Here is a 288,358-nt window from a genome sequence, read left to right on the forward strand (position 1 = left end):
ACACACTAAACAGTAACGAAAATTTTTTGGTGCACATCATGGTCCTCCATTAAACTGGCAACATTGATGTTAAACTGGCAGCTCTGCTGAGTTCTCATCATCATGTTTACGATTCAATTGTCAACTATTCGATCACTGTTTCGAAATGTATACGCTCATTGAACATAACTCAAAAATGAGTGACAAGTTACTCAATTTCATAGAAAATGCACGTAGACAAAACTTGAGTTTCTTCATGTTTACTCATTTTTGATCAAAGAAGGAAAGAAGTCAAAATTTGAGTAATATTAAATAAAAACATAAAAATGTGTATTACTTGAAAATTTAAACTAAACCAGTCTTTTTATTTTAAATATCTTAGAAATGCGTCCAACGCAATGTAGAAGAATTTTTTTTTAAATCGACTCTGGGATTTGGAAAATTTTTTTAGATTTCCGAAATCGAAAAAGAAATTTTTATGCCAAATGGCTTAGGTTTTTTAAACATCAAAAATTTTCTGTCAGAGTTTATTTAAAAAAAAAACCGGGATAACACCAGTTCTCGTCATTTTATGTATTTACAAGACAAAACAAGAAAAGCGAATAACCTCGGAAATCCGTGAAAGAAAAACCACGTAACTTCGGAAATCCGCGTAAAAAAACCACGTAAAAAACGAATAAAGGCCGCGTAATAGAAAACCTCAATGTACATTTCACTAATGTCGTTTTCGCTTGATGCCAAACATAACCCAGTTTCCACTCTAACTGCTGTCAAACCGTTCGTTTGAAGCCAGTTTCGAACCTAGTTTCAACGTTGTTGAACTAAAAATCGAGTCAATTTCGAACCTGGTTTTTATATCAACACAGTTTCGAGAAAAGTTTTTGTTTGATCTACCCTGTTTAATAATGTTATGTTCTATAAAGTTTATGTTTATTCATTTAAATCCCACTGAAGTTGATGCTTATTAAGTCTTTCTTTCCAGCAGGCATAAAACCTCCTCATCTTTTGTACCAACAGATACTCACATTCAAATTATACATTAAGCTGCGTGGATTGTATGAATCGACCAATAATATTTCCGACTAAAACTATGATACTGACCAACTGAGAGCTTGTGTTAACCTGTATGAGCATTGCGTTCGTTGTATGGTTTTACGTCGGAACAGGTAAATCGAGCTGTGAAACCTGGTTTGACGCATGAGCTTCGCTTTTGATGTGGAACACATCTTTATTTGCAAATCAGAAACTCAAGGCAAAATACACGTAGAAATGTGGTCAGGTTTTAAACACTTACAGCTCAGTATATTTTGTATCAATTATTAATATTATTTCATTTTTGATTGGAAATATTTCTAAGATTCGAACTGAATGTATCAAGCCACGAATTTTTAATTATATATGATTGAAATTTTGATTAGTGAGAGCAGTGTCCTATTATATCTGCTGAAAATCTCCGGCATATCGGATTTCCCTGCCATAGACCACGGTTTTGAAGGAGTAAGCGATATATCAAAGGGAAAGCATCGCTCTGATTGGTCAATCGATGCAATAGCGAAGCTGTTGGAAGCACGCAATCTATAAATAGAAGTAAAATGATAGCTAACGTTTCAGTCCTACGTGTAGCATGCTAGAGGTAGGTTGTTAACAGACAGCAGGCCCGTACCCAGGATTTCGTTTCGGGAGAGGCCCACAAATAAGATATAATGCATCTAACTGATGATTCTTGTGTCTTTATTATTTTTTTTAGTGAGTACAAGTAATTATAAATTCAAGTAAATATGTACTCACATATTTTTGATTGGACAATGAGGGATTGAAGCAAAAAGTTATATGTGTCAAAGGGAAGAGATCGTTTTTTTTTACATTTCTTTTAATCATATAGTCCCATACATCGGTTTCGACTTCTGGTTCCGGAAAAAACTGAGTGATGAGTATTGAAACCTTCAATTTTAGGGGGTGTTCTTATGTAAAAAGGATGTTCTTATGTGTTCACGATGTAAAAAGGAGCAAATATTTTGAAACTATTCAAGCTCTTGTAGTTTGCAAAATTTGTTGATTATTTGTCGAACAGATGGTCGAGCAGATTTTAATAAATTTATAGTCAAATGAAGTGCCTTACAATTCCACATGATCCTATTCAATTTCATTGAGTCAGATAAGCTGCAGACATGTTTCAGTTGCAGACTTTTTTGTAGGCTTTTGAAAATCACGTTTTTTGTAGACGTTTGTAAAAATTTACAGACTTTTAAATTGGCGCAGTCTTTTTGTTTTGTTCACTATACCAATTCCCTACATCATTCTATGAAGAAAACTTGAAGTCCACAGACTTTTTTCGAGTTTACGACTTCTTTAACCCTGCATGAAAATATTTAAAATTTTTACTTTGCATCTCTGGTCTGGTTATACAGGGTGATGAGTATAAAAATTTAAATTCGTCATTGGGATGTAACAACAGAAAAATTTAAATTCGTCATTGGGATGCAACAACAGAAAAATCTTCTCTGTAGCGGTCAAAAACTGGAACTCACAGAAATTTCTCAGAGATGACTAGGACGATTCGCACAAATGTAAGAATGGATTCTAATGAAAGCTCCTATGGATTCATAGACCCTTATGCTACTTTAACCGAATCCGGCTTCCGGTTTCGGAACAGATCCGGAAGAAGCGGTCAGAACTCCAAAATGAAACTCACACTCTGCTCTTGTGTATCTATGCATTATCTTGAAAACCCGATTTTCAATCGCTCTAATAATGCACACTTATATTTGCTGCCGAAGGTGTTTTCTTAGTTCGAGGTAGTCCACGAAAAGTATACCGATACAAACCCAAAGAACCGACTTCATAACCATTCCGCCCAATTTAGCCTACCTAGGCCGCTTCAGAGCACTCTTGCCGATTTCAATATATTGTCGGTTAATCATTCTGTTCTCTGGTGTATAATACTGGATCTAGACTTCATCAACATTAACTAACTGACACCATCGTCATCAGCATAGGCGGACATGCCTCCGAAGTGTGCTCGCGTTCATCGTTTTAATCCTGAGTATGCAAGTGCGGCATCCAGCGGCAGGACATCTTTTTCATTCGCAGAATCTTGCTAAAACTATGATTATTTTCCTCAGTACTAATCATTGTGGCATTTCCTGGCCATCTAGTACCATTTCCTTTAATTTTGACATTGACTGTGATCACTGTGAAAACCGACTTTTGAGCTTCGAAAAAAATCGATTGCAGAAAAAAGCGGGTTATCTAAAACTGGTTGGTAAAATCTTCTAATTAACAGATCTTGTTAGTTGATGGCCAAAAAACCTATTTCTGTTCTTGATCCCGGAAATAGTGGGTAAAAATCCTAAAATGATAATTAATTTACTCCGATTTCGGGAGGGGCCAGGACCCCTTGGGCCCCCCCCCCCCCTCTGGGTACGTGCCTGACAGACAGCAAGACAAAAAGTGCCATGAAACGATTTGAAGCTTTAATTGGTATGCTCTGATCTTGTGTCATGCAAGCTCGGATAAAATTCCATGTGATGTCGTTTCGCCTGATATAATTGCATACATTTGGGATATTAGTGCAATTTCGTCGGCTATAAAACAAACAATGTTCGGTGTTGGTTCGTAATCAAGATTAATCTAAGCAGACTCTCGTGCAATTGCGGATTCAAAAGTGGGACGATTGATTAAACTGTTTGATTGTAGATCATTAGAAAGTTTGGTTGCCTTGTTCCACATCAATGGCTCGAACAACCCCATGGGGCTGATCCTTGTAGTTTTTCATTTTCAAATGTTATTGAATTTTTTTAATATAAAGAAAATTAAACGCTCAAACGTTGGAAAAAATTTCCGAGGCCCGGAGGGCTGAGTGTCATATACGAATCGATTCTGCTCTGCAAACTGAGCGAGTATACTACTTTTCATATGAATCTGAGTGTGTAGAAAATGGTTTAGCCATCTCCGAGAAAATTGAGTGATATTATTTATCACACACGCATTTGCTGATCTCGACGAACTGAGTCGAATGGTATATGGGAGTTATGTTCTTCCAGCATTTATTACTGTAAGTAGTTAAAATCAAAATATTTATAGAATTACTTTCAACTCGAAAATGCTGCCATCATCTGGTTAACATATGTCATATTCGAAAAATTATGTTGCCAAAAACGAACCGTGCAAAATTTCATGAAAAAGTATGCTGTACACAGTCTTTTTGGTACTTAGAAACAATTGTATGTAACAGTATAATAAATCGTGTTGATTTGATCATGTGATGTATAACCATAACATGAAAATACACTCTTTTAAAGAAATCGTGACTCATTTTTCTCATTTTCGGAATTCTGCCCGTGTACAGATTTCACATACACACGGGTAGAATTCCGATGATCGATTAAAAATATGGTTTGAGGGGTGGATGCGGCGGTAGCATTCATTCGCGCCTGCCTGGGTAGCATGTTGGATGGGAGTAGGGTTTGGAGGGTGGATGCGGCGCTGACACCTTCATGTAAAGTGACACCGGTATTCAGCGTATAAGTACGATGAGAAGGAAAGGTAGATCAAACTCGGGAAAAAGGACGACTCGATTTGAACTGTGCGTCTTAGGTGAAGACAATGCTCTCGATGTAGATCAAAACGGCTTTGTGTGTGGGATAAAGGGAAGGCTACGGTATAAAATTGGTTGACGGAAATTATACACTTCGTGAAGTAATCAACTGTTTCCGGTACCGAAGACTTATTCTGATGCCTAGACTGAGGATTCCGAAGTTCTTGTCGTTCGTTTTGTTCTGGTTCGTGGAAGAGGCAGGAGTTAATCGCGAGTTATTAGCGCCGCGGTGTGAGATTAAAGTTAGCTAGGTCGATAAGTGAGTGTGCAGCAAAGATCATCTCACAGTGCTAAAAATAAACTGTGTTAAGGCAAGAGAGCGTCATTGTATGGGCCAATATCCCGGCACACCGTCATACATAGCCAGCAATACTTTTGACCCCACCATCCAGCTACAAAGGACCCGGTCAACCATCCAGGGACCGGAAGAGCAGGGACACTGCTTGGCAGGGAGGCCAACACCAGCAAAGAACGCCGTCGTTGGATTGAAAGCAATGCGACCGCCATTGAGTCTGCAATTAGCTCCCCAACCACGCCATCGCCGTTCGTCTACCGCTGGATGATGGACCGACGCCAACATTCCGCCATTTTACGAAAATCCATGGTAGTAAGTACGTTCCGATTATTTTCTACATGCGCATGTTAGATGAACCGTGATCATGACACAAAATACGCAAGGCCACCTAGGGCCACCTTAAATTAAAAATTTGCACTCAAAAGCCACTCACAATATGAGATATATGTACTGCACGACGTAGAGCGCTCGATGAAGAAGTAACAACAGTAGGGGAGATAGCAAGGACTGCAAAGGCAGTATGTGAAAGTTAGCTAGCTAATGAAATGTAGTGTGTTCGAATCTCGTACAGTAAAGTTTTTTTTATGTAATTGAACGATAACTCATCATTTTAGTTAGTTTTTCCCCCCATCTATGCTAATTTTTATTATTGTCGTTGAATAAACCCATACGCTGGAAGATGCAGCTGCTAGGAAACCTAGATGAGGTGTTATTTATTTTAATGTTCTGGTGACGGGATTCTCACGTTTTTTCAGAAGTTCGTTTATCGATTTTGTGTTACCTGTGGTTGGGTTGACCCCATGCTTCAGCCCCCGCTTCTGAATCTATATCAGACTGTGGCGATGTGAACTATTAGAGCAGTGCCTATGATGCGACTGGCATCTGCGTTTTTCTTTATCGACTGAATTCGTTCCAATGTTGTAGAGTCTGTGGAGGTCTCTAGTGTAGTTTTTGGTGGGCATCGGAAGTTGTACGGGGACAGCCGAGTCGTTTGGAACCGGTTCCGATTTACCAAGCGACCCGCCTTTCGAGAGAAGGTCTTAAAAGCTGGGCAACCTTGGTGGATGATCTCCTTCGGGAGTGGCGCAAAAATCATCCACTTTCCATTCGAACGATTCCGATTCCGATAGCCCCTGGTTCCAACAATTGTCATGATTTTATGAGAGGAAAGGATGAACGGTTTAATGATTATTTGATTATAACAACGATTACGTATTTCTTTCCATGTATGTGTGTGCAAAATTAATAGGCGTATTTATCAGAGAGGGCTTGACCGATTTTGATCAAACTGAATACAAATGAATTCTCCCAAGAAGAATTTACGTTATTGTGTTTGTTTTAAGATTGTTTGTTCACTCTCCGAGTAATACAAATTTTTACGTAAAAAGTTGGAGTTTTTTGATAATATTTGTCACAATTGATCATATAAATAAAAAAAATTAGAGGGTTGTAGTCAAGACATGACCGAGCACAATAACATTAAAAATGAAACGTTTCTAGGGTCTTCATAATAAATACAAAATAAAGATGAAATTGGTGATGATACACTAAACTTCACTACACTTCAAAGTTACTTGAAAGCTCAATTTTAGATACAAACAACCTAAAGATTTAAACCTGAACAAATGAAACTATTTTAATTTATGAAGATAATTTTCGAGAAACGTACAAACTTATTAATTTGTTTTGATTTATATCGTTTATTTACCACCAGTTGTAACCTAATAATGGTCGTTCACTGGGTGGACTTATTAATTTTATAAAGAGTTAATCGATCCAAGAGAATGTTGTACCAGTAATCTCAGTAATGGTGTAATTTTATTAATCCTTCAAAATCGTCGATAATCTTCGGAAAGTGTCGGTAAATAATATGGCAACAATACGAGGAAGAAAACATGTGAAACAGTCCGCATAAAATATTTAGTTACTTACATTGATTTTCGCTTTGGCATATTAGGAATATACGGAATGGATACGCAACAAAATTCCGAAATTTTAACTTGATGTTATTAACGCATGAGTGAACATTGTCATAGTTACAACGCGTGTAGCCATCAAACGCTTATTGTTTTGAAGCAAATAATAATTAAACTGAAACTGGCGGTTAACAAAATTCTACGAGAGTTCCTATTCAAACGATACATGTGAAATCGCAGGTAAGTTTACCTTGAGTTAATCTTTGATACTATTTGTTGTAGCATCTAATAGTTTATATATGTGAGCCTGTGGAACTTATTCATACTACTAAACCGAGGAGGCCGCTTTTAGATAAGTTTCAGAATTTAATTTTGAATCTTTTGAAGCGTTTAATTCCTGAAGGGACAACAACTTGTTCAGTCACATTGTCACGTTTTGTTCGTATGGGAATGGAGATTTAAGTATGCAAACCGATCCGTTGACAAATTAAAACATTTTTAAGCTTACAATATTGAAGCTTTGGAATCATTTAAATGAGGAAAATCCATTAACAAATCATCGAGGAACAAGCGCTGCAAATTAGATCCGAAAAATCTATCGCCGATAATTCTAAATTGGCCTGATAGTTACCAGAGAACCATAATAAAACACTCAATTCAAACCAATTTTTCAATGGGATGCAATTGAAATATTCAAATGTCGTTATCTCATAATAGGCATTCTTATTGGCAAAATCGACCAAAAATTTGCTAAATATTTTTAAAAAAACGATATTTCAAAAGAACCTATAACCACGCTGATTCGGTTTTTCAATAATTACATGATATATAAGATACTCAAGCCAACACGGTGTTGCTCAGACAGCAGGAAATTTCACCAACACATAATGCAAAAGCGACAATCCAGCAAGAGAACGCATATACAATCCAGTCATCAGCTCACTGGACGAGCTACTTGTTTCTTTCACAGTCAAACATCAACTAGGCAAAGAAATATTGTGCAGCCTAGATTTCTCATCATACTACGCATAACGATGCGGTGTTTCCAACCATGTTTTCAATAGTATACTATTGAAATACTGAAACGACGTCGTCATACATTTTTAAGTTAAAAGTTTCCGAATCGATTGGTTGTTAAATTATAACAATCAATCAACAAATGACCGAGTTATTAACGTTCAAATTTATGTCACAAAAAGGTTACGCGGCTATTTCTGAAACTTTTAATTGACCCCCGGCCTCATATAGTGAAGAGTAAGGCATTTTTAATGAAGAAAATGTTTTGGAAGCTGAATTCTACACGTTAATATCTATCCAACACGTCAGAGATTGTTAAAATCCGTTCATTTTTAACGGCGATATCGATATTTTTGTGTAAGCAGTGCACATTGGTCCCAAAAAAATTCTAGAAATTGTCCTTTCCATTGAAATACTCTGATTGTAGTGAAACACAACTCAGACAGCAACCCGATTAAACAAACTCCGTACATGTTCAGATTGCGCACGGTCAGTGTCCCATCTCAGATCTCACAATAATCCTAATTTTCATGGTATTCTCGGCAAATCCTTTCGTTAGGAGCATTTAAAACACCTTGACCAGAATCGAGGACCTACACCTGATACCGGTAATTAGGTAACTAATTGTAACCGTAATGGAATCACAAACGAATTTCCAGACATGACATTCACGATCTTTTTTTGGCGCACATCTACCCTCCCTCCGTGAAACTGGCACCAATGGATAAATTGGTTGCACTGCTGAGTTCCCATCATACATTCCTAATGCAAATGTTAAACCGCGAGAACCCTTTCGATTCGGTAGCTCATTTGTATATATTGAGATTTTATGGCACACTTTGGTTGAAATGATAACAATGCAATTAATCTCGGGGTCCACCAACCGGTGAGTGCGGTCATTTCAGAAGGTACCGGGAAGGAACCACATTTTTCAAAAATAATATGCACGTACATGTCTTTATTGGCCCTTATTACCGGTGTCACTACACGGTGAAAACCAAGTGAAGTGACTGTGACCCTTATTATGGGTATCACTTCACGGTGGAAATCAAGTGAAGTGAATGTAGGTCCTTATTACGAAAGTCGCTACTGTGACAAAAGTAATTACTTGAATGAACTGGATGTCATTATGAACATCACACCACCAACATTTTGTTGAAAAAATTAGTTTTTTCCACTACAGTGATCATTTCACTAAGCGTGATACTGGTAATACGTAAAATCAAGTGAAGTGACATGTAAGTGAAGTGAATGTGAAAGTGGAAGTGAGAACGGTAATAAGGGCCATTATTTATCTTTGATGGAACATAAACAAAGCAAAGCCTTGGTATTACGTTCCTGTAGCGGAATTTGTCCTTCTGTTTCAACAGACTTCGCAGTCGATTAGAGTGTACAGATCTTGCATGGCTGGTGCTACGATTGCACAGTGGTCCGGATCCACAATTTAGGGGGACAAAAACATTTGTGGCTTAGCCTTATACTTTAGAGCTATAATGTCTTCGGAACAAATGATCAGTGAAAGATAAGCCATATTTTGAAGCATATGGTATTAGGGTAGTTCTAATTATTAGGGTGATCCAAAAATTATTTTCCGTATGTGTTGAGATAGAGGACTGCATCCTTCGGCAAAATTGTAGGAAAACTTATATCAAGCAACTTTGCCGAAAACACTATTGTAGTATCTCTAACGGTTTTACTGTTACAGCTATTTTAATAGATCAACTTAGGGTGTTCCTAAAAAAATCAGATTTTTTGCTCTAGCTTTCTTAATATTCACTTCTCGATTTTGGTGTCTTTGAATATCTTCTAGAGTTTGTTGAAACCAATTTTTTCATGACTAGCGCATTCAGGTAGCGTTTTCTGAACCGAAGTTATGAGCAAAACTAGTTCAAAAACAGATCATTTTAAAACTGCTATATCTAACATTGGAGCAAACGAAAAAAAATTCGGTTTCTTTCATTTGATAGAAAATACTTTCGAGCATGTTTATAGAAAAAATGGCGGAGGAGATATTTTTTTAAATTTTTTAAATTGTGTTCAAACATTTGGTTTTACCTTTTTTTATAAATATAAAAAATAGGTATAGAATTCGCTCAAACTTTAGAAAAAATTTCCGAGGCCCGGAGAGCCGAATGTCATATACCAATCGATTCAGCTCGACGAGCTGAGCAAATGTCCGTGTGTGTGTGTATGTGTGTGTGTCTGTATGTGTGTTGTCAACTAAGAGGTCGAGATCTCAGAGATGGCTGGACCGATTTTGATCAAACTAGTCGCAAATGAAAGGTCTCCCCGTCACCCAAAACGCTATTGAATGGTTTTGAGATCGGATGTTTACTTTTTGAGTTATACGAAGTTTCATGTCAAAATTTTCAGTTTTTTGACAGTATCTGTCACATTTGACCTTGAAAACAGAATATTTTTCCAGACTTTGATTCCGCATGGTAAAAGCTATCCAACAAGCCATAGATTGTTAAAATCCGTTCGTTTTTAACGGAGATATCGACATTTTTGTGTAAGCGACTTTTCCCCCTATTTCAGTAGTAGGAATTTTGAGCGCTGTATGACAAAGCAATGCTTGGGAGCAACGTAAAACACGATTTTTTATACTGTTACATACAATTGTTTCTAAGTACCAAAAAGACTGTGTACAGTATCCTTTTCCATGACATTTTGCCTCGGACCGATTTTAGCACGGTTCGTTTTTGGCAACATAATCGTTCGAATATATGAAAACCAGATGATGGCAGAATTTTCGAGTTGAAAGCAATTCCATAATTATATTGATTTAAGCTACTTACAGCAATAAATGCTGGAATAACATAACAACCATGTACCATTCGAATCAGTTCGTCGAGATCAGCAAATGCGTGTGTGACAAATAATTTCACTCAATTTTCTCGGAGATGGCTAAACCGTTTTCTACAAACTCAGATTCATATGAAAAGTCGTATGCTCCTAAACAATGTTCCTGAATTATGTTTGGATCCGATTTCTGGTTCCGGAACTACAGGATGATATGTGGAACGAAATTAAAATTGTGGATTTGGATAGTCGATAACCAAATAAACTTATTTCAGTTTTAGTGGTATTCAGTTTTCGATTCGGATTTAATTCGCACTACGATTTCTCAAAGATTCATTCATTGATTTTCAACCATTTTGAAACAAATGCAAACTAAACAGCTACTCAGGTGAATTTATCTGAATTTGGCTACACCGATTTTCGAATTCCGGTTCCAGTATCGAATCGTTTCTCAAAGCTCACTCGTTTTGTAAAAGAAAATCCAGATCTACAAAGACAAAATTAATTAATATTATTCAATTCTGACTTCCGATTCTGGAATTACAGGATGATGAATTTTTAAAATTCAAACCGGTATAGAAAATGACAATCCCGAAAAGCTTAAAAGTTCTACTCAAAACTATTGCAATTTATTCGTCATATTTATTCGTCATATATACGAATCGGTTTGGGTTATGCTGGTTCCTTAATACCGGCCATGGAAGTACCTTAAATTACCGTAAACACTAAGTGGAACTTATTCCGACATATCATGGAATGTTCAATCGATTGTTACACTTTTAGATTCAAATTCGATCCGATTTGCAGTTTCGATATTACAGAGTAATGAGTAAATAAAATCTCAAATTGCCGCTTAATTCGACGGTCATTAAAATAATGACATGAGAACTGAAACACCAAAAAATATTTATGCAAAAAACACATGCGGATTGATAAAAAAAAGGTATCATCTCACTGCTAGGTGGATTAAGCACGTTTTTTCATTTAAAAATGCTCTTTCATGTAAGACATTTATTAGCTATACATATTAAAATAAGGTATTCCTGTCTTCTAGCGTGTTCAAACTAATTCAGCTGCATAATCTGGAAGATGGAGTACACTCACGTTGGTTGTTACTCTATTCGATAATGCTATTACAGGATCAGACGTTGAAAGAAATCGTTTGAATACATCCTCTAGATTCACTAAACGATTGAATTTCTGCGGATGGAACTGCCTATACTTGCGAATAGATTTATTTCGACTCGCTTGCGCTTCCTTACTGTACATTATTTTCTATCTGTTTGGTTCCCTTACGATTGATTATTGAGCAAGAAGGCTGGATAATCTGGAACAACAATTATCCTTCATCTGTTTCCCTTTGCTGCCCAAAATAATAATCTTTCAAAAGGAAAACACGGAACTAACAAAGCAGGAAGTGGACAAAGTAAATACAGAAATTACAGAGCTTTCTCCCACAGTACTTGGGAAAGTACACTAAGGTCTTTTTTTATGCGGTCTTTTTTTAGCATTATCAAATAGAGTAACAACCAACGTGAGTGTACTCCATCTTCCAGATTATGCAGCTGAATTAGTTTGAACACGCTAGAAGACAGGAATACTGTGTGGGTATAAACGATTTCATAATAATCGGTGCATAGCAAGCCATGACTACTACGGTGGGTACAGCTGCGCTTGATTATTCCAAGCACTCAACTGTTACCACCATTTCGATACGAGCGTTAACACAGGTAAGAAGTGTTTCGACATATCTCTTGGGGATTCCTTTTCGGTGGATATCAAGATATTCACAATGGCGATCCTTTGCCGGGTGTTGCAATTTCGTTGCAACAATGTTCAGAACCCTTAGCTTAGCAAGTGTATTGTAATTGTAATTTTCACCAGAAAAGGAATCCCAGAGAAAAAGTGTGTAGCAAACGTTGCAGTAATTAGGCGCCTCGTTTTATTTCATTTTTCAAATGAAAAAAAATGGCCGCCGAAATTACGTAACGTTTAAAATGAATTGAAAAAGCGGATCACTGTGGTCGCGCATAATAAGCGGACCAGGAAGGTCGCGCATTATTAGCGGACCAGGTAGGTCGCGCATCATTAGCGAACCAGGAAGGTCGCGCAATCTGAGCGGACCAGCAAGGTCGCGCATTATTAGCGGACCAGGTAGGTCGCGCATTCTAAGCGGACCAGGATGGTCGCGCATTCTAAGCGGACCAGGATGGTCGCGCATTACACGCGGACCAGAAAGGTCGCGCAAATAATAATAAAAAAAAAGAGCGGACGAAAATGGTTGCGCATCAAATTGAAATTAGCCGACCAGAAACATTGCGCACGAGAGACGCAACTGATTTCAATATTCGATATTGCTATAGTAGCTCGCAGTATTCCTGATGCACATATTTGTGTTTATAATTCCAGACAACAAAGTACGTACGTTGAAGCAATAATATGGCGAATAACGGGAAATATGTCCGATTGACCGGCAGCTCAGACAGTTTAGATGATGAATCCGTATCGGACGAATCAGTTAACCAGGTCGACAAGGAGTTGTCGCATTCTGTAACGTCGTGCCCTTCAAGTTCGTCATGTACTTCTAGCACGTCATCGACTTCGACTTCCGATTGTGAAACCAACATCGTCAACGATGTGAACAATGAGTCAGAAAATATACACGAAAACACAGAAGTGATTCCGCATCGCATTCATGAAACACCAGAAAATATAAGTAATACCGAAAGAATTGAGCGTATGGAAAAAATGATCGCGGGCTTTAACGAAGTCTTGAGCCGTCTTCAACCTAAACCAATTTCAAATGACTGTACCGATAGCAGTTGGAACCTATCGAGCGATATAAGTTCGTCTCCAGCCAATTTTGGCAGTGCATCCCCCAGTATTCGTTGGGATCACATTAAGCCGTTCCCGAGCGGAATCCCCGCAAACCGAATGTGGGAGGAATGGAATCGTTACATTGAAAACTTTGAGATAGCAACATCTCTTAGTAACGTGTGTGATACTGCAAAGAGAACACAACTACTCTTCTTATCGATGGGTAACGAACTGCAGGAAATTATCAAAGCAGCCAAGTTACGCCCAAGTTTGTCAAATCCAGATTGCTACAAAGTCTTCGTGTTGAACATAAGAAATTATTTTCGCTCAATGACCGATACCGCTGCCGAGCACGAAGCCTTTTCGAAAATGAAACAAGAAAATGGGAAAACTGCTGTCACTTTCCATGCACGGTTAATGTGTAAAGTGCGAGCGTGTAATTACAGTATCGATGACGAAGACCGATTCGTACGAGCCCAGCTGCTGAGCGGGTTAAGAAATCGAGAGATCGTGAAACAGGCCCGTACTTACTGTTATGAAACTAACTTTATCGTTCAATCTGCTACGAGAGACGAAGCATTCGAAATCGAGACTCGCCAGGAGGAAGGTTCTAATGTGTTCGAACTTAGGAAAAACAAATCTGTGACGTTCAATGGAGGTTTTCGTAAGCGTCCACATATGAGTAACATGGTTCATGAACCACCATTCAAGCAAACACGAAGTCGTGAACTGAACCAGCGATCTCAAGCGAGCCGATTGCGATGTACGCGTTGTTTCTTGTATAATCATCGCAACGGACAATGTCCAGCATTAAACCGCACCTGCAACAAATGTGGTAAACGTGAACATTTCGTGGCAGCTTGTCGACAAAAGCATGTAAGTTTCATGCAGCGTGAATAAAACGACGAGACAACACAGAAGCCAGTAGTTTCAGATGTAGATAAGCATGAAGACTATAGTCAGGTACAAAACGATTATTTCTAAAAAAAAAAAAAAATTATATACATATAGTAATAATAATGAAAAAAAAAACTAATGATATGATTAATAAATACAAGAATGGTAAGCAAACTTTACTTATCTACGATATTTATTTTCACTAGGAAGTCAACACACTCTTAAAGATGTATTAGTCGACTGTTCGGTAGGATCTTCCACTCCAATAAGATTTATGATAGACTCTGGTGCAGACGTGAACGTCATTGGGGGAAATGACTGTGAATGTTTAAATCGAGAAACAAAAACAGGTCAGGCGACTCTTCAATTGATTACTGGTAGTCCCCCAAATAGACTGCATGCCTATGAAGTAAGAGAACCAATGATCATTGAATGCATTTTTAAAGCAAACATTGAGGTAACCTCAAGCTCAGAATCTAAAACCACCGCAGTCTTCCATGTCATTCCAAAAGGAAGCAGATCTCTTCTTGGTCGATCTACAGCAAGCGATTTAGGCTTATTACAAATTAATAGTAATATTAATCAATGTGAGGATGATAACATTTTTCCAAAAATGCCAGGAGTGAAGGTGAAATTCAGCATTGACAAAAATGTTCCACCAACAAAAAGTGCCTATTACAATATACCAGCTGCATATCGGTAAGCCTCCGTTGATATTTGTTTTATCGAAACAATAAGAAAAAAAATAGTAAAATTGAACAAATACTAGTTTTTTTTTAAACCACTCAATATTTACAGAAATGCTGCCAGGCAAAGATTACATGAAATGGAATCGCGAGGTATAATAGAAAAGGTTATATGCGCTCCAAATTGGATCAGTGGCATGTCTGCTGTGGCTAAGGGCAGTAATGATTTCAGACTTGTAGTTAATATGCGTGCTCCAAATCGTGCAATCAATCGTGAATACTACAGACTCCCATTGCTCGATGAAATGAGAATAAAATTAGACGGTGCAAAATATTTTTCAAAACTCGACTTAAGCAACGCTTTCTATCATCTCGAGTTGGCAGAAGAATCTTGTAACATATTTTACAATTTTGCGGTAAAAATGGAATTTAGCAAAATTCGGTAATCGAAAATTGATTAATTTTACTCATTCGTATTATGAAATGTTTCATAACAAATGTGTCATAGCTACAGCAGCTATAAATTATCATATTGCTATAAAAATGGAATTTAGAAAAATTAGTAATCGAAAATTGATTAGTTTAACTCATTCGTATTATAAAATGTTTTACAACGAATGTGTCCTAGCTACAGCAGCTATAAATTACCACGTTGCTATAAAAATGGAATATCTACATGAAAAAAGTTTATGTAATTATGTTGCTAGTGAGTCTAATCGCTTCCAGATGTCGGTAGTATGAAATTCGAGGGGTTGACTAAAGTAGGGCAAATATTTTCGCCATACCAAATAAATTTGCCGCCTTAGCATGGGCGCTGCCATGTTACAAATAACCCGCTAAATCGTCACAAAAGATCCGAGGTTTCTTGGATGAAAAGAAATTCACACTCGTCCATTTCGCAGACGTATCGGCTGGAGAACAGAAGTTCACCAAAAGTGTATAGTGGTTTTTCTGAAATTATATTTGCTTGAGTTTTAGCTAATTGTAGTTAGAGGTAATATTAAATTTGAAAAAAAGAGTGTGTAAGTTTTAGTTTAGTAATTTTTTTTTTTTTTCTGTTAGATTTTTTAAATTTCCGGTTTATAATACCGTAATTGAAAAACAAGTGAATTCTGTTCAAGTGTGCATAGAACTTATAAGTAAAAAAGGTAAATGATAAAAATATATTTATTTCGCGAATCCTAAATTAATTACGTTCATGTTGGACAGCAGCGCTCGTCCAACGGGCGTTTTTGTACGGGCTGAAATCGTTCGTCGGAGTGACGCCGTTCGGAAGGAATGTTGTATGCGTGTAGTGATTAGAGCTCGAGTGTCGTTCAAGGCCCGCCGCCAAGGCAGTCAAACGGAGTTTAGTGGGTTTACGTTTGCAAAGTTCTCACGGCGATAACCAAATATCGCGCGTGTTCAGGCCGTTTCGTTACATTCTGTGGCCGTTCCCAAGAGCTGGCGATCGAGATACGTGGTCAATTGCGTACCGATTTGCTAAATCCAAAGTAGAGGTTTCATTTCATCGTGGCAAGGATCGATGCGGAATCTTAGTACGTGAGGTCCTTCTAGGGTACGTTGGCCACTACTGCGGATAATCCCGGGTCTGCACGGCTTCCTAGCGTTGCAGAAGCTCTTGTCGAGAAAAATCGGAAGTCTTCCGTCCAGCCGAACCACACTCCGCACCTTTAGTTCGGCCATACGCACATGAGTCGCCATCACTGGTCACGCCATCTTTACCCGCCAGCCGGCATCGCCGACCCCTAGAGTCGGCTTTGGAGCTGTTTCCGTCACCATCGTTGCTGCTAAAAACCTGCGCAGGTATGTCACCAAGTTTCATGGCCATGTAAACGTTTTCTTGCCGTCGTATAAAACAATTGTCCTACCTGAACGTCCGTTTATAATATACCGAGTGGAATGAAAAATATAAGTTTAAAATTTACGTTTTCTAGTTTCCGTTGCCTTTGAGCAGAATCCTTTTGTAAGAACTCACTCTTACTTCCGTTGGTTTTTCTCCACTTTGGTATTTTGTTCTCGAGTCGATTATTTGTTGCAGGTACCGGAAAAGTGTGAACGATTGGTTATTGTGACAAGGTGGTATTTTGGCGAAGTTGAATTTAGAAGTTTTTCTAGTTTTGTTAAACGTAACTTAGTAACCGTTCGAGCTAATTCCCCTGAGGAATCTCATGCTAAAACAACATAGTCGGGCAACTAAACGCGACTGGTGATCTCTCGGTATCCGCGAGAGTGGCGCAAAAATCACCAAGTTTTATACTGCATTTTGGAATAGAGGTAACGGTTACATTGGCGCCCAACGTAAAAAAAATCTATATTGCGTTTTGGGTCAAGGTTTAAATAAAAAAAGAAACTTTGTTCATAAAACAGGCATAAATTTGATTTGGTCTTTGAAGTTACACCATTTTATTTTGTTCTAGTATACATTAATATTGAATTGATTTTTTGAATCAATATTGAATTGATTTTTTTTTGAATTTTTTTTACCGATTACCGTTCATATTATTAAGTGCTAGAATAAGTGCATTGGATTTTCAACACACATATATTTTTTTTAAATTCTTTTTTTTTAGAATATATTAAATATTTAGAGATATAAAATGGGTAGATGGTATATATTACCGAATCCTGATCATTTGGATGATGAGGAATTAGATTTTGAAATCGCGTTACGTCAGCTATTTGTTGACGAAAGGGCAAAAAAAGATGATAAGAAAAGAGAGTTACGTAGAGTTTATAAAGAGGAACGAAGAGAACCTCGTAAATTTGTTTCGCATTTAGCGATAGAAGAGGAGATAAAAGAGATGGAGGGAAAGATTGAACAAACGTTAGCCAGATTAAAAAAGCAATTTGACTACGCAGATATTTCTCGACTTCGTCACGTCCTCATACGAATAGCATCATCAGAAGCAAACACCGAAGAACAAATTCAATTAAAAACAAAATATTGCATGAAGGTAGAGGGTATTTTACGCGCGTTTAACCAAAGGGTAACATACGATCCGGACTGTTCTGCCGAAGAAACAGATCCTGAACCGCGAGAAACGTCCAACAAACGCGAAATCGTAACGGATACTGATCGGAAGGTCAGTAAGTCAAACAAGTATGATAAACGCAGCACGGGTGCGATTCCAAAGGAAAACATAAAATCGTCGGAAATACCCGAGGTACCGTTTTCAAAACTTAGTATAGGGAATAAAACCGAGTCTAAAGATTCAAAACAATCTCGAGAACTCCTTCGTTCATCCAGTCGTAATCAACGACTTGATAGTTGGCAAAGACGAAGTAGAAAACGATCTGACACATCATCGGTAGAACGTTCCAGAGGTAGAAGAGAACACACACGTGGGTCAAAGTACCAAAGCGAGGGGGAAGAAACTACTTCTAGTTATAAAGAAATGGGAAAAAACCGTCGAAGAAAGCAAAGTAGAGAGCGTAGTAATTACCGTTATCGGTATACGGTATCTTCGTCGGGTGAAAGTAGTGATCGAAGTACAAATCGAAGACATGGTCGAAATGGAAGAAAACCATTCAGGTCCAGCAGAGACAGATCGCGAGATGAAGGGCGAAGATACTACCGTAGCAGGCACAGGTCGTCGTCATCGGAAGAGTACGGAAGAACTCGCCGCGAACGGAATAGAAACGGGCGTTCGAAAGTCGAAAATTGGGACACATATTTCTCGGGCGATAATCGGTCTATGCAAATAGAAGATTTTTTGAATCGCGTCAAAAAATTGGCCAAGCACGAGAGGGTCGACGAGCACGAACTTTTGGATAAAATCCACTATAAATTAAAGGGGGAAGCAAGCGATTGGTGGTTCACGCGAGAACACGTCTGTACGTCTTGGCGGAGATTCGAAAGTGAAATTCGGTTTAGATTCGGTAACCCTAACCGCGACCGTGGAATTCGTAGTCAATTGAGAGAATTGAAACAGAAGAAAGGAGAAACGTTTGTTGCATTTGTGACTGAGATTGAAAAACTCAACCAATGCTTAAAGAAACCACACTCTTCACGAACAATTTTTGAAATAGTGTGGGAAAATATGCGCCCTCACTATCGCTCGAAACTAGCTACAATCAACGTATATGATTTAGATCATTTATTGGATCTCAATCATAGAATAGATGCAAATGATCCTAACTTATACCGATCAAGCTACAACGCTAGAAATGAGGTTCACGCTTTAAGTGTTGAAACCTGCTCCGATGATGAGTATTCATCATCAGAGGAAATTTCTGTAAATGTTATACAGCGAAAGCCTAGAGAAAATAGGGAAACATATAAACCAAGTACATCACAGATTACAAAAATCTCTGAAACCGTAGTATCCAAATGTTGGAATTGCCAAAAACCTGGACATATTTGGCGTGCATGTTCAGAGCCCAAAAAAGTTTTTTGCTATGCGTGCGGAAACCTTGGGAGAACTACAAGAACGTGCGAGCGCAACCATCCAGCACCTAAACAACAGCAACCGTTAAACTGAAAGCGGGGTGTTTAAAAGGGAACCATAGCATCTCGCAACCGATTACGGTTCCAAACGAAACGACTCCATCACAAACTAATATTACACAAGAAACGTTGATGATTAGAGTCAACCCAAATTTATGTCCAAAAATTCGCGTCTCAGTTCTAGGAACAGAGATAATCGCCTTGTTAGACTCAGGGGCCAGTATAAGCGTACTGAATTCAACGAAACTGTTGGAAATTCACGGGTTTAAATTATTTAAAGCTAATGTGACAATCAATACAGCCGATAACACGGAACACACATGTGTTGGCTACGCCAATATTCCATATTTATTCGCGGGAATAACCAAAATTATCCCAACTATAATTGTACCAAAACTTTCAAAACCTCTTATTTTGGGAATGGATTTCTGGAACGCATTTCAAATACGTCCAGTTATGACCGAAAATAACGTACAAATAGATCTGGGAAGTATAGACTGTGCAAGACAGCCATTGATAAGCCATCTTTCGACAGAACATTGGATAGAACAAGGATTTGTAGAAAAAGAGATACATTTTGAAATAAGTTCACTGGACCTCACGGAACAGGAACAGAAACTTTGGCATCCATCTCAGCCAGAAGAGGATGATTCACTCGACGTACCGTCTTTAGAACTTCCCAGCAATCCAGAAGAAATAATCGAGACTATTGAAACAGAACACGAACTTACTGAGGTACAAAAAAGGCAACTTAAAGACACGATCAAGTTATTTCCACTGACTAGTGAATCAAAATTAGGAAGAACGACTTTAATTGAACACGAAATTGAAGTTAGTGACGGAGGAAAAATGAGAGATTTGCCGATGTACCGATATTCACCGCGTATATGGGAGAAAATTGAAGAGGAATTAAAGCGTTATGAACAACTCGATGTCATCGAAGAATGCACGAGTGAGTTCGCTAGCCCTTTGGTTCCAGTAAAGAAACCAAGTGGGAAAATTAGAGTTTGTTTAGACTCTCGAAGAATAAATTCCATTACGAAAAAAGACGCTTATCCCATGCGAAACATGAATGAAATTTTTCATAGGCTGCAAAAAGCTAAATACTTTAGCATAATTGACCTAAAGGATGCGTATTTTCAAATACCATTGAAGGAAAGTTCAAGAAATCTCACAGCGTTTCGAACTCCTAAAGGACTATTTCGATTCAAAGTAGTCCCATTTGGACTCAAAAATGCTCCGTTTACTATGAACAGATTAATGAATAAAGCAATAGGATTCGATTTGGAACCCTATGTGTTCATCTACCTAGATGACATAGTGGTGGCCACGGAAACGCTAGAGGAGCATTTTCGTCTGCTTCAAGAAGTTGCTAAGCGGTTGCAAAAGGCTTGTTTAACAATTTCGGTTGAAAAAAGTCGCTTTTGTAGGAAAAAAATTCGGTATTTAGGTTACTTGTTAACTGAAAATGGGCTTGCCATAGATAGCAGTAAATTGGAACCAATACTAAACTACTCTCGTCCAAAAACGATTCGTGATGTGAGACGACTGATGGGTTTAATGGGTTTCTACCAAAAATTTATAAAAAATTATAGCCACGTTACAGCTCCAATAACAGATCTTTTGAAAAAAACAAAAAAATTCAAGTGGACTGAAGAGGCCGATAATGCCCTCAGCGAACTAAAATCTGTGCTAACATCTTCACCGGTGCTGGCAAACCCACGTTACGATCAACCTTTTATAATCGAAACCGATGCATCCCAGCTTGCAGTAGGGGCAGCACTGTTACAAGAATTTCCAGAAGGAAAAAGAATTATCGGGTATTTCAGCAAGAAATTATCAAGTACTCAGCGCAAATATGCAGCAACCGAGAAAGAATGCCTTGCAGTTCTTCTCGCGATCGAAAATTTCAGGCACTATATAGAAGGGACCACCTTCACGGTAATCACGGATGCCAAAAGCATAACGTGGTTATTTTCAATTACAGCAGCCAACGGAAATTCTCGTTTACTCCGTTGGGCGTTGAAACTCCAATCCTATGATTTTGTCATACAGTATAGGAGAGGGAAAGATAATATTCTTGCAGACTGTTCATCTCGAATAGAAACTATTCAAATAGTTGACGAAGACTATACTGATCTATGCAATAAAATAACAAAATTTGCAGATAAATATAAAGACTTTAAGGTCATCGGAGGAAAGATCTATAAACATGTTCCGGATATGGCGAAAATTCAAGATAAACGATTTTGCTGGAAGTACTATCCACCGTTAAACGAAAGAGTACAATTAATTAAAGCTGATCATGAACCAGCCCACCTAGGATATGAAAAAACAATTGCGAAATTGAAACAGAAAGTTTATTGGCCAAAAATGGCCCAAGATACGAAATTTTTTTGCCAATCTTGTTTACCATGCAAAATATCAAAAAATAATAACATCAATGCAACTCCACCTATGGGCTCTCAAAAGAAGCATTGCGACCATTCCTGGCAATTTATAACCCTTGATTATTTAGGCCCTTTTCCAGCATCTGGAAAGGCAAGAAGTACATGCCTACTTGTAGTGACGGATGTATTCACGAAGTTCATCCTAGCACAACCGTTTAGGCAAGCAACTGCTAGTTCATTGGTCCAATTTTTGGAACAATCCATATTTTTATTATTTGGAGCACCAGAAATAGTGCTAACGGATAATGGTAGCCAATTTACATCTAAAATATTTGGAGACCTCCTATCAACCTATGGAATAACGCATTGGCTAACCCCATCTTATCACCCACAAGTGAATAACTCTGAAAGGGTAAATAGAGTTATTACCACCGCAATTAGGGCAACCATAAAAAATAATCATAAAACATGGGCAGACAATATCCAAAACATTGCATGTGCAATAAGGAATTCTATCCATGATTCTACCAAATATACTCCCTATTTTCTTACATTCGGACGAAATATGATATCAAATGGACGAGAATATAAAACAATAGAAAGCATGAATAATTCAAAACAAGAGCATGGCCTTTCAGAAGAAGATAAAGAAAATCTCTACGACCAAGTAAAGAAAAATTTAAAGGAAGCATATGAGAAACAGGCGAAGTACTACAACCTGAGATCTAACGCGAAAGCACCGAAATATCAGCTTGGGGAAAAAGTACTCAAGAAAAGCACCTTTCTGTCTGATAAAGGGAAAGACTTTTGCGCCAAACTGGCACCAAAATTTACAGAGGCCAAAGTAAAAACTGTTCTAGGTGACAGTTATGAACTGGAGGATTTATCGGGAAAGCCAATCGGCATTTTCCACGCCTCATTTTTAAAGAAATTCTAGTCGAGGAGGATTAAAAGCTATGAACCTTCTTCGGAGTGACAAATTTTAAAATTAAAAACAGGTTAAAAAAACGAATTCAAGGAAAAGAATGCGGAACAGATCAACCTAAGAAACTAGACAAGAGAAACGAGTAATAACTTAAATATCGCTGCAAATTTACTACCTACTCCTGGTTAAGCCTCCTAACGAGTTAGTTTACAAGCGAGATTTTAGTTCCTACCGTTACAAACTATAGCTACTTAATCTAGGTTAATAATAGTTAGTCCTATATATGTATATATATATATATAAATAAAAACGTAGATCCGGGCTATTCTACGTAAAATCTTGCAGCTGTCTTTTCCAATAGCTCACCTAAAAAAAATTACAAATAAACGAAATTAAAAATAAATACATATATGATCACCTGAAACAAAAAAACAAAAATGATTAGTAATTGTTAATATTTTAGAACACAGAGTACTCTCCGTGAAAGCTGCAGCACCCGCAGCACCAAAATAAAACATTGTATGCTCAACTGTCAGCATACGACAAAGATGGCAACCGTCATCCGCTGGATTCCTAATTTGCTTTAGTCCTCAGTAGATTAGAGTCCTGAAATAAAGAATTTATCAGTGAAAAATATATTTAATAAAATACGTATAACGGTTTGATAATATTAGGAAAGAGTTCAATTAAATTACCTTGCACTTCCGAACGAATTTTTCCGTACGACGTTCACAACACTATCCATTTTGATAACTTAGAAGTAAACAAGCTTTCGTATAACTGTCAGAATCGCCAGTGTTGCCATTTATGCAGTAATATTTATGGTGTAATTTAATATATGCTATAAATTATAGTACAGGTGCTTACGAAATATTTCAAATAGAATAATTTTGAGAATGTAAAACACATGTTATTGTAATTTATAAATTACGTCTCCGTTTTCGTTAAAGTGCTGAAAATCAATGAATGAGTCAGTAAGAATATTGATGTGATTGATTCGAGGCAAAATTTTTCAAATTTCTTGCAACGTTCAGTAGTTGGTCAGATAATTTCTGATATAATGCAAACGCTGCAAAAATCTGGGTTACGTTCCGTTAATTTTGTACGTCTTCAGAAATATTGGATTATAGTTGGTAAACACTCCAATGATTTACTACAAAATATTAACCTGCATAAATGGCTTACACAAATAATGTTTATACGGGTACGAGAACTTTAGTTTTCATTACTAAAATTTTTAATGTTGAGTAAGGTTAGGGTTATGAAAATTTGATCAATTTTCCATTGATCAAATTTTCATAAACTTGAGTGGAGTGATGTAACATATTTTACAATTTTGCGGTAAAAATGGAATTTAGCAAAATTCGGTAATCGAAAATTGATTAATTTTACTCATTCGTATTATGAAATGTTTCATAACAAATGTGTCATAGCTACAGCAGCTATAAATTATCATATTGCTATAAAAATGGAATTTAGAAAAATTAGTAATCGAAAATTGATTAGTTTAACTCATTCGTATTATAAAATGTTTTACAACGAATGTGTCCTAGCTACAGCAGCTATAAATTACCACGTTGCTATAAAAATGGAATATCTACATGAAAAAAGTTTATGTAATTATGTTGCTAGTGAGTCTAATCGCTTCCAGATGTCGGTAGTATGAAATTCGAGGGGTTGACTAAAGTAGGGCAAATATTTTCGCCATACCAAATAAATTTGCCGCCTTAGCATGGGCGCTGCCATGTTACAAATAACCCGCTAAATCGTCACAAAAGATCCGAGGTTTCTTGGATGAAAAGAAATTCACACTCGTCCATTTCGCAGACGTATCGGCTGGAGAACAGAAGTTCACCAAAAGTGTATAGTGGTTTTTCTGAAATTATATTTGCTTGAGTTTTAGCTAATTGTAGTTAGAGGTAATATTAAATTTGAAAAAAAGAGTGTGTAAGTTTTAGTTTAGTAATTTTTTTTTTTTTCTGTTAGATTTTTTAAATTTCCGGTTTATAATACCGTAATTGAAAAACAAGTGAATTCTGTTCAAGTGTGCATAGAACTTATAAGTAAAAAAGGTAAATGATAAAAATATATTTATTTCGCGAATCCTAAATTAATTACGTTCATGTTGGACAGCAGCGCTCGTCCAACGGGCGTTTTTGTACGGGCTGAAATCGTTCGTCGGAGTGACGCCGTTCGGAAGGAATGTTGTATGCGTGTAGTGATTAGAGCTCGAGTGTCGTTCAAGGCCCGCCGCCAAGGCAGTCAAACGGAGTTTAGTGGGTTTACGTTTGCAAAGTTCTCACGGCGATAACCAAATATCGCGCGTGTTCAGGCCGTTTCGTTACATTCTGTGGCCGTTCCCAAGAGCTGGCGATCGAGATACGTGGTCAATTGCGTACCGATTTGCTAAATCCAAAGTAGAGGTTTCATTTCATCGTGGCAAGGATCGATGCGGAATCTTAGTACGTGAGGTCCTTCTAGGGTACGTTGGCCACTACTGCGGATAATCCCGGGTCTGCACGGCTTCCTAGCGTTGCAGAAGCTCTTGTCGAGAAAAATCGGAAGTCTTCCGTCCAGCCGAACCACACTCCGCACCTTTAGTTCGGCCATACGCACATGAGTCGCCATCACTGGTCACGCCATCTTTACCCGCCAGCCGGCATCGCCGACCCCTAGAGTCGGCTTTGGAGCTGTTTCCGTCACCATCGTTGCTGCTAAAAACCTGCGCAGGTATGTCACCAAGTTTCATGGCCATGTAAACGTTTTCTTGCCGTCGTATAAAACAATTGTCCTACCTGAACGTCCGTTTATAATATACCGAGTGGAATGAAAAATATAAGTTTAAAATTTACGTTTTCTAGTTTCCGTTGCCTTTGAGCAGAATCCTTTTGTAAGAACTCACTCTTACTTCCGTTGGTTTTTCTCCACTTTGGTATTTTGTTCTCGAGTCGATTATTTGTTGCAGGTACCGGAAAAGTGTGAACGATTGGTTATTGTGACAAGGTGGTATTTTGGCGAAGTTGAATTTAGAAGTTTTTCTAGTTTTGTTAAACGTAACTTAGTAACCGTTCGAGCTAATTCCCCTGAGGAATCTCATGCTAAAACAACATAGTCGGGCAACTAAACGCGACTGGTGATCTCTCGGTATCCGCGAGAGTGGCGCAAAAATCACCAAGTTTTATACTGCATTTTGGAATAGAGGTAACGGTTACAATCTAGAGACTTGACCACCTTCTTAGCAGAGGATGGCATGTATAGATTCACTCGTCTCATGTTCGGTGTTAATTGTGCACCTGAAATTTTTCAGCGTGAAATGGTTCGAATCCTAAAAGGCGTTGATAACATAATTGTGTTTATAGACGACATTCTTATATTCGCCAATACATTAGAAAAATTACGATCAACAGTCAACACAGTACTAAGGATTCTCAGGGAAAACAATTTGACATTAAACACCGCTAAATGCGAATTCGACCAAACTAGAATAAAATTTCTCGGTCACGAACTTGATGCTGATGGCTTTCACATAGACAACGAAAAAATAAAAAGTGTGCGCAGTTTCAGAGAACCTACTACTCTATCAGAACTTCGCAGCTTTCTGGGATTAGCATCTTTCCTGTGCCCATACGTTGAAAATTTCGCAAATTTGGCAAGTCCATTGTGGACTGTGACTACTTGCAAGACATTGTCAAGGGGACCAGAACAAAGCACAGCGTTCAAGTCACTAAAACAACAAATCATAAACTGTACACTTTCATTGGGTTTCTTCTCGGAAAACGATAAAACAATCCTGTACACAGACGCTTCACCAGTTGCTTTAGGTGCTGTGTTAATACAAGAAAACAAAAACCAAGCACGAAGAATCATCAGTTTCGCCTCTAAAGCTCTCACTTCAACCGAAAAAAGATATCCACAGAACCAACGAGAAGCCTTAGGGGCAGTTTGGGCAGTGGAACATTTTTCTTACTTCCTACTGGGTAGGCATTTCACACTTCGCACTGATGCTCAGGGGGTTACATTCATCCTAAATCGATCACGTGAAGAATCGAAAAGAGCATTGAACCGCGCCGATGGATGGTCATTGAGATTAAGCCCATATAATTACAAAATCGAATTTGTCCGGGGTATGGATAATATAGCGGACCCATCGTCGAGGCTTTATCAAGGCGAAGACGCACCATTTAATGAAGAAGCTAGTCCATGGGAAATAGCGACACTTGAAGCAAATCCTGTAGAATTCCTCACAGAGGAAGATATAAGATGTGCCACCAGCAAAGATAAAGCTTTATTAGACGTAATGAATGCACTTGAATCAGGAATTTGGGATAAAAATTTGCAAAAGTATCGCTTGATAGAACATGATTTGACCGTTCAAAATGGAATTCTTGTCAAAACCGGATGTGCCATAATACCAGAAACGCTCCAAATGCAAGCTTTGGAAATAGCACACTATGGTCACCCATCGGTCGCAAAGATGAAAAGTATCATGCGACAACGTGTTTGGTGGTCTGGTATGTCTGGCAGTATTAAGAAATGGGTAGATTCTTGTAAAGCATGCAGTTTGAATGGAAAACCAGAAAGACCCACACCGATGAATCGAATTTTCGCTCCAAAAATAGCTTGGGAATCAATTGCTATGGACTTTAATGGTCCTTACATCCAGTTTGGAGGAATCCTCATTCTCGTTATAGTTGACTACAGGTCAAGGTTCATCATCGCACGACCCGTTAAAACTACTAAATTTGAATGTATTAAAAAAGTACTTGATAGTGTATTTGAAAAAGAAGGCTATCCAAAAGCTATAAGAACAGACAATGGACCTCCTTTTAACAGCATGGATTTTGCAAATTATTGTAAACTTCGAGACATTAATATTTCCTATTCTACCCCTCTCTTCCCACAACAAAATGGTCTAGCAGAAAGCTGCATGAAAATAATAAACAAAGCTATGGCTGTTGCAACTTTGAACAACACAAATTATGTTGAAGAACTGAGAAGGGCGGTTAATGCTCACAACGCTGCCGAACACAGTATTACCTGCGTACCACCAGAGGAAGTCATGTATGGACGCAAGATCAAACATGGACTGCCATTACTTCTATGTATGAGAAAAAGAGAAAAAAATTGTAAATATAATCAAATTTTGGTTTCTCGCAACGATTTATTTTGTTAACATAGTGACAAAAGAAAATCTGGTTTTATATAGAAAACATTGCTGCTTGAAACTACAAAATATGATAATCAATTTTACTCAGTAAGTTAGTTTGTTTCAAGCGACATTTTGATAAAAACAACAAATATTTCTCTTGTGCGTTCCTGTCAATTTCTAAACAAACAATTTCACAGTAAATTCAATATGAAAAATTTGTTATGGCTGAACGAACTTTAGATAAAGTTAATAATTGTTGCGCTTTAAATTCACAAACTTTTTAGAAGAAATAAATTACCTTAAATTTAGTTATTTCAACTAACGCTTTTGTTTGTTGAAATCATACATTTTTGTTTGTTTTTAAGAATAAAATGATTTCTTTCAAACTAATTTACAAGGTAATTTTTAATACTACTTTTATTTCGTTTTGTATTCGATTTAAAACTCTTGAAATGACAATTATTTACAATTATGAATTTGTCAAGATCTAGGAGTTTTGTCGCTGAACGATCGAATTATTCACATACCATAATCAAGGTTTTTCTTTTTTTTAACATCCAACGGTTAAGTGCTCCATCAGTTCGGTCACGATGGAGATCCTGCATCAAATTTGTTATGTAATTTTAGGCAATTTTTAAAAATATTCTTAATTATCAATACATACACTTGAATTGTTGAAAACCCTCTATGAAATGAAAGTAGTAGATAAATCGCGCGTGAAAAAATGCTATGGTTCACAAGAAATAAAACTATTACGGTTCATTTAAACGGTAAAGTTAGTTGTATCTTAACACAAATAAGATCATAGATAAATCGAATCAATTTTTTTCTTGATTTGAAGATATAGCTGGATTGAATCAACAAGGACATGGTTGATAACATTTACTCAACTTTAGTTTACATGTTATAAATTATTAGTTCATTTTAACAATAAACTCAGCCGGAACAAATATATTTTTCGTTTGGTTATACCAAAATTTTGATTTAAATCAAACAGAGATTATTGTTGATGTTGAAGGGAGAAATTGGTTTGAAACAATCATGATCTAGCTTGAAATGAACAGAAATCAAATTCAAAAATTTACTAGCGGTTTTGTTATTTTAAACATGCTCAATTTCTCTGCGTGTAGTAAATCAGTTTATGATGAAAATGAATTTGAAAACAAAGACCGCGAAAAAAAGATAGCAGGAAAATTAAGAGAAGATAAGAGACGCGGCGCACGAAAATGTCAAATTTTACCAGGGGATGAAGTAGTGATTGAACGACAGCACCGTTCAAAAGGTGACACGCGCTTCTCACCAACAAGATACACCGTCATCCAGCAACGGAATGGGAATCTCGTCCTTAATGACAGTCATGGTAAAACAACAAAACGTCATGTGTCACAGACTAAACGGATTGGACAGTGGCGTGACTCCCAAACACACCAAGAAACTGTAAACACCGGCCCCCTGTCACGACGCTATCTTGATGAGATCGAAATCGGAACTTCAAAATCAGCTGATTTCAACGTAAACAAACAAACAGTGATACATTTGTTTTACGCGTTCACCTTGTTTAGTGCACGAAAATTAGTGAATTTTGGGTCGACTCTCTCACTATAACTTGTCAGTTTACCTGAAATACAGCAGACAGTGTTTTGGGACATCAAGTGGAGATAATTTTCATAATTTGAGAGTCGCGATGAGTTTCAAAACATCGCAGTGTTTGGGGCTCGAAACGCGAGGGGCTCAACGTAATCGGTATACTTTCAAATGGCTGGTGCTCACATACCGGTGTCAGATGGGTGGTAAACACGGAAGACTGTGAAAGTACCTTGCAATCAACCAGCATAACACAACGTCCGATTCGGAATAAAAAGGCTCCAGCTTTATATAATGACTATATTCGCTTTATAAAACATACCTAAAATAAACAGCTGATTCAGCTAAGCTATAAAACAGCATGTATGTTACGAAATCTATAGTTAAATGGGTCAACCATTGATGTATCGAATTTACTACTTACCAAAGAATATATATTTAATTTCTTTAAAATGTCTAATTCTTCTATAGAGGTCCAGTCTCATTTCCATAATATAGTTTCTAGAAGAGTCCTCGTGAAAAATTATAAATTTGGAGCAACAATTTTACAATCCGATTTCTGAAACTGAATAGCATAATTATGCGATAATACCTTCTACAAAAACAGTAGTTACCTGTTAATATCCAGTTTCCCTTTATAAGCATTGAAATTTGGTTAAACTTAGCACTGTTGTTTTTTCCCAATTTTCCAAAACATTGCAGAGACCAAGCTAAAAGCGATGCCAGATAATTGTAGTGTCATTTCCACAAAGTGACATTTATCCCGGAATCTTTAGCACGAAATGAGCAAGATAAGACCATTTTTCTTTGCTCACTAGACAAGATTCCGTAGTTTTCTGATCAAAAATTTAAAATTCTGTGAACTCAAATTTCTGTAAATATTCTCCACGGTTCCGCAAATTCGTTGGAAATCTCCAAATTCAAATGCACGGATATTTCCGTAGATCTGACATCGCTGCCATGTTCTATAAGTATGACATTCGCCAAATAGGTCTGAGCAATATTTGAGTGAGAAACACACACTTACTATCCGCTACATAATTTTGGGTAGAAACCTACCCAAAATCAATTTTTAGGCAATTAGCGTATTTCATAAACCAGACTAACGAGTGATGACCTCAATATTTCGGTGAATTATTCGAAACCCAAAGTGTTGTCATGGCAACTTTGGCAATGCTCGTGACCTTTCGGTTAAGAAATACACGATCATTTGAATTTAAGAACATTATTATCTATATGAATACCTACTACATCGCATTCATATTTTTTTTTTGGAAGAGGGATAATGTGTGGGTATAAACGATTTCATAATAATCGGTGCATAGCAAGCCATGACTACTACGGTGGGTACAGCTGCGCTTGATTATTCCAAGCACTCAACTGTTACCACCATTTCGATACGAGCGTTAACACAGGTAAGAAGTGTTTCGACATATCTCTTGGGGATTCCTTTTAAATGAAAAAACCAAATGTTTGAACACAATTTAAAAAATTTAAAAAAATATCTCCTCCGCCATTTTTTCTACAAACATGCTCGAAAGTATTTTCTATCAAATGAAAGAAACCGAATTTTTTTTCGTTTGCTCCAATGTTAGATATAGCAGTTTAAAAATGATCTGTTTTTGAACCAGTTTTGCTCATAACTTCGGTTCAGAAAACGCTACCTGAATGCGCTAGTCATGAAAAAATTGGTTTCAACAAACTCTAAAAGATATTCAAAGACACCAAAATCGAGAAGTGAATATTAAGAAAGCTAGAGCAAAAAATCTGATTTTTTTAGGAACACCCTAAGTTGATCTATTAAAATAGCTGTAACAGTAAAACCGTTAGAGATACTACAACAGTGTTTTCGGCAAAGTTGCTTGATATAAGTTTTCCTACAATTTTGCCGAAGGATGCAGTCCTCTATCTCAACACATACGGAAAATAATTTTTGGATCACCCTAATAATTAGAACTACCCTAATACCATATGCTTCAAAATATGGCTTATCTTTCACTGATCATTTGTTCCGAAGACATCATAGCTCTAAAGTATAAGGCTAAGCCACAAATGTTTTTGTCCCCCTAAATTGTGGATACGGACCACTGTGGATTGTTGACACTAAAATTACTGGCCCTTATTACCGTTCTCACTCTACTTTCACATTCACTTCACTTACATGTCACTTCACTTGATTTTACGTATTACCAGTATCACGCTTAGTGAAATGATCACTGTAGTGGAAAAAACTAATTTTTTCAACAAAATGTTGGTGGTGTGATGTTCATAATGACATCCAGTTCATTCAAGTAATTACTTTTGTCACAGTAGCGACTTTCGTAATAAGGACCTACATTCACTTCACTTGATTTCCACCGTGAAGTGATACCCATAATAAGGGTCACAGTCACTTCGCTTGGTTTTCACCGTGTAGTGACACCGGTAATAAGGACCACTGACACTAAAATCGTAGCACCAGCCATGCAATGGTTCTGTAATGGAACATGTGATATTCAATTAGAAAACGTCAACACAATACACAACATTTCCTCGCCCCATTCCACGATTTACAAGTACACAACCATACTGTATAGTAGAGTATATATATTTTTTAAAGAATCAGACAACGCGAGTTTGCATTAAATAATAATATTCATTACAATCATCAGGATCATCACCATTATCGTCATCAGTTTTGTTACAAATTGATATTTTATTTCCTAGGCAGCTTTTGAGTATGCCGGGAGAAGGTTTTAACTAGGGATCAAATTATCAATACAGTTATTACTGCCAACCGCAGGAATTGACATTTCCACGGACACGGCGAAGGACAAAACAAAAGCAGAGTAAAAGCACAACCTAAAATGCAGATGATAATTTAAATTAACAAACGATAAACTAAATACCGACTGAATTCGTTTGCGAGCAGCATTGGACTGTTAATATTTACAGGTAAACTAATAAACACTTGCAGGGTGTGTGTGTGTTCGTGTGCGTGTCTGTATCTGTACGTAGCTTGATTTTGCGTTGATAAACAAACATAGAGCATTTTTTTACATAACAGAAATGCCAATCTGCTGTGGCAGGTCCGGAGGTGGAGAGATTTCAACGGGAAAATAAAGTACATAAAATTTCATTGGAGGGCGGGCAACCCTTCGGACGAAGGCGTTCGAAAGCGAACTCAGGGCCACCGATGGAACTAGGAATTCGGTAGCATGTCGTTCAGCAGTTCCTTCTCCGAGGACGTTAACTTCTCCGGGAACTTGATGTCGAACGCCACAAGCAGATCGCCCTTCCGCGTCGGTTCCTTCGGGAATGGCAGTCCGTAGCCCTGGATCCGCTTGACCGTGTTCGGTTTGATGATCTCCTGCTTTGTACTGATGCGCAGCTTCTCGCCGGTCATCGTGGGCACTTCGAAGATCACACCACAGAGAGCCTGCAATAGGAGAATGAAAGAGAGAGAGAAAGAGAGAAAGGTAGATATTAGGAATCATGTTCAGACTGCGGATGTAATCAATGTGTCCTATTAATGATTCGGTTATCTATCCAACTTAAATCGATACAGGCGATTATAGATTTAATACAAACAGTCGACAACTCGAAAATGTCCCTGTACTCGAATCGATGACATCTGTTACGACACGATAAGTTAATATAGCAACAGTACCGAGACCCCATCACTTGGACACGTTTATTATTTTATCGCTCCGAAAACAGCGCACACAAGGTGCTGTTGTGATTGCTTTATTTTTGTAACGAAATTCAATTAAAATTGTTCACTCCGATCCAGCCGGCTATCGATGTGCGATGTGAGCAGCATTTCGAGCACGGAGCACCGTTTTCCCAGTATGGGAGAGTTATTCCACGACCAGATGTCGAATGCGCGGTGCTCCGCTGGCTTTGGCTGTCACCAAATATGGTCAGTGAACAAACTGGGCACTAGTTGACTGCTTGCTGTTGTTTCTGGCCTGGCCTGGCTTGGACTGGCTGTGGACACGTTTGCCCAGATCCAATCTCCGATGATCACACGTGAAAACTTTCTGTCTCGCCTGGACTCGCGGTTCGATGCCTGGCAGAACATCATGTTGCACGATCGGCGACATGCCATGCCAGTCTAATTGAAAAATTAAATTGTTTGAATTGAGGAATAATTAGGCATGTCGAAGGTGCAGCAGCTGTCATACAATGTGGCAAAATGATTGATTTCTATTGTAGAAAAAGGGTTGACAGTTGGTCAACTTCGACGAAGGAGGCCTGTTTTCGATTCGAAGCCTTCTCGAACGGGTTGGGAGAACTTGATTCGAACGATTAGATGCGAAATTAGATTTTTCCGATTATGGAAATGGAATAAAGTTTTAAAAGATCGCAAAGGAAAATAGCAACAGAGCTATTCCAGAAATTAACAATAGAATAAGAATAATCAATTTGCTCAGATTTTGTTGAAACTTCAAACAAGTTTTCAGTATGGCGAACCGATAACTTTGCACGGCTAGAGATACCGATTCGACTGAAGACTAATTTTTGATAAAAGTAAATGCATTTTGGCATGCACTTTCTTCAAATCGTTCAAACTCGAGAACCGTGACTTTTACAAAAACGGCATCCAACGAGAAGTTTTAGACTTGATGCTCCAGAGTTGTGGTGATCAGCAAACGACAACGTCAACCAAATACAACAATGTTATAATTCGAGTAAAGATCCTAGCCTTAAGTACGGTTAGGAAATGTCCTCGGCATGAAAAAAAAATAAAATTAAAAACCTCTTGCAATCCTCTTCGTGGTGTAACACTGCCTATCTCATAATCGCTAAAAATAGAAGTTGATAAAAGTTTATTCCCAGATTTCTGACAACAAGATCGAGTTCGTAAAATTGCCCAGAAAAAAAGCGATTATTTTCATTTTTGGCATTATAAATGCCTTACTCTTCACTATACGGGACTGGGTGTCAATTTAAAACATACAAAACTAACCGCGTAACCTTTTTCCGTCATAATTTTGAACGCTTATAAATCAGTAATTTGTTAATGGATTTATATAATTTAACTACCAATCGATACGGAAACAATGAACTTAAACTACTAATGAGATGACTATTGGTACAATAGCCCTATATGCCCGAATACATTTCTACTTTACTGAGCGAGGTTTCCTCGTATGGCAGTGAAGGTGTTTGAGTAGTGAGTAGATGAAGAAACTAAAAGTCACAACCATTCGCTCGCTGGATAGTCGCTTTTGTGGATTCAGTATAGCGTTTTTTTTTTTCATGAAATATTGCTAAACACAATGAATTATCTCTCAGCATAATCCCTCAGATCCTATTATTTAACCAAACAATAATCGTGTGAAGTTATTGAATAGTTAGAATTTTATTTTATTCTTATAAAGCATAATATTTTGCTTTAATCTAGCTTCCCAGGAATCCAGTCTGAGTGTAATAAAAATAATGCAATGCAATGCAAATCGACATGCAGTATCAATTTCAACAATTTGTTATACCACCAAAGATTCAGAACTTAGTACAAATGTGTTGCACAGACTCACATATATAGAATTATTACATACAATATCATATAGTATTGAAGATAAACTCAAGATAAGCTGATCTGCGATTCTATATGTATGTTTTGAATAGGATCCCTTACTGAACTCGGGTCACCGCCAGTTTCTGTTCAATTATCGTTTACATCAAAACAACAAGCGCTTTATCACTACATGCGTTGTAACCAGCGTTGCCAGGTTTCCAGATTTATCAGATTTTTCTCGCACAACCAGATTTCACTAGATTTTTACGGTTTTAGCCTCTATACGATAGGTGGTGAGACCTTTTTTTATCTTTTATTTTTGCTCAATCAAAAAGAAGCCTGGTCAAAATGTCCTTGTATATAGTAGACCCAGACAAATCCAGCTAAATTTTTGAGTATTGACCGTTTTTTGAAAAAATAATCTGGCAACTCTGGTCAATGTTCGTTCATGTATTAATAAAATCATGTACAATATGAACAAAATTAAGGAATTTGATTGCGTATGCATTGGTTCCTGAATATGCAAAAGTGAAAATCAATGAAAGTAACAAAATATGTTGTGCGGACTGTATCACATGTTTTCTTCCTAAGTATTGCTGCCATTCTATTTTCAGACACTTTCCGAACATTATCGACGCTTTTTTAACTATTACTGAGTTTTTTGGTTTACTGATTCAACATTTTTCGATCAAAATATGAAAAATCGTGTCCTAAATCGCTGTTCTTAAAACTAATCAGTTTGTACGTTCTCTGTCTTGAAAATTATTATGATATGAAATTGTTTAACTTGTCCAGGTTCATAACTTGAGGTTTGTAGATTTTGATAGTCGATGACCAAATACACTTATTTCAGTTTTATCGACATTCGGTTTTCGATCCTGGAAGGAACCCTACAATTTCATTCGGAACGCATCATGATTTCTCAAAAAAAAAATTCGAATCAAGAAAATGGTTCATAATTCCTATGATGAATTCAACTGACCTCGACTACACCGATTATCGGATTCGATCGTTGTCTCTAAAGGGAGCTCGATCGTTGTCTCTAAAGGTACGATTACATTAACCAGTGTATCTGCACAAACTTGTGAAGTTTGACTGTATCATAGTGTAATCGGTTCGCAGTTGTCTGCAAGCAGTCAAAATCGGCTTGACTATCCATCTGTATGCAGTCAAAGTGTGCAGATTAACTGTGACAATGTAATCACAGTGTGATCATAGTCGACAGACAAACAGTTGATGACTGTACAGACAAATTCGACTGTTTCTGAAACTGTTGTGCAGAAGTTGCCTGCCACAGATTCTATGACAACCATAAACTTGTTTATTTCATCCAAACACAAAGCAAAACGTTCCAGCACCTGTGTGAGTAGTGAGTACACGTGGTTTTCCCCAAGAGGGTTGGTTTCGTGATCAATTGTTTTCTAATGTGTAGAAACCAGATAGTAATAAAAAACCTGTTTTAATCCACCTAGTGGTGTATTGATGGCTTTCTCGTATTACTCATATTCTCACATTCTCATATGTGTGGTATTCTTCGAAATTATATTTTATTGCTTCTTGAAAGAAAACAAAAAAAATCAATTAGCACAACCAACAACCAACAAAATGAAACAGTTTTGCTATTGCAGGTACTTCTGCAACCGGTGTAAATGAGGTCGGTTTGAATGACCATCTGATAACATGACTTACAAACTGTATTGATTTTAGTCAATTTTATAAGATTCTATATGATTCGGTCATCGTACTTTAAACGAGGGTTTAAATTTTAAATACTTATTATTTTAGAAATGGCAAAAATGAAATTTTAAACACTTGCATCCGCGCAAAGTTTAGAAGCTCAGGAGTTTTGGCTATTTATTTGAACCTAAATTTGTGAATATCGGTCAAGCGACCTCTACGAAATGTGAGTGAGTTCCATTTTGTGTATACGATCACTATTTCAGGAACAGGAAGCCGGGAATAGCCCAAGGCTCCTTGTATATGATGCTGTGGCTCTTTAGTTTTATACACAAATATTGTTTATTTTACAAAAATGTACTTGAAATCGATCGAAATCGATTAACGAGTACTGGACCCCAATTCTATCTCTTAACCACGTGTACTAACTTCTCACCGAACCACGTTGTCATTTCCGGTCGAAATAATGAAGCTTATTGCATATTTCGTAGAATCATTAATCGAAATTACTGCTGAATTTTTCGAGCTCCTCCTTCACGATAAAGTGCAATGGATCTCCAGAAGCATAGTACTGGAACGTTTTGCTTTGTACTTGGATGAAATAATTATGAAAAATTAAATAATGAACTAATGAAAAAAATATTAACTACTCCAAATTAAAAAATGCTGAACGGTAACAGAAAATGTACTTATTTGAATTTTTTTCTAGATTTTGTAAATAGTTACCGAATTTCCAATAGCTTATCGTTCGTTCATTAGTTCGATGATTGAATTGATTACAAAGCGTTTAGTAATAAAATTGTGGATCTGTCAAAATCTGAACTCTGCCCAAAGCGAATTCATACCGTTATACCATAACTGGAGACAAGCTTCCCAAAATTTCAACTCTTTAATTGTCATATTTACGGAGGTAGGATGATTCTATGGATTTTCATTGCATTTGATTTTTGAATCTACCACTCCATTTACAATTTATTGAAAATGTATTTGTTGCGTGAAAAAAACTCAACAGTTGCGAAACATATTTTTTCAGGCTTTCGATATCGGTGCCACTCTGGATTTTTAGTAATAGAAGATATACCCGTATGATGTGAGCGTTAAGACACAAACGTGTAGATAATGAACATATGATGTGAAAGAATCTCTTTTTTTGTTGTTGTGACATCTACTAAACATATCAAATATACATCATAGTCATAGAACAAACAACATCGTATATTTTCATCATTTAAACATTGTCGAATTTTGTATTAGAAAGAGATGAATTGGGGAAATCATTAGAATTATGTTTGCATTTGAAGATAAATACTGCAGAGTCAAATCAAAATCAGTTTCAAAGTTCAGGAAGGATACAATCAAAGCACTGGACTGGGAGCTTCTCCCTCACCGTCGTATTCATTTATTTCCGAATACTACTTGTATCAAATGACACTAAATCAGTGAACACCAAGACACAGATAGGAAATAAGAAACAGAACAACCAAAGTACTGAAAAATTTTATTATAGAATCACTTGAAATGTGAATCATTCAGGGATAAAAAAGTAAGGAAAACAAATATGAATTTAAATGAAATGACTACCATTTGTTTTTATCGAATAGCCACGCATTGACTTTGCACCATTTCAATTCCTACGAAGAAGTCGAAAATGGGTTGTCTGATTCTCGAGGTATTCACAAATTGCCAGAAAGATGGTCACTATTTCGACTATTTTTTTTCTCATTCAAAATAAAAGTTTCATTTTAACAAAAACACGCTCACTTCATATTTGGTTAATAAATGATTTTTAGATACATCGAAGAGCTTCGGTTTCATATTTTTAAAAACTGTGGAAAAGTTCAGTATTTGAAATTGTCTAGAATAATAACCAATCCATCATGCGTCTCCGGGCCTCGGAAAAGTTTTCTAAAGTTTGAGCGATTTCTATACCTATTTTTGATATTTATAAAAAAGGTAAAAAAAACCGGAGGACATTTATATTCCTTCTTTAATTGCTTCGAAACACAACACACCAAGTAACAACGCAACGAACTTCCGTTTGTGAGATCAGATCGATATTTTATCATAATGCAATATTCCGTGAAAAGTTCTCTGCCCCACAAACTTTCTTCCAATGTGATCACTTTGTGCAGAAAAACTGCAATAAACAGCCCACTCCCTATATTTAAGTCTGTAACCAGTTTGATTTGTCTGATCAATGTAATCACAATACAGACATGCTCAAAAAGTCTGTCACAGTCAAACATAACAACTGTCAAAGTATTGACTGTCGGCAGTCAAACTTAACTGTTGCAGTCATTTAACTGTGAATAGTGTAATCACATTGCCAGACCAAATATAAACTGCAGAAAAATTACTTGTCTGTGGCAGATAAACTGTGTCAGATAAACTGGCTAGTCTGATCGTAGCTTAAGAAGGCCAAATCGAATTTCACAAACAAAAATTTAATTTAAAAGTCTTACAAAATCGGTGAATTTTATCCGATTTCAACAACCAATTAAGTGATGAGTTATTAAAACATATGAAAACTTATCGTTATGGAAGCTGATAATACCTAGAAAATTTCAAAGTTAGGCTCTAAACTTTTCAAATTTATTCATTATAATAATTCACCCCCAACAAACCGTTTTGGGTTATGTTGGTGCCTGAATTCCCGTTCTGCAGGTACCATAAATAGTGACCAAAAATTTTGAAGTGGAACTCACTTTGACATCTCATGGAATGCTCAATCGATTGTCACACGTTTAGACTTAAAAGAACAATTTTATGGTTTCGTAGAATTTCTCTTAGTTTTTTTTCTTCTTTCTATTAGAGCTAAGTCGTATGCGAAACACACTAAATGTCACGTTTTCAAAAATACTACCTGTTAAGTAAAATCACTGTCATCACGGTCAGTTTGGCAAAAATGATATCACAGTCAGTGCGGTAAAATTTCATTTTCAATCGAATAATATAAGATGAAAACGAAATTTATGGCCGCTGACCATCAGCATATCCCTACTAATTCATTAGACTTTTGCTGCCATTTTCAAGTGAAGCTCCCGGAATTCATCGTCAGTTGAATAATCGTTGATAGTCATTTGAAGTTTTGCTTGCTCAGTTTCAAGTGCGGAGTAGTGTAGCTCCTTCATTGCCTTCGCTCTTGGTAGTAAGCAAATTCGAACGAATAGAGCTATAAATGGAGTAAAGTATTAAAAATGAAAACTGAAGGAGGAAACAATTAATTTATGTGTATTCTGTGATTGATATTTCAGCAATCTGGTTTGTCTTTAATAGATGAAAGACACCAATTGGAATGTTTACATGAACCTCATTTGAAGGCCGCTCTCACACTATTGAAAGAGATATTTTGTTACTTCAAGAGATCAACTGACGGTGGTTAAACTGAGCCTCGATTGAAGAGAAACGATTGATGACTGAATGCTGCCCGTTCGGGCCGTCAGCAAACATTGTGTGTGTCAGAGAGTGAAGTTTACTGCATTCGATAGATCGTCAATGTGTTCCACATTCGGTTTCAATTGAATTGAATGAAGTTTTACAGCACTGATCACAGTACATTTGATTACTGGTAATAAAGCGCGCATTAACCTGAACGAGATTCAATACCCATGACATATTTCGTCAATCGTCCAGATAACAGAACAAAAACACCATTGGTAATCTCGGATTTCCCAGTGATAATAAATCTTTGACGTTGAAAATATAAACTATGACTTAGCAAAGTTTAGGATGTATGGTGTACGATTCCAAAAATAACGTGTAAAGAAACACAACGCAGCAGCCATTCAGAGCTTTTCCATTACGAAACCTAACCTAGTTTCTGGACTGCCTATGACCCATGGTGAAAGCTTCTGAATGAAGAAAATTGAGTTACATTTTAATGCTTGTATATAAAACGGATCGGGAAAACCCAAACATTTCCAACCCAAGAATAACATTCCACCCCCATAATGCCCATAATGACTTGTAGTCATCATACCATACCATCTAGCGTCAAAATAAAACTGGTATGAAATCCAGTATAACATAAAAATCAAATTGTAACTATAACATTGCGTTTATACCATATGCTTGAAATGTAAACGCATAATATCACTGCAGTTGTGTAGCATCGTAGATAGTAGTAGAAAAGTCTTTAAGGTCAGGTTTTATTCAGAAGTCATCGAAAAATTTGAGTGAAACCTGCTGTATACGCATTAGAATTACTATTCTTTCCCTAGAAATGTAATGTTTTGCAATATGTAATTTTCAATGACCCCAAGGGATCATTTCAGGCTAAAATCCATTTTGAATTCAAACTTCTTCACTACAACTTTCAAGAAACCAGTGAGTGAAAACAAGAAATTTACTTATATTAAAGAACATCGAGAATTGAGGTTTCAATGCAAATTCGATGTTTGCAAGAACTCAAAATCAAGGTTTATGTGCAATATACAGCAATCAAAATCTACACGAGTACAGTGACATGTAAAATCGTGACGATCTAATCATAAAACTATAATCGTCGAATTGTTCGAGACTTGGACATAATCTGTATCTTATCGTCATTCCATCGTAATGGGGAAATACTGTGTATTCTTTCCACTAAGGAAACAATGTTTTGAAATAAAATCCGTATTCTAATCTGCTAAGCCTCTCTTCCATGTTCGATATATAAAGCACTTGTACAGTATTAAACCACCAGAGTACGGTATTGTGTCGGACGGATTAGCGATAATGAAACTGTTCTTAGCTGTTATGGCCTGTTTGGCCCTGGCTCAAGTTAGTTCTTGTCAGCCGATTCGGATCAGTTTGCCCAAAAACCTAAAACCGACGAATTCGTGTTTTACAGGCAGCCCAGCTCCCCTTCCAGCGCCCGATGACCGTCCGTGAAGCTCAAGAAGTAGCCGCAAAGAGCCACTCCCGTATCGTGAATGGATTCCCGGCAGAAGCGGGTCAATTCCCGTATCAGGTATTTCTACGAGGATTCTTGGCTAACGGTGGCCTATCGTGTGGTGGTTCTATTATCTCCAACGAATGGGTTTTGACTGCCGCTCATTGCATCACCGGAGTAGAACGATTTGAAATTGTCATGGGAACAATCAACATTGGCTCTCCAGAAGTTCTGGGACACTCCACCAACTTCATCATCCATCCTCAATACAATTCGAACAATTTGAACAACGATATCGGACTCCTTCGACTCGACAGTCCAGTTACCTTTTCGCGTAAGTACTTGAAGTGGATTTTATCGACTCGAGTGTTAGCTTTGTGGTACGCTCATTGACAGAAAACATCCAGGCTGTCAACTTGCCAAGCGCAGACCGCACTGAAGAAACATTCGTAGATGTAATCGCTACCGCGTCTGGATTTGGACGGACCAGCGACGGCGGACCAGTTTCGAACACCAAAAACTGGGTTAACATTCGCGTCATCTCGAATGCCGCTTGTCAAGCGGTCTACGGTTCCGCGGTTGTGATTGAATCTACCGTCTGTGGTACCGGAGCCGACGCCTCGAACCAGAGTACCTGCCAGGGTGATTCAGGTGGCCCGTTGACAATCCAGGAGGGTGGCGCTAGTTTACAAATCGGAGTTGTGTCGTTTGTAGCAGCGGCCGGGTGTACCTCGGGCCATCCATCCGGTTATGTGCGAACAACACATTTCCGCAGTTGGATCAACGAGCAAACTGGAATCTAGATACGGAAAACGGGATTTTGTTTGCCTCTGATGTTGCGATGTAAAACAATGAGATGGACACGCATTAAACCTGTATCATGACTAATCTTTTTACTCCTTTCTATAAGGGACGGGTTGGTTTAAGCTCATTCCACTCGACTCAACGAATTGAGAAAACAGAACTACAACAGATCTCCATGATATGTCTACAGTTTAATATAGTTTCTGAAGCTGTGTTTCGAAGAACGATGATTGGCAAAGTGGTACAATCTTTCGAAAGTCAGCTCAGTTCATTGGAGTCGCTGCGAAGTTGGTACTGTGACACGTATCTTTGGAATGATGATGGAAACGTACATCGGACATTGGATTGAAACGCAAGATAGATCAAACAGACTTTACGATGCTACAAAAAAAATATTTTTTACAATACACCCGAGAATCGATATAGAGGAATTATGCATATACTGGCTGACCCGTAGAACTTCGTCTCGCCCGAAATTATTGTTTTGAATTTATGTTTTTGGACAGCAGAATTATCAAACGTCTCATGCTGCTAATGTATTTTTTCATTATTTTACTGATTACTTGGAAGCGGTGAATTCATCAAAAAATATTGTGAATATATTAAAAGCTTTTGTTACGCAAAAATTGAGCGAATGCACCTTCTGCTTACTTTAATGAACCTTGTTACGTCGCATTTTTCCGCACTTTATCTTCAAATCCTTACTCTTCCTTGAGTACCATGGCTCTACAATTTTCATATTCTTTCTCCTCTCACGATCTCTAGTTAGTTTGATATTGTAAAAAACCGAAAGATAAAATCAGTAATTTTTGGACATTCGAAAGTTCAAGTTGCCATTCCATTGAATATTGTGTCCATTAACTTTTACATGAACACTGCAATAGTCGTCTCATTAGTGGACACCACATTATTTTGCTTAGTACTCCACCTACAATTAACGAATGGTGGGGTTCGGTCCTGAGAATCCATATGAGAAAGTTTATATTATATAGCTTTATATAGCGGAGTGAACATGAGGAGTGATTGTACCAGTAATCTGCTTTAGTTCGAGCCAATGCATAAAATCTCACTAGTAATGGTTTTTAATCCACCCTTGAAAATTTACCCGATGCGACTGAACGAACTGTTAAATGCAAGGAAAACCTCTTTGTTTGACCTCATTATTTAGACAGCAGAATATTATCATTGATTCGTAAAAAATCGTTCTATAATTTAATTTGTTCGACTCACACCTAAAGACTGTCCCAGAAAGTATGGACGCACTTTGATTTCGCTGTGAATAATTAATAATAATTAATTAATAAATTTTGTTCGATATACTGATAATATTAGACTACAACAACATAATATTATTATCAACATTTGCTATTCAACCATTGTAGACTAGCTGGCGCACTTTCTTGCGAACGTTCCGCATTAAATTCCGTACAGACTTCTTGGCGACAAGTTTTGACACTTTTTGCCTTTCTCATATAGAAAGGTTATGCAATCACTGCACTATGGTTTGAAACGGGAAATTAGCGTGACAAAAATATTTCACTATTAAATATTAGTTTTTTGTAGTTGGTGTCTTTACAAAAGTTGTTTGTTATCAAATGGCGCTCCTTTTGATATAAAATATTACTAGGGTGGTCCTTATTTAGATTGAAATCTGAAATCTAACTTCCTTAATTGAACTCAAAAACGATTTTATTGTAGAATGCAGTTGTAGGAAATTTCATTTTGAGCAACTTTGCTGAAAAAAGCACCTCTCTAGCTTTTCATTTGACCGAGTTACATCAATTGTCCCGGGTAAGAGTAGGGTGGCTCCTGAAAAATCGATTTTTTTGTTCTAACTTTTTTGTGAAACGTTCTATGGAAAAGTTGTCTTCAGAAGAGTTGTTGAAATAATTATTGCGGATAATTTTGCTCGTAAAATGTCCTTATTACTTCTACCAGCAATCATTAAATCCGTTAGTTTTTTGTAAGACAAAGCACTTCCTGAAACCCAAGTAAATCATTAGTTTGTTAAAATGAGTAGATTGTATTTATTCTGACCAAAACTCATTGTGCGTCGTTTTCTGGTTGTTACAGGCTATTCGGTACACAAGTGGATGAGAAAAAAGGCGTCTCGGTACGGTTTGGATAAAAATATTTGCGTTTCACTAACTTGCGCCAGCTTGTTTGAGCTTTGGTTGTCAAGATAATGAAAATTCTGATGATAGATTTATCATGGCCAACTACTTCGGAATAACCATATTACACAGTGTCTCTGTTGCTTAAGCTCAACTGAATCAGTTATTTTGTTCAGCAAAAAAACTATTTTCGGCTGTAGTTTTTTGTGTGTCTCATTTGTCGAATGGACAATGTATGGAACACTTGTAGGGCTAACTTGATGCTATTATTTTGCTAAAGGAAGTATGTTGATACGTTAAGGCGTTTAAGAGTTATGCAATGTTTTTGAGTTTTTTCAAGGTATTTTTAAGACTAATTTAAATGAGTTAAAAAAAACACCCTCCCAATTTTCTCTTAAATGTTTACTTATATTATGAACTTTCAGTAGCCGCATAGGATACATTTTTATCGATCTGGCATCTAAGGAATTTTGATATTTGAAGGTTGACTAGTTTTTGATGAAAAAACAATCATAACTTTTTACTGGTAGCTCATATGAAAAAGCTTTACTAAGCAAAATTATGCGCAATAATTATTTCAACAACTCTTCTGAAGACAACTTTTCCATAGAACGTTTCACAAAAAAGTTAGAACAAAAAAATCGATTTTTCAGGAGCCACCCTACTCTTACCCGGGACAATTGATGTAACTCGGTCAAATGAAAAGCTAGGGAGGTGCTTTTTTCAGTAAAGTTGCTCAAAATGAAATTTCCTACAACTTCATTCTACAATAAAATCGTTTTTGAGTTCAATTAAGGAAGTTAGATTTCAGATTTCAATCTAAATAAGGACCACCCTAGTAATATTTTATATCAAAAGGAGCGCCATTTGATAACAAACAACTTTTGTAAGGACACCAACTACAAAAAACTAATATTTAATAGTGAAAATATTTTTGTCACGCTAATTTCCCGTTTCAAACCACTGTGAACTGTGAAAACCGACTTTTGAACCGAGGCCCGGAGGGCCGAGTGTCATATACCATTCGACTCAGTTCGCCTAGTACGAAAAATGTCGGTTTGTGTGTGTGTGTGTGTGCGTATGTGTGTATGTAACGTTTTTGCACTAACTTTTCTCGGAGATGGCTGAACCGATTTTCACAAACTTAGATTCAAATGAAAGGTCTTGTGGTCCCATACAAAATTCCTGAATATTATTGTGATCCGACTTCCGGTTCGGGAGTTATGGGGTAAAATGTGCAAAAAAAAAAGAGAATATGTGTTCTAACTTTTCTAATAGATGGCGCGACCGATTTTCACAAACTTAGATTCAAATGAAAGGTCTTGTGGTCCCATACAAAATTCCTGAATATTATTGTGATCCGACTTCCGGTTCGGGAGTTATGGGGTAAAATGTGCAAAAAAAAAAGAGAATATGTGTTCTAACTTTTCTAATAGATGGCGCGACCGATTTTCACAAACTTAGATTCAAATGGAACGTCTTGTGATCCCATACAAAATTCCTGAATATTATTTGGATCCGACTTCCGGTTCCGGAATTATGGGGTAAAATGTGCAAATAAATGGAAAAAAAGTTTTCTAACTTTTCTCACAGATGGCGCGGCCGATTTCCTCGAACTTAGGTTCAAATGAAAGGTCCTGCGGTCCCTTACGTAATTCCTGAATTTCATCCGAATCCGACTTCCGGATCCGGAAATATAGGGTAAAGTGGGTTAAAAATTTTATTCCACTACTGAAAATGGGGAAAAAACTTAAAAAATTTTCTAAATCGACCTCAAATCTTTTCCAATTGATAGCTTTTATCAGCAGCCGGTCAAACAAACCGATTTCGGTTATTCTTTTAAGAATCGAAGAAAATTATTTTGAAGAATACCACAGTATTATATATGATAATATGATTGATATGAGAAAGGCATCATTACACAACTAGGTAGATTAAAACAGGTTTGTCCAATCTTTTTCGAACTGTTGAATGGTTTCGGCTGCCGAGACATGTTTCCTAAGATGTGCCTTCGTTAATGCCCAAAATTCCTCAATTGGTCGAAGTTGTGAGCAATTTGGTGGATTCATGTCTTTTGGGACGAAAGTGACATTTTTGGTAGTATACCATTCTACCGTTGATTTCGAGTAGTGGCAAGAAGCAAGATCTCGCCAGAAGACAACAGGATCCTTGTGGCTTCGAATCATGGGTAGAAGTCGTTTTTGTAAACATTCCTTGATGTATATTTCGCTGTTCATTGAAGCAGTGGTGATGAAGGGTTTCGAAATCTTATCGCAGCTACAAATTGCTTGCCAGACCATAGCTTTCTTACCAAATTTTTCGACTTCAATCGATGTCTCGGACTGGTTTAACACTTGCCCTTCCCTCACCATATAATTTTGTGGTCCCGGCAAGGATTTGTAATCGAGTTTCATGTAGGTTTCGTCGTCCATGATTATGCAGTTCAAATTTCCAGCAAGAATCGTATTGTACAGCTTTCGAACCCTCGGCCTGATCGATGCTTCTTGTTTCGGACTACGTTTTGGTTGTTTCTGCTTCTTATAGGTTCGAAGATTCAAACGTTCTTTAGTACGAAGAACATTTGACTTCGAAGTGCCCACTTTTTTGGCCACATCCCGAACTGAAACCTCCTTCTTTTGCTAGAAAGTCTTCAGTACACGTTTATCCAACTGAGGGTTAGCAAGAGCTTTTTTTCGATCCGTTTTCGGTTCATCTTCAAAGGTATAACACCTCACCGAACTTCCTGATTGCATTTCGCACGGCTTTTTCATTTACTCCTTCCATTTTTTCTATCTTTCTCAGTGACAGTCCGCGTTCTGTGCACCATTTGTACACAATTTTTCGACGTTGTTCTGCTGAAAGTCCACGCATTTCGAAACAAACTAATGAAAACGAATAAACAACTGCACAAGTGGCGAAATGGCTTTCGGCGAAATGACCCTGATCCATACTAAGGTGTTAATGAAAAGGGTTACCCCTAATTCCGCAGAGCGGTAGAACCCGAATGATTAGGCATTTCAAAAAATATTCCTATACAAAATCAACAAACACATTTTCTGATTATTACTAAAATAGAAGAGTATCTGGTTAAACTTTCCAGTAAACAATGATCAAAGTAAAAAAATCAAGAGAAATAGCTCGTTTTTCAGATTTATTCGATGAAAACTCACACCTAGACAGTTTAGGCAATATACTCATACACATAATTTTAAATAATTGTCAACACCTTCTTAAAAACGTACTTGATTTTAGAAACCGTGAAAAAATCACTTAGACATCTCGAGTGTTGGTAGACGGTTACGAGGCTGACATTTTTCGTCTTTAGCTATTTATACATGAACGGCTCAATTTTTTCCAGTTTTTACATTCAAAGTTTTGCTGTCCGATTCTTGCAAAATAGATGTTTATAAACGATTTTTGCATTGCAAAATCGGTGTCCGGTATTTACTCTAAATTTTTTACTTGTCCGATATTGTACTGTATGTATAATATCATAGTTGGTTCGACAAAACTAAAAGCCATTTTTACATTCTGTTATTTAGAAAAAAAATTGAATGTGAGCTTTCATTCATTTGACTTTTCCTGCTTTTCCAAAGCCGGAGACATCCGCCATGAACCGCTTTAATTTATCATAAAGACCTAAGCAAGCCTAAGCGAGTATAAAACTTAAGGAATCGATTAGGACATCGTCGTGAAAACTGTACAGATAGAAAATAGCAATTTATTGACTATGCCAGCCTTTCGAACATCATTAAGAATTCCGTAGTAATGTTCCAATAAGCCAAACAACTGAATAGACCAGTAGATGTCGAGAGAATGTTTTAGTGTATTCGCGACAAAATTTGGACACCCCTAAATACAAATACTTCATCAATGCGTGAAATGTTTTATACTACGAGCTTTTCACCCTTATTCTGAATAACGACGTATTGATTTTTCGATCGAATATTGTTTGATCGAATCCTGGCTACCTTTGATTTTGCTAGCGTTATTAAGAATACATATGAAATACGATCGTAAAATTGATACGACGTTATTTAGAATAAGGACGTTTAAATCCAAGATGGCGTTGAAAGAAGAGTCCGTGCGAAAAGCGGTGCGGTCACAATGAAAATCCGCAACTGTCAGGAAGAAAGCGTGCATAAAAACTTGGTTCTGCTGCAAGCACTGTCTCTATAAAGCTCTTAAATCTTTCGATACAAGTTTGACAACAGCCAGGAAAGCTAGAAGCGAAGCGAAAGCGGATCTTAGGAACTATCAGAAGTTGTATCGCAAATAATTGACGAAGTTTTTCTGTGTGATAATGGACGATGAAGTGCAGGAAGATTTTAAGCAGCTTCCCGGAATGTCTTCTTAGACTGCCATGCAATGGAACGGGGTAGAGGAGCATTTCTGGATGAAGAAAAAGGCCAAGTTTCCCAAAAATATATTTGATTTTGCAGGCAATATGCATCTGTGATCGAGTAAACCAAAGCTTCATCACTACCGATAATCGGTAAACAATGTACTATATCGTAAGAATGTCTGTTATCATTCCTACACAACTACGACGCTCTCTCGCTATTCTGGGATTATTTGGTATCTTGTCACTACACAAAAAATGTTTTGAAATGGTATAAAGCGAATGGAGTCCATGTTGTACCGAAAGAGGCGAGTCCACACCTAACTGCCCGGAGTTGTGACCTATTGAGCGGTATTGGTCTCTCGTGATGAACGAACTCTCTCAATATAAAAAACAAGCTTCGGCTACAGAAATTCTAAAATATTGGACAAAAGCAGCTAAATTGGTCGCAGAGAAGTCTGCACATACCCTAATGGCTGGAGTAAGCTCAAAAATTTATAGTTTCTTCATGCAATCTAATGAGGTAACTGTAATTAGTTTTAAGATGACTATTAATGCACAATCTAATGAATAAAAACCTGTTTTAATCCACCTAGTGGTGTAATGATGCCTTTCTCATGTATATAATATTCAAAATTTTTCTCTTCGATTTTTGAAAGAAACCAAGAGATTGTTTGTGCATAACATACAGAATAAAACAGTGCTTTGATTGAGTAGGTCGTCCTTAAGAAAACTAAGTGGGTTCACTATTATATGCACCTCCGGCACCGGAATCCGAGAACCGGTATAATCAAAGGCGGTTCGTACGGCCACCAACTAACATGACATACAAACTCTACTAGTACTCACTCTAAATTACGATTTAAATGTTTGTTGTATCCGAAATCATTTGAATCTAAGTTTGTGGAAATCGGTCAAACCATCGCTGAGAAAAGTGAGTGAGATCCATTTTGGTATATATGACCACTATTTCCGGTACTTCCGGAACCGGATACCGGGAACCAGGATAGCCGGAATCGGTTTGGTTTGTTGCCTACTGATAATGACTATCGATTTGTGTAGCGTTGAGATCAGTTTAGAAATTTTTTACGTGTTTTGTTTCGCCGGTTTAAGTGACGGTGTACAATATGTAACACACTTTACCCTATAACTCCGGAACCGGAAGTCGGATCCGGATGAAATTCAGGAATTCCGTATGGGACTACGAGACCTTTCATTTGAATCTAAGTTTGTCAAAATCGGTTCAGCCATCTCCGAGAAAACCTAGTGAGATTATTTGACACACACACACATACATACACACACATACACATACACACACACGCACACACACACACAGACATTGCTCAGTTCGATGAGCTGAGTCGAATGGTATATGACACTTGGCCAATTTTTACTAGTCGGTTTTTTAAGTGATTGCATAACCTTTCTATATGAGAAAGGCAAAAATGCATTTTGGATTGAAATAACAGCTGATCTGATTTAATCCAAAATTAAACTGTCCAGATTTCACCGTTCGTTTCTGTCAAAGATGGCTGAACCGATTTAAACAAGTCTAAGCTCGATTGAAAGCAACTATTGGGTCATAAATCAAGTTCGAATATCATATGGCTGTCAGTTCTGTTTCCACAGATATAATGGTATAAGTAACGTAACCGATAAAACGCTCGTTTTTTACCGATCAATTTTCTTGAATATCGCTGAACCAATATAAATAAGATTAGATTCGTTTGAATGCTACTATAAGATTATTATTATTATATCGTTTATTTATCCCCGGTTTTAACCTAATTCTGGTCGTTCACCGGGTTTGTAACAGTTTGGGGTCGGGATTTGGGGGTGGTTGGGAAGTATAAGGTGAGGGATTTATAGGGAAGGAGGAGTTTTTACATCGAGTCAGTAAATTACATGTTATACATTTCATAGATTTGCTAAGCTTAAGGCAAAATATCTATTTTTATCTGTGGACTATAAGATCATCATTCAAGTTCGAATACCAAATGTTCATCACTTCTTTATTACTTTCTTTACTGTTCAATTTTGTCGGAGATGGCTCAACCGATTTGAACAAGCGGCTCGTTTTAACGCTACTATAGTGGGTTATTGATCAAGTTTGAAGATCAAATGACGGTCAGTACTGTTTCCGGTGTTATAAAGGCAAATGTGACGAAAACGGCACAAGTCCTTACCGCTCAATTTACTCGGATATGGACAAACCGATTTCATTAATTCTAGGATCGTTTGAGACTCATATTGAGAAGACAGCTCAAGTTTCGGAGGTATAACAGTACAAAAGACGTAACCGACAAATCAATTTTGTTACCCGCACAATTATTTCAGAAATGATTTCTTTGATTCGAATGTAACATTAAATATAATTAAGAATTATTCATGTACATGTAATAATTGTAGATATAGCAAGCAAATAAACAATTCATGGAAATATAAAAAATGGTGTTATAACTAAATATCCAAGTATCTCAAGAACAGCTACTTTTAGAAGAAAGGATATCATTAACAAATTTATTGCCTTTAACCTGTAGAATAATATTCTACTGTTTAAATGATTATCATCCAAATCGGAGAAGGTCGAGTCTGATGATCTGCTAAGCATTTCTGGAATTGCTCATGTTTCTTTCAAACAAATATCTGCTTAGTCGATTAAGGCTCTACTTACAATCTCAGGACACCAGTCATATTTTAAACACGCTAAAGCAGTTTCCTCCGATACTGCTTGATGAATCTTCAAGGAAAACGTGATTAATCCACCTAGCAATGAGATGAAACCTTTTTTTTATCAATCCGCATGTGTTTATTGCATGGATATTCGTTGGTGTTTTAGTTCTCATGACATTATTTTAATTATCGTCGTTTTAAACGGCAAATTGAGATTTTAATCAGACATTACCCTGTAATGTCGAACCTGCAAATCGGATCGAATTTGAATCTAAACGTGTGATAATCGATTGAACATTCCATGAGATGTCGAAATAAGTTCATCGTCACTATTTACGATACTTCCAGAGCCGATATTCAGGAACCAGCATAACCCAAAACGGTTTGTATGGCCATAAATTAATATGACGAATAAATCGCAATAGATTTGAGTCCACTTTTGAAGCTTTTTGGGATTGTCATCTTCTATATCGGTATGAATTTTAAAAACTCATTATCCTGTAATTCCAGAATCGGATAAAATTCATCAATTTTGTATGGGACCATAAGTCCTTTAATTTAAATTTTTGTTTTTGAAGTTCGATTTGGCCTTTTTGAGAAAATTATTAAGCTTTAAGAAACGATTCGATACTGGAACCGGAATTCTAAATTCGATGTAGCAGAAATCAGTTAATTTCACCTGAGAAGTGAGTAACATTTTTAGGTACCTTCCGAATCGAAAACTGAATACCGTTAAAATTGCAATAAATTTATTTGGTAATCGACTATCCAAATCTGCTAACCCGATAAACCTGAATAATTTATGTGATATGGACATTTTTATACTAATCAGCCTGTTTCTCCTAAACCGGAAGTCGAATCTGACTAAAAAGCAAGATGTTTTATAGGATCTTAAGACCATTCACTATAATCTTAGATGGTTCGTAGATTTCATTCGAATCTTGGATCGGTTCAGCGATCTACGAGAAAAATGAGTTACATTATTTTAATTTCGTTTTACGTATCATCCTTTAGTTCCGGAACCAGAAGTCGAAACCGAATGATATTCAGGAACCTTGTCTGGGAGTATACGATTTTTCATATAAAGCTTCATATTTACTTTTTCATATAGAAAACGGTTTAGCCATCTCCGAGAAAATTGAGTGAAACTATTTGTCACACACGCATTTGCTGATTTCGACCAATTGAGTCGAATGGTATATGGGAGTTATGTTAACTTCCGCCGATTATCCCGATTCCTCATCTGTCCACCATCTTCATCGGAACTAACAAGATCTTTTTGCTGTCACTAACCTTTTCGCTTCCCCCCTCCCCGTCTCTTCTCCATCACGATGTCCACTAATTAGATCTCTGTCGTTCTTAGTCATTTCGTTCCCATATCCCCATTTTACTTCGTTTTCCGCAATATTTACTTCTCTATATTTTTTCGTTATATTTACATCACCATCATCGCCCACGGAAGGTCGCTCTAGTCATGCGGGCCACCCGCCGGGTATTCGTAGCCTGGGGGTGTTTCCCGCGGACCCACACAGACCGAGGGATGCGGCCAACGTCATCTGGAAGACTCATGATATATTCCACCCACCGGCCGGTGCCGATCGCCAGCTGAAGGTTGGATCTGCCAAAGTCGACCACTGCGACCCCAATACAACATTATCCAATCATACTATCCTAGTTTTAAGTTAGTCGTTAATAAAATTAGAAAAAGTCCTTGGCACCTTAGAGCTAAAGCAGTGTGCCTTAAAAATAATTATATTATTGAATAAAAAAAAATGGGAGTTATGTTCTTCCAGCATTTATTACTGTAAGTAGTTTAAATCAAAATAATTATGGAATTAATTTCTGCTTGAAAATGCTACCATCCATCTAGTTCATATGTCATACTTGAACGATCATGTTGCCACGAACCGTACTAAAATCGGTCCGATGTGAAATGTGCAATATACAGCAATCCAATTTTACACGAGTGACATGTAAAATCATTACGATTATATTATAAAATTATAATCACAAATATCAAACCAACGTCAAAGTATCAGTTCTGTAATCTTTCAATTGTTCACGTCTTGGAAATAATCCGTATCTTATCGTCGTTCCCTCGTAATTGGGAAGTACTACTGTGCATTCTTTCCACTATCAGATCAATGTTTTGAATTAAACCCCGTAATCTAATCTGCGAAGCCTCTTTTTTAAATTCGATATATAAAGCATTTGTACAGTACTAAATCACCAGAGTACGGTATTGTGTCGGACGGATTAGCGAAAATGAAACTGTTCTTAGCTGTTATGGCCTGTTTGGCCCTGGCTCAAGTTAGTTCTTGTCAGCCGATTCGGATCAGTTTCCCCAAAAACCTAATACCGATGAATTCGTGTTTTACAGGCAGCCCAGCTTCCCTTCCAGCGCCCGATAACCGTCCGTGACGCTCAAGAAGTAGCCGCAAAAAGCCACTCCCGTATCGTGAATGGATTCCCGGCAGAAGCGGGTCAATTCCCGTATCAGGTATTTCTAAGAGGATTCGTGGCTAGCGGGGGCGCACTAATGTGCGGTGGTTCTCTCATCTCCAACGAATGGGTTCTGACTGCCGCCCATTGCATCACCGGAGTACAACGATTCGAAATTGTCATGGGAACAATCAACACTGCCTCTCCCGAAGTTCTGGGAACATCCACCAGCTTCATCATCCATCCTCAATACAACTCGAACAACCTGAACAACGATATCGGACTCATTCGACTCGACAGTCCAGTTACTTTTTCGCGTAAGTACTTGAAGTGGATTGGATCGGTCTTACAGTGTTAACTTTTTCGGATGCTAATTGACAGAGAACATTCAGGCTGTCAACCTGCCAAGTGCAGACCGTACTGGAGAAACGTTCGTAGATGCAATCGCTACCGTGTCTGGATTTGGTCGGACCAGCAACACCGGACCAGTGTCGCCAACCAAAAACTGGGTTAACATTCGCGTCATCTCGAATGCCGCTTGTCAATCGGTCTACGGTTCCGCGGTTGTGATTGCATCTACCGTCTGTGGCACCGGAGCCGACGCCGCGAACCAGAGTACCTGCCAGGGTGATTCAGGTGGCCCGTTGACCGTCCAGGAGAATGGCGCCAGTTTGCAAATCGGAGTTGTCTCGTTTGTATCCTCGGCCGGGTGCACATCGGGCCATCCATCCGGTTATGTGCGAACAACACATTTCCGCAGCTGGATCAACGAGCAAACTGGAATCTAGATACGGAGAACGGGATTTTGTTTGCCTGTGATGTTGCGATGTAAAACAATGAGATAGAGACGCATTAAATCTGTATCACGACTAATCTTTTCACTCCTTTCTATATGAGAAGGGATAGTTTAAGCTAGCGAAAAATTCTAAAATCATTCCACTAGACTCGACGAATTGAGTATATATCCTCAGAAGCTAAGAAGAAGAATGATGATTTACAATAGTGGTACAATCTATCGAAAGTCTACTCAGCTTGTTAGATTCACTAATAGTACTGTTGTTTTAACGTTTAATTTTACTATGTCACTGACATAGTAGAATTAAACGGTACAACAACAGTACTATTAGTGACAATATACTACTAACAGCTCAAACGGAAATCTTGTTAGATTCGTTGCGAAGTTGGTACTGTGACACGTATATTTGAAATGATGATGGAAACATACATCGGACATTGGATTGAAGCGCAAGACCAATCGAATTGACTCTACGGTGCTTCAAAAACATGGCTTTATTACACCCGAAAATTGACATCGTGGAGATTGTGTTCATAGACAGGTAATACACGAAAATGAAGAGAAATAACTTTTCTTCCTGCATTACTCGATGGAAACTCACACCTAGTTAGTTTAAACAATAACCTCATAAACAACACCTGGCAAGGCCCTTTTAAGAAACTATTCGATTTTAAAAACCTTAAAAGTCACCGAGATATCTTTACATTAACGCGAAATATCAGGTGTACAACTTTGCTTCCGCCGTTTTCCGATAGGTGGCTGTACCGCATCGAATGCTTTCAGAAACTTACGGTGGTGCTGCTCTGAGTAAAAGAACGTGTCGGGAGTGGTTTTAACGTTTGAAAAATGGTGATTTCGATGTCGAAGAAAAAAACATGATGTTGGAAGAGAAAAAACCTTCAAAGATGAATAACAAATTACTACGTGCTCTTAAAACCGGGTGAAACCATCACAGGAGATGGCTACCGAACGCAACTGATGCGCCTTAGTCGGGCACTAAAAGAAAAGCGGCCACAGTATCAAGAGCGACATGGCAAAGTCATCCTCCAACACGACAATGCTCGGCCTCACGTCGCAAAAGTGGTCAAAAAGTACCTGGAAACGATGAAATGGGAGGTTTTGCCTCACCCGCCGTATTCCCCAGATGTCGTCCCTTCTGACTTCCACCTATTCCATTCGATGGCACACGGCCTGGCAGATCAACATTTTCAATCCTTCGAAGAGTTGGAAAAATGGATTGTTGTCGCTAGCGACGGACAATACTTTGAATAATACATATGTAAGCACTTTTTCGCAATAAAGCTTTAAATTTTGGAAAAAAAAACGGCGGAAGCAAAGTTGTACACCTAATATCTAAAAAATTTGAGGGTACAAAAATTATAACAAAAATATCTACGGGCGTAAATCGATACGACCAGTGCACCTCCCGTCTGGAATATTTATAGACGGTAGAGACATTTTGTTGTTTTGACGATTTATATATTGACGGCTGAATGCAAAAACCGGATAAGTGAAACTTAGTGTGGAAAACCCGTTTAATTATTTTTGAATGCAAAAATCGGATAAAAATATTGATAGCAAAATCCGGACCATCGATTTAGAAATATCGTTTAAAAGCAAGAATAGCACAAATAAAAATTGAAATGCAAAACATGATAAAACATTTAGCCCGTTCTTTTGTAAAACAGATGTTTTAATCTGGGTTTTGCAGTTCTGTTGTCCGTTGTTTTTTTTTTTTTGTAAATTTTGTTTATAATAAATTTCCAACTAAAGCAATAAAAAAATATATGTCATAAAATTTAAAAGTTTTGTTTTGATTTTGTTTGGCAAATTCTCTGTATGTGTGCCAAATTTCTTGAGATTCTTTGAACGGATATATAATTTTGGTCATCAATACATTGTTTCTGGTAATGATTCCAATGTTTTGAATCAAAGAAATGTACATGTCATCGCTTTAATTTTTGAGTTAAAAACAAACATGTGAAAAAAAATGAAAAATTCATATATATTTATAAATTCATTGATTTCTTAATGTTTTCTTTTGATTGTGCAGGAATGGTAGTTGAGCGAAAATTGTAGCTGATATCACTAGCAATCGAATGATGTATACAAATATATAGGTCATCGCTTTGAATTTCGAGATATTTACGATCATTGTAAAAAGTCTCATCTTTTCTTAGGTCATCTATCTACAGTTTTCATTATTACTTTGGGTAGACAACCCTATTTTTAGTTTTTTTTCAGTGCATTATATTTGTGGAAGTAGTACCTTTCCAATGGTAAACAAATTTTGAAGATCGGTTGACTAACAACAAAGTTATGACTCGGTAAATTTGAGGTTCTCAATATCCGATTGAATGCAGATAGGGCACATCTTAAGTGGTAATGAAAACTGCTCTGACAGTCTATTAGTGTCATTATCCATTATATTCAACTGTTCCTTACGTTCAGGAGCTTTTCCTGAAATATAGAATAAATCCTATGTGTTTCCAGTTCCGCGGAATAGCAGCTTTGCGCGCTGTATCTAAGCTGTTGAAAATTATAGCTCTGGATTTTATAACACATACATGCTCCAACTATATATCTGAGAATTAACATGGTTTCATGCCCAATCGTTCGACGTCTACAAATTTAGTATCCTATACTGCCTTTATCATACGTTCGTTACAATCACGACTAAAAGTAGATTCTATCCACACCGATTTCTCCGCTACTTTTGACAAGATTAATCATTCCATAACAATCTCAAAGCTAAATAGACTAGTATTTAACGGGTCATTTCTGAATTGGCTTCACTCATATCTTACTGGTCGCGAAATGATAGTTGAAATAGGAGACTGTACAACCCTACCATTCGCTGTTACCTCTGGAGTTCCTCAAGGAAGTCATCTTGGATCGTTTAATTTGTTACTTTATCTCAACGATCTAAATTTTTCGATCAAGTACATGGAACTATCGTTCGCCGATGACTTCAAGTTGTTTCATGTCATCAAATCCACAGCTGACGCATAGTTCCTACAAGAGCAGTTGGATAATTTGACTAATTGGTGTAATATCAACAGAATGGTTTTGAACGCCTCCAAATGCTCCGTCATCTCGTTTAGTCGCAAACAGTCTGTAGCCAGTTTCGACTATGATATTTCCCAAATTGTTCTGAAACGTACATCGTCTGTGAAGGATTTTGGTGTCCTCCTGGACTCTAGGGTTATTTCAAGAACCACATTGAGTTTACTATCTCCAAAGCCTCCAAGCTGCTAGGATTCATTTTCCGCGTTACTTAAGAATTCGATGATGTATATTGCTTGAAAGCATTATATTGTGCCTTAGTTCGCTCTACTCTCAAATACGCCTCGGTTGTCTGGTCACCGTACTACCAAAGCGATATCCAACGTATTGAAGCAATCCAACGTAAATTTGTTCGAATTGCGCTGCGACGGCTGCCTTGGAGAAACCTTCCAAGTTACCATGCCAGATGCAAACTGATTGATCTCGATTTGTTATTTGCCCGTCGCGATGTCAGCAAGTCTACTTTTGTGGCAGATCTCCTCCAATCAAAAATAGACTGCTTCGAGCTCATACAGCTTTTAAAAATAGATATCCATCGTAGTAAACTTCGAACTATTGTTTTCTTAGGATCCCCTATGCTAGAACTAATTATGGGTATAACGAGCCTTTTGCCAGCATGTGCCGAATATTCAACCACTGTTCCAATTCATTCGACTTTAATCTATCACGAAACGTTGTTATAAAAATTGTTCCTAGGGTTACTATCTAATTAGTTTTAGTTAGTTTAGAAATACTATGTTTAAGTGAAATGTATCATTTGGATGATTGTAATCTGTTGATGCTGAAGATGAGGAGGTTTTATGCCTGTTGGAGAGCAAGTTTGACAGAAACTAACTTCACCGAACTTTTCCCTGCTCCAAATAAACAAATAAATAAGTATTTTTTCTTCTTGGGGTTATCAAAGAATATCCATTTTCCATCTCCAGTATTCGATGTAAAAAAACCTTCATTTGTTGCGTTTGAACCAGCTGCTCGCAAGTGATAGATCGTCTTTCAATGTTTCTCGATTTCAGTTCATAAAGCACCCAACTGCCTTGCCTTTGAATTATTCCCATGGATTTTAATCGTACAGAAAATGCTTGTTGAGTTACTTCCAATGTTTCTGAAAGCTCCTCTTTGAGCCGGATCTTCATTAAATAATGCCTCCAACTGTTTGTCTTCGATTTTTTGTCCAGAGCCATCAACGCAGATATCTCCATTCGTGAAATATCGAAACCATTCCCTACATGATTTATCATTTGGAACATTATCACCATAAACATCGACAAGCGTTTGACGGGCTTCAGATTCCAAACTGCTTAGTTAACACAAAATTGCTCATAATTTACAAAGTGAAAAACAAGTTTCTGTTTTAAACTCGAAGCAAGATGAACTGAATATTGATGACAGATATCTAACCTCTTGAAACACTCGACACCAGCTGTTACTGTTCAATATTCATTACAGCCAGAGCCATCTTTTGGAAATGAACCGAGCTAATGTGTACTCCCAATAGTAAACTAGAATGAGATGGTCAAGTAGCACGAAAGAGATAAAAAAAGATAACGTCTGATGTTTGAAAGTGATGATTTATGACTGAAAATCGAGTGATCATCGGAGTTCCAGCGAAATAACGTAAGCCACTCCAGTAGTTCAGTATCTCCGCGGAATGTAACTGATTTTCATAATTTTTACAGTAAATCGAAACAAACTTCTTTGAAAACTGTCAGCAATTTTACACCACTATTAAATTTTAAGTTTCATTATTCGAGCAATGTAATTATGTAACTTTTTTGACATACTACTTGGAACGCAAGAAGAGTTTCCTGCATTACTGTGCAGTACAGTTAATTATCTAGAAATAAACTTACTGACATAATTTGAAGAAGGTCACTTTCAGGATTATTCACCCCCGATTTTATTTTAATCGTACAGAACTGTTCACACGTCCCTATCAATTAAACTTGAGATATTAGGTAATCTTACAGCCAGCAACGATATTCATATACCACGTAGTGCAGACTATCAGTAGGATTTCAAGTATTTTTAATTACACACTATAATCTCCATCTAAGGATAAGAATTCGCCTGTATTTGGCACCAGCAAGCGAAAGAAATAATGCAAGTGTAATCTATTCGGCCTCCACTCGAAACTCAAAGCTGTATAAAAGAGCAACCGAAGGAAAATTTCATTCTAGTACTTGACCTTTCGTGAAGTTCCAAACTTGGGCTAACAATGAAACTATTACTAGTGCTAATGGCCTTTGTGGCTCTGTCACAGGCTGCCCAGCTTCGGTATCAAACGCCGATTACCATGCGAGATGCACGTGATTTAGCACAGAGAAGCCACGTCCGCATTGTAAATGGATTTCCTGCCGGGGACGGACAAATTCCTTACCAGGCATTCCTGATTGGCGTCTTTCCCAGCGGTGGCGCACTGGCCTGTGGAGGATCCATCATTTCAAGCGAATGGATTCTGACTGCTGCCCACTGTATTGTTGGTGTCGAACGGTTCGAGGTGTCAATGGGATCGATCAATCGTCACGCACCGGAAGTTCTCGGACATTCCAATAACTTCATCGTTCATCCTGACTACAACTCGAACAATCTGAACAACGATATCGGCCTTATTCGTTTAAACGATCCAGTTGGCTTTTCACGTTAGTAAATCATTGAGTTGAGAGAGTTTCTAGTTTTAGTTTTTTTTCTACTATTTCCAGAAAACATCCAACCTGTGAATCTACCAAGTGCCGACCGTGCAGGTGAATCGTTCGAGAACTACCAGGCTACTGTTTCCGGGTTTGGGCTTACCAGCGATGCACCGGGAAGTGGAGTGTCGGACACACTGAACTGGGTCAACATCCGAATCATATCAAATGATCAGTGCCAAGGTGTGTATGGCCCGGATGTGATTGTTGGTTCCACGATCTGTGGTTTGGGAGCCGACGCTGACAATCAAAGCACCTGCAGCGGGGATTCCGGCGGTCCATTGGTTATCGACGAAAACGGTCGACTCCAGATCGGTGTAGTTTCGTTCGTATCCTCCGCTGGCTGTACGTCCGGACATCCTTCGGGCTATGTTCGTACCACACATTTCCGCGGGTGGATTAATCAACATACCGGAATTTAAATCACACATTTTTTTTCAAATTATTGAGTTACTATAAACGGGATACAAAGGCTGAAATCTAAGCGGATTGCATTTTCTTCTTCAACCATCTAAGTTTAACAGCATGTTGTACTACAATATGACATAACAGTTCAATCTACTAGATGACTTACGCCTTGTATGTTGTATCCATTCACACCAGTGAAACAACTACCTGTCTGCCAAAGCAGCGAATTTGTGGGCCTCCTCGCGCACTTTCCTCGCGCAAATATGTTTTTCGCTTCTTCCTGAGGTTCCACTTAACGATGGCCCAATATTTTTCTGTTGCACGGAGGTTTATGTTTTTTGATGTTGCTCGCGGTATACCAGCCCGCGGTCTTTTTGCGCGTGTTGGAAAGTAACCAAATTCCACAAAATAAAAAAAAACGGAACAATTATACTGCTTGATGAAGACCACACACACGTTTTTTCTGACGCTCCTGCACATAAACATTTTGGTTGTAGGTTTCGGTCGTGAAGTACATGTCGTTTTTCAAACCACAGGAACAGTTCGCCTGCCTAACGTGATATTTCTTGGCTAACTTATTGTATAGAAAATTTGCAGGAGGCGTTTTGTCGTGAATACGACTTACTTTACTATGGGGCGCCTTTTCAAAATTAGCCATATGGAAGAATGGGCAGAACTTAATCGTGAATATCTCGACTTGTATTAATGGCAGCAACATAATTCTTTCATTATTTCATCAAAAATATGATCAGGAATTTAGGATAATATTTTGAACAGTGTGAGATAACCACAAACAACTCAAAGATTAGGTTTTCTCAAAATTTGGAAACAATTCGGAAAACTCTTTACTTTCACTTGGGTTTTTCGCGCAAGGACGACGATTTTGAGGTAGTCAGGCACATATCTTCAACTGAACGTTATAAAAGGGGAACCGTGGTCGAACATCGATTATTTCTTCTTGTGCGTTGAATGGAAGCAGACGCCCGGGCGAGAAGACGCATTCAAACAGCGGCATCGGAGAGCGCACCTTCTGCGTGGTCAAAAACCTCAAACTTTAAGCTCGTAGTTATCATTTGCCTTCCGGTCGTTAACGCGAGAAGACGCATTAAACCAGTTTCGCATCATTTGGCACTGCGAGCGGATGTGTCGGTTTGTACGCAAAGCTATTTTCAATTCAAGCAAGAACAATTGCAGCAGCTGCTGGTGGTTTGCATTGGCTCGAAATGTTATCTAAATAACTATTTAGATTACTTCTTTGCAAATCGAAGGTAGAAATTATCAGTTTAGTGAAAATTTAAAATAATTTGATTTGCTTCGTGCACTTTTCGCTGTGCGAAAATCGTTCGAGAAAAATGTTCCGAACTGTGCTAAATATCGTAGAGAATTCCACAGTTTGGTCCTTCTAAAAGGCAGAACATCTTGATAGTTTCTTTCAATGAAATATGCAAATCCGAAATGAGATAATCAACGTCAAAAATCGTTTAAAATTTTAGTAGTGAAAAGGGGGAAAGTTTCGCAATTCACATAATCAATCAACTGTCAATTCGAATTCGAAAGTGTAAAGAAATCGTGTCAGTTTTATTCGTATTCTCGACATCCAGTTATGTCTCTGACATTACACACCCGTACTTTTTTTAATTCCTTTTGGAAGTAGGTTTAATCATCCTGTCTCACGCAATCAAACCTCGTCAGCGTCTTCTTGTAGAGTTTTAGTGAGCGTTCTCTGGCCTAATTGTTCTTCTTATCATCATAATTTGGAGTCATAACTTTCTAAAATGATCAGTTTTTGCAATGACTGAGACACACGACTGGGATTGGTAAAACGTACCAAGTCGTGTGTTAGAGCCGTGTTTATCACAAGGCTTAGGGTGGTATGCGCGTATGCACACGGAAAAGCCAGCGATCGCAAAACAACTAAAATATTAGTTGTTTTTCTGATTTTGATTGGTTAAAATTTGGTACAACTAATCGACTGTTGTTTTAACTAATCTGTCATTTTTGATTTATCGTGCTGGCAGCTTAGCAACGACACCCGTTTCGTTGAAACGTTTCAGTTGAGCAATGCCAAACACCCTGAGCGAACAATGAAACGTTTCAATGAGATGTCACTCGTGCAATTGAGCAAAGACACAATCCCAGCAAAGCTACTTGTATGCATGAAAGCAAAAAAATGTCTCAGTTGTTTCAACCAACTATTCAGTTATTAAAACGCCAATTGCAATAAATATTTTTTACTGTTAGCCTCTTCGGGGGCAGCTAATCGTTCACTGCTTGAATAACGAAATTTTACCTAATTATCTGCTTATATCTTTATCACTAAACTCACAAAGGATATGGAAATGAACCAAAAGATTACAATTCTTAAAAGGGAATTCACCAGAAAAATGGTCACAGGTAATTAGGAAATTTTTCCATCACTTGCAGAATGGCTCGCTGGTAAACCTAATGCTACAGATACACTTTCAAGAAAATACAAATAGTACCACTTCACTTTAGCAGCATATTTTTAAGCGTTAATAGGTTTTAATAACATTGACATGAACTGTCCTAGAATACATCACTCTCAGATGAAATTAAAACATTTATACTGTAGGAATATCTATTTAACACATGGAAAACTTGTTTTACAATTAACTAATATATTCTTCTGCATACTTTCACTTACATAAAACGACCGCTACGTAACTAACATAAATGACATTTACCATCATTTACCATTGAAAATTTTCAATATGAAACGCTTGTGGTGAAATGAAGAGGTTTTTTGTTCTGCCTTTTGCTGTCTTCGTTCTCCGCCAAGTGACAGCATTTGAATACAACAATTTCGATTACCTGAATGGTTATGTCAAAATCAACAGATATGTTAGTTAAATCACCAACATTTTAGTTGAAACAACCAGGGCGTGAAACAACAATTGCAATATTGTAATTTTGTGATCTGCGGGTTCTCCGTGCAGGGAATGCATAAGAACGCAGGTTCTAGTCCTGTCTCTGAAATCATCTTTTCTGTGAGTTTCTCATTCATTTGGCTTCTCCAATATATGCTCCCACTCATTCATTGCAAACACTGAACTTAGTTATAGTAACTTTAAGTCAAACCAACTAACATGAATAAATCGTTTCTAAAGGGTGTTTTGTAAGAGCTTGCTGATTTGAAATTGAAATAAAACACACAGGGGACGGGTATAGCGTAATAGGTAAGTCGATGCCTTCCACGCAGCCCACCTGGGTTCGATTCCCAACCCCGCACATAGGGTCAGAAAGTTTTTCTGGCCCGAAGAGGCGAATGACCTTAAGGTTAAAACCTCTATAATAGAAACAACTACAAAAATAATACACATGCCAATTTAAGAAGTAACCGTTTTTTTTATTTGGTAGATAATTTCTTGGCATTTAACATTTAAATATGCCCGCGGGGACGGGTATAGCGTGATGGGATAGTCGATGCCTTTCACGCAGCCCGCCTGGGTTCGATTCCCAACCCCGCACATAGGGTCAGAAAGATTTTCTGGTCCGAAAGAGGCGAATAACCCAAGATGTTAAAGCCTCTATACTTGGAAAAAAAAATATGCCCGAAAATATGGCTGTCACAACTACTTTTCACAAAGGTCAATTTGGAGGTCCACTTTATCAAGCATTTGTATGACGTATAAAAAATCGGAATATCGGCGGCAACCAAATGGATTTTATGCCGGATCCAGCATTCCAAAACATGCACACGACGGCAGCTCAGTCACCGCCGATGAGGAAAAAAAGCGTCTCGAATCGTCCCAGAATAGTTCTATCCTTTCCCAACAGCTATAGGCCTGGGGTGTCCTTTGCTGTATCAAGCATACGTCTCCACATAACTCGGTCCATGGCTGCTCGTCGCCAGCCACTCAAGGCACGGATGCTTCTGAGATCACCCTCCACTTGATCGATCCACCTTGCTCGCTGCGCTCCTCTTCTTCTTGTAACAGTCGGATTAGATTCAAGAACCATTTTCACTGGGCTGTCGTCCGACATTCTTATGACATGCCTAGCCAATCGTAGACGTCCGATTTTAGCTGTCCGTACGATAGGTGGTTCTCCTAGCAGCTGTTGCAATTCGTGATTTATACGCCGTCTCCACGTTCCGTCTTCCATCTGCACTCCGCCATAGATGGTCCTCAGTACTTTTCTTTCGAAAACACTGAGGGCGCGTTGGTCCTCTGCCAACATAGTCCAGGTCTCGTGGCCATAAAGAACAACCGGTCTAATGAACGTTTTGCAGATGGTCAATTTCGTGCGGTGGCGTACTTTTCTCGATCGAAGGGTTTTTCTGAGTCCAAAGTACGCACGATTCCCTGCCAAAATACGTCTCTGTATTTCTCTGCTGGTGTCATTATCGGCGGTCACCAGTGAGCCCAAATACACGAACTCGTCAACCACATCGATATCGTCACTGTCTATCAATATTCGTGGTGGGAGGCGTAGTGTTTCTTCTCTAGAGCCTCTTCCTCTCATGTATTTTGTTTACGACGCATTTATGGCCAGTCCGATACGCCTAGCTTCAGCTTTCAGTCCGATGTAGGTTTCCATCATCTTCTCAAGGTTACGTGTCCTAATACCAATATCGTCAGCGAAGCCAAAAAGTTGTACGGACTTTCGAAAGATCTTGTCACTCGTGTCAATCCTCGCTCTTCGAATCACATCTTCCAGGGCAATTTTGAACAAGATACAAGAAAGTCCGTCACCTTGACGTAACCTTCTTCGAGATTCGAAGGGACTCGAGAGCGTCCCAGATACTCGGACGTAGCACATCACTCTATCCATCGTTGCTTTGACCAATCGCGTCAGTTTATCCGGGAAACCGTATTCGTGCATGATCTGCCATAGCTGTTCTCGATCGATTGTGTCGTATGCCGCTTTGAAGTCAATGAATAGATGATGCGTGGGTACGTTTTCAGGACACTTCTGGAGTACTTGTCGTATCGCGAATATGTGATCCGTAGTGGCGCGGGCTCCAGTAAATCCCGCTTGGTACGGCCCTACGAATTCCTTAGCTATTGGTGATAGACGACGGCAAAGGATTGGAGAGAGTACCTTGTAGGCGGCGTTCAGCAATGTGATTGCGCGGTAATTGCAACAATCTAGCTTATCGCCCTTTTTGTAGACGGGACATACCACTCCATCCATCCATTCCTGCGGTAGAATCTCCTCCTCCCAAATCTTAGAAATCATCCAGTGCAGCGCTCTAGCCAGTGCCTCTCCTCCATGTTTGAGCAGCTCACCTGGTAACTGGTCATTGCTTGCGGCTTTGTTGGTTCTCAGCTTGCCGATCTCCTCACTTATCTCCGTCAGATCAGGTGCTGGGAATTTGTCGTCGGCTAAGCGTGCACCCAGATTGATTCCTGTGTCGTTCTCTGTATCTTGTGCTTCGCCATTCAGATGCTCGTCATAGTACTGCTTCCACCTATCGATCATCTCACGTTCGTTCGTGAGAAGGTTACCACTGGTATCTCTGCACATTTCGGCCTGTGGCGTGAAGCCTCTACGTGAGCGGTTCACCTTCTCATAGAATTTCCGTGTATCATTTGCGCGGTACATCTGTTCCATCGCTTCGCGATCTTGGTCTTCCTGGTGGCGCTTTTTCTTCCGGAAAACCGTGTTCTGTCTGTTCTGCGCCTGTCCGTATCGTTCCTCGTTCGCTCTAGTGCGGTGTTGCAGCATCCTCGCCCTTGCTGCATTCTTCTCTTCGACCAACTGCTGACATTCGCCGTCAAAGCAGTCATTTCCTCGATTCGATAACAAATACAAACTGCAACAAGGTAGTGGTCGGAATCAATGTTGGCACTGCGGTAGGTGCGGACAATGATGACGTCGGAAAAGAATCGCCCGTCGATGAGAACGTGGTCGATTTGATTTTCCGTATGTTGATCAGGTGATCTCCAGGTGGCTTTGTGGATATCTTAGCGGGGGAAGAAAGTGCTTCGAACTACCATCCCTCGGGAGGCTGCAAAGTTTACTCATCGTTGACCGTTGTCGTTTGTTACCACGTGCAGGCTCTCCAGCCCGACCACGGGCCTGTACATTGCCTCCCGGCCTACCTGAGCATTCATGTCGCCGATGACGAGTTTTACATCCCGCCGTGGACAGCTGTCGTAGGTTCGTTCCAGCTGCGCGTAGAACGCTTCTGTCTCGTCATCGGGTCTCGTCTCATGTGGGCATTGCACGTTAATGATGCTGTAATTGAAGAAACGGCCCTTGAACCCGGAATAGTGCAAACAGACTTTAACGCTGATAGTCTTGTTTAGTGCTAACTTCGCCGCTTCGAGCGCCTCCTTTCCATCCTCACATCCGTTGATCGAGCTCTTTGCATCCTTATTTTATTTACCCTAAAGCAGGATGAACGAAGGTCTGCAATTCGCTCGTTCCATAAGTAGGCCGGTGATCTGCTGGTCATTTCTCGGCATAGTCCCGTGGCACACCCGTGAAAGGACGGCTACCAGCTCGTCCCCACTCAGGTTCGCAGTGCGCTCTTCCTGTTCGAGGGCTACGCTAAACGCTTCGCAGTCGAATTAGGCAACCTTCCACGCTCGAGTTTTAGGAGTATTGGAGATATTTTTTTCTTCTTGTACTTTCCGCTTAGCTACCGATCGTGTAGCGAATGGCTAGGTGATCGCTATGGGTTTAGCCATCATCGACTCTCCAATTCAAACCTTCGGTTAGGCAGAGACTACAAGAAATCCTATCGATGAACGATTCGACTCCATTTCGCTGGGTGGTGCTTTTGGCTCCGACATTCACTAGCACGACGTCTAACTGAAAAAACCTGATAGATTCAAATTTCTTGCAGTAACAGTTGGATGTATTTTCTAACTGGTGCCTCTAAATGATCCATGTTTTCTTTCTTGTATAAACGAATCACGTTTACGTATGATAGCGCAAGCGTTACTAAAACGGGAGACATCAATCAAGAATCTAAGAGTGTTATTGAACTCAAAACTTAGTTTCAAAGATCACATATAATACACCCTCTCTAAAGCATTCAAAATTCTTGGTTTTATTTTTCGTATTTCAACAAATTCCAATAACTTATACTGCCTGAAATCGTTATATTGCGCTCTACACTGGAGAATGCTGTTGTTGTTTGGGCACCATATTACCAAACTGATAAGCAGCGCATGAAACTGTTCAGCTCAAGCTCATTCGTTTTGCTTCATGTCACCTGCCTTGGAGAGATTCATTGAATTTTCCAAACTATGAAAACCGATGTAGGCTCTTGCGCCTCGACTTGTACTGTCCGCCGAGATACACTAAAAGCTGTTTTCGTCGCGGACTTATTCCAATCTCGAATCGATCTCGCAGATCTCCAACAACAGCTAAGTTTTGACATTCATCGGTGTAATTTGCGGTTTAATCCCTTTCTTAGAATTCCGGTTTATATAGAGCTTACGTCATGCGAGTTCAAACGGACCTACGTAGGAACCCCAGGAATTTTTGGAACTTTGTGAATTCGAAGCGAAAATGTCTGTCGCTGACGATGTCCAGCGACTGGCACCATTAAAGAAGGTGACAAGCGATTATAAATACACTCTCCTACTCAATGCTTGATCGGAGAAATAGGTATAAAGCGAGAAGACTAGTGTTTGATGGACAGAGAAGATGTTTGGATATAAGGTATCGGTCGGGTGACGGCCAGGATGTAGACCGCGTTCGATTTACGCGCTATTGTGTCTGTTTGGCGTTTTAGAGTGACTAAAACAAGATTCAGAGTGGCGAAATGGTAGCGCGTATGCACGGAATGCATAAGAACGCAGGTTCGAGTCCTGTCTCTGAGCGTATCTTTTTTCCAAAAATTCATCTTTTCTGTTAGTTTTTCATTCGTTTGGCTTCTCCAATATATGTTTCCGCTAAGTCATTGCAAAAACATTATGTTATGTTTTCAACAAATCGTTCGAGCATGGTATATTTCTAACGATATGGAAGCAGTCGTTCATGTTTCCAATATACAAAAACGGTGATCGAGAAATTATCGTGGTATTACGGGCCTATCTGCTGCCTCCAAGCTATTCGAAATAGTTGTCAGCTCTATTGTTCTCTCTCGTAAGAAAAGTTATATATCAAACGAACAGCATGGATTTATTCCAGGACGATCCGTTAGTATGAATTTGCTCGATTTTACCTCGACCTTCTTTAATCGTATAGACCACCGAATTCTATTATGTAAACTGATTCGACTTGGTGCATCACACAAGTTCGTTGAATGATTAAGTTCCTATTTGTGTGGTAGAGTTCTACGTGTACAATTGGGAACCTCAGTTTCATTCCCGTTTACGAATAAATGAAGAGTTCCGCAAGGCAGAGATATGGGTCCCCTTCTGTTCGCACTGTTTTTCAACGATGCCGCATTGCTGCTTGGTTATGGATGCAAGCTGATCTACGCTGACAATATTAAGCTGTACTTAGTAATTCGTACTTATGACGACTGCGTCCATCTTCAAGAACTGCTAGATGAATTTGTCGCATGGTGTCGGCGAAACCATCTTGTGATCAGCATTGCCAAATGTCAAGTAATTACATTTCTCCGAATACTTCATCCATTAATCTTCGACTTCAAAATTGATTGACAAACACTTACAAGAGTTGACCGCGTTAACGACCTTTGTGTTGTATTGGATGCGAAACTCACATTTAATCAGCATCGTTCTGCTTTAATATCTAAGGCAACGAAACAACTCGGATTCATAGCTGAAATCAGCAGAGATTTTAAGGGTCCACATTGTTTAGTATGGAGTCCATATCAACTCGTTTGAAACTTGCGGATTGAGCGTGTTCCAAGAAGATTTATTCGACTTGCGCTAAGAGAATTCTCCTGGCGAAATCCTTTGGATCTGTCACCGTACCCTGATCGATGTCACCTCTTACATCTTGACACCCTGGAACGACGTAGGAAGATTCAACAAGCTGCGTTTGTGGCGAAAATTATCAACGGCAAAATCGACTCTCCAAAGATCCTGTCTCTCATCGACTTCCGGGTTTCACAACGAACTCTACGACCAACATGCTTGCTTAAACGAAGATACCATCGGACACCGTTTGGAGCCAACGAACCTATTACAGCATGTGTACGAACTTTCTCCCTAGTTGAAAATTTATTCGATTTTGGTGAATCATCACATAAGTGTTGCAATCCTCGATTTTATAATGTGACCTTATATTCATTAAGATTTTTATTGTCAGATGGAACAAGCAAACAAATAAACGAATTCCTCGTACTAGAACTAACTATGGCTTCAATTAACCGTTAACCGAGTATGTGTCGGGTATTCAATATTTTCTCTGATGAATTTAATTTCAATTTACCTCGTAACAGCATTAAAAACCGTCTTCTCCGAATATTTTTCCGCTAGTTTTGATGAGATAATTACTCGATATGAATAGTTGGTAGTTAGCTTTGTAGCTTAAATCAGGTTAATTTAAGATTCGGATATTTATGATTCGTACAAACGTAATCTGTTGAAACAAAAAATGAGAAGGTTTTATGCCCACTGGAGAAGGAGAACAAAAATCTTAGCTCTAGCGAGCTTTTTCCTTGCTCATAAATAAATAAATAACTTGTCGAGGGTCCACCGTCCACCCTGCTCCTGTACTTCACTTCACTACTGACTGATGCAACAGTTGCTGCCCAGGTGCACAGTGACTTAGGTTCAGCTGGACTATTTGCATCCTCTATTTCCTTCGCTCATGGGACAGGTGAATCCGTCCATAATGTGGCCTGTTTCTTTCCTCTTGCAGCGCATGCAGAGGTTGCTCCGGTTTGGACCATTGAAGTCGCAAACTACACTACTAGATAGATTAAAAAAGGTTTCTATCAGACAACCAATTTCAACTGATATGAAAGATTTTAGCCAGTGACAGTCTAGTAAAGCTATCACTAGTGATCTTCCAAGGGAAAATCAAAGAAATATGATATAACGCAATACATAACATTGTGTACATTGCATCCTTCTTCGTTTTATTTGTATCGATTCCATTCCAGAACATGGATAACGAAAGCTTTCCGGATATTTCTTCGATGCAATTTGTATGTATTTGAAAAAACATGATTTTTGTTTCTAAATTTTAATTCATCAACGTAGCAGCAATCGACGGTGCTACATTTGTGACTAGCATCATGTCCGATCAAAAACGGCCCTCGCTAGACAAACATAGGAGCTGAATTATCAACAGCAAACCACAAATCGGCAATAGTTCACCTGCTGCTGCAAGCCATTGGATGACCACTTTTAGCCACACTACACAGTTTACATAAGCGTTCGCGAGGGATAAAAATCACGAACACTGTTCGAATGTCCCCGTCGGCTTACGGCACTAGCCGGCAAACATCTGGGCCAGATTGATGGATACTGCAGCAAAAAAAAACTATGTGCAAATATGGAAATTGATTTGCAATTTCATGTTCGACCGGCTTTATGTGGCTCGATTTATGCTCGGAAATGAACGGCCACAGGTACGGCCGTGTTTTTTTTTGTAGAATCGCAAAAAGTTTTATTTTAATAGACTTTAGGAAAACATATCGAATCAGTTACCACCGCTCAAAACGTGGACAGTTAGAACCAACCCCATGCGTGTGGTCTCGGGAAAAAAAACCGCGTCCCCGAACTGTTACGGCGGTCAATCAAGTTTTCCAATCAAATTGATTTGTGGCATAGCAGGGAGCAATTTATAATCATCATGCACCATTTAGTTAGCTCCGATCGCGAGCAAATTGGTATCAAAAACTTCCAAGTATCCAGTGCTTGTTTCAAATCGCCATGTCACATGAAAAGGATAACTGTCCGTCTCACTGACGTGAGGTGATTAGATTTATGTGCCATGATTGTCACTTAATGGGAGCAGTAAATCTTGTTTTGGACGTACGCACTAACTGTCTTTTGATTGCTAATCTTTTGTCGTAGTAATCCTAATGAACGAAATTCAAAGAAAAACGATAGCGCAAAAACTATCGTTCGCTATGGTTCCGATAAACTGACATGTCTAAATCTATGCCAACACACTTACCTGTTTCAGTGTTAACCGCGCCGTGTACCGCAGGTCGCTGCCCTCTCGCCTGAACCAAACGTGCGGTTTGTCGCGGATTATAAAAACTATGTCGGCAGGTATCTTTCCTTTCGCTTGGTCACCTTCCTTCTGGAAAGTCACCTTGGTGCCCGACTTCCAGCCCGGCCGGACCGATATACTGACGTATTTGTCCTCCTTTTTCGAGGTACCATCCGGTTGCAGTACCCTTCGGGAGATTTTCATCTTCTTAACACAGCCATGGTAGATCTCCTCCAGCGTCACGTACAGATCGTGCTCGATCGGTGGATCCTGCACTTTTTCCTTCTTGAGCGGTGAGTGCACGTTGAAAGAGTGTGACCTATTTTCAATGTTTTTTTTTGTTTTGGAAAAGGAAAATGGAAAACCTGCTGTTGATTCATTCCAATGTCAAACGGAATCATTTCGGACGTCTCACCTAAATGCTCCTCCCAGTCCGTGCCGGTTCCCCAGTCCACCGAAGGACGTGAAAAACTCATCGTCATTAAACAGACTGTCATTGAATAGAATATCATTGTGCATATCGAAGAAGGAGGCAAATGGATTGCTTGAACCGAAAAACTGTGCAAATGTCGCCCGCGGGTCACCATGGAATTCATATGTGAAGTTTTGTGATGAATTTGTAGTGCCGTTTGACGCCCCTGTAAAATAGAAACGGAAACACAGCATCAATGTTGGGCCACAATGTTGAATGTCACACAACAAGAACAAAAACAAAAAAAACGGAACTCACTTCCTTTCAGTCCATCCTCGCCATATTTGTCATACAACTCTCGTTTCTTTTTATCCGACAAAACCTCGTATGCCTCGGCCACCTCCTTGAACTTTTCCTCTGCACCGGGACTTTTGTTTTTGTCCGGGTGATATTTCAACGCCAGCTTCCGGTACGCCTTCTTGATGTCCTCATCCGTGGACCCTTTCGGTATGCCCAAGGTTTTGTAGTAGTCTTTCCCCATGGCACCTATTTTGACGGCTTTATTGAGCTAAGCTGGTGACAGGGAAAATTTGACACGCTTGAGGCTACAATACCTCGGACTACTCGACGGGATCAGTTGTTCGGGGCTGTGTGCCGCGATCGACCCTTTCAAAGGAAGGTTCACCACCAGCTGTGACGTGAAGTGCTCTGGAATCATGAAACAAAAAGACAACGTAACAGCGATATTAGAAATGTGACTAATAAATCCGTGATCTTGTGCTTCGCTCAAAAGTTATTTTCAAAACACCAGTTGAAAAGACATTATAGCGACAGACGAGTCAAAAAAGTGAACGTTTTACGTCAATGCTGAGGACGAGTGGCGACTTGCTCTCAAAAAGTTTGTTTTTGCAGGTACGAACCATGCTTCTGTAGGTCGTGCGAAAGTGGTCGTTTAATCATCGTTGTAGGTTTTGACATATACAAGATCGGTGGGATAATGACTGCCAGAAACGTTTGCCATTAGCATTCGTTTTCCACTAGACTCCAACAGTGTAACGATGTTTGTAAAATCTAATTAATCAATCCAGAAATGTGAATGAATATTCCACTCAGCTATGTTCGGCTCCCGGTCAGAGATGCCGGCAGAATGAAAACCTAAAAATGTTCCGCCAAAAAACTGTTTTAGAATCTAGGTATAAACATAGCTATAAAGCTGCAAATTTTAGAATCTAGGTTTGAACAAGACTATGATGAGTTATCACATTTTCCCTAAAAATCGCAAGCTTGAGTTTCGTATTTATTTCAAATATATACCAGTGGATAACCCAGAAGATTTATTTGCTTTTATCTTGTTCGTTACTCTGACAAGTTGATGAGTAGTTGAATGTTCATGACGAAATCCAAACTGCTCTGGTAAAAAAATGGAATTCTCATTTATACGAGGTCTGTTCAAAAAGTACCCGGAATTCTCATTTTTCTAAAAAAATATTTATTTATTCGTCTACATCTATATGGTACCCTTCAAAGTAATCCCCCCTAGATATAACACACTTATGCCAGCGTTTTTTCCAGTCTTCGCAACACCCCTGATAGTCACTTTTTGTAATGCTCTGTACACGGAGAAGCCAGCGATCGCAAAACAACTAAAATATTAGTTATTTTTCTGATTTCGATTGGTTAAAATTTGGTACAACTAATCGACTGTTGTTTTAACTAATCTGTCATTTTTGATTTATCGTGCTGGCAGCTTAGCAACGACACCCGTTTCGTTGAAACGTTTCAGTTGAGCAATGCCAAACACCCTGAGCGAACAATGAAACGTTTCAATGAGATGTCACTCGTGCAATTGAGCAAAGACACAATCCCAGCAAAGTTACTTGTATGCATGAAAGCAAAAAAATGTCTCAGTTGTTTCAACCAATTATTCAGTTATTTGAACTTAAAACGCCAATTGCAATAAATATTTTTTACTGTTAGCCTCTTCGGGGGCAGCTAATCGTTCACTGCTTGAACAACGAAATTTTACCTAATTAACTGCTTATATCTTTATCACTAAACTCACAAAGGATATGGAAATGAGCCAAAAGATTACAATTCTCAAAAGGGAACTCACCAGCAAAATGGTCACAGGGAATTAGGAAATTTTTCCTTCACTTGCAGAATGGCTCGCTGGTAAACCTAATGCTACAGATACACTTTAAAGAAAATACAAATAGTACCACTTCACTTTTGCAGCAAATTTTTCAGCGTTAAGCGGTTTTAATAACATTGACATGAACTGTCCTAGAATACATTACTCTCAGATGAAATTAAAACATTTATACTGTAGGAATATCTATTTAACACATGGAAAACTTGGTTTACAATTGACTGTTATATTCTTCTGTATACTTTCACTTACATAAAACGACCACTACGTAACTAACCTAAATGACGTTCATTTACCATTGAAAATTTTCAATATGAAACGCTCCTGGTGAAATGAAGAGGTTTTTTGTTCTGCGTTTTGCTGTCTTCGTTCTCCGCCAAGTGACAGCATTTGAATGCAACAATTTCGGTTACCTGAATGGTTATGTCAAAATCAACAGATATGTTAGTTAAATCAACAACATTTTAGTTGAAACAACCAGGGCGTGAAACAACAATTGCGATATTGTAATTTTGTGATCTGCGGGTTCTCCGTGTAGCACTCTCAGCGATTCACTCTTGGTGACGTTGGGTGCTTCCACGTGGACGATTGTGCTTTTGTTTCGACATCATAACCGTACACCCATGTTTCATCACCAGTTATGACCCTTTCAAGTAAATTTGGATCGTCGTTGACGTCGTTTAACAGCTCCTGAGCGATGGTAATGCGTTTGTTTTTTTGATCAAAATTCAGCAGTTTTGGAACGAAGTTTGCTGCCACTCGTTTCATGCCCGAAACATTTGAAAAAATATGATGGCATGAGCCAACTGATATGCCAACTTCATCAGCAGCTTCTCTAATAGTTTCGGCGATCATCCATAATCATTTTTTCCACTTTTCCCACATTTTCATCGATTATTGACGTGCTGGGTCGACCGGAGCGTTCGTCGTCTTCAACGTCTTCGCGGCCATCTTGGAAACGCTTATACCACTCTTAAACACTTGTTTTTTTTCATAGCAGACTCACCGTAGGCTCTCTGTAACATTTCGCACACTTGGTTACACTTTATTTCATTTTTCACGCAAAATTTAATACAAATTCTTTGACTCTTCAATTCTTCCATTGTTTAAACTAACAAAAATCGCCGAGCTAAAAAGAACACGTCTACACCAGCCGCTACAAGACAGAATTTAAACAATGAATACAGCTGAAAATTTCACCATACATTAGGGACATGTGTACCAATACAATAAAAAAAAATTTGACCGCCGGACTCTCCAGACGCGCGCAATTAAAAAATTCCGGGAACTTTTTGAACAGACCTCGTATGAGACATCATTCTCAACAAGATAATTTTTTCAAAAAGTTTACTGATAGAAGAAAGTAAGCTAATTGATCGATAACTTGATGTTTCTGCCGGGTTTTTATCAGGTTTGAGGATAGGAATTACTTTAGCGTTTTTCCATCTTTTTGGGAAGTAAGCTAATGAAAAACACTTCTTGAAAATTTTAACTAGGAGTCTCAAGGCAACATCGGGAAGATTTTTAATAATAATCATTACCAGGAGCCTTCATGTTTTTAAGTTTCCTAATAATTGATTTAATTTCATCAAAATTCGTCTCAATAATGTCATCTTGTGATAACACTTGGGTTGAAATATGATCATATTTCAGTGAGACTTCATTTTCAATAGGACTCACAACGTTCAAATTAAAAATGTGTGCATTCTCGAACTGCTTAACTTCCTTGAGAGCAGGAATTGGTTTCTGAGGTTTCTTAAGAACCTTAGAAAGTTTCCAGAAAGGTTTAGAATATGGTTTAATTTGTTCAACTTCATAAGCGAAATTTTCATTTCGCAAAAGAGTAAATCTATGTTTAATTTCTTTTTGTAAATCCTTAACTATGTTTTTCATAGCAGGATCACGATAACGGTGATAGTGTCGTCGACGAACATTCTTCAACCGAATGAGCAGTTGAAGATTGTCATCGATGATAGGAGAATTTAATTTAGTTTGAGCTTTGGGAACTGAAAGATTTCTAGCTTCGATAATATAATGATTCAAATTATCAATTGCTGTGTCGATGTCCGCAGAATTTTCTAAAATAGTTTCATGATCCACATGATTTTCAATGTGCGATCTGTAATCCAACCAATTAGCTCTATGATAGTTGAATATAGAACTAATTGGATTAATTATAGCTTCGTTGGAAAGTCTGAATGTTACAGGAAGATGATCTGAGTCAAAGTCAGCATGTGTAATCGGTTCACTACAAATGTGACTTTGATCTGTTAGAACCAGATCAATTGTAGACGGGTTTTTCATGGAAGACAAACAAGTCGGATTACTGGGAAGAAGAACTGTGAAGTAACCAGCTGAGAGTTGATTATGAAGTATTTTTCCATTACGGTTATTTTTCCTACAATTCCACTGGACATGCTTTGCATTTAAGTCCTCTATTACGAAAATTTTCGGTCGATATCTTGTGAGTTTTTGCAAATCGCCTTTAAAGAAATTTAATTGTTCGCCGGTGCATTGGAATGGCAAATATGCTCCAGCGATGAAATATATTCCATGAATGGTTTCAACTTCGATTCCCAAGCTTCCAATAACTTTAGTATTGAAAGAAGGTAAAATTCGGCGTTTAATTTGCCGTTGGACAAAAATGGCAACTCCACCACCCATTCCAGTAAACCTGTCAAATCGATGAACCACAAAATGTGGATTACTTTTCAATTTGACATTTGGTTTAAGAAAAGTTTCTGTCACAATGGCAATATGAATTTTGTGAACTATGAGAAAATTATAAAATTCATCTTCACTCGATTTTAAAGATCCAGCATTCCAATTTAAAATATTCAAATAATTATTTAACATCACTGTTAAATTTTAAATTCATTATAATATTATTTGCGAATTGTCATCCGATTTGAAATGCTTCAAAAAGTGATGAAGTCGAATTCATTCGGATGATCATTTGAAAAAGTTGATCTTATAGGTAGATCATTTTATTTTCAGTTATATCGCCTAAATTAACTTCATTTAAAGAAGCGAATTGGCATTGAAGGAATATTTGTAGGTAGACTGCCATTAAAAGAAGATGATATGGCCGATCTACCTATTAATAAATTGTTTTCGCTAGAAGATGAACTGCAAGGCGGTCCTGTGTTTTGATTATTTACATTACAAGAATTAAGTGGTAGATTCCTACCTGTTATACTGGCATAACTGACATTAGAAGAAGATGATGACGAAGTCGATCTACCTGTCAATAAATTGTTTTCGTTAGAAGACGAATTGGCAGGCGTACCTGTTTTTTGTTTTAAATTCGAAGAAATAAGTGCCTTAGAAGAAGTAGGCGTGGCATTTGTAACGGTTTTTTGATTTTCAGGTATGTTCTGTAAATTTAAGGTCGTTGTTGTCTAAGCGAACGAGAGTTTAAATTTTTTCCCTTACAGGACATTTCAAATAATTGGATTCATGATTTCCATCGCAATTTGAACATGAAAATTTATCAGTGGTTTCATTCATTGGACAAACGTCTTTCGAATGCGATTTACCACAATTCAAACACCGTATATCCATATGACAATTTTTGGTTCCATGGCCGAAGCCTTGGCAACGACGACATTGCGTTAAGTTTGCAATACGATTATGCCGTTTATAATGTTCCCAATGAATTTTAATATGGGAAATGAAACGTACTTTTTCTAAAGTTTTCAAATTGTTTACATCACTTCGATTTAAGTGTATTAGGTAAAGTTCATGGGAAATTCCAGAGCGTGGTTTAGAAGTACCATTCGCTCTTTTTTCATAAATATTACTTGGGAAGGGGCAAAACCAAGCAATTCTTTTAGTTCATTTTTAATTTCATCAGTATTTTGATCATTTGATAAGCCTTTCAAGACAGCCTTGAAGGGTCTGTCTGATTTCATATTATATGAATAAAATTTATGAAGTTTCTCGGACAAATATCGGATAAGACGTTCATAATCTTCCAATCCATCAACCAAGACTCGACATTCTCCTCTTCGTCCGATTTGAAATGAGACTTTTACTTCCGGGAGAAAAGTAGAAAGCTCAATCCGGAATGCTTTGAAGTCGGAAATCATCACCGTCACTGGTGGCATACATTGATGTTTTTTTTGTTTCTATTATAGAGGTTTTAACATTACGGTCATTCACCTCTTCGGACCAGAGAAGTTTTCTGTGTGCGGGGTTGGGAATCAAACCCAGGTGGGCTGCGTGAAAGGCATCGACTTATCCATCACGCTATACCCGTTCCCTACATTGATGTTTCTTCTCAGAACGACAAGCGTCCATTTTGGGAATTTTTGAAGAATTTTCTTCTATGTCGCTACAATCGGATTCAGGAAGAATCTCGTAGATATTGTTAGACGGCATAGGATCAGCGGAAGGGAAATCCGTCCGTTATCTTTTATTTTTACATTCAGATTCTATAAGATCGTGAATGTTATTAGAAAAATGTTGAATAACGGATTGTGATTTATTCCGTATTGAATTATTTTTAGCCTTAGGCTTGTTGCCTTTCCGGTTGGACGCAGGAATTTTTGAAATTAATGGAATTTGAAATTTAATTAACTAGGCTAAATTAGTCTTCGATTAGACTCCTAGTTTGGAAAAGTCTTGATAAAGACTGATTAGTTCGAAGAATAGTTCTTTGAATAGCTAGCCTTAAAAAAGGCTGATTAATTTCTTAGTCACTCTAATATCACTCTTTGTATAGCCTTGAGAAAGGCTGTTAGTCTTTAAAAAGACTGTTAGTGATTCAGGTAGCCTTAAAAAAGACTGAAGCCTTGAATCAATGAAACTCTAGGTAGCCAGAAAAAATTTCCAGGAGCCAAGAGCTATACGCGTGCGGTGCGAACGACTATTCAACACCGACTGATTTCTAAAGAACTATTAGGATTTGTTGTACGCAGCTCGAAAGGTAATATCCTTAGTTTAGTGCAAATCTAGAACAGTTTGGTTAGATTTTTGCACTTTTCGCTGTGTGAAATTCACAGTAATCTAGATCAAGTGAAGCCTTCTTTGTTTTTGCGAAAAATGTGGCAAAGGGGAATGCTTGAATAATTCATACAATCGATCAACTAATTGATATTCGAAAGTGTTAAGGAACATGTCAGTTGTTTTCGTATTCGCGACATCCAGTTATGTCTCTGACATTACCCACCTGCCTTTTTTTGTTTGTGATTTATACTTTTAGAGCTACACATTGCTTACTTGTCTATTTATACTTGTTCCAGGAAGATTGCCAGTCGTCCAAGAACTTTGGTGAAAACAGGTCTTAAGATCTACACGAACATTCAGCAGTTTATGTATAATTTTTCAATGCTGTTCATAGTCGTAGAGCTACACCTTTCTGGTAGTTTTTGGATGGCCTAGCGCAATCACAACTGTCCTATTGATTGCATGTGGCATCACAAATATGGACCGAGAACGATAGGTTCGTTAATGCACTTTGTTACACCGAGTTACTAGATCTTATGGCCTGAACTTCAGGTAATTTTTAGAAGGATCATCGGTTATGTTGGTAGACCTTAAGGCCTTTTCCGAAGTGGTTTTGGATGTGCAAGTTCTTTTACAGATCTTATCACAGTATGTCAATTTTCTGTGAATAGTACTACGCACTCAATAGTCACATAAAAGTGATTATATACAATATTTGCATTCCAGATAATTATTGGATGCCCACGATCTTATTTAGATTCTTTGAAACTAAACAATTCATTTATGTACATTTCACAATATTCAATTTATATGTATATAAATTGAGATTTCCTTCATTATTAAAAAACTTTTTTCTACGCGATCATCGCGTAAATTAAATAAAAAATCGCGTTATTTAAAAAAAACGCGAAAAAAAAAGTTACGCAAATTAAATTCGCGTAAATTAAGTTCGCGTAACCGAAACCGGGTATAAATAAACGATATAATAATAATAATAATAATAAGTTCGCGTAAATTGAGGTTTTAGTGTACTGAATTTGGTAATCATCCTGATTTACCGTAGAACTTGTGCTTTTATTCTCAAAATTTGGTCAGTAAAAACTGACCTGCAATTTCTGTAAAACAAAATGATCTACGGTAAAACTTTCATCATGATGCAGCAAAGGACATCCCAGGGCTACTCGCATATCATTCCCATATCGATTTTCGTCAATATTAGCCAATAGTTAGCTTTAGGAATGAAATCTATTCTCAATATACTCTCAGAAATTGCAATAAAAGTTGAGGGGTTGTGCAGTAAAATATGAAAAAAATATCAACTCATGTATGTCCCCTATGCAAAGTACCCGCATGTTAGTCCCATTCTGTACAAATTTCAATAAATTCATTTGTTGCAATATTGGAATAGCAAAGGTTTATTACCGATATTTCAAGTAATAATACTATGATTTAGCATTAGGTAGCACAATAAATCAAAAATGTTAATCGTCTTTTTCTCGACATGCCGATTTTCCATATGGGACTGATATGCAAGTATGGGCAGTATAGCTGCTAGGTACAACAGGAAAAGGATCCTACTGTCTTCTGGCCTCATCTTGCGTCAAACCATTCAAAAGTTGGAAAAAGATTGCAAAAAAGAGTCGAAATTTATTACTAAGACTCTTAAGAGATCTGTGCCGAATCTAACATCCGTCAGAAGTTAATCTGATATTAATAGTATATTCTACAAAAATTGTATATTAAAAACTTCCATAATTTCGTCCATACTCTCTAGAGCAGTATTTAGACCTTTTTCTCAACTTAGGTTTGCTAAAACATCCGTATAGTTTTCTTCGATTCTTACACCTAACCAAACCTCTCTGACTAGAAAAAATAATTCAAAACATAGCAATACTTATCCATTTTGAACACGCGGAAAAGCTTTTTGATAATATTTCTCACATTTTTTGACTCGTTTATTTTTAGCCAAACCATCATAACACCATCGCACTTAGTCAAAAATTCCACCGCTCGGCTCACCAAGCTTGGTTTTGTTCTTATATTCGATCGTTTCGATCCGCATCCATTCCGTTGCAACACCTCGCCATTATGAGGCAATTACCAACAAACGGCATCATCAAAAGTATCTCAATCATCTCCATTAGCAGCAGAAGCAGCACGGAACTGCTCTCGCCCGATACACCCAAAACTAACCGAATTACGCGCAGCACAAATCGCCTTGCCACCGCTGACACCACCAACCATGGGGTTGTTATTATTATCGCGGGGAATATTTATAGCATAAATGTTTGTTTTAATTTTAGACCGCCTTCGTCAGGTTTTCCTCGAAAACACCAGAGGGAACAAGAGAAAAACTACGAAAAACAGAAAACACACGACTTCTCATTAGGAAAAATCTCAATAATCACAAACACGAGAAAATCGGACGGCACCGGATGAGAAATGAGAATCTTCACTTTTCGTTATTTTCACTTCAAAGGTCGCAGTTATCAATCAATTGAATCAATTTTTCTGAAATCGATGACTTTTAAAAACATTCCAATGACCTACCCAAACTCGACTTTGAGGAGTCCAAGAAGTTACTTCTCAATACCGCATGACGAACTATTACTCCGTCGATATATTTATCTTACGGCTTTTTTTCCCACGAAATCACAACTATTGACTGACCTGGTAGTGGCGGGCGAGATCACTAAAGTTGGCTTCTGCTCGCGGATGTATGCAAAGTGGTGTGTTTGTAACAACAGAGAAAAATACTTACTCGCACCAATACCGCACCGCACCGCACACCGGACCGACACAGAAGTTGGAGGCCATGGGAAACGGAAAAATACGGGCTACAAGGGGGTTCGAAAACAAATTTTGTTACCCAAATGGAAGATCACAATCACACACGGAGGATTCACCGGTCTGACGGACACACTGCCAATGTTCGCTGTCGATCTCCACCCGAACTGCTCTGGTAGATGTGGAAAATGATCAGATATGAGCTATTTGGGAAAGGCAGCACCGACACACAGGGAAAACGCACGTGAGGATGAAAGATCGACAACCTGATCTGCTAGATGGGGCTGTGTATGTGCGTGTGTATCTGTCCATGCAACAAGCAGACTGAAATTCTGACAGATATCAAATTGTGAATAGATGAGAGGGTGCATATGGGACATTGGATCGTTAAAGCAGCAGCCGTGGCTTAATGACGAAAGGTCGTTGAACGTTTCAAGCGAACGATCTCGAATATTTTGAATACATGATAATGAGTAACCAACAGTCTTAGTGTGCTCCAGTTCTAAACGAAAATATATTTCCGCTGAGGTGATTGCACTCAAATCTTAGAACTTTTGAAATGCTTTATGATTACAGCTAAATTGGGTGCTGAATAGAGATGGTCGGGTATCGGGTATTTTACCCGAAACCCGACCCGTACCCGTACCCGACGGGTTTTTGGTCGGGTACGGGTAAAAAATTTTATTTTCAATCGGGTACGGGTCGGGTACGGGTAAAAAAAATTTACTGCTTACTCGGGTACGGGTCGGGTCGGGTAAAAAAATTTACTTCTCACTCGGATACGGGTCGGGTACGGGTAAAATTTTTTTTCTGATCGATTAACCGACCATTTGTACTTTACATAAATATGTTTACACGTTGACGAGATTTTTTTTTTTGCAAAACAGTTGTTCCGAAAAATAAACAATTTGATTCAAGGGGTTTTGACATTCGCACCTAGAACTAGAACTGAAAACTGGCATCTTTTTCAGAAAAAAACATTTCTTTTCTTCATTAAAAAAAAAACGATCAATCATAGTTACGTGAAAAGTTATGTGAATATTTTCCACCCTACTTTTTTATAACATATTTAATAAGACACACTGCCTTAGCTCTGAGATGTTGCGGCCAGACCCTACTTTTCACGTAGGTTTTAATGGACTGCCATTTTAAAGCTGTTTAATGCACAATCCAGTAAAAATTATTTGATTAATATATAAAATGTAGTGTAGTACTCATATCACATTCAGATAACAGAAAACGGTTATTTTAAATATTGGTTGGAGATTTTCAAAATTTACATATAAATCATTAGGATTCTACCCATAAAAACATGAACAGTCGAAAGAGAAAGTAAACAAAGAAAATCTGTCAATTGTTTTTAGGCCCTTTTGAAATGTTGACGTCGAGTTAGTTCACGTTTCTTTTCACTGAAAATCTCGATGCGTGACAGTCGCAAAAGTACGGGTGAAAATCTTTTCATGCGAAATGCTCAAATTATCACCGTGTTCACTCGTTGAGGGTTCCAAAGGAGGTGGAACAGAAGTTCAATGGCTGTAAAAACCACCAGCTCCCGTTAACATCGTTGGTGTGGGTTTGTGAGGCTTACAAAACGGGCATATTTGACAGATTAATTTAAATCAAAATCATAATTCATTTTGCTTTGTAGTAAAAAAAATGTAACCAAAAAAAATTTCTCACAAATGTTCAAACTACTTACACTTGAAGGACTCACAGTTCACCATTTCCAAAATTGAATTTTTCACACCGGGAATACACGTGAATTATTTGATGTTTGGTCAATTCACGTAAACGAACCGATGATACTCTATTAATTTTAGGGGATGTTCGTGATTTTTTAAGTGATTCTAATGTGAATTTTTATTTGTGTGTCAAGATAATGAGCACGCTTACTTGTGGTTCTAAAGAATTGGATCAAAAGTCACACTGTTTCGTAAAAACCATACCTACCCAGAATTGAATACAACGGGTATTACGACATTTTGGATAAATATGCTTCTCGAAAAATTTGAGTAGATATTACTCCCTTTTGTTGACATTTGTAAATGAGTATAAAGTACCAAAGACATTGGAAATCTATTCATGCTTCACAGTGTATTTATATGTTTAAATGTAAACAAGCATTTTAATGTATTTTACTTACAAACTAGAGCCTGATACGCTCTATCTAACTCGCTATCTAAAACACTTTATTTTTTCCATCCTGAATTTTGGTAAACTTTTTACTACTCATTCGGGTCGGGTACGGGTACAGGTAATTTTTAATCGGGTAAGGGTCGGGTAAGGGTAAATTTTTTTATTTTTTATCGGGTACGGGTCGGGTACGGGTAATTTTTTTTATTATTGATCGGGTACGGGTCGGGTACGGGTAATTTTTTAAATTTTTAATCGGGTACGGGTCGGGTACGGGTAATTTTTTTTGCTGATCACTCGGGTACGGGTCGGGTTCGGGTATAAGAATTTCTATACCCGACCATCTCTAGTGCTGAAGACTAGAGACTCATCCGAGTCTTTAGTTACCATTTTCAATATGGCGATTCGTTAGCAATGCTACCATTGAAAATGTTCCGCTAGAATAATAAGGCTCATTTCATATTCAATTCCAAATATACATTATATTATTAATTTGCACACATTAATTTATACACTAATTGCAGGTAAGACACTACAATGATTTAATTGAAAGAGAATACGTAGAAGGTGAAAAAGTTTAAAAATTGCACACACTGCAATTGCTTCAATTTTAGTTCCGTTGGTTTGTGCAGTCATAGTTTAATGTGTATTGTTTACACTGTTGTCTCGGGTTGGCGGTTCAATGCATAGGGCGCTGGTCTCACAAACCAGTTGTCGTATGTTCTAGCCTCGACCTGGAAGGACTCGTAGTGTCAGTTGAATCGTAGCATCAGCCATGCAATGGTTTCGTACACTCGGTATCGGTTAAAACAGAAGATTAAATTCCACTACAGGAATGTAATACCAAGGCTTTGCTTTACACTCTATGAGTAACACAGTTTCATCAAGTGCGCAAAAATTTTCAAAATGGCGACGAAAGAACTATGCGTTTTTTAAACTTGTACTTCGAGAATAAGGATCTCTCGCATTACGCCATCTGAAAAAAAAGTTAGGAATCGCAAGTTCCACGGTGTGTTATATCATAAAATGGATCGAAGAACGTTGGACTATTGATCGGAAGAGAAGATCCGAAAAAAAACCCGTCAGGCAAATGAAAAAGATCACAAACGCGTAGTTGGAGATGGAAACCGAAAGCCTTCGTTCGAGATGTGGCTTAAAAGCTGCATGAGAGCAAGACTTTAGTATAGAATAAGCCAAAACTCAAACTGGACTACGTACGTTTGAGGTTCAAAAGTAAACAAGCCGTGACGAGAAACAGAATACGATCACAAAAAAAGTTGTACGACCAGAGCTAAACGAAACCACTCTGCTGTGAAATAGATGACGAGCCACATGTGAAGGTGGAATTTAACCTGCATGTGACTGTTTAAGGATAAGTGTGCTGTTCTCGTGAACCTTCGGACACAGAAGATGTCGAAGTTTGCTAATAAATTCTCGATTTGGCAAGCGCTTCGTACTAGAAAAACGTGCTCAATCCACATAGCAGTGAGATGATACCTTTTTTTATCATCCGCATGTGTTTTTCGCATGAATATTTTTCGGTGCTTTAGTTCTCATAACATTAGTTCAATGACCGTCGTTTCAAGCGGCAATTTAAAGTTCTACTCACTCATAACACTGTAATGTGGAAGCTGCAAGTCGGATCGAATTTGAATCTAAAAGTGTAACAATCGATTAAACATTCCATGATATGTCGAAGTAATTTCCACTTTAGAGTTTACGGTAATTTAAGGTACTTCCAGAGCCGGTATTCAGGAACCAGCATAAACCAAACCGATTCATATAGCCATATGACGAATAAATTGCAATATTTTTGAGTCCAACTTTAAAGCTTTTCGGGATTGTCATCTTCTATATCGCTTAGAATTTTAAAAATTAATCCTCCTACGATTCCAGAACCGAAAGTCAGAATTGGATAAAATTGGATTTAATTTAATTTGAATTTTTGGCTTTTTTTGAGAAAACGATTGAGCTTTGAGAAACGATTCGATACTGGAATTCGAAATTCGGTGTAGCCGAAGTCAGACAAATTCACCTGAGTAGCTGTATAGTTTACAATTGTTTCAAAATGTTTGAAAATCAATGTAGACATCTTTGGGGAATCGTAGTGCGAATTAAATTTTTTGGTGCCTTCCGAAACGAAAACTGAATACAACCAAAAATGAAATAAGTTTATTTGGTTATCGACTATCTAAATCTGCAAACCCGATAAACCTGATTAATTCATGTGAAATAGACATTTTTATACTAAGCACCCTGTATCCCCGAAACCGGAAGTTGGATCTGACTGAAGAGCAAGATGTCTTATAAAATCTAAAGACTTTTCATTAGAATCTTAGATAATTCTTAGACTTAATTTGAATCTTAAAACGGTCCAGCCATTTACGAGAAAAATGAGTTACACAATTTTAATTTCGTTTTTACGTGTCCTCCTATAGCTCCGAAACCAGAGGTCGGATCCAAACGTAATTCAGGAACCTTGTTTGGGAGCATACGACTTTTCATATAAATCTGAGTTTGTAGAAAACTGTTGAGTCATCTACAAAAAAAATGAATGAAATTATTTTTCACACACGCATTTGCTGATCTCGACGAACTGATTCGAGTGGTATATGGGTGTTATGTTCTTCCAGCATTTATTGCTGTAAGTAGTTTAAATCAATATAATTATGGAATTGTTATCAACTCGAAAATGCTGCCATCAGCTAGTTTATTTATGTCATATTCGAACAATTATGTTGCCAAAAACGAACCGTGCTAAAATCGGTCCGAGGCAAAATATCACGCTGTACACAGTCTTTTGGGTACTTAGAAACAAATGTATGTGACGGTATAAAAAATCGTGTTTTATGTTGCTCCCAAGCATTTCTTTGCCAGACAGCGCTCAAAACTTCTACTGCTGGAATAGGGGAAAAGTCGCTTACACAAAAATTTCGATATCTTCGTTAAAAATGGACGGATTTTAACAATCTATGGCTTGTTGGATAGGTATTACCGTGCGGAATCTAAGTATGAAAATATATTCTGTTTTCAAGGTCAATTGTGACAGATACCGTCAAAAAATTTTGACTTAAAACTTCGTATAACTCAAAAAGTAACCATCCGATCTTAAAACCATTCAATAGCGTTCAGAGTGACGGGGTGACCTTTCATTTGCGACTAGTTTTATCAAAATCGGTCCAGCCCTCTCTGAGATCTCGACCTCTTAGTTGACTACACACACACACACACACACACACACACACACACACACACACACACACACACACACACACACACACACACACACACACACACACACACACACACACACACACACACACACACTCACACACACGGACATTTGCTCAGTTCGTCGAGCTGAATCAATTGGTATATAACAAAAAATTTCGGAACTTTTTTCTAAAGTTTGAGCGAATTCTATACCTTTTTAGAAGTTTTACTCCAAAGGCGGCTTCTCCCTCTTCTGAAGGCTCACGAAGGTTCGACGATTTTCTGGTGGGATTTGGCTTCATGTCACTACACGAAGAATGTGCAAGAGTGGTAGAAAGAGAATTATTTTGAGTCGAAAGATTTGAAACTCACAAAAACCCAGAGCTGCACTCAATAGCAAAATACTGGGCTATTACAATAAGCCCTATCTAAAACAACCTAAAGTAGTGAAAAATGTAGAAGAAATGAAGAAAGAATGAGTTAACACCAGCACCACTTTTAGGTAGATCTTTTTGTGTGCCTCCAACTAACACTGTTGGGACTGACTACTCCACCATCAACTGACTGCAGAAACTTGGAAAGTTGCCAAAACTTTTGGTAGGACTCTTGTAACCAAGTCCGTGCTCTACGATGGATCAGCTTCAACTCCCCCTGCAATATCTTTTTCTCAACCAACTCTTTCGACCTCTATCACACTCGCTCAGTTCTTCCGCCACATTTCAGTTCACTGGAGGTCCTTCTAATTGCCAACTACCATCGTGACTCCAACGAAGCCTAATTTTTCGAACTCCACTGTTTTAATTGACTGTTGGCTAAACCCTAACTGAACACAGATTTTCCTACACAATCCACACATAACCTTTTGTTACTACGAAATGGTAACAGTATAAGCTAAATTAATTTTTACAAAAAAAAAACAAAAGCATCGTCTGGAAATCTCCCTGTAGACTACAAAAATCCGTGTAGGTATTGTTTTTACAGGAAATTTAATAATGAAGAAAACCTTCGAAAATCGCAAAACAATCCGACATTTATAGAAAAAGTTATTAAAGGAAAACAGACACAAGGTCCGAACAATGGCTCATTATGCCTCCTCTAGCACCACTGTTGTTTGTGATCGTAATATGATTTGGCTTTCCTGTATGAAGCTTTTAAAATTATCACTAGTAAAAATTCAGTTGAAGAGATTTTCTGAAAAAAAAAAACTCAGTGAGTGTAAGAATCACTTCCGAGATTTTCATTCATGACACAAGCATCCACAAAACACTGAACCTCGAGGTTCGCAAGTTATTTTTATGTGTCAGCGAAACTTGAAGACGAATTTTTACCCACATAAATATCACTAAAGAAATAATCGAAAGGTAGACGAGTCTCCGATGGTATTTTGATGCTGAATTTCCACTATGCCTCAGTTCGACACCGAGCAGATTCGTACATGATTTTTATTTAATATATTTTCATAAATAAAAAAATCTCCATTGAATGAATTCGCAACTGAGAAATAATTACTGGGATGTTTTCGATGTACGTAGGGTAGTCAATAAATGTATTTTTGCCACATTTCATATAATGATTATAGCGACGAAAGGCTACTTTAATTTCAGCTCGTTGATACACTGCACTACATATTTCGATCAAACCCAGTAAAACGCTATATAGCATGAATTTGATTTTTTAAAGTAACAGGAGTGCAGCATTGTGCATGTATCAAACACACAGCAAGCGCAACACTTGAATGGCGCGTTCGAATTGGTGTAGCGATAGCCTGCGCTCCTGTTACTTCTGCGTATGAAAATCAAGCTAAATTGGCCAGTATTTCTCAATCAGCTGTGTAACAGGCTTTGTGCTTAAAGGCCGCGTGGAGTCCGGCGGGAAAAAAGCTGGGTTCCTGGCGAAAATTGCAGGAGTATAATTTTCTCTTAGTTACCAAATTTTTTCAGCGTTTTACACTTGGTCGCTTTATTTTACTTAATTATCTCTACATTCCACAAAAAGTGTTTTTCGAAAATATTTACGACAAAATGATTTTTTGTCTATTTCCACAGTGAAAAGTTTTATTTGTTATTTTTTTTCTTTTTCCATGTTTTTGAAATAAATATTTGGCTACCTAGCTCCTGATAACCGATAGGAGAGGTTTCATATCACAATCCAGAAGTGACAAAGTAGTGCTATTCGTGATAAATAATAATAGGGGAATGTCGTCTATGTTGGACCACTTTTGGAATCTGGCCCTGTATCTTTTGTTTATACTGAAATATTCTCAATATTGATATCTTATTTGAAAGTTTGGACTGTCATAAGATTGAATTGAAGACTGCGCTTTATAGAAAAATAGATATTATTAAAACGAAAACATTAAAAAAGTAGTCTAGGTTGAGCCACTAGTGATTTTGGACAAAACATGTACTACACTAATTTCAAATGAACAATTATGGAACAATTTATTGTTATTTCAATTGAACATTAATCATTTTAATATACTATCAATGAGAGTTTTGAGGGCATCGGTTACAAACAAATGATACAGAAGTGTTGATCCTCATAATCATCAGAAGAGGTTTGTCGTTTTTGAGGCGTCTTCGAGGTGTCGCGCTTTTGTTGTTTTTCACGCAACTCTTCATGGCCTTCTGGAGAAGTTAAAACGGTGCTTTTCACCGAGAGGCGTCGCTGAATAAATCTAAGCGTTGGCACGGTCGCTTGCAGAGGTTCGACCAATGACATAATCGTAGAAAAAGTACAATCATAAGACGAAGACGTCGAAGGCAGAGAAGGACTTGCTACTTATTCGTGCGGGGGTATTCAAAACTGTAATACAGTGTTGCTAATCCTCTTGTGTTCGCACAATTTCTCGCCTAAAATCTGAGTGTGGCACATTCTGCCGCCCTGCAGCAGTTCTTATGGACTCATTTTCCTACTTTACAGACATGATAGCCCGAGAAACGTCGTTCACATTTACACTTTTCAGATGTACGCTTATTGCGAGAAGTTTTGAAAACAAGAAAAAAATGGTTTCAAGACTACTATCACACCACACGAAAAAAAATTATGTGATCCAACCCTGACTACACGAGTGACTCCAACCTAGACAATAAGCATTTTTTCTAATTGCGAAACACTACACGCGAATAGGCTAGAGAAAGAATAATCTTGCAGAATTTGTTAATGGTTAACCACTTAATGGAAATATATACTTACATTGGAGGTTACATAATTTTTGTTCAAGCATTGAGCAGTTTTTCACGGTTATTCCGAAACTTTTAGGATAACCGAGAACAAGACAAATGCACAAAACTTTAACAAAACATTCTCAGTGACAAACAATGCACTGAAAAGTTTGCTGTCATTGAGAATAATATTTCCACAATATAACACTGATGGCAGCACGTGTCATACAAAAGAAAAAGCAATGGCCCAACCTAGACAGTGGCCAAGCTCTGACAACAATCCCCTAATAATAACATAGTGGAAATAATAAACATTTAAGATGCACGTGAAGTCTGTTTACCTTTGTTCGGTAATTTAAAATGGTTTGATATAATCCATAGAATATATAATAAACGGTGAATTATTGATTTGTTTTGTTCTTTTCTAAATTGTCATATTGTCCAATGCAATGTGCTGTATTTTTTATCTGCTGTCCCTAACGAAAGCGATTTTGTTTTATCGACTGTTTTAGATGAGGTGTGGAAGTAAACTGGAAAAATAAATTCCTAATAAAATTCAATTCAATGACAGTCTCAGTTATATATTGTTAAATTCATTTGGAAAATTAAAACTATAGCAGAATGAATGCTACACAAAGCTGACAAAGCCATTTTTCAAAAGCAAACCGAAAACAAACCTAAACTTCTGTTAAAACATTAAAATCCGAAAGAACAATCTCCCCGTCACATTCCATTTATCAAACCATTCACGGTGGTGGCAAAACAAAGATTCTCAAATTAGTCCTGCTAATCCGAAGCAACCGGAACTTCCACCGCTATCACTGCAATCGTCAAAAAGCCGCGTGAACGGGGTTGGGGTGTGAGTGTGCGGGCAGGGCACCAACGCCAACAATCAACGCAAGCTGACAGCGCAACGAGTGACAACAGATTTGTTTGAGTGCCATTTTTCACTTAAATTGAAAAACCGTGAAGTTTACCCATTCCGCTTTATTTCCTCTCGCTCGTTGGCATCTGCGGCATCTGTAGATTGCTCGTATAAAGTCACTACTACCGAGGAAAAGCTCAAATTGGTTGGGCAATGGAAAACAAAACAAAAAAAATATCCTTCTTTTTCGCAGTTCCAGTGCAGTTGTGAGGTAGTGAACGAGTAGAGGGAAACGAAAAACATACACACAGCAGATATTTTTGCTTGCATTCGTCCCCCAAAGTGGGTTACAGTCGGATTCCATTTCCCGAAAGAAAATGGCGTCGAAACAAACAATACCAAAAGGAAAACATTTGAGTACTGTAATTCTTTCATTTTTTTTTTGTGCCGGCCCGGTTCCATGGATTGGCGCGCGCCTTAGAACGGGAAAAGTTATGACAAGTGGTTGACAGTTTTTGTTTCGCGTTTGCTTGTCTGTTAGAACAAGAACCGAGTGCTGTTCAATTTGAGTAAAGTGAGTCGTAAACAATAGCGTATGAAACTAGAAGATATTGAGGAAATGCATCCGTTTTCCTAAACCCATAATCCGGTGCCAAGTTTGTACGATGATAACACACTGGAACTGTGTGTGCTTTGGATGCACTAGCAAGGGTAATGTAACGGACCGTCGAGCATATCTTCGTTTCGACGATGGCAACTTTTGACCCTTTACTTTGCCATGCCGGGTACTTTTCGGATGCGGTATGCGGTTAGCTGGAAAAGCTGGTTTTATTTTGGCATTATTCCAATGGATGCTGTCGAAACCGGAAGGATATGGCACTATCTCGGAATCCGGGAAGTAGCGCGAGTGCAATTTGATGTTTTATGGTTGGTAAAATGGAACCATTTTGCTGGTTAATTTGAAATGAACTTTTGTCTGCTGTCGGCTCCGAAATTACGTTAGTTAGTCTAATGGCTTTGTTCTACAGATTGTTTTTATATCGTTTGGGAGTCTTCCTCCGATTGACTCATCAAGATTTTTTGGTAGAGAAGGGTAGTTCGAGAAAACATTTGTTGAAATTTATTGACGCTGAATTTTATAACGAAAATGACTCCAAATAGATAATTATTTTATAATAAAATAATTGTAAATAATTGTGACAAATGATTGATCCATCATTTTTTTACAAATCGCTACAGGCTAATCAATGCATTAACAGATTATGTTGTACTGCCAATGCCACTTCGCGGATCAACATAATTCGCTAAGCAAACGTAAGATTAATGCTTTTTGTATGATGTCTGACTAAAAACAACCCCGAAGGCAAGTTTCAGAACAGGAATCTTCTCCATGTATATATACATTAATAATGAATTCACCTTAATAATAATCCACCTAGTGGTGTAATAATGCCTTTCTCATATTACTTATATTTTCAAAAAACATCACTAGAAGATTCTGTCAAGATTATTTCTTTCAAACTTGAATAAAATCAAAATCTTTCTTTGGTTATAAACTACCATTATTTTTTTCAATTTGTGAACAGTTATGTAGAATTAATATAAATCTAAATGTGTCAACCCTGTGCACTATAAAAAATTGAACAAATCACGCTGAGTTTTTTTCTTCCGTGCCAGTACGTACCGATACGTGCCTGTTTTGCATCATTTTGTATAACAGCTTGAAAGTTTGGATACTCATCGCCCTATAATATGATTTGTGAAAATCGGTTTAACCGTTGTTGAGAAATCGGAATGAGTTCCGATTTTTAGCTTTTCTTCATTATTATCGGTGCTTTCGAAGGCGGAAACCGGGGAATAGTAGTCCCAAAGTAGTTTTATATATTCAATAACTAACAAGGTAAGTCAACTAAAAGAATTCACCAGTAAATTTCATAAAAATTTTAACCTCGTTTCCTCATGAAATTGAGATTACCGGAACCAAAAGTCGGATCTGGATTAACCTTTTGGGGGCTTTGAAAAAAGACCTTTTATTTGATTCTTAGTTTGCGAAAATCAGTTAAGAATTTTCCGAAAAAATCGAAGGCTCATTGTTTCAAAGATTTACACATATTGCCTTGTTATCCCGGAATCTGAAAACGGATCGTGATAAAATCCAATAGCGAACTATCGGACCATAAGGCCTTTCATTTGAACATCGGTTCAGTCATGTCTGAAAAAATTGAGTGTCATTATTTGTCACACACACATACATACATACACACAAAGACATTTTGTGATCTCGTAATCTCGACGAACTGAGTCGAACGGTATATGACACTCGGATCTCCTGGCCTCCGTTCAGAAGTCGGTTTTCACAGTGATTGCAGAGCCTTTCTTTATTAGAAAGTCAAAAATCAAAATAAAAATTAACATAATTCCATAATTCCACAATTCCACAATTCCATAATTCCATAATTCCATAATTCCATAATTCCATAATTCCATAATTCCATAATTCCATAATTCCATAATTCCATAATTCCATAATTCCATAATTCCATAATTCCATAATTCCATAATTCCATAATTCCATAATTCCATAATTCCATAATTCCATAATTCCATAATTCCATAATTCCATAATTCCATAATTCCATAATTCCATAATTCCATAATTCCATAATTCCATAATTCCATAATTCCATAATTCCATAATTCCATAATTCCATAATTCCATAATTCCATAATTCCATAATTCCATAATTCCATAATTCCATAATTCCATAATTCCATAATTCCATAATTCCATAATTCCATAATTCCATACTTCCATAATTCCAGAATTCCATAATTCCATAATTCCATAATTCCATAATTCCATAATTCCATAATTCCATAATTCCAGAATTCCATAATTCCATAATTCCATAATTCCATAATTCCATAATTCCATAATTCCATAATTCCATAATTCCATAATTCCATAATTCCATAATTCCATAATTCCATAATTCCATAATTCCATAATTCCATAATTCCATAATTCCATAATTCCATAATTCCATAATTCCATAATTCCATAATTCCATAATTCCATAATTCCATAATTCCATAATTCCATAATTCCATAATTCCATAATTCCATAATTCCATAATTCCATAATTCCATAATTCCATAATTCCATAATTCCATAATTCCATAATTCCATAATTCCATAATTCCATAATTCCATAATTCCATAATTCCATAATTCCATAATTCCATAATTCCATAATTCCATAATTCCATAATTCCATAATTCCATAATTCCATAATTCCATAATTCCATAATTCCATAATTCCATAATTCCATAATTCCATAATTCCATAATTCCATAACTCCATAATTCCATAATTCCATAATTCCATAACTCCATAATTCCATAATTCCATAATTCCATAATTCCATAATTCCATAATTCCTTAAATGAATGCTGTAGTGATTCAAAGATTCCAAACAATGATGTTTCCATAAAGTCATCATTCCTTCAACTCGTCTGTTCCGTAACTACCTAAATTATTTAAATGTTTCTTAAAACTTCTGTTTCGTCTTCGACTCATCAGTGCATAACAGTTCAACTATTTTGCCATGTAGCATTTCATCATAAAAGCTACTTCAAAACACTTGTTTAATGAAGTGCAACGTCTTTACTGTCGTGTTTACGTTCGGCTCGTCAGTGACAACGTTGCACTTCAACATGATCTATCATATATTAATGAATCGAAGGCGTAACGTTACGAAACAAAAATAGTTGTAATCTTTATATCTTCTACAATTTTATTGTATGATTGCAAAATCTATTGAATTAGCTTTCAGAAACAATTCTAAATGTCCCAGTGGTATTTCAATTGTAACTTTTCATTTCAATACCACACAAAGACAGGAACCGGCTCGGAAAGAATTTTCCCAATAACAATAAGTCCTTATTGCATCAAGTATTTGCTCTGCTCTCTCGAGAAAAAAAAACAGCATAATGTCTTTATTACAAACATTAACCCAACAGTGTTTTGTGCAACCGTGGCAACTCTCTAAGGAGAAATGAGAAAAGTGCATAAATTTGTAATCCAGATTATGCGCATGCAATTTAGCTTAATTTTACGCTTGCCTGAACTCTTTTTTCCGAGGATGCATTTTTCTTTGCGATCTTCCCTACTTCCTTTTCGAACCTAGCCGGGGCTGCCGTCGTTTCCGGGGACCGCAATCCCCAAAAGACACCCTTCTAGCCCCTCCGTCGTCGTCGTCGTAGTCATCGTCGTCGTTGATTGCCAGGACGAGTACGGCAGGCAGCTGGGAAATAGCATTTCTTTCATGATTATCTTCCATCCGTGTGGCGCTGTAGCTTCTCGTTCCATTCGGAACCGGAAAGGATCCGGAACGTTCTACATACCAGACTCCATTCGATGTAAACTCATCACATTCGCATTCCCAGTGCAAACTGACCGAATTACAAGAGAATTTACACATGGAAAAGTTCTTCCTCGCGAATTGTGATTTGCTCTAGTGAAATTTGCATTTTTAAATTAAGTTGATTTAAGCCAAATGAGTACAAACGAAAAGTGGTTTTGGTTGGGGATGAAAAAAACATCGCCAGCGCCAGCGCGAGGCTTTCCTTCGAAGGGGTTGAACAACATCCAGAAGAAACCGGCGACGGCACTGGCCCGGCTGCGGTTTATGCTGCATTCTACTGGTTGTTGGAATAAACATTTTTTCCTACTACTTCCCGGGTAATGTTTACCATGCGGATGAGATGTTCCCGGGGAGGGGCAGTTTTGATAATTAATTTGAACTGGAATGGCAAAAATGCTTGCGGTTAAACAGTTTGCTTGGCCATGTTTACATTGGGCTTAATGAGTTTGTCCCTAACGGGATGGAACGAGATAGTGAAGTGAAACTGATACCGATCATTAAGGATACTGGAACGCCATTAGCGAAGACGAGTGCTACGTAAATAAGGACTGGAAAGGAAGGGAAAATCAACCAACCAACCAACCACCGCGGAGAGTCTCATATTTTCCCAAGAGATGTAGTTTATGTGGTAGAAGATTGAATCAGTAGAGCAAATGCACCGAACAGTCGATAATGACTTACAGTTCTAGTAGTTTTGCGTGTGTTTCATCCTTCGTACCTGAAGATTACGAGCAGACATCAAACAACTACGCAACTTTCGAGTGTTGAGCGCTTGTTGTGCATCAACAATGAGCTGAAATTGGGTTGTTACCTTGGTGAGCTTCGCTGCGTGTTGGCGCTGTCGATGATCGCATGTTTCTCTAATTGGAATATGGAAACGTAGAACAGGTGAGACAAACTACCCATCGCTGGTAGTTGGCCTCTATTAATAATTCCATATTGTCTACTTCCGAGACTATAACCGTTGTAAGCTTCTTTATTTGTTCTCGAGATATTTAAGTCCCTTGTGTATGGACAGAAATTGTCATTCTATTAACCACTCACACTCATTTCCGTAATATAGTGAACATTTGTCTGCGAGGAGATTTGGCATCTAATATGGTATGATTTCGCGAAGTTTCATGCAATTTAGAACTGTCGAATCTAACAGAGCTTAATTTGAACCACATGAAAAAATTGAGGAGTTTCGAAACTGACATAAAATTATTTCGAAGAATATCCAACCAACATTGGAAATGTGTTACTTCGAGCACATGTTATATGCTTTTATTTTGGATAGTGACCTGTTATCAGGTGTACACCCAATTAATTTCCGGTATCTTTTGATAGATGTTGCTCTTAGCAAAACATAGGTGTTCTTTCATTTCGTTTTATCGATTTTCGAAACTGCGTTCTCGGGTAGAAGTGATTTGCAAACTAATAACAATTTCTGTTATTAAAACCGAACATCTCAATGCACAGTGGTCCAAATCCACAATTTAGGGGGACAAAAACATTTGTGGCTTAGCCTTATACTTTAGAGCTATGATGTCTTCAGAACAAATGATCAGTGAAAGATAAGCCATATTTTGAAGCATATGGTATTAGGGTGGTTCTTATTATTAGGATGATCCAAAAATTAGTTTTCCGTATGTGTTGAGATAGAGGACTGCACCCTTCGGCAAAATTGTAGGAAAACTTATATCAAGCAACTTTGCCGAGAACACTACTGTATTATCTCTAACGGTTTTAGTGTTACAGCTATTTTAATAGAGCAACTTAGGGTGTTCCTAAAAAAATCAGATTTTTTGCTCTAGCTTTCTTATTTTTCACTTCTCGTTTTTGGTGTCGTTGAATATCTTTCGGAGTTTGTTGAAACCAATATTTTGATAACTAGCGCATTCAGGTAGCGTTTTCTGAACCGAAGTTATGAGCAAAACTAGTTCAAAAACAGATCATTTTTAAACTGCTATATCTAACATTGGAGCAAATGAAAAAAAAATCTGCTGTTTCTTTCATTTGATAGAAAATACTCTCGACCATGTTTATAAAAAAATGGCGGAGGAGATATTTTTAAAATATTTTAAATTGTGTCCAAATATTGGGTTTTATCATCGAAAAATGCTCTTTCTTGTAAGACATTTATTGGCTATAAATATTAAAATAAGGTATTGCTGTCTTCTAGCGTGTTAAAACTAATTCAGCTGCATAATCGGGAAGATGGAGTACACTCACGATGGTTGTTACTCTATTCGATAATGCTATTACAGGATCAGAATTTAAAAGAAATCGTTTGAATATATCCTTTAGGTTCACTAAACGATTGATTTTCTGCGGATGGAACTGCCTATACTTGCGAATTGATTTATTTCGACTCTCTTGCGCTTCCTTACTGTACATACCAATAGGAAGCAAAGCATGTTTTATAATTGCAGTCCCATGCACCAGAAGTTTATGCACGGTTGGCGAGTTGGTTTCAACCAACTCTAAAAGATATTCAAAAACACCAAAAACGAGAAGTGAAAAATAAGAAAGTTAGAGCAAAAAATTTGATTTTTTTAGGAACACCCTAAGTTGCTCTATTAAAATAGCTGTAACACTAAAACCGTTAGAGATACTACAATAGTGTTCTCGGCAAAGTTGCTTGATATAAGTTTTCCTACAATTTTGCCGAAGAGTCCTCTATCTCAACACACACGGAAAATAATTTTTGAATCACCCTAATAATAAGAACCACCCTAACCTTCAAAATATGGCTTATCTTTCACTGATCATTTGTTCTGAAGACATCATAGCTCTAAAGTATAAGGCTAAGCCACAAATGTTTTTGTCCCCCTAAATTGTGGATCCGGACCACTGTGCATTGGACTCAGTTCGTCGAGTACGCAAAATGTTTTTGTTTGTGTGTGTGTGTATGTGTGTATGTAACTAACATGAGCACTCGGTTTTTGCGCAAATAGCTGTATCGATTTTCTCAAACTTGAAATAAAAGATCTCTTGGTCCCATAAGTTGCTATCGAATTTGACCCGGATCGGACTTCCGGTTCGAGAGTAACGGGGTAAAGTGTGCAAAAAATGAAGAAAAAAGATACTCGATTTTTTCAAGAACCGCTCAACCGATTTTATTTAACATATATTCAAATTAAAGGTCCTAGTCTCCCATAGATTGCTTTTGAATTTTATTTGGATCAAACTTCCAATTCCGAAGTTACGGAGTAAAATGCGCAAAATGAACGAAAAAAGTGCACTCGATTTTCTCGGAGACTGCTCATCCAATATTCAGGTTCAAATTAAAGGTATTAACATCACATATAACTCTACTGAATTTCATCCGGATACAACTTCTGCTTCCGGAATTACAGGCTGATAAGCATAAAAATTTCATTTTCAGGAGCGTGTTTTCATACATGACACAAAAAAAATTTAAACCAAATACATTGTATAATTCTTCAATAAGGCAAAAGCAATGTCTTGGCATTACATTCCTTTTCGTGTAATTTGGCCTTTCTGTTTCAACAGACTTCGCAGCCGATTCTTAGCGTACAGAATCATTGCATGGCTAGTACTATGGATCCTACTGACACTAAGAATCCTTCCAGGTCGGGGCTCGAACATACGACAGCTGGCTTGTAAGACCAGCGTCCTATGCATTGGTTATTTGATGACCAAACACGTTAGTTTTGAGCATACCGGATCATTGTTGATGGTTCCGGCAATACCGGGAAAGTGCTCGTGTGCTCCAAACAGGAAATCACTCCAATTTCCCCGAAACGGCCAGACCGATCTTCGCAAACTCGAATTTAAATGAAAAGTATTATGTTTCCATAAGTTGATGTAGGATTCTAACGAGATCGGACTTCCGATTCCGGGAATACAGGGTAGTGTGTATGAAATTGCAGCCTGTCATACAGAGTGATGATGCAAAAAAACGTAAAAATTTTTCTAAATTTTGCTCAAAATTGTTTCTATGGTTATGTTAGTTGCTGGTCAAGCGAATAAATTTCAGCTATATCGGTTCCCAACTCCCGGTTTCGGAAATACCGGAAATAGTGATCGAACACTCAAAAACAGAGCTCTCATCATTCACTCCGAAACAGCTAGGTCGATTTTCACAAGCTTAGATTTAAATAAAAGGGTCAACGTCAACTTACGTGTGCACAAAGTAGTCGTTAATGACGAGGAATTACAGTACCTGAAAAAGAAGGAAAAACGAATCAATTAATTTCAATTACACCTTCGGAAGCTGCTCAAACATGTTAATTCTCGGTGCCTCAATAATGTCAAAACAGAAAATCAAGCTCGATGCCTCATTACCGTCACTACAATCCAGTCCAACCGGAATACAAAAGACATAAAAACGAAAAATCATCCCATGACACACACACACACAAACGCAACCCGCTCCGGCGCTCCACATTCGACACGTCAATAAATTATCGCAATTTATTGTGACATTAGCTGTCGCAATTAATCGTGCTCGCTGGTTATAGCCAATACTCATTGTTCGAATTTTCTCAATGAAACGGCAAAAAGCTTTCACGTAGCCGTAGTCGGTTCGGTCCGAAAAGTATCAATTGCTGGCAATCAGTGAACGAAAACAGCACATAATTTCGTAAGTGCCGTGGATGCTGGCCGGTAGTAAACCCGCGTCTCAAGGTCTCAAGTCTCAGCACCCAATCCTGACACTTACTATGTTTTGAGTGGTTTATCTCTCAATGTATCGCAGCGGTGATGTAGCAACTACAAAAGACCAGATCATAAACGTATCGAACACAAGGCAACCGATTTATTAATTTATTAACGCCGATGCTTGATATTTCACACATCATTGAACCACAATTCCATTAAAAGACGACATCCTAGTGGCTACTTGTTTAACCCACTTTTGGTCGGAATCAACCCCATGTGACCCATGCACGAAGAAGGAGGAGTTAAGGCTGGGAGCGTCCATCAACCTCGGTTCCTTCTGTTACTGCGGTTAACCACAAGCCATAAATCTCGATATCAAACGATCTGCTTTCGTTTAGTCGGACGAGACACCGAAGAGAAAACCAGACCTGTCCATAAAGTTCCCCAAAAAGGATTCTCTAGGTCTCGGAATAAAACGATTGGTAACCGCCACCTTTGCTGCCACCCAGCTACCAAGACCCATCGAGCGGGACTAATATTGAAAGGCAGTAACAGGATTCCGATTCTCACGGTCGGTATCCTCGCGGTTCGGGGGTGAAGGAATAATAAACATCGAATGTCGTAACCACAATCACCACAGCGACAACAACAGCAGCAACTAACTCTACACGAGTAGCTGCCGACAATGGAAAAACCGCGACTGGTTCGAAATGGACAGAAAAGGTTGACCAAGAAACTAAGAAAATGAAATAATGAGTTTTATTTTCAGTGAACATGCCGTGACGTTTCTGTACAGTGGAAAAGTAAATCAATAATACAACATGATGCACAAAATTTGTTATCACAAATCTATCAATATTTGAATTCATTCAATTTCGATGCAATATTTGTTTTTCTATATATTGCCTATATATTATATTTAGCTCAATGAATTTCGTTCCGGAAAAGTGCACTGCTCTGGTCAGTTAATATCAGCTTCATCACCATCGTCACAGTGCATGTTAAACAATGTTCCGAATGGATTTCAGCATTCAGTCTGCCTTACACCTTCATTGAATCTGGCCAATGATGATGTGAGCTTAACTATTGTAGCTGTTGTTGTTATTGTTCCGTTCCACACACTGGCTGTGTCATTGATCCTAGAATAACCTGACAGCCACGGTGCGCACCAGGATTTCCTATCTGAACTTCACAGCCGGTGTCGAACATCAAACCATCAAGCTGACTGACCGATCGGGGCAGCCAACCGGTCACCAATTATCCTCGTTCAGCAGACGTAATTAATTTTATCCCATGCCGTGCCGTGCCGTCCCCGCGAGATTCAACGTCAACGCCGCGGCTGTGACAGTGAAAACAAAACAACCCACCGCCTCCACACATGGAAGCGGAAAGTAATACCCGGGCCCGTGTCCATGCGTGCGATCCTTTTGTTCCGTTCCGTCCCGTTCCGTTCTTATGAACTTACTTCCCGAAATTGAAACCGTCGGCGGTGTGCAGCGGATGCAATTCCGTCTACAACGAGGACGTTGTTGTGTTGACGCCGGTGACCATCAATTGATCCATTTATCTTTCGACCGGGCTCAGGACGGAAGATCCGTGCGGAATCACAAAGAACAAAGCGTAACCGGTCTCGAGCGGTCGGTCTCGATCCAGCAGGGCTGGTGGAGGTGGAAATAAATTTATGACTTTATAATTCTACGTGCAAGAGGTCGCAGAGGTACGCGACACGGAGGGGAAAAACAGTTTCGAATTCCATCGCGACATTGAGCTCACGCTCTCGTTCGGTCGTTGTTGCTGTTGTACTGTCTGTGTTTTGACTGAGATGAAATAAGGCCATTTTGTGGACGGTATGGGCTATTCCACCTTACAATTCAAGTTCAGATTTTTTTTGTTCAACATTTCTCATAGTTTCAAAAAGTTTGTTCGAGTAGAAAAAGACGGATGGGTAATGCCACAGACATACATAACTGGAAGACTGAAATGCTTCTTTCACACTTCCGAATATAGGTAATCGTTTATATTAGTAGAAATCGTGTGAATTTTTCAACACAGTTCGAAAAAATCTTGTGATTTTACATATTATAAAGTGCACATAAATGGAGCGTCATATTTCATACAAATTTATATTCAAGAACATGTAAAATTGTGTGATTTGAAAATCGCATGTCTTGAATTCGAATGAAATAAAAAATAAAAGATCGATAGCAGCAGCGCGACTTGAACCGAGTAACATTAGATCACAAGCACATCGGTTACTCGACTGGATCGCAGAGGTATATGTTTAATGAATAATTGATAAATATAAATCTATACAGCGGTACTTGGTAGGAGAGTGCAAATTACACTTGGAGCATGTAAAATTCTGAGCTAGTGAAATATTGCGTCATTTGAAAAATTAAGTAGTTGTGAAATGTATCGTTTGTAGAATTCTGTCACCCCTAAAATTCATTATTTTTTTCTGTGAACTTTTATTTCTTTATTCCAGAAATATATCGGTGTATCTATACTAAAGTACGACTAATTGACGACAAACATCTTTTCTCTTTTTGATGGCACTGATTCAATCGTTGAAGAGTTGCCAGTGAACGTTCTTTGATACGATAAAAGCCATCCTTGCACGGCAAAATTCAATCAAATACATGCAAATAGCCGTATAATTCTTGAAGTTGACTGATTTGGTTAGTTGATGACCAAATTTGGATTTGGGTAAACCGGATCTTCGTTTCAGATTCCGGAAGTATCGAACAAAGTAATCGTGTACTCCAAATCGAAAATCACTCCAATTTCTTAGAAGCGGATGAACCGAATTTCACAAACTCAGATTCAAACGAAAGGTCCTGTAGTCCTATACCAAATTCCTGAATATTATTTGGATCCGACATCCGGTTCCGGAAATATGGAGTAAAATGTGCGGTTCCGGAGTTATGGGTAAAACGTGCGAAAAATGGAAATAAGTCAAACTAAATTTTCTCAAAGATGACGTGACCGATTTTCACAAAATAAAATTGAAATGAATTGTCTTATGATTCTTCACAAAGCTTCGGAATTTCATCTCGATCATCTCCGGTTTCAGAATCATAGGGCGTGTTAGAAATTTCATACCATCACTTAAAGGGGCGAAACAATATACTTAAAAAATTCTAAATCGACATCAAAACTGTTCCAATCGGTAGTCATTATCAGTAGACGACCGAACAAAGTGATTCCGGTTATTCCTTCAAGTATCGAAAAAAAATATTTTGAAGAATATCACAGAAGAAGAAGAATACTATATATGATAGATTGATTGATATGAGAAAGGCATCATTACACCACTACTTGGATTAAAACAGTTTTTATATTCAGTTTTCGGTATGGTCATCAGAGCTATCTACAATTTTTCCATAACCTCATAGCGGGAGCTGAAACGCGTTCCACGGAGGAAAAAGTCGCAGAGAACCAAATCAGGTGAATTCGGTGGTGCTGTATGGTATTCGTATTGTTTTTAGCCTAATGTTCACGAATAACGATTGCATCGTGGTGCAAGATCCTTGAGTTGTTTGACCACAAATCTGGTCGTTTTCGTCGAATTGTTTAACGCTAACGTCTTATAACGCCCAAATTATACTCCTTGTTGACGGTCTAGCCATGTGTAAGGAATTCATTATACAAAACAACCCTGTAAACAATGATAACTGTGAGCATCGCCTACCGCTTCTCTTATCATCATTCACATACCCACGGCCACTTCTGAAACGTTTGTGCCACTGATAAACGAATGTTTCCTTCACAGTATCGTTGTCGAAACACTCTCCTAACATTTGCAATGTCGTCGCACCATTGAAACGGGTTTTAACGCGAAATTTAATGCAAACTCGTTGTTGCAAATTTAATTCCATTTCGAAAATTGTACAAAATCGGAAACGCTCAATCGCAGATGTACTCAATACTGCCAAATGTCTATGTAACAAGCAGAAAATTTGATCAAATATCAATGGCAGATGTGACAACCCAAAAAAAATCTAATCGAGTGACTGAGTCACCACACAGTGGTGATTCCGGGAACATTTTGATCCAAGTAGTATATGAGAAAGGCAGAAACTCGGAAAATTAACGATGAGCATATAAAAAGTTAAAATGATTAAGTCATGATCAAAAAATTTTCAAACAAGATACAAATCATGACTGTATTCTAAGTTCAATTCATACAGAGTATAGAAAAAAATATTCACTCATGCTTTCTTCTTGGCAAATGCGATTTTTTCATTTGACTCTTTCCAGTAAGTTTTGTATTGCATTCTTGGTAACTTTCCTCACCAGAATAACTGCAACTTGTCAGTTTTCCTTGAACTGCAACTCGCTAACAACAGCCTGTCGCTTCTTTTTGAGTTTGAACTTGTCTCAGGATTTTTCTACTGGGCACAGCTCTGGAAACTTGGGAGAAGGAAGAGATGACAAATACGACCAAACCAGAACGGAACACATAACATGTTCCTGTTCATGAAGCTCCTTAAAATCTGATAGTCTTGACGTAGGTTTCATCATCCTATACCCTGTATTCAAACTTCATTAGCTGCTTGCGCGACTGACCAGCTAGATTTCACTATTCTTTACGTTTCGTCTTCGACTCGTCAATGCAGAACAGTGCAAACTTAGTCTATGCTAAGTGCAAACTTAAAACAGTTCAATTTGAACCGATGAGCAGACGCTATTTGCGAGACACTCAATTCAACTTCAATATGAAATGTAAAGAATAGTGAAATCAGTTATGACCCCATTGGTATATGGGTATTGATTTCAGCTCCACCAAACTTTTCGTATCCATTTTTTCTCAAAACATGCAAAATTATAGCTCAATCGGTGAAACTATATTTTCGCGTACGAGGTTTAAAGTTTGTATGGGATTTAGTATGGAGAAATTCACTTTAAAAAAAAATCGGTTTGAGGTCAACCTTTGAACTCTAAAAATCAGTGCATGTGTAATTTTTGTAGGAAATTTAACGAGGAAAAAGACTGAAAAACAATCCGAATTTCAAAGTGACAAACCATGCTCCAAGTCTTACTGTAAAGACACAAAAAGTTATGTGAATTATGTTTTTGTTTGCAGTATCGTCTGTATCTTTCAAACCACAGGTGGAAATAAGCCCATTTTGCGCACGAGAATGTGAATCAAGATTTCTGATTGTGAATCAAAAAACCAAACAGCGTGAATTAAAAAAATGGGTAACAAAACTAAAATTGAGATTATTTTTTTAAATGGTGGGAATTGTATATTACACAGAGTAGCAGCAGACCTTATGCGCTCTTTTTATTGCACTGAGACAAATTTGTTCTCATTCTCAGAAGACAACCATGCGCACGCGAAGAGCTGCTCTCACAAAAACTCGTTCGCGCATTTGTGTACCACAGTGTTTTCTGCAAAGCAAAGTCTTGGCATTACATTCCTTTTGTGGAATTTGGCCTTTCTGTTTCAACAGACTTCGCAGCCGATTCTTAGTGTACAGAATCATTGCATGGCTAGTACAATGGATCCTACTGACACTAAGAATCCTTCCAGGTCGGAACTAACAGTGTTTTCTGAGACTTGTTTAATTACTTTTCTTGACGTACGGCACAATTGTTAATAGTTAGGTTTTCAAAAGCGGGAAAAACTATCTGTGACTATTCAATCATTCTAAAGCTACTTCTTGAAAATTCTTGTGCGATCGTGCTCAGCATCACCTCATGATTTATTTAAAATTGTTTGCGTGGTCATACATAAAAACTATTCAAATACGATCTATAATTAAATATAGTTATCTCGTAAGTAATTTTAATTATATTAAACTACTCTTCGAACCTGATAATATCGATAATTGGTGTAATTTTTTACACTTGAATGAATTTTGATTCCGAAAAATATTTTAATAGAAATATATTATCGAACTTAATTCGTCAAGATAAAAATATTTAATTACTATACAATTTGAATAAAATGAAAGGTTCGTCATCAATATCCTGTATTCAAAAATCTTTTAGATCTCAAACAACTCGTAGGTTAAACAGTGGGTTGCAATCTGTTAGATAGAATACAAAACATTCAAAATGTGGAATGAATCCCGTAGCCGAGGGAAATACGTAGAAAGTTTCCATGCAAAAATCAACACATTTACTCTGAAAGTTTTTTCCCGGTAGTTGCACCAAAAATGACTTTAAACGTTTTCTGCTTTCTAGAAGTTCTAGCCCGGTTTTGGCACACAAAATATAAATTCGGTTTTCATATTCAAAACTACTTAAAGGGGCCGATCCGGTGAACGACCAAAATTAGGTTAAAGTCGGGTATAAATAAACGATATAAAAAAACTTGAAGGGCTTCAACGATAAGTTGCACTTATTAGCTATTCATATAACGCTCAATCACTTTTTGAAATCTGCTATGTTTCAATCAGTATCACACACATTGTTTTTTGTTTAAAAAAGCTTTGAACATAAATGTTTCACTCATGTCTATCCATGTTAACTTGAATATGTGTATTAGGCCGCAGAAAACTTTTTGTTGTTGTCGGTCATTTGAATCACGATGTAAAAAATTAAAATTATACCTCCAAAATGGAGCTGGTATCGATCGATTTTCACGAACTTAGATTCAAAGTTTGAATGGTGCGTTTGAATTGGTGTAGCAAAATCCTGCACTCCTGTTACTTCTGTGTATGATATTCAAGCTAAATAGGGTCATATTAATCAGCTGCATAGCACGCACAAAGATTGTTATTATAATTATCATCGCAGCATGTATTGGCTGATTTTATTGATGATATTACTCCACTACGACGGTATTGCTGAATAAATTTCAAATACATCACGACACATGGAATTTTGATGCGACTGACGAAATAAACTCACCAAACGAGCTAAAAATTATTGAAATCGGATAATCCATATCCGATAAAATTGAGTGATAATCAACTTTGATGTTTACGTCACTTATACCATTATATCACCGGAGTGACAGCCGTTCGAACTTCAAACCTGTTTAATGGACACGGAGTAGCATTTAAACGAGCCTTACTTTGTTGAAATGTTGATTCCGAATCAGACAGTGATACTGATAACGATGAAAACAATTATAAATTCTAAGTAAAACCAAAATTTATCTTATCAAAAATAATTTGTTTCAAAATTCATTATAATATCTTTAATAAATATATGATATGAAAAGATAATACTGACTATTTTTATTTACTGTGAATCAAAAAATTTGCTTATTTCCACCCCTGCTTTAAACTATAAGAGAGAGGGTTTCGGCAAAACAATTTAATTTGAATTTTTTTAAATATTGTAGAAAATACTAAAAACCTATTTCTTCAAATTAAAAAGTTAGACTTTTTGTGTCTTTACAGTGAGTTTTGGAACATGGTTTGTCATTTAAAAAAATCTTCATACTAAGCTCAGTAACTTTTGTGAAGACATCAAACAACTCAGATCAACCGTTATAGCATAAAAAAAAGAAAAATCATATTACCACCGCTTAATATACCGCTGATATATTAATCCATCTATATATGATCCATCGTTCGGACCTTGTGTCGGTTTTCCTTTAATCACTTTTTCTACAAATGTTGGATTGTTTTGCAGTCTTCGAAGCTTTTCTTCGTCGTTAAATTTCCTACAAAAATGACACATTTACTAAATTTCAGAGTGCATGGGTTGATCTCTACCCGATTTTTTTGTAAAAAGTGATTTTTTTCATACTAAATCCCATACAAACTTTAATCCTCGGGCGCGAAAATCTAGTTTCACCAATCGAGCTAAATTTTGCATATTTCTTATGGGAACCAAAAGGAACAGAAAAAGTTTTGTGGAGCGATAAAATAAACCTTTTCAACTTTTCCCCATATAACTTATCACCAAAACTGCTTTTGCTTCTCGCATTTGCTTGTAGATGACATTCTCAGCTTGCATGCGAAATCATGAATGGAGCTGTTGACGTGCAACAGAAGGACACTCTTTTCGACAATTTCGCAATATTCGGTGTTTGATTTCTACCCCTCTCGATTCAGTATTCCTGGCGATCGTCAAACGTCCTTTGAATACTTTTATTACATTAGTAACAGTAAGTTTTGCCAGATTTATCAAAATAGACTACTTTGCGTGCGAGTAACTAGGATTTTCGTTGTGGACAAGCAAAATTATGAAACGTTGCTACTCTTGCGTCAAAGCCATTTTAACAACCGAGAAGTGAATATCAAAATTAAACAGTAGACACGGTCGAAAGTGACATAGCGTACTCTAATACCGTTTTCGTTTTTGAACCTACACGCGGGAGACTCTGACTCCGAGTAAACGAACACGTGGTACGCGCCCTAAACAACAACTCATGAAAATAAGAAAAAATAAACAAACTCACATGGATGCGTGGTGTGATCAGAGAAAATTTTCAGATCGAAACTACGCGATTTTAGCCCGATCAGCTCTCGGGCACTCTGATCAATAAACGAAAACGGTATCAGTATCAAAGACAATTTGCAGTTCACTTAACATACAAACATTCGAAGCTTAATTGCAATGTGGGATGTCGGAAGTTAACAGCTGGGGTAAGCATATATTAGATTTTGATATGTCGCTGTTGTCATTTATTTTTCTTACCCATTGTTTGCTCAATAGGATTTAGAATTAATATTTCATTTTAATTTTGTAGGATTGGAAAAGAACTAGTCTGTTTTAACATTTCGCTTCATTTTATATTCGAAACTCCAGTTAACTGAAAAAAAATGTTAATCCATCATTCCAAAATTTCAAGATCTTTTTAATTGATGGGTAGTAGGAAGAATAATGTACACTCCAAAAAAATTTGAATTTTACAGGTCATACGATGTAATTCAAAAAGACCTAATTTGTCAAATGACGGAAAATTTTATTTGTAATGACTTAATGTTAGATGAGGTTGAATTTTACTGGTTTCGACTGTAACTTGCGTTCTGCTAGCAGGTGCGACTGTATGAATTTAAATGCACCTTTTACCAGCCAAGCAAATGCATGCTTCTTTGACTCAGTCGAATAACAGACGTACTTGCAATCCAATGATTCTTGGTTCAAGTCGCAGCGGTTTCTATCAGTATTCTTTTTTTTTATTTCAATGAATTTCATGTCATGGAGTTTTAAACACAATATTAAATATTCTTCCTCGTAAATTTGCGTGATTTGCGACGCTCCATTTATGTGCATCTAATAAGATGTAAAATCACAGGATTTTTTTAAGTGTGTACAGACTTAGAAAATGTTACATCTTTATAGATGCACATAAAAGGAGCGTCGCGATTCACTTACATTCACAGTACAAAGCATGTAAAGATAAGTCATATCATTAACTTCACAGTTGATTTAGCTGAAACTTACATCGATACAGACGCAACAGTTATGTTCACATGTTAGTAGATGTAATATTGTGTCATCGCCGAAGAAATTACGGCATACTTGGTTTTACGTCAAGCGTAAATTTCATTTTTTCTAAGAGTGTATGTTAAGAGGACATTGGATCAAAAAAGATTTGGAACCACTGATCTATACTTTAGAAAGAGTTGCGCATTATTTTTAAAGTGTGATTTATGCAGTGCAAACTTTGTGTCTGTACTACTAAGTGGCAATGCCAATCCCATTCAATGGAGGAACAGTCGGGATAAATTTTATCATTATGTAAACTGTATAAAAGGAGTAAGGCGAACAAAAAACATAAACTTATTTGTGACACTTCATGGTAACGGAAAATAAATTCAAAAAATTAATTATGAGTAAATTAAAAAGCAAGAGATTAAAAAATCCAACGAACAGTAAAACAGGTTCAAATAAATTATCACCTGACAATTTAAATAAATTTCGATACCTGCTCAGAGCTAGCGCTAGCCGAACACCCCTGACCAATTTGACCTTTACCCTCGTCGGTCGTCACACTGCCGTAAGATTCGCTGTTTTAGCGATTTTCGTTTTATCCATCCATGGCCTCCTTCGGTCATTAAAAATCATCTCTGACCTTCCCCCAGTTTAGTCACTTCCTATTAGTGTCCGGTGTCCTAGCCCAGGGCGTTCGACATCATCACCGACAGCATCATCGCTAGTGACAACAGCAACAACAACAACAACAACAGCAGCATCGTACCATGCGGTAAAACGGTCACATTAGCAATCTTTCACGGTCGTTTACTCTTCCCATATAGGTTCGCCCGTCTGGCACCTAGCACTGGTAGCGACGCGCGGGAACACCGTGAGTACCCCCGATGGACTTGTACGTTGATTTAACTGAAAACGACAAACTTGTAAATACACCAGCAGCTCACGACAACATCCAGTGAGCGTACATCACCCAAATGCCAGACTGGGAAATAGATAGAGCAGAACCGATCATAATATTTAGTTAGTTATTCATGAGACTGTCACGATGCGGTTGCTTCCGACCCGTTGACGTGTGAGGATTTTTCGAAACGTAAAGAGTCAATTCCGTGGCACACGTTTGCCACGACGATTAACCTTGTTGTGCACCTGGCGTGGCGAATAAAATGCTGGATTTTTCGACACTTCTCTCGAACCCTCTCGCCCGCCCCCCGGGAGGTAATGTTTGATGTGACAGACGATCGACCATCGATGTGGAACTGTGATGTTCGACGACGGTAACGGCGATGACGCTGACGATGATGCTATAGATGGAACGAAAATTGCTCCGAAAATACAGTCGTTAAATTTGCTTTCGGTAATAAAAGTTCTTGGATTGCTATTAAATTCAACTGATATGTGATCGAACAAATCTGCAGCGATTTGCAGCCGTATCGATGCCGTTCGTTGCCGGTTTTGGAGTACTGATGGGTGCGTTAAAAATCAATTTTTTCCATACATTTATAGAAACAGACAAAAGTCAACTGGATATAAGTTATTATCAATCTATCACTATGTCTCCAGTAGGCATAAAATCTCCTTATCTTTTGTACTGAAAAGCCTTCCGTTTGTGGAATATGACAGACTTCACAATCATACCGTACAGAATCCTAGCAGGGCTGATACTACGATCCTACTGACACTAAAAATCCTTCCAGGTCGAGGCTCGAACATACGACATTGGCTTGTAAGACCAGTGCCCATTTCAATGAACTCGGGCATTTTTTGTACCAATAGATTACATACTTCCAATTCGAACAAAAATATAACTAACAAACATTTCAAAGAGATAGTGTTCGCGAAAACGATTTCCACTGGTTAAATTTGAGTCGAACTGATTTAAGCGACGTTTAAACAGTCGACACATACTGACGAATGGCTTGTTGTAGTCTTATAGTAGTTGATTCTAGCGGATGTAATGCGTAGACCAGGATGAGCTCGAAGACAACGACGACAAATAACGAAACAAAGCAGCTCCGAGCAATCGGTGATTGAAGAAGATTAGCAATGAAAATTACCTTGAACACGTCTCCAAAATTCTGTACAGCTCTTATACCATCTTGCTTACGCGCTTCCATGTACGGCGCGCTGAACTTGTCGCACACAGTCTTCACATGCACGATGCGTACGATAATTTTTGCACTCACTTTAACACCGCTTCCCATGTTTAAACTTGTGCACACTAAATCGTACTCAAGTTTGCACAGAAGTGCAGTGTACAAACATGAACATTGTGGTTCAAACTCGTACGTAAACCTGAGTACAAACCTTCGATGCGAATAGATGAAAAGTGGTTTTTAGTTTCGCTCTTTGCCAAACTATTTCAACTAAAATTTCAGAACATATTATTTGAGTGAAATAAAACGTGATTAATCCACCTAACAGTGAGGTGATACCTTTTTTTATCAATCCGCATGTGTTTTTTTGCATGCATGTTCTTAGGTGTTTTAGCTCTCATGACATTATTTTAATTATCGTCGTTTTAAACGGAAAATTGAGATTTTAATCACTCATTACCCTGTAATGTCGAAACTGTAAATCGTATCGAATTTCAATCTTAACGTGTGACAATCGATTGAACATTCCATGAGATGTCGAAGTAAGTTCCACTTTAGAGTTTTTCGTCATTATTTAAGGTACTTCCAGAGCCTATATTCAGGAACTAGCATAACCCAAAATGATTCGAATGGCCATAAATTAATACGCCAAACAATTTACATCTTCTATATCGGTATGAATTTTTAAAACTCATCATCTGTAATTCCAAAATCGGATAAAATTCACCAATTTTGTATGGGACCTTAAGTCCTTTAATTTGAATTTTTATTTTTGAAGTTCGATTTGGCCTTTTTGAAAAAATGATTAAGTTTTGAGAAACGATTCGATACTGGAACCAGACTTCTGAAATCGGTGTAGCCGAAATCAGTTAAAGTTACCTGAGGAGTGTGTAGACATCTTTGAGAAATTGTAGTGCGAATTAAAATTTGGGGGTACATTCCGAATCGAAAACTGAATACCGCTTAAACTGAAATAAATTTATTTCATAATCGACTATCCAAATCAGCAAACCCGATCAACCAGATTAATTTATGTGAAATGGACATTTTTATACTAATCACCCTGTATCTCCTAAACCAGAAATCGGATCTGACTGAATTTTATAGGATTTTAAGACCTCTCATTTGAATCATAGATAATTCTTAGATTTCATTTGAATCTTAGATCGATTCAGCCATGTACGAGAAAAATGAATTGCATTATTTTAATTTCGTTTCATATATCATCCTGTGTTTCTGCAATCAGAAGTCGGATCCAAACGTAATTCAGAAACATTGTTTGGGAGTATACTACTTTTCATATGAATCTGAGTTTGTAGAAAACGGTTTAGCCATCTTCGAGAAAATTGAGTGAAATTATTTGTCACACACGCATTTGCTGATCTCGACGAACTGAGTCGTTTGGTATATAGAAGTTATGTTCTTCCAGATTTTATTGCTGTAAGTAGTTTAAATCAATATAATTATGGAATTTCTTTCAACTCGAAAATGCTGATATCATCTGGTTTATGTATGCCATATTCGAAAGATTATGTTGCCAAAAACGAACCGTGCTAAAATCGTTCCAAGGCAAATTGTCATGAAAAAGGATGCTGTACACAGTCTTTTTGGTACTTAGAAACAATTGTATGTCACAGTATAAAAAATCGTGTTTTCTGTTGCTCCCAAGCATTTCTTTGTCATACAGCGCTCAAAATTTCTACTGCTGGAATAAGGGGAAAAGTCGTTTACACAAAAATTTCAATATCTCCGTTAAAAATGGACGGATTTCAACAATCTATGGCTTGTTAATAGGTATTACCGTGGGGAATCTAAGTCTGAAAATATATTCTGTTTTCAAGGTCAATTGTGACAGATATTGTCAAAAAACTGAAAATTTTGACATAAAACTTTGTATAACTCAAAAAGTAAACATCCGATCTCAAAACCATTCAATAGCGTTCTGGGTGACGGGGAGACCTTTCATTTGAGACTAGTTTGATCAAAATCGGTCCAGCCATCTCTGAGATCTCGACCTCTTAGTTGACAACACACATACAGACACACACACATACACACACACACACACACGCACACGGACATTTGTTCAGTTCGTCGAGCTGAATCGATTGGTATATGTCATTCGGCCCTCCGGGCCTCGGAAAAATTTTCTAAAGTTTGAGCGAATTCTATACCTATTTTTTATATATATAAAAACAGGTAAAAACACAAAGAAGTGACGCAAAACCAGTTTCAATTTCCGTTGCAGTATTTATGCCTCTCTAATATTACACTGAAGTCTTTTATTACGCGGGGGATATGTACCGCACAAATGCGTAACTTTGGAAATCCGCGTAACTTCAAAACTCGACGTTAAAAACCGCGAAACCATAGAACAAAAATTTTTGTTACTTTTTTAAAAATTCATGAACCTTAAGATCTATTGTTGTCTTGACAAAAATTTGTTTGGAAAAAATCGACTTTGGGACAGTGAGGTTTCCAAAATCGAAAATTGTTGATGCCAAATGTCTTAGAAATGCATGAAATGTCGAAATCTGGTAAAGAATAAAAATCGAAGTTTATTTAAGTGTCTGAGAAATGACTTAAAAAAATTCTGGACAACACCAGATCTCGACGCTTCTTGCATTTCTAAGACAAATCAATAATACCGAATAATTTTTAAAATTCGCATAAAAAACCTGTCGTAATCCACCTAGTGGTGTAATGATGCCTTTCTCATAGTACTTATATTTCCAAAAATTTCACTGGAAGATTCTGTCAAGAAATTTTTTTTCTATCTTGAATAAAATAAGAAACTTTCTTTGGGTATAAACTTACATAACCTTTTCAATTTGTAAACAGTTTTGTCAAGTTAATAAGAATTTTACTTTATTTTGCATCATCGCACTAAATGATTGAACACACTTCGCCTTACAGATCTGGAACCGGAAGTCAGAACCGGATGAAATTAAACAGCGACCTATGAGACTATAAGAACTTCTAAGTTTGTGGGAATCGATCAAATCATCTCTGAGAAATTTAAGTGAGACTCGTTTTAGGGTTTTCGACCACTATTTCCGGTACTTGGGACCAGTATAGGTTCGTTTAGTAAGTAAGTGACAAGTCTACAAATTGAATCAGTTTTGAGCCAAATCTATAATTTTAAATCTTTTTTTGCATCGTCGCTCTAAATGACGGTGTGCAATTTTAAACACACTTTACCCTATGAAAGCATGATGAAATTCAATAGCATCCTTTGGGACTATGAGATTTTTTGTTTTATGAGTCATACACATACATTGCTCAGCTTGATGAACTGTGTCGAATGATATAGAACATCCTCTGGGCCAATTTTCACTAGTCAATTTTTCAAGTAAATGCATAAACTTTCTATATCAGAAAGGCAATAAGTGTACTTTTATAGAAAAGCATCGTTATCATGATCTTTAAATAACACTAAAAAGGAAGTACAATTTGAATAAAAGAATTAGAAAATTTCACCTTTTTTCACCTGAAAAATATACATTTTAATGTAGCAACTCTGCATGCTATACAGAATTGAACAAAGCACGCTGCGAACAATGCAATGCCGCACGTACCGTCGCGTACTAGTTTTGCATCGTCATTGACGTCATTACGTCATGCATCGTCATGGCGATTTGAATGTTTTGACACTCATCGCCCTATAAATTCGGAACACGAAATCGGATCAGGATGAAATTGCACTGAATATTTAAAGACAATGAGAGCTTTAATATGAATCCTGAATCGTGAAAATCGGCTTAACCATTGCTGAGATATCAAAGTGAATTCCGTGTTTTTGGAGATTTTCTTCACTATTATCGGTGCTTTCGGAAGCGGAAACCGGGACTAGTAGTCCCAAGGTAGTTTTATATATTCACTAACTAACAAGATCTGCTAACTAGATGAATTTAGCAGTAAGTTTTATATAAATGTGCACCTCGTTTCGCAATTGCCTCTGAAAAAATATTCATGAAATTGAAAATTTTCACTAATCGCACTGTAATACCGAAACCGGAAGTCGAATCTGGATCATTTTTTTCGGGGACTTTTAGAAAAATTTTATTTCCTTCTTAGTTTGTAAAAATCGGCTAAGAAATTTCCGAAAAAATTGAGTGCGCATTTTTTAATAAATTATAAACCTATTTTCTTGTAATTCTGGAACCGGAAGTCAGATTCAAATGAAATTAAGGAAAATTGTATGAGCCCATAAGTCCTTTCATTTGAATCTAAGTTTGTGCAAATCGATTCAGCCATATCTGAGAAACGTGTGTTTTTTATGCATATCACCCTGTAATTCCGGAACCGGAACACACACTCACACACACACACACACACACACACACACACACACACACACACACACACACACACACACACACACACACACACACTCACACACACACACACACACACACACACACACACACACACACACACACCGCCATTTTGTGACCTCGACGAACTGAGTCGAATGGTATATCACAGTTGGCCCTCCGGGCCTTGGTTGTAAAGTCTGTTTTCACAGCGATTGCATAGCCTTTCTATATGAGAAATTCGCATGAAAAACCACGTAATTTTGGAAATCCGTGTAAAAGACGGCGTAGCTTCGGAAATCCTAATGAAAACCGCATAAAAACTACGTGAAAAAAACCTTAGTGTATTCATATTCTCACATATATTACTATGAGATTCTTCAAAATACCTATTCTTGATTCTTGACACAAAAAATATGTTTGAGAAAAACCTATTCGACCTAAAAATTGAAGAATAAACAGAAATCAGCTTTAAAGAGCTTTTAGATTGGGTTCTGAGTCTTCATTCACATAACTGTTCGAAATTTTCATCATTCATAATTCCGTTCATTCCGAAATTACGGTTTGAAGTATATTCTGTATAATATTTCCGATACTTTTGAAACATGGATCTGGTTACCGGCATAACCGAAGTTGGTTCATATTACCACCCACTAACATGACCTATAAATTAGAACAGTTTTGATCTCAATTTTGTTTTTTTTTTACGTTACTTGCATCATTGCTCTTAGTGATGGTGTGAGATTTTGGAAGACTCATCACTCAGTAATCCCAGAACCGAAAGTCGGTCTTTGATAAAATTCAACAATTTTGCCATGCGACCAGACTTAGACAACAAAATTGAAAGTAGAAATATTTCATTCAGAAACAATTATTTCAACTAAGAATTTCAATTATTTAGGGTGAAGCATTTCTCAGCGGAAGGCAATATGCTATTCATAGATAGAAAACCTATATGTTAGGAGTATACATAATATAAAATAACAGTAGCCCGAAAGGACGATTTTTTATAAATAGCACTTTTTTGGTTACCATTCAATTTTATTTCCGAATTGTCAAAGTTTATTTTCTTCTGTGAGATTCGGTTCGAACAGGTCAAAATCAAATGTATATTGAACAGATTAATTATGCACACTTTTATTCAGATCATCAGTCCAAAATAATGACACTCATGATGAAAAATAAGATATTCGTTTTCCTTTAGGATATTATTTTTCGAGAGGCAAAAAAAGAAAATCAAAGTTATTATTATAGCGATTGTAGGCCGAAATCCCTGCAAATCAGTCTCACCTGGAATGAAAATCCTATTTCCTATTCCAAGTAGATCACAATTCACTGTCACCAAATAAAGCAATAATCGATTCTGTATCCAACTATCATATGATGGAATAGTCGGGATATAGATAGCATATTGTAAACAATGTAAAACATGTAATTTTTTTGGAAACATTTAGGTTTGTGCAAAAAAAACACTAATTTGTTTTCATGTCCTTCATGTTTCGCCTTCGTCTCATTAGTGTTTACAACAGTTCAAGTTGAGCTTCTATTACCACCTAGCAGTTTACACTATTTGTGTGTTTATGGAGTCTAACACTAAAGAATGCATTCCGTGCGTTACACCAACGCTGGATAGTCTGACTGATCACGGATTGTTGTCGAAACCAATTGAGGCGATGTCGATCCAATGACTTTGAAAAGTACAGAATTGCTATTGCTGTGTTCCGCTTTAGTATACCGAATTCACTATCAAATTTATTCCCCCAACACCACCTCCCCATGGAACATCAATCTGATTCAAGTCTTGTTTTGCCGCACGGTGCAACGGAGAATCAATTCCGTCCCTGGAATGATAAATTTCATTCACCAGTTTCGCCATTTTCTTCCGATTCTATTTCCAGCTTCGATGTGGGAAATTCATCTTCGTACACATCAATCTAGCGGATCGACTGACAGCGCGACCGTAGCTTCCCTGATGTTCCGCATTCAAATCGAATATGCAAATCAGGGAAGCATCGTTGGCGGACTTCCGCTTTTTAGCTTTTAAAAGCTTTCTCCTATTCATTCAACGCCGCTCGCCGTCCGCCGAGATTTCGATCGGAAGACGCAAAACAGTGCCGATGGGAAACCGAATTTCCGAAATGAAATGTGTAATAAGAAGATTATGATGAATGAAATAATGTCTTCCCGGTAGGGTTGAAAGGGAATTATCGTCATAGTAGATGGGGGTTGGAAGAGTGGAATAATCTTTCCGGGATGTGCATTCATTGATTGCCAGATGCAGCCGCCAGCCAGCAGCCGGCGATTTCCGTTGGAGCGAGAACCTTTACAAAGTTTCAGCAGATTTCAATGAAACTTTTGACTATTGAAAACTGTTCTACTGAATAAATATGAATCGGATTACTGGAACTCGGTTTGGCTGCCGGTGTTGGGTCTGGGTCTGGTTCTAGGCTAGCTGGTGCAGTATGAAGATGCATGAGGCAAGTTTTGGTGTAGATTGGACAGTTCGACAATATTAAAATTATTGATTGACTCTTTGGGACTCACTTAATTTCAGATAATGCAAACGTAACGTCTTTTAGTAAGTTTGCACGATTTTGTAGTCAAAATTCAACCTTAAGGGCTGAAGCCAGTGTGTTTTAGGGCGTTTTAGAGGGCTATTTCCACACTTCAAATATGATTTTCTCAGAAACGGTGACGAATATCAAAAAACCCAACTGACAATCTCTTAGAAAATTAGTTTAGATTATTCTGTAAAAATTTCAAAACGGCAACTATCAACTTGTTTATTGAATATCTCGCCTTCAAAAGCATGGATCAAAAATCTATCCTGACAATGTCTAGATAATTTAATTCAAATGCGTTTAGTGCATAAAAACATATATGTTGTCGCGATAAAATAGAAGTGAAAGTTATTTTTGTGAAGGTAAATCGATTTCTATGGCGGCGCCATTTTAGTTCCCTGGTAACGTAACGAAACATGAGAGAGAAATAAAATCGGCTCAAAAAGGCTGCCAAACAAGCGGTAGCTATCTTGGATTTTATGTGATGTAGTCAAACTTGTAACGAAAACTGAGTAAAGTCAGTTTCTTCCACTTAACGACAGATAGTGGTTGTTGTGCCTCAATTTGACTCATTTCTAGCCTAGCATAATTACTTGTCGATTCATACCAAGGCCCGGAAGGCCGAGTGTCGAGTGCAGTGTTGAGAAAATCATGATCAGAAATAGCTCATTTCATTATTACTTGTGACAAAATCAATTCATTATTTCCGAGATTTTCATTCATGACACAAGAGTCCACTAAACTCTGAACTTCAAACTTTTTTGTGTCAGCGAAATTTCATGACAAATTTTCACCCATATAAATATCGCTGTAGAAATAATTCGTGCGAGATTAAATTATTATATTTTCATCAATAAAAAAATCTCTACTGAAAAAATTCGCAACTGAGTAATAATAATTGCGATATTTTCGAGGCACGTAAGATGGTCAATATGAACTACAATATGTTTTTCCTCATTCCAAACATTGATTATAACGATGAAAGGCTGCTTTAATTCCAGCTAGTTAATTACCCTGCACTATTTGGATTGAACCGAATAAAACGCTATATAGCATGAATTTGATTTACAGAATTAACAGGAGCGCAGCATTTTGCGTATCACGAACACACACAGCAGGTGCAGCGTTTGAATAGGCGTAGCGGCAGCCTCCGTTGCTGTTACTTCTACGTGTGATATATATGCAAAATTGGCAAATATTTTTCAATCTGCCGCTTTGCTTGCTTTGTGATTATATTATTAAATGTTTTTGTTATCATTATAATTATCACGAATCACAATACTTGCTGCTTTTATTATGGATATGACTGCACCACCACGATATTACCGAAAAAAATTCCAATGCATCCCCACTATTGATTCAATGTGGGGTGGTGGGGCAAACACAACTCTTTTGTGTTAGTGAAATTAACCTTGCTTCAGCAAGCCAAGTATAACTAAAAACCACGTGCTTGCTTTCGTCACATCGTTCGGACTAGTTGGCATTGAATCAAAGCATGTTTATTTTTCATGTATGTCGTCATACCGAACTATTTACAAATTTTTGATTACCAACGCAAGCAAGCCATGTGATCTGCCCCACTTGTTCATATCACATTGCTATTGATTCACTTATCAACCCACCCTACGCACACTGAGTATTTTTAGAAAGGTTCAGTTTTTATTCATCGGCGAATTTGCAAAGGGTTCAGATATAATGGCTATGAAAATAAATTTAAAAAAAATCAGTACTGAACTTTTCTACAGTGAGTTTTCTGATCGATGATTTTTTTGTCTAAAAATCATTAGTGAAACATTTCAGTCGCGATTTTCGAAGGATCGATTTTTTCCCAATACTGGTAGAGTTTCATATACCATTCGACTCGACAAACTGAATAAATGGTTGTGTGTGTGTATGTGATAAAAATATGCACTCACCTTTCTACGAGACGGCTGATCCGATTTTAATAAACTTAGGCTCAAATGAAAGCCATACTTGTCCCATGGAAAATTTTTAAATTTCGCATGGATCTGACTTCCGGTTCCGGTATTACAGAGTGGCGAGTGAAAAACACTTCAAATTCAATAATTTGCTTTTATAGAAAGATATGTATAGATAAGTTAATTTCTCATAAATAGTACATAAATACCTCTATTTCACTGGCCTGACCAGTTGACAACCATACATATTCCCCTCATACATACTGATCCCTGGAATACAGTTCCGGAAATTGTGGTGAAAAATCTCCAAAGCGGAATTTATTTACTTTTCTCCTGGTTTAGCCGGTTTTCTTGAACTTAGATTCAAATAAAAGATCTTTCGGTTGTTAACATAGTTTCTGAATTTATTCCGGATTTGAATTCCGATTCCGAAATTACACGATAACGAGTGTTTGAAATTCCTAGCCGTCGTATAGTGCGACAATTTAAAAATAAATGAAATAAAATACTCAGAGTCTATTAAAACGTCGAAATTTGAGTAGCTACCACAAATTTCCATCGATGGTCATGAGTAACTTCTACTCTCAATTTCAGTATTTTTAGAGTTTAAAACTCAAAATCTTCAGTAACTAAGAAGTAACGCTTTTTTCAGGATTGTTAGACTCTTTCGGAATATGAGTAGGATCATAAATATTTTGAGTAAAATTTTTTAATCGTGTTTTGGAGACCTACAACCGTGAAGCCTTTGATAGTTTGGTAGAATACATAGTTCTAGGCACTTTTTGCCTGCTCAGTAAAGATTGTATGAACTAAATTGTAACGAATGTTTTTTTTAACCGCAGAAGAAAATTGCTGGCCAAATCAGGTATTTTTTATCTAGCTTATCAGCAGTACGATACAGATATAAATCCTGGGAACATCTCCTCGAGTCATGGCAACATGAAACTTTTTCCAGGGAAACTTCAAAGTCCATCGTTATACACATTTGCCTTGGCTGCTTGCCAGCACGATACGAACGGTAATCGCTAAGTAGACGGATCCTTCGAACAATACATTTGTTGTAGTGTATTTTATGGCGATGTTGCAAACCATGATTTATGGTTTTGCTCCAATTGACTTCAGTTCATTCCAATGCAGTTGCCGATGGTAAAACTTAAATTAAATTGAATTTCAATGAATCCTAACGAAGGTTTTATCACTGAAAGACGGATGACTATTCAGGCAATCTGTTGTAAAGACACTATCACTGAAAACACTGTAAACAAATAGACTTACGGTAAATACTCCTGTCCAGGAGACTGTTCAAAAGCTGTCTTGACGTTGGTTTCATCATCTTGTACCACACAATCAAATTACGTCAGCAGCTTCCGGGATCGTACTCTGGTCGGTTTGCTTTGCCTATCGTCACGATTTAGAGTCACCACCATCTTGTTAGTCGAAAGTCTAACTCGTTGCCATCCTTCTAGGTTGAGGCTCGAACATAAGATAACTGGTTTGGAGAACCAGCACATCATGCATTGAACTGTCTACCCGTGCAGTTTATTTGAGACATCCTTCAATTTCGACAGCATGGCGTGCGAGTAGTTCGGATTTACGAGATGCGTGAGCAAAATTTTGACCGCAATGCACCTTTTCTCTCAGTGCCTCATTCATAAGCAAACAACAAATGTCAAAAGCGTAATGTTGAGGTACACTGTACTTTAAAAATGAGAGGTATGCACTTTTTGTAATGCACGATGCATAAAACGTTAAGCTAGTATTTACGAAGTTTGATCACAAAATTAGGACTAAAGCTTGTTCGCGACAAAATCTGAACAGAATAAATTTGGAATAAAACTAATATTCCGTTAGTTCAATCTAATGAATTTTTTATTTATTTAAATATTTGATATAACACTTCATAAAACTGATTACAATTACTTAACTAGGCTGCATAAAGGAACCACGATTTTTTTAGTTTACTTCAGCCACCTCCGCAACCGATTTAGCTCCTATTGTCCAATATTGCCGAAATTTTTCTATAGTTGTAGCTTGTTGTTCATATTGAAAGAATTATCTCTTCCGGGCAGTTAGGTAGATTCGCCTCTTTCGGTACAACGTGGACTCCAGTCGCTTTATAACATTACTAAAAATCTTTGGCGTAGTGACAAGATGCAAAATCAAACCAGAATAGCGAGGGAACATCATGGTTGCGTAGAAATGGTAACAATCGTTTCACGGTATATTTTCTTGTTTACTGTTCCGACAGTGATGAAGCTTTAGCATGCTCGACCATAGCTGCATATTGCCTGCCAAACCAAATATTTTTTAGGAAATTTGGCCTTTTTTCATCCTGAAATGCTCCTCTACGCCGTTCCGTTGCATGACAGTATAAAAAGAAATTCCGGGAAACTGCTTAAAGTTTTACATAACAAAAATTTCATCGCCATTATCACATAGAAAAACTTCGTTGAATGTTAACTGATTTTACACAATAAACGGACATACGTTCAACCGTGAGCGAAATATTTCACAATATTCCATACTGAACCTATTTCCCTAATTTTATGTTCAACTGATTTATTGAACAACCGATCATTTTCTAAGTTAACTAGAAGACGTCCTCTAGTAGTTTTTTTTCACGGCCAATGTGAAACCCCCTTCGTTCGAATAGCACATTGCTGGAAAGTGATCCTGATTACAATATCATAACACGAAGGAAGGTAAACGTAACGATATCATTTCCCAACGTAATTCAGTGTCTTTTTCTTGCTATCTTTCTCGTTCCACACTCACTCGAAAAAATCAGTTCCAGCAGGAAAAACGTGTGCCACACTCGCTAGGAAACACATAACCGACACCTGTTTTCCGTTTTGAAAAATTGGCGAATTTATAAAAGTTTATGTGCTATCTAACTGCTGCTAGTTGCCACCCGCTACCGCGTGCACCGGTCGGCCAGCCGCTCGGTCATCGGGGCACTCCACCTTAGCTGAACGGATTTGTGCTTCCTTCTGGAGTAACGGCACGGTGCTGGTATTTTATTCACTGTCGGGAGCCGGAAAATAACCTCGTGGGAACTTTTCGCATCCATTGAGTCACTGGAACAGAATCGGATGGCATGGCGGATTCGATTAGCACAATTTTTCATTTTCATTCTCGCTCCACAGCAGCAGCAGCAGCAGCAGCAGCATCAGCGGCAGCAGAAGGCGAAACTGAGAAGATAAAGTCGAACTAAAAACTATATATAATGAGTGCAAGAAGAGTTGAAAAATGAGCCACCGAGCCAAACATGCATTGGATTGCTACTACTACTACTACTACTACCGGATAGGACAGCAAACGGTGTACCACAAAGTCTAGCGGTAGCGGAAAGAATATTAATGACCGAGGACTGTGATTGTGGGTGGCTGATTGCTGTTGGAATGAAAAATCTGTTCCGAATTAAGGAAAAGGGATGAGAATAAGTTGGTTAATACTAGCGCATAGTATGCAATGCGGACATGGTAGTGTCGATAAAACGAAAGTAGGGAACTGTAAGTGCAGAAGCAAAACTAGTTTTGTGTAATTAACTCCTGCTCGTAGGAGTTTGAGCTACGTTCGAATTGAACCAAACAACAAAAGCAGCACATTAACAGTTGCAAAAAAAATCCTTCTCAAATAAAGAATGGCTGCACGGATTTATACAATTCTTTTCTATGTTATCCACCTCGACTTTCCCTATAATTTAGCATATAAATAATGAGGAAAATATATCGTGAAAGGGAAGGAATTTGTGATATATGAAATTAGAAATTTTCCACTGCATGCTAGCTCTTCGACGATTGTTTCGCACGTATCGAGTTGTGCAACTCTTGCCCGCTGAAGTGCTAAATATGTATACCAGATTATTAATAAAATCGTTTGGCACCCAACGAGCTGTTTTGTGAGGAAATTTTACTGCGCCTACTTGATTCACGTGCTCTGCTATTTCGAATCACGTGCTTAATTGAGTATGGGCACCACGTTTCATTCATGTTTCCTAAGTCATTTTTCAGAATACTAATTGTGCTCAATGCCGTCAAGTCGAGGTAAAGAAAATTCCTGCATGGAAAACAATATACGGAACTATGCAGCCAAACTAATATATACTAGAAGAAATAGAAACGTTGATAGGTTCTACAATGGATGCTGTTCTCATTGTCGCAATTAATAAATCACCTTTTTATGTTGCGCTCATTTGGGACCACAAAGGTATCCAATTCTCACCGTTTACTCAACTAACAAAATGGGTTTGTTTTTTTTTCTTTGAAGAACAACACTAGAATTTGAAAATGTCCTATAAAAATATAGACTTCAAAATAACGTTATCCGATAAAAATATTTTGGGAAAATGTAGAAACAAAAATAACACTAGTTCACATCGTTTATTTATACCCGGCTTTAACATAGTTACGATCGTTCGCCGACTTTTTGTCAACATTTCATCGAACTCTTTGGCATATGAATCTCTCGGTTTTTTGAACAAATTGAGTAAATATAAATAAAAGAGTGCTTGAGCTCTATTAGATTAGCTCAAACAAAGCACTGAGTTCAATTAAAAAATGTAATAAATTTGGAGTGAAATGCAAATAGTTAATTTCTTTGATAATTCTGCTGCCAAAATATAGTTCAAATTGGGGTGTATTTACGATTGCTAGAAACGATTTGTACCCAGACAAAAATTTTGGAAGGAACAAAGTTCTTCGAGACAGCACGTATAAGTTTATATTAAATATTGTGGTTTGAGATGCACAAACCGTCATAGTTAAGGCAATAGCTTCCATTCGTTTTAAAAAAAATCTTCAATAATTAAACCTACTTAACGAAAAATAATCTTTCTCACTGTGATTACCCTTTGTATGTGATTACGTGATGTGAAAATTTTTAGTTTACCCTTAAAATGATGGGAGCTTCCATCGAAACATCGGCCTGTAATGCAAAAAACGAAAAACGAGGTTTACCCAAAAATCATTGTTCAACTACACTCCAAAAAATTTGAATTTTACAGGTGACTTAATCCCTCATACAATGTAATTCATAAAGACCTAATTCTGCTAGCAGGTGCGACTGTATGAATTCAAATGCACCTTTTACTAGCCAAGCAGATGCATGCTTCTGTTGCTCGGTCGATTAACAGACGTACATGCGATCCAATGATTCTCGGTTCAAGCCGTGGTTGGGTTGCTACAAAATTCTTTTTTTTTTATTTCAATTAATTTCATGTCATGGAGTTCTAGACACAATATTAAATGTTCTTCCACGTAACTTTGCGTGAACTGCGACGCTCAATTTATGTGCATCTAATAAGATGTAAAAATTTTTAAGTGTGTACAAAACCATTCTAAATGTACACACTTAAAAAAACTGTAATTTTACGTCAAATTAGATGCACATAAATGGAGCGTCGCAGTTCACGCAAATTTACGTGGAAGTACATGTAATATTGTGTCGAAAACTCCATGATATAAAATTCATTGAAATAAAAAATAACTGCACAGATAAAAGTATTTTGTGAATTACCATTTATTTTCATGCATATATTTGGAGCAGGCAATTAAATGGAAAGTTGCATTACAAAACTAAGCGGTTTGTAAATATACAGTCTTGTTCAATGAAAAACTAACAGATCGGCTGAAAAGTTCGTATAGTTTCTATGAGAGGGCGCCACTAGAATTAAATCCATACCATTTTCAGTTAGTACCAACCTTCAAAAGATACGTGTATAAATTTGACAGCTGTCTGATTATTAGTTTGTGAGATATTGCATTTTAAGTGAAACTACTTTTGTTATTGTGAAAAAAATGGAAAAAAAGGAATTTCGTGTGTTGATGAAACACTACTTTTTGATGAAAAAAGTGCCGCCGATACCAAAAAATGGCTTGATAAGTGTTATCCAGACTCTGCACCGGGCGAAGCAACAATTCGTAAGTGGTTTGCAAAATTTCGTACTGGTCATATGAGCACCGAAAACGATGAACGCAGTGGACGTCCAAAAGAGGCTGTTACCGATGAAAACGTGAAAAAAATCCACAAAATGATTTTCAATTACCGTAAAGTGAAGTTGATCGAGATAGCTGACACCCTAAAGATATCAAAGGAACGTGTTGGACATATTATTCACGAATATTTGGATATGAGAAAGCTTTGTGGAAAATGGGTGTCGCGTGAGCTCACAATCGATCAAAAACAACAACGAATTGATGATTCTGAGCAGTGTTTGGAGCTGTTATATCGAAATAAAACCGATTTTTTTCGTCGATATATAACAATGGACGAAACATGGCTCCATCACTGCACTCCGGAGTCCAATCGACAGTCAGCTGAGTGGACTGCACGCGATGAACCGAACCCAAAGCGTGGAAAGACTCAACAATCGGCCGGTAAGGTTATGGCGTCTGTATTTTGGGATTCGCATGGTATAATTTTCATCGACTACCTTGAAAAGGGAAAAACCATCAGCAGTGACTATTATATAGCGTTATTAGAGCATTTGAAGGACGAAATTTAAAAAAAACGGCCTCATTTGAAGAAGAAAAAAGTTTTGTTTCATCAAGACAATGCACCGTGTCACAAGTCGATGAAAACCATGCTGAAATTGAACGAATTGGGCTTCGAATTTATTTATTTATTTATTTATTTCGTCAAGCAAATGTAGACTACATATAAATTGTTTACAATGTTCACTTACATACTACGCATTTTTTCTACGACAAAGCTGAGATTTGATTTGATTTTTTGACATAGTAAGGTCAAGATGTTCGCAGTATTGATTGTAATGGCGCATTATTCGATTGACTGGACTGTATTTTGCATAATTTGTTCTAGCTTGTTTTTCTAAAAATAATTTCCTGGAACGTAATTGACGGCTAAGTATATAAAAATTGAATTGCGATAATAATGGAGCTGATTGAATGCGTTGAGAAATAATGTCGCTGATAAAATAAAGCATTGCAAAGTCGCGGCGTTCTTTAAGTGTTTGTATATTGATGAGCATGCAGCGTGCTTCATATGATGGTAGAGGAAATGCTGTCCAGTTTAATTTACGAAGTGCATATAAAAGAAATCGTTTTTGAATAGATTCGATGCGTTCTTCGTGAATAATATTGTATGGATTCCATACTAGGCTGCAATATTTCCAAATAGGTCTGACATATGTAGTGTATAATAATTTAATTGTGTATGGGTCCTGAAAGTTATGACTGAAGCGTTTAATAAAGCCCAGCATGCTATTAGCTTTATTGATTATGGTATTGTAGTGTTCCACAAAAGTGAGCTTGGAGTCTAAGATTACGCCTAAATCTCTTACAATTCTACATTTTTCTACAAGTTGATTTCCTAGATGTATGTTTATAAGTATAGTTTCATTTTTCCTACTGAAAGTTATTGAGCTACATTTTTTTTACATTGAGTTGGAGTAGACTTTTGCAGCACCAAATGTGGAATAGATTGATTTCGTTCTGGAATACTACAGCGTCGTTGATATTTTTAATTTCCATGAAGAGTTTCATGTCGTCTGCATATATAAGCACTTTCAGATTTTTGAGTATGAAGGAAATGTCGTTTATATGTAATTGCTCCCTCATCCACCGTATTCTCCAGATTTGGCCCCCAGTGACTTTTTCCTGTTCTCAGACCTCAAGAGAATGCTCGCTGGTAAAAAATTCAGAAGCAATGAAGAGGTAATCGCTGAAACTGAGGCCTATTTTGAGGCAAAGGACAAATCGTACCACAAAAATGGTATCGAAAAGTTGGAAGATCGCTATAATCGCTGTATCGCCTCTGATGGCAATTATGTTGAATAATAAAAACGAATTTTCGCAAAAAAATGTGTGTTTCTATTAAACGATACGAACTTTTCAGCCGAACTGTTAAATGAATCTTAATGTAATTTTACATCAATCATGGTTTTGAATCAGATTTACGTTTCAATTGATGTCTATTTCATAGTACTATCTGTTTACAGGTCGTGTAAGTTTCATCTTTTCTTTCTGTGTGATAGCAACCGCCACGACTTGAACCGAGAATCATTGAATCACAAGTATATCTGTTTATGGACTGAGCCACAGAAGCATGCATCTGCTTGGTGGGTAAATGGTGTATTTAAATTCATACAGTCGTACCACCTAGCAGAACGCAAGTGACAGTCGATACCAGTAAAATTCAAGCTAATCTAACGACTTGAAAGTCTTTACAAAAGAAATGTTCCGTCATTTGACAACTTAGGTCTTCATGAATTACATCGTATGAGGGATTAAGTCACCTGTAAAATTAACCTTGTGCTAGGTTGTGTATCAAGTTCGAAAATCAAGTAGCTGGCACTTTTGATTCTGGAGATAGAAAGGTATAAACAAAACGCGAATTTTTCTCCGCTCAATTTTCTCGCAGATGGCCTAACTGAATTTAACAAGCTTAGGCGCGTTTGAAAGTTTGCTATTAGATTGTGAATAGAGTTTAAAGATCAATAGGCTGTCTTTTTTGATAACGGAGATTCGATGGTATAAGTCATGTAACCGAAAAAACGCATTTTTCTCACCGCTCAATTTTCTCCGAGATGCCCTAACCGACTTCTACAAGTTTAGGCTGTTTTAAAATCTACTATTGGTTTTTGAAACAAGTTGAAAGATCAATTGGCTGTCACTTCCTATTCCGGAGATATAAAGGCATAAGTGACGTAACCGACAAAACGCATTTTTTTCTCTCCACTCTATTTGCTACGAGATGGTTTAACCAACTAATACAAGTTTAGGCTCATCTGAAAGCTATCATTGGTTTATGAATCAAGTTAAAAGAGCAATTGGCTGTCACTTCTGGTTCCGGAGATATAATGTAATAGGTGATGTAATCGACAAAACCCGTTTTTTTTACTATCCGCATATTTTTTTTCAGAATGTAACTAATACTAAAGTTCAGATGCATTATTGCTGATGTATTGGGTTTCGAGAATGCTGAGCTAACCGAATGAATTTGTATTGAAAAACAGCCCAAATTCGTGTCACATATTATCCTAACGAATAAAATATAATAAGGCATAATCAATCCACTAGGTAAATCAAGAGCAGGTTTTTTACTTAGTATATATTTTTTTTGAGTATACACTGTAAGGTACAAGGCTTTGATTCGTACACCATGTTGCAAAAATTAATTGTTTCCTTTTTAAAAATCAATCTTGAGTCGAATTGTTCTTTTCATCCGCGCGAAACAAATGCTTTGCTATACTGTAAACGTGCGCAAAGTTCCATCCAAATTGTTGGAATTGTTTAAAATACATATTGAAAAAAATGAGATTTTATTTTTTCTGTCGATTTCTAAAATTCCACAAAAGTCATGAAATTTCTCTCAGTGTATAGTGTTCTACAGTGCCCAATTTCTTTTAACGTTCACTTCAACAATATTTCTATTCAAATTACAGTCTCTAAGACAGAAACATTTGAATAAAAATATCATACAAAAACTCATTCGCTCTTTTCAAAAATCAGTCTTGGGTTGAATTGATCTCACCATCCTTGCAATAAAAATCGTTACTGAACACGTGCGCAAAGTTTAATCTAAATCAATGCAAGACGATTGCCACCATTTATTCTGTTAATTTCTGGAATTGCGCTGGATGCAGTCGATGCAGATAATAAACCTCTTTTTTGAATAACTTTACAGCCAATAACAATAATGATAATTTTCAATTCAGTAAAAGCCATGTATTCTGGTGGCTTCAAAGAACAGCAAAATGCTTCCTCATCCAGTTGTACACATAAGCCAAACGGCGAACGCACGAATCAATTACGACAATCTTCTGGAATCGATTCATAAAGCATCTCACGATATGCTACCTTTCCTGCCGTTCGAAATTGATTTTTGATAAATTTCATGTCACTTCGTTACCGAAGTGTCAACGGCACCGGCTTTCGTGGGGGGAACAGACATGGAAGGAAAAAACAATGTGTCTTATCGCCTACCAACCGTGATAAAGAGCACACCGTTTTCCGTTCACGAAATAGCGAAATGATATGCTAAAATATTCATAGTCATAGTCACATCCCGCTCGGCAAACAGCGCTCTCAGCGCCGCCCAAGAAGTGTGCTCTGTCTTTGACAAATATTCACTAGGCTCATGTGTAAGGAATCACATTCATCAAACATCCCGACCCGTCCACCCAACGGCACGTGGATCCACGCGGCATCCTCTCGATGCCAGGCCATTACTCTGGGAACCTTGTCATCACTCTGTACGTTACTCCCGTCGTGCTTCAAGAACACCCGGAGCTCTTGAACTTCTCGTAACGTACATTCTATTCTTACCACCTTACGTGGGGACGTTGCAGACCCGAGAAAATATCGCTCATCGTCAATTTCTTCAACATTGCCGTTGCCACAGAAAATCGTTTATGCAAGCTATGCTGTAATCATATTTGAATTATTGTATTCATGAATATTTTTTCCTCCCATCCATATTCAACCATCCGTATAATCAGAGTGGAATTTATATCGCCGCTTTTCTCGCCCCCTACTAGAGCATTTTAACTCATTGATTTATTCTCCAGCACAGGTTTTCTCAATTTTCTTCCCGACCGGATCACACTCGCCTTCGGTTCCGAGCTAGAGACGATGTGCCAGAAGCCAACTCAAGGATCTCCGACAAACTAACATGATACCGGACCGAGAGCAGACGCTCATCATGCGTTATCAAGGAGTGCATTTTCACAAGTGACCGAAGGGATAGTGCCCACCACCCTAGTCTAGTTCAAGCGGTTGTCGGTAATATGTAACACCAGCGGATGCTGGTAAACATTTTTATGTGATTGGTAGTAAAAAAGTTTTCTCATTTTCGATATGGCTTTTTCTCGAGTCGGTCTTCGTTCATGCCGGAACACCCCGGACAATCTGTCGCCGAGCAGAGTGCGATTAACTGGGAAAGTGTTTATTGATGACGCAATGCTGCTAAGTTATTAAAAAGTTATCTAGAGAGTTTAGTTATTAGAACGAAAAGCCAACGGATGATGCAACGGGACTGCTATTTATTCAATAAAAAAATCCAGACAGTTCGAAAGCCGTTAATTCAAGCGAAAGCCAACCCATGATCGTGTGTCATTAATCCCAATCGCCAACAGCCAACAAAAAACATCTGTTCTCATTATAAACAGCACTCGTTCGTCCAATAAATATCCCGGTGTGCGATCAACTCGGATTATGCACTTTACACTTTAATCGATATGCCGACTATTGCTAACGACTGAAATCATTTTTACATGAGCTCAGCCCCCTCAGCAGGGTCCGATAAAGTACGGGTATTATCACCACATTGCTTCTCCTGTGATCCCACAATACACTATCACTGGGTAGCCTTGCTAAATGTCAAAGTTGACGAACAGCGACCGTCCCTATATTATTCTCTTTCTCTCCATGAGATGAGTGATAGCATGTAATCAAAGCACACACATACACCGAACTCATGTAAAATTGCGTGGATTACGCTATTGATAGATCGTAAAGCTGTCCAGATAACCCAGTATGGTTCCTGGTACCTTGTAATGGCCGGCGTAGATCAAAAGGCTCGCGTACGGCGGGCAAAGAAAATGGATTCCATTATTGTCTTTCTGCATGCCGATGAATCGCTGCCTGGTTTAACTGGCTACTGGTTTAGGACTATACTCTCTCACTCTTTCTCTGTACCAGCGCGTAAGCCGACCGACCGACCGACCGACCGACCGACGTTAAGTAAACCGATTTTAATATATGCAGATCCCACCACGGAGAGGAAGAAAAGTTCCGAACGAAGAAAGACCTTGATCGGGTAGCCATAAATTAAAAAAGAATAAAAATGACCCTCTACATTGCGATGCCAGAGAGCGCGATCAGACAAGTCGCACTGTGATGGTGAGTCACCGAAACGTAAATAACGTAGGCCACCAGAAGTCTGCCGCTACACCACGCCACCCCGACCGGAGGAACTCGGAAAGCAAGAACGAACGAAATCGAATCGAAGATGGAAACTTGTTTCTGTTCCCACCCTGTATCTGGATAAGTGATATTCGGTATTTGAGTCGGGTTAGATTTCCAGTATTGTCGCAAATTTCAAGACGTGTGAGTGAAATGAATCTGTTCTTCTGTGTGTGTGTGGGTCACTACACTTTTTATACACCGATATTCTAGGTCCTATATTTCCAAACTCTAGATTTAGAAGAAGCAGTGGCGTCTCTTGAGGACATTTAAGGGTTGTACACTGCTTATGTGGAATGAAATCAGTTGTAACAGTTCGTTGTCAATGAAAGATAACGATTAAGAAATGAATATTCGCTTGTGTTTTTCAATACAATGAAATATTGATACACTTCTGGATGGATTTTTCTTTATTAAACTTATATCGTATCATCGACACAATAGAAGCATATGGCGCTGTGCACATCGAGCTTATCTGTCAATAACTTCATCAATAAACCCGTTTTGACGTTGCAACTGAGACAGCAATTTGTTTTCAACTGCCATAAGCATAAGTCACTGAAACGCCTTCTGCATACAAGTTCTCACAGAGCTTAACGTGCTGTGCAGTTGTGCAATAACTCATGTGCATGGAAAAAACATTGCAGCCCAGTTGCGAAATTGCTGCCTAGTTGATGGAAGGAATATGAGTAGAAAAGGTGAAAGAACTACAGTTTAATAAATCGGATAATGCAATATACATACTACAATTCCCTGCCAAATACGAAACGGAGGTATCCGAATTCGCAGTGAAAAATAACAAAGTTCATTGCATTGAATACAAAAATGTCAAGTATAGCATACCAGTGCATTTTAGTGCAAGTAACACACAATTATTTTGGTTCAAAATTAACTTTATCCATCAAGGTAATTTTCACCATGAGCAACGCAGTCATGCCAGTGTCGCTTCAACATTTCAATACCACTTTTTCAGAAGGATTTATCGTTTGCTTCAAAATAGGCCCCAGTTTCAGCAATAACCTCTTCATTCGTGCGAAATTTCTTACCGGCGTGCCAGTAGTCGCTGGGAGCCAAATCTGACCAATACGGTGAGTGTGAGAGCAATTTTTCACCATTGTTTTGATTGACTTGTGACACGGTGCGTCTTGATAAAACAAGTTTTTTTCTTTGCCAAATGTGGTCGTTTTTTTGAAATTTCTGCCGCTCCAATAACGCTGTATAATATTCACAGTTAATGGTATTTCCTTTCTCAAGATAGTTGGTGAATATTACACCACGCACATCCCAAAATACTGAGGCCATAACATTTCCAGCCGATCAGGCGCTTTGAGCGAGGTTCACCAGTTAATGTCCACTCAGATGAGGATTGTTTTGATTCCGGAGTGAAATGATAAATCCATGTTTCATCCATTGTCACATATCTACGCAAAAATTCCGGTTTGTTACGTTTAAACATGGCGAAACACTGCTCAGAATCATCAACACGTTCTCGTTTTTGATCAACAGTGAGCAAACGCGGCATGGAGCGGAGTCTCCATAGCACTTTTCAAGCAATTGCTTCGCTTGAACGATATTTTTTAACATCAAAAAACAGCGTAAAATTATAAAAAACGAAATTGTTTTTGATACATTGTTCTGAAAATAACAAAAACGGCAGTGTCACTATTAGCACAATAACTCACAAACTAATGAATAGAATATCATGAAATTTTAAAAAATGTCTTTTAAATGTGTTAGGCCCGGGACTTTTCAGTTCATGTGTTACTTGATTGACCATCGCTGAGTTTGTACGATAGCTTTATTCCAAAAACACACGAAGCAGTACGATGAGGATATTTCCATGAAAAGGCAAGTATGAATAAACTTTTTCCCTGAAGTACGGGGAATACAGGATTTTTTCGGGAGCAGATGATTAAATTCGCGGATCACACACGCGAATCAACTGAGTTTCAAATACGCCATTGAGTACAACATTGACGATTGTGTTACAAAAATGAAAGTACATGACCTTTCACCGAATCGAATTTTGATTTTTTGTTTGTTTTGTGAGTGAGATTTCTGATAGTCTTTCTAGTCTTGCTAGTCATCTGTAACTAATACTTTCTTACTTGTTAACGTTTCGTCTTCGATTCATCATTACATTAGCAAATTATATTGAACTGCTAATGCCACCTCGAGTATCAAATCCCGGGTTAGCGGTTCAATGCATAGCGCACTGGTCTAACAAACCAATTAACGTATGTTCGAGCCCCGACCTGGAAGGATTCGTAGTGTCAGTAGGATCGTAGCACCAACCTGGTCCTGTACACTCTGAATCGGCTGCGAAATCTGTTGAAACAGAATGTCAAATTCCACTACAGGAATGTAATACCAAGGCTTTGCTTTGTATCAAAACATCTTTGGAGTTAAAGCTTTTTGTAAAACACTTATGTTTTATGTCTGTTCTGACGTGCCAAAAGAGTGAAACAATATTCTGGAACTACAATTTACGCACAAAGTAGAGGATGCGTAAATTTGAACATCGCGCTATTTCTAATAATGCCTAGTATAATTAATCTGATTTAAGTTTATAACTGATTCTATCTTTTAATTTCAGATTTTTTGGTTCTCTCTAACTCATTGCTTGCCGCAAAATTTCCATGAAAATAAATTCGATTGAATACAACGTACAGCCGAGTGTTCATACAATTCAAACAGTAGAACGAATCAAAAATTTCACTGCATGAACCAAATATTGGAGATTGGAGATTGTGTTACAGAAGTGCAAGTACATGACCTTCCCCCGAATCTAATTTTTACGAATTTTGATTTTTTCGTTGTTTTGCTAGTTTTATTAGGCTTGCGATTTTTACTAGTCTTGCTAGTCTTGCTAGTCTTGCTAGTCTTGCTAGACTTGCTAGTCTTGCTAGTCTTGCTAGTCTTGCTAGTCTTGCCAGTCTTGCTAGTCTTGCTAGTCTTGCTAGTCTTGCTAGTCTTGCTAGTCTTGCTAGTCTTGCTAGTCTTGCTAGTCTTGCTAGTCTTGCTAGTCTTGCTAGTCTTGCTAGTCTTGCTAGTCTTGCTAGTCTTGCTAGTCTTGCTAGTCTTGCTAGTCTTGCTAGTCTTGCTAGTCTTGCTAGTCTTGCTAGTCTTGCTAGTCTTGCTAGTCTTGCTAGTCTTGCTAGTCTTGCTAGTCTTGCTAGTCTTGCTAGTCTTGCTAGTCTTGCTAGTCTTGCTAGTCTTGCTAGTCTTGCTAGTCTTGCTAGTCTTGCTAGTCTTGCTAGTCTTGCTAGTCTTGCTAGTCTTGCTAGTCTTGCTAGTCTTGCTAGTCTTGCTAGTCTTGCTAGTCTTGCTAGTCTTGCTAGTCTTGCTAGTCTTGCTAGTCTTGCTAGTCTTGCTAGTCTTGCTAGTCTTGCTAGTCTTGCTAGTCTTGCTAGTCTTGCTAGTCTTGCTAGTCTTGCTAGTCTTGCTAGTCTTGCTAGTCTTGCTAGTCTTGCTAGTCTTGCTAGTCTTGCTAGTCTTGCTAGTCTTGCTAGTCTTGCTAGTCTTGCTAGTCTTGCTAGTCTTGCTAGTCTTGCTAGTCTTGCTAGTCTTGCTAGTCTTGCTAGTCTTGCTAGTCTTGCTAGTCTTGCTAGTCTTGCTAGTCTTGCTAGTCTTGCTAGTCTTGCTAGTCTTGCTAGTCTTGCTAGTCTTGCTAGTCTTGCTAGTCTTGCTAGTCTTGCTAGTCTTGCTAGTCTTGCTAGTCTTGCTAGTCTTGCTAGTCTTGCTAGTCTTGCTAGTCTTGCTAGTCTTGCTAGTCTTGCTAGTCTTGCTAGTCTTGCTAGTCTTGCTAGTCTTGCTAGTCTTGCTAGTCTTGCTAGTCTTGCTAGTCTTGCTAGTCTTGCTAGTCTTGCTAGTCTTGCTAGTCTTGCTAATCTTGCTAGTCTTGCTAGTCTTGCTAGTCTTGCTAGTCTTGCTAGTCTTGCTAGTCTTGCTAGTCTTGCTAGTCTTGCTAGTCTTGCTAGTCTTGCTAGTCTTGCTAGTCTTGCTAGTCTTGCTAGTCTTGCTAGTCTTGCTAGTCTTGCTAGTCTTGCTACTCTTGCTACTCTTGCTAGTCTTGCTAGTCTTGCTAGTCTTGCTAGTCTTGCTAGTTTTGCTAGTTTTGCTAGTCTTGCTAGTCTTGCTAGTTTTGCTAGTTATGGCCTCTCAAAGAAAAGATGTGAATAGTTTGGAACCGTGTAGATTTTTGTTGAGATCAAGCCTCTACATGGCCCAATACCAAATTTAATGACAATCTATCCACTAGTGTTTGAATAACAGCTGATCGTGTCAGACGAGTTCTAGTTTTCATCAAGCTATAGAAAAAAGACGCACCAGCGCATTCATGCATAAAAGCAACGGTGAAATTGAATGAATAGTCCACCATACACCGTATTCCCCAGATTGGGCCCCCACCAACTATTATCTATTTCCAAAACTGAAAAGGTTTTTCCAGAGAAAGATATTTTCGTCGCATACTGAGATCATTGCAGAAACAGAAGCTTTAACAAATCTTCTTTTTTTTTCAAAAGACATCAAAATGTTGGAGGACCGATGGGTCAAGTATATTGCTCAAGATGGAGATTATCCTGAACAATAAAAAAAATTTCACGGTAAAAATCGACTTTTTCTTTGTTAGGCCCGGCACTCCTCATTCCATGTAGTATTTAATTCACTAAAGCATGTTGGATTATTTTTTATACGTATAAATTAAAATTTACTTCTTTATGCAAAAACTTTTTTACGTTATTATTTTTTATTATTTCGGATCCGACTCATCTGTGCAAAGCAGTTCAAATTGAACTACTTAGTGCAACCCTAAACATATCAATTTATCTTACGCGAATATCGCGTAAACTAAATCGAAAACCTTGGTATTGAGGTTTCAGTGTACTAATACTTTAGTTGTTTTGTGATCGAGGGTTTTTCTATGCGATTGTTGAAATCTCGGCAATGATTATCCGAAATTATAGATAAATACAAATGAGTATTAAATATTATAGAGTTTTACGAAATGTTATTCTATTAACAAAACTAATTGATTAAGGGGTAGGTGCTACAAGAAATAAAAATGTAGCGAAGCGAAAAATTATCTGTACTTGATTGGCCTAAATATCCAAAGAACCAGATAATAACTTCGTATTCACACCAATAGAAAAAACCGAATCATTAACACAGAGGCTAAATCAAACGGTACCAGATCGATAATTCAAGCAACCCAAGGTAGGATCATTGAAACGAGAGAAAAAAAATCAAACGTCCCTGGAATGTTCAACCAGTCGCTTTGTGATGTCATCCTAAATATGACAAAGCACCTTCTGAATTTAGTTCGAAGCATTCGCACTAAAGAGCGAGCGAGATGACGAAGAACAACTTGATTTTCGGATACAAACAGATTTGCGAGAAATCAGAAAATCTTTTTCGGTAGCTTGATCGAATTGTGGCCAGTCATTATTACCAATTAGTATATGTTTGAGAGTTTATTAAGTTGTTTTTTTTTTAATTTCATACTTTCTATGAGTTGGATCATTGAATCTTCGTATCACCTGGTGAATTCGTTCATGGCTACAATCATTTATCCAAAACCGCTGCAGAAATCTTTTCCTCGTGTTCTTCCGTCGATTTCGCGTACCATGCATACCAACACACAAGCGTAAATATTTATATTCAACCACAGCCGGGTGTGTGATTTGCTTCTCGTACATGTATTCCACTTCACTTGTGCAAAAAATAAGAAAAACGATCGTCTGTATGGACACAATTTATTAATTTACTCTGTGTAAGATCGTACGGCTTTGAGGCAACTCCCACGATCCCACTCAAAAATAGAAAATCCCGTGTCGCGATCTTGAAGCAGAGCCGCTCGCGCACTGGTCTGAGGAGGAAACCCCACACCGGTGACGATTCAAATGACGAGCATTTATTGGTGTGCTGAGCTTCGGAACTGAACAGTGTCATTCGAGATGCACAACCGTGTATGTTTTTTTTTCGGCTGGAATGAATGATGGCTAAGGACGCTGGATCATAATTTCATTTTGTTGCTTCGAGGCGACGTGATTTTGCTTTATTTAGGACCTTCATTATAGACCAAATGTTTTTGAAACACCGTTTTAGTTAGGACCTTCAGCAATCACACGCAACATATTTTTAATCGTTTTAAAGCTTCAAATAAAAGTTATTTTTGCATTGGCAAAAATATCAAATAACAAATCGCACTTTCAAGGCCAGGTTCAAGATCACCCAGATCGCAACTGAAATGAATGAAATCGCGTGCGAGTCATACCCACTTACAATGTAGTGTGAACCAAAGTTTGTGTCTGGTTTGTCGAGTGGGATACCGCACTTAAGTTTCACCCTTTCACGTCACTCTGGCGTTGTTGTTGTTGTTGAATATAGTGCCTTTGATTGTAGTCCTACGGCAGAACACAACGAAGAGAGAAATTGATTGAATGTATCTGTCTGTACAGTCGGATCAGGAGAGAGCGGAATGATCTCATCAGTCTTGAAAAGTCGGGATCTATCTGGCATAGACTGAAGAGGTCCTTGAACAAACACGGCGACGGAGCGGTACCGGTTATGAGACATTAATCGATGAAATCAGTTTATCATGTAAATGGCCGAATTTTAAAACACATTACATTATTATTAATATCATTTATTTTACCCCGGCTTTAACCTTTTGGTCGTTCACCGGGGGAGGAAACAAATTACATGTTAATTGATAAATCTCAGGACTAAGGCCTATTTGCGACGTAATCTGGAACGATTAAATTTGGAATACAATAATTTTTATGTTACACAGATAAAAATATTTTGTGAATTTACATCTATTTTCATGCACATATTTGGAGCAGGCAATTAAACATAAAGATACTTTACAATTATGTACGTTTCAATATAATTTAATCGAAAACTAAGTGTTAAATGAAAGATACTGTTCTATTCATTGAAAATTCAATGCAATTCAGTTTAGTTTTGCATCGATGGTGGTTTTCAATTAAACTTTCGATTCAACCAATGTTTACTACATGTTACTAATGATTTACATGTCGAGTAAATTCATTATTTCTTTCTGTGTAGTTCAATCAAAGATGCATTTTTTATTAATTTAATTGTGCATTAGTAGTCATCTTCAAACTAATTACAGTTACCTAATTAGGCTGCATGAAGAAACTACGATCTTTGCACATCTCTGCACAAGCTTTATCTGCCTTGGTCCTAGATTTTCAGAATTTTTCTATTGTTGTAGCTTGTTGTTTGTATTGAAAGAGTTCTCTCCTTGCAAGAGCCCAATACCACTCGATAGGTTGCAACTCCGTGCAGTTAGGTGGATTCGCTATTTCGCTACAATGTGGACTCAAGGGAGTACCATGGGAGTCCCATTGTTGCGTATAAATGGTAAAAATCACTTTCTCAACGGTATATTTTCTTTTCAACCATCCCGGTAGTGATGATGCTTTGACTTGCTCGATCACAGCTACATATTGCCTGCCAAACCAAATATTTTTTGGGAAACTTGGCTATTTTCTTCTTCCTGACATGTTCATCCACGCCGTTCCGTTGCATTCCAGTATAAAAAGACATTCCGGGAAACTGCTTAAAGTATTCCAGTACGTCAGTTTCATCGTTCATTATCACACAGGAAAACTTTGTCGAGTTTTCGCGATACAACTGGCGAGCCCGGGTTCAAGTACAGTTTTTACCTTGAATGACTTCGTACCTTGCCGGTGCTTCGAAGTAGGCACGAAAGTTGGAAACATTTTTTTTTTCATCTAACCACAGTACGTACCGAAAGATCCAGTCTCCTGAAATCCGTATTTGATTCACTCGCAGACTTCTTGGCTGTTGTATCGAAAGATTTGAAAACGTTAAGCTTATTTGCTAGTTTTCTTGCTGACAGATCCGGATTTTCATTACGACCACACATAATTGCTTTTCGCACTTCCTCTTCTTTTGACGTCATCTAAAATTTGATTGATTTTACACAATGAACACACATACGTTCATCAGTCTGAAAAATATTCAACGCGTTGATTAGGTGTTTCCAGAAATATACGTATGTAGGAGTATCCAAATTTAGTAGCGAACAAGCCTTAACTGTGAAAAACACATTTTTTGGCAAAACTCACCTTTGTTCATCAACATAGTCTCCTTCAAGAGAACACAATACGTCCGGCACTTGTCTAGTTTTTCTAAATATTTCTTGTAAAACAATTTATTTTGTCGTGAATACGACTTACTTTACTGTGGGGTGCCTTTTCTAAAGTTACCCTGTACGAGAATGGATAGAAATTAATCGTGAATATTGCTTGTTGTATTTAAGGCAGCAAAATAATTTATTCTTCATAATATCGGAAATATGTTCAGCCATTTACGATAAAAGTAGTAGTACGAGGCATCCAAAAATAACTCAAAGTTAAAGTTTCCTAAAATATTCGGTATGAACGAGCATTAAAGTGAAATTCAGTGCCTAAATGAGGTGGGCAAAATTCCAAACACATGGATTGAACGAAACATCGCACAAAACGTATCCCGCAAAACCGATACAGAAATACGGAACTTTTCCAGTGTTTGAGTGCTATGAGCATACGACACGTTTTGTTCTCAATTAAAGCAGATACTATCTATGGATGCTTATAAACCATGAGTATTGTTAATTGACTAATATGAGAATCCGATCAGCTATTATGTCATAAAATGCTTTTTTAGATTCTTAGGAATTTCAAGTTTCCAAATTCAAACAGCCAAAACCGAGCAGATTCTAATATATTCTGATTTATTGTGTCCTCTTATTCCGAATTGAAAATGTGCCAGATGCACAAATTCACCAAATATTATTTTTCATTTGATTTTTTATGTTATAAGTCGTTCGTCGCCATCATTTTACTTATCAGTATCATGAAAAGTGCAATTTTTTCAAATTTTTGATAAAATTTTACATAACTATATTGCTATTATGTTTGTAAATCTTCTCTATAACAAATAGGTATAGAACTCGCTTAAACTAAAGAAAAAAATTTCAGAGTGTGGAAAAGCATGCATTCGTATTCACGTCATTCAGTTATGTCTCTGACATTACCCATTCGTACTTTTTATCTCGAAATAAACAAATGTTTCAGCGATGACTTCCTCGTTGCAGTAGAATCTTCTTCTTGAAGGCATTTTTTTAGGTCTGCAAACGAATAGTAGTCGTTAGGAGCCATACCTGGTGAATATGGTGAAAATGCGGCTGCAATTCCAAGCTCAATTCATGCAATTTAGCTATGGTAACGAGCGACTCGGTACACGATGCATTGTCTTAATATAAAAGCACTTTTATTCTTCTTCATTTGAGGTCGATTTTCACTGATTTCGTTCTTCAAGCGCATCAATCGGCCAATGCAACGTTCGCTATTGATAGTCTTACCTTTTTCTAGGTAGTCTATGAACAGAATTTCTTGAAAGTTCCAAAATAGTGAGGTTGAAACCTTACCGGCTAACATTTGTATTTGCCGCTTTGTACGATTCTCACCAACTGCAATTCACTCGGATGACTGCTTCGGATTTTTTTGTGTCGATATGTGACGAAACGTGGATGCATCACTACACACCGAGCAAACGCGTCACCTACTTTAACAACAGCTCATAGGCACAATTTTCATGCACAATATTGTGTGATAACTATAAGATGTCAACTATCTCACATAATTTAGATTCATGGTTTTCCGGTGTAATTACCTCATTTGGTCGGCCGAAGCGTTCAGTATCTTCAGTGTCAGTACGAGTACGTTCAAACACAGCATACAACTGACAAATGGTTGTTGTTTTTGATGGAACAGAGTACCCGTAACATTGCTAAGTACTGTGTTTTTATCAAAAAGCAATAATACATAAAAACACGAAATTATTTCGAATTAATTGTTCTGATAATATCAGAACTAGTTTCACTTAAATAACAGTAACTCGAGGACCTCGATTTTTTGTCGTGAATACGACTTACTTTACTATGGAATGCCTTTTCAAAATCAGCCATATGGAAGAATGGGCAGAACTTAATCGTGAATATCTCGACTTGTATTAATGGCAGCAACATAATTTTTTCACTATTTCATGAAAAATATGATCAGGAATTTAGGATAATATTTTGAACAGTGTGGGATAACCACAAACAACTCAAAAATAAAATTTTCTCAAAATTTGAAATCAACGCGGAAAACTCTTTACTTTCGCTTGGGTTTTTCGCTCAAGGACAACGATTTTGAGGTAGTCAGGCACATATCATCAACTGACTGCGTATAAAAGGGGAACCGTGGTCGAAAATCGATCATTTCTTCTTGTGCGTTGGATGGAAGCGGACGTCGTGGGAATGATTTAATCAACCAGAAGCTTCGGAGAGTGCACCTTCTGCGTGGTTAAAAACCTCAAACGCTCTGGTCGCAGCTCTCATTTGGACTTCAGTCGTCCGGTGGAGCAGAAGGCAATGAAAGCAGGCCTTTTGCGTGGTAGAAAACCTCAAACGCAGAGCCAGTTTCCCTCGAAGTTCGAAGAAGATCATCCAAAATTACTATTATTACAAAATACAACGGAAAATGGACAACAATGTGAAACATTATGCAAAATCAGCCCTTCTAATGGCTCTAAATTTTACCTAAAAAACTATAAAGATTGCTTTTTTGTAAATCGAAAATTAATTTATCAGTGTAGTGCAAATCTAAGATAATTTGATCAGTTTTTTGCAATTTTCACAGTTCTAAATTCGTAATAGTGTTTAAAATCGTTTATATCCAATCAGTGTTTAATATCTTAGAAAATTATACAATTTGGCTCTTCTGGGATGCCAGGAATTAATCCCGTACAGCATTTTGATAGTATCTTTTACTAAAATATTGAAATCCGAAATTAAATAGTCGACATCAAAATTCTCTACGGTGCCATTTAGAACCATAATTTTATACCCAAAGAATTATGCGAAATTTTACTTCACTATACTGTATACGGCCCATTGTTCAACCAGTTGTAGTATGTAGTAAACTTTCTGAAGATTTGCTATATAAAATGCATAGCACCGACTCAGAAGCCATTCATTTCAAATTTGGCTGTCGTTGTCATCGTGTTCATTATGGTGCGATCGAGGAATCTCCAAGCGAAATACAAAGCTTGTTACCGCAAGCGGAAAAATCAGGAGCCTCCAACAGAACACATATCAGTTTCGCATTCACGGACAATAGGTCATCCTGGAAATAGAAGACGGAAGTCAGCGGTATCCACCGGAAGTCAATGGTATTCATCGGAATTTGAACTCAACTCGTCACTCTCCATCAAAAACGCCTTCATAAAAGGTTCTTTTCCGAAGCACTATTATTTTATCATAAAAAAACTATACTGGTTATTTCGTAATATTTGTGTGTCAGAATGTTCAATGTACCTAATCTGTACTGTAGTTTAGGTGTATCGTTTCAAATTCTAGTAGTATAAAAGGGCAAAACTTGCAGAATTCATACTATCGATCAACTAATTTATATCCGGAAGTATAAAGTAAAAGTGTCAGTTTTATTCGTATTCACGACATCCAGTTATGTCTCTGACATTACACACCTGTACTTTTTTTTGCAACGCCATCTATGTACCAGTCTCCGGATTTATTGATCCACGTGTTACTTATACTGATACCACAAAAGCTAGCTAATGGACACAATTAATGCGTTTATGATGGAGAAAATTCGAGTTGCAGGAAGAATCTAGATGAGAAGAACATAAGAAAATTGATCCGTATATTTGAAAAATATTTAATGAAAAAGTCAATAAAATACTCAATAAATAATACCACCTGATTTAATCCCAAAAACTTCGGAAAGAATCACTCCTTTCAGCTTCTTCGCACAAATTTTACGTTCTTCAAATCGACAAAGTGGTTGCAGTCCAATCTGTTTGTTATGAATTTCAGTCCAACGGCGTTGAAACTAAGTTCAAACAGTTTGGCGGCAGTTGAGTTGGAAACTAGAATTGGTTTGATATCAAGCGAAAATGGCATAACCCAGCTGAGCAATTCCAAAAATGCGTAGCAGGTCATCAGACTTCACATACTACGATTAATATTTAATTTGTCACATGTCTTCAGCACCAATCCGACTAAAGAAAGACTTAAAAAAAGTGAATTTATTTGTATGCAATTTTTCATTTTTTTTGTAGCTTGAAAGCTTGGAATAGTAAAAAAAGTTTCGAAATTTTTTTTGGGAAATTGATTGAGCATAGACTCAAGGATGGCTTTTATCGTATCAAATAACGTTCTCTAGCAACTCGTCACTTGATTCAATCATTGCCATCAAAGAGAGACGAATATCATCTCAGCAATAAAAAACCGTCTTTGTTTATTTAACATAGAACGGACACCAATGCGAGAGCGAATTTCTCTCGATGACCCGTCTGAGCATCACCACGGATCGGAGTCATGTCGCTGAAAGCCATTTCGCCGAAAGCCGTTTCGCCGAAAGGGTCATTTCGCCGAATGTCATTTCGCCGAATGTCATTTCGCTGAATGGGCCACTTCGCCGAATGTCATTTCGCCGAATGTCATTTCGCCGAAAGCCATTTCGCCGAAAGGGTCATTTCGCCGATTCCTGCAATTGTCTTAAAATCGTAATGGGAACCGATTTAAAATAAAGACAAATTAAAGATGATAACGTCAACGCCCGTTTTGTTGACCTACAATTGTACTTCTTGAATAAAAATTGATTCATGAACCTCAGAACGGAGTTCCCAAAGAAATTTTTGACTACTAATCATCAAAGCAATTCCATAGGTATCTACCAAGCAAATGTACGTGGTATTTTCCCTTTACTAAATAAAAAAATATCTAATGCGGCTTCACCACATCGATTTGATTCGTGTGCTGTCCGACCTCGCTACCGCTCGTTCGAACCTAACTAAAGCAAAGAAACCTAGCTTTGAGTAGACCGGGCAAACGAGGCGGTTACAGGTTTGTATGCAAGAGGCCGCCGCTTCCGACGGCTGGTCGGCGGCCAACTCAGCCGGCGTCGCCTCGGCGGCTTTATGTCGCCGAGCCATCTTGGCTTCAGTTATGTGGCTGCGCCACATCAGTTATACAGGAGGCATATAAAATAATTTGTATTCGAAATGCATTCGAAATTACCCTTTCGGCGAAATGACCCTTTCGGCGAAATGACCCTTTCGGCGAAACGACTTTCGGCGAAATGACCTATTCGGCAAAACGACTTTCGGCAAAATGGCTTTCGGCGCAATGACCCGCTCCCCATCACCACATCACTGCTGTGGGGATTCGCTCTCAAGCAACAAACGGTCGTTCGCTTTCTGCCAAATGATCGGCAATCACCAACACTGCATTATACACTGTAAAAAAGTCGAACACTTTTTCAAGAAATAAATAAATTAACTAAACTAAATGTTAACTAAAAAGTAAATAAGTTACAGCTGATATAGTTAATAACAATAACGTCGTTTCAACAAGTTTTCACATACAAGAACAGTACTTACGAATGAAATATACAACCACCAGTAATTTGTTGGATCTGCGTCCTTACCATCAGATTTATTTCAGAAAATGAAAAGGTGCAATTTGCAAATATATTGCTTTTGTTCTATGAAATCATAATTATTCTGTGAATATTTGATTAGTTTTCATCAAGAACTTGAGATCTTGAAAATAACTAAAAAATTTTTGAGATATAATTACTCAATTATTAAAAAAACACGAATTGCATCAACGTCAATGTGAAAACCTTTGTTTTTAATTTGCTTTTTATGATAAATTTTTTATTCTTGAAAAAGTGTTCAACATTTTGTTCAGTGTGCTTTAAAGCTCCCCATTGATTTTTAATACACCGAAACCTCCATTTACAAACTAAACGTAAACGACTCGTAAATGTAGGTAGTTCGTTATTTGGGATTCGGCTCGTAAAAAGAGTAACGTAAAATGAGGTAACGTAAAAAAAAGTGTTCGTAGACGGAGGTTTGGGTGTAACAGTTTCCGAGTTTCAACGGTTTGAAGAAATTTTCATTCAAAAATACATTACCCTTTTAGTAAAATCAGTCTTGGTCGCAAAAAATGATTTTATTTTAAAGATATTTTTATTCAGGCCTATTTGCGTACAAGCTTAACGTGGCCGATTTAGCCGATTTTTCAAATAATTTTTTTTTTTTGAGTTGGATCTCGTTGTCACCCTTTTTCTAGGGGGAGAGGAGCTTCCATTTCCCTCCTGCGAGGATTGAGGGGCACTTCGTTCGTGGTTCGTCTCGTCATCCATTGCCGCATCGGTGGTATTGTTGTTGATTTCGTTGCTAGCTGCTATAGATGCGTCTTGTTGTACATTGTTTGCAGTTGCTGGTTGTTTGAATGGTAAGTTGTTAACTGCAGCTGGTGTACTTTGTTCTATAGGGGATACGTTGGATGATTTCGTTGAAGGGGATGCTTCACTGTTGTTGGTGACTGTCACAGGTGTACTGGGGTTGCTTGGGGTTGCTGTGAAGGAAGCACCGTTGTCCTTTGGTGTGGTTGTCTCCTTATCCAGTTTGTCACATGGCCGTAGTGAACAGCTTTTTGGCAATATTGACATGTGGCCATCTGATTGTCATAGGTAACAAATGATTTGCACGGGATTCTTGTATCCTGACCGAAAGTTACATAAGAAGGTATAGGCCTCTTCAAGTGTATGCGTAATAAACGTACGCCATTTAGAATACCGGGGAAAAAATTCTTCCACTTTTCTTTTTCGATAGAGAGAATCTCTCCGTATTGGGACATAGTTTTGCAAATATATGTATCGGTGACGCTTGAGGGAAGATCATGCACACGCACTTCTATAGCATATATACATTCCATATACACTGGAATGTTGTACTTAATGCTCTCGTGCTCCACATAGTGCACATTGTTATTGTCTTTTGTGAATTGAATAGCATCCAACTCTTTATAAAACTCAAGATGCATTTGCTCCTTAAGCAAACCTTCAAGTTCTCGTATCGAAGGTCGAATTTTGCACTGCCTGAAGTCAACAACAATTGTATTCTTTCGTGCCGGCGGTAGCTTTTGTTCGTTTTGTTCACTCATTTTGAGATCGTTCTATTGTTCACTACACAATACTGTACTTGGTTTCTTTCGTCTCGGACGTAAGCGGTTTTGCGTTTAATCGACTGACTTGGATGAGATGTGAAAGCGAACTGCAAAAAATGATTTGTCACACTGAAGATGTTTCATCCATTTACGTAACAAGACGCAAATGAAAGAAAATCCCGAGAGCGATAAAATACTTAATTTTCAACTTCCAAAACGAGTAATTCTTTAGTAGTTAGTCAAATTTTGCATCTTGGACTAAAAAAGAGTTACTCATGATCATTGATGGTAACAAATCATTCGAAATTGAGTGATATAGTACTCAGACTTTGAATAACATTTTTTCTAACGTGTACTTGACAATGTCTGTCATTAAAATCAGGATATGATAAGCCATCCTACGCACCAAATATACTAACCAGATGGTGAATATTCGCGGAATTCGAACATTGCTAGGAGCAACACTCGATAATAAGTAATTCCTTCGACCATGCCAATGATAATTGACATCCAATTGACACTAGTGACGCGTTGAGTCGAACAAATGATTACGATCACTTACACCAGACGCGACTTGATGGCTTAATTCGCACCATCAGCATTCTGTCAGAAGCTGAAACGTGCTTCAATTCAAAATCGCAGCACAGACGGCAACTCACCTTTTGCTGAACCACTACAACGAAGAGTTCTCCTGATGCAACATTGATGTAGCCTGCAACGAAACAACGCAAACGAGAATCGATTAAATTATTTTTCTCTTGAAAATATTTGCTCAATATCTACATACTAATGAAACGATGAAAATTTCACTTTTCCTCACATACACGTGTTAATTCGTTTACGATCCTTGCCAACAGTTGGCAACTTTTACGATTATAGTAGAACGGAAACCACGTACCAAAAAAGGTACACTTTAACACCTTCATCGAAATCGAAGCATGCATAAAATAAAGAAAAATATGCTTTTCATTTTACACAACGAAACGGCTTCGAAACAGAATAAATTCTCACCAAATAACACCACCGTTTGGCAATGTAAATCGCAAAGATCAGATATCAGTATACAACTATCAGGTAATAAGTGTCATAGGTATGAACACCAGCACCCTGATTGAAACCAGTCCAAACCAATCATTTCACTATTATCAGCATTCAATTTTTTTTTGCAAGCAACATTACGGTTTGTTGCCACATATCGTTCCAGAGTAAACATGTAACCAATCTATTTAGTAACCCCTACCGCATCCTTCGTTTATCGCAAGACCGGAATGTGGGTTCCAGCGCCAAAAAATTATCGACCAAACCAAACCAAGCTGAGCGCGACTTATTGTAGCAAACAAGAGAAGTCCAGCGCGGTTCTGCCGTGACACGCAACCAAACCAGCCATCGGCGGCGCTGATGTCGATTGCCATTAAAGGTAATGGTGTTTAATTTTTCCATTCTTTTCCGATCTCGCGCACCCATTCCGGGCCGCCTCCGCCGCCTCGTCCTCCGGTGGCTTCGATCAGGTGATCGATGCTCGACAGCGGGATGCTGCTTTGCGTCAAAAGCGTTTTATACGTCAAAATGGCTCTGGTGGTCGAACACGGTGTGCGGCTGGTCCCAGGTGATTTTACCATAAATCTACAATTAACATTAACAATCACATATCCAGTGGAAAACGGACTGACAGGAGGGGTGAGGATGGGGAAGCGAAACCTGTGAACACGTTGCGCAAATGTTTAAAAACCGTACTCACTACACGAGACTGCGCTGTGATGAACCGAGAATCGATATGGCATATTTTGACACACGTTTCACCGTTCGGTTATGGAAGCTAAGTGGTATCCACTCCAATGTATCCACTGTGAGCCAAACGATGCGATAGTCATCTTTTGTAAAGGCTCTTTATATCCGTTGGGCACAGAAAAGATACAAAGATAAGCCCAAAGAGGCGGTGTAAATACTAGCCGTTACTCAAAGAGGTAAAAGTTCTGCATTAATTCATTGATTTATATCTTAACACAGAGTTGCAATGAAGAGTATTATTTCGGATATTGAACGCCGATTCATCTTGGACCGAGCCGAACGAATCTTTTCTGATGTCGCCAACAAAAACAAGAGATTGTCACTAAAATTTGGGAAGACATTTGATTGAGTAAATAATAACATATAGTTTTTAAAAGGGATCTAAAGGATCTGGGATTTAGTTTTTTTTTATTTCAATTATAGAGGTTTCAACCTTAAGTTCATTCGTCTCTTCGGGCCAGAAAATCTTACTGACCCTATGTGCGGGGTTGAGGATCGAACCCAGGTGGACTGCATCGGCATCGACTAACCCATCACGCTATACCCGTCCCCTATCGTAAATACTGACATCTCAACAGAAATCAATCAATTTTTTCACAGCTCTTCTTTGAAATGCGTTTAAAATGAAAGCTCCGGAGCTGTCCCATTGTTCATTGGGATAAATTCTACAAATCTGTAATTCAACCTCTCGAAGAGACCTCAAAAGATTCATGAACTGTTGACATGAAACACGCGCTGAGTCAAAAGAAAACCTAAGCCCAAATATTTCATCGAGGGATGTTGCTCAAAATGTTAGTGTTGCCAAAAAGCAAGGACCAAGAGGTTGAGGAAAAATAAATCGAGAATACGATTTAGTTTACTACGGGGCGCTTTTCAAAAATTTTCCTTGTACAAGAATGGGTAGAACTTATTCGAAAATATCTCTTGTTGTGTGTAACGCATCAACATAATTTTATCTACATGTCATCGGAAATATGGTCAGCCCCTAGGCTTTGGATGATGAGCTACAGGGCGCGTACCCCCCTTTGGCGGATGGGGGTGGGAGTTAATTTATATTTCGTATTGACAAAGTCGGAACATACCGAGATCGATCGATCGTTCGCTTATAAAAGTAAAAAGATGAAAATTGTTATGTTATCTGGATCGATCTCGGAGTGGACAGGACTAATACTGCTTGAAATTGACAATAGGTCATTAGGTGGTTTCGAGCATTCTTATGCCTGGAATTGGTCATCAATTTGAATTATCTTGATCTAGTTGGGATGAATATTAATATATAATAATCGTCCTGGACTGGTGAATTTAATTCAAAAAGGAGGACTATTGTTATCAGGAATAGGAGTAAATTGATATCTTATGAACCGTTTAGGAACTTTCAACCCTTTCCGATCCGGTTCGGTGTCGGTAATGTTTACAAGTTGCAATGACAGCGAGGCTGATTGATCGGGAAATCGAGAAAGGTTTGAATGTTCTTAGATTTCTCCAACTTGGACACAGATGTCACCTTTTAACTAAGAGTGTGAGATGTGTGTTTCTGGAAGAGAACGGTTCACGTGGACCATTTCATCCAATCACACCTAGTATTTCTTCACGAAATACATGTAGTTCTTGTTTCCTTGATGCGTGCTCAACACTAAAAGGCCCAAAACTTAGCTTAGACCTAAATTGCTCTAAAGCAGTCAAAATGATTGGAAGAGAGAAAGTCAATAATAAAAACTGTGACAGAATAAATAAAAGCTAGTGCAGTGTGCCTAAGTGCATATATCGTTAAATAAAGAATTAAAAAGTTCAATCTAGTGTTAAATACGCATCCTTACGTTATATAATTTAACAAGCTTACTAACACCTGATTTTATTTTATTTTATTTTCTTAACAAAAACCGAGCCTGCTGAAACAAAGGATTATCATCGAAGATTTAAGACCAAGTAACAGACCCTAGAATTTTCTCAAAAAAATGAAGAATAATAGGTATTTTATAAAATTACCTAGCATTTGGTAAGTAAAATGCCTTACGATTTTTACTATCACTTTTATTATTATTAATATTATTATTAATATTATTATTATTGTAATTATTATTATTATCAATCTTATTATTATTCATTTATTCTTGATAATCTACTAGCTTGTGATATTAACAGGTGTCTCCGGTATAGTAAAAAGCAATGCAATGGGGCAAAAGGAAACGTAACGTAACATCGACAAAGATAGAAACAATTAGAATAGATTAGATAGGATAGTGTAAGTAGCCCAAAAAAATATATACATTGATTAGGGAACTTCAAAGTAATAATCGTAAGTACCGCTTCAGACATAAAAGACTATATAGGAAAGCAGGGCCAAGACCGAAGCGGATACAATGCGAAATTTTCCAAAGTTTCATCGACGAGGACATTTAAGACACAGAAGCAGCTGGTAGGATGACAAAATACCAATACGATACAGACGCACGACTTAATGATAGACTGGTTACAGGGTGAAGCACACACTTCCTGCCCAAGTGACAAACTCTCTGGTGAACATGCAATAGAAGATATTCGTATCTTTAGTTGCAAATTGATAACCGTAAAGGAATATGTCGCTTGGGTTACATGCTGGAGGGTTTCCTCCTTCGTTACTAGTGTTCATTTGGGCACCATAGCCTAGTTCGTCTGGTATGAAAAAAGCGGATCGTGGTAACCACACCCTCGCACAGTGGTTTGAATCGACAAAAACGTGAACTTAATTCTCTAGCCGTTAAACCGTTGATCCGATACACATAGTTCCTTTGGAGAACTCATTCACAAAAATATACCTCGTAATTTGATCACAATAAAAAATGTGCAAAGCCTACTACGATAAAAGTTCATTTCAACAACTTTTTTCCCTTAAGAGATAGAAAAACGATGTCTTCTACAAAGTTTTAGAACTTCTAACGAGAAAAAACTTTGCCGAAGAAGCTACAGGTCTAACGCAAAAAGTTTCGGATATATGAAGCATTTTCGTTTGAAACCATTTAAAATCAATTTTTTGTACATAACTTCTTTCGCAATTATTTTCAGTGTCTACTATGTTCGAGACAATTACTAAAAACGTAAAATTACACATTTTCGTTGAAGATTGTGTACGGTTTGGCCTTTTCCTTAAAAAGTTATTTAACATTTAAACTTTTATATGCACTAACTTTAACTACTAATAGGAAGCAGGGTCGCAGACCAAAAGGCACATACATATACTTTTTGGAAAGCTTAAATCAAGTAATATAAAGTTACGAAGTGTGTAGGGTGGCCTTTTTTAATTGTGTGAATGAGACAACAAAATATAGAGAGCTTTTTTGACCATTTTCTTAGAAAAAACATTTACTAAAACGATTATTTTTGGTTTATTAAAAGGTGCTTTGTAGGAAATGTTCAAAAATTGGAATCGGTCGTTAGTGTAGCTTTGGTGCAATGGTGTTATGATTGAATATAATTTCATGATGCATTCTTGTATGCAATTGATCAACCTAAAGAAGCATGTTAACGTTCTCATTAAATTTCGAAAAGTTGTACTTATTCTTTTAATAGACTATTCCTTATCCGTTCTCTTAATTCCAATCCAATTCATTTCAAGGGTGATATCTTACACCATTACCAGTACGCCCAAAAACATCGATTAAATTCAAGTCTTCTGCGATTAATTTCTATGTATTGAAATGTGTAAGTGTAGCCTGCTTGAAAGGCTGAATCCTTTTTGTAAAATCATGTCGTTCTACGAAATACGTCCTAATGAGTTAAGCCATACACTGAAAAAAATAATGAAGTTCACACGATTTCTAAATTAATAGTACTATGAAATGGACATCAGTTGAATAAAAAATTCGATTCAAAACCATTCTCGATGTAAAACTAAATTGGAATACATTAATTTCAATGAATATGACCGTTTATTTAATTGACGCTTAGTTTTACTTTTACAGTATTGACAAATGAAGCACAAAGAAGTAACTTTATATTAAATTTCTTGCTTCAAATATGCACTGTTGGTGTTGGTGAGAGCAGCGCGGCATATTATTTTTAAGAACACTAAAGAGTTGGTTGATAATACAAATGCTGGAGCATTTGGTCGATGATAATATTTCAATAAAATGCGTGAGTGGTTCAACGTTACATACAGGCGTCCACGGTAAAGTATCAGATCAAATTATGTAAACTATGAGTCTAGACATTTTTTTAACAGAGAAATGCCCGAACTTGAGTATAAAAACATGCGCAGACTAAGAATAAAGAATAATAACCAACAAAAACAAGTTTGTTTGGTTTTAGGGAATTTGTAACTAATCTGTTGTCTTACTGCAATTCTATTACGTTTTCAACTGAAGTCGGTAATATCGAGATTTTTTTGTGATAAATCAACATTCACTTTGAAGAGGAATTCCGAAAGGCTCGATACTCGCTGAGAGTAAGTCATAATAGTAAGCTATAGTGAAAAGTCTTCTCTTTCGTCTGGTGTTAAAACTAATGCTCTATTTTTATACCTCGACTGCAATTTCTTGCAAAAGTTGTTGCCTAAAGGTAACTTATCGGTTGATATCACCAAAAACCGCATGATATGAAGATAAACAATTTTATTAATGTAAGTTTTCCTAAGAAAATGGTCAAAAAAGCTCTCTATATTTTGTTGTCTCATTCACACAATTAAAAAAGGCCACCCTACACACTTCGTAACTTTATATTACTTGATTTAAGCTTTCCAAAAAGTATATGTATGTGCCTTTTGGTCTGCGACCCTGCTTCCTATTAGTAGTTAAAGTTAGTGCATATAAAAGTTTAATGTTAAATAACTTTTTAAGGAAAAGGCCAAACCGTACACAATCTTCAACGAAAATGTGTAATTTTACGTTTTTAGTAATTGTCTCGAACATAGTAGACCCTGAAAATAATTGCGAAAGAAGTTATGTACAAAAAATTGATTTTAAATGGTTTCAAACGAAAATGCTTCATATATCCGAAACTTTTTGCGTTAGACCTGTAGCTCCTTCGGCAAAGTTTTTTCTCGTTAGAAGTTCTAAAACTTTGTAGAAGACATCGTTTTTCTATCTCTTAAGGGAAAAAAGTTGTTGAAATGAACTTTTATCGTAGTAGGCTTTGCACTCCATTATTTTCTGATTACTTAAACTACAATCAACGGAATTTGACACACATTTACTTTAGCCCGAAAAGAAATATCACAAAAAAATAATGTGAAAATGTGAAATACTTCTGTTAGGCAAAAATCGAGCAAATGCACAGATTCTCATCTCTAATTAAAAAGTTACTTTTCTAGAGTTATTCATTCGGTAGAGTAGGATATATTTACAATTAGTATTTAGCCAAAGTAACCAAAAGTTCGTAAAAAAGATTTGGCTTAAGCAACATACTGCGGAGCAAAGACAAAAATTTTCGCGGCGAATAAGATGATGGTCTCGTCATTAGAGACCATAAAGGTCCCATAAATCCATCCAACCCGCAGTTCCGGCCTATCAAGAGATTTTGGGCAATACACTAAGGTCTCTTATTACGCGGGGGATATGTGCTGCGTAAAAAAAACACGCAAAAAATCGCGTAACTTCGGAAATCCGTGTAAAAAAACCACAAAACTGAAGAATTTTCTTTATGTCAAATATCTCAGAAATGCATGATACGTCCAGTTCTGGTGTAATAAAAAACATTTTTTAAAGTCGACTTTTGGACTTGAGAACCGCGTTCGGAAATCCGCATAAAAAACCGCGCAAAAAAAGACCTAAGTGTAATTATCGAATCTCGTATATATAGACAATCTTCTATCCCTTTAACAGAGGAACCATCCCGAACGATTCCACTACTTCCCCTATTCAACTACTCTAACGGTGTGCTATTATTTGAGGCAACCAAAAATGACGTGTAAAAATTATGGCATCCAAAATTTAACTGGATTTAACCGGATGAAGCAAGTCTGACGCACGGTATGCAGCTCTCTGAGATAGACATTATTCAAGATATAGTGGAAAATTATCCCGCTAATTGAGTAATTCATTTTCAATAATCCAGATAATGACGTTTTTTTCGATACAGTGGAATAAATTAAGCTGATTTATATTTACGATTGTGAGTGTTTTTTTCATTGACATTAAAGTGTTTCACTATCGGTTATTGTATGCTACAATCAAAATACTACAAAAATTAGCCCAACACAGCTTATTCCTAGACATAACTCGGCCTAGTCGAAACAAATAGTTGTCAATTCAATCCGTGTTTTTGTGCAAAATCAAACAGATTTCAGTGCAAGAGCTTACTTTCACGGCTATATTTTCCAATATATACTATATGCAATTGATGACAGCACCCACCCACACTACTGAGAGCTGGTAACAAATGTCAGCTACAATGCACACTATTTAAAGCTTCTGGTCCCTTGCTAATAAAATAATAGCAATAAATCAGCAAGAGCCACAATTGGGTAAAAGCCCGAAGCTTGCAATTCCCCGCACCATTGTTGAATCCTTTTCGGTCGCGTACGTATCGGAGGGTGGTTCGGTCAACTAGGCGCGCTGCATGCAAAGCTTCCGTGAGCCATGATCCGAATAGAGCCGTGCACTACCAGAAAAGCCGCAAATAGTATTCATAGCGAATAAAACGCCGAAATTAACATAAATCGAACATGAATCGAAACAACACTTTATTGGCAGGAAAGTGCTTTGTTTGTTCATCCGTGCCGGAGATTTATGGGGATCGCCACAGATAAATGCCTAGTTTTATGTGCCCGCTTTATAACCCGGCCGTTTATTGCCCCGTAAAGCGCGACGGGAAACCTTGGATGGAGGGCAGTTGGGTGTCAGCAACACTCGGTCAATCGGAGAGACCGTGAGGACAACTCGCGGAACATCTCATTCACGAAAAAGTAAGTTCCCATATCGTGTGAACATCGATTGATTGCCGGGAGCAAGAAAAAACAGCGGAAAACACACGAAACAATTACCACCTGGACATGATAAATTACTGTTTCCACGTATTGACCGGAGCTCATGCCAGTGAACGATTTAACAATAATAATAATGATAATATGAGCGTGACAGCAGTGAGCGAGATCATAATTAATGTAAAAAGCCTAGAGGGAATTTAATCACGGCTATTTAGCGAGCCAGTCGTTGCCGCCATTGGAATTACGTACGTGCATACATACATACATACATACGTACATACTAACATACATTGTTTCTATATCTGACCGAGCATTCGATTTGATTCTATCTACGTGAAGAGCTCCAGTTACCCGACAACAAATCGTAAATCATGTTGGCCTTTAGCCCTCGGTCGATGATGTGCCGAAGCGCTGTGATTGCGACCCAATTAAACCTGATGTTTTATTTATTTAGCGACTGTACTTGTTAGCCAATGAACGGTTTTTTTATGTCGGACAATGATTGCTTTAATGACTCTTGAAATTGATCTCCTTTGCATAGAAGAGCTCAGGTACACAGGATAGTTCTTCAGACATTCGCTTAGATCGACAGAATTGCTGTAATTACCTTGGCAAGGGATGACTGCTACATTTAAATGTTATTTGAACTATTATGCTTTATATGCACAATATGAGAACATTTACCCTAAAACTGCTACTCTGGCCGAAGATGGTGAATTACAAACAATGAACTACCTATATACCTGACAAATTAGACTAGGTTACCGACGTGAATAATGATTACATTAACCCAAAGACATCATCATCATGATAAGTTCGTTGCTATAAATGTACTTGGCTCGGTTACCAGCACATTATCAATTATGAAATGTATAGCGCAATCCATAAATCTAATTTTTCCTGTATTTGGAAATACTGTCAATACTTTAATTTTCATGATATTAGTTACTAAGAGCTGTTTAGGGAATGGTTCTTTGGGGTTAACACCAATCCAACTCACTTCACACATTTCGACGATATGATATCTATCCCATAGTGCAGCAGTTTTTTGTATGCCTTTTCTTCGAGATTTGGTAGCTCAGAAACTGTACGGACGGATCGCGAATTGAAGAAGCGACAGGGTTTGGTATGTTCAACAATAATGTTTCGGCCTCATTTAGGCTTCAAGAACCTGCATCTGTTTATATAGCAGAGCTAGCAGCAGTTCATTATAGTTTGAGTGTAATCGTCACATTATCTCCAAACCATTATTTCCTCTTCACAGATAGTCTGAGTGCAATTGAAGCCATTCGCTCAAACGCTGCTGGCAAAAATGAACCGTTTTTCCTGGGCAAAATAAAACAGTGCCTGAACGACATATTGAACAATAATTATCTAATCACTATAGTCTGGGTCCCGGCTCATTGCTCCATTCCTGGCAATGAAAGAGCCGATATTTTAGCCAAACGTGGTGCTATTGAGGGTGAAATTTATGAGCGACCGATTGCTTTCAACGAATTCTATAGCTCGTCTCGCCAAAGAACACTTGCCAGCTGGCAAGCATCTTGGGATAGAGATGATCTGGGTCGGTGGATGCACTCAATTATTCCGAAAATATCGACAAAGTCATGGTTCAGGGGACTGGATGTGAGTAGGGATTTCATTCGTGTGATGTCCAGACTCATGTCCAATCACTACACGTTAGATGCACATCTCCTTCGAATTGGGCTCTCCGAGACTAATCATTGTGCTTGCGGAGAAGGTTATCGGGATATTGATCATGTCGTTTGGACATGCGTGGAGTATCGTGATGTCAGATCTCAACTAATAAATTCTTTGCGTACCCAAGGTAGACTATCCAATATCCCAGTTCGAGACATTCTTGCTTGTCGTGACCTTTCATACATGAAACTTATTTATCATTTCATAAAGAAAATTGGAGTTTCAATTTAATAAAGGCCCCTTTTAAGACTTAGTTCTGATCCCAGCTGCGTCCATGAGTTCAACCAATAGCTAAATTAGAATAAAAATTATGTAATGATACAAACAAACTCGAAACAGTTCATGAAATTATCAACAAAATGTCTGAAAATAACAGCTTATTTTATAATTTATAGAAGTTAATCGTTTGGTTCAAATAATATTTCCGAGTAGATTTCATAATTAATGACGAGTTACCTAAGATGATATTTAAGCTATAAGAGAATATGTTTTAAAAAATTCAAAACGTTGTGACTATGTTAGAATTGAATTAGGATAAGAATATTATGTAAAAGTGATGCTACGGCGAAGAAAAACTTATGTAAACTGCCTTAAGAAATAAACGTATTTATGGAAAAAAAAAAGAAACTGTTATGCCCCGTTTACACTTCTGCTGGCAGCCAGCATGCTGGTGTCAGTGTACTGCCCTCTTAGGAAAAAACGTTCAACTGTGGTCCAATGATCCAAAGTATTAGACCAACAAAGGACCACCGTTGAACGTTTTTTTCCTAAGAGGGCAGTACACTGACACCAGCATGCTGGCAGCCAGCAGAAGTGTAAACGGGGCATTAATTGTATTAAACTGATGTAGAGTAACAGAGGTATTTTGGCCACTTCATATATTTTGGTCCACATAACAAACTTTATCGATTTAACCGATGTTAAGTAACCAATATTGCATCAATTTGAAGCTAATCACATAAAATTACCTATTGCGAAAGGGATTTACAACATTTGGTGGATATTTCTACAAAGTGGGCCAAAATAAAATAAATCCTTAAGTGGGCCAAAACACCTCTGTTACCCTGAAAGAAGTTAAAAGAAATTGATTGGACACTCAAAATAAATATACATTAAGGGGCAAGACACTTTGCAAGCGTATGGGTGATGTCAACAATCTGTGCGTAAAAACCAATACCTGTGCTTCTTTTCCGGATTTTAATCAATAAATAATCCACATGGTTGAAAAATGAACAAATCAGGTCATTCAGCTTAGAATTGCAATTCAAGAAAAGCGAAAATGTTAGGCTAAAACTCTTTCGCCTTTCTGAAAACTGCTCGAGAAAAATTATTTCAGTTTTAGCTTACTTCCACTAACACGTTTGATTAGCAACGCACACATTCCTATATGGATTTTCTCTTGCAGAAATTATTGCTAAATGAAGATCTACGTACCTTCTTTCAGTAATCCCGTAAAATAAAAACCTTCAATTTAACACGTTAAATGCAATAGATATGGAAGGTTGTCGTAAACCTATTTATTTTTCCGGAAAACTGCTTCTTAACAGGAAATATTTAGATTTGTTTATTTTGTGTAGCGCGATCTAATACAAATGCATTGAAACAGCGTAGCCAACTTTTATTAGAGAATTTAAATCTACATTCATAAAAAGCAAGCAATTTTCCCTCAAACATTGGTCAAAAATTGATCAAAATTGATATATCATCCAAAAAGTCAGACTAAACATTCGTTTGAGTATAAATTATTGCTAAAAAAGATTGTTTTAAACTCAAGCCACTTTGATAAACTGGTTGCACTGCATATATAAATACTTAGCTCTGTGCCATAAGTACCAAATAAAATGTACGTAATACACAAATTACCAATACAAGTAAACTTGATTTACATTTGATCATAAAAACAAAAGACGTATACTTTTTCAAGAATTAGTAAATTCACTGGAAAAAATGTTAGTAAAAACTCACCTCTCCATTTTTTCCAACATTTTCATTTTGAACGTGTTATTGCACCAACATTTAACGTAAGTAGTATCGAAACAATCCTAACTAGTGCCGAAAACAATTCACAAGCAAGCGCAAAACTTTTAATTTTTGATGAAAAGTGGTCATATGATCACTAAAATTACATACTTATTACGTATACCTATACGTATAAATTAAAAACAGTGAATTTATTTATGGAGATCTTTCTACTAGGAAGAGTTGTTCATGATATTTTTAGTAATGAAATTCAAAGAACTCGAATTTTGAAGAAGACAAAAGCTGACGAAATTTGAAAAACAAAAACCTATTTTAATCCACCAAGTGGTGAAATAATGCCTTTTTCGTGTCTCTCATTTTATCACGTACAATAATGTGGTATTTTTTTTAATTACTTTCTTTGTTTCTTGATCGAAAACAAAAAAAAATTGTTCTTGCATCAACTATGATGTACAACCTAGAAAATAAAACAAGGTTTAAGGTTTTTTTGCTTCGCCACCTTGAACGACGCTATAAAATTTCGATCACTCTTTACCATGTAATTCCCACTCTTCACCCTCACGGAACGACCGAAATTAGCTCTGCGCCTAATTCGTATTACTGTTTTTGAATTAGTTGATTTTAACAACAAAATTTCCAAAATAACTATAAAATTAGTTAAAATTGAGAATTTACTTTGCTGAAAAAACTCTTATTTTTAGAGAATGTGTTTAGTTGGTGAATATCCTGGGCACAAACCAGCAATATTTCAATCCAACACGAAATTCTCATTGACAACTAATTTTGTTATTAAAATCAGAAAATTTGTTTCTATTTATCCATCACCATGATTACTGAAGGACAGCACAAAGAAAACAAAACTGAAATGGGTATTATTAACAAGTTTATTAGCCAAAAACTCATGAGAAGTGTCAAAGCAAAACAATCCATTAAAAATCTAAAAAGGACAGTCTTATTGAAACTGCTTGAAAATTGTTTTGATGTTTTTCGCATGTGTTCGATATATCTTTATTTAAATTTCTAAACCGATATGTAAAAATGTCGTAAACTGTTAGTGGAAATCGTATTTATTCAGAATTTGTGCGCACTTGAAGCGATTGTTTTTACGCGGAACAGTGAAGTTAATTTCGAATGTTTCACTCTAATTGTGATGAAGTTTTTTTGTATCTTCAAACCTTCCGAGTTGCGCCGTCCGGTGTACTACTTGTATTCGGTTTTTGTTTTCCGAGTGCTCAAAGTTTTCAGTGAGAATGAAGAAAACAGTGATTTAGAAGAAAAAAATTGAAAAAGATGTTTATGTTTCGTTTATGTCTTTTTCTCCAATACAACATCGTATTTATACCTGCCAATATAGAAAAGACAACCGCGTCTGAATTTTTTTCGGCGGTAGTGTGCCATCTAGTGACTAGTAGTCATTACGGTGTTACCGTTTCGGTGACAGGGCGCCATATAGCTGCAGATTGCAGAAGCCAATCCAACCATTCATATTGGTTGAAAACAACATTTTATTTCTTTAATTCAACTAAAAAATTAGTTGAATGGAAATGAAATGTGCCTTAGCTAAGAAATGACAGCACGTTTAATTTGTGAATTCAACTAAAAAAAATAGTCATTTCAACAAATATTTTATTATTATTAAGAGAATGAGAATAAAAAATCTAAATCAGCAGAAGTAAGATTTTTTTTGTTGTCTCAAAAAATAACTAACTAAAATCAGCAAATCAACTAAATTTTTCGCGAAAATGCTGATTTCGGTCGTTTCGTGCTGTGATTAGTTGTCTGTAGTCTAAATTTGTTTGATGAATAAATAAATAAATAAAAAGTTTATACCCTTTGAATGACCATATAATCCAAGCTTTCAATATGACAGATATAATCTTGTCCAAAATCTATTCTCCAAAGCGCTGGAATTTTATTTCTAGATTTCAGAACAAAAAAAGATCAGGTGATTTTTGATTTTTTATAAATTAGAAAAATCCCTTTTGAGAGATAAAAAAATAAAGTATATTTCACACAATCACCGAAATCAGATTATTCAAATTTCAAAATTATATCCTAACATTTGGAAAAATTTACATGGGTAGAACGAGAAATTTTTGGAAAAGGATTTCATAAAGAGTTGAATATTGCAATTGATTTCAGAAAGTTACTAGTAATTTTCTGATAATATTACTGTATTTAAGAAACCATTCAGGAGTTCTTCAAATCATGTAAAAATGCGACATGCATTTTGAGAAATCAAAGCTTTATAATATTGTTTTACAGGCGACTCACATGCCTTCCGTACAATATTTATCGAATTTCAATGTTGTTTTTTCTAATCAAAATATACGAAAATTACGAATAACTAAACTCTCAGCCCCGCTCACAAACAATGGAAACAAGATTTATACTCAGTCGACACCTCGGAGGGACAATCATCAAATCATTTTTTTCAGTTAGACATTTATTTATTTTTTTTTAAGCGAAGTACGTACCGATTTCAACAAACTCGTTTGAAAGCTACTACCCGCATGGGCATGGCTGCCAAATGGCTGACTAAACGCTGCCAGCTGGAAAAATATGGCTGGCAGACATTCTGGTGACCGACTGCCTCTCCGCTGCACAGATATACAACTCAAACGATACAACCGTATTCCCCAGGATTTTTCCACACCGAATTCTTTGACATTTTCAGTGAAGGTGCAAAGATGAAAACGCTCGGCTATCTAAGATACAGGCGACTATGTTTTGCAAAATTGGATTTGACAGCCGTCACTGACACAATTTTGACAAGCCGTCTGGTGGCCATGGCTGCCCAGGTATCCAGAAGACCGAGCGGGTATTGGGTTGTGAATCAAGTTCGAAGAGTCACTTTCTGCTCATAACACCCATTTTTTCTATCCGCACTTTTTGTCGTGAATACGACTTACTTTACTATGGGGTGCCTTTTCAAAATTTACCCTCTGATAGAGTGATAAGTTTTTGATCGTGAATATCTCTTGTTGTATCTAACGAATCAACATAATTTTTGCTACATGCCATCGGAAATATGATCACAATTTTATGATCAATTATTCAGTTGTGTGACATAATCTCAAATAATTCAAAATTAAACTTTTCTGAAATGTTTGGTATAAACGAGTATCAAAGAGGATCGTATTTTTAAAGCTCATAGCTCAGTGATCTGTGAAAGGATTTATATAATCACCAATAGAATCGAAATTTTTCAACTTAAACGTGTACAGCAACAGCATTGAAGTATTTCAATAGTACACTATTGAAAAACCTGTCTCATTTGACCCATGTCAACACCAGCCAATCAGAACGCGTTCTGAGGAAGAGAACAAAATATCTGCTGCTGTACAACAAATCGTTCGAGAAAATGTTCCGAACAGGGTTTAATATTGTAGTGAGTTCCATAATTTGATTCTTAAAATTATGTATGCGGCTATTTTTATAGCCGTTAGGACCGCCCATTAGTGAAAAAGCTACAGACGAAATCTCGTAAAAAGAAACCTCTCAACAAAAATTGGATCAGTTTGGATTCTATCGCCACTGCGAGCAGATGTATTTTGTGTCGTTTGCAAAGCTAGTTTCGCTTCCGACAAGAACGATTACGTCACAGCTTCCAGTTGTTTGCATTGGTGAAAAAACAACGAAAAGTGGACAATGGAGAGCATCACACAAAATCACAATTTTCTAAAGAACTATTAGGATTTCTTGCTCGTAAATCGAAGGTAAATATTCTCAGTTTAGTGCAAACCTAGAACTGTTTGATTTGATTTGTGCACTTTTTGCTGTGTGAAATTCACAGTAATCGAGATCAAGTCAAGCCTTCTTTGTTTTTGCGAAAAATGTGGAAAAGGGGAATGCTTGCATAATTCATACAATTTATCAACTAATTGATATTCAGAAGTGTTAAGGAACATGTCAGTTGTTTTCGTATTCACGACATCCAGTTATGTCTCTGACATTACCCACCCGCCTTTTTCAGGAAGTAATCAATGATCACAGTCAAATGTATTGTTGCTGATACTTTTGGTTTCAAGAATGTTGTCGTAAATGCATCGTAAGAATTGAGTCATCGAAACAATCTGGTGTAAAAAATTAACACAAAATTCGTGTATGGATTTATCCTGACGAAAAAAATAAGTTTAATGACACTGTTTGAATGACATTATACTTAGTGGTATACTAAGTGGATTAAGAAATAGTGTTTTACTCAAATTATTGACTATTTGTTTCTACACATTTCGTGTTTATCTATCAAGCTAACAAAACGAAACTTTTTGCCTTTCTCTATAGAAAGATATTAGAATTGCTGGAAAAACCGACTTTCGAACGGAGCCTCGGAAACCCATAGTGTTATATACCATTCGACTCAGTTCGACGAGATCGGAAAATGTCTGTGTATGTGTATGTATATGTGTGGGTGTGTATGTGTGTGCACTTTTCGAAAATATTTGAACGCGTTCAATTTTCTCAGATGGCTGAACCGTTTTTAACAAATTTGGCCTCGTTTGAAAGCTACTGTTGGGCCATTGATCAAGTTCAAAGATCGAATGGCTGTGACTTTAGATTCCGATAAAACACGTTGATTTTTACCGCTCTTATGTATAAGGGTGCCAATATTTTGGGATCACCTCTTATTTCGTAAAGCGCTAGTGCTCAAAAGTTTAAGCACCTCGAAAAATGTCCTCATGCAAAATTTGAGCTAAATCGGACATGCGTATGGGGTGCTGCCCGACGGTTAAGGTTTGAAAATTTTCGATCTTGAAAAAGCACCATAGGGAGGAGTAAATGAAATTTCAAAAATCGAAAATTTTGTTTGATGCCGAAACTCTTAAAACTTTTTTTTTTTAAATCAACTTTCTGGGACTTAGAAAAATTTAGATATTTTTTCTAAGTCCCAAAAAGTCGATTTAAAAAAATAAATTTCTCGAGATGACACTTCCACTAAATGAACTAAGAAGGGTTTTTTAGATTAGCATCACTCTTCTCATATAAATAGGCAACGTAAATGCCAAGCGCTTGATTGCAAAAACGATACCGAGTATGTGACATAAACACTGGAGCATGCTTTGGTGAACCACTCGATTCAATCTGAATTAATTAGTGTCAAAAATGAGCCAAAATTAGTGTCAGAAATTATTTCATAAAAGGATAAAAAATTCATGAGACTGCTTTGAAGAAAAAGAAAGGTATTATCACACCACTAGGTGGATTAAGAAGGGTTTTTCTCTTTCTAGTCAAACCATTCGACAACCCGAATAAATAATATTTCAAAAAAACAATACGATTTGCTGTTACAAAACCAGCCCCAACTATGCTTTGACCGTTGAAAAATATTTTAATGTATTGTTATACACTATTCAATTAATTGTGAAAATTTTTTTTTACAATAGAATGTATAGGTTGTTAAGTATCGTAACAATTTAAATCATAAAGTTTTCTCATATATGTTTTCTTGAAAACCAATAAAATGTACAGTTTGCATATTGTTTGAAACAGCACGTGTACAATAAATTCAATTGTAGAATCGTAGAAACAATATATTGAATCGTTGGAAATGAAAAAAATCTTGTCAAGATACAATAAAATGTATTGTAACCCATATATCTAATTTTGAATCAATTGTTTATGCTGTACAATCAATGGTTTATTTTTTACGAGAAGCCATCTTAGAAATAGGAGAAAGGGCTGCACTGTATTTGAGTGAATCATCGATGCGATAAGGCAATAGTCGAAAGTGGTGAGTACTTTTTTTTTATTTTTTTCCTTCATCAGTTTAGTAGCTACAACGCAGGCAATCAAAGGTAAAAAATTGCAAAAAGTCTTGGTCGAGATGGGAGTCGAAGCCTAGATCCTAGATCTAAAATCTTGATCAGCCGAACTCAGTCTCAAACTCGGTTGAAGAGGTTGGGCATTTCTAGCAAAAACATGAAAGACAATGTGTTTCAATAATAGCCTTATCTTTAGATTGGTTGTAAAGTTTTCAGGAAGAAAAATCGTAAACTTACCGTTAAATATCCACTAGGGACAAGATTGCATGGGAAAAAGATGAAAAGGTTTATTTTCTCTCTCCACCAAACTATATTTTTGCGCCCGAGGTGAATCTATGAACTTTAAAAAATCAGTACATGTGTCGTTTTCGTAGGAAATTTAACGAGGACGAGGACATTCAAAGACTTCAAAACAATCCGACATTCTTAGAAAAAGTTATTGAAGGAAAACCGACACAAGGTCCGAATAATGATACATTCCTTAATATATCTAGCACCACTGCTGCTAGTGCTGGTAATATGATTTTGCTTTCTTTTATTATGCTATCATTGTTGATCTGAGTTGTTTGATATCGATAGTTACTCAGCTTAGAATTAGATTCTTTTTAAGTAACAAACCATGCTCCAAACCTTACTGGAAAGACACAAAAAAGTCATGTGAATTATATTTTTGTTTGCATAAAATAGCAATATCCATATCTTTCAAACTATAAAAGATAGAAAGTTTGTATTTTCATAAAAGTTATTGGATTTGAGTTTTTCAAAAATATTGCAGAATACTTCAAAAACTTATTCAAATTAAAAAGTTGGCCTTTTTTGTGTCTTTCCAGTGAGTTTTGAAGCATGGTTTGTCACTTTAAAAAAAATTTCATAAGCTTTTTAAGTTTTAGAGTTCATAGGTTGATCTCCAGTCGATTTTGTTGTAAAAAGTGAATTTCTTCATACTAAATCCCATACAAACTTTAAACCTCGGGCGCGAAAATATAGTTTCGTGTATCGAGCAAAAATTTTGCTTAGTTCTTATAGGACCCAAAAGGAACACGAAAAGTTTGTGAAGCTAAAAACAATATTTTATCCCACCCTACCTATCAACTTACACAAAACATTTCTGAATTACAGAACAATTTGCGCGTTCTCATGCTGGATCTCTATTCAGTAAATCAACAAGGAATGATTATGTTGAGAGAGTTGTAACTAACACGGTTTCAGTACGATTATTTGAGCACTTTTTCTTATGGATAAGGGGATGTAGGAAAAGGTCACATAATCTTCAAAAAACAATTAGATAGTACTTGACACGCTCAAAACATGAAAATTAAAATTCGTCCCTCAAGCATTTCTCCGAGGTACGGGAGACCCTTGTCGGATGAACACGGCTCCGTCACATACATACCATAAATGGAATGATTTTTGCCATCGAAGGTATTCAACGTAGAACGTAACTATGTTAAAACAATGTGTGATGGCTGTTTTCTGCCAACGCTTCCCAACCCAGGCCAGTATCGAACCCGTAGTCGTCGACACTATATGAACTATAGTCACGTGCTAGTGGCAGACCAAAATGGTTCGAGCTCGCGATCACAGCGATGATAACAATCTTGTTTCACCTCGTCGTATAATTTTTTTTTCCTGTCCCAGTCTTCAGAGAGACGTGGTAAACCTTTTTGCTGCTCGTGGTGTATCCTTCCCATAGCCTACCAGTGACTGTCAGTTTCAATTTGGTTAATAATTCATTCGGTGTTTTTTTTATTGCCATTCTTCAGTGGTTAAGCTTTTCGAGTTCCCATTCAAGTAACACTCCATGATGGTGGATGTAGCAGCTGAACTGTCAGCATGACAGAAATACGCTCCGTTCAATTTGGAAAGGGATTTACTGTCTGAAAGCTTTGTCGATTCTGTTTCGGATCGGATACTATCGACAGTTGGAAAATCCGGTGCAATGTTGTCCACTACAAACTGACATCATACATACTCTACACGAATACTGCAAACCAGCCGATAGGTGAAACAGTAGTGAGGATTGGGACCGCTGAATATTTGATATCGTTCGGATCACCCGATAAAGTGAAACAACAAATTGCACTGTGGCGGCCATTGGGATGCGAGAATATCAATTTTCCAAATCATTTCATGGCTGTAGGTGAGACAGTTTCTAATTATGGATCTGATTACTGGCATTAGGCTTTTATTTAGAGCAACTTGACATGGACCATATAAGGCCCCAAATTGGTGACGCGTGATGTTTATCAGTACTGATTCAATTATCAGTGTTCATGGTTATTTCAGAGTACTCTAAAACTCTAATTCAAGCGAATTTAATTTACGCGTTATGTTTAAATTTCCGATTCAATTCCTGTGATAATCGCGTAAAAAAGGTTTTCGCATAATGAATGACATTTGAATGTTTGGATGATGTGGTCCACGTGATGCGTAATTCTCCAAAGCACATATTTTTATTTGCAGCTATTCCGGCAAAGGCTGGCAAATGAAATCTATGGCTGTGCTAGAAAAAAAATTACGTATCATGGGATATCAATTCACCCTTATTACTAATAATCAGGAGTCTCCATTAAGAATAAAATCGGCCAGTTCGGGACAAATTCAGTTCGAATAGGTAACCAATTCCAGGCATAAGATGGCTAGCTTTAAACTACCTAACGACAAACTGTCAATTTCCAGCGCCTCCAATTAAATCCAATCCGAGATCGATCCGGAATGAATCTTGATTTTATACCGAAGCGTATGTCAAATGGAGTCGATTCCTGATCAGTCATTTTATCACCACAAAGGATCACGAACAATTGATCTCAGTATGGCCGGATTTGGTTCAACTTCTTAATATTACAAAAAGTCTAAATTGACTCTCACTCTCATCCAACGTTTTGTTGATCTGAAAATTTTTATATACTTGTACTTGAATTCTTCCTATTAAAAGTGTTGTGGAGCTGTTCATTATTTTGACATATCCAATACCAATACCACTGTTGGGAACTGTTCTCAAGGATGCCAGAAAACGGTATGAGAAATTGATACGTAATGGTTTAATTTTCCAAAAGATTTTCATACCTTTCGAAAAACTGTACAATGTTCGCCCGCTATGCTGGGTAAGTAAAACCAAAACTCAATATTTTATGGGAGGAGGAAAATTAAAATATTTTAGTTAGATTTACTCCAAATAGAATAAGTACAGATTTGAAATGACTGAGCGAAAACATATATTGAAGAAGCCAAATGAATGAGAAAGTCACAGAAAAGATGATTTCTTTGAAAAAGATACGCTCAGAGGCAGGACTGGAACCTGCGTTCTTATGTAATGCGTACATACGCGATTACCATTTCCGCCACCACGAGCTATGGTAGACACAGTTCTACAACAGCATCGAGTTCGTAAGCGTACATCGAACAATGATCTAAATCCTAACCGCCTCACGACCGGTAACCAGTAACATCGTCTCCGTTCATCAAAAAAGACACTAGTCTTCTCGCTTTATACCTATTTTCCACTCAAGCACTGGTTCGCACCGGTCATGAAGAGGCTAGGATTTAGATCATATTTCGATGTACGCTTACCAACTAGGTGCTGTTATAGAACTGTGTCTACCACAGCTTAGGGTGGCGAAAATGGTAAATGCGTATGCACGAATTGCATAAGAACGCAGGTTCGAGTGCTGGATCTGAGCGTATCTTTTTCCAAAATATCTTCTTTTCTGTGAGTTTCTAATCTATTTGGCTTCTTCAATATATGATTTCACTCAGTCATTGCAAAACTGAAGTTTTACGCAATTGCCGATATTTCATGGGTTTACCATGCACTGTCGAAACTACCCATGCAGCATCAATCATAGTAACCCATGAGTCAGCAGACAAAATTTGACAGCTCTATCAGTCGAACTCTAACCGTGATGAAAAAAAAAACAATGAGACAACTCCGTTCAGAAGTGTACGCGTTCAAATAACGACACCCCGCCGCGTCGAAAACGGACATCGTGCGGCATTTAAGAGTTAAATGATTTTTCAGGGCGACCCAAGACGGAAATGAGCTCAGCAAATATTGTATATAATCACTCCCAGGTAACCAGTAAGCACTAATAATGGCATTAAAATAGCCTTTAATGAGCACCAAGAATGCTTATAGCTCTGCTTCTCTGCTTATCTGCAATCTGAAAGCTCATCTGTTGCAAATCAATCAGAATTCAGCTTTCAGAATGCACACCAGCCATAAATAAGCATTATCTATGAATAGCTGTATATTTTGCCAATGTCGGCCTTAATTCAGTCTCAAGTGCGATTGAAATGCCAATTAGTGATTATTTGTTGTGATAATGCGGCATTATTATATGTTTTTTAATTACCGGGGCTTTCATATTACTAATGCGGGTGCGGTGCGGTATGTATTCATAGTACTATTCACAGAAAATTTACATACTGTGATAAGATCTGTAGAAAAACTTGCACATCCAAAACCTCTTCAGAAAAGGCCTACCAACGTAACGTAACGTAACCGATGATCCATCCAAAAACTACCTGAAGTTCAGGCCTTAAAATCCACCAGCGTAACAAAGTGCATTAATGAACTTATCGTTTTCGGTCCATATTCGTGATGCCACATGCGATCAATAGGACAATTGTGATTGGTCTAGGCCATCCAAAAAATAAATGAAGTACATAAACTGCTGAATGTTCGTGTAGATCTTAAGACCTGTTTTCACTGAAGTTCTTGAACGACTGGGAATGTTCCGAGAAAAGGTCAAAATACACAAGTGAGCAGTATGTAGCGTTACGACTATGAGCAGCATTGAAAAACTATACATAGACTACTGAATGCTCGAGTATATTTTAAGACCTGTTTTCACCGAAATTCTTGGACGACTGGGAACCTACCTGGAACAGCTATAAATAGACAAGTCAGCAATGTGTCGCTCTGAAAATATGAACCACAAACAAAAAAGGTATTAACCGTTGTAGTTCTTGCTGTGACACAGTATAATCACAATACTCCAAGTGTTTCTTGGATATTGAAACATCTCTGGAGCATTTCCATAGTCTCAGAACATACTTAGAGGGTCCTTAGGCGCTAAAGCATCGGACGTAGTAGGATTGTTATTTACACTAAAATCAAATGAAAATTGAAAAACTTTTTTTTACGGAAAAAAAATAAATAAAGCGATGTTTTATTCAATTTACGCGAAATTCAATTCACGCACCCCCGGCTCTGCGCGTGAATTGAGGTTCCAGTGCAATGACATTTGTTTTAAAAGAACCGGCTAAGTTTGTATCCGGTTTTTGAATTCCAAATTAATTTGTCCGGTACTTGCAAAAAAGATGTTTCTAAAGAGTTATTGCATTGCAAAATCCATGCCCGGTTTTTGCACTCAATGTTTTTATCCGGTTTTTGCACTCAAAAATATGAGTTTTCCAAATTTAGTTGAACTTATCCGATTTTTGCATTCAGCCTTTCATGTTATCTATACCAAAATCAAATAAAATTACCTTTTTCAACGCGAAAAATGTGTAATAACGCAAAATTTGATTCCGTCTTCAACTGCGCATAAATTAAGATTACGAGATTTTTTCATGCAAATCAATGTAAGGTTTAGGATACTTTATTCGAAGTAGTAAAAATATCAATCAGTAGCTAAATCGGCACATCACGAATACCACATTTTTCGTCCCGGGTTGGCGGTTCAATGCATGGGACGCTGGTCATACAAGCCAGTTGTCGTATGTTAGAGCCCCGATCTGGAAGGATTCTTAATGTCCGTAGGATCCATAGTACTAGCCATGCAATGATTCTGTACACTAAGAATCGACTGCGAAGTCTGTTGAAACAGAAAGGCCAAATTCCACAAAAGGAATGTAATGTCAAGACTTTGCTTTTACATTTTTTTTAATGCGACTCAGTCGTGAAACAATTTTTCCACATCTTCACAACTAGTGAAGTGCTGCTCAGCAAGTGCGTGAAACATCAACGAAAACAGATGATAGTTGGAAGGACCCGGACCCGAATCCGGAGAGTATTGCGGGTGGGGCAAAAGTTCGAATGTCTCGGAGAGCATTCCGGTCGTTGTCCAAGCCGTCTGTATTTAAAGCTTGCTTCATTTAGAATTGGAACAAACTTTTTCTCATATTGTGGCGCTCCTGGTGGACGGTGTGCACAGTTATTTGGAAAAACCATTGTGGTCAGCTTATAGGCTAGCTAAACAGCTGAAAATGCCCAGAAATACCGTATGGCGCGTTATCAAACGGTATAAGGAAACATTGACGACGATTCGGAAGCCTCAACCCAATCGTCGGAGTGGAACTGTCGACCGGAAACTGCGTGGTAAAATTTTGAAGACGATTAAGAGGAATCCTAATCTGTCGGACCGTGATTTGGCCAGAAAATTCGGTGCTGCCCATAATACCGTGAGAAGAACTCAACTCCGGGAAGGAATCAAGTCGTATCGAGCTAGCAAACAGCCAAATCGGACCATAAAACAGATTGGTGTGGCCAAAATTCATGCTCGGAAACTATATGACCAGGTGCTGACCAAATTTGACGGGTGTCTTCAGATGGACGATGAAACCTATGTCAAGGCTGACTTCGGGCAAATCCCAGGTCAAAAATTTTACTTGGCAACGGTTCGGGGGGATGTTCCAGCCAAATTTAAATTTGGTTTTGCCGACAAAGTTGCAAAAAATTTATGATTTGGCAGGGCATTTGCAGCTGTGGCAAAAAGCGAACGTTTTTGTTACAAATAAGACAATGACATCGGAACTATACCAAAAAGAGTGTCTCCAAAAACGAATTTTGCCGTTCATTCGATCCCACGACCCTCCCCTAATGCTTTGGCCAGATTTGGCAAGCTGTCATTACCGCAAAGTCGTTCAAGAATGGTATGCAGAGAAAGGGGTCCAGTTTGTTCCGAAAAACCTTAACCTACCCAACTGTACCCAGTTCCGCCCTATTTAGAAATACTGGGCAATCATGAAGAAGAGACTCAAGGCAAAGGGAAAGGTTGTCAAAGACATCAATCAGATGACGACCTGGTGAAAAAACGATGGAAGAAAAAGGTGTGCGCCGCCTAATGAGCCATGTTACAGGAAAAATTCGAGAATTCCTTCGAAACCGTGACGAATAATTTTATCCGTATTTTTTCTTAAAAGTATGAAGAAAACGCTACATTTGTATGAAAAAAGATCTTGAATTCAATAATAAATAACTGAAATACAGTCAATTGCCTTTTTATTTTTTATTTAAAAGATATTTTTATTCAGGCCTATTTGCGTACAAGCTTTACGTGGCCGAATTAGCTGAATTTTTAAATAAAGAATTTTTTGAAGTGGATCTCGTTGTCACTCTTTTTCTAAGAGGAGAAGAGCTTCCATTTCCCTCCTGCGAGGATTGAGGGGCACTTTGTTCGTGGCTCGTCTCGTCCTCCATTGCCGCATCGGTGGTTTTGTTGTTGATTTCCGTCTTCTTTTCGTTTTCCTTGTTGTTCGCAGTTTTGAGCTAGTTGTTAGTTGCGGTAGAAGCGCCTTGTTGTACATTGGTTGTCTTTGGTTGAAGATGTTCTTTTCGCAGTTTCAGTGCAAGGTTTACCGTAGTGTGCAGGTTGTTCACAAAACCGACATGTAGGCACAAATCTCCAAATATCAAGGGGAACGTGCCATTTGAGCCAATTTGTTCTGATACATTATTAGCGTCTAGATGCATTCGTTCTTTAAGTGAGATTTCAATTTCATTTGCTGCTGGTCTAACTTTGCAACGCTTGAAATCTATACAAATTGAATTCGATCTTGCAGGCTAAGTTTCAGGCTTTATTAAATCGTATTTGACCATTCCGTACACTCTATTGTTTATTGCACTGTATTGTCTTTGTTTCTTTTGCTTCGACCGCAAACGATTTTCGACTGTGTAGGGTGAGATGCGAGCACGAACTGGCTATTGTCTTTGTTCCAATTCTATCTGAAGCAAGCTTTACAGTCTCCCCGGGTTTGAGAAGTTTGTAAATCAAGACTCCTTCATGATCCCACCAACCGTATTCTTTCCGAAGCGATTAGGTTTTTCAGTTGATGTCAATACTTGACCAAGGTCAAAAATAAATCCATTTCTAATCTTCCGTTATGACCCGGTTATGACTCTTTGTTTCATGTCGAGAAAACTAAATTTCGCTCATTGTTTTTCGCTTTACCTGCTGTCTATCATTCTGCTCATGAGAAAGCCTTTTTCTTACCTTCTGAATCTTTCTGAAATGACTTGGGCACTAAATGTTTGGATTGATCAGTGAGTTATTTTCTTCCACACTGAAATTTCCACTGAAACGATTAAACTAACGTTCACAAGTCGTGACCGACAGAACATGTTCCCCGTACACTTCAACAAGAACTCGGTGGGATTCAGCAGCACTTTTTTCAACACTTCACTTCACTATATATGTATGACACTTGCACTTGCAATTAACAAAACAGCAACGGTTTTTGTTACAGCAAAGTAAAAAAAATGATGCAAGAGTTTCGAAAGAGAACTAATCCCTGTCTGTAGAAACAAAAAAAAGAAACCTGCATTAATACCTGGCACGTAGTAACATAGTTTGCAACCGTCTATTCATTCAGTAGAAAACATAGAAAGTAACCGGTTAATCTGAATAGAAAACTAAATCCGCTGATCATCCGACTGTCAACAGATTCACACACACATGAATTCTTTTTGCGATACCAAAATAATTCATACTAGGTCTTAAATTTATTTTCGATTCGATACCGTCCGGACCGCCAGCCAAGCATCGATGCTTCCCAATTCGACTGGCTACAGATTCGAGTGAGCTACATATGAATAAAATATTGCTTTCAAGAGATCCATTTACGGAAAACTTCCATGATTTCGTTATTCCCCCCAGTAGTTGTTGATGATGATGCAAAATGCATAACCATAAGATGCACCAACATGCACCCGTGAGCTTCAAGCCTTCAACAGGCGGCTCTCCGAAGACGGCTGACAGCTTGTTCTAAAATCAATACTTTATGCTGATTTCGTCCGTTCCGAGCCGGATCTCCTTTGCTGGGTCGGGCCAGGGCGGTCTGAGCACCGAAAGCCGAACGACCGAACGAATAGGCCTTTGAGAATAATTGGAATGGTATCACAGAGCTATTAGCATTAATTTGCGTACCGCATTTTTCCACCAGTTACCTTAAGTTGAGTGTTCCCAGTAGAACGAGGATAGAGCAACTGGTTCACACTGGTGCTGAATATTCTGCCAATCCATGCATACGTCAGATTTAAATCGAGTCATACCATAGCTATGGACACGAAAAACAATGAATCGATTGATTTCTCATGGAGTGAACAAAATTAATGCAACATAAAAATTACGATCAATTCGGCGGAAACAATTGGTCTTGTTAGAAACCCAAGATTAATTACGGTACATTAGAACCGCAAATAGGGTGTGACATATATAGTTTTTTTTTCTTTAACCGTTGTGCACTCGAAAAAAAAAACACCTTTAACCACCCGAATGGGTACCCGGGTACCCATTTTTTTAAATCGCTGTAAGTTGAGCATTTTTCAACCGATTGAAGTAATTTTAGCACTGTTGGATTCAGGAACTTAAGCTCTTTGGGATTGGTACCCATAAAGATGGACATGGTGCTCCTGGTTCCCAGGAACCCGGATATCCTAAATGAGTTCCGACATCGAGGCATTTATACACGGATTTCACGTATTTTTGTAATCTTATCTAAGAATTGCTATATGAAATCAAGTGCTATGCTGAGTTGTTATGTTTATATATTTCAGGGGGCATCCGTTATGTACGTAACATAAAATTTTGAATTTTTCTACCACTCCTTTCCCCCTTTGTCGAGCATTTCTCAATCTTTTCACCATGTATTGTCACGTATTTTTGAAACCTCTCCCCCCTAAACGCGTGACGTACTTTATGTATGTTCCCTTATATACTTCACTTTCTTATCTTCAGTTTGAAAATTATTATGTACTTCAGGCCTATTGCGAGGAGCACGCAATACAATTTTTAATTCTGGCAACAAACATTTCGAAACATCACGAAGTTACTTCCCAAACAGTTTCGTTCTCATTTATATTTCCTTTTTTTCGTTCTATGAGAGTAAGTCCAGAATAGGCCAACTACCCTTTAGATGACGTCATTTTTCTACAAAAGGTTCATTTTGGTACGGCCTTTCTCAAATAGCTGGTTTGGAAAAGTTTCAAATTAGTAAATGACATTTATGGTGGAAAACACAAGTGTCGGAACATTCTACGGAAATCCGGATTAACGGGAACCAGAAGAACCTACTACAGCAATATACACGGCCATCGAAAAGTGGATAAATTTCTGAATTTACCCGTACTGAAAAAATTCAAATCGGATGGAATTTGCCTTAGTTACAAGCATTTTTATTTGTGGGTACCCGGGTACCCATTCGGGTGTTTACGTAATAAAAAAAATTTGAGCCCCCCCATTCGACCCCCCTTACTGTAAAATGAAAAGTCAAAGCATGAGAAGTTATGGTCCAACTAGTTCTTGGAATTGACCGAATTGCAGAATCTTAGTTTAAACCTAACTCAGAAATTTCTTATTTTGAAATTCGAAAAGGTACCCGGGTACCCATTCGAGTGCATAAGGGTTAACAAAGAGCAATTGGCTAAACATTTCTTGGCTCGTATAGATGAGAATGTGCACTATTCAATTCTCGAGTCTGATTTTGCTAAGTGAAAAACTAAATTCAATGGAACAAGAAATGTGCACGGAACGACCGAAATCAGCATTTTCGCGAAAAATTTAGTTGATTTGCTGATTTTAGTTAGTTATTTTTTGAGACAACTAAAAAAATCTTACTTTTGCTGATTTAGATTTTTTATTCTCATTCCCTTAATAATAATAAAATATTTGTTGAAATGACTATTTTTTTTAGTTGAATTCACAAATTAAACGTGCTGTCATTTCTTAGCTAAGGCACATTTCATTTCCATTCAACTAATTTTTTAGTTGAATTAAAGAAATAAAATGTTGTTTTCAACCAATATGAATGGTTGGATTGGCTTCTGCAATCTGCAGCTATATGGCGCCCTGTCACCGAAACGGTAACACCGTAATGACTACTAGTCACTAGATGGCACACTACCGCCGAAAAAAATTCAGACGCGGTTGTCTTTTCTATATTGGCAGGTATAAATACGATGTTGTATTGGAGAAAAAGACATAAACGAAACATAAACATCTTTTTCAATTTTTTTCTTCTAAATCACTGTTTTCTTCATTCTCACTGAAAACTTTGAGCACTCGGAAAACAAAAACCGAATACAAGTAGTACACCGGACGGCGCAACTCGGAAGGTTTGAAGATACAAAAAAACTTCATCACAATTAGAGTGAAACATTCGAAATTAACTTCACTGTTCCGCGTAAAAACAATCGCTTCAAGTGCGCACAAATTCTGAATAAATACGATTTCCACTAACAGTTTACGACATTTTTACATATCGGTTTAGAAATTTAAATAAAGATATATCGAACACATGCGAAAAACATCTAAACAATTTGCGAGCAGTTTCAACAAGACTGTCCCTTTTAGCTTTTTAATGGATTGTTTTGCTTTGACACTGCTGTCCTTCAGTAATGACGGTGATAGATAAATAGAATCAAAGTTTCTGATTTTAATAACGAAATTAGTTGTCAATGAGAATTTCGTGTTGGATTGAAATATTGCTGGTTTGTGTCCAGAATATTCGCCAACTAAACACATTCTCTAAAAATAAGAGTTTTTTTCAGCACAGTAAATTCTACATTTTAACTAATTTTATAGTTATTTTGGAAATTTTGTTGTTAGAATCAACTAATTCAAAAACAGTAATACGAATTAGGCGCAGAGCTAATTTCGGTCGTTCCGTGTGCAACTGAAAATCGATTTGTGGTATTTCATTCCTATCATTATCAGCTATTTATCATACGAATCCGTTCGGTACCCACACCTCCGGAACTGTTCAATCAAATCAGATGAGAATGTGGATTCATTATTAGCATACTGGATGGGGAGGAGTCAAGGCAAATGATGATCGTCAATCTTACACTTTTATAATCAACCCTGAAAGTGTATTGAAAAAAAAACTATGTTCCGGGCTGCGTAGCAAAAGTGACGGAATAAGAAGACCTACCGCAATTTATCCAACATGTTGTTAAAGTACTTACACTGCCATAACATCCGCGTGGTAAGCATAAACAAACCCATTCCTTTCAACTGCCTTCAGTCAACAGCAGCAGCAGCAGAAACATCAGCATGTTCAGCAGTGCGGAACTGGTCCCCGTGTGTTGTCACAACGGAATTCACCACGCCGTCGCCGATTCAAGTGCCTCTCGTGCAACTTCAGTACAATATGTGCTGGTAACTCCCTTTTTCAGTAGTCACACAGCCATAGGCCAACCGAGCAATGTGCAAAAAGTGTGTGTGTGCATTTGATGTGGTTGAGAAGCCAAAGCGAATAGACCGGGTGAGAGCTGCTTACGGACGGTACGGCAACACGGCTTGGCCGTAGAAGAAAAACGGCGAAATTAAGGTCAAGGTTGACGAGAATGTAGATTTTCATATCGGCCTGTCAGTTGCATCGTCAGCTGAATAGGCCTTCTATACATATTTTATATCTCCATCCACAGCCAAGTCTGGCCCGAAGCCGGAGAAAAGGTAGTAGGCGTGCGATTGATTGAGATAGTCGCGATTTTAAACGTTGACGTTGACGGAGAATTTCTGCACCGCACAGGACAAGGTTGACGGTGTTGTCGTGCGTATTCAGTTGGGGAAAAATGTTTCAACTGGAGACAGAGTAACCTTATATCCTTAACCATATCAGTTCCATCCAGGCCCGTACCCAGGATTTCGTTTCGGGAGGGGCCCAAAGTTTAAAAATAATGTTACTGAAGATTGCTTATATACCTAATTCTCGGTGTGCCTTCTACGGGTGTTTTTAACAGACACTTTAAACTTTTCCACTGGAACTGTTATTGTATTACATTTCTTTACGTTTACTGTCTTGTTATTTCTGCAAACCATGTCTTAGACCTTCTAAATAATTATATATCCGTTTTTGATTTCGGGAGGGGCCCGGGCCCCTCGGGCCCCCCTCTGGGTACGTGACTGGTTCCATCATTCATCTTTTTATTCAGAGTAAAATCTGTTTCTGCTGTGCTCTATTCATTGGTTCAAAAGGTCAAATGGTGAGATAACTAAGTGCTCGCAGGTTGCGTCTATGATGAGATTTGATCAATAGAATGGCATCGACTGAGAGCTATCACCTTCTGCGTTAGTAGCAGAACAAGAAGAAGCGAACTGGTTTGTATGCTATAGCCTCTGCAGTTGCTAAATTAAATGTAATTGTAATCATAATTGCACACGGAACAACCGAAATCAGCTCTGCGCCTAATTCTTATAACTGTTTTAAAAATAGTTGAATTTAACAACAAAATTTCCAAAATAACTATGAAATTAGTTGAAATTGAGAATTTACTTTGCTGAAAAAACTCTTATTTTTAGAGAATTTGTTTAGTTGGCGAATATCCTGGACACAAACCAGCAATATTTCAATCCAACACGAAATTCTCATTGACAACTAATTTTGTGATGAAAATCAGAAAATTTGACTCTATTTATCTGTCACCATCATTGCTGAAAGACAGCTCGAAGAAAACAAAAATTAAATAGGTTCTATTAACAAGTTTTTTAACCAAAATCTCATGAGAAGTGTCAAAGCAAAACAATTCATTAAAAAGCTAAAAAGAACAGTCGTGTTGAAACTGCTTGCAAATTGTTTTGATGCTTTTCGCATGTGTTACGATATATCCATATATAAATTTCTAAACCGATATGTAAAAATGACGTAAACTTTTAGTAGAAAGTGAATTTATTCAGAATTTGTACGCATTTGAAGCGACTGTGCGTAATAATGTTTTAACGCGGAACAGTGAAGTGAGTTTCGAATGGTGCACTCTAAATTACCTTATGATCAAAAAAGAACCGGAATTTTCATTTTAAAATTTCCGCGCTTGTCCAATCGGTAAACTTTTAAACTTTTATTCTCTCAACGTTGGTAACACTTTTATACATAGTCTGTCAAATTTTGACGCATATCGTACGATTAGTTTTTGTTTGGCGTCTATACAAAAGTTGAAAAATTTTCGTGTGGTGATTTTTATAATGGATGAAAATTTAGAACAACGTGCGGGCATCAAATTTTGTGTTGCAAATGGAATCGTGTCTAGGAAAAACACAGGCATACGAGTGGTATAAACGCTTCAAAGGAGCTTGGATCATGATGAGATCCCTGGCCGCCCAACATCATCTGTAACTGAAGAAAACATTGAATCGGCGAAGCCAATCGTGTTGCACAATCGTTCTGTACCGATTAGAGAGATTGCTGTGTTGTTGGGCATCTCTTATGAATCAGCCAAACACATTTTAACTGATGGTTTGGGTTTGAAACGCGTCGCTTCTCGGCTGGACCACCACCACGATAATGCGCCGGCTCACACAGCGTTGGTTGTGTCGCAGTTTTTGGCCAAAAACTCAACCAATATCATCAACCAAGCACCGTACTCTCCAGATATTGCCCCGTGTGACTTTTTCCTCTTCCCCAGACTCAAATTTCCATTGCGGGGAACGCGTTTTGAGACCATAGAGACCATAAAAGAGAATTCGCTGCGTGAACTAAAAGCCATACCTTCTGCGGCCTATAAAACTTGTATGGGAAATTGGATCAAGCGTTGGCATGCATGTATTGCCGCAGGAGGAGAGTACTTTGAAGGCGATAATAAAGAAATTTATTAAAAATTGAAATTTTGCGTTTTACCTTTTTTTTAATAATAAAAAAATAGGTATAGAATTCGCTCAAACCTTAGAAAAATTTTCCGAGGCCCGGAGGGCCGAATGTCATATACCAATCGATTCAGCTCGACGAACTGAGCAAATGTCCGTGTGTATGTCTGTGTGTCTATATGTGTGTTGTCAACTAAGAGGTCGAGATCTCAGAGATGGCTGGACCGATTTTGATCAAACTAGTCGCAAATTAAAGGTCTCCCCGTCACCCAGAACGCTATTGAATGGTTTTGAGATCGGATGTTTACTTTTTTGAGTTATACGAAGTTTTATGTCAAAATTATGTATTATGTTTTTTGACAGTATCCATCACAATTGACCTTGAAAACAGAATATATTTTCAGACTTAGATTCCGCATGATAATACTTATCCAACAAGCCATAGATTGTTATAATCCGTCCATTTTTAACGGAGATATCAAAATTTTTGTGTAAGCGACCATTTCCCCTATTCCAGCAGTAGACGTTTTGATCGCTGTCTGGCAAAGAAATGCTTGGGAGCAACATAAAACACGACTTTTATACTGCCACAAACATTTGTTTCTAAGTACCCAAAAGACTGTGTACAGCATGATATTTTGCCTCGGACCGTTTTGGCAACATAATTGTTCGAATATGACATAAATAAACTAGATGATGGCAGCATTTTCGAGTTGATAACAATTCCATAATTATATTGATTTAAACCACTTACAGCAATAAATGCTGGTATGTTCCATTACCATATACCACTCGAATCAGTTCGTCGAGATCAGCAAATGCGTGTGTGACAAATAATTTCACTCAATTTTTTTCAGAGATGACTCAACCGTTTTCTACAAACTCAGATTTATATGAAAAGTCGTATTCTCCCAAACAAGGTTCCTGAATTACGTTTGGTTCCGACCTCTGGTTCCGGAGCTACAGGAGGACATATGAAACGAAATTAAAATTGTGTAACTCATTTTTCTCGTAAATGGCTGAACCGTTTTAAGATTCAAATGAAATCTAAGAATTATCTAAGATTCAAATTAGAAGTCTTTAGATTCTATAAGACATCTTGCTTTTCAGTCAGATACAACTTCCGGTCTCGGTTTATCGGTGAGGTTTATCGGGTTTACAGATTTGGATAGTCGATAACCAAAGAAACTTATTTCATTTTTGGTTGTATTCAGTTTTCGTTTCGGAAGGCACCCAAAAATTTAATACGCACTACGATTCCTCAAAGATATCTACATTGATTTTCAAACATCTTAAAACAAATGTAAACTATACAGCTCCTCAGGTGAATTTATCTGACTTCGGCTACACCGAATTGCGAATTCCGGTTCCAGTATCGAATCGTTTCTCAAAGCTCAGTTGTTTTCTCAAAAAAAGCCAAATCGAATTTCAAACACAAAAATTCAAATTAAAATAAATCCAATTTTATCCAATTCTGACTTCCGATTCTGGAATTGTAGGAGGATGAATTTTTAAAATTCTAAGCGATATAGAAGATGACAAGCCTGAAAAGCTTTAAAGTTGGACTCAAAAATATTGCAATTTATTCGTCATATGGCCATACGAATCGGTTTGGATTATGCTGGTTCCTGAATACCGGCTCTGGAAGTGCCTTAAATTACCGTAAACTCTAAATGTTTAATCGATTGTTACACTTTCAGATTCAAATTCGATCCGATTTGCAGTTTCGACATTACAGAGTAATGAGTGATGAAAATCGCAAATTGCCACTTAAAACGACGGACATTTGAATAATGTCATGAAAACTGAAACACCGAAGAATATTCATGCAAAAAACACATGCGGATTGATAAAAAAGGTATCATCTCACTACTAGGTGGATTAAGCACTTTTTTTGTCAAATATTTACTCGTTGCCGATTAACGTTCCGAAAGTTTATTTCATCATTTTCAGGGTACAACGACCCAAAATCTTTTTCTTCAAGTAGAGTCTGGTAGTATAAAATGGTGTCTGTAGATTGGCATAAAGTTTCGGGTCATCGTTTGAATCGTTTGGTACTGCGTCAAATTTTACAATATATGCGATTTCCAAGAATTCTTCACAAATAGTAGCCATAACTTAGCACAACAATATAAGAAATTTCTAATATAAAGAATATTATTTTGTAAGCAGTCACAGTGGCAGCAGTCCCTTGTTTCAGTACTACACTGGACCCTTGGTAAGATTCACTTCTATGAGCTTCTATATTAAACACCCAGACGTTCATAGGCTATGGTGCCCACTTGGTCATTGTTTTTTGTGCTGCTCAGATCCTACTGTCTAACAGCGATTTACAGAAAAAAGTGTTTCTATGTGTTTTGTTTATACATGCAAATAATTTTAATCCAGGACTCAGGGAGGTGTTGACTCCATCGAGATCCGATGACCCATTTTGTATACAGGGCAAATCATGTTCCGAGGTCACCGTTACATCGACCAGCCCCGCCTAAATGAAATGCTTACATCAAATGGATTCTAACGTTACAGAAAGATTCTCGATCCCTTGCAATTGGCAAGCATACGACGTGTGTTTAGAATATGTTCGTCAGTGTTGTGTGAATAATTAACATTTCAGGTTGCATGCAATCAACCCATACGATGAGTCTTGAAGTGCTGGCGGGCGTCTTACCGTTGAAAAACAGGTTCTGGGATCTCTCATATCGACTGCTAATCCGATGCGACATTTTGAATCCGATGGTGATAGAAAACTTTGAAAAGCTCGTCGAGCTTAATTCACAAACCCGTTTTATGTCCTTGTATTTTGACTACATGGCTCAGAATATAAATCCTTCTTCGTTTGTTCCCAATCGTGTTCATTTTGTTGATACTTCTAATTCTACTGTGCTTTTCGACACATCCATGAAAGAAGAAATTTGTGGAATCCCGGATCCTGTACGCCCTCAAGAGATCCCAAAAATTTTTAATAATAAATTTAAAGAAGTCGACTGTAATAAAATGTTTTACACTGACGGATCATATCTAGACGGGTCCACTGGCTTCGGTATATTCAATGTAAATTTCACCGCTTCCTATAAACTCAGTGATCCAGCTTCAGTTTACGTCGCAGAACTAGCTGCAATTCAGTATACCCTTGAGATCATTGACACTCTGCCCACAGATCACTACTTCATTGTATCGGACAGTCTCAGTTCCATTGAGGCTCTCCGTTCAGTGAAGCCTGGAAAGCACTCACCGTATTTCCTGGGGAAAATACGGGAACAATTGAGTGCTTTATCTGCAAAATCATACCAGATTACCTTGGTTTGGGTCCCCTCACATTGTTCCATACGGGGCAATGAGAGGGCGGACTCGTTAGCCAAGGTGGGCGCACTAGAAGGTGATATCTATGAAAGACCAATCTGCTTCAATGAATTTTTCAGTTGCTGTCGTCAGAAAACTCTAGCTAGCTGGCAGAATACATGGAATAGTGGAACTCTGGGACGATGGTTACACTCAATAATCCCACAGGTATCGACGAAAGCTTGGTTCCGGGGGTTGGACGTGAGCCGAGACTTTATTCGTGTAATGTCAAGGCTCATGTCTAATCATTATATGTTCAGCGCGCATCTCCGTCGTGTGGGGCTCGCTGAGAGTGGTGTCTGCGTTTGCGGTGAGGGTTATCATGACATCGAACATGTTGTTTGGACATGTGTCGAGTATTGTGATGCCAGGTCCCAACTCATAGGTTCCCTTCGGGCCCAAGGTATACCACCCTTCGTACCAGTCCGCGACGTCTTGGCAACTCGAAATCTTCCTTATATGACTCTCATCTATAACTTCTTGAAAACTATCAATGCTCAAATTTAGTGCTCTCCCTATCTCTTTCTCGTCTACAGCTCTACCGCACTCTTCTTTACGTTGCTGGAAGTATGGCCTGTGTAAACGATGCTTCGGAGCATGCACCTGCCTTGAACTGACTGAGTTGCTGGAAGCTACCCAAAAACGTCACATCAACGTCAGAACACACCAACGAAGCATCCCAATCCAGAATAATCTCTTCATTGCTACAAGCTGAAAAACATGAAGATTCATCGAACGCAAAATGTGTCTAAAAGATGTATGCCACAAACCAATGATGTATTCAAATTTCAATTCAATACTGTGTAGGTCCCACCCTCCCTATGTCCCCTTACTAACTGGGGAGTATGCCGCCCCGTAATACGGCATCCCTTTCTCTCTCTCCCTAACAACAAGACAATCGGCCACGTTAAGCTAAAGCAAATGAGCCTAATAAAAATTTTATTTGAAAAAAAAAAAAAAAAAATTAACATTTTCTTTTCTTACCAATACCCCAGTTTGCATTCAATGTTTCATTTCTTACCGTATCGACACCTTACAAACCTTCAGCTTTCTGAATCAGCCAATTACACCCTTGGAATATAGTATGATATTACACAGTTCTGATTTTTTTTTCTATACGCTCCGGAATGAAACAATAATAATAAGAATAAAATTATTATTTATACACAAAAAGTTAATGTTACGTCTTAATTTTGCTTTATGCGTCAAATTATATAAGGATGTAAAATGATAATTTATGAGCATCAAAATGCTGCAGCCGGTTTTCATGAAAATAAGCTGACAATTTAAAGTCACAATATAGGGTATAAATACACTTCAGCGATAGGACGCCAAGGCAAAATACTTGACATATTTGGAGGATTTTGAATAATCATAAAATAGTAAATAAAAATTTCAGCCGCTTAGTGAAACTGATTTCTATTTCGTTCATTAGTTCTAGATTTCCATAGATAATCAGTAAAAAAAACTCTCCCTGATCCCGTCACACTTCGCTACGGGGTTCACAAGACAGATGAATGATATTCCACGAAAATCACTGACATTTCATGCACTTGGCTGTGGAAATAGGACAGATAAGCCAGTCATTATCCGAACTCAAACTTGTTTATTAAATTTTTCATCCACATTTCATCCGAAACCTCGCGAATTTAATGAAACGAATTTCTATTGAAACAGTTTAAAACCATGCCACCAAAAACAACAAAACCACTTAAGTCAAGAATAAACTATATATGTCAACCTGAAGCACCTTCTCGATGGTATCGCTAATCATCGGTTTTATCAACTCATCAATCATTATTTTTCAAATGCTACGGCTACTGGACACTGTCACGAAACTAGGTGTGCTGCTCCGACGTTTCCATGCACCTCAAACGAGAAAGACAAACGCAAGATATACGGTATGTGGGGGATCAACTGGAATAATCCAGCTGAGTGTCCTCGTCGGCGTTGTCACCGTGCACGATCTGAACCATTTTGTGTTACTTCTGTTTGCTACTGTCGACCGAAATATTGTTTTTTTTTTGCAACCTGTGCAATGGAATGCCTCCGGCACTGGACACGGTCTATCCGCAGAGAGAAGCTGGGCACTGTTGATCCCCCGTATGCCGGTCGGTTGGAGAGAACAAAACAATAGAAAATGTAATTGACACTTATATGACAAGGGGCAATTATTTGGTAATTGTTTTGATAAATGATAAAATCCTTTCCATTTCGTTAGCCAAAACCAAAAGAAGAGAATTCTTCTACCGTCGTCAGCACACATAAAGCGGTATTCCGTACCGGGCCATGGAGCTTAACCTCAATTTACGCCAATCGTGCGCTTGGTTTGTTTTGCTTTTTTTTCTCAATTTTCCGCGAAGCCGAAAAACAGAAACACAGAGCCGTGACTGCCATGACCTGGAATGTCTGGTACTAGTGCTGGTATGTAGGCACAGATGCAAACGAACGAGCAGAGATCCAGATGGGAAAAGTACTCGAGAAGAAAATCCGATAGAAAATCAGTGACCCATTTACCGTTTCGAAAGGGGTATTTTTAAATTTGACCAATCGGATCAGAAGATCAGCGACTTTTCAATCAAAATTTCTGTCTTTTCCGTCTTGGTTTTTCTTAATGGATACTATTGCTTCCGATTGCAAATCAACATTTTATATGAAAGAAAATCGACGTCCAATGTTTTAACACGAGATCAACGAAACAGATGATAGAACTAGAACCGGTTACCATATGTAGCTAATATAGAAGTAGTTAATCTACTTTACACTTCAGCTCTAGTCTTTTGGTATTCTAAATATAACTCCAACCAATGGAGGCTGATCGAAAATACTACGCTTTTCTGTTCGATCGCAGCAAGTAGTAGTAGGTACACCTTGCATAGGTGTTTAGTTTTGCTACAATCATCGCATAGAGGTTTGCAAAGTGCGAGATGACGTACATCAGACGGCCATTCAGCCAACCGAAGCCAGTCAGTCATTCCGTCAGTCTAGCGATTTGACGATACGCGACGATGGTTTCGAGAGGTGAGCACACCATTCAGTCGGCTGGCAACGGTTTACAAGCGGCGCACACACAGTCACACATATACACACATACAGAGAAAAGCTACGCGATATTAGTAATCATGGCACGCCCGCCGTGAAGCACCGAATCACACGAAGGAGAAACAGTAAATGCGTTTGGATTTCTGATCGATAGAGAGTTCCCTGTGTAATCGGTTCGAGAAGTTTGTTCGATGGAAGAACTGCAACGAAATCAACCCTAGTTCCGATTAGGTTCTCATGAATTGAGCGCAGAACCCAAAACCTGACGCGTGAATAATGAAAATTAAATGGTAACGATCTTGTTAGGAAACTCCAATACCTAAAACATATTCAGCCGTAAATAATAGTTTGCCTTTATATGTGCGATCCCACATGAAAACGTTATTTTGTGCGTTTTGATTTTGATATTTGAAAACCAAAAAATCTTGCGATAAGTTTTTGGCAGTAAACAGATTGGGAAAAGACGAACGACCGAAACAGCATGAATGAAAATTTGTGAAAAAATAACCGCAATAACGGGACTCGAGTCCTATCATATTCCTATCCAGAGAAATCGTTTTGCTAATTGAACTACGCCGCGTATGAAACACATGCATAATTGGTTTAATCAAACTGAATAACCGAGTACACTGAAGTCTTTTTTACGTGGGGTACCGTGCTTTGGAAATTCGTGTAAAAAAATGCAAAACTATAGAATTATTTTTTGTTGCCAAACATCGAGATCTGGTGTTATCTCAACAAAAATTTGTTTGAAAAAATCGGCTTTCATTTGCTCCAGAGTGTCATTACTGGTGACGAATCAATCATTCCAATGGAAGCTGCCAACTCATCCACTGTTTTAGGATGGACGAAAATCGAAGACAAGCTAAAGCACGTCAACGTCAACTATAGCTGTCAAAAACTGACTGGATATTCAAAATGCCCGGAATCGTCAACATAAGTGAGAGTCGCTACCAAAAGATCAAAAATCGAACATACGCAGCCCGCAAAAATTCGTGATACTTCGTACAGACAAAGTGGAAGGAGACTTTTCAGACGATTTTATATCACGTCTGTGAATAAGTTCCCGGTCTGAGAGACAGGTGGCGTCATTAATTCAAAATCCCTGTAGCATTAGAGACATCCTTTAGATACCATCTGTCAAAATTTTAAGACACTGGGTTCATTAGTAAGTTGGTTATTGGTTACATTTCAGTGATGTTACTTTGGGAAAACTAGAAACAATAGAGAAAACAAAAAAAATTTCGAGTTGATAAAACACTGTATTTTAATGAAAAAATTGCAGTGCTAACAAAAACTGGAATCAAAAACACCGATCATTATGAAAATCCATCTTTATAGAAAATCAAAAAGTGAAGTTGCAGGAGATGACTGACATCATAAAGATATCAAGTGAAAGTGTATTCACATTTTGCATTGGTACTTGAATATGCAAAAATGGGGTACAATGTATATGTCGCGTTTTTCCACAGCTGCTCGAATGCATCGTGTCACAAGTCGATCGTTTCGAAGAGTAAATATCACTAAATGACATTATAATTATTACCGCATCCTTCATATTCGCATTATTTAACCCCAAGTGACTATGTTCTGTTGTCAGATTACGAAAAAGATTTGTATCGAATGACGAGATCATCGCTAAGACTGAAGCGTTTTCCCATAGGCTGAAGAATAAACGTTTTATAAGAGTTTTTGCTGCAATGTTCGAACACCATATAAAAAGCATCCGTAAAAAATTAAAAAAAACCCTTCTTAATCCACCTAGTGGTGTGCCTTTCTCTTTCTTCAAAACAATCTCATGGGAACATTCTTTTTATCTTTCTATTGAATAATTTGTGACACTAATTTGGGCTCATTTTTGACACCAATTGATTCAGATTGAATCGAGTAGTTCACAAAAGCATTCTTCACTGTTCATAACACATAGTAGGCATCATTTTTTCCAACCAAGCGCTTGACATTTGCGGTGCCTATTTGTATGAGAAGAGTGATGCTAATCCAAAAAAACCCTTCTTGATCCACTCAATGGAATTTTCATAGATCTTGAAAAATCACCATTGGGAGGAGTACATGAAATTTCCGAAATCCAAAAAAAAAAATTTTGATGCCAAAAGTCTTAGAATTGCATGAAACGTCGAGATTTAGTGTCATCTCGAAAAAATTAAGTTAATTTTAAGTTCATACTTCTATTTAAAAATTTAGTTCCAGATTACAGGTTCAGAATTAAAAACTATGACTCTAGAACTGAATCCTATTTCTGGATTTTGAAAATGGTTTCAAATTTAGTTCCTTATTCAGGGACTCGAATCCAAATATGAATATAAATATTAGGTCTAAACACCGAACCTTGATTTAAAAACTGAATTGAAAACCAGAGTTTAATTCCTGAATTTATTTCATTTCCAGAATTCAGAACCTACATGTTGGAACTAAATTTTGAACATGATTTCTGGAACTAGATGCTGGAACTGAATTCAGTTCCTATATCAAGACTTGGAATTCAAGTTCAGAATTTAGTTCTACAACGCAATTTGGAAAATTGCTAAAAATAACTTCAGTTCCTTACCTCTAGAACTAAATTTATGACCTGAGTTTTTCATCTAGATTCCGAAAATTTGCAGCTGAATTTGGAGCATACCCCAGATTTATACATTAGTTCTTTAATTTTAACAGTTATAACCATTTAACAAATTAGGCAAAGCGGTTTTTTAGAACCACTAAAATATTTCCAAGGGATTTTGAGTAGTTTATTTCTACTAGTATCTAAATCTACGAAACTTTATTTGTTCCGTTTTATTTAATTGTATGGTAGAACATGTTTGCCGTCAATTAGTCGTACTGTAGTATAGATGCATCGTTAAAATTCTGGAAGCGAAGCAATCACAGTTGAAAAATATACACAATCTAATAAGAATGATGATCTTTATCCAGAAGTGAGAAAGAAACATGTCAGTTTTATTCGTATTCACGTCCTCCTGTTATGTCTGTGACATTACCCACCCGCCTTTTTTATTCAAAAATCGACTTCTGTGACTTATATCTAAATATCAAAATCCCAGAAAGTCGATTTTTTCAATTTCATTTTTTTTAGGTAACACTAAATTTCGACATTTCATGCAATTTTAAGACTGTTGGCATCGAAATAAAATTTTGATTTTGGAAATTTCATGTACTCCCCTGTACTGTATTTTCAAACTTTAACCGCTGGGCAGCACCCCTTACCCATGTCCGATTTAGCTCAAATTTTGCATGAGGACTTTTTTAGAGGTGCTTAAACTTTTGAGCACCAGAGCTTTACGAAAATAAAGGTGATCCCAAAATGTTGGCACCCTTATAAACGTTAGAGCGGTAAAATACAACACGTTTTGTCGGTTACGTCACTTATACCATTATATCTCCGGAACCAAAAGTCACCGCCATTTGATTTTTGAACTTGATCAATGACCTAACAATAGCTTTCAAACGGGCCTAGACTTGTTGAAATCGGTTAAGCCATCTCCGAGAAACATGTGCGGTAAAAAAACACATTTTGTCGGTTACGTCATTTATTCCATTATATCTCCGGAACCAGAAGTCACAGCCATTTGATCTTCGAGCTTGATCAATAGTTTAATAGTAGCTTTCAAAAGAGCCTACGCTTGTTAACCCTTATGCACTCGAATGGGTACCCGGGTACCTTTTCGAATTTCAAAATAAGAAATTTCTGAGTTAGGTTTAAACTAAGATTCTGCAATTCGGTCAATTCCAAGAACTAGTTGGACCATAACTTCTCATGCTTTGACTTTTCATTTTACAGTAAGGGGGGTCGAATGGGGGGGCTCAAATTTTTTTTATTACGTAAACACCCGAATGGGTACCCGGGTACCCACAAATAAAAATGCTTGTAACTAAGGCAAATTCCATCCGATTTGAATTTTTTCAGTACGGGTAAATTCAGAAATTTATCCACTTTTCGATGGCCGTGTATATTGCTGTAGTAGGTTCTTCTGGTTCCCGTTAATCCGGATTTCCGTAGAATGTTCCGACACTTGTGTTTTCCACCATAAATGTCATTTACTAATTTGAAACTTTTCCAAACCAGCTATTTGAGAAAGGCCGTACCAAAATGAACCTTTTGTAGAAAAATGACGTCATCTAAAGGGTAGTTGGCCTATTCTGGACTTACTCTCATAGAACGAAAAAAAGGAAATATAAATGAGAACGAAACTGTTTGGGAAGTAACTTCGTGATGTTTCGAAATGTTTGTTGCCAGAATTAAAAATTGTATTGCGTGCTCCTCGCAATAGGCCTGAAGTACATAATAATTTTCAAACTGAAGATAAGAAAGTGAAGTATATAAGGGAACATACATAAAGTACGTCACGCGTTTAGGGGGGAGAGGTTTCAAAAATACGTGACAATACATGGTGAAAAGATTGAGAAATGCTCGACAAAGGGGGAAAGGAGTGGTAGAAAAATTCAAAATTTTATGTTACGTACATAACGGATGCCCCCTGAAATATATAAACATAACAACTCAGCATAGCACTTGATTTCATATAGCAATTCTTAGATAAGATTACAAAAATACGTGAAATCCGTGTATAAATGCCTCGATGTCGGAACTCATTTAGGATATCCGGGTTCCTGGGAACCAGGAGCACCATGTCCATCTTTATGGGTACCAATCCCAAAGAGCTTAAGTTCCTGAATCCAACAGTGCTAAAATTACTTCAATCGGTTGAAAAATGCTCAACTTACAGCGATTTAAAAAAATGGGTACCCGGGTACCCATTCGGGTGGTTAAAGGTGTTTTTTTTTTCGAGTGCACAACGGTTAAAATCGGTTCAGCCATCTCCGAGAAACTTGCGCGGTAAAAAAACCACATTTCGTCGGTTACGTCACTTATTCCATTATGTCTCCGGAACCAGAAGTCACAGCTGTTTGATCTTCGAACTTGATCAATGGCCCGATAGTAGCTTTCAAACGAGCCTAATTTTGGTAAAATCGGTTCAACCATCTCTGAGAAAATTGAGCGGTAAAATTATCTTCGAAAAGTTCACACACATACACACACAGACATTTTCCGATCTCGTCGAACTGAGTCGAATTGTATATAACACTATGGGTCTCCGAGGCTCCGTTCGAAAGTCGGGTTTTCCAGCAATTCTAATACCTTTCTATAGAGAAAGGCAAAAAGCGTTGTTTTCTTAGTCAAAGCGGGAACTTTTTGACCGACGCGTGATGTCTTCAAAGTGTTATATTAGAACTTTTGCCGAATTGATGAGTCAATCAGAATTTTGCAATCAAAACTAATTGGCTCAAGTTCACATTCCCCTAGTTATTTGGATCACTTTCTTGACGGGAAGGGAAGGATAAAAGGAACATGCAAGGAAAATGTGAAATGTGTGCTGAACAACCTGCAGGTGCCAAATTGCACATTTAATAAAACCTCCAACCCCCGAGAGGATTTAGATATTTTACAAAAGCGACACCATTTTGCTTTCCTGGTAGAGTACAGAACGATTCGCAATATATATGAACATAAGAAAATTTGGCACCTCATAAGGGATGCCAAACAGTACGCTAAAACCTTTTAGGATAGAAACAGAAGGGATTCATTCACTCCAGGAAGAACGATGAACTCCTCTGAATATTGCTCCTTACCACATTAGGTGAGAAACGATAGAATATTCTTCAATTGTAGCTCACTATACACAGATTCAACCATTTATGGAAAACCAAAAACCCGAATACGTAGTTGCGTCAATGCAGGACAGATGCTATGAAGTACGCAATCGCACTTACATAAATCACAAAAATAATACTCAGCACGCTGAATTGTAGCCATGTGATGGTTGAGTTTGCAATGTCCAGTCAGAGCTCGTACAAGAATCCTGCAATGAATTACAACTCAGATACCTGAGTGAATTACGTAGCCATATAAACAAGCCTTACCAAAGCTTTTTGCTTTGCAGAACCAACAAACGACCCATAATCGCCAGTGTTCAAGAGAGATAAGAAAGATTACCTATGTAGAATATCACACTTCACTTGGCAGTTCATCACTAACACTATAAACAACTAAAGATTGTATGACAGCAAATAAATAGAAATGAACTTCCTAATGATGGCTTTAGCTCCACTGGAATTCATAGAATATGAAGAATATGGAGTTATCGCTCGGTGAAGACCGGTTGTACGGCCGAAAAATAGACATATTTTCTATCTATGCCTTCAATTAGTCTCTAACTGTGACACGGAGGTTCGAGCTCCACAAGGGCATAAACCACAAATGTTCTGTTCATGACTGCCTTCTTTAGGCTCCTGCAGTCATTCAGTCATCGGCACGGAAATGTACTTCGTCTTGCGAGTTCTCGTTTTAGTGGCCTTTTACGACATGGAACAGGAAACTAGAGGATCAAATCTTGATTTTAACAATACCGCTGATGCCACACGACTTAATTGTTTGATGGGCTTATACCATCGGGCCAAGTGGACCGTAGTGTTATTCTGGGTCAATCGAGAACCACTACCGATACTACACGGCTATCTAGGCTGCTCGGAAAAAGAAGTTGACATTGAAGATCAATTTCCGTTGGATATTTAAAGAAACTTTGTTACCATCTCCAATGGCACAACCGAATGATATTTCAACTAATGCCTCAGCAGATTTCCAAACAATATATTATATTTAGGGTTTTGAAGAATATCCTCTAATAGAGAGTAACCGTGTAATATTTGAAAGTATAATAATTTCCGAAATATATCTTCTGGTTCCGGAATTATAGAGTGACGAAGCAAAACAGAGAAAAAAAAACTACGAGGATCAGTCCCATGGGGTTGTTCGAGCCATTGATTTGGAACAAGGCAACCCAAATTTGTAATGATCGACATTTTCAAATAATCGTCACACTTTTGAATCCGCAAAAGCACGAGAGTCTCCTTAGATTGATCTTTATTAGGAACCAACACCGAACACGCGAACCCAGAATATAGACTCTATTTGTCGTGATTTGTATTTGTTTTATAGCCGACGAAATTACATCAATAGCCCAAATGTATGCAATTATATGTTTGTACATGCTTACGATACGGATATCGATATTTAAGCTTCTCTTCGCCAAGCTTGTGTTCAAGTTTTGTATGCAAGCAGTTATTTTTATAGCGTTTCTCTACCATTACTACCATTCTGCGATTTCGTTGAAGCGATAAGCTTTTTCTCATTAGGGGTAGATGGGGGAAAACGCACCTCCTAAGGAAGTGCTGCTATATCTTAACTATAGAGAATAACACGTAAGAGTTTCATGCATTACTACCTGCAGTAATTATTATTTCTCAAAACTACGTACAAATACTCGCTGAATGCATTGAAAAATACATGAAATATCTTATTTTATAAAACCCTTAAAAATTGTCTATTGAAATATATGCGGGGCATGACGTCCGATCGTGAAAAACATGAAAAATATACATTTTAAATTACGTTAAGTGAACATAAAGGCGGGATGATCGTAAACAATGGGTAAACAACGGATTAAAGCTCATGACAACCACGGGGCAATATGAACCCTCATAAAGCTTCTTCTTCTTATTTAAAGAAAGCTTCAGACTTTTCGTTGACGAAATATTTGCCAGGTGGAAGATTATTCATTATTATCCATTAAATTGATAACTTATGCATGATTTTTGTAAGCGAGTTCTTAAGCATTTTGCCTCACACAATTCGGGTCATTTTGCCCACAAAAATATGTGACGATAAATTTGTTGATTTTTATATAAAATTGCAATTACATCGTCTGTATTAAAACTAACTTTAGAAATCCGGTGGGATTGGCAAAGAAGTTCACTGGTTACATAATTAAAATCGTCTTCGTCACCCTAGAAAATTACTATGGAACGATGATTGAACCATCGCTACCAAAATTTTATAGTAATCTGTTGTTATGGCAAACTTTCAGTTTCATTGTAATTTCAGTGAAAAAAATTGGTAACTTTTGAGAAAAGCAAAAGGTGCATTATGCCTCGGGGGTACGTTTTACCCCATCTCCCCCCTATCAATCGAGTTTATCGTATATAAATTAGAAACTAATCATTTGCACTCAAAATTTACCCTGGAGTAGTTGTCAATTTCTCAGGCGGAACGACATAACATGGAATTTCATCCGATCTTGCATGACACAAGATCAAAGCTTCAAATCGTTTTATGGCACTTTTTGTCTTGCTGTCTAGCTACAACCTACCTCTAGCAGGCTACGCGTAGGACTGAAACGTTAGCTATAATTTTTTTTTTTTTTTTTATAGCTTCGCGTGCTTCCAACAGTTTCGCTTTTGCATCGATTGACCAATCAGAGCGATGCTTTCCCTTTGATATATCGCTTACTCCCTCAAAACCGTCGACTATGGCAGGGAAATCCGGTATGCCGGAGATTTTTTGCAGACAAAATAGGACACTGCTAGCTATTAATCAATATTTCAATGATATACAATTAAAAATACATGGCTATGAACATTCAAATCAATACGTAGAAATATTTCCAATCAAATGGTGACATAATATTAATAATTGATACAAAATTCACTGAGCTGTAATTGTTCAATACCTTACCACAATTCTACGTGTATTTTTCTTGAGTTTCTAATTTGCACCCCTATATAGAAAACAAAAATGTGTTACACATATAAATCTTCTAAACCGAACTCAAAACTACTCCAATGCATAGGTCATGTAAGTTGCGGGCCATATCAGCCGATCTCGGCTACAACTACGATCGAACCAGCTTTCCTGTTTTTATTCAATGGGCAGTTTTTGCGAAAATACCACTGTAATATTCCTGAGAAATGGAGGAATGTGCGAAAGGCATCATCACACCACTAGATGGATTAAAACAGGTTTTTCATTCTATACTGGATAACAACAGACCTTCAGCTTGGAGCGAAATCAATCTTCAGTTCAGCAACGCCATCGTACGGCTTAACATTCAACATATCATGTGAATTGTACGGGTGCGCAGTGTTGCTATTTTGGCGCGCAACAATTTGACATTTCTCTCCCCTACTTCTATGTACGAGATTCGATGCGGACTCGCCTGAGGGCGCCATGCTCGCAAAAAAAGATATTGCCAATGATTTGTTCGGGAAATGTGAGAGCTGGATATCTTGTTAAAATGATGTCTTTGATAACAACTTCTGCGATAGTCAGAGCGATATTGAGAAAATGAGGCCAACCAGCAAGTAAAAGTAAAAACTACAACCGGCGAGTAAAGGTATCATGCGCGTGTTCAACATTTCTAATTTGGTTGCTTCCTGAAATGTGTTCCAGCATATACCTGAGTAGCTTAGTTGATAGAGCACTTCCACGGTATGAAGAAGTTTGTAGGTTCGAGTCCTCTCTCTGCGCGATACCTTTTCCCAAATTTTCATTTTTCGCTGTTTCACCAATCTATCTATTCCTTTAATCACTTTCTCATTGGCAGCGATGGCTGTGTTAACACAAACCCTCAAATAAATCCTAATATTCTAAACGGACTAGCGCTCTTCAACAAAGCAGTTTGTTTACAATTCCTTATGTGTGATTCTGAGTGAGACGACCTAAGACCCGTGAATATTGCCGGTGATCTGTGATGCAACTGTGTAGGCCTCTTATGTCATCGTAGATCTGTCGGCGGATGTGCTGTGACTTCGGTGAAACGATTTTCTGCGAAATGGCCATGATTTTCTTTCAACACATTATTACGATTATGTTTCAACTCTCTTGCTCGTTGCCGTGCGATTGACATTTCTATTTCGGCTATTTCTCGAACATATTTGATCCCGATCCCCAACTGCTTCTAAATCCTAATCGATTCTGGTGTAACTCATTATTAATGTTGAGAGACACAAAATCGATAGTCCAACGGCAAAAGGGCCAAACTGCAAATGAGAGCCTCTCTTTGTTTACTTTCTCTTTTGATTATTACGGAGCCATTACTGCAATGTCTTGAAAGTTTCCAATTAAAATCGAAAGCTTGTAGTTTTACCTTGAAAGATTTGCGAAGAGTAAAGCGTGAAATATAAAATCAGTTCGGTGAATCGTGAAAGAAAAAGTGAACAAAGAGAAACTGTCATTTGCAGTTAGGCCCTCTTGTCGTGGGACGGTCGAATTGCGGTTAGACTCTTTTGTTGTGGAACTATCGAAATGTCGGCGGAATCCGTCAGAATCGCTTTTACAGTGAAGCAGTGGGGCATGTGTCACCGGGCCCACGATTTTAATGGGTCCTTGATGCAGCAAACAAAGGTAATTCAGTTTGTTAAGGGCACACAAATATATCTTCGCCCCGGGCCCATTGAAACGTAAAAGAGGCGCTGCTATGGACATTATTAACTTCAATTGTAGTCAACGAAAACTTTCACTATCGGTATGATTTTTGCAGACAATGCGAATAACAAAATAGCTACTAATTTGTTTCGAAGAACTTAATGTTCTACAATCTACATCAGATTCAGCAGTTATGGATAAAGAGTTCGGTAATGACTTTGCCAATCAGTTCAGTAGTGAAGTTTAAATGCAAGAATGCATTGAAAGTTCTCGTCGAATACGGTTTTTTTATTAACTCCGTCAATGTTGAACACACCGAATATAAGAACGGAATCACAGATGAGTGCACGTTTTATTTATACACATCGTCAACCTTCTCTGGCATCAGTGCTCTCTCTCTCAAACCAAACTCTTCTCTTTGGTCATTTTCTCTCGATTGCGCGGGATTTGTTTGGGATTCGGTTTCGAACTGAATCGAAACGCGTTTCACCATAGAAATTGAGCGTTATTGTGTACACATGCACGGAATGACGAGAGATAGATAATTTTCTTTTTTATATACAAAAAAAGTTTGCTAGTGTTGCCTACCATTGTACTGGTAGTGTTACAACCAAGAATAACGAGAAAAAGAGATAATCTAAAGCCTAACAATTTTGGCCCGTTACCCCACCCGCACACTTGTTTGATTTGGTCAACTCACTTGGGACAGACGCTGCTGGCCAACAGGCACAAAACAACATTTAAAATATGAACCAAATCAGCTGTCAAAAATATGAGAAATGAGTTGACCTATTAGACATTCTCGCTGTCAACAACCTTGTATTAGGGCAGTATGGAAGCGGTTCACGCGTTGATCGGCTTCCAATTTCGGTAGTCGTACTGAACAACTATTCGAATTTGTATCATTAGTATTAAACACATGCAATACGTGTTGTCTGTTACCTTCAACGATGTGTAGTCGGACGTAATGATGTTCCGATTGTCAGGTTCAATTCCAGCTTAATAGATGGCAGCACTACACTGTTGACGATTTAATCACCGATACAGTGCCGTGTTTTGACTCCCGACAGCGTACTTCGGACACTTTTTCGATGGATGACACACAATATTTCCTATCTTGCGCTTGTTTACAGAAACATCAATGTGTCATGACTTTCGAAGGTTTTTTTACTCGTCGCTTCGTGACCTGATGGTCTTTCTCATCAACTCAACACGCAAATATCACGAATAAATGTGTCGAAAAAACACGTCCTAAAATAAAAACTTCACTCTTGAATGACACTTACGTACTGTCACATACGCAGAAAAACACCCGACGAAAAAACTCACAGCTTGCTACCACCAAAAAAACACTAAAAATAATTATTCTCCAATGAACTCACTGCCGAAAAAATCGGCGATCATGAAACCTGGAGGCGTTATGCGAACACAAACACAAAATCTCGTCCGAATTCGAGACGGCAGACAGAACACCGAAAAATCAGTTCACAACTAAACTAGCGCAGAAGACGACGACGACGACGACGCAAGGCGCAATCGCGATATACTACCAAATAACAGAAAATTGCACCTTACATCCGTACACTATGAATTCGATTGTTGAGAGAGCGTTAGAGATAGTATGTGACTAACAAAATCATCGGCATCGTAGAACAGGATTGGATAGCTACAGGGCTAGCGGGAGGCCGGACCGGACATCAATGGAAAAAACAAACAAAACTCGGGGACGCACAGAACAGAAGAAGGCACCACCGCATTGGACGCGCACTCGCCAGAGAAGCTGAAAAGCAACTAAATCGACCTGAGTGGCATTGCTGTAGCTTAGCGGACCGCGAAAAAATAAAATAACACAACCAGCCACCATCGAAAAGCTCTCCGTCGAGTGCGCACACGGTGAGCCGTGACGGCATGAGCGAACCCATCCGGTCCGGCACGATTGAGCGAACCGGCGGGAGAATTGTGCAGAGATGAGAATTGGCGGTGCATTTTGGGTAATATTTCGGTTTTATGAATTATTTTTCTCTAGCTTGATAGTATCACAGCATCTCTGAGGATCTACTTAGAAGTACACATGATCAGTCTCATTTTAAAAAGTACTACTAGACACAGTGATCGCAATCGTTTTTGATGCACAAAAGAAAAAAAACTGAATCTAACTCTACTTAGTTCCACAAGTTGGTTCGGTTCGGTTATTAAAGATGGCTCTGTTATTTATAACACTTCAAATGGCAGTTTACCGACATTGATTCAACTATTGAAGATTGTTTAGCACGATTCTTGACACTTTGCTACACGCCTTCTCTACCAAGTAATTTCATATTTGTCGCGTGAACTATTTGTTTTCACGTTCCAAATCATATCACAGGATTTTTCATCTTATTCGAAAAAAATGGTGTTGATGCACAATTGCATATGTCAGAAGACAAGTTTAAGTGAGCTTCACTGTACATGAAGTAGAAATCGATCAACGTTATTATTCGATCAGTTTTATTAATAGTTGAGAGAGTTTGCGATTACATTCGTCTGCGTTATAGACTTTCCGGCATATTCCACGTAATATGCTTTCCGGTAGAGACAAACTTTGTTCATATAATAATGTACGCAAACTATATAAGGGCAGTGCAGATCAGATCAGGCACGATACCTATTACGGTATTACGGTATTACGGTACTACAGTACTACGGTACTTCGATAGTATATTAAGTTTTTATATTTGTCGTGATTGTCGTAGTCATAGTAATTGTTTGTCATAGTCATTTTAATATACTAGTCAGTTAATCAGGAATAAACGCGTACCAGTTTATTACATCACATCCGAAGTGTTCCGCGGTGTCCCCACCCGTGCGAAAGCCGTACCATGGCTTAATGTATTCGAAGTGTCCGCAGTGTCCCAATCTGCACGAAAGCCGTCCCAGGCTTAAGTTGGAAGCCGTCCCAGACTTCATATTTCCGTACAATTTAAACACAACAACCCGTTAGTTGCATTGCTGTTCGCTATCGGTTTACTGCAGTGCGAATGCAAGTAAGATCGACCGACAAAATACTGCCGTCGCTTCGCGGAAATATCCTGGTGAGGATTTAATTAAACACAACGTAGGGTCCCGGCTAGCGCCAACATATTTTGGTGCCGTGACCAGGATTCTCCTTGCGAGACGAATGTAGAGTTACCAGAATTCTCCTTGCGAGACGAGCAATCAGTTACCAGTGTAATGTAATGTATCGGATGCGACGGTGGAAATGTGAAAATGCAGTTCAATTTGTCATGCGGTTTTTCATTAGCGTTCATAGTAAGAAGAAATAAGTGCAATTCCTAAGAAGAAAACGATAATCTATGATCACCACGTGGAAGGGTACGATTGCCTGCCCGAAACCGCCATTGTTAAAGTTTCAAAACGACCTTCATTGTCGTTTACATTCTGTTCACAATGAACTGGAAGTATTCGTGACAGCGCGCAGTTGTCTTTGTTTCGATTATGCTCACTATTTGATGTGCGGCGAAAACCCTGTCGATAGAAACGATAACCAGAAAGTACTCATTTCAGTGTAAAACTATTCCGCAAAACGAAAATGCTGTTTAGAAAATGTGTGTGACATGTGCCCAAAATGCCCGTAATGACAACGTTCCCATTTTGTCTTGAAACTCATCATCGGATAATAAAATTGCATGCACTTGTAACAGTTAAATCCCCACAGATTTCCGTTGAATAATGTCACTCTAACTGTGATACCTATTGAATATCAAAATGTGCGCACCTTCATTCACCCATCATGAAATACGAGCAGAATCCATCTCCGCCGTCTTTGTCATACGTCATACCCTCACGTAAAGAGCAAAAACAAACTGTCAAGCTGATAATTTTGCAAAATGTCGGTCGAAAGGTTCTGCGGTTTCGGATCGTTCGTGCTTTGTTTCATTCAGACCTGCTGAGGTGTTCCAATCATCTGGAATCTATAATCCATTTTGCGAAATGGAAACGACTCAACTGCGGTGCGTGCCAGTAAGTCATTCGGGCTTGTTTCTACAACAAGCAGCGGCATCCATTCACTTCGGGTTGAATTCAGCACAATTCAACCAAGTTCTATATTGAACCATCAGTGTACTCATCCGATCAAGTACGAACTCCAAAAGCTCGAGTAGGAGATGAGTCGCCAGTCAACAAAGTTTGACATTGTGTTGAAGCATTCTTTAGAATTCGGAGAAACAGTTTCCGGCGGTGTTCCTATCCGCTAACAAGCCGTCCCAGGCTTTGCAAGCCGTTCCAAGCTTAAGAGTGAAAGCTGTTCCAGGCCTCAACCATTACCAGCAATTCATCTTCTTTCGTATCATCGGAACAAAAGTACACAAAAAATTATCGTATGTTAGGAAACAGTTCAGCAAAAGTCGAAGCACTATTCTCGTCAAAGCATCAGCAATGTTTTATTGGAAATCCATAGTCAACTTTCCCGATCGTCAGCATCAACTTCATGCACCAAACAGTTCCGCCAGTTAGAGGATCATTACAGCTACATATAATCACCATCACGTCAGAGAAGCAGTTTAGCCTCAATCTTCGTCATTGATGCCTCCGATGCACTCTTCCACCAGTATGCTGTACAATGTAAACAAAATCAGCCGTTGACAACCACATGCCAGAAGTGGTTTCGAGGTTCCAGCAACAAAGCAAGCAGGGATGGTTCAGTTTTTGATCGAGGTGATCAGAACTACCATCTCAACACTATTCCAAGTTAAGTATACAATCTAATTTAAAGGCAGCAGAAACTGATCCGTCCTCCCATACAGGCAACGTTGTAATAGTCAACATTACCGCAGATCATAATTCATCACCACCAAGGGTGAAGCAGAACTACGGAGACGGTTAACAGAAGGAATTCAACTACCAGATTTTCATTAAAGAAAGTGGATCCCTGTATCAGTTGTAGTCTACTAGATCATCAGCTCACTTGTCCTGCAGCAACAGTCCGTTTTCATGCAACAACACGCTGTTCGAGGAAGTTTATCCCAGTCAACAACATTGCTACGGTCTTAGCAATCATCGCGGCTCATCGCAGTGGTGGAACCAGCGGAGTCGCTCGGGTCTTGTCTTATCGACGCCGGCTGCATAGCAGTTGACGGAGTCGAATTCAAGTCTCCCGTCCTCGACGCCCATGGTTCGCCAAAGGATCATCGAGTACCAGCAAGCAGCATACTAAAATTATTGTGAATAGCAAATACAGAGAATTTGTAATGAACAGGCTAGTTAGGCAAATAGAACTCGTACAGTAATTTTGGATATGTAATAACAGTAGGCAGTTCAGAAATCGCATATAGTATTACACAGCAGTAATGAGTCTCAATTGTATCATGCTAAGATAGGTCAGTTCATTGACATCAGATAAAGTTTGTTGAAAGCGTAGTCTTTCAAGGCGGGCGGTATGTTGATGCACAATTGCATATGTCAGAAGACAAGTTTAAGTGAGCTTCACTGTACATGAAGTAGAAATCGATCAACGTTATTATTCGATCAGTTTTATTAATAGTTGAGAGAGTTTGCGATTACATTCGTCTGCGTTATAGACTTTCCGGCATATTCCACGTAATATGCTTTCCGGTAGAGACAAACTTTGTTCATATAATAATGTACGCAAACTATATAAGGGCAGTGCAGATCAGATCAGGCACGATACCTATTACGGTATTACGGTATTACGGTACTACAGTACTACGGTACTTCGATAGTATATTAAGTTTTTATATTTGTCGTGATTGTCGTAGTCATAGTAATTGTTTGTCATAGTCATTTTAATATACTAGTCAGTTAATCAGGAATAAACGCGTACCAGTTTATTACATCACATCCGAAGTGTTCCGCAGTGTCCCCACCCGTGCGAAAGCCGTACCATGGCTTAATGTATTCGAAGTGTCCGCAGTGTCCCAATCTGCACGAAAGCCGTCCCAGGCTTAAGTTGGAAGCCGTCCCAGACTTCATATTTCCGTACAATTTAAACACAACAACCCGTTAGTTGCATTGCTGTTCGCTATCGGTTTACTGCAGTGCGAATGCAAGTAAGATCGACCGACAAAATACTGCCGTCGCTTCGCGGAAATATCCTGGTGAGGATTTAATTAAACACAACGTAGGGTCCCGGCTAGCGCCAACAAATGGTTTATTTCAGTGTAGTTTTTCAACGAGAGACCTTCGGAGCGTCGCATCTTCCAATCGGCATGTGATGAACCATAGTCCGTATAACTACTCTGACGAATCCGCGCCGTATGCTTAGGCGTTTTTTGCCGGTTAGGAGAAAACTGTTGGACACGATATCGGTAAAAGTTGATAATTCTTATGAAAACTATATAAATTGTAAGCTTATTTTCTAAACTCTTAGGACATGTTCATGAGTGTTCCAGTTCTAGATGCATAATTTATGTCAGTTTTAAAATTTAATTCTGGAAATTATAACAAGAAAAACTGGCAGCCCCAGCAGTGTTTTACTCGTGTTGCAAAAATACAAAAAAATAGAACGGCAGCGTATGTCAGTTTCAAATTTGACAGAAGAACTGTTCGAATAAAGCTGCTGAATTTGCTCTTAGGAGATTCGCAGTTCTAGATGCATAATTTATGTCAGTTTTAAAATTTAATTCTGGAAATTATAACAAGAAAAACTGGCAGCCCCAGCAGCGTTTTACTCGTGTTTCGAAAATACAAAATATAGAACGGCAACATATGTCAGTTTCAAATTTGACAGAAGAACTGTTCGAATAAAGCTGCTGAATTTGCTCGTAGGAGATTCGCAGTTCTAGATGCATAATTAATGCAGGTCCTAAAAACTTAAATCTGGAAATTAAAACAACAAAAAACCTGGCATCCTCAAGTACCATTTTACTCGTGCACGCAGAGAAAAAAATTGCAAAGAGACCCAAATTTCGGTTTCACATGATTTTTTTTTATTGAAATTGTGAAAAATGGATATCTGGCTTAATTCTTCGGCTTTTTCTCATTGGATTGGTTTGTTTTGATCCCGTCAATTTCTTGAAAAACAATCTCACAGTAAATTCTATTTGAAAAATCTCTAGTTTAAGTTGATAATTGTAGCGCTTGAAATTTGCAAACTTTTCAGTTATTTATTTCAACTTAAATTTAGTTATTACAACGAACACTTTTATTTGTTATAATCAAACGTTTTTTGTTTGTCTTTAGGAACGAAATTATTTCTTTCAAACTAATTAGCAAGATAAGTTTTGAAGTTACTTTTATTACGATTTATATTCTGTTTTAAAATTCTTAAAAACCAAGCTTTTGTTTGATATTACCAATTTCCAAGACATTGGTGATCGAATTATGCACATATCATAATCAAGCTCTAGTATTTCAATTAGTTTCCAATGATTTGGCGCTTCATCAGTCCAGTCACGATCTCTGCAACAAATATTTATTCGTAAAAAAATGAGTTATAACCATTTCCTTCTTAGAGTGGATTAAAAATCGAATCTTTTAGATTTTCTTCAAAATATAAATTTTTTTTTAATTTTAACTTTTGAACCACTCGGCCGATTCTGCTAATTTTTGGATATGTTGTCAATAAATGCTTATAGTTTTTAATTAAAACATGCAAATATTGTAGAGTAGAAGGTCAATAAAAAGGCGGGTGGGTAATGTCAGAGACATAACTGGATGTCGTGAATACGAAAACAATTGACATGTTCCTTAACACTTTCAAATATCAATTAGTTTATGAATTGTATGAATTATGCAAGCATTCCCCTTTTTCACATTTTTTCGCAAAAACAAAGAAGGCTTCACTTGATCTCGATTACTGTGAACTTCACACAGCGAAAAGAGCACAAATCTAATCTAATTGTTCTAGATTTGCACTAAACTGAGGACATTTACCTTCGATTTGCGAACAACAAATCCTAATAGTTCTTCCGAAAACTTTTAGAGCCATTAGAACGGCTGATTTTGTGTGATGCTCTCCACCGTTGTCCCCTTTTCGTTGTTTTTTCACCAATGCAAACGACTAGCAGCTGTGACGTAATCGCTCTTGTCGGAAGCGAAACTAGCTTTTCAAACGACACACAATACATCTGCTCGCAGTGGCAATAGAATCCAAACTGATCCCATTTTTGTTAAGAGGTTTCTTTTTACGTGATATCGTTTGTAGCTTTTTCACTAATGGGCGGTCCTAACGATTACAAAAATAGCAGAATATAGAATTTTAATGTCGATTATTTCATTTTGGATTTGCATTTCATTTAAAGAAACTATCAGGATGCTGTACGGGATTCATTCCTGCCTTTCAGAAGGACCAAATTGTGGAACTCACTACTAATATTAAGCACTGTTCGGAACATTTTTCTCGAACGATTTGTTGTACAGTAGCAGATATTTTGTTCTCTTCCTCAGAGAACGTTTTGATTGGCTGGCGTTGACATGGGTCAAATGACATAGGTTTTTCAATAGTGTACTATTGAAATACTTCAATGCTGTTGCTATATACATTTAAGTTGAAAAATTTCGATTCTATTGGTAGTTAGATTATCTAAATCCTTTCACAGATCACTGAGCTATGAACTTTAAAAATACGAGAAAGGCAAACGCGCCTTATGAGTTATCCCCTTTGATACTCGTTTATACCAAACATTTCAGAAAAGTTTAATTTTGAACTATTTGAGAATATGTCACAGAACTGAAAATTTTATTATGAAATTGTGATCATATTTCCGATGGCGTGTAGAAAGAATTATGTTGATTCGTTAGATACAACAAGAGATATTCACGATCAAAAACTTATCACTCTTTCAGAGAGTACATTTTGAAAAGGCGCCCCATAGTAAAGTAAGTCGTATTCACGACAAAACTTATCTCTCTTTCTCTCTTAGAGGGTACATTACGGTGTTAAGAATTTTTTTCATTACGCAACATTTTAGTCTGTATTGTTCAGGAGAAGTAAAATACAGATTAATCTGTATATGTGGCAACCTTGTTTCGCACGGCATATTTCGAGAAGACACCGATACTAGTATAAAGATGTTTCTATATCAAAATTTTCTTTTTCGTATTGCGAGACAGCGTTACTGTCGTAATTGAATGTGAAGTAAAATACATATTGATCTGTATACGTGGCAACTCTGTTTCGCACGGCATATTTGTATACTAGTATAAAGAAGTGTTCAACATCATCACTTCCACTTTCGCATTGCCGTTCGTAATTGAATGTGTTAGTGACGGTGCAAATTATTTAAACTTCTCGTGTGTGTCTTGTTTCGGCAACAGTTGCTCGGAAAATGGTAGGAAACCGACAAAATTCAACTAGTTCTTTATGATTATCTTTCGCACTGAAAAGTGCTTTTGAATGGGCCTTGCTGGACTTTTTGGCTGCCTTTCTACCGGTTTTCGGTGCCATCGTGCTAACGGTGCCTCGTACGTTCAGAGTAGCTGCTTTAATTTAAATGACGCTATTTCGCACATCACATTTCATTTTATACCTGCTACTGGCAGCGGTGTATGGACAGCCCATTTGGCAAAATTCCTTTTCCTGTTCGCAGAACGGGAAACAGTGAGACGACAGGTCCTCGATGTTGCTCTCGTGTGTCTTGTTTCGGGAACAGATGCTCAGCAAATGGTAGGAAAATGAACCACTCAACTTTTATATGGATGCTCTTGTATAGATGCAGACATCTCGCGTTCTGATTGGCTGGTGCTGTCATGGGTTAAATCAAACAGGTTTTTCAATAGTGTACTATTGAAAAACTTCAATGTTGTTGCAATACACGTTCAAGTTGAAAATTTTCGATTCTATTGGTAGTTAGATTATATAAATCCTTCTACAGATCACTGAGCTATGAGCTTTCAAAATACGAGAAAGGCAAACGCGCCTTATGAATTATCCTCTTTGACACTCGTTTGTACCAAACATTTAAGAAAAGTTTAATTTTGAACTATTTGAGATTATGTCACACAACTGCAAATTTTATCATAAAATTGTGATCATATTTCCGATGGCATGTCGCAAGAATTATGTTGATTCATTAGATACAACAGGAGATATTCACGATCAAAAACTTATCACTCTCTCAGAGGGTAAATTTTGAAAAGGCGCCTCATAGTAAAGTAAGTCGTATTCACGACAGAATAGAACTGCAGTGCCTGGGTGATCTAACGCTTTGTTTCACAACTAGAATGCGCAGGCAACTTTGTAGGTGCATTTTTGGAACATTTACGGACCCATTCTACACCATGCGGCGCTTTTGATGTCACGGGATGCTCAACCGACGACACGACCAGACACTCCGAAGAAAAATCGGAGTAGAAAGTGTCTGTGAGTGATTTTCCGTCAGTTACCACAAATTTAGCGACCCCTTGATAATGATAAAATTAATCTTTTTAGGCAACACTGTTCTCGTTGCTATGCGTTATTTGTCAAGGAACCGCAATTGTAGAAATAAACAAACAAATAGGAAAAGTATCCCGATCCATTGTCATTAGCCACGAAAATGCAAGCGAAAAAGGATCAAATTCGAAATAAAGCGATATATTCACTTGTGTGCAGTCATGTATTTCAAAATCGGTTGCAACACAAGAGAAAACTGAATTTACAATCATGTGTATTTGCTAATAATCAAGTAAAATTACTATCTCTAGAACTCGAAAAAACGTGGAGCAGGATGTTAATTTTGTCTATTGTGTATTCAATTAAGACCAAAAACATTATTTCGTAACACTATAAGAACCCTCACACAAGTTTAAATCAATGGGAAAAGAACGATAATGAAATTGCTGCGTTCTGTGATGTCGATGTAAGCTATTTTCAAAGATCCTTTATACATTGAATCAGTAACAAAAAATGCATTTATTTATGTTATTTCTCTGCTAAATCATGCTAAAAAGCTTGATTGAATGAAGATCATTATTGGAGATACGTTTGAAGTCTTCTCAAGAGAATTTTCCAAGAATTATCCAGATGTCATACTAAAACTATTCTATGGTTAGCAAAAGTCATAAAACAAATGTCTGTCTCAATGGCGTTAAAAAATAGTAATGCTGATGATACGATCTACTTAGAAGAAATTCTTAGTCGCATAATTCGAATATTTTATGAAAACTATGCAATAGTTTCAATTCATTATTGAATTTTTCTAATAGAGATGGTGTGAGATGCTGATGTAGTTGATTGGTAACTGCTATGCTATCAAATTTTCGGTGAATACAATTACTGGTGGTGCAAATAAAATGATATAACTTATCGGTATCGCAAAAACATAGCGCTTCAATTAACTTTTAAGGGCCGATTCTTGTTCTTAGGTACAGTGGTAAAATGCGCGACTGGTATATCGACTCGGAGTTAGTTTTTGTTTATCTACACAAACATATCTACACAAACATAACAACAGTATCCAAGGTTTCTGTTATTCGAAATCAATAATTTATCAAATCGAGTTGCCAGTTTTAACAAATTTTCAAGATATTTTGTTTTGACATTTCGTGTTACTGAGGGGTAGTCAGATTTGCGATACAGTTTTAATAGACGAGTAGCAGGTCGTGTCGTCGGCTCAACTATATTACTATTACACTGGAGAATCTAGATGTATTTTATTTATGGTAAAATTCACTCATCATCCTAAGAAAGATTCAAATAATGAACACTAGAAAAGATCTTGACAGTTTTTTATTGGATTACTATCTCCTTCAATTATTACGGCAATCGTTCCGTCTAACTCTTTAATTTGTTTAATTACTAAAACCATCTTTCGATCTATAGTGAACAGCTTACTAAAAATTCAAGAATATTCCATAATAGTTGAAAAATAAACCAATCAAAGAGAAACTTCGTTCTCCAGATAGAGCCTATTTTAATTCTAATTTACATATATTGTCAGTGAACGGTAAAACAAGAACCTATTTTTAAATTCATTTTACTTAATGTTGAATTGTAATTAATCTTTTCTTTCATTCGCTCCATTCTTGTCAAAATATAAAGAGCAAATCGTCCCAACAACGAGACTTTCATTCAACAAGGCAAAATTAGGTAAAGACATCATATTATTAAGATATCAAGCTCTCACATTTCCCGAACAAATCATTGGCAACATCCTTTTTTGCGATCATTGCGCCCTCAGGCGAGTCCGCATCGAATCTCGTACATAGAAGTAGGGGAGAGAGATGTCAAATTCGTGCGCGCAAAATAGCAGCACTGCACACCCATACAATTGACATGATATGTTGAATATGATGCCGTACGATGGCGTTGCTGAACTTAAGATTGGTTTCGCTCCAAGCTGATAGGGTCTGAATTAGGTAAACCGCATTCAACTTGAAATTGAATTGATAGAGTTTTTCAAGTGCCTTATGGAAATAACTTAGGGCCACGTTCGGGATTATTTTCATGAGGAAAAAAGAGAGGTCTTGGTATTTTCAAGCGCTCTATCGGATATACATTTCCACTGTGTTTTGCCTAAAAATTTAAAGACTTTTAGGGGCTCAAAGGTAATCTGTATTCGATTTCGGAAATCAATGTCATTATTAAAATCTGTGCACAATTTCCATAAAATATTGCGGAGGCACAAAAAACTATTACTACAGATCATTTAATTTTTCAAAAAGTAAATCAATTTTTATAAAGGAACGGAGAGGTTAGAGCAAATAACAACCAACCAATTACAAAGGACTACATTAGCAAGCACGTTTAGTTTGCTTTCCGAATTCCGAAACACGATCACAAACGTTTTCTCTAAGCACTTTGCTCAATGTAGTAAATTAGTTTAAAAATTATAGTAAATAAGTTATGAAATATGAACGACTACTGAGACGAATTATAGGGATAGCAGAAAAAAAGTTTTATATCATAAAACATTTATAGTAAATTTTCAATTTTTTGTTGTTGTTAAAATATGGAGGGGTATGACAATTCAATGATGTTTTAGAGGGGCACTTTCTAGTTTCAATACAGCTCAATTCAATAGCGTTGTTCGTTTTTCAGTGTAACATATTTGAAAATTGTATTATTGATTTTCGGATTGTTGTTTAGTTTCGAATATTTTTTTTCCGTGACATATCTCTAACAATTCTTTCAATTGTAATGTTATAGAGTCAAAGTTAGAAGAATTCTTAGTCCAATTACATTGCTTTGATTTCTAAATTATGTTTTAATTTAGTTTTTTTTTATACTTCTCTACAAATTTCTAAAATTCTAAAAAAAATTCTAAAGTTCGAAAATTTTCGACAGTTCAAGAATCTGGGGTAGATGAATATTTCATTAGAAAAAACTTATAACATAGTGAAAGCAATTGTTTCTGGGCACTGGAGATTGTTAGATGTTCAAATTTTCGAAAGCTTTTGAACGACATCACAAAACTTTGGGCATGGACAGCTTTTATTATCTTTGAACATTTCTGCCGATTTAAAAACATCAAGATTGTAAAAAATAATAGAATCACTCCTAAAAGGTCATTGCACTGCAGAATAGAAGTGTTTCCGAATCTTGACATAAATTATCCTAAACGCAGAAGAATCCCGGTTGTTTAAAACAGCGAAACGATAAGTAGTCCATAAAACCAAAATAATAGTTGTTTCAATCCGAGATATCGCACATTCAAACAAAATATACTTGTTTTAAACTAGAATATGGTTGTTCCGAACAATTGTTGGTTATTTCGAGAAATCGTTGGTTAAATCGTTTGACCAAAAAACAATCTTTGATAGTTTTTATTGTTTTTATTTTTCTCGTGAGGTCTAGGGACCGGTTTTTTTCGTATCGTTAAATCAACCGCCGCTCACCTTCGGGGTGTGGCAAATCATATTTTATATGAAGTATATGATAATTTCAGAAATTGTTTCATTCATTGTTCGCTCACTTGATTTCTTTCAGTGGCACATATCAGGATCGAGGTCGCCTGGTGTTAAGTCCAGCAACTATCGCATCAACTTGCACCGTCGCACCGAAGGTTTTAGGAAAACTTGTACGCAAACTAAACATCGCAGCCCTCTGACGACAGTTAATCTAACAAACGAGTCTAGTTCAATCAACGGTTACTTTGCATTGAGCTTTAACTTTTTCCAAAGCACGAACTGAATATTTTCTAAACAATTCGAAGCAAGCTTTTATCTACTTTAACACACTGAAGTTAAAGTAGATTGGTTCATTCACCATACATTCGGTCCGCTTGCTCTTAAGAATAAATTTTCGCTTTGTCCAATATTATTTTTCAAAAAAACAACGAATGTAGCAAATGTTCAAAATATACGCAATAATAATTGTTTCAAATAGTAACAAAACTGTTTTGTGCAAGTAACAAACATTCCTCCGGCTGACAATTTCCAAAAAAAAAACAGTTAAATTTTTTGATAACTTTCTCGTTCAGAGCAAAACGACTTACGTTAGGCTAAACCAATTTCTTTTTTATTTTTACTCGAGGGGATGAGTTAACAGGGTTGTTAGATACGAACAAACACAATGAAAATTTGAGTATCGTTTTCGGGTACATAACGACTTATTAACTGTAATGAATAAAACGACACGATAATAACCATCAATCATTAAACATGCCGACATGAAACACTCATCAAACGTAAATAAAAATCAGAATACAACAGAATTACCTATTGATGATGATGCTGATGGATGATGCAATATATATGAGGCTTATTTCATTAATTTACTAATACAACTCTTCCCCTGGTGCATACAGAAAAGGAAGTATTCATAAGAATTGCGTTTTATCACCTATACAAACTGAAGTGTTTTCATGCGATTTCATCCATTAAATTATGCGGTTTTTAAACGATTTTTTTATGTGGTACATAACCCCTGTATAATCAAAGCTATTAGCAATGAAGTTCTTCAATTCTATTTTTATACAGTTTTTGCACCATAATTTGAGAAATTCCACTTGATTGTACATGGCAATTTGCAAAATATTCGAGATATTCTTAGACAGATTGCTAAAGTTTTGGCTTTTTGTGTGAAGTAAGATCATGCCGACCGGAGAGTGCGTAAATGTATTTTGGCATCAAAAATTGGTTGCAGTTGCAGTTGCAAAATTTAGTTGGAAATAGATATCCACTCGTTCGGTTATCAGCGGGTTAGCATGTTTGGCAACGCTCTCCAACCATATTAATCGTTTTTATTTTGCAAGAACTATTAAGCCCAAAGGCAAATGTCAAGAAGTCCGTGCAGTAACTTGTTTTTCTGCACGGGACAATGTCTGCTGGGTATAGCGGCCCTTACACGTGACAATATTATTGTCAATCCAAAGTATTGTCAATACCATCAATCCAATTGGCCTGATAACTTGAGTCCGAGTTTTTCGAAAAATTCAAGCGTTTGGCGCTTTAAATATTGCAAATGAATATTAAAATATAGAGAGAAGAGATTATTGCATATATTTAACAGTTTCTCTCTGGAGAGAAAGTATTGTTGGATTGATGAGCAGTTTTGATTTTTTTGACAATATGTTCGTCAATTTAATATAGTTTCCATTACACGATCAAAAGTATTGTCAATACTCCTTGTATTGACAATAATATTGTCTAGTGTAAGGGCCGCTAATAGCATAAACCTATTGAATTTTTCACATACCGATTCCACATACTCTTCTAATGCGGCCCTTACACAAGACAATATTATTGTCAATACAAGGAGTATTGACAATACTTTTGATCGTGTAATGGAAACTTCATTGGATTGACGAAAATATTGTCAAAAAATCAAAACTGCTCATCAATCCGACAATACTTTCTCTCCAGAGAAGAAACTGTCAAATATGTGCAATGAACACATCTCTCAATGTTTCAATGTTCAGTTGCAATATTTGAAGCTTCAAACGCTTGATTTGTTCGAAAAATGCGGACTCATGTTACCAAGTCAATTGGATTGACGGTATTGACAATACTTTGGATTGACAATAATATTGTCACGTGTAAGGGCCGCTTATTCTTTCTGCTCTTTCCATAACATCTCCAGCATGTTTTTTATTTTTAACTTTTACTCATCAATTTACTAGCAAACGTATTCAAACGTTTGTTTGTAGAATGACAACCGCCGGTGTGGAAATATGGTTGAACTTCAGCATCAAGCTCAGGACCGGTACGTAATTTTTTTACGACTCCTTCGAAGCTCGCCGTTTAAACTTGGTTAGAATTTGACATTTCTCGAGAAGAATAATATTCGTTGGTCAACAGCTGTGAACAGTAAAAGTAATTTTGCTTCAATTTAAGTTCACAGTTAAACAATATTTTTTGTAAATTTAATTCATGATTTATCAACAACATAAAAAACAATTCAATGACCTCCCAAGATTCAACACAAGCAATTCTAACGCAAACACGTTCTTTATCAGAACGAATGCGATCTGCCTATGATGGTGAGTAAGCTTTTTATTTGTACTCTATTAATCGGTATCCCAAATATCGACTACGATTCAGACTCTCAAAAAAGTATTGTAAACTTTTATTTTAATTTTACAAAAACCTGTTAATCATCATCAAAACATGTCAGCAAGCAAACGCGACTAATAAAACCGTCAAATTTAATATTAAATATTCCTTTCACGAAATCATTAAACTAATCCAAAAACTAGTACTCAGCTCTACATTTATTAACAAAAACAATGATACATATATTGCATTTCCAGTGTCTCGTTCTACTTGTACCATCGGTGTTGTGTCCGTTTCGCTGGAAACGTTGCGATCCAACCTATTTTCACTAATCGAACACGCCAAGATTAGGATCCACAAAGCAAGTGTGAATCAGACAACACCACTAACGGAAAAACAGGCCAAACTGCTGAACGATGCCATCTACTCGATGAGTGGGATTCTGCGTAAACTGGAACAATTGGCCACCATGCATAACCGCACGAACGACCGTGCCACCGTTGTTTGTGGTGAAGACTTTCAGGAACAAATGAACACGTTGATGAAAAAACTCAACGCCACTTCCATCGAGATGTCTAAGCTGAAACGAGTCAATGATAACATCATGAACATCTACTCGAACTATCAGTTGGAAAATGAAGATGGTAGTGATTCGGATGTTGATGAGGACACGGATAGTAGCGATGGAAATAACACTGTATCTTTAAGATAGCGAGTCCCTAATTCGGCAACAAATATTGTAATTATGCCTAACTATAATTAAATTGAAATCAATCCACAAAATAAAAATGAATCTATAAAGCACGCTTAAAATACAAAACATGCAACGAATTTTACGTTCTACCGTTTTACTTTTGTTTTTATCTAGGAAATATGCTGAACACATTGCAACCACCCCAGCAATCTCTCGAACACATCCAACATCTGGGAGCTTTCTTTACCGGCACAGTTGTAACGAGTAAAGTATTGATTGAAGCCTGCGCGTTACAACATAAGTTTGTTTTATGCATTATTTCCAAGAATGCACTAGGTGAGACAAACATTGAATGTTTTGATGTTGCTTAGGGAGTTTCCATCATTACAGAAACGAATTCGATTCTAACAGAACGCGCAATCTGGCTAAATGAATATTATAAATACATGCAACATTAGACGCTCCGTGATGCACAATCATGAGACGGTAGTTGGGGTTCGAATAATGAACACAACATGCAATACAAAAGGCTAAAAATAAGCTCCATCCTAGTCTTATCCTCGTTCAGTGAATTTACTTTTATACCTAATGTGTGTAGTGTTGCACGACACGACAAGCCTTTCATTGCTCTCTGGAACAGGGTTAACTCGGAAATCGATTTATTCTTTAACTATTGATGATGTATTCTGAATTTATGATGAGGTGACATTCGAGGAAAATTTCAGCAAATTATGAATTAATTACGAATGAAATATGAATTACAACATAATCTGCTTAATTACTGTACAGTTCTCAGATATCATCGACGCATGCAAGGATGCAGAACGATTGTGCATTCTTCAAAATTACTCAATTGATAGTATCTTATGTGCTCTTGTCTTTCTGCACTCGGTAACTTTCATGCACTATTTTACCAAACTTTCGAATACTGCAAATGCTTATCTCTGCCGCATTCACACAGCTCGGATTGCAATTAACGTGGTCCATCAGTTAAAAAGGCTAAATTCTAAACACCGGCACGTAGGATAGATAGAATTTTATCGAATCGATTTAAAATTTTTGAATAGTAAATGTTTTAAGTGAATTTTTTGTAACAGATTCATTTTAATATCTACTTTTAAAACGTTAACACCTAGTAAAGAGCAATCGAAACCTCTTTGAGTGATGGACATTTTTTGTCCAAAGAGATTTTCTGGTCCTAAATACCCTCAATATTCTTGCGACAATACGAATATTTGTGTTTCTCTTCCGATATGATTGCTGGCAATAAACCCAAATATCGGTATTCATTGTGTGTTAAGTAATGTTTCTTTTCCAAACTTGCTCCCTTCATGTATTTTGTCTTCCACAGTTTTAGTTAATCAACTTCTTCTAACTTAACGTAAGTCTCTAAATAATAATTCCATAGATAGGCCAATTATAGAATGGCACTCTTGTGTTATAATAACACTACTCCTGGGCGTTACAGAATTAAATTCAACTTAGTGGAAAGAATCTGTCTGGTTTCGCAAGAAGGCGCTTGTTGAAATTGTTCATTTGGTTTCTTGCGCATAATATTGTTCCACCTGATTTGGTTTCAAGTGTACTTATACTCGTATATTTCGTCACAGTCAACCTCCATCACCGTCACCATCAACATTAATTACATGCATTCTTATGGAGATATTCACGTATAACGTCATCGTCACGGAACGTCTTCAAGGGCGGACAGATGTGAACGTTCCGGTAAAGAAAGTATTCAATTAATTTTGACGGAGGCTGACGTTCCGGCGACGGAAGAAGACGGACCGTCTGAATCGTACATAAGGCGATTAAAACCGGCTCCCAAAAATGGGAAATCGGTTATGAAAAGGTAGATTTCTTTTACTATTGCTCATTTAAAAATAAAAATGTTACAACATTTAATTATTTATCGTAGATATCTGGACGAACAATGGAAAATCTTAAGATTTCTGACCAAATCATGCAAAATTCGTAGATTTTAAAAGGTTCATTCAAAGGAAAGATTGAAACCTACAGTTCTCCGAATAGAAACTTGAACAGTTTTTGTTCGAAAACAACAAATTGATTGTCCCACGAGAAAAGGGCCGAACTGCCAATGCAATGATTAATTTAAATTTGACGCCTTACTCTTTGCAGAACTCTCAGGTTAAAACCACAAGCTTTCGATTTATATTGGAAACTGTCAAGAAATTGGAGTAATGACTCTTTAATAATCAAAAGAGAAATTAACAAAAAGAGGCTCTCATTTGCAGTTAGACTCTTTTGTCGTGGGACTATTGAAATGGAATGTGTACTTTTGACATAAAAGGAGCTTTCATTTCAGTTTCTCTTGATGTTTTTGTTCCAGACAAGCTCCATCAACACGGGCTTCGAGTTCGCCACATTTAAAATAAGTTACATAGTTCTCCCGCTAGGCTCATGCCGTAGACCTCTCCTTTATATTTTGTACGTGAATGACATTAACTGTTTTTTTCACATGCCATTCACGCTCGAACAACTGACGGATGATGGCGTGGTTTCAGTTACAGGACCCAAAGCAGTCAATTTGCGAAAACCATTGCAGGATATCTGAGATAATTTGGCTGATGATGTCTAGTCTAAGACTATAAATCTAATGAGGCAGGATTTCTCATCGACTATTATGCACACAGTTATTTAGTACAGCCGCAGTATGTGCCCGAGCGTTGTCGTGATGAAATAATATGTCACATTCTAAGATTCCCGTTTAAAACAAATTAGTTTGGTGATTATCATAAAAATATTGCAAATAGTATCGCTCAATATTCGACGACTCCAAATCATTTAACTTTTTTGAAAATTGCATAGACGCAGGAAACTTTTTCTTGAATCTGAAACGAATCCGGGGGCAAAGCTAGGGAAAGGGAATATTACATTCTGTTGGGGAATTTTACCGTACTGTATCAAAAGACTTCTCTGTCAATTTTTAACATACAGAATGATTGCATGGCTAGTACTGCGATCCTATTTACACAAAGAATTCTTTCAGGTCTGCACAGTTCGAAAAACTCATGTGATTTTGTGAAATCGAATGAAATAAGAAAAAAAAGATCGATAACAACAGCGCGAATTGAACCAAGAACCACCAGATCACAAAGCACGTCAGTTAATCGACTGAACCACGGAAACCCATTTCTGCTTAATAAATATTTGATTTATATAAATCCATACAGCGGCACTTGGTAGCCATGTGAAAATTACATTCGGAGCCTGTAAAATTTTGTACGAGTGGAATATTAGGTCATTTGAAAAGTTAAGTAGTGATGAATTGTATCGTTTGTAGAATTATGTCACCTGTAAAGTTCATAATTTTGTTTTGTGTGGACTTAAACATACTAAAACTGGCTTGTAATACATCCTATGCATTGAACCGTTTATACGATGCCTATGATCCTCATGCAAAGAATTCTTTAATTTCTTTTGTTGAAAAATGCTCTAAGCGCTCCTTGTCTTCAACGGCAACCATCACTTTTGATCCACTTGAAACAGTTACGAAAATTCGATGACAATTAACCGATTAACCGAAATTCGATGACAAATTATCCTTTTTCGTTTTAACCGCATTAACAGAGAAGAAAGTCCATGTGAAGGCAACGAAGTCAACGAAATGTGAATCATAAGTAAAATACACAATTAGGAGTGAATCATGATTCAGCAACCATGCCATTTAATTTTGTTAATATGTGTATTTTATCAGAAGTTATCTATCTCTTGTTTTATTATTTTTCAATGAATAAAAATGTAGGAAAAACATCCCGCAAAAAGTTTCTATTTGATTCCCAACCAGCATGGGTTTTTTTGTAAAAAATATACGAAACCCGCTTGATTTGTATTTGTGTACAAATACAAAATGTTGTAGACCAAACATTTGATACAAGAGATCAGACATACCACCCGTAATCTACTGATGGTGCCATCTTTTGCAAACAATAAAAACGTACTTCTGAACTCAATGCGTGTAAAACAATATGTTTTAATTTGATATTATCATTAATTGTCACCAGACTATGTGATAGTTTTCAAACCTAAAATTTGACGAAGAATACATCTTTGGATAAACTCGTTTTATAATACACCTGAAAATAAATACTATTAAACCTGTAATCAACCAAACCGTTCAACTGTATTTTAGTAGGCGAATGCTTTACACTACCAACGCTCTCTCCATCACACGAATCACATGCTCCTTCGTAAAACTCCCACTGCAATCGGCTCATCGTCGAATCAAAAGTCACAACCTGCAATGAACAAGTTCCGGTTGGTGGGCTGCCGGGTGGGTGTCGAAAGCTTCGCGTCGTTGCATTACTGCCCCGACGATGACGACAACGACGACGACGGCGAAGGCGGTGGGAGTCTTCCCGACAGAGTTCTCTCATTCGATCCGTCGCCATTGATCGCATCGCACACACGAAAAAGACCGGTTCCGTTCTCAAGGAGTGCGCGCGAAAAAATTCCTCCTTTCTCTTTGCAGAAGAGTCCGCGAGTGGGTGCAGGTTTCAAAGTAGAAGTGCAGGTTTTTGTTTATTTTGTGATTAGCATCAAAAAATTGTCTGTCAGTAAAAGAAATTACCGAGTCAATGTCGATGATCCGTCAGAAAAACCCCAGAAAAGCGAGTGTTACTTGGTTTGTGCTACCATTAGAGTTGTTGCGTCATTGAAGGAAGAAAGAGAGAGCAAGATAACGGATGCATTTTAACCTCTCACAGTGCATATCGAAGTTTACCTAGATTAGTGGGTGTTGGTGGGTGGAGAAATCATAATATTCTGTGCTTGAATAGTAATTGTATTGTCTCAAGTGGTTCACTTAGCTCGTCATCATCATTATTATCATCACCATAAAACTGTCAAAGACTTGGATCTCTAGCAGAACACCATAGGAATGTTATAAATCAATTCTTGGTATGAATTAATTATCGAATGGCTCATTACGGAGAGCGGAGCCGGCTGTATGATAGTTCCGTTTTATGTGATTGTAATAATAACGAGCGGAACGAGTAGAATGAGAATGGAAACCATAATAACGAACGATAATGATGATGAAGTACGATTGATAATTCGAGTGCAGCGAAAGGACTTTCTTAGGGGTGCAAATTATCCGGGTGGCTGTTTGCACTACAGCAAACAATCTATTTGCTTCCCGGCTTGATGATTACGCGGGTGAATCGGTATGTGTTAGCAAGAAAAGCTTGATTGTCGAACATTTATTAAAACCAATGATGTCATTCGACGGAGAAATCCTCGAGCTCGGTTGCACAGAAATTAATCTATTTTCAACTCATCCATTGAAAACTTCTTCGATAACGCATTGACATTCCGACAGAGTATACCGAATAGACTAATAAAATTATCCTATCCTTGACTCTATAACAGTTCAGGATAGAATCACAATTGATGCCTTTCACGCTGCCAACCTGGGTTCGATTCCCAACTCCGCACATAGGGCCAGAAAACTTTTCTGGTCCAAAGAGGTGAAGGACCACAACCTCTATAATCGAAACAAAAAAATAGAGAATATATATATATATATATATATATATATATATATATATATATATATATATATATATATATATATATATATATATATATATATATATATATATATATATATATATATATATATATATATATATATATATATATATATATATATATATATATATATATATATATATATATGTGCTTCAAAGGAATGGCAAGGCGCGAGTAAATTCAAAGAACAGTATCTCCGAAAATATTCAAAGTACGGCTTTGAAACTTTGAAATTATGTTCTGAGATCAAATATCAATCGATTAAAACAATCAATGACAAATCGATTTTTCAGAAAGTGCCCCCTTAAAAGAGCTGACTCGAAAACTTATTTTGTGACATGCCTCATCTGTGGCGTATAACATATTCTTACAAAAATTGATCTTAATATATATAAAAAGAAAGCTGTTTGTAATTAAACGAAAAAGGAAGAAAATGGCCTCACTAGCACACTCGTGAATGTAACCCGCTTGTTAGAAATTCTGACAACTGACAAAAGCCTGGCAAGATTCCGGCAACTGTTGAAATTTTGCAGACAAAATTGCGTCGTTCTCTCGTTTTGCTAGATAGCTCTTCCTTATTTTTTCTGTTCGACTTCCTTTGATATTCGTCAATCCTGCTTGTACTTTCCAAAATGAAAACGAATCTTGAGACCAAATAAATGAAATGAAAATACCGGTATATTGAGAGATGAAGCTTTGCATATCATGTTTGGTAGTGCAAAAGCTATCATTCAGTAATAGCCGTTCAACCGAGAAGGTTGTGTATAGAAGCGTACAGTTTAATAACGCTGGTTAGTTTACACGCGTTAAATACGACAACGGTTGAACTACAGGTAGAGACCTGTTGGCAGCAGCCGTTAAAACGTAAAATCGTGCTGCATAAGAGAGCCCTAGTGCTGGGCCAAGCTGGTGAAGGAAACAACAAAGGGCGTTTCCCAAGCTCTACCCAGGCCACAATATACAGCCACAAGTGCTGAGCAGGAGAGTGCAAAGGCACATTGAAGAAGAAGAGTGCAAAGGCACACAGAAGCAGGAGAGTGCAAAGGCACACCGGTGCGAAGGCACTTCGGTGCAGAAGCATATCGGTGCGGAGCACAAGGAAGAAGGAGACAAGACAACTCGGTCTTTCCACTGCCATACAACACGCAGGTATACACCGGTGACCTGCGCTGGTTGCAGCTGGCGAAGACAAAAGTAAATCGGAAATCGAGTGGTGCTGGATGTCAGGTAGCAGTAGCATCACATCCAACAAGAACATCTAGAGCAACGAGGATCTACACGGCAGTGCAACGGAGATAGACAACAATTTCAAGGTAGAAATTTTTTCTTTTCCTTTTGATTGAGTACTGTGTAGTGTTGGTTTCATTTTTTATTTTAAAGTTTGATTAAAAATTTTAATGTGATGGATGAATCCATGGACGTAAATCCTAGCATGAATCCTATACCCCCACGAACGAAAAAATATCAGGAGAGCTCTTCTGGGCCTTGGATAGTCTTTTTTAGACGTATATCAAAGCCATTAAACATTTACCAAATTTCTAAAGGTTTGACATCACGATACTCTTCAATCAAAGAGATCATAAAAGTAAATAACGATAAAATTCGTGTTGTGGTAAATAACTTGAAACACGCGAATGATATTGTCTCTTCGGAACATTTCATTAAAGAGTATAAAGTTTACATACCCTCCAAAGATGTCGAAATTGACGGTGTTGTTACCGAAGCGAGTCTTTCGGTAGATGATTTACTCAAGCATGGTGTTGGTCGTTTCAAGAACTCTATGCTTGAGGGTGTGAAAATACTGGAGTGCAAACAACTGTACTCAGTAGTTTATGAAGAGGGAAAAAAAGTTTATCGCCCATCAGACTCGTTTCGAGTGACATTTGCCGGATCTGCGTTGCCGTCCCATGTCTATGTCGATAAAATTCGCCTCCCTGTTCGGCTTTTTGTTCCAAATGTAATGAATTGTACGAACTGCAAAAAATTCGGACACACAGCTACTTACTGTAGCAATAAACCAAAATGTATTAAGTGTGAAGGACCTCATAAAGATAATGATTGCAACAAGGAAATTGAAAAATGTATTTATTGTGGGGAAAGTCCTCATGAGGATATTTCAGTATGCACTGCATTTAAAGTGCACAAAGACAAAATTAAGCTTTCTTTAAAAGCACGGTCTAAGCGCACTTATGCAGAAATGCTTAAAACGGTCATTGATGTCCCCCCTTTGGAAACCGAAAACGGGTTTTCAAATCTAGAGGAAACAGAGGACTCTGACTCTGACGAAAATAGTGAAGGTAATTCGTTTATCACTACCCAAGGGTCAGTTAAGAGAAAGAAGTCTTCTTCCAAATTACCAAAAAAGACACCTAAAGTTTCATCTTCAAAAAAAGATCCCCGTGTTAAACAAAAAAAGTCAAAACCAAAGACTGTGCCTCCTGGTTTGTCAAATTCACAAACCAATCCAGGATCTAGCACAGAAAAAGGTAATAATCCTATGGGCTCCATTTCACAGCCACCAACAGGATTACTGAAGTTTTCGGAAATTGTTGAATGGATTTTCTCAGCATTCAATATATCTGAACCCTTAAAGACCCTCATAATGGCATTCCTTCCAATAGCTAGAAATTTTTTGAAGCAGTTATCAGCTCAATGGCCAATTGTCTCAGGTTTTGTATCTTTTGATGGATAATTTATCACCCGCCGCAAATGATACAATCACTGTCCTGCAGTGGAATTGTCGAAGCATCATGCCAAAACTTGATTCATTTAAAATTTTATTGCATAGTCAAAAATGTGATGTATTTGCTTTATGCGAAACATGGCTTACTTCAAACATAGCTTTAAATTTTAATGATTTTAACATTATACGTCTCGATAGAGACTCTCCGTATGGTGGAGTGCTTTTGGGAATTAAGAAATGCTGTTCCTTTTATAGATTAAACATCCCTTCAACTTCTAGTATAGAAGTTGTTGCTTGCCAAATAAACAATAAAGGCAAAGATATTTGCATAGCTTCGGTTTATATTCCTCCAAAAGCACAAGTTGGACAGCGACAGCTTAATGAAATGGTTGAAGCCCTTCCTGCTCCACGATTGATTCTGGGGGATTTAAATTCGCACGGAATGATGTGGGGTTCCGTTTACAATGATAGCAGATCATCTTTAATACAAAACATTTGTGACAATTTTAGCATGACGGTATTAAATATGGGTAGCATGACACGGATCCCAAGACCTCCTGCACGCCCAAGTGCATTAGATCTATCTCTTTGCTCAACATCAATTCGACTAGATTGCACCTGGAAAATATTGCCTGATTTACACGGTAGCGATCATTTACCAATCATCATCTCAATTAGCTGTAACAAATGTATTGCTAATTCAGCTAGTATTCCATATGATTTGACAAAAAATATCGACTGGATTAAATACCAAAGTAGAATCTCTAGTATTTTGAATTCAATGGAAGAGCTCCCTCCACTTGAAGAATATGACTTCCTCATTTGTTCGATTCTGGAGGCAGCAGAACAATCCCAAACTAAACGCTTTCCTGGGCCAACGACTAACAGAAGGCCTCCCAACCCCTGGTGGGACAAAGAGTGCTCAGAGGCTAAACTCGCAAAACAAAATGCTTGCAAGACGTTTCTAAAACGGGGAGGAGGAACTCCTCAGAATTTTGAAAAACTTATGGTTTTAGAAACCAAGTACAAGAGCATACTTCGAGCCAAAAAATGTAGCTATTGGAGACATTTTGTCGAAGATTTGTCAAGAGAAACCTCAATGAGCACTCTTTGGAATACGGCCAGACGAATGAGGAATCGTAACGTGGGCAATGAGAGTGATGAATACTCGAACCGTTGGATATTTGACTTTGCTAGGAAAGTTTGCCCAGATTCTGTTCCTACGCAAAGCATTATACGGGAATCTCCTCCAAATAATGGTTTTATTAATAACCCATTTTCAATGACGGAATTTTCTATAGCACTCTTGTCTTGTAACAATAACGCTCCAGGGTTGGACAGAATTAAATTCAACTTGGTGAAGAATCTGCCCGACCTCGCAAAAAGACGTTTGTTGGAATTGTTCAACAAGTTTCTTGAGCAAAATATTGTTCCGCCTGACTGGAGACAAGTGAAAGTTATCGCCATTCAAAAGCCGGGGAAACCAGCTTCCAATCACAACTCATATAGACCCATTGCGATGATGTCCTGCATCAGAAAATTGTTCGAAAAAATTATTCTACGACGTCTCGACACTTGGGTCGAGACGAACGGTTTGTTGTCAGATACTCAGTTTGGCTTCCGTAGAAATAAAGGGACGAATGATTGCCTTGCATTACTTTCGTCTGACATCCAAATTGCCTTCGCTCAAAAGCAACAAATGGCATCTGTATTTTTAGACATTAAAGGAGCATTTGATTCAGTTTCCATTGATGTTCTTTCAGACAAGCTCCACCAACATGGACTCCCAGCGGTTATAAATAATTATTTGCACAACCTTTTGTCAGAGAAGTGCATGTATTTTTCACATGGCGATTTGGCAACATTCAGAATTAGCTACATGGGTCTCCCGCAAGGCTCATGCCTCAGTCCGCTCCTCTATAATTTTTACGTGAATGACATTGACAGCTGTCTAGTAACCCCATGTACACTAAGGCAATTGGCAGATGATGGCGTGGTTTCAGTTACTGGGCCCAAAGCTATTGATCTGCATAAACCATTGCAAGATACCTTAGATAACTTGTCCGTTTGGGCTGTTCATCTTGGTATCGAATTCTCTGCGGAGAAAACAGAGTTAATCGTCTTTTCAAGAAAGCATGATCCCGCGCAGCTTCAGCTCCATATGATGGGAAGAATGATCCAACAGGTTTTAACTTTTAAATACCTCGGGGTGTGGTTCGATTCCAAATGCACGTGGGGAGGACACATTAGGTATCTGATAACGAAATGCCAACAAAGAGTAAATTTTCTTCGAACAATAACAGGATCTTGGTGGGGTTCTCATCCGCAAGATCTAATAAAATTGTATCAAACAACGATACTTTCAGTGATGGAATATGGATGCGTTTGTTTTCGTTCCGCTGCAAACTCTCATTTTATCAAACTTGAGCGAGTTCAGTACCGTTGTTTGCGAATTGCCTTAGGCTGCATGCACTCGACACATACAATGAGTCTTGAAGTTCTGGCGGGAGTTCTTCCATTAAAAGATCGATTTTGGGAGCTTTCATCACGCCTGCTAATAAGATGTGAGGTGCTGAATCCCATGGTAATTAATAATTTCGAACGACTAGTCGAGCTTCGATCTCAAACAAAATTTATGACAGTATATTTTAACCATATGTCACAGGAAATCAACCCTTCAAGATATATTCCTATCCGTGTCAGCATCCTAAGTGCCCCTGACTCAACTTTATTTTTCGATACATCCATGCAGCGTGAAGTGCGTGGAATCCCGGATCATCTACGCTCGACGGAAATCCCAAAAATATTTTCAAGTAAGTTCAGGCATATTGACTCTGAGAAAATGTTTTACACGGACGGATCGCGAATTGAAGAAGCGACAGGGTTTGGTATGTTCAACAATAATGTTTCGGCCTCATTTAGGCTTCAAGAACCTGCATCTGTTTATATAGCAGAGCTAGCAGCAGTTCATTATAGTTTGAGTGTAATCGTCACATTATCTCCAAACCATTATTTCCTCTTCACAGATAGTCTGAGTGCAATTGAAGCCATTCGCTCAATCGCTGCTGGCAAAAATGAACCGTTTTTCTTGGGTAAAATAAAACAGTGTCTGAACGACATATTGAATAATAATTATCTAATCACTATAGTCTGGGTCCCGGCTCATTGCTCCATTCCAGGCAATGAAAGAGCCGATAATTTAGCCAAACGTGGTGCTATTGAGGGTGAAATTTATGAGCGACCGATTGCTTTCAACGAATTCTATAGTTCGTCTCGCCAAAGAACACTTGCCAGCTGGCAAGCATCTTGGGATAGAGATGATCTGGGTCGGTGGATGCACTCAATTATTCCGAAAATATCGACAAAGGCATGGTTCAGGGGACTGGATGTGAGTAGGGATTTCATTCGTGTGATGTCCAGACTCATGTCCAATCACTACACGTTAGATGCACATCTCCTTCGAATTGGGCTCTCCGAGACTAATCATTGTGCTTGTGGCGAAGGCTATCGCGATATTGATCATGTCGTTTGGACATGCGTGGAGTATCGTGATGTCAGATCTCAACTAATAAATTCTTTGCGTACCCAAGGTAGACTATCCAATATCCCAGTTCGAGACATTCTTGCTTGTCGTGACCTTTCATACATGAAACTTATTTATCATTTCATAAAGAAAATTGGAGTTTCAATTTAATAAAGGCCCCTTTTAAGACTTAGTTCTGATCCCAGCTGCGTCCATGAGTTCAACCAATAGCTAAATTAGAATAAAAATTATGTAATGATACAAACAAACTCGAAACAGTTTATGAAATTATCAACAAAATGTCTGAAAATAACAGCTTATTTTATAATTTATAGAAGTTAATCGTTTGGTTCAAATAATATTTCCGAGTAGATCTCATAATTAATGACGAGTTACCTAAGATGATATTTAAGCTATAAGAGAATATGTTTTAATAAATTCAAAACGTTGTGACTATGTTAGAATTAAATTAGGATAAGAATATTATGTAAAAGTGATGCTACGGCGAAGAAAAACTTATGTAAACTGCCTTAAGAAATAAACGTATTTATGGAAAAAAAAAAAAGTGCAAAAGCTATGTTATTGCCTTTCATTTAAACTTCTAATGGAAAAAATAAAACCAAAGGCGCTAAAAATGAAGAACTGATTCAAAACGGTTCTACCAGTATTGTATAACAAATATTCGACAGAAACAGAACCGTTAACAACCGCTAGGCGAAATTCTCTGCCGAAAACGGATGTTGCATTGTTACCAGACTCTGCTTGAATTCGGCCAACATTCCGGCAAAAATTCTGGCAGACGCTGCCAGGCACATGCAAGCGGGAAGATCTCATGCGCCATTTTGAAATGCATGATTTTTCGAAAGAAACCATGGCAAGCTTAGAGCAAACCAAAGTTTTAAATAATTCATTCCTTGTTGGTCGTTAAACATGGGGATTGAAATGGAAGTATTATATCCTACTAGTAATTGAAATTAGCAACTCAGTTATAACTAAAAACAACTTATTTTGGGAATAAAATATTCTGCAACAGGGTGTCGCATATTCATCAGACGTTACTCTTCGCAACATCCTCTAAAATATCAGTATCCAATAAAGAACAGACATGGAAAAGATTGATGAATGTAATAGCAAAAATGCAAATTTGTGAAAAAATTTCCTCAGAGGGACACGATTCCGCAACTTTTTCCTGTCCGGAACAATTGTTTTGCCGTTTGAACTACTCTGATCAGGCCCGTACCGAGGATTTGGTTTCGGGAGGGGCCCAGAATGAAAAAATAATGATACTGAATATTGCTTAAGTACATAATTTCCGGTGCGCCATTTACCGGCGTTTTCAACAGACACCTCAAAGTTTTACACTAGATCATCTAATTCTCTGGCGTATAATAATGGATCCAGCCAAACATGTATTCGAAGTGCACTTGCGCTCGTCTTTTTAGTTCTGAATAAGTATGTGCGATATCCAGCGGCAGGATATTTTTCTAATTTGCAGAATCTCGCTCAAGTATGGTAAGCTCAAGCACTTGCATTTTCCAGTTATCCAGAATAATTAAGTGTCTTATTTTTATTGTCGGTTATTGTGCCCCGTAATTTATTTTCATTTTATTTAGTTTTAACACTGTTCGCTTCGTATCAAACTTTTTTTTTTGTTTCTGTTTCTGATTTCGGGAGGGGCCATGACCCCCCCTCTGGGTTTGTGCCTCACTCTGATTGAAATTAATCACAACTGATCAAAAATACAAGCGAACAGATCTTTCATACATGTTCAGACTTTTTACAATTCCAAAATTTTGGTCTAAAATTCAATTTCATAATCCATATTTTGAATTAAGTTCCAAAATCCAAAATCTTTGAACATTGTTTCTGAAATTTAAAGTCAGGTTCAGACAAAAATTCAGTTCAAGAATCCAGTTCCTGAACCATCAGATAAAGAATTTAGATTTTAGAGTCCGTTCTGGTATTCAGATCTGGAATCAAAGTCAACGAATTGGATTCCAGAAATAAAATTCGGGTTCCACCAGAACCAGAACCCTAAACCAGGATTTAGTTTATAGTTCTGGTTCAGAGCTCGGTTTGAAAATCCAGGCTCAGACTTCATTCCCGAATTCCAGCTTCAGAATTCTGGAATTGTAACTGAAGTCTGGACCTGGATCTATAACAGATTGAAAGAATTGAAATTCAGGTTCGAACCAAAATTCAGGTTCTGAACTCAACTCTAGAATCTTAGTTCAGAGAACAGTTCTAAAATTCAATTCTAAAATTCTGTTATAAAATCTTGATCCTGAATTCAGTTTTTGAAATCTGTTCTAGAATTCAGGTTCAAACGTTGTTCAAGAATTCAATTCTAGAATACAAGTCAGGAACTCAAGTCCCGAATTCAAGCTAGACAAGGGCCTCATCCCTCATATGATGCAATTTATAAAAACTTAATTTGTCAAATGATGCAAAATTTAATTTGTAATGACTAATATTGGATTAGCATGAATCTTACTGTACCGACACGAAACGATGCCAGACAATTTTATTTAATGAATTAAACAAATTGGTTTAATTCTTCGACTGAAGTCAAGTGTATTCAGGTAATAGCGTTCAGCATCAATCGAAACAAGTGAAAGTCCGATGACACTAAGCCAGGACCATTAAGGGGAAAGACACCGTATGGCGTATCGGTACTTTCAATAAAGTATGCGTGAAAACGAGTACAATCATCTTTTTTGGGATTTGATAAAATTAAATTATCATATAGCTGATAATCAAACAAATCAGTCGTTTCTGCTTAAAAATTCAAAAAAAAATTAAAAAGGCGGGTGGGTAATGTCAGAGACATAACTGGATGTCGTGAATACGAAAACAACTGACATGCTCCTTAACACTTCCGAATATCAATTGTATGAATTATGCACGCATTCCCCTTTTTCACATTTTTCGCAAAAACAAAGAAAGCTTCACTTGATCTCGATTACTGTGAATTTCACACAGCGAAAAGTGCATAAATCTAAGCAAACTATTCTTGATTTGCAGTAAACTGAGGATATTTCCCTACGATTTGCAAACAACAAATCCTAATAGTTCTTTAGAAAACTTTTAGAGCCATTAGAACGGCTGATATTGTGCAATGCTCTCCACCGATGTTTTTTTCCCAATGCTAATGACTGGCAGCTGTGACGTAATCGCTCTTGTCGAAAGCGTGCAGACGACACAAAACACATCTGCTCGCAGTGGCGATACAATCCAAACTGATTTAAGTTTTGTTGAGAGGCTTGTTTCTACCTGATTTCGTTTGTAGCTTTTTCATTAATGGGCGGTCCTAACGGCTATAAAAATAGCCGCATACAGAATTTTAATGTCGATTATTTCATTTCGGATTTGCATATTTTATTGAAAGAAACTATCAATATGCTGTAGGGATTCGTTTCCAGCATTCAGAAGAGTCAAATTGCGTAATTCTCTACGACATTAAACTCTGGAACATTTTTCGCAAAAAAAGGCTTCACTTGATCTCGATTACTGTGAATTTCACACAGCGAAAAGTGCACAAATCTAAGCAAACTGTTCTTGATTTGCAGTAAACTGAGGATATTTCCCTACGATTTGCGAACAACAAATCCTAATAGTTCTTTAGAAAACTTTTAGAGCCATTAGAACGGCTGATATTGTGCAATGCTCTCCACCGTTGTTTTTTTTCCCAATGCTAATGACTGGCAGCTGTGACGTAATCGCTCTTGTCGAAAGCGTGCAGACGACACAAAACACCTCTGCTCGCAGTGGCGATTGAATCCAAACTGATTGAATTTTTGTTAAGAGATTTCCTTTTATGTGATTTCGTTTGTAGCTTTTTCACTAATGGGCGGTCCTAACGGCTATAAAAATAGCCGCATACAGAATTTTAATGTCGATTATTTCATTTCGGATTTGCATATTTTATTGAAAGAAACTATCAATATGCTGTAGGGATTCGTTTCCAGCATTCAGAAGAGTCAAATTGCGTAATTCTCTACGACATTAAACTCTGGAACATTTTTCGCAAAAAAAGGCTTCACTTGATCTCGATTACTGTGAATTTCACACAGCGAAAAGTGCACAAATCTAAGCAAACTGTTCTTGATTTGCAGTAAACTGAGGATATTTCCCTACGATTTGCGAACAACAAATCCTAATAGTTCTTTAGAAAACTTTTAGAGCCATTAGAACGGCTGATATTGTGCAATGCTCTCCACCGTTGTTTTTTTTCCCAATGCTAATGACTGGCAGCTGTGACGTAATCGCTCTTGTCGAAAGCGTGCAGACGACACAAAACACCTCTGCTCGCAGTGGCGATTGAATCCAAACTGATTGAATTTTTGTTAAGAGATTTCCTTTTATGTGATTTCGTTTGTAGCTTTTTCACTAATGGGCGGTCCTAACGGCTATAAAAATAGCCGCATACAGAATTTTAATGTCGATTATTTCATTTCGGATTTGCATATTTTATTGAAAGAAACTATCAATATGCTGTAGGGATTCGTTTCCAGCATTCAGAAGAGTCAAATTGCGTAATTCTCTACGACATTAAACTCTGGAACATTTTTCGCAAAAAAAGGCTTCACTTGATCTCGATTACTATGAATTTCACACAGCGAAAAGTGCACAAATCTAAGCAAAATGTTCTTGATTTGCAGTAAACTGAGGATATTTCCCTACGATTTGCGAACAACAAATCCTAATAGTTCTTTAGAAAACTTTTAGAGCCATTAGAACGGCTGATATTGTGCAATGCTCTCCACCGTTGTTTTTTTTTTCCCAATGCTAATGACTGGCAGCTGTGACGTAATCGCTCTTGTCGAAAGCGTGCAGACGACACAAAACACCTCTGCTCGCAGTGGCGATTGAATCCAAACTGATTGAATTTTTGTTAAGAGATTTCCTTTTATGTGATTTCGTTTGTAGCTTTTTCACTAATGGGCGGTCCTAACGGCTATAAAAATAGCCGCATACAGAATTTTAATGTCGATTATTTCATTTCGGATTTGCATATTTTATTGAAAGAAACTATCAATATGCTGTAGGGATTCGTTTCCAGCATTCAGAAGAGTCAAATTGCGTAATTCTCTACGACATTAAACTCTGGAACATTTTTCGCAAAAAAAGGCTTCACTTGATCTCGATTACTATGAATTTCACACAGCGGAAAGTGCACAAATCTAAGCAAAATGTTCTTGATTTGCAGTAAACTGAGGATATTTCCCTACGATTTGCGAACAACAAATCCTAATAGTTCTTTAGAAAACTTTTAGAGCCATTAGAACGGCTGATATTGTGCAATGCTCTCCACCGTTGTTTTTTTTTCCCAATGCTAATGACTGGCAGCTGTGACGTAATCGCTCTTGTCGAAAGCGTGCAGACGACACAAAACACCTCTGCTCGCAGTGGCGATTGAATCCAAACTGATTGAATTTTTGTTAAGAGATTTCCTTTTATGTGATTTCGTTTGTAGCTTTTTCACTAATGGGCGGTCCTAACGGCTATAAAAATAGCCGCATACAGAATTTTAATGTCGATTATTTCATTTCGGATTTGCATATTTTATTGAAAGAAACTATCAATATGCTGTAGGGATTCGTTTCCAGCATTCAGAAGAGTCAAATTGCGTAATTCTCTACGACATTAAACTCTGGAACATTTTTCGCAAAAAAAGGCTTCACTTGATCTCGATTACTGTGAATTTCACACAGCGAAAAGTGCACAAATCTAAGCAAACTGTTCTTGATTTGCAGTAAACTGAGGATATTTCCCTACGATTTGCGAACAACAAATCCTAATAGTTCTTTAGAAAACTTTTAGAGCCATTAGAACGGCTGATATTGTGCAATGCTCTCCACCGATGTTTTTTTCCCAATGCTAATGACTGGCAGCTGTGACGTAATCGCTCTTGTCGAAAGCGTGCAGACGACACAAAACACATCTGCTCGCAGTGGCGATACAATCCAAACTGATTTAAGTTTTGTTGAGAGGCTTGTTTCTACCTGATTTCGTTTGTAGCTTTTTCATTAATGGGCGGTCCTAACGGCTATAAAAATAGCCGCATACAGAATTTTAATGTCGATTATTTCATTTCGGATTTGCATATTTTATTGAAAGAAACTATCAATATGCTGTAGGGATTCGTTTCCAGCATTCAGAAGAGTCAAATTGCGTAATTCTCTACGACATTAAACTCTAAAACATTTTTTGCAAAAAAGGCTTCACTTGATCTCGATTACTGTGAATTTCACACAGCGAAAAGTGCACAAATCTAAGCAAACTGTTCTTGATTTGCAGTAAACTGAGGATATTTCCCTACGATTTGCGAACAACAAATCCTAATAGTTCTTTAGAAAACTTTTAGAGCCATTAGAACGGCTGATATTGTGCAATGCTCTCCACCGTTGTTTTTTTTTCCCAATGCTAATGACTGGCAGCTGTGACGTAATCGCTCTTGTCGAAAGCGTGCAGACGACACAAAACACCTCTGCTCGCAGTGGCGATTGAATCCAAACTGATTGAATTTTTGTTAAGAGATTTCCTTTTATGTGATTTCGTTTGTAGCTTTTTCACTAATGGGCGGTCCTAACGGCTATAAAAATAGCCGCATACAGAATTTTAATGTCGATTATTTCATTTCGGATTTGCATATTTTATTGAAAGAAACTATCAATATGCTGTAGGGATTCGTTTCCAGCATTCAGAAGAGTCAAATTGCGTAATTCTCTACGACATTAAACTCTGGAACATTTTTCGCAAAAAAAGGCTTCACTTGATCTCGATTACTATGAATTTCACACAGCGGAAAGTGCACAAATCTAAGCAAAATGTTCTTGATTTGCAGTAAACTGAGGATATTTCCCTACGATTTGCGAACAACAAATCCTAATAGTTCTTTAGAAAACTTTTAGAGCCATTAGAACGGCTGATATTGTGCAATGCTCTCCACCGTTGTTTTTTTTTCCCAATGCTAATGACTGGCAGCTGTGACGTAATCGCTCTTGTCGAAAGCGTGCAGACGACACAAAACACCTCTGCTCGCAGTGGCGATTGAATCCAAACTGATTGAATTTTTGTTAAGAGATTTCCTTTTATGTGATTTCGTTTGTAGCTTTTTCACTAATGGGCGGTCCTAACGGCTATAAAAATAGCCGCATACAGAATTTTAATGTCGATTATTTCATTTCGGATTTGCATATTTTATTGAAAGAAACTATCAATATGCTGTAGGGATTCGTTTCCAGCATTCAGAAGAGTCAAATTGCGTAATTCTCTACGACATTAAACTCTGGAACATTTTTCGCAAAAAAAGGCTTCACTTGATCTCGATTACTATGAATTTCACACAGCGGAAAGTGCACAAATCTAAGCAAAATGTTCTTGATTTGCAGTAAACTGAGGATATTTCCCTACGATTTGCGAACAACAAATCCTAATAGTTCTTTAGAAAACTTTTAGAGCCATTAGAACGGCTGATATTGTGCAATGCTCTCCACCGTTGTTTTTTTTTTCCAATGCTAATGACTGGCAGCTGTGACGTAATCGCTCTTGTCGAAAGCGTGCAGACGACACAAAACACCTCTGCTCGCAGTGGCGATTGAATCCAAACTGATTGAATTTTTGTTAAGAGATTTCCTTTTATGTGATTTCGTTTGTAGCTTTTTCACTAATGGGCGGTCCTAACGGCTATAAAATTAGCCGCATACAGAATTTTATTGTCGATTATTTCATTTCGGATTTGCATAATTTATTGAAAGAAACTATCAATATGCTGTAGGGATTCGTTTCCAGCATTCAGAAGAGTCAAATTGCGTAATTCTCTACGACATTAAACTCTAAAACATTTTTTGCAAAAAAAGGCTTCACTTGATCTCGATTACTGTGAATTTCACACAGCGAAAAGTGCACAAATCTAAGCAAACTGTTCTTGATTTGCAGTAAACTGAGGATATTTCCCTACGATTTGCGAACAACAAATCCTAATAGTTCTTTAGAAAACTTTTAGAGCCATTAGAACGGCTGATATTGTGCAATGCTCTCCACCGTTGTTTTTTTTTTCAATGCTAATGACTGGCAGCTGTGACGTAATCGCTCTTGTCGAAAGCGTGCAGACGACACAAAACACCTCTGCTCGCAGTGGCGATTGAATCCAAACTGATTGAATTTTTGTTAAGAGATTTCCTTTTATGTGATTTCGTTTGTAGCTTTTTCACTAATGGGCGGTCCTAACGGCTATAAAATTAGCCGCATACAGAATTTTATTGTCGATTATTTCATTTCGGATTTGCATAATTTATTGAAAGAAACTATCAATATGCTGTAGGGATTCGTTTCCAGCATTCAGAAGAGTCAAATTGCGTAATTCTCTACGACATTAAACTCTAAAACATTTTTTTGCAAAAAAAGGCTTCACATGATCTCGATTACTGTGAATTTCACACAGCGAAAGCGCACAAATCTAAGCAAACTATTCTTGATTTGTAGTAAACTGAGGATATTTCCCTACGATTTGCGAACAACAAATCCTAATAGTTCTTTAGAAAACTTTTAGAGCCATTAGAACGGCTGATATTGTGCAATGCTCTCCACCGTTGTTTTTTTCCCACTGCTAATGACTGGCAACTGTGACGTAATCGCTGTTGTCGAAAGCGTGCAGACGACACAAAACACATCTGCTCGCAGTGGTGATTGAATCCAAACTGATTGAATTTTTGTTAAGAGATTTCCTTTTATGTGATTTCGTTTGTAGCTTTTTCACTAATGGGCGGTCCTAACGGCTATAAAAATAGCCACATACAGAATTTTATTGTCGATTATTTCATTTCGGATTTGCATAATTTATTGAAAGAAATTATCAATATGCTGTAGGGATTCTGTTCTAGCATTCACAAGGACCAAATTGAGGAACTCAATTTGGTCCGTCGCTGCTGGTTGATGATTCCACTCCCACGACGTCTGCTTCCATCGAACGCACGAAAAGAAATGATCGATTTTTGACCACGGTTCCCCTTTTATACGCATTCAGTTGAAGATATGTGCCTGACTACCTCAAAATCGTCGTCCTTGCGCGAAAAACCCAAGCGAAAGTAAGGTGTTTTCCGCGTTGTTTTCAAATTTTAAGAAAACTTAATTTTTGAGTTGTTTGTGGTTATCGCACACTGATCAAAATATTATCCTGAATTCCTGATCATATTTTTGATGAAATGGTGAAAGAATTATGTTGCTACCATTAATACAAGTCGAGATATTCACGATTAAGTTCTGCCCATTCTTCCATATGGCTAATTTCGAAAAGGCGCCCCATAGTAAAGTAAGTCGTATTCACGACAAAACCATTCATACATTTCATTCTCGGCAGCTAGTAATGGAATGCAAAACTATATATTCTAAGCGTAAAACAATTCATTTTTAATATACTAATATAGGCTGGGTACAACAAATTTCTGAAGTAATTTCAATGAAAACTTTCAAGTACGAAGATTTCATTAAGAGACAATTGCAATGGTCCGTTTTGAAATGTGTACTTCCGTTGTGCAATTATAATTTTGATAATAATGATAATAAAATAATAATAATAATAATAATAATAATAATAATAATATAATAATAATAATAATAATAAATAATAATAATAATAATTATAATAATAATAATAATCATACTAATCGTAATGAACAAATTACTAAATGACATTAAAAGTTTTGAAGTAATAAAATCAATCATATGAAATATCGATTATTCAGCGCGCATTAAGGTTAATCAACAGGATGTAAGATTATTGGAAAATATCAAGAACCGTTATTCTGCTATCCGTAATATTATCACTAGAACTTCGAACGAATATTATTGATATTTCTAAAAACGCTGTCTAAATCCAGGGTAGCTTGGATCCGATCGGAAAATCAATACGTCACTATTCAGAATAAGTGATAATAACATACCTGACCGGATTCCATTCGAGTGCTCATCTTGTACTCCACTCGGTTGCGAACTCAACGAACCACCTCCATCACTCGGCTCTGCTACTGTCTGCTCAACGCGTCTCAACAGCCGACTCGGCTCTCCTTCTGCGAGTTCTGTTGAAGCCTCCTGCTTCTTCCGCTTGCGGTAGCAAGCTTTGTATTTCGCCTGGAGATGCCTCGATCGCGCCATAATCGATACGTTGACAACGACAGCCAAATTCGAAATGAATGGCTTCTGAGTCGGTGCTATGCATTTTATATAGCAAATCAGAAGGAAGTTCTACAAACTGCAACCAATTTAAAAATGGGTTGTATAGAGTACAGAAAAGTAAAATTTCGCATAATTCTTTGGGAGTATTATTATGGTTCTAAAAAGAACCGATTTGAAGAATTCTGAAATTAGGAACTGGATCTGAGTTCAAGAATTAAATTCAGAAAAGGTCTGCTTTCATTGCCGACTGCTCCACCTGACGGCTGAAGTCCAAATGAGAGCACGAACCTGAGCGTTTGAGGTTTGGCACCACGCAAAAGGCCTGCTCTCATTATCGATGACCGCTGCTCCCGACGATTGAAGTCCAAATGAAAGCACGACCTAAGCGTTTGAGGTTTTATACCACGCAAAAGGTCTGCTTTCATTGACGACTGCTCCACCTGACGACTGAAGTCCAAATGAGAGCATGACCTGAGCGTTTGAGGTTTGGCACCACGCAAAAGTCCTGCTCTCATTACCGATGACCGCTGCTCCCGACGATTGAAGTCCAAATGAAAGCACGACCTAAGCGTTTGAGGCTTTATACCACGCAAAAGATCTGCTTTCATTGCCGACTGCTCCACCTGACGGCTGAAGTCCAAATGAGAGCACGAACCTGAGCGTTTGAGGTTTGGCACCACGCAAAAGGCCTGCTCTCATTATCGATGACCGCTGCTCCCGACGATTGAAGTCCAAATGAAAGCACGACCTAAGCATTTGAGGTTTTATACCACGCAAAAGGTCTGCTTTCATTGACGACTGCTCCACCTGACGACTGAAGTCCAAATGAGAGCATGATTTGAGCGTTTGAGGTTTGGCACCACGCAAAAGTCCTGCTCTCATTATCGATGACCGCTGCTCCCGACGATTGAAGTCCAAATGAAAGCACGACCTAAGCGTTTGAGGCTTTATACCACGCAAAAGGTCTGCTTTCATTGCCGACTGCTCCACCTGACGGCTGAAGTCCAAATGAGAGCACGACCTGAGCGTTTGAGGTTTGGCACCACGCAAAAGGTCTGCTCTCCGAAGCTGCTGGTCCCACGACGTCTGCTTGCATCCAACGCACAAGAAGAAATGACCGAATTTCGACCACGTTTCCTCTTTTATACGCAGTCAGTTGAAGATATGTGCCTGACTACCTCAAAATCGTCGTCCTTGCGCGAAAAAGCCAAGCAAAAATAAAAAGTTTTCCGCGTTGTTTTCAAAGTTTGAGAAAACTTAATATTTGAGTTGTTTCTGGTTATCTCACACTGTTCAAAATATTATCCTAAATTCCTGATCATATTTTTGATGAAATGGTGAAAGAATTATGTTGCTGCCTTTAATACAAGTCGAGATATTCACGATTAAGTTCTGCCCATTCTTCCATATGGCTAATTTTGAAAAGGCACCCCATAGTAAAGTAAGTCGTATTCACGACAAAAAAATTTAAACGAATTTTTATCCATTTTGCTGAGAACTGATAGTGAAAAATAATTCGATTTCAGTTTCCTTGCACTACCGCACACTCCATCAGCTACTAACACATTTCCATATAAGTTTTCTCTCGCAGATTTTGCCTCAAAATGAAGATTTACATACCTTTTAATAAAATTCCAGTGAAATAGAAACATTTGCTCGGAGAAGTCAAAGGCAATAAATAAATAGTACGTTGTTCAAATTTGATATTTGTTGGAAACAATACTCTCACCTACTCGACTATTCACCGCGATCTTTCAAAACGTTCCACTACGTTCCGTAACAATAACAAAATCCTTATGCCTGTTATAGACTACAACATTTTCGACACGTGTCATACGATTTCTGTTAAAGGCAACTTTTTCCAAGTCGCATAAATTACACGAGAATTCGATCGAAATAAAACAAAAAAACAAACTTATCATTTTAACCAACAACAAAACAAAAATCTAACGTGAATTGAATGTTGCACCTAAAATTGTGTCTCATGCGATCACGGCACCCAAATCGTAGTGGCACATCGTGTCGATCGTGGTGACATGTGCAAGTGCTCGCCATGCAGATTGAGCAAATTTTACGCACAGTTTACAGTGAGCCTGTACTAAAAATGTATGCAATTTTCCATCAAACATGGACGAAAAATTGATCAAAATTAATATTCCAATCAGAAATAATGCTTCACATTTGTTTGAGCATACAGGGTAACAAAGGTATTTTGGCCACTTCATATATTTTGGCCCACCTAACAAACTTTCAGGATTTAACCGACATTAAGTAACCCATGTGGTATCAATTTGAAGCGAATCACATAAAATTACCTATTGCGGAAGGGTTTTTCAAAGATATTTCAACATTTGGTGGACATTTTTACAAAGTGGATCAAAATGAAATAAATCCTAAAGTGGGCCAAAATACCTCTGTTACCCTATTATTGAAAAAAAAAATTTTGAAATTAAATTGTAAAAGCGCTTTCGATAAACTAGTTGCACTGAACATATGAATTCGGTAAAATCAGCAGATGTAGCACCGGCTGCATCACATGTATGTTACTGTCCCATTCTGTAATGGAAAACAAAGTATCACACTACCAAAACTAAATCTTGCTTCAGATAGAATTGGAACAAAGACAATTGCCTTATTTCAGTTATTTGTTATTGAATTCAAGATCTTTTTTATACAAATATAGCGTTTTCTTCATACTTTTAAGAAAAAATACGGATAAAATTATTCGTCACGGTTTCGAAGGAATTCTCGAATTTTTCCTGTAACACGGCTCATTAGGCGGCGCACACCTTCTTCGTCCATCGTTTTAGCTATCTTATTTCATCAGGTCGTCATCTGATTATTGTCTTTGACAACCTTTCCCTTTGCTTTGAGTCTCCTCTTCATGATTGCCCAGTATTTCTCAATAGGGCGGAACTGGGGGCAGTTGGGTGGGTTAAGGTTTTTCGGAACAAACTGGGCCCCTTTCTCTGCATACCATTCTTGAACTACTTTGCTGTAATGACAGCTTGCCAAATCTGGCCAAAACATTACGGGATGGTCGTGGGATCGAATGAACGGCAAAATTCGTTTTTGGAGACACTCTTTTTGGTATAGTTCCGATGTCATTGTCTTATTTGTAACGAAAACATTCGTTTTTTGCTACAGCTGCAAATGCCCTGCCAAATCATAAATTTTCTTGCAAATTTTTCGGCAAAAACAAATTTAAATTTGGCTGGAACATCCCCCCGAGCCGTTGCCAAGTAAAATTTTTGACCTGGGATTTGCCCGAAGTCAGCCTTGACATAGGTTTCATCGTCCATCTGAAGACACCCGTCGAATTTGGTCAGCACCTGGTCATATAGTTTCGGAGCATGAATTTTGGCCACACTATTCTGTTTTATGGTCCGATTTGGCTGTTTGCTAGCTCGATACGACTTGATTCCTTCCCGGAGTCGAGTTCTCCTCACGGTACTATGGGCAGCACCGAATTTTCTGACCAAATCACGGTCCGACAGATTAGGATTCTTCTTAATCGTCTTCAAAATCTTACCACGCAGTTTCCGGTCGACAGTTCCACTCCGACGATTGGCTTAAGGCTTTCGAATCGTCGTCAATGTTTCCTTATACCGTTTGATAACGTGCCATACGGTATTTCTGGGCAATTTCAGTTGTTTAGCTAGCCTAGATGCAGACCACTATGGATTTTCCTAATAACTGTGCACAATTTGTTCCCTTCTTTCGGCTTCCATGTTGATTGTTTACAAAGTACAATCGATTTACGGAATAATCAAAAATTATATGTGAAGCTGACAAAATTCCCGACACGTGGGCGCTAAGAACTTCCAAATCCGTCCACCAGGAGCGCCACAATATGAGCAAAAGTTTGTTCCAATTCTAAATCATGCAAGCTTTATCAGCTGGTTGGTGCACCTTGTGAAAGAGTAAAATGAATAGTGTGGAACGGGAATGATTTTTAATGGTATTTCGTATATCATATATTGGAAGCGGGGGCCATAATAAAATGCGCAACCTAATATTATTGACTCAAGGTGAACATTGCAAAATTTATCAATATAAATATCAAGAAATAATCTACAAAAGTCTTTTTTTTTTGTTCAAAACAAGATCTACGACCTATAATAATTGTTACCTATAACCTTTACCTTCATCACTTAAAAATTAACTTCAATTGTATTCACTGAAATCTATACTGCCCATACTCGCATATCAGTTCCATATCAATTTTTGCCAATTTTGAGTTAGCTTGAGGAATCAAATCTATCCTCAATATACTCTCAGAAATTGCAAAAAAAATTTATTGTTTGTTCTGTAAAATGTGAAACAAATGTCAATTCATGTCTGTCCCATATGCAAAGTACCCGCATATCAGTCCCATTCAGTGCAAATTTCAATAATTTCATTTGTTGCAATATTGGAATAGCAAAGGTGTATTACCGATATTTCTGATGGTTAATTCTGTGACCCGTTTTTCTTGTGCCGTGAGAAGTAAGAATTCTTACTGATAATGTCTCATTTAATCCGTTGAAGAAGAATAGATGCAGGCATGGAAGAAATAACGAAACTTGGTGCAAACATTTCTTTTCGAAGATCCGTTCGGCTCGCATCTTATTCCTCGCTTCACAATGCGGCGAACTGGGTAGCAAATGAGTGTGCTGGTGAGCTGCGATTCTTTTAAAAAGAGCTGTGAGCTGCCAGCTCACTTTTATGATTCGATTCATTGGAACAGCTCAGGAGCGAATTGCCCATCTCTAGTATAGGGCCCGTGCACGATAACAAGTAGCGCCATTAGTGGCGAATAGGCGAAATAATCCTACCATAGCTTTACACTGTTACCATATGTTTACGCTGAATAAAACACTCAAAAACCTGTTTTAATCCACCTTGCGGTGTAATGATGCGTTTCTCATATATAATACTGTGGTATTCTATTAAAAATATTTCTCTTTGATTCTTAAAATAAACCAAAGAGATTGTTTGTGCATTAACTAGTATAACCTACAGAATGAAACAGTTCTTTGACATCCATGAGAAAACGAATTGAGTTCCACTATTGTAGGTACTTCGGGCATTGGAACCCGAGAACCGGTATAATCGAAGTTGATTCGTATGGCCATCAACTAACATGACCTACAAACTCTACTAGTTTTTATTAAAAAAATAAAATTAAAATGGTTCATCCTGCGAATTATTTGAACATTTAGTTAAAATTTGACAGTCGAGCAATTATTTTTTTTTATAAACCACTAAACCACGCCCTCGTGCACGGTCCCTTTACTAGGGTAACAGAGGTATTTTGGCCCGCTTTAGGATCGATTTTATTTTGGCCCACTTTGTAAAAATATCCACCAAATGTTTTAATATCTTTGAAAAATCCTTCCGCAATAGGTAATTTAATGTGATTAGCTTCAAACTGAAGCAACATGGGTTACCTAAGATCGATTGAATCCATATAGTTTGTTAGGTGGGCCAAAATATATGAAGTGGCCAAAATACCTCTGTTACCCTACCCATTGTAAATGCAAAATTGTACATCTTCATTTTTGTGGTGTGGGGTGTAGATTTATGATATACGTACTAAATTTGAAGTACGTAATAAACAAAACTTGGTTTACACATGATCCTTAAGGGAATAAGCAAATTGCAAAACCGATACAACGATAAAACGAATAAAACGATAATACGAATGAGCAAAACCGATTCAACGATGACCCTCTGGGTCTTCCTGTGAAAATTTTTTGAATGCACTGTCGTAAACTTTGCGTTACAAACTATAGCACTAGTTACCTTTGATACTGCTAGGTGGCAGCTCTCTAACTACAACTGATATCAGCTATAGTATACTCGCCTTCCACATGCTGTCCAGCCAGAGGACAGCGGATTTAATTCACTCAATTCAACATATAAATCGTTGGCGCGGTTAGTTCTGATCCCTAGTGCTACTGCAATCACCGTCTCGGTAAGACACGCGAACGCGCGCGGATAGTTTATTCGTTTGGCCTCCGGTACGGATCGATTTCGCAAAAAAAGAACCCTCCCCCGCACTCACACTCAGAGACGTACGCTGCGTGATAGAGTTGAGGGTGGTGGCGTATCAGGTTGGAAAGTTTGTGGTTCGTGGTGATTATTCAATTGGTGGCCGTTTTAAACGAATGATGAATCAATTTTTAGTAGTTCTGTTGTGGCACACTCGTGATTAAGCACCGCGTATGATGCAAATGGTTCCCCTGAATTGCTATTTTTTTATCTGCCATAATTTAAACAAGTGTAACTATTTTGTGTGCGGGGATGACGATTGTTTCCATCAAAACATGAAGACGCTCGGACCATAATTTCGTAAACACGCAATTAATAATCAATTTTCGAGCGCCATCGCCGATTACCGTTCGTGAGGACAGCTAAGGTCATTGCTGTCGATGGAAAATCTGAATTTGGAGACCAACCGGATCGGAACTGAACTGCTCCGGTCGGCAAATCGGGAAGATAAATCCGTCTAATTTATTCCAATAACATAAACGTCTTCATCAAGATTCGAGCTGTTCGTCCGGGCGGCGATTGCGCAAGGCTCGGTCGCGATCTTTACCGTCACGATCACCCAAAGCCACCCCGAACAGACCGGCTCGCAGTGTGTGTGTGTGTTATCTCGCAAAGTTGAATTAAATTTTCAAATTAAACTCAATTTAGGAGAGTTCACTTCTGCAACACATCTGCCGATCCGCAGTCCTTGTTGCTCTGTGCCGAACGAAGAAAGCTATTTCAGACGGCAGTTTCGCTATTATTCAATTGAACGAAGACAACAATCGAGGGAGATATTCTGGTCTGTTCTAGACAGCGTTCGGCATATGCCGCGAGGATATTCTGCCCGGGGAACAGGGCACAGGTAAAGGACGGCCAGAAGACTGCGAAACGAGAAAGACGTTTGATTGGTAAATTCATCTGATAATAGAATATAATGGCAATACGGAATTTATACGGCCCATAGTTATGTTAATGCATTGCAACTTTTTTCCGTTTTCGTCCATTGGACGTATCAAAGACGAAACGTAAAGAAATCATGCGCAACCAAATTGAGAGTTTTTTTTTTCTAGACAAATGCGGAAGTATTTTAAACAGGAGTGTTGATAAAACATTTGCGTTCGTTGTTTGTGCTCCTTCACAATAGAGAAATGCAAACAACAAATACTTGATATTATAAAGCAGCATTTGATTTAATTAACCATGATTACCTCAAGTTCACCAACACCACATGATACAGTTTCCTTGTTCGGTGAGTTTGTATTATATCGACAACGTTCGTGGTGTTTCTAGAAGTAAACTAAACCCGTAGAAGTAAAGCTTATACAACATCAAGAATTTAGGCGCGAATGAGTTTGAATCATAAGCAATGTCATTGATCAAAACATTTGAAGTAAGTAGAGGTGGTAATTATTTTCAGTTGCTCATCTGCCGCCCGCCAATAACAGAAATTTTTTAGTTTAGTACCAGAGATTAGAAAAAAGTAGTTGGTTTCAAAGAAACGCTCAGTATTAACATTAACTGTAGCCCGTAAGTTGCATCTCAGTTAATGATCAGTTTTTTTGAAACAACGTGGTTGGGATTAAAATGTTGTTTCACATTGCGCAAACTTCATTGAACAATGCCGGCTACGACCGAATTCAGGTTTTAAATTTAGGGATGGAAAGATTGTTAGATCTGGAAACCGAAGTATCATCTGCGTTCCCTCATGCGTCATGTATGTAATCTGTTGATACAAAAGATTAGAAGGTTTTATGCCTGTTGGAGAAGGAAAATGATAGAATCTCAGCTTCAGTAGGCTGTTCCCTTACTCCTAAATAAATAACCGCAAAACCACTGTTAATAATCTTTTCTAAACGAAATTATGCCACCGTATGATATATCATACACACAAATGTTGACATCAAATTTTACATTATTTTACACATTATTTGAGATTTTTTTCATAGATATAACCTTTTTAGAGCGTCTGTTAATGTTTTCTCACAAGATATAAGGATTAGAGCATAATTTGACCAAAAAATAGAAAGCAATATATAACTTACTTTTGCACAGCCATTTCTAGTCGTTAGTAGGTCAAAGGTCAAGGATCAAAATACAATTAAATTTTGACAAACAAACAGCAGATTTAACACACAAGGAAGTTGCGTAGTGTAGATTATTTTTTTTTGTTATCGTGAAGCTGTTGGGTAGTGCAGTTCCACAGTAAACATTTTTTGAAAAATAGATATTTCTGCGTATGATATATCATACGCTAGGACATAATAGGTTAAGTAGGGAGTTTCTTTTTCTACGTATACAAAACAATCCAACAGGGTTCAGTCAATTGAATTTTATGCAATGTACATAACAGAATTGTTTGGTTTAGAAAAATCTAGTTAGGATCGAGGGCATCCAAGGAATCTCTGGAAAAGAATTATCATTATACGATCGCGTGACTGGTGACTTTTGCAAAACTTTTGAGTGCGGTATGTTCTCAATTGACATACTGTGGTAATGCCTGTGGAAGTTCTTGTCCATCCAAACCCTCCTGTGAATATTCTATGTCATCCAAAAACTACCTGGAGTTCAGGCCTTAAGATCTACCAGCATAACAAATTGCAATAACGAACTCATTGATCACGGTCTATACTCGTGATTCCACTCACAATTAGAAGGTTTATTGTAGTTGTGAATGAACTACGCCATCCAAAGACTACCTGTAGCTCAGACCGTAAGATCTACTGAAGTCCTTGGATGACTGTAAATATTCCTGAAACAGATCAGAATAGAGGATTAAGCCATATGTAGCTCCACAACTATGAACAGCATTGAAAAAATTATTCATAAGCTACTGATTGCTTGTGAAGATCTTAAAATCTGTTTTCACTGAAGTTCTTGGACTACTGAGAACATACCTGGAACAGCTATAAATAGACAAGTACGCAATGTGTAGCTGTAAAAATATAAACAGCAAACACAAAATAGATATTAGCCGTTGTAGTTCTTGCGGCGGCACAGAGTAGTCTCTAAGGACAATTTTCCTGATCTTGGAATATGTCTCACGGATCTCCGTAGTATCAGATGGTCCTGAATGCTTTTGCGCATGAACGTAGTTGGATTTTTGTGTTCTTTAAACTAAAATCGAATGGAATCGAAAGAACCTTTTTTTACACGAAAAAATTGAAATAACGCAATGTTTTATTTCAATTTCGCGAAATTTGATTTCCGCACCCTCGACTCCGCGCGTAAAATGTGTGTTCCGTGTATTCCAACTACCAGGCGCGTATGCAGGGGGGTGTTTCAGGGGTCCAAACCAGGGGCTGTATTTAACGCAGCAACATAATTTTCTCTTGATATCATCTGGAACATAGTCAGCAATTTATGATAAAATTCTCAGTGGTATGAGAAACTCATAAATAACTTAAAACATAAGTTTTCTAAAACGTTTGGTATGAATGAGCATTAAGGTGAAATTCAGCTCCAACCCGATGGGTATTGGTTGCGTTTGGGCACAGAGAAAGATTAGGGTTCGGGTCAGGCACGAGCGCCGGTCATTTTCAAAGGGTACAGGTCGGGTTCGGGTTAAAAAAAATCTGGTCGGGTTTCGGGACATTTATCGGATTCAGGTCGGGTACGGGTAAAGATATTTATTTTTTTATCGGTACGGATAAAAGTTTTTTATTTTCGATCGAGTTTGGGTTTGTAAAAATGCTTACCCGACCAAAGGGATGGCATTTCATCAGAGTGGTACACGCTGGTGTAAGATTCTTGTCTACACAGGGGATTCAAGAAGCGGATATCACACAAAAAGGAAAGCGCACTTCTTCTCAGTGTTGAATAGATAGAATTTGAGTGTGTGCTTGTGGTTAAAGCAGCTGGTGCGAGTTAAACACATTCTTTTCGCATGAATCGCTCTCACGCGCTCTCGCCTAAATACACCCAAGTGACCAATGGTGCGTGCTAGTGAGCGAACACTTATGTGATTCAATTTTTAATTTTATGGAAGGTGACGATGGCCTTTTTCGCAGCAAGGAAAAACTAAACTTTAACGATAAATTCCGCTTTTGCTGAGTATGCGTGCCCCACGCTTCTCTTATGCAAACAGTACACCAGAGTCCGCGTGCACACTTCGGAGAAAATATCTTCATCCACCTCAGAGTACTTCAGAGCTGTACTCTAGCAATTTGGTGTGATCCAGGGCTAGAGTTGAAAGAAAATAAACACTCGCTCTCATGATGCGTGCACAATGTATATAACAGTGGTGTAAATGTGTGAAAGAGAAGAGTTCTCATTAATATTGTCAGTGCGAGGGGAGAAATTATACTTGCTCTTCGCCACACAGAGGAGATGGACAGCTCTGCCCGACCATCTCTACTTCTTGCCGCTCCATCATCGATTTTGCGAAATAGCACGAGGCCAGATCCGGCCCAATCATTGTGTCACCTTCGAGACCACAGAGGAAGAGCAGCAATCGCTTCTTGAGGCATTTTCTATATATATCCGTTCGTAATGTATGGCTTGATTAATTTGCCACACCAACAAATTGCCTCTCACAATAACTACTTCTTGAAGAGTTAGTCTACATTCTTCTACCGGAACTTCTTCCGAACCTCCAGGCGGAGCTATCTGACGAAAAATTTCTTGCATCCGTTTTAATGAACGTCTTGTCGTTCATAATTCGGTCATGGGTCTTTCATTGAAATAAAAGTGTCTTCTACACTAAGAACAGTCGTATGAGAAGAGATTAAATTGTTGTAGTTGGAATATTTCTACAACAGGCGTCAGAGCTGGAAATTGTCGCGCATTTTCAATGAAAGAGTTCAATCCAACAGCCTCATATTTGTTTTCTACTGTCTCATTCGTAAATGACCGCATCCAAAACATACGAAGAGAGACGAAGCATTTTCTTATCTCATTGCAAAAAAAGAGAGTGTCAATGTTACCGTCTCTCTTGGACAAGACAAAACCAAACTAACGTCTGCAGGAAAAAACAGAAGAATTTCTGTTCTCATTCTTCCATCGATATAATGAAAATCTGTGACGTTTGACTATAAAAAGTGACTAAAATATTATAAATCGAAGTAAATACACCCCAGAATCTCTTTGGAAACCGAAACTAACACATGGATCAATAAGTCCCGAGACAAACAATGGAAATAACATTTTTTTGCAAGTTTTTTTTATTCATCAACATAATCACCTTTTAGGGTGATACAATGGTTCCAACGTTTTTCCAATTTTTCAATACCATGTTTATAAAAAAATTTATCTTTCGCTTCAAAACAAGCTTCAGTTTCAGCGATGACCTCCTCATTTTAGCCAAATCTTTTTCCCTGGAGCATTTTTTTAAGATCAGCAAAGAGCCAGTAGTCACTGGGGGCTAAATCTGACGAGTATGGGGGGTGGGGAAGCAGATCAAAGCCCAATTCGTTCAATTTCGCCATTGTTTTCATCGACTTGTGGCAGGGTGCATTGCAGCAATCGCGGCACCCACTTGAAAAAAACCTTTTTCATGCTCAATATTTCATGAAGGATAGTAAATAAACTTCCATATGATATCTGTGTCATCTCAGCAATCTCACGGAGCTTCACTTTACGATCTTCCATTATAATTTTTGTTACTTCACTCACATTTTCCGGTGTAACGGCTTCCACAGGTCTACCCGAGCGTTCCGCGTCATTTGTGTCGGTACGACTACGTTTAAGCTCGGCGAACCACCGACAAATCGTTGCTTTTGATGGATAACATTTTTCAATCCATTGTTTCGCTTGCACGGTATTTTTACCCATTAAAAAAACAATGTTTTATCGAAACACGAAACTCGGTTTTTTCCATTTTTAAAACAAACTACAAAACGACTTTACTCCAACCTCGATAACTCAGCTGTTTCTGGTCGGATCGACTTAAAATTTTGACCCGTTTCAAGCAAAGGTTAGTACTCTAGAGAGACGTGGTTACTGGTTTACTACGTGCGCCATCTCTGCTTTAGTCTCGGGACTTATTGATCCATGTGTTACAATCATAATTTTCTGTTTTTATCCGCGTTGAAACTGACGTCACAGGCACCAATTACCAAATGTCATCATATACCCACGAGGAAATATCGAGGTCAACATTTCATAAGGGCACATAAACCAATGAGAGTTTCTCTTTGTTCACTTGCTCTTTTGTGAATATCTTCTTAATTTTCACGTTTACCTACAAAGTATTCGTGTAGAATGAATGACACTATCCCCATGTTTCCAACAGTACCAAATATGTAATGAACGTTTGTATAATAACACGGATATAGTCGAAAGATAAAGTAAACAAAGAGAATCGGTCAATTGTTTTTAGGCCCTTTTGAAATGTTGACGTCGATATGAGATAGGAACTAGTGAAAACTTAGATATCCCATTTTTGATTATATTAAACGGTATTATTTTCATTGAACCATAATGTTTTTTTAAAGATTCTATGAGCTTCTAACATGCTTGACTAGGTTATGTTAGAAACTCACTTGCTAGGATCAACGTGAAAACGATTATTTTGACAATAGATTTAATTTGACTACGTTATCTAATTTTGATATCAAAACTGTTAATACATTGAGAATACCCCTGTAACCAAAAATGCAGTAAAACGGCGAAGGTATCGAAGTGGTTCCCGAGATCTGGTTTCAAAATCGTAACGCGAATTGCCTCATCTTGTATGAGCTGGGAACTTCCTAATAGTTTTGACAAATAGTGTACCAGATTCGCAAACGCAAACTTTGATCTGGTTACTCGAATAACACTATATAGAATAATCTGCCGAATTCTATTCAGCGTTAAAAACTCTGCTAATTTGTAAATTCCACATTCGACTTTTGCAATCACGCGTTGATTCATCCAACAAAAAGCTTCCGTCTGACAAAAATCAAACAACCTTCATTAATGCGTCACCCAAAGAATTAAGTTCTCAGTGTGGTTTTCTCGATGACGATACTGCATTGTGTCCGCTCTACTTAAAAAAAAAAGGATTCCAACCGTTATTGTTTCCGGTTATTAGGTGTAAAAAACGCTATTTAGTACAAATTTTGTTGGATACTTTAGTGCAGATGTTGAGCTTCGGCGTTCGGAGTTATACATTACTTATAGGGTCAATCTGAAATGCTCAGCTTCACTGGCTGTTCAATTTGAAATGCTATGCTTTGACGAGTAGAGGACGAAACGCGAAAGAAAATAAAATCAAGTTTATGGAACAAACTAAAATTTGAAAGCGTTGGGCAACAAACCAATCACTTTACCATATTGTTGTCTTATGTAATAGAAAGCATGGAACTACTCGTCCCTCTAGCGAACTTGGAGCAATGTCAGTTTCTTCTGACTGTAAAACTATGCTCTATGGTGAAGCACGATATAAACTCAAAACCAAAACTAACACAATTTTTTATAGCTAGCACCTAACTTTTCCAGCAATAGAAAATCTCAACACAAAAATACAATTAGAAATGAAGAAACCACTTGTTAAATAGAGACAACAACAAAAAAAAAACAGACAAATACGTGCAGCAAATCAGTACGGCCACTGGCAAACTTGCGGCGAAACATTAAGTGAATAAATAAATATCAGCATGAAAAAAGTGGGTGACAAAGGAACAATAACTCCGGGAAGGTTACTTCCCTTCCTGCTGTTGTTGGTAGTGCTATGTCATAAAATCGGTGCAACATCGTCTTCTATTGAAGATGAAGCAACAACAATTCTTAACAAGGATTACGTGGGCAAAAATATATTGCCCGATTTAAGTGAGATCAAGATGGATGCAGTTCCGGAACCCCATCGGGTAGCAGCGGAGCAGTTCAGAGACCTGTGGAAAGAATATCTTAACGGGGTTAAGGATTACGATGTAGTTAAAGGTGAGTTTTCTAGATTAAACTAATAGTTCGTAAGAAACAAGCTAGCGAAGCTATTGACATACCGAAACTAGGTAATCCAGTCACCTTCAATCCGCTAACGACTTCCACCTTGGACATAGAACGTGAAGTTTAATTCTTACGGTTGCCTAGAATTCTAGAAACCTTTTCACTGTCACTGGTGATGCATTTATCCCGCCTACAGTATTCCAGACACGTTTCGTCGAATGACCGCGGATCCGATTGTTACAATCGGGTGGTTCGGTTTGGTCGGCCATATAAACAGATTGGTCGCCTTCCAAATGACCGACTTTGAGTTGAAGTCAGAAAGCGGACTTGAAAGTTAGCATTTACTACAGCGGTAGTAGCGCTTCGAGTCGTGATCACTGCCAGTTAGTCACAGGAAAATGTGTGCCAAGCCACATTCGGCTTCCTTGGCGAGTAGGTCTTATTGTTAATTCAATGCACATAACCACCAGAAATACGCCAACACGTTTCTCTTGACGCCTGAGCACCCCTGAAGTGGCGTTTGTTTACGATTGTGGCCACTACACTCAGTTCTGGTTGGGCGATTGACTCGTGGTTTGGCAGAAACATTTGTAAAACAACCAATGAAATTCGACACTAGTTGTGGCTACGAACGGAACTGATGATTACGATGTAATAACTATCGAGAAGCAGATGGCTCTATAGTATTTGCGTGGCTGGCTAAGCAGCTAATGAGTGATTCTCAAATTGTACCAAAAATTACAATTTGATCTTTTTTATCTTCATACTAATATACTTCCTGGTGATTACAATTCTCAAGAATGTTTCAGTCATGGCCTTTTTGTATTAGGGCTATATGTATATTCATTTATTCCAATGCTAGTTAAATTTTAGTGACACCTCTTCCAAATACTTTGTGAATTAATTTACTCTATCTGCCAACTGATCGATTCGAATGCATTTTGCTTTATGTAAGCACAATAGTTTTTGCACTGTAAAAACCCCTGTTTTAATCCACTTTGTGGTGTAATGATGCCTTTCTTATTAACATTTCATTAGAAATCGTGGCAAGTTCCGATGGAGTTTTGAAAATCTATTTCCAGATCCGGAACTCGGAGTTTTTGCTGCCATATAATAGCAAGGCCTACAACATTCAGCGAAAAACCATTCCATTCAAATATTGAGACTTGACAAAGCCAGTTTGAATTAAAGCTGGTTGATTCACCTCTCATGCACTATTTCGATTGAGTCAATTAAACGAAAACCTGCGCTCCTGTTACTGACTGTATAAAAATTTCAAGTTAAACGGGTGGTTATACTTTTCAAGCTGCATAATGAAACATGCTTTGTTATTGGATTTTTATTTTTGTTATTAATATCAACAATCCTGTTACAAAACACATTTCGTCTCCATCCATATCTTGAAGATTTCATTGATCATGGTTCTGTATCGATTTCGATTCACGGTAACGCGTCACCCTTTCTCATTTTTAAAGAAATAAGGACCTATGATCCCACCAGCCCATGGACCACTCCAAACTGTATATTTTCGAGATGCATTGGGAATTCTTAAACGACGGGTGGATTATCCAAACACGGTAATTGTGCTTGTTGACGTATCCATTCAACCAAAAATGCGCCTTATCACTGAAGAGAATCTAGCGCTATAAACAGATTGAATTGAACACTGACTTCTAAACTAATTTCCACGATTTGGAAACGTTGTTCTGGAGGCAACCTATTCATGATGATTTGCCAAGCAATACTGAGTAGAGATGTCACTTTACACTGTCAAACACATCCATTACAACAAGAGATATTCACGATTAAATTCTACCCATTCTTGTGCAGGGTAAATTTTTGAACAATGACAAATGATATTCTAGAATTGCTCGTTTGCAAGATTGTCAATAGAAAAGCCTAAAATTTGGAAGAGCAATTGAATAAATTCTAAGTTTTGAATAAATTTAACTATTAACTATTATTTCATTAAAAAGAGAAACTTTCTTTTTCGATTTCTTTTATTTTCCAATATGACTTTGAAAGTAACAGTGTGTTGAATGAACAAGGTGTTATCTAAATAATTGAAAACACGATTAGGTAAATCCAGAAAAATAATTTTGTTTGAATACTTTTTATCAAATTTAACAATAATGCGTCATCTAAATTAAACTATAATCTTATCCAATATTCGCATGCAGGGCTAGCAATAATCAGTTCCGTACTTTATCATCGCTGAGTTCAGCTCACCTGAAAATCGGTTCCAGAAGCATGACTGAGCGAGTTGAGTAACTGGGTAACCATTTGTGTAGTGTAAGGGTTCCCAAACTATTTTGGGTCATGCACCCCTTTACTAAAATTAACTTAGGCCTCATATCACCATCAACAAATTCCATTGAAAATTCAATTTCTTCCTTTTTTAAAATTGATGTAAAATACTTACCAATTTCTGCGGATGGTTAAATAAACACAACTTTTTTAGCGTAAATATTTCAAATAACAACTTATATCAAACAATAGGGGGTCGATTTCTAGACCTCGTCGACCCCCATAGTCAGTTTTCGTTAACGTCGACCCCCGCAAAAAGGATATCGACCCCAAGGGGTCTATATCGACCACTTTCAGAACCCCTGGTGTTTAGAAAACATCGTCTCAACATCGTAGTGTCAAGCAATCAGCAGATGAGCGCTGAGTGCACATCAAATATTAGAACCCACTGAGAGACGATTTGTGAGTTGTGATTTGATGTATTTATACATCAACACATTGAATCAGATTCTTATGACACTGTCTCGCTTGTATTCCCCATCCACCAAAGTTGCCATGGGCAGCCAACGTTCGAATCGATGCCATTTCAATCCAATTCTCAACACATGTTCTCGTATGCTGGAAAACGCATTCGGTTCAGTAGCCAGTTGTGTTTAGCTCGAGACATGAAATTCAATCATTTGTGGCATGCTCGTGCTCGTTTTGAATACCAGCAAAAACAAGACCGAAAATGAAATGAAAGTTAGATTCTATGAAATCAAAACTGAGAACCATCAATACTGTATAGGTGAGTGTGTTTGTCCAGATCAGCGATGAGTTTCATCTTTAAAGCAGGCATGGCATAACCTTCACTCATGAGCACACCACCAGGAGTACGCTTCGTGTCCGTGTTGAAAAATAAACACCGAACGCAGCAGAAAAAGCACCCGTAGCGGTGGTCGTGTAATTGCCAAGCAACGGTGTTTGTATTTTCGGGCAGCACTGAAGTCGAGTTTCCCTGACTTTGGCAAACGGCGAAGCCGAGTGTTTCCGATTTTGCTTTATACGTTGCTTGTACTATAATCGCCTATACCACCATGGTATGACGAAAAATGCGTTTGAATGATTTATTCTCTTTTCATCAGTACGCGTTTGATTGAATTCAATTGATTGACAATATAACTAACGCATGGGTGCTCTTCGGTGCCTTCGCGAAATTCAAAACACTCAGCTCCGGTGTTTAACGAAACTGAAAACACGCGGATTCGGTGTATGCCGAAGCTTGAAACATCAGTGCCGAAAATAACACACCGATACTGAAACATAACAAGGATTTTGAAAAATTATACAATTGTAATAAGGGGTGTTTTTTTAGTAGGTTTGTTTTTTCAATATGGAATAACTCTATTGTCTGAAAATTGTTTTGACTGTGAAAAGTGACGTCTCTACTCAGTATTGTTTGACAAATCATCATGAATAGGTTAACTCCAGAACGACACTTCCAAATCGTGGGAATAAATTTTCAAAATCAGTGTTCAATTAAAACTGTTTATATCGCAAAATTCTTTTCAGTGATGTGGCGCATTTTTTTTGAATGGATACAAACAAAATTGCCGTATTTGGAGCACAGATAAACCACACACCGTTCAAGAATTACCGGTGCATCCCGATGTACCGTTTGGTGTGGGGCTGATGGAATCATCGGTTCTTATTTCTTTAGAAATGAGGAAAGACGACGCGATACCGTGAACGGAAATTACGGCACAGAACCATGATCAATGAATTTTTGTTGTCAAATCTTCAAGAAATGTGGTTTCAATAGGATGGTGCCACTTGTCATAATGCGGACGAAACAATCGACTTATTGTTATTGCTGAAATACGGCCTCATATGCTTGAAAAACCTCATATGCTTGAAAACAGAATGACTTTTGTGAAAAATAGTCGTGGCGGTCATATGCCCGAAATCATGTTCAAATGTTAAATGCCAAGAAATTATCATTGAAATAAAAACACAATTTGGCCATTTCATAATTTGGCATGTGTTTTATTTAAATTTAAAATCAGCAAGCTCTTAAAAAATCACCTTTTATTTATAACATTTCGAACCAATAATGTTAAAATTTTTGTAAAATTTCTATAACTGTTAGAGTAACAATTATCGGATTGTTTAGCGGTTGGAACAAATTCTGAGAAATCAAGGTTTCTCCACTATTACCGGTGCATTCGGAAGCGGGAACAGGGAACTAGTAATCCCAAAGTACATTTATGTATCCACTAACTAACAAGATCTGCGTTTGTAAAAATCGGTCAAGAACTTTCCGAGAAAATTTAGTGCGCATTTTCTCATAGATTTGCACATATTGCCTTTTAATTGCGAAACCGGAAGTCGGATCGGAATAAAATTCAATAGCGTTCTATGAGACCACAATACCCAAGTAACAATTCGAATGCCTAATGGTTTTGATTGTAATTTATAGGAGTTTTGTAATTGATTTTTCAATCACTACCTGTTTTATGACGACTATAATAAATGTCTCTTTTGACAAGTAATATCATAGTTTTTGAAGCTTCTATAAAACTTTTTACCCAGACTAACAACTGGACTAAAAATAAAACAATGTGTACTAGAATAAAACCATGTAAACACTCTTAATGTTGCTTTCAAACATTTTCTTTAAAACATTATTGTCAGTAAAATTCTTTCATAAATCTAGTTTTGTGTGTGTGCGTGTTCATTGGATGACAGTTTCACTTAGAGCAAATTTGAGGGTTCTGAAGTACATTTATGACACATTTGTTGTGGGCTATTTGATTTATTGCTTCTTGGGTTAAGCGTCATTTGCATTAAAAAAAAATTCATGGCCGCCATTATGATGTCCTATACCGTACACTGAGCTAAATTTTCTAATATTCTAATGATTTTGCACTATTAGCATTTCCAATAATAGTTACAAGATGTGTTCAACATCATGTCAAATATATGAGATAATCTTATGAAACATAAAACTCTTCTTAACGTTATTTTTACAGGATTTCCATATAACGAATGAAATTTCCGGTGGAACAATTTATGAAGCGCATATTATATTCACTTCGATTTTATTTAGATAGGTTCATATATACAATATGACTAGTTTTATAAAATTTATATATATATATATATATATATATATATATATATATATATATATATATATATATATATATAATATATATATATATATACATATATATATATATATATATATATATATATATATATATATATATATATATATATATATATATAACTTCCAATGGAGCTCATACGAATAGCAGATTCTAGTATTCCGTTCGGTAAGGGAGCACCTCATGATATTTGCGAAAGAGAAGTGAGATCCCGAGACTGAAAATAAAAATGAATCTTACTAGACAGATAGAGTAATGAAATGTACCGGATATATATTTCATGGTCCGTTAACGCATATCCTTGAACGAAGTTGGATGAGCTGTCTTGTCAGCGATTTAAAATTACATTGAGATGCGGAACTTCCTGAAAAAAAATGGTCTGGAGCAGTTGATGAATATCGGAGACACAACTATTTCTTCAACTTCAAGCAGTACGATTCACGACTTCCATCGGATTTCCATATAAATTATATGGGATATTTTTATAACTTTCATTATGATAACGTCCATTTATATTTGACGTACACATTAAATAAAGATTATAAGTTTCCATATAATTTCTATGAATTATATTCTGCATATGATTCATATGACAAATCTAATGAATATAAATAAGATTTTCATTTCAGTGTAGCATTTATTGACATCAAATAAACTTCGAAATGCAAAAACGAGGAAATATGATGGACTTTCATGATTCGTTTTCAGAATATATGCAAAGTTTTAACGCCACGAAATAGTTTTATACAAAAATGACGATGAATCACAAAAAATAATTTTCATAAATCATGAAGACTTTCGCAAAAACCGCATTTATTTAAAGGCGATTAGTTATAATTCTTATTTTTATCTTTACATTCACGATAAAAATAAAAGCACATAAAGTTTTTACATTCGGAAAAAGCCTCAAACTCTTAAAAATAAACTAATATATTCTTACTGATTGCATTCAAAGTAGACATGACACACACATAGTCAAGAAAAATATTATCAAAACGTCAGTTTATTCATGACGGAATTCATTCCATCCAAATAAATTAAATGTTGATCGTAAAGCTGGTTTCAACATTTTCTTGAATTTGGAGTTTTAACGCAGGTTTATGCTAATTCTTCACTTTGCTTTATAAGCCTTATGAAGAATGGTCCACTTGGCAGGAACATGCTCTTATAGAGGTTTTCAGTAGGCTTTCGTGGAGTTTAAAGTTTTAATGCAAGATTTATTATATAGCATTGAAGACAGCTACAAGTATTTATTAATATTAAAATTGTTACTTGGGTACCTTTCATTTGAACCTGAGTTTGTGAAAATCGGTTCAGTCATCTCTGAGAAAATCGAGTGACACTATTTGTCACACACACAGACATTTTCTCAGTTCATCGAGCTAAGACGAATGATTTATGACATTCGGCCCTCCGGGAATCGGTTTAAAAGTCTGTTTTCACAGTGATTGCATAGCCTTTCTACATGAGAAAGGCAAACATAGGGAGGGTTTTCCTTCAGTACCCTCGAATAAGATATAAGAATCAAGACTTCCCGGAACTTCAGTATCGGATATTGAAACGTTCACCTGGAAAGTCTGCGAGTTTAGTAGTGCATCCGAGCATCTTGAAATCGGAACATACTAAGACGCACGAGAATACTACCATTACTGAAATTTTTATTAACAAATATCCTTCTTCCGTGACTCTCGTTGTATATACGGCCTCTAGTAACAACAAGTGTTGGACTAACATCCCTTCCCATTCCTTAGACGATCTACGTTCGGACCTGAAAGGCACCGGTACTGATCAATGAACTCTGAGGTTACCGAAAGATGTACATTGAAGGATGATTTGCCAGTCCCAGTTCTGGTCATCTAGGAATTCTCTATACAATTTCAGCTAATCCCGATCAGTGACGGAGTAGCAACCAAGGGTGATCGTTCAAGCTCAAGCTATAACTGTTAGAGCAACAATAATGGAAAAGGAAAGTAAACAAAGAGACACTGTTAGTACCTAAGCTAATGTTCATCGAGAATTGTGGAGCAAATCACCAACTTTACCATGAAGCAGCAGTTATGAAAGTTTCACACCTGTGGGTCGAAAAGAAGTAACTATAAAAATTGTGCAACTCATCCAAAACTCTAAAAGTGTCCAACGTTGCTATGCAATGATTTTTTCGGCACTGTTGTGAAACTTAATAGTAATAAGTTCCATCAAGTTCGATTTCAATATGTTTGAAAAAAGTTCCTGTCCATGTCCAACTTGAATAACGATTATGAAACAATTATTCAACATCTTAAAATTTCATCAAGTTTCATTTGCTACTTGGGGAGAAGCGAATTCTATGATATTGGGTTAAAAATTTTGCCATATTTCTAGAACTCGTTAGTTGATCAATTCAGTTATACAAGGTACAATTCAAAAGTTCCAGGACTTTTTAAACAGCGCAGCTCCCAGTGTCGCCATCTGTCTGAAAATTTTATCCGTCAATTGTGTATCCTCCAGTGCTGTCGAATAAAATGTTCATAACATTTGGACGTTTAGAAGCTACAAATGTACTGTCACATTTAGCGCGATGTCTCAGCTTCTATACGTCCAAATGTTATGAAAATTTTATACAACAACACTGGAGGATACACAATTGACGGATAAAACTTTCAAACAGATGGTGACTCGGAGCCACGCTGTTTAAAGTTCTGGAACTTTTGAATTGTTCCTTGTATTGGTGCTAGGTTTCCGTTTGCGAAGTATCAGAAATAGTAAACAGAAACTGTGAAATGGACCACACTCTGACATTGCTCAACCGATTTTCATAAACACAGATTCAAATAAATGTTCTTATAATCATGTACAAAGCGATGAGTGTTAAAAATTTTATAGCTTCGTTTAAACTGACGAAATACCTCAAACATAATTTTCCGGAATCTACTTTTTAAACCCGTTCCAAAAATACCAATATTATAGTAGTTTCCATGCAATATAAATGAGCCGGAAATCGCTTTCGATGTATGACAAAACTTCTTTTTTTTATTAACCCTCCACTCTCCCCCACACCAAAAGGCTCGCATTTAGGCCCCCTGGTAATGGGCACCATTTTCAGCCATTGGCAACAACAATTATAAAACAAGTATTGTATCACTACTATACTATATCTAAAATGGCTGAAAATATTAAATTTCTTGAAGTAACATTAATGAATAGAGAGCTATACTAAATATGACAAAAACGAAAAGTGTGCTTCTAGTGGATTATTTGTCCTTTTAAAGAAGCACATATATTAACAAGAACAGTTACAATTTAGGTGATTCTAACGCGTTGAATTAATAATTACATTTAGCTGTTTGTAGACGGTTTACATATAACACGTAGGAATAAAGGACACAAATACATAATTAGTAACTTAGATTAGTAATTGGCGTATACGAGTTCTTAAGTAGTTTTTGATGCTGGATTTGAATGAGTGACGATGTGTAATGTTCTGTATTTCTCTGGGCAGTTTGTTATATATTGCTGGACCTATGAATGTAATTCGTTTCTGACCAAAATTTGAAAATGCACGGGATTGCAAAAGATGATTAACTTGCCTTGTGTTGTGAATTTGAGGTGTTGTATTTATTGTTATATTGTGAAAAGTCTTCGGATTATGTATTATGTTGTGGATTAAGATTAATGTTTGTTCATCGCAGATACCTAGGATGGGTAAGATTTTATAAGGAAGATCTGTATAAAGCTGAACTGTAGGAAATAGAAAGGGTAGATCGAATATTATACTTATACAACGATTTTGCATCATTTGCAATTTTTTCAATTTTGACTTGCAGGCTCTGCCCCAGACAACATTGAGGTAACTCAAGCGAGGATGAATATGAGCGAAATAGAACAGAATAAGTGTCTTCCGTGGTAGAAAATGACTTACATGTTTTAAAATTCCACACAATGATGAGATTTTTTTTTCGATTTCCTTTATATGATGTTCCCAAGACAACGTAGAATCCAGATGGATTCCCAAATATTTAAAAACTTCCACTCTTTCTATAACATTTTCTTCAATAATTAAGTTGGGAAGAGTGGGAAGAACTTTCCTAGGTGATCGGAACATGACATATTTAGTCTTTTGTAGATTAAAAGAGAGCAGATTTTTAGAGAAGTATTCTTTTAAAATCAGCAAGTCGTTATTCATGTTTGTTATAATAGAACTTGTATTGGCATTCGGATAAAACAAGGCCGCATCATCCGCAAATAACCTTGGAATACCAGAGAGATTAATCTTGCATCAGGCATGTCCAAACACTGCACTGCACTGCGTGCTTCATATAACCACCGCCACCGCGTGTATTGAGAATGCCATTGCGTGCCAGTGCACAAAGAGAAACACGAAACGCAATATCCGAAGCCACGGTGCTCGTGGCGCTGTTTTATTTTCGGCACTGGTGTTTCAAGCTTCGGCATACACCGAAACCGTGTATTTTCAGTTTCGTTAAACACCGGAGCCGAGTGTTTTAAATTTCGCGAAGGCACCGAAGAGCACCCATGCGTTGGTTATATTGTCAATCAACTGAATTCAATCAGACGAGTATTGATGAAAAAAGAATTAATCATTCAAACGCATTTTTCGTCATACCGTTGCGCTATAGGTGCTTATAGTACAAGCAACGTATGTGGCAAAATCGGAAACACTCGGCTTCGGTGTTTGCCGAAGTCAGGAACACTCGACTTCAGTGCTGCCCGAAAATCCAAGCACCGGTGTTTGACAATTACACGACCACCGCTACGAGTGCTTTTTCTACTGCGTTCGGTGTGTGTTTTTCAACACGGGCACGAAGCGTAGCATTCAATACTCCTGGTGGTGTGCTCGCGAGTGAAGATGAGTACCGTGCAGAACGGATCCGTGTTTTTGCCATGCCTGTCTTGCATATATCGTTAACATATAGCAAGAACAGTAAGGGCCCGATATTACTTCCCTGTGGTACGCCAATGCTTACTAGTTTTGAAGAACTTGTTTCTCCATCGATTGAAACATATTGGATTCTATTTTCTAAATCGCTTTGGATTATGTTATTAGCAATCCCTCTAATTCCATACTTGTCCAGTTTACGGAGCAGTATTTCATGATTCAGAGTTTCGAAGACCTTTTTTATGTCTAAAAATAAAGCACCCACATATCTTTTGGAGTCCGTTATTTCTATAATATTATCTATGAGCTCAGTTATAGCAACGGTTGTGCTACTTCCGCTTCGGAAACCATATTGCATGCTATAGAGTATTCTGTGATTTTCTAGGAAACAACCTATACGACTTATCAGCAATTTTTCGAAGATTTTGTTAAAAACTGAAAGTGTCGCTATAGGTCGGTAATTATCGGATATTGCAGAGTCACCTGATTTTAAAATTGGAACAACTTTAGCAACTTTAAGGCAGTCTGGGTAGAATCCTCCTTGTATCATCAAGTTGAATGAGTCAGATAAGATCCGAGAAAAGTATTCGGCAGTGTTTTTATTATTTTTGCTGGAATAAGATCAGGGCCAGGAGTTTTGTTCGTTTTCAGTTCATTGACGAGAATTATAATCTCATTCACCGACGATGGTTGGAGGAAAATTTAATTTGCAATTGGATCGATGTGTTGCAGTGGACAAGACCCATTTGGGGTTATATTCTCTTCTAACTTGGATCCAACTGTAACAAAGTGCTTGTTTAATGCTTCAATGATTAGTTTCAGTTGCCAGTTATACAATTTCCGTTGACAATCAAAGATGGAGTTGATTTGGTTTGCTTTTACCTAGTAATAGGTTTATGTTCTTCCACATTCTTGAGTGTTGTTCAATAACCTCTCAAAATAACTCCTTTTTGCTCGCTTTTTAGCTAAGTCCAGTTTTCTATGCTTCAGCAAACCCGCTAAGCGAACATCATTGGGGTCTCGACGACATCGTTTTAGGTAGTTGTTTTTAATTTTTATTAATGTCCACACATCAAAGTTTATCCATGGACATTGTGTGTCTTTGAGGTTAGCATGCTTCGTGACTACCCTGGTGCAATCTTTAAATATATTGTAATGTCCACAAAAACATACTTTGGCTCCAGTTCCGCAAATACCGGAAGTGGTAGTCAGATTTCTGCAATTGAATGTATGTCAATTTCTTGTATTAATAACGAGAAATATTAACAGTTTTTTTTTTTTCATTTTACCATTGAATAGTCTCTCAAGAATCATTCCGTGGATGATATCCATAAGCGATCAGTAACTCTTTTTGTAACAATAGCAAAAAGTACCGCATGTCCGTGACGTTCGCCTGTGAAAAATAGCTATAATTTATAAAGTGAAGCTCGTAACTTCATTATACTCAATCTGAAAAGATTATCGCTCATGTGCTTCATCGCAAGCAGTCTAGCTCTTCCTGCAAGAATTTCATGCCCCGCTGAGCAGCCACGAGCGATTTATGGTCCCGTCGTAAAGACGAACCACTAAAGCCCTCATGCGGCTTGAGTGCTATAGTGCAATGCAAGCCCTATACTTCCGTTTTCCCATTGCGACGAGGACTTATGCAAATTTCTTCCATACGGTGGTAGAATCGGAAACAACAACAAAAGCAGGCTATCAGCTCGTTGGCATCAGCACTTTTCATTTGGGAGGGGCTACCCGAAGAACCATTGTCGGCGTTTGAATAATTGTAGAATGTTCGATTAAACTTTGAAATTGTTTTCCTTATCTGCTTATAGATATTCCATTCACGTTGATCGTCCCGGATCGAATCGATCGGCTCGCATTCAAAGGCAACGAGCCACGTGCTCGGGAATTCCTGATGGAACACGTCATACCCGGCGCCTTGATGGAGATGAAAGATCACAACGTGTACGGTAACATGAATCGGCACCCGGTGGGCGTGAATCTGACTTGCATCAACATGCTGATGGGATACGTGCTCAGGTACATGACGAATCAGGAGACGAAATACGCTGCCCGATACAACGTGAGCGATTCGCTGACGATGGTGTTCATCGAGGGCAACCTAACGGAGAACAAAGCCGTCAACACCAACAAGCTGAACAAGCGAAATATCCAGGAGAATAACCGGTGAATTTATTATTTGGGCGATGGAAGTTCGATGGGTTCAAATTAATTTATTATTTATGAATTGCAGGTACAACGAACCTCAACGGTTAGAAATGAAAAATGCCACCAAGGAACTAGCTGCGATCAAGGAGAACCGAATCGGGCAGCATTTGATGAATTTTCTGTCCAGTTTGAAATCGGGAGCCAAAGTTTTCCAACATTTTCTATCGAACAGCAATTTAAGTCAGCTGCTGGACGACAGTTCGTACATGGTTCTGATTCCATCGGATACTGCTTTCCAACGGTGGCATCCAATCGACTGGGGCTTCTATCCGTTCAGTGTGCAAGAGTTCACCGAGAGTGTCCTGAGAAATCATTTCGTTCGAGTGCGGCAACCGCTGCGCATGGCTGATCTAAGGACCATATCCACGGAGCAAAAATTCAAGACACTCGGCGGAGAATATGTTGTACTTAAAGGCAGACGTAAGTAGCATTAGGCTTCAGGTTAGCTGTAAATCTTAGTTTTTTGTTTGTGTTCACAGCTACTCCGACCGTAAACAACGCCTCAATTCTCTATGACTACACTTTATCTAATGGAATCGAAGTGTACATCATCTCCGAAGTTCTGTTCGTATCGGAGGCAGTTGTGTCCCGTCTACATCAGGTATTATCTATAGTTTGCGAGTGTAGCTTGTTGCATGACATTTTTCGTTTATTATTTAGATGCACAAGGACAAGGAAACACCCCCGCTACTAGCCTTCCCATGGTTTGGGGCGCAGTTCCTATCGCATTCCTTCCTGGCACTGGAACGTGACAACCGGTTCACTCAGATAACGCGCTTCCTGAATACAGCGGAGATCGCTCAGTACATATCCGGCGCCAATTATACTTTCTTCGTTCCTACCGATGAAGCTTTCGAGCGGTACAGCTTCGATATCCTGCCGGATAACGTGCTCGCCTCGGAAAAAGGTATTAAATTGTTGCTCAATCACTTCATCAAGGGTCGTTTGTATGACCGTGATCTTCGGGACGGCGAAGTGATGGACACGATCGGTGGTCTACCGGTCAAAATTCACCGAAACTTCGACAACAACGTTACCGTTAACAACGCCAAAATCATCGAATCGGAAGTATTCGTCTACAACCTGGGAACCATGTTCTATGTGAACGATGTGCTCTATCCGGACATCCTCAAGGACGAAGTGGCCGTCATAACGGAGATGAAAAACCCCGACAAGAACATTCCACCGGACGATACCGGTGACGTTTACACGACCGAAGGGAACCAGCCAGATCGGCGTTCGTCGTCGACGACTCATCGGACATACTTCACGACGAGTGCCGATGTGGAAATTGTCCCACTGGAGATAACCGAACAAAGTGGCAACGACGACGACTTTTTACTGCAGGACGATGAAATTATTACACCGAAAGCGTTGCCGGTTAAGTACTATTTTGCACCGAAAAAGTAGAACATCTCGATTTTTTGTTTTGTTTGGAGGAAATGTGAGATGAATGGTAACTGTTTGGATGCAGTAAAATTTTGAGTGCTGGTGGCGATGTAAATCATTATGCTAGACTAGGAAAATCTCCAAATAACGAACAATGTCGATGCGTACAATGGAGGTATAATTTTTCGATTTCGAGGAAAAAATCGACGCTGAATTGGTCGCAATGAGCTTTCACACTTATCGAGACATTCATGATTTATTTTTAAATACGTTGAGGTCATTAAGTTTGATTATTTTACATTTGGCACTTCCAGGAATTACGCTAAAAGGAAAAGAATATTCTAGACGAACCAGTTTCGAGAACAAAAACATTATTATCGCACATTTTGTAAGCTACTCTTTCAACGGAAAGTACTGAGAACTGTAGATTCTAAACAGCTGACAGATCGTTCTCGAAGTGATTATAAATGTTGTCTAAATTATGTAAATTATTCTCTTCTCATATTGTTGGATCATATAAATGTAAACCTTAAGTACGCTGCAGACGATCCGTCAGATTCCGTCAATGGAACGTTCTCCGTTTGTCAAAATTAGTTTAATACGTGAACTCATTACGAGACCCTCGGTGGTAAAGTGTTGTTCATAAGAATTCCACAAAAGCAAGCTTAATGTTCCGTTGTCGCTGCGTAACAGTGACGGAATTCCGACGAATCGTTTGAATCGCACTTTAAACGATTTATATCTAAACAGTCTTCCAGAGATTTTACAAACTGAAATGGTGTTTTGGATAAATGTTTGAGATTAGTGAAAAACTGAATTTGTTTGAACGTTTCGGCAACTGGAAGTTTATCTAGATTAGTTTAATATGGTTAATTGGAACATAAAACTAATATCTACAATGGTAAATAGATAAAAAAACAACTTATCATTTTCACAAAATGCCCAGTTGACTAACATTAATCAAAACAAAGATCCACTGACTAGCTTTTAAGTAATAAGCGACGAACATTGAATAATCTCATTAGCCTTAAGCAACCAAACTCAAAAATATTTATTTAATGAATGATGGATTTCTTACATATAAATGTAACTATAATATACAGCAATACGAACAGTTGGCTACTTCAGTCAGACGGTTCCTAAATCAAATATACAGTAGCACGCTCAATTGAGAAAACCGAAAAGATATTCAATCATGACTATCCATTTTTCGTACTAAGTTTTGAACAAAAAATTAAAAGATTAGTTTTAGATATGGTTTGTCCCTTCAGCTAAGATTAAACGCTATACATATTACCAATGGTTGTGAACGACCAAGACCACAGATACAAGATGTATAAAGGCTAAAACAGAATTTGAAGAAACCTCTCCAATCGATGTACATTGTAGCTGGTGGATTTTACACTTAACTTGATAATATAAGTATGCTTCCCCTAGCATTTTCCGGTTTTGTCTAATTTCAAATCAGATTCCCACTGAGACGGTTGTGCCAATGCGTCAATTTTCAAAATAGCCTCCTAATACACTTTTACGAAAAAATACTGGCCACCAAGTTTTCATAAGGGACTTCGTTCTTTTTTTATCGGGCAAAGAAATCTACATTAAGCATTCTAAGGCTGGGAACCATTTCGCGGATAATTTTAACTTTCAGTTGAAATCTGACACTTGAGCGGTTATTTTGTGTCTAGTAGTTAGATTTTATTAAAACTGCGGCCCATTTCAAAGTTTGACGAATGGAAAGTTGTTTGGGTTTATTTTGCACTGGAAATAATTTTAACTAAAGAATTGATATTAGAATTTTCTTTGCAAGATTTTTTTCAGTGTCGGAAAATAACCATCGATTCGTCAAAAATAACCACGCTTTCGAGCAGGGTTGTTTTTGACAACATCAAAATAACCGCTCGAGTGTCAGATTTCAACCAAAAGATAAAATTAACCACGAACTGGTTCACAGCCTAACAGCTTACAATAACAAATGCCAAGTCACATTTGACATCAAACAGTTTTAAGTTCGATTCAGACGATCAGTCAACTTCCGTCAACGTCAGCGGGACTTCACCGGTAGTTTAGATTAGTTTAAGGTTTTCATTATTGAAACGAATACACATTCTGGACGTAAAAACGTTCCGCGAGCTTGACATAGCTTGTTAATAAGTGTTACAAACAGCTCCTTTCCATGGACATTCCTTGTCGGTAACGATTGCCTAATATAGCCTGTGAATCGCACTTTAGCATAACAGCATATGATGTTTGTTTTCATTACAAAATATCGAACGGTTTTGAGTTCTAGCCAGTTCTTTTTTAGTTTCAATGGTTTGCTGCAAGGGTGTAAAAAGCCCAATATACTTCGTGATGAAAACAAATCAATATGTAAGAGCAATTCACACGTGGCATCTGGTGACTTTCACTGGCATGAAACGATTACGATTACGACATTAATTGTAAGCAATTCTTATGGAGACACACAACGTCAATACCACGGAACAATTTGGCTATCGGTACAACATCCGGTTAAAACGAATTATTAAATTAATCTTGATGTCGTCCGAAGTTGATTTTTCGTGTGAATCATATTTAATTCTGGCATTTCCTGATGAAAACAAACAAATCTTAATTGCAGTTTTGGTTGTAAATGAACTATCATAAAGCCTAATAATTTCATTAGTCCAGTGTTTCCAGAACTATTAACAGCCAATAATGCGAGAGGAAGCATATTTGATATTTTCTTGTTATGTCTCACACAATTCAAAGGCATCTCAAATCTATTAAAGGCATAGTTGTTCACTACTACAGCACAACATTTGTAATAATTCTACATAACATATTCAGATAAGCCACCTACACATATTTGTTCCATGTTTTATGTTCGATTGTTCAATCTAAAAAAATATATTGGTATTATCCAAGTACAAGTACCTCTTATCTGTGGCCTGGTCTACAGCTCGGCACTGTTTGTTTGAACGTTTGGCTATTAGGCTGTTGTAAGTTGAGTTTTTATATCAGATATCGTTGTACGTGTGTAAAGTCAGGATTCATTATGATATGTTTAATAAAAAAACACAAACTGATTACCTTGTTGTTATTAGTGTGAAATTATATGGTTGGCGAAGCAGTTATTTCAATCCATAGGCACATGTTCAGACAAGTTGTGTATGTTTAGTACCATAAATGTGGCTGCATAATTTCAGAGACATAACCAATCGAACGGTAGTATGTCTAGCACTGATGTTGTGATAAAATGTTACATCAGCTTGCACATCAAATCATCTTTGGTCTTAAAAACTTGTCATATACAAAATGAAATGTTATTTCAATCCTTTAAAAGCTCTAAAACAACCCAGTTTGACCTTAAAGGTAAGACGAAAATTTCTACGGTATTGGTTCATAGATCCAAAGCAAAGATATTGTATCCGATTTTATCATAACTAGATGATAGAAATTCGAGTAATTGACAAAGTTTCGTCGATTCGTACACAATTTCGGAGATTTCGTTGATCTACTAGTTCTTATCGTTTATTGTGTAAGCTTGGAAAGCTATAGAGCCGAGCAATAAACATTATATTTTGTAACATTCGCAAGGGCTTATCGTACTATACAGGATCGGGGTCAAACCGGGCTATAAAGTTTCACACAAAAATGAAAAAAAACGAATATAGTAGCTCCCAAGTAACAATTCGAATGCCTTATGGTTTTGATTATAATTTATAGGAGTTTTGTAATTGATTTTTCAATCACTACCTGTTTTATGACAACTATAATAAGTGTCTCTTTTAAACAGTAATATCATGGTTTTCAAAGCTTCTATAAAACCCTTTACCTACACTAACAACAGAACTAAAAATAAAACAATTTGTACTAGGATAAAACCATCCAAACACTCTTAATATTGCTTTCAAACATTTTCTTTAAAACATTATTGACAGTTAAATTCTTTCATAAATCTAGTTTTGTGTGTGCGTGTTCATTGGATGACAATTTCACTGAGAGCAAATTTGAGGGTTCTAAAGTACAGTTATGACACATTAGTTGTAGGCTATTTGATTTATTGCTTCTTAGGTTAAGTGTAATTTGCATTAATGGAAATTTCATGGCCGCCATTATGATGTTCTATACCGTAGCATTTGTTGACATCAAATAAACTTCGAAATGCAAAAACGAAGAAATATGATGGACTTTCATAATTCGTTTTCAGAATGTATGCAAAAGTTTTAAAACCACGAAATAGTTTTATACAAAAATGACGATGAATCACAAAAAATAATTTTCATAAATCATGAAGACTTTCGCAAAAACCGCATTTATTTCAAGACGATTAGTTAAAATTCTTATTTTTATCCTTACATTCACGATAAAAATAAAAGCGCATGAAGTTTTTACGTTCGGAAACAGCCTCAAACTCGTAAAAAAATCTAATATATTCTTACTGATTGCATTCAATGTAGACATGACACACACATAGTCAAGAAAAATATTATCAAAACGTCAGTTTGTTCATAGCGGAATTCATTCCATCCAAAAAATTTAATGTTGATCGTAAAGCTGGTTTCAAAATTTTCATTAATTTGGAGTTTTAAAGCAAGTTTATACTGATTCTTCATTTTGATTTATAAACCTTATGAAGAATGGTCCACTTGGCAGGAACATGCTCTTATATAGGTTTTCAGTAGGTTTTCGTGGATTTTAAAGTTTTATTGCAAGATTTATTATGTAGCATTGAAGACAGCTTCAAGTATTTATTAATATTAAAAATGTTACTTGGGTAGGGCGCCAACTCTCAATCTAGTTTAATGGGCAAGACACATTCGTAACCGAATGTTCGAAGTGAGCACACGCGTTTTTTAACAATCGACATCGGTAAGACGAAGGTGCCTATCACAGCAGAGGCTGTAGTATAGGCATTAAATAAAAGTGATAAAAAGTAGCATCCCCGCAAGTGAGTTCTGTCTGTGCACCGGTTTTGTATCAGTATCGACAGTAGACGCTATTGTGCTATCCTCGGGCAGCAGTTATTTCTATTGTTTGCTACCCGCATCACAGCAGCCAAATCCTGAGTCAAGGTCACGCTGAAGCACAACGAAGGAGTGAAGGAGCAACTCACCTAACAGCTTACCGTGACATACTGTTAAGTATTTTCTCAAACTTTTTCTTTCAACTTTTACTATTCATATATTTTCTTTTCATTTTATTTCTTTCTTTTTCATTTCAAGTGCGGGAGACTTCTTTACTCCCGCACTTTAAATATGAATATTGATGACAGTGGGGGTGTCTCGGAGGAGGGCGAAGCTGAACGAATGAACGAAGAACATTTAGAGGCTGAGTTTGCTTCCGAGATGCCATCTACCCCTCCTATACCATCTCCCCCTCCGATACCATCTCCCCCTCCGATACCATCTCCCTCTCCGATGCCATTTCCCTCTCCGATGCCTCCATCTCCCTTTAAGATATTGCCTGCTCGCCAAAAAGTTTACCAAGACGATGGCTCGGGGGGTCCGTGGGTGGTATACTTCCGGCCCAAATTAAAGTCTCTCAGAGTTTTAAATATTGCTCGGGACCTGGAAAAACATTACTCGGCAATAAAAACAATAGATAAGGTTTCGCCAAACAAGTTACGCGTTGTTGTGTCCGACCTGAAGCAAGCAAACGGGATTGCTACCAACGAGTTGTTCACGAAGGAGTACCGCGTGTACGTCCCGTCTCATGTGGTGGAGATCGACGGTGTGGTCCGTGACGAAAGTCTGACAATCGAAGATCTGATGAAGGACGGGGTAGGCCGTTTCAAAAACCCCGACCTTCAACCAGTGAAAATTTTGGAGTGCAAGCAATTGCACTCCAAATCGATAGATGGTAAATTTTACCAATCGGACTCATTTCGCGTGACTTTTGCCGGATCTGCACTTCCAAATTATTTGGTAGTGAGTGGAGTTCGTCTACCTGTTCGGCTGTATGTACCGCGGGTAATGCATTGTACAAGTTGCAAACAGCTAGGTCATACGGCAACCTATTGTTGCAACAAACTGCGATGCGGCAAATGCGGAGAGGCCCATGAGGACGATCTCTGCAGAAGAGCAGTGGAAAAGTGTTGCTACTGCGGGGAGAATCCTCATGATCTTTCGGTGTGCCCTACGTACATACAGCGTGCGGAGAAATTGAAGCGATCCGTGAAAGAACGTTCCAAACGTTCTTATGCGGAAATCTTAAAAAGAACCACTCCATCGACCCCTGAGAACCCGTTTGCAATCTTGCCAGTTGAAGAGGATACCTCTGACGACCCAGGCGAAGGACCTTCCTACACACAGGTTGAAGGAAGCAGGAAAAGACAAAATCTGGCTTCTCCCAAGCTTCCTCGTAAAGGCCTCAGACTGTCCTCTTCGTCACAAAAGAACCAAACGGAAACAAAAAGTGCTGACTCAAAACCGAAGCAAACACCTCCTGGGTTCAAAAAACTTAGGGATGATAAGGAGTACCCAGCACTTCCACAACCAGAAAATCCAACAAACGCTGGATTATTGAAATTTTCTGATATCGTGGACTGGATATTAACAGCCTTCAATATTACTGATCCTCTGAAAAGCTTCCTAACTGCTCTACTGCCAAGAGTAAGGAAATTTTTAAAACAGTTGACTGAACAATGGCCCCTCCTTGCAGCGATCGTATCTTTTGATGGATAATTTACCACTGAGAATCGAAGATATGATCATTGTGCTTCAGTGGAATTGCAGAAGTATCATCCCAAAACTTGATTCTTTCAAACACTTAGTACATACTCATAATTGCGATGTATTCTCCTTGAGTGAAACTTGGCTTACTTCTAACATCAACCTCGACTTCCATAATTTTAACATAATCCGCCTGGACCGAGAAGACTCTTATGGAGGGGTACTTTTAGGGATTAAAAAGTGCTATTCATTTTATCGTATTAACCTCCCCTCGACACCGGGAATTGAAGTTGTTGCTTGCCAAATTAATATTAAAGGCAAAGATCTATGTATAGCTTCTATCTACATTCCTCCCAGAGTCTCGATAGGGCATCGTCGGCTTGCAGACATCATAGAACTTCTTCCTTCACCGCGGCTGGTTTTAGGGGACTTTAACTCGCATGGTACAGGATGGGGCTGCTTATATGATGATAATCGTTCTTCGTTAATTCAAGATCTGTGTGACAACTTCAATTTGACAATTCTAAACACGGGAGAAATGACACGGAACCCTAGACCACCAGCACAGCCAAGTGCGCTGGATTTATCCCTTTGCTCGACTTCGCTACAGTTAGATTGCAAGTGGAAGGTAATCTGTGATCCTCACGGTAGCGATCACTTGCCGATCATAGTTTCTATCACCAACCGTGGAAGACCATCGGAAACAATCAATGTTTCGTACGATTTCACACGAAACATTGATTGGAAACGTTACGCGAGCTCGATGTCTGAGAAACTGGAAACATCACAGGAGCTTCCTCCGGAGGAAGAGTATACATTTTTGGCTGGCTTGATTCTTGACACCGCAATTCAAGCTCAGACGAAACGAGTACCTAGCGCGCAAACTAGTATGCGTTCTCCCAACCCATGGTGGGACAAAGAGTGCTCAGAGCTGAAAACGAAAAAAGCTTCAGCCTTCATCTCGTTTAGAAGGAACGGAACTCCAGATAATTATCGGAAATACGCGGCGTTAGAATTTCAAATGAAAAGTCTGATTAAAGCTAAGAAACGTGGTTACTGGCGAAGGTTTGTTGACGGATTAACGAGAGAAACAGCAATGAGCACTCTTTGGAATACGGCCCGTCGCATGCGCAATCGAAATCACGCGAACGAAAGCGAGGAATATTCTAACCGCTGGATATTTGATTTCGCTAAGAAAGTATGTCCTGATTCTGTTCCGGAACAGAAGATATCCCGCGTCGCGACATTGAATACAAACGAAACACCGTTTTCGATGGTAGAGTTCTCACTTGCGCTCTTGTCGTGTAACAATAGAGCCCCGGGGTTAGACAGAATTAAATTCAACTTGTTGAAAAATCTGCCCGACTCTGCCAAAAGGCGCTTGTTGAATTTATTCAACAAGTTCCTCGAGGGTAATATTGTCCCACACGAATGGAGAGAAGTGAGAGTTATTACTATTCAAAAACCTGTATTCGGAAATTGTTGGAGAAAATGATTCTCTTCCGTCTAGACAATTGGGTCGAAACAAATAGATTGCTTTCAGGTACACAATTTGGGTTCCGCAGGGGCAAAGGAACGAACGATTGTCTAGCGTTGCTCTCAACAGAAATTCAAATGGCATTTGCTCGTAAAGAACAAATGGCATCAGTTTTCCTCGACATCAAGGGGGCATTCGATTCAGTTTCCATTAACGTTCTATCTGAGAAGTTGCATCAGCATGGTCTTTCACCAGTTTTGAACAACTTTTTATATAATCTATTGTCCGAGAAACACATGCATTTTGAGCATGGTGATTTGACGACAAAGCGATTCAGTTACATAGGTCTTCCTCAGGGCGCATGCTTAAGCCCCCTTTTATACAACTTTTACGTAAATAACATTGATGAATGTATCAACACATCTTGCACGCTAAGGCAACTTGCCGACGACAGTGTTGTGTCTATTATAGGACCCAAAGCTGCCGATCTCCAAGGACCATTGCAAGATACCCTCGACAACTTGTCGACATGGGCTTTTCAAATGGGTATCGAGTTCTCTACGGAGAAAACTGAGCTGGTTGTATTTTCAAGGAAGCGAGAACCTGCGCAATTACAGCTTCAACTAGGGGGTGAAACCACAGCTCAGGTTTTCACATTTAAATATCTCGGGGTCTGGTTCGATTCCAAAGGTACCTGGGGATGTCACATTAGGTATTTGAAACGAAAATGCCTACAGAGAATCAATTTCCTTCGTACAATAACCGGAACTTGGTGGGGCTCTCACCCAGGAGACCTGATCAGGTTGTACAAAACGACGATATTGTCAGTAATGGAATATGGATGTTTCTGTTTCCGCTCCGCTACGAATATTCATTTCATTAAACTGGAAAGAATTCAGTATCGTTGTTTACGTATTGCCTTGGGTTGCATGCAATCAACCCATACGATGAGTCTTGAAGTGCTGGCGGGCGTCTTACCGTTGAAAAACAGGTTCTGGGATCTCTCATATCGACTGCTAATCCGATGCGACATTTTGAATCCGATGGTGATAGAAAACTTTGAAAAGCTCGTCGAGCTTAATTCACAAACCCGTTTTATGTCCTTGTATTTTGACTACATGGCTCAGAATATAAATCCTTCTTCGTTTGTTCCCAATCGTGTTCATTTTGTGGATACTTCTAATTCTACTGTGTTTTTCGACACATCCATGAAAGAAGAAATTCGTGGAATCCCGGATCCTGTACGCCCTCAAGAGATCCCAAAAATTTTTAATAATAAATTTAAAGAAGTCGACTGTAATAAAATGTTTTACACTGACGGATCATATCTAGACGGGTCCACTGGCTTCGGTATATTCAATGTAAATTTCACCGCTTCCTATAAACTCAGTGATCCAGCTTCAGTTTACGTCGCAGAACTAGCTGCAATTCAGTATACCCTTGAGATCATTGACACTCTGCCCACAGATCACTACTTCATTGTATCGGACAGTCTCAGTTCCATTGAGGCTCTCCGTTCAGTGAAGCCTGGAAAGCACTCACCGTATTTCCTGGGGAAAATACGGGAACAATTGAGTGCTTTATCTGCAAAATCATACCAGATTACCTTGGTTTGGGTCCCCTCACATTGTTCCATACGGGGCAATGAGAGGGCGGACTCGTTAGCCAAGGTGGGCGCACTAGAAGGTGATATCTATGAAAGACCAATCTGCTTCAATGAATTTTTCAGTTGCTGTCGTCAGAAAACTCTAGCTAGCTGGCAGAATACATGGAATAGTGGAACTCTGGGACGATGGTTACACTCAATAATCCCACAGGTATCGACGAAAGCTTGGTTCCGGGGGTTGGACGTGAGCCGAGACTTTATTCGTGTAATGTCAAGGCTCATGTCTAATCATTATATGTTCAGCGCGCATCTCCGTCGTGTGGGGCTCGCTGAGAGTGGTGTCTGCGTTTGCGGTGAGGGTTATCATGACATCGAACATGTTGTTTGGACATGTGTCGAGTATTGTGATGCCAGGTCCCAACTCATAGGTTCCCTTCGGGCCCGAGGTATACCACCCTTCGTACCAGTCCGCGACGTCTTGGCAACTCGAAATCTTCCTTATATGACTCTCATCTATAACTTCTTGAAAACTATCAATGCTCAAATTTAGTGCTCTCCCTATCTCTTTCTCGTCTACAGCTCTACCGCACTCTTCTTTACGTTGCTGGAAGTATGGCCTGTGTAAACGATGCTTCGGAGCATGCACCTGCCTTGAACTGACTGAGTTGCTGGAAGCTACCCAAAAACGTCACATCAACGTCAGAACACACCAACGAAGCATCCCAATCCAGAATAATCTCTTCATTGCTACAAGCTGAAAAACATGAAGATTCATCGAACGCAAAATGTGTCTAAAAGATGTATGCCACAAACCAATGATGTATTCAAATTTCAATTCAATACTGTGTAGGTCCCACCCTCCCTATGTCCCCTTACTAACTGGGGAGTATGCCGCCCCGTAATACGGCATCCCTTTCTCTCTCCCTAACAACAAGACAATCGGCCACGTTAAGCTAAAGCAAATGAGCCTAATAAAAATTTTATTTGAAAAAAAAAAATGGGCAAGACAATTCATTTTCGAGATTTTATTTTCCACCTCTTCGGAAACACGCAATAATCATAGTTTGATATCGTTACAAAACCGCAAAAAGATATTTAAGCTATTCGGTTAAACCCCTTTGTGATCTAATGTTTCTCGGTTCAAGTTCCAGTCGCGACCGGTTTTTTCTCGTTTTTCAATTCATTGAATTCAAAATCATGTAGTTTCGGGACCATCAACCAGAAAATTAATGTGCAAAAGAGCATCATAAAAAGGTTTGTTGCCTTTCGTCAAACAACACAATTTTTCCAGTTTCGTTTTGGTTAGATTTGGCGTATGTTCTTTACAGGAAAATGCCACAGAGTTATATGACGCGACCAATGTATAGGTAGTACTCAAGTACATGTTTCCTCCAAACACACCATAGCTTCGCCTGATAGGAAAATGTTGGGCAATCTTTAAGCGGAACCTTCAGAAGACGCGAAAGACAGTTGGCAGTAAGATGCAGTTTATGGCAAACTGCCGTCCTGGGGCCAGGAAAGTGTACTAGGAGGCCATGCAAAACTTGATGGAAGGTCTGACGTTTGGCTAAAAATGAAGCTAGGGAGAATATTTTTTTATGTTTATTTTGTATGAATTGAACATAAAAAGAAATAGAGTTCAATTTTTGAATAAAACAGTTTTGTGTGTAAAAACAATCTCGTTTGACCAATGTTTGATCGGAACAAACTTTTTAAAATCGAAAATTTTTAAAGGCTTTTTCACTTAGTAAAATTAACTATAGAACCCACAGATAAAATTAACATAATGAATACATAGTGAAAGCTTTTCGCTTTTTATTTCAATGAAGGAGTTACGAACCTTCCAGTTCGAGAAAAGAAGATCCATCTTCTAATTACTCTAGAAAGTGTGAAAATGATTCGACTTCGAATAATTAAATGTTTAGTTATGTAGGGCCAATGTACCAATAGTCATCTCATTAGTGGAGTCACCATATTATTCTGCCGGTTACTCGACTTCCGACCAACGAATTGTGATGAAATTAGACACAATATATTTGCTTCGGTTCTGAGAAGCAATAACGCAGAAAAAAATAGTTCAAAAATTGAGCAATACAGTTATTATAGCGTTTCATTTCACCTTACTCTTGAATCCCCTCTATCCAACTGAGATTGGTAAAGTTTTATCCTTATAAATTATTATATAAATCTAGAATTTTTCTGAACAAAACATTGCCGATCATTTAAAAGAATTTATTTCGCAAAACTCTTCGTTCACAAGCCAATTATAGCATTAGGAACAACTTCAGAAAATATGAAAAGAAACGATTCATTAGTTTTTGAGATATCGCAGAATAAAAGCGTTTTAAGGGAAAGGACCGTACAATCTATAATCTTTCACATGTAACAATAAAAAAAAGTTCGATGAACATTACAAAACGTGTGCTGTTCGATGCTTTTTAATCAGTGGCGTACCTAGGAAAATTTGCGCTCCCATCGTTATCGGGTAACAAAATTAATCTTTCCCTAATTCTCGGTTGATTTTTCATTAGGGCGTATAAGTAAGTGACAGTTTCTCTTTAATCACTCTCTCTTTCGATTATTGTGATGTGATTAAAAAGATTTCCTTTGATGTCACTATTCTGTTTGAAAGTCGAAAGTTTCGGGTATCATTTCATGCAAAGAGTTGAGTGATAAACGTGGAAACCGCTTGATAATTAATAGAAGAGAAAGTAAACAAAAAGAAACTGTCACTTGCTTATATGCCCTTTTGAAAAATTAACCGAGAATTTAATCTCTGGAAGGAACAATTTGACGAACACAAAAAGTCACAAGGATTGCTTTGCTGCCAAAAAACGTTGCGCCCGGGGCGAATCCATAGCGCCAAAACGCTTCGCACCGTATCGCTAATCGCGTTTTCTCTCGACAATCCAACATAAAATTAACTGAATGAAGCTTCAAGGTTTTATTATTTCAACCATTAGAATGATATCATTTATTTTTTCACTGTCTGCGTTGAAGAACATGCATTATTTTAACCACTCAGTGGAAATTCCGGATTTTGATTTTAAATCATTGTAATGTAATCAATATTTGTCATGGGTCATGGGTCATTTGAAATGAAGAAATGAAAAAAGTGGGCTTTAAACAGATATTCATCTTCATATCTCATTTTTGGCTCTGTAGGTGTTGCGATACAGTTGTTTGAAGAACCATGAATTGTAATTTGCTTCTATTCAATTACAGGGTGATTTTTTAAGAGCTTGAGAACTTTTTTAAACAATAAAACGCATAAAATTTGCAAAATCTCATCGGTTCTTTATTTTAAACGTTAGATTGGTACATGACATTTACTTTTTGAAGATAATTTCATTTAAATGTTGACCGCGGCTGCGTCTTAGGTGGTCCATTCGGAAAGTCCAATTTTGGGCAACTTTTTCGAGCATTTCGGCCGGAATAGCCCGAATTTCTTCGGAAATGTTGTCTTCCAAAGCTGGAATAGTTACTGGCTTATTTCTGTAGACTTTAGACTTGACGTAGCCCCACAAAAAATAGTCTAAAGGCGTCAAATCGCATGATCTTGGTGGCCAACTTACCGGTCCATTTCTTGAGATAAATTGTTCTCCGAAGTTTTCCCTCAAAATGGCCATAGAATCGCGAGCTGTGTGGCATGTAGCGCCATCTTGTTGAAACCACATGTCAACCAAGTTCAGTTCTTTCATTTTTGGCAACAAAAAGTTTGTTAGCATCGAACGATAGCGATCGCCATTCACTGTAACGTTGCGTCCAACAGCATCTTTGAAAAAATACGGTCCAATGATTCCACCAGCGTACAAACCACACCAAACAGTGCATTTTTCGGGATGCATGGGCAGTTCTTGAACGGCTTCTGGTTGCTCTTCACTCCAAATGCGGCAATTTTGCTTATTTACGTAGCCATTCAACCAGAAATGAGATTCATCGCTGAACAAAATTTGTCGATAAAAAAGCGGATTTTCTGCCAACTTTTCTAGGGCCCATTCACTGATTTGCAAGCGTTGCTCGTTAGTAAGTCTATTCATGATGAAATGTCAGAGCATACTGAGCAAATAATAATGCATGAAAATCATAACCTCAAAAAATCTGAGCAAATACTAATGCATGAAAATCCTAACCTCAAAAAAATCACCTTTTATTTCCTGTAAATCTGGCAGCTCTGCATCGTTCACAAAAAAAGCTTCGAGATCGATGCTAGCGCACGATGTAAAATACCAATGTGATATAAACAGGTGTGGCAGAGCACATGGCTTGCTTGTGTTGGTAATTAAAATTTTGTAAATAGTTCGGTATGACGACATACATGAAAAATAAACATGCTTTGATTCAATGCCAACTAGTCCGAACGATGTGACGAAAACAAGGACGTGGTTTTTAGTTTTACTTGGCTTGCTGAAGCAAAGTTAATTTCACCAACACAAAAGAATTGTGTTTGCCCCACCTGTTTCTACCACATTGGTAAAATACCTGGTGATCACGTTTTTCTATGTGTTAGTGCGGTTGTCATTTTATTTTGGAATAACAGAGAGACGCGAAGAAGAAAAACATAAACAACTGACGTTTCGGGAGTTGCTTTAATGAAAATATTTAGAGTTGATTCTGTTTGCGAAAATATTGACAGTGAATTGCGGTGTTTTGTTCCGGGATGTTTCAATCGTTTTCATCACCTGCATTTGAAATGCCACCCACAGCACAATCACTCCATTATCCATAATAACTGTAATAGATACCACAGTGCAATCCGCCAAATCCTTCCTCCAACGAAATGAACAGAATCGGATGTGTGTAAAATTTTCTATATTTCGACGTTACCTTGCAAGCCCTTGAAGAATAAATGTTCAGATTTTCAATTAGTGCGAAAGATTCGCCAGGCTGCGCGACAACTGGAGTAACTTAGAAGTGAAATCCCGATCTGAACTGGTCGTTTGTTTATGTTTACATGCTTGAATCCCGGCGCGCCATACTTAATTTCGTGAGAAAATTACCAACACAACCAAAACTGTCTTACGACGCCACCAGTGTATTTTACGTCGTGATGCTAGCGTACACTGAGGAAAAAAAAATTAAGAGTTTCATAAGACTATGACATATGAATCAACTATAAATCAATTTCATTAGAAACTGAAGATTTTCATGAACAGTCTTATGATTTTCTTAATTTTTTATCTATGCATGATATAATTATTCGCTCTATATATTTCATCAATAGTCCCTTATGTGAAAATGTCATAATTTCGACTTATGATTTCATAGTTGACAAAAATGCGACCGAGGAAGGAAGTTCGCATCCGAGCTCTCCGGTTACTTCAAAACAGTCTGAATTAATAAAAGAATTAATCGCATATATTTTATCATTCCAGCATTGAATCCAACTGTTAAAATTTACTTTGGAGAGGATATTTCGAAGAACCGCATGCACCATGTCATAACGAAAAGGGAATAAATGTTCTTTTGATCAACGCGAAACGATCAACTTGTATACCCTAGTCACGTGAATCACGAGTCATCGAAATCACAAATATATGTGTTGCGAATAGTTTGCAGAATGAAAATATCTTCAAAGTATTTTTTCAACAGTTGGTACATGAAGTATAAATAAAAATAAATTTCCAATTAAATTGCATGGCATAATTTACGATACTTATAAAATGATTATCATAAACCGTGACCAACGAAATTCATTCAAACATTTTTGTGAATTTCATAAGACTAGCTTATGGATATCTGGAATAGAAGTCATGAAAAATTTCCCCTCTATATCATAAGACAAAATTGTGAAATACGTTTATAATCCTTACACTCAAGCAAATTGAGTAGTAAAAATCATAAGGCAAATCTTATGATGCATCAAAAATCACCAAAATCATAATTTCATAAGATTAATATGAACAATATACCTCTGCAACATACATCTCATCTATCACTATAATAGTTTTCATACGAACAACATATGAACTCCACAATATATGAGAGAAGTTATGTTTGTTATAGAAATTTCGCACAATATTCCTAAAAAGTTCGTATGAATTTCATAAGGCGTTTTATTGGAATTCCAATTTTCGTGATTTCATAAGGCGGCTTTATGATTCGCTTACGATATTCTTGTGGCTAAAAACCATACGAAATCATTATGAAATTCCATATATTTTTTGCCTGAGTGTATGTCTGAAAGTCATAATTCGTTCTTATGACTTTCGAAGACCGTTTTGCCTGAGTGTACGGTTTCATAAGCACCGCTGAATCAGCGAAGTCCGCAGAATACTAAAGCTCCTTCAAAATGCAAGTGTCATTTGCCAAAACCGGCTGTTGTTTTGTTTTGTTCAAATTATTTGCAACCGTGCTCGATAGTGCGACTGGAAATTAAGCAAAATTATAAGACTTGAGCATTAAATATGGCCCACCATCACGGTCACAGTGGTGGCTGTGCCCACGAGGCCCTTGGGATCGACGACGAACTGGAAATGGGAATACAGTATAGCCTATACGAAAAGATTGACATGATCAATGTAGAGTGCCTAAATGAGGAAACAGAAGATTCCGGTAAAACGGTATTCAAACCGTACGACCAAAGGTTGGATTTCGATAAATTCGTTACCAGTGATGCCGACGAGGAGTTGCTATTCAATATTCCTTTCACGGGGAACGTGAAGCTCAAGGGTGTTATCGTAGTGGGCGGAAATGACGATAGTCATCCGAAAAAGATGAGATTGTAAGATTTGTAGTTTGATGGTTAATTTACTAGAGACTAGAGAAGTTGTCTACTTTTTCAGATTCAAGAATCGACCAAAGATGACATTCGATGACGCTGGGGCACCCGCCGATCAAGAATTTGAGCTGGAACGCGATTCCAGTGGTGTTATCGAGTATGCCACAAAGTAAGTTATACTTTCTTTTAAAATTTGACAAAATTCTTATTCTATTTCTCTATTCAGAGTAGTTACCTTTTCTTCCGTGCACCACCTGTCGATTCACATACCCACAAACTACGGTGACAGCAATACCACAGTGTACTACATTGGACTGAAGGGAGAATTTAGTGAAGCTCATCATCACGGTGTGACGATATGCACCTACGAGTCCGCACCGAACGTGTCCGATCACAAGAATAATGTGTTTGATTCAGTCGGTCATCAGATCCAGTAAATCTGTATTGTTGGAAATGACTTTTTGATAATTCTATTTATTTTTCAACCAAACATGCTGTATAATTAAGGATAGAACGAAAGAAAATAGACCGTACGAGGAATCACTTTTGATTGTTTCTCCTTTTTCGGGATATTCTATGAAAAGTATACCTTGACAATGCCAGAAAATGACGTTTCATACGCATATAGAGCTTCAATCAATTACACTCATGCTTTTCTCTGGTATAAGCCGTAGCTAGAAACGAGTCAGAAATAAGAGAGCATCAGATATTCTGATTTCGAATATCCAAGTTTTTGATGTTCAATTGCTTCTTGCACTTATCAAAATGGCTTTACTCAATAATGTTAAAAGAAATTTATGAGAATATTTTCAAAGTAGGCATTTCTTGTGCAAAAATACCAGTGGAATCGATTAGGGACAATTAGAGTCATTCTCTAAAAAAAACTATCATAAATTCTAAAACAATGAATGCGTCTAATAAAAAGGTATTCCTGACAAGTGAGTAACTCAAATGAACAAATGTTTTTCAGAAAGTTACAAAATGATCTAATTTCAATGAATTGAAAAGCATCAAATGGTATATGCTCTTTATGTATGTTATTTCTTATCGTTACATGTGGAAACGCAAAACGCTTGCGAAATTGCGGTCGGCACGATATCTCAAAAGCTGATGGATCGATTAATTGAACATTTTCAGGTGTTGTTCTTAATTACTACTACATTGATCAAAACAGTTCCCGGAATTTATTTAGAAAAGTCCCCTTTAAAGTACTCCCCATCGACTGCAACACAGCTATGCCAGCGCTTGATCCAATCTTCGAAACATTTTATATATTCAGTTTCCGGTATGGCCATCAGAGTCATCTGCGATTTTTCCATAATCTCATATCGGGTGCTGAAACGCGTTCCACGGAACGGTTTCTTGAGTCGACTGAATAAGAAAAGTCACAGGGAGTCAACTCAGGTGAATTCGGTAGTTGCTGAATGCTATTCGTTTTGTGTTTAGCAAATCTGGTCTTTTTCGGTTAATTGCTTCACGCAAACGTCTCATAACGCCCAAATAATACTACTTGTTGACGGTCTGGTCTTGTGGAAGGAATTCATTATACACAACACCCTTGTATTCAATGAAAACTGTGAGCATCGCCTACCGCTTCTCTCATCATCATTCACAGGCTCACGACAACTTTTGAAACGTTCGTGCCACTGATAAACGACTGCTTTCTTCAGAGGAGCGTTGGCAAAACATGTTTCTAATATTTGCAATGTCGTCGCACCATTGAAACCGTTATTAATGTAAAAGTTAATGCAAACTCGTTGTTGCAAATTCAATTCCATTTTGGGAATTGTACAAAATCGAGAACACGCACAATCGCAGATGTACTCACAAACTTTCACAAATGTGCAGGTATCAAGCTGAAAATTTGATGGAATATCAATGACAGAGTGGCAACCTAAAAAAACTGAGAGCGCCACACAGTGGTGATTCCAGGAACTTTTTTAACAAGGCAGTATAGCTAGTTCGTAAACGAATAATTTTGCGAAAATATTGATTTCTTTTCGGAAAAACCTTTGCCAATCAATTAAAAAATGGTTTTTTTCGCAAAACTATTCTTTCACGAGCTAGCTATAGCTATAGGGAACAACTCCTGAAAATTTGGAATTAATCGATTCATTAGTTTCTGAGATATCTCGCTAACCGCAATTTCGCAAGCGTTTTGCGTTTGTCCATATAACGATAAAAAAAATTACAAACATAAAATAACAAGTACTATTTGATGCTTTACAATTCATTGAAATTAGATCATTTTGTATCTTTCTAAAGTAATCAGAAGATTAGGGTTTTTCTCTTAAGTCGGAAAGTGTGTAATCCTTTAACGACAAAAAAAACGAAGAGCGTTTTCCGGCAGGTGCGTATAATCAACAATCTTCAACATTTCACGATAATTTTTTTTTACGAAAATAACAAAACATGTTCCATTCGATGCTCTTTAATTCATTGAAATAATTTTTTTTCTCGCTCCCTGGAGGAGTCGAAAGACTACCCAAGTAACCACGACGCATTATAACCAAAGATAAATAATAAAGACATGTACGTGCATATAAATATTTTTGAAAAATGTGGTTCGTTCCCGGTACCTTCTGAAATGACCGCACTCACCGCTTGGTGGAGCGCGAGATTAATTGCATTGTTATCATTTGAACCAAAGTGTGCCATAAAATCTCAATATATACAAATGAGCTACCGAATCGAAACGGTTCTCACGGTTTGACATTTGCATTAGGAATGTATGATGGGAACTCAGCAGTGCAACCAATTTATCACCATTGGTGCCAGTTTCACGGAGGACCGTAGATGTGCGCCAAAAAAAGATCGTGACTGTCATGTCTGGAAATTCGTTTGTGATAGCACTTAATGTCGATATATAGCACGGCGGAGGTTGTTGTAAAATAATGCTAAATTACATTTTGATTGCAAATTTCTTGCACATTGCTTCAAAGTATGTACGATCAGTGTCACTATACATTAACAATGTAAAACTAAAGTTGTAAATGTGCAGTGATATAATGCATATGGTTACTTGGGTAAGCTTCTTTTCTCGAGCCGGAAGGTATACAGCCTCATTGAATCATCGTCTCGTGCAAAACTAAAAGTGAAAAGTGCACTGTTTGGTGCAGAATTCATGCTGGTGGCATCAACGGTTTTTATTTCTTTAAAAATCGGTCTTTTCACATTAGCACAAAAACTGCTTTTAGCCAAACTCCTACATAAATATTCTTTCAAAGAAAACCAAATCTTGGGCCATAATTTACTATCAATGAATTGTGATAAAATCAAATACAATACTTTTGCTTCGGCTCTAAGAAGACATACCACAGAAAAAAAAGGCGGGTGGGTAATGTCAGAGACATAACTGGATGTCGTGAATACGAAAACAACTGACATGTTCCTTAACACTTCCGAATATCAATTGTATGAATTATACAAGCATTCCCCTTTTTCACTTTTTTCGCAAAAACAAAGAAAGCTTCACATGATCTCGATTACTGTGAATTTCGCACAGCGAAAAGTGCACAAATCTAACCAAACTGGATTTGCAGTAAACTGAGGTTTTTCCCTACGATTTGCGAACAACAAATCCTTTTTTAGAGCAATTAGAACGGCTTTTAGAGCAATTAGAACGGCTGATATTGTGTAATGCTCTCCACAGTTGTTTTTTTTCCCAATGCTAATGACTGGCAGCTGTGACGTAATCGCTCTTGTCGAAAGCGAAACTAGCTTTGCAGACGACACAAAACACATCTGCTCGCAGTGGCGATAGAATCCAAACTGATTCAAATTTTGTTAAGAGATTTCCTTTTATGTGATTTCGTTTGTAGCTTTTTCACTAATGGGTGGTCCTAACGGATATAAAAATAGCTGCATACAGAATTTTAATGTCGATTATTTCATTTCGGATTTGCATAATTTATTGAAAGAAACTATCAATATGCTGTAGGGATTCGTTTCTAGCATTCAGAAGGACCAAATTGAGGATCTCACTACGATATTCACCACTTTTCGGAACATTTTTCATGAACGATTTGTTGTACAGCAGCAGATATTTTGTTCTCTTCCTTGGAACGCGTTCTGATTGGCTGGTGTTGACATGGATCAAATGAGACAGATTTTTCAATAGTGTACTATTGAAATACTTCAATGCTTTTGCTATACACGTTTAAATTGAAAAATTTCGATTCTATTGGTAGTTAGATTATATAAATCCTTTCACAGATCACTGAGCTATGAGCTTTAAAAATACGAGAAAGGCAAACGCGCCTTATGAATTATCCTCTGTGATACTCGTTTATACCAAACATTTCATAAAAGTTTAATTTTGAATTATTTGAGACTATGTCACAAAACTGAAAATTTTATCATAAAATTGTGATCATATTTCCGATGGCATGTCGCAAGAATTATGTTGATTCATTAGATACAACAATAGATATTCACGATCAAAAACTTATCACTCTCTCAGAGGGTAAATTTTGAAAAGGCACCCCATAGTAAAGTCAGTCGTATTCACGACAAAAGTAGTTCTAAAATTGTTCAATGCTGTCTCTGTAGCGACGCGAAAACTCGAAACGAATTCTCCTAATTTCATCTTACTCCTGAAGTCAATCTATTGAACAGAGACAACAAATCTCACTCTAACTAATGGTTTTCGTATATGAGATAAATAACGGAACTGAAATGTATGGGGGTACCGCTACCCTATTTGTTCGTTTTATTAAAAAAAAGTTCTAACACTCTAAAAACATCCTTTGTTTTTGTAGTGTTTTGAAGATCGGGTGATAATCATTCTTTGAACGGGGCCAGATCCGAAAGAGGAAGACACCGACAAGATAGTTTCCAGTTGTTTTATTAACTTATTAGCGGGCCTTACACGAGTCATTAAAATGTTATTACTAAAAAATAATATCATTTTAATGAACGTGTAATGGTGCAGTAATGACGAGATTTCTATCAAATTTGAAATACATCATTAATTAGTCATCATTAAAAATGACAAAAATAATGCTCGTGTAAGGGCCGCTATTTTAATCTTTTGATGTTTTTGTACTCCTAATTTAATCCTAACATTTCTAGGAATAAATCAACCGTACACTACAGTTTTATGGAAAGCAAGCATTTTACACTACCGACGGTCGTTTACATTTACAGATAGCATATCTTATTCCATCATCACCTCGCATGCTTAGACCTTGTCTAAATCTCCAGCTCAGCGGCTGTTATCTAAGAGTCTGATGTCATTATCCTTCCGTAACGTAGGTCAGACATTTGCTCTGTTTTTTTAACTCTCCCGCAAACGATGGAGATACGGACTGCCGATAATGGTACCCAGAGCTAATAAGAGTCATTTTCATTTATTCAAAATAGGCGAAACTGACGAAAAATTAATGTCACTCTCAGCTTCGCTTGCAAGCTATGAGAACGAAATCCATGTCCAGTCAATGACATAAGCGGAACAGTAGTTTCAAAATCGTGTGTTTTCTTTCATTTTCTCTTTCAGTTATTTGCGGTTTTCAGTGAAAATCCCCATAGTATGCGGTGTCGGTATTCAACCGAAGCTTTGATAATCAAAATTGACAGAAAAAGTTTTCACAATGACTTTTACCGGTTGGTGTTCGAACTTGTAGGAATTTTCCAAAGAGGTTCTGGTATGTAATTACTTCGATTTGTCATATTTTAGTGACTCTTTATAGCCGAAAGTCACAAATCTTCAATACATCGATAAAAGAATGAGAATTGAAATTCTGCTGATGCTCCCTGCAGATGTAAGTTTGGTTTCGTATTGTCATAGAGGAAAGAATGACGTTAGAAATTATACTCTCTTATTTTTTCTATGAGAAACGAAAATGCTCCGTCTCTTTTCGTTTGTTCTGGTGTCGGTCATTTACGAATGAGACAGTAAAATATTGAAAATGAGGTTGTTGGAATGTTTTTTTTTTCATTGAGAATGCGTGACAATTTTAAGCTCTTATGATACCTGTTGGTGATGTTCAGAAGTTGTTGTTGTTGTTATTGAGAAGGGGCAATGGTATCAGTTCCCAAAACATCAATCGTCTAAACGCAATAAGACTTCCACCACGAAACCGCGATAAAAACTGCTGATAATTTTTTTTCTGGGTTTACCGGTCGGGCAGCTGAATAGCGCAAATTCTGAATCGGCCCCATTTATGGATTCAGGATATACAATATCAATTCCACGCCTGACGAACTAGTCTATGTTGACCAACTGAACACTGGCGTTAGCCCGGAATTGTGCATTGATCCTTTCCTTCTATTGATGATTGTAATTATGCTTACTGGGTACGATCACGGTCCTTTTATTTTTAACATGGTTTCCTATCAGTGCAAGGCAAAAATAAATCATAAAATAATAATAATGGTCGTAGTGGATAATGATAATATTGTTTGCGCGTAGGTTATTCTAAATCGCCAGGGAACAAGTCCTCATTATCACTGAAGCCTGCTAAGTCTGATGGTAGTAATGATTCGTCCGAGCTATATTCTTCTAAATCATCACTAATTTCGTATTCTGACTCGACCATTTTTTCAAACAATGATTTTGTTAATTCCTTCATTTTTTGCTTATTTAGTGCTGTTTCATGCCAATTCTGTAGAAGAATTCCACTCCTATCTATGTCATCGAACATGTTATTTCTTATCGAGTAAGCCGGTCGACCTATCTTTGGAATTGATATTTTGTATTCCAGAGCTTTCTTTAGAATTCCGTTTCCGTAACTTCTTATAATATGTCCAAGGTAGTTGAGACGTGCAATTCTGATTTTATTATTAATGGTTTTATTATTTAAACAATTGGGAGCAGGCGCGTACACAGGGGGGGGTTTTAGGGGTTCAAACCCCCCCCCCGAAACAAAAAATTATAACCCATGGGAAACATTGTGATATAAATTGTACATGTGTTGATTTATCACCATGTTCTAAAACCCCCCCCCGAAAATTTTCTCTGGCTACGCGCCTGATTGGGAGCTATATGTGGATTCATCAAGTGACGTTCAGAGTTCAAATTATTTCTTTCATTCTGGGGTTCTAATACAGGAGGTATATAAGATTCTGATACGCTGTTATTTGTTTTTTGTCTTTCTGCTACTTTATTACTATTATCGTGTTTGTTTTGGGGAGTGTTACTGACTTTATTTTGTTCGGTTTCCTCCCTTGAATTTATATGCACATTTATGTTTTTGTTTTTACTTAGTTCTTTGAGGGTTAAAAGCATTTCGTTTTCCATTCTGCGTAAGGAGTTACGATTTCGTTTTAGAATGGTAGAGACTTCCATCCCATATGTCACGACTGGGGTAATCAGAGCATGGTAGAGTTTTTTTATGGTATCCCAAGGTAATTAATGCTGTTTCAGGAAAGAGCATAATTCGTACACGCAGAGAAAAATATTGTAAATGTAACTAAATTTGGGTTTCACGTAACGATTTATTTTGTTGAAATAGTGACAAAAGAAAAATTTGTTTAATATAGCAAATATTGTTGCTTGAAACAACAAAACTAGGTATTTGATTTTGCTCAGTGGATTAGTTTGTTTCTATAAATATTTTGTTAATACCAACAAATATTTTATTTGTGCGTTCCTGTCAATTTGTTGACAAACAATTTCATAGTAAATTCAACTTGCAAAATCAGTTTAAAATGAACTAATTTTGGATAAAGGTAATATTTA

The 288,358-nt window shown here is 37.6% G+C and overlaps 7 protein-coding genes and 1 long non-coding RNA gene across 23 annotated transcripts; 5 read left to right on the forward strand and 3 right to left on the reverse strand.

Annotated features, from left to right (window-relative positions):
* Positions 1-22,921: 22,921 nt before the first annotated feature.
* LOC131430222 (uncharacterized) lies at positions 22,922-23,519 on the reverse strand. Its single transcript, XR_009229501.1, has 2 exons — positions 23,467-23,519; positions 22,922-23,377 (listed from the first exon to the last, which is right to left on the reverse strand). It is a non-coding gene; the product is annotated as an uncharacterized LOC131430222 (long non-coding RNA).
* An 8,512-nt stretch (positions 23,520-32,031) lies between these two features.
* LOC131430223 (dnaJ protein homolog 1-like) lies at positions 32,032-199,275 on the reverse strand. Of its 5 annotated transcripts, none has more exons than XM_058594981.1 (7): positions 199,050-199,275; positions 198,422-198,730; positions 148,549-148,601; positions 72,687-73,076; positions 72,372-72,594; positions 71,918-72,275; positions 32,032-32,922 (listed from the first exon to the last, which is right to left on the reverse strand). In XM_058594981.1, the coding sequence occupies exons 4-7, from the start codon at positions 72,907-72,909 to the stop codon at positions 32,686-32,688; spliced, it is 1,041 nt and encodes a 346-aa protein (XP_058450964.1). In that variant the 5' UTR covers positions 72,910-73,076; positions 148,549-148,601; positions 198,422-198,730; positions 199,050-199,275; the 3' UTR covers positions 32,032-32,685. The 5 variants fall into 5 exon arrangements, with proteins under 5 accessions (XP_058450964.1, XP_058450963.1, XP_058450962.1 ...); XM_058594980.1 differs by having other exon boundaries at positions 198,862-199,275; XM_058594979.1 differs by having other exon boundaries at positions 198,422-198,742; positions 198,809-199,275.
* On the forward strand, positions 41,369-54,808 carry LOC131430226 (brachyurin-like). Of its 3 annotated transcripts, none has more exons than XM_058594987.1 (3): positions 41,369-41,445; positions 53,874-54,252; positions 54,317-54,808. In XM_058594987.1, exons 1-3 carry the CDS (start codon positions 41,401-41,403, stop codon positions 54,721-54,723), a joined length of 831 nt encoding a protein of 276 aa, XP_058450970.1. In that variant the 5' UTR covers positions 41,369-41,400; the 3' UTR covers positions 54,724-54,808. The 3 variants fall into 3 exon arrangements, with proteins under 3 accessions (XP_058450970.1, XP_058450971.1, XP_058450969.1); XM_058594988.1 differs by lacking the exons at positions 53,874-54,252; positions 54,317-54,808 and adding exons at positions 41,516-41,891; positions 41,954-42,831 and having other exon boundaries at positions 41,379-41,445; XM_058594986.1 differs by lacking the exon at positions 41,369-41,445 and adding an exon at positions 53,724-53,803.
* Positions 59,963-60,968, forward strand: LOC131430225 (collagenase-like). Its single transcript, XM_058594984.1, has 2 exons — positions 59,963-60,436; positions 60,497-60,968. The coding sequence occupies exons 1-2, from the start codon at positions 60,013-60,015 to the stop codon at positions 60,904-60,906; spliced, it is 834 nt and encodes a 277-aa protein (XP_058450967.1). The 5' UTR covers positions 59,963-60,012; the 3' UTR covers positions 60,907-60,968.
* Positions 111,111-199,465, reverse strand: LOC131429238 (streptococcal hemagglutinin-like). The gene is made up of 5 exons (XM_058593286.1): positions 199,372-199,465; positions 148,549-148,601; positions 135,681-136,986; positions 124,160-124,294; positions 111,111-111,313 (listed from the first exon to the last, which is right to left on the reverse strand). The coding sequence occupies exons 1-5, from the start codon at positions 199,463-199,465 to the stop codon at positions 111,111-111,113; spliced, it is 1,791 nt and encodes a 596-aa protein (XP_058449269.1).
* A 14,147-nt stretch (positions 199,466-213,612) lies between these two features.
* LOC131427051 (uncharacterized) lies at positions 213,613-214,665 on the forward strand. Its single transcript, XM_058589941.1, has 2 exons — positions 213,613-213,816; positions 214,087-214,665. The coding sequence occupies exons 1-2, from the start codon at positions 213,738-213,740 to the stop codon at positions 214,539-214,541; spliced, it is 534 nt and encodes a 177-aa protein (XP_058445924.1). The 5' UTR covers positions 213,613-213,737; the 3' UTR covers positions 214,542-214,665.
* A 4,507-nt stretch (positions 214,666-219,172) lies between these two features.
* Positions 219,173-267,285, forward strand: LOC131430227 (uncharacterized). Of its 10 annotated transcripts, none has more exons than XM_058594996.1 (6): positions 219,173-219,285; positions 249,873-250,333; positions 262,432-262,786; positions 262,854-263,248; positions 263,308-263,429; positions 263,489-267,285. In XM_058594996.1, the coding sequence occupies exons 2-6, from the start codon at positions 250,051-250,053 to the stop codon at positions 264,236-264,238; spliced, it is 1,905 nt and encodes a 634-aa protein (XP_058450979.1). In that variant the 5' UTR covers positions 219,173-219,285; positions 249,873-250,050; the 3' UTR covers positions 264,239-267,285. The 10 variants fall into 10 exon arrangements, with proteins under 10 accessions (XP_058450979.1, XP_058450982.1, XP_058450974.1 ...); XM_058594999.1 differs by having other exon boundaries at positions 219,269-219,285; positions 249,893-250,333; XM_058594991.1 differs by lacking the exon at positions 219,173-219,285 and adding an exon at positions 242,387-242,578.
* A 12,927-nt stretch (positions 267,286-280,212) lies between these two features.
* On the forward strand, positions 280,213-281,167 carry LOC131427056 (PITH domain-containing protein GA19395). Its single transcript, XM_058589945.1, has 3 exons — positions 280,213-280,680; positions 280,742-280,846; positions 280,904-281,167. The coding sequence occupies exons 1-3, from the start codon at positions 280,364-280,366 to the stop codon at positions 281,112-281,114; spliced, it is 633 nt and encodes a 210-aa protein (XP_058445928.1). The 5' UTR covers positions 280,213-280,363; the 3' UTR covers positions 281,115-281,167.
* The last annotated feature ends 7,191 nt before the right edge of the window (positions 281,168-288,358 follow it).

Source organism: Malaya genurostris, chromosome 2, assembly GCF_030247185.1.
Source record: "Malaya genurostris strain Urasoe2022 chromosome 2, Malgen_1.1, whole genome shotgun sequence".
NCBI classification, from domain to species: Eukaryota; Metazoa; Arthropoda; class Insecta; order Diptera; family Culicidae; genus Malaya; species Malaya genurostris.

Coding starts and splice junctions, on each gene's coding strand:
- LOC131430226 (XM_058594987.1), top strand. CDS start 41,401: ATGAAACTGTTCTTAGCTGTTATGGCCTGTTTGGCCCTGGCTCAA. Junction 41,446..53,873: donor CCTGTTTGGCCCTGGCTCAA/GTTAGTTCTTGT, acceptor CGTGTTTTACAG/GCAGCCCAGCTTCCCTTCCA. Junction 54,253..54,316: donor CAGTCCAGTTACTTTTTCGC/GTAAGTACTTGA, acceptor GCTAATTGACAG/AGAACATTCAGGCTGTCAAC.
- LOC131430225 (XM_058594984.1), top strand. CDS start 60,013: ATGAAACTATTACTAGTGCTAATGGCCTTTGTGGCTCTGTCACAGGCT. Junction 60,437..60,496: donor CGATCCAGTTGGCTTTTCAC/GTTAGTAAATCA, acceptor TACTATTTCCAG/AAAACATCCAACCTGTGAAT.
- LOC131430223 (XM_058594981.1), bottom strand. CDS start 72,909: ATGGGGAAAGACTACTACAAAACCTTGGGCATACCGAAAGGGTCCACG. Junction 72,276..72,371: donor GGACTGGGAGGAGCATTTAG/GTGAGACGTCCG, acceptor CATTGAAAATAG/GTCACACTCTTTCAACGTGC. Junction 32,923..71,917: donor CGCGGTTAACACTGAAACAG/GTAAGTGTGTTG, acceptor CTCCTATTGCAG/GCTCTCTGTGGTGTGATCTT.
- LOC131429238 (XM_058593286.1), bottom strand. CDS start 199,465: ATGCACCGCCAATTCTCATCTCTGCACAATTCTCCCGCCGGTTCGCTC. Junction 136,987..148,548: donor TTGTAGTGGTTCAGCAAAAG/GTGAGTTGCCGT, acceptor TTTCTTTGAGAG/GCCATAACTAGCAAAACTAG. Junction 111,314..124,159: donor TCCAATGCATGTTTGGCTCG/GTGGCTCATTTT, acceptor TTCCATCTATAG/CATCATCGTCAGCGTCATCG.
- LOC131427051 (XM_058589941.1), top strand. CDS start 213,738: ATGACCTCCCAAGATTCAACACAAGCAATTCTAACGCAAACACGTTCT. Junction 213,817..214,086: donor AATGCGATCTGCCTATGATG/GTGAGTAAGCTT, acceptor TTGCATTTCCAG/TGTCTCGTTCTACTTGTACC.
- LOC131430227 (XM_058594996.1), top strand. CDS start 250,051: ATGAAAAAAGTGGGTGACAAAGGAACAATAACTCCGGGAAGGTTACTT. Junction 262,787..262,853: donor AATATCCAGGAGAATAACCG/GTGAATTTATTA, acceptor TATGAATTGCAG/GTACAACGAACCTCAACGGT. Junction 263,430..263,488: donor TTGTGTCCCGTCTACATCAG/GTATTATCTATA, acceptor TTTATTATTTAG/ATGCACAAGGACAAGGAAAC.
- LOC131427056 (XM_058589945.1), top strand. CDS start 280,364: ATGGCCCACCATCACGGTCACAGTGGTGGCTGTGCCCACGAGGCCCTT. Junction 280,681..280,741: donor CATCCGAAAAAGATGAGATT/GTAAGATTTGTA, acceptor CTACTTTTTCAG/ATTCAAGAATCGACCAAAGA. Junction 280,847..280,903: donor GTTATCGAGTATGCCACAAA/GTAAGTTATACT, acceptor TTCTCTATTCAG/AGTAGTTACCTTTTCTTCCG.